Source organism: Parasteatoda tepidariorum, chromosome 7, assembly GCF_982258835.1.
Source record: "Parasteatoda tepidariorum strain Cologne lab strain chromosome 7, Ptep-v5.0, whole genome shotgun sequence".
Classification (NCBI taxonomy): Eukaryota; Metazoa; Arthropoda; class Arachnida; order Araneae; family Theridiidae; genus Parasteatoda; species Parasteatoda tepidariorum.
This window is the reverse complement of record NC_141761.1, coordinates 73,319,692-73,561,148: the sequence shown is the minus strand read 5'-3', so window position 1 is coordinate 73,561,148 and position 241,457 is coordinate 73,319,692. Positions and strand designations below refer to the sequence as shown.

General features: G+C 29.5%; 6 protein-coding genes across 11 annotated transcripts; 4 read left to right on the top strand and 2 right to left on the bottom strand.

The window, feature by feature from the left end:
• Window positions 1–14,526: 14,526 nt before the first annotated feature.
• Window positions 14,527–85,598, bottom strand: LOC107455639 (uncharacterized). The gene is made up of 2 exons (XM_043048215.3): window positions 85,397–85,598; window positions 14,527–16,778 (listed from the first exon to the last, which is right to left on the bottom strand). The coding sequence occupies exon 2, from the start codon at window positions 16,770–16,772 to the stop codon at window positions 15,969–15,971; it is 804 nt and encodes a 267-aa protein (XP_042904149.2). The 5' UTR covers window positions 16,773–16,778; window positions 85,397–85,598; the 3' UTR covers window positions 14,527–15,968.
• Window positions 85,599–100,037: 14,439 nt separating this feature from the next.
• LOC107455641 (uncharacterized) lies at window positions 100,038–121,442 on the top strand. Its single transcript, XM_016073280.4, has 5 exons — window positions 100,038–100,175; window positions 110,801–110,912; window positions 111,946–112,076; window positions 117,976–118,114; window positions 121,030–121,442. The coding sequence occupies exons 1-5, from the start codon at window positions 100,151–100,153 to the stop codon at window positions 121,244–121,246; spliced, it is 624 nt and encodes a 207-aa protein (XP_015928766.2). The 5' UTR covers window positions 100,038–100,150; the 3' UTR covers window positions 121,247–121,442.
• Window positions 121,443–124,132: 2,690 nt separating this feature from the next.
• On the top strand, window positions 124,133–155,379 carry LOC107455640 (uncharacterized). Of its 4 annotated transcripts, none has more exons than XM_016073277.4 (2): window positions 124,133–124,322; window positions 153,800–155,379. In XM_016073277.4, exons 1-2 carry the CDS (start codon window positions 124,320–124,322, stop codon window positions 154,493–154,495), a joined length of 699 nt encoding a protein of 232 aa, XP_015928763.2. In that variant the 5' UTR covers window positions 124,133–124,319; the 3' UTR covers window positions 154,496–155,379. The 4 variants fall into 4 exon arrangements, with proteins under 4 accessions (XP_015928763.2, XP_071039388.2, XP_015928765.2 ...); XM_071183287.2 differs by lacking the exon at window positions 124,133–124,322 and adding an exon at window positions 144,639–144,805; XM_016073279.4 differs by lacking the exon at window positions 124,133–124,322 and adding an exon at window positions 144,642–144,810.
• A 14,259-nt stretch (window positions 155,380–169,638) lies between these two features.
• On the top strand, window positions 169,639–178,468 carry LOC107455615 (uncharacterized). Of its 2 annotated transcripts, XM_016073240.4 has the most exons (5): window positions 169,732–169,869; window positions 172,321–172,379; window positions 173,432–173,681; window positions 176,176–176,282; window positions 177,775–178,468. In XM_016073240.4, exons 3-5 carry the CDS (start codon window positions 173,519–173,521, stop codon window positions 178,402–178,404), a joined length of 900 nt encoding a protein of 299 aa, XP_015928726.2. In that variant the 5' UTR covers window positions 169,732–169,869; window positions 172,321–172,379; window positions 173,432–173,518; the 3' UTR covers window positions 178,405–178,468. The 2 variants fall into 2 exon arrangements, with proteins under 2 accessions (XP_015928725.2, XP_015928726.2); XM_016073239.5 differs by lacking the exon at window positions 172,321–172,379 and having other exon boundaries at window positions 169,639–169,869.
• An 8,476-nt stretch (window positions 178,469–186,944) lies between these two features.
• LOC107455648 (uncharacterized) lies at window positions 186,945–212,546 on the bottom strand. Its single transcript, XM_016073285.4, has 2 exons — window positions 211,776–212,546; window positions 186,945–187,173 (listed from the first exon to the last, which is right to left on the bottom strand). The coding sequence occupies exons 1-2, from the start codon at window positions 212,277–212,279 to the stop codon at window positions 187,033–187,035; spliced, it is 645 nt and encodes a 214-aa protein (XP_015928771.1). The 5' UTR covers window positions 212,280–212,546; the 3' UTR covers window positions 186,945–187,032.
• Window positions 212,547–229,302: 16,756 nt separating this feature from the next.
• On the top strand, window positions 229,303–239,783 carry LOC107455642 (uncharacterized). Of its 2 annotated transcripts, none has more exons than XM_071183290.2 (4): window positions 229,303–229,360; window positions 236,512–236,781; window positions 238,245–238,368; window positions 239,480–239,783. In XM_071183290.2, the coding sequence occupies exons 1-4, from the start codon at window positions 229,318–229,320 to the stop codon at window positions 239,706–239,708; spliced, it is 666 nt and encodes a 221-aa protein (XP_071039391.2). In that variant the 5' UTR covers window positions 229,303–229,317; the 3' UTR covers window positions 239,709–239,783. The 2 variants fall into 2 exon arrangements, with proteins under 2 accessions (XP_071039391.2, XP_015928767.2); XM_016073281.4 differs by lacking the exon at window positions 229,303–229,360 and adding an exon at window positions 235,205–235,366.
• Window positions 239,784–241,457: the final 1,674 nt, after the last annotated feature.

Here is a 241,457-nt window from a genome sequence, read left to right as displayed (position 1 = left end):
AAAGAATGCTGAATGAAACATAAACTCAGGATTAAGACCTTTTTTGTAAGTTTAGTCTCTAAGGAAATTCATAGATAAGAAATATTTAAATATTTGAATCAAACATGTCAAAACTCTGAGGATAAACTAATAGTTGGAAATCGTTCGAAATTTCGATTGCAGGATGTTACAATCATAAAAGCAAACTAATAAAATCTTAATCAAATTGAGTCAATTGAGTTATTTATAGTTTGTTGTTATTTATAACATAGGCAATTTTATTTTAATTTTATTACTGGCGTTGAACAGCCGAATTATTTCTGAGTTTACAGCAATCAATGTTCAACTACGTAGCCTTGCAATTTTGAGCCTAACCCAGAAGATAAGGGAATTCTTAGATCAAACATTGTAACAAATTAGCCATCGTGGAAGACTTTTTCCCTATGTAACCCACATTTGCGTTACATGGGGAGGAAAAACATGAATACCACCCTCGTTTAGCCCCACCACAAAGGGATTCTAACCCATGAACCGTCTACCAGTGGGAATATTTTTAGGTCAGCACTGTGGTTAGTGCGAGCCAGGAGCAGAAATCCTATCAACCAGCCACCACTGGTATTCGAACCTGGGTCTCCGCCTTGGGAGGCTTATAGATTGATAGAAAATCCGAACTCTTTGTAGACTGTCTATATTAATTATAATTTCTTAGACTTATTGCAGTAAGTTTTGTAGGCGCATTTCAAAGTAACACCGGTCGTTTGCTTAGAGCCGAATAGCCTAGCCGAATTAAAAATTTTTTAATTGCTTTGGCTTGCCAATTTCCAATTTTGAAAGGTACCATTTTGTATGAAATTATGTCCTTCCCATTTTCATTCCTATATCTTCTACTTCATTGTTTTATTTTCGATCCCTTTATTACCCCTTAATTTGTTTTCGACAAAAAGTATGAAACTAAATGGCAAGGGATTAAAAATATTCTGTATATTAATAAATTCCAGGATGTTGTGAATTGTTGCTAAATAAGTACCTAATAAATGAAATATTAACCCGGGTTTCTTTAGATTACAATTATTTCTTTCTTTTTCTTAAAGTGTAAGATTTATAGAAAATCATTTTTCTTAAATATCGGTTTTAATTTTATTTACATTGTTTTATCCAGATGAGCTCTTGAATAAACAAAGATTTTCTTTAGTTAACGGAGAAAAAAATGTGAAAGTATGATCTTATTTAAATTACAAATATTGAAAATATTTTAAAATGTTCGCTGATATAAAATAAAATAAAAGCAGGGATTGTTTTCAATTTCGTGATAAAAGATGATAGCTCTTAAAGTATATCTTCATTCCGTATTCCACTTTAAGACCTGTTACAAAAATGTCGTTAAACAATATGTAATAAGAGTTTCCAATTTTTTTTAAAATTAATGTATTATTTCTGAGATGGGAACTCGAGAAATATTTTTTTAAAATTAGTTTTATTTTCAGATCTGAAGTGTTATTAAATTTCTCGTGAATTATGAAAAACTTTTTTTTCATACATTATAAGTGGTCTTATTGAGTAATTGATTAAAGACTGAAGTGTTTCTATATGTACTTTGAGAAATTGCCGAATGATATTAGGGAAAATTTTATTTCAGTGATTTTATTTTAGGAATTATTCACTATTTTATTAATTAGATAAAAAGAGTGCTTATCTAGTCGGTTTTCATTAAATAAATTTTTCTTAATTAAATGAAAACAGTAAAATTTCTTGAATCATTCAAGATTGCACATTTATATTGATTATTTAGAAAAATTGATAAATAATTGCATCTTTTCTTAATGAAAGAAATTTAATTCGACTGTAAGAAAATTGTTACATTTAAAGATTACATTTTCTCTGAAATTTAAATTTATTCATTTGATTAAACTAAGTTTATTTAAATGGATTTATTTGGTATTAAATGGTATTATAAAATTAAGCAAGTTTGTATTTGAAAGTAATTGTGATAAACATTTACAAGCAATTATTATAGAATGTTAAGTAAATTTTATTAGGAAATGGTTCGGTATAAAGTGCGAAAATTTCGAAGTTAAAAATGGAAGGAATATATCCCCCTTATGAACTAACTTTACTTAGGGTGTTCTAAAACTCACACGAGTTTTTAATTCTGTCACATGCTATATGTGTAATTTAAAAAAAAAAGGTCGCAAACGAGAGGGGGAAAAACAACCTAACATCTGACAGATCAGGTTTTTTTAAAGTACAAAATAAAAGAGCAGCATGCGTTTTCACAATATTTTTAGCATTATCTTACTCTTGAAACTTCCCGTTTTGAAGGATATAATTGACCGCCCTGACAATCCCCCAGGGTTTGACATTATATAAACATGGTAAGGTTCTGAATCGAGCCATTTTTAAGCAAAACTACAATTGAAATATTTAATTAACAAACTTAAATTTTGGGACACTCTGTATTACAATTATAATTTTTCATAGAAGTTAAGAGAAATATTCAAGGAACAGGTATTGTTCTTCATATCATCTTTTGAAGTCTATTTTTCCGAATATTTTGCATTATTATAGGGTAAATATACTCTTAAAGAAAATTTTTAGAGATTTATTTCCTTTCCTTTTCCTGTGTGTTTTTGTAAAATATTGTCCGCTTAAATAGGGACAGAAGTAAACCACGAATGGGGTACCGTAATATTGGGTGACACACGCGTTCTCTGAAGTAAAATAGCATCTAGTTTAAAATCAAAAAAACTAGTTCGAGAATTTTTTTTTGTTGAAATAATATTAGATTGAAGAACAGCTGGCTTTCATTTCTGTAATTTACATAATTATATTAATTCGCATTGATCTACAAAAAATATTAATTGATTAAGTTTCTTTTGTTGCCAGTGTCAAACTTATATTATCTGGAGTACATATTTATGATATTGTTATCAATATGGTAAGTTAACATTCAGACCCATTGCATAATGTATTCCTTTTGCTAAGTTTTCATGCTTGATGAATAATAAAACGTTCATCAGCTTTCCATGTAAATACACTATCTACTAATGAGTATTTGGACATCTATGCAAATGACTATATCTGCGGTCCTGAGATGAATTGTTTCTCCTGGTATGGCTTGGGACCCTTGGTCCCCATTCATGGTACACTCAACGCCGATGCCCACTGCACTATTTTGGATGACAATGTGCTTCCTACGTTGGGGTAGTTCTACGGGTTGGACCCCTGTTACTTCCAGGACGACAATGCCAGCTGTAATGTTACCAAGGCTTGATATGGGGCCAATGGGGTTAGTCGAATGAACTAGCCTGCCCAGAGCCCAGACCTGAACCCTATCGAGAGCCTCTGGAAAGAGTTGGATCAGCGAATTAAGAGGTGTACTACCCTTTCAAAATCGGTGAGGGAACTTACATGTCTTCTCCAAGCCGAGTGGAAGAAAATATCACTATCCTTCACACAAGGACTTGTTTAAAGTACGCCCCGGAGGTTTCACGCTGTAATTACCTCTCGTGGAGGCTCTACCAACTATTGATTATGAATAAAGTTTGTTTTTCTTTTCAGGACAACAGATATGACATTTACTTAAATCATCCAGCCTGTTATAGATTACTCGCAACTTTCACCAACATAATTAAGACTATCCCGATAAAAAAATATCCTCCTGGAAAAAAATTGAAGCATCACTATTTTCTACATCAGCCGACTGGACTGTGTAGTGGCCAGAGAGCTGACCTCGCATCAGAAAGGTCCTGGGTTTGAATCCCTGACAAGACATAGATGTTTTTTCATTTTCTGCACTATCTGTTTTTGCTATGGGAGCAACGTTGATCCACCTAATATGGTGCCCCTGAAAGAGTAGCTAGCAAATCTTCTTTACTGAAACCTGAATAAAGAGTGTTAATCGGGTGGGCATTGGAATAAAAATATTTTCTACTTAAAGTTGATATTTTTTTATCCCTTAAAAAAGCATTTTCCAAAAACATTTGAAAGAGGAAACTTTATCTTCAATTGCACGTGAATATAATATTGAATTATTTAACACTAAAATTAATTATTTGACAAAAAAAGTATAATTAAATATTAATTTTGCATTGACTATGAAATAATAATTTGTCCCTTGACTTTACTGTCATACACTTGGCCGAAAAGCATAAATATATTTTCTCAGCAGTTAAAATTTCTGAAATTGCCACTACAATTCTATAATAAGCTTAACAACTTATTATTTTGAATGAAGTTGTAGATTGATGTTCTTAATAGATTTGACGAAGCTTTGCTTCATTTTCAAGGCAAGTGTAAACTTTTGTTATTAACGTGGCTTAAAAAAAGATATAAATTAATTTTAGTTTATTAATATTAATTAAAATTAATTTATTAATATTAATTAAAATTAATTTATTAATATTAATTAAAATTAATTTATTAATATTAATTAAAATCATTTATTAAAAATAATTAAAATTAATTCATTAATATTAATTAAAATTAATTTATTAATATTAATTAAAATTAATTTATTAATATAAATTAGTTTTAAATTCGTTTAAAGATAACACTGTCTGCAATATAATTGTTGAGCAAATAAACAAATGAAACCCTAGTCAAAATAAAATCTACTTTGTTATCAACATGCCTTTTTTCTCATTCCTCAACTTATTCTTTAGCCATATAAATGATAAATACGTATAATAATATTAATAGTTATATTAATTTTATTATAATTTATAATTAATATTTATATCGATGTTAGTATTAGGTTTATAAATATGCGCATGTAAATGTATGCATTTGGGTACAAAAAAGTACTTGGAAATATAAATTTTGCTATGAAACGCACGAGTATTTGTATATCATTAACATAACTTTTTTTAAGAAGACTTTTAAAGGCTGCTGATGCTATGTTATAACTAGTTAACCTTTAAATTATTTTAGTAATTAATTTTTCAATTTTTTTAAAACAAAATTTGTCTTAAAGAATTTTATGCTTCAAATATATTTAAGAATTTGTAGCATCACCCATATGCATAAAAATAATTTCAAAATGATTTCATTCTTGTTGGGCAAATAAATAGCTACATCTGATTTAGTTTTTATAAAGATAAATCCAGAATTCAATGATAGTCAGTCATTCCCATTAAATTTGTAAAAGTTATAAAGGTATTGTTTACAGCTAAAATATTTATTTTATCTTATTTAACGGTATTTTTTATTTTGTTTTATTTTGATTATAGAGATATTTCAAAAATTAAAGTATTGTTCAGTTATTATATTAAAAAGTAATCGTGCAAAACTTTCTTTCAATACTGTATTTCGTGATAAAGATATTTTAGTCAATGTTTTACAGTCATTTAAAGATAACTTGTTATATTTTATTTTTAATAAGTTATATTACATTTTAATAAATTTTATGAGTAAAACTGTCTAGTCAACGTAAAATAATGAATACAAAATAAATATTTTTAAAACCATATAAAGAATTTCTTTTCCTCTTTTATTCATAGATATTTAACGAATCTTTATTTGAACCAGAAATTAAATAAAAATTATTTAAAAAAATTTGGGTGTCGCTTCTATGATGGCCGAATAAAAGGTTTAGGTTTAAAGTTTATCTCACAAGAATTGGAAACCAAGCGTGTGGTATCACTTCTGTATTAATAAAATAAAATGTGTTGGGACTTTTTTAAAATAAAAAAACGTTTTTAATTTTTCTCATTGCGTAACCATCGTTGAGATTGGTGAGCAAAAATAGCAAGGAACTTACCACACTAGTATAAAATAACTTATATCTTCAGTAACATAAGTAACGTGACGGATGTAATAAAATTGCTTCATTAGTTTCAGTCTATAAAGGTGTAGTAATTTCATCAGATTCCGCAAGGGAAGTTACTGGAATAACCCTTTCCTCTCTGAAATTAAACTCTTTCGAGTGATCAAATTTTGTGATTCATTAGATGCAGCTAGAAACTGGTAAAATGAACTGGTAAATTCAGAGTAATAATTAAGAAATAAATCGAAAAGGCATAAAAGTGCAATACTGTTTTAAATGAAATGATCATTTCATTTAAAATAGTATTGCTGCTCCCCCTTTTTTTAAAGTAAATCTATTTCATGGAAACATAAATTTATCATAGGCGATGATGTGATTTTGTAATGATGAAAGTATCCATTGATGCTAAAAATATATTAACTCTCGTAATTATATTATAATTGTTCATTCTGACTACATCATGATTTCCTAGAAAGAAATTATTTCACTTGCAGTACATTTACTTCGTAGAATCGTAGATTTAACTTGTAATAAAACAGGAAAACAAAAGTGAATAATATATACATAATGTATTTAATACATGGAATAAAAGTTATTTTTGATTGATTAGAGCTGCAAGCTAACTGTTTGTTCTTAATGAAAAATCTGTATTAAATCCTATGGAAAATTCTTCCTATGGGATGTAGTGCGAGCCGATGATCACAGGAAAATTAAAAGTAGATAGTTAGGTTCGCTGTATCTTCGAACGTATGGATACCAAATTTGGTGTGGATTGGTTACGAATTGCGGATTTGCATGGTTGGTTGGTTCTAATGCCACTTGCCACACGGGCAAGCCTGCTTGGTGAAACCGAGCAAATTTAAGGCAGAGTGTGCGATTCTTGTGTTTCAGTGGCGCCATCTATGGCCGAGAATTCGACTTCTGCCACATCATACATCACACCTGTTTATAAGGCGGACCCATTCATTCATTCACAGATCGTAATTTTGACCTGAATCAGAGAACGATCGATCTCCAATCCAGAACCCCAGAGGTTTTGATTTGTTATGGGAACATGGAGGACTTTGCGACTCGACAGAAATTTACGTGCATCAGTCACCAACTACACTGGGAGTCTTCAGCCGGCGGGGTTCGAACCCACGATCTCTCGGACATGAGCCCAGCGCCCTACTGACCAGGCTATCCCGGCCCGTGCGGATTTGCATAAGGTACATACATATGGCATTCTGTTTTATTTAAATGGATTATTTTATTCATTAATGGCACTAATTAGCTAATCTATATAATTGATTTTGAAACTTAATATTTCACGCCATTGGTTCTTGTAATTTTGAGTCTATCTCAGAAGACGATATAATAATTCCTCGTCGAGCATTCGGAGTAAATTTGAGGAACTTTTTTGATGAAACTAACCCATACTTAGTATTCATGGTGATAAAAACCGACGTAAAAAATTAGTCTAACACCAAAAGAATTATAAACTTTGACCCTTGAACCATTGTGGTTATTTTGCGACTTTAAGAAGGTTGATGCTTGCCTGGTGTAGAATTCGAATAGACCAACTGTTGCTGGGATTCGAACCTTTGTTTTCTAATCGAAAGATTTGCTCCATTTTTTGAGCTATCTGAGAAAAACACGCATATTTAAAAAAAAGTTTTGATTCAGTTCTATAACCAAATATTTTATTTAAAAGAGTTCGTTAAATTTCCTAAAAATTTTACTGCATCGAAATAGCAATACAAATGGAGGACATGAGATCCCCTTTTGCCCATATCTATATTACAAAATAAATAAATAATGCCTATCTGTAATAATAACATTTATTAATAAAAACATCAGATTATCGAAACATCAACGAAACGCTATATCTAAATCATAAATTTTATCATTTCTGTGGTTCCGTTGTTTAATGCATTAAAATAAGTGAGTTGAAGTTAAAGGACTTCTCTGAAGGTAAATTTCACTGGGGAATTCAAGAATTGTTTTCGTTCGACATCGGAGAGATAAATAATTTAATGCATCTATCCTTAAAGGAATTGTACCTTTGATTTTCGGGATTTATTTGGAAATAATTCCTAATTAACTCCATTACTGCCACTCAACTGTTTTAAGAAGGTTTTCTTTCATTTGACAATACTGAGAATTAGTTTCAGTTTTTAAAAATAATAAACACAGAAAAAAAAGGAATTTTAATATCTGCAGATATATAATTATCAAAGAATCTTCTCTATGCGTTACTCGTTAATGAAGTTCAATTTATGCCGATAATTTCTTTTATTATCTTATCATTTCCTTGATAAGTGTGAAAGAAAATCTGTATATTTTGCACTGGATGTGAAATTATATACACTCAGAAATAATGATTTTATTAATCCAACATTTTCTCTTGATTTTATAGTTATAGTATGAGCGTATAATGGAGAAAGTTTTCTATGTTATTTTCCAAGTAAATTTGAAGCCAATAAAATATTTGTTATGGTCTGCTTGAATACTGGTTATGTGCATCTTTTAAGAGTATTGTAAATATTTTGATTGCTCGAACATTAAAAAAGAGAATTTTGAGCAGGTTATAGAAAATTTTGTTTTCAGCTTCTGAATATTTTGTTTAAATATATGTTCATTAATTTCAACACACCTATTAAATTAACAATGTTTTTTTTTGGAAATAAACTTAGTAAAAATTATCGCTGGTCTTTTATTTAGAAAAAGAAAATACATATTTCATTACATTTTCCTTTTTGTCAAAATTTCGACCTTTAAAAGTTTTCAAAAGTTGTAGTTATTTGCAGTTATTGTGAACTTTGTTTGCTTAAGATTTACTGATTATTGCTGCTAATTCTCATTAGCTTTAGTTTTTAACTACTAAATAGGAATAAATTATGTAACTAACTTATTTAATATGTATACATATTGTTAAATGTACACAGAGTTTTAGTTTAAACTGAGATTTATTTTGACTTGAGATTTTTTCTTGTTTATATTTGTCAACATCATCATTAATTAGTTTTTAACAATAGTTTTATGCATTAATTTTTTGAGAAAATTAAGATACCTTATTATTAGATAATTAATATCAGAGTATTCTTAACGTTACTAGTGTAGTGCTATGTTAATGTGTAGTGTTATGATAGTGCAGTGTAGTGTTATGTTAAAAGGGTCAATACTATGTTTAGTTTCCAGAATTTTAATATATAGAATAGCTGAATTATTTTAAAATTTTAAATTTCTAATTTTCATTTTAAAATGTGAGGGGAACAATTTTTTTAGGTGTTATATATGAATTTATCTTAAAATCTAAGATTCCTATTTTATTTGATAAGAAAGTGCAACAGGAATTTTTTTAGAATTCTTTAAAACATACTTATCCCATACATAAACTTTTATTTAACATTCATATTTATTAATCTATGTATTCACATAGGTGTTTAAATTTTACTTATTTATTAATATTAATTTCGCATGCATTTCAAATAAATATAATTCAAATTTTTAAGAAATTTTTTAATTTAGAAACTTAACTCTTTAATGCATGTATACATATTTAGTTATACAGCTTTTATATTTGGCAAATGTTACTGTTATCACTTTTTGTAAAATAAAATTTGCATTTGACAGTCTAAATCAAAATTTTTTAAATTACCTTCATAGTAATATTTTATTTATTACAGTGAACGTAACATTCAAGTCATCCAAATTTATTTCATAATTTGGTTGTAAATATGTTTTAAGACCTGTCAACTCTTTTGCTTACATAATTTATTTATTTTTTTACTTACTATCATTTTAGCTCAAATTTATTGGTAAATTTACTATTTTAAAAACGTGTATCTTAAATGCTTTATAATTTTCACTAATTTATCTGACTTTATTCATGTTCCTTACATAACTTTTTAATTTGTTTTAAAATTTTCATTATTATTTACAATTAATAAGTTGTCTCAATATTATAAAAAAAAATTTGCTTTAATATAATATACATATTTTAAGAAAAATTAAACATAAATTAGAAATAGCATTTTCCAAATAATAAGATTCACAAATTTCCGATTTCCAGATTATAACTACAATTTATATGGTAAATATTAAATACAAATTCTCCCAATCATACATACAAAAAGTTTTCATAATCATTTACAATTAATAAGCTACTCCAATTAATATCATAAAAAGAGATTAACATCATATTAATATATGCAACACTTTTTCTTGCCATTTCAGTGGCTAAATTCGACTCTATATTAATATATTCAAAGATTTAGTTGACCCACTTTTAACTACATGAGAAACGCCATATTGTTTGCTCCGTCCAAAACAAAGTTTGGAACGAAGAGAGCTAGTGACGTCGTTGATGACGAAGGACTAACCCTGTCTATTACACTTCGCATGCGTATGATTTCTAAAAAGAACATTAATGTGAGATTTTTAACGGAAAATTTAACTTTCTTTAGAAATTATTAGAACGTAATTATCGCGTCGTTTGTTTTCTTTCAAAATCATCAACTTCGACGTTTAATTGTCTTTTAAAGTGAAAGTGAAACTACCTGAAGTTTTAATTCATCACCAGCTTTTCAAAATGTAGTTTTAGTAACGATTCATTAAAATTTAACTTCATATTTCAAACTGACTTTTCAGTCCATAAGTTAATGAAAATATGTATTGTTAAAACACTCTAAATTGCTTTTTATTTTTTAAATACATTTCAATTCACGAGGATTTGAAATTAAGAATTTTCTTAACTTTTTTGTGCACTTCTTTAGACGATAAATTCAAGAAGTGATTCAATTTAATTTCATTCAGAAGTCTTTAGTTGTTGACACATGCAGACAGAAAAATAACTATTATTTAAAAAAGAATAATAGAAGAGAAGACATTTATTGACTTAATTCTTGATTCTGAAATTAAAAGTTTTTCGATTTGTTTTTTCAGTTGAAGTTGTGAGTATAATATCAATGGAATATACATACGCATGTAAATTATTATATGAGGAGAGTATTTTAATTTTGTGAATACGCATCAATAATCTTTATTAATCTCTAATACCATTTCATAGAGCTTCTATATATTCAAAAAAAATTTTCATTTTGGAGCAAGGGGTAACAACGCAAAAGTTATTTATTTTCAAATAAAACCAAAGAGTTCAAATAAATTCGTGTAAGCTTCTAAAATGTAAATAATAATAATAATTGTTATTGTTTTTATAAAATCTGCATAATATGAGAAATATTTACTTAACGTATCAGTATTAACGTTAAGACTTTGATAATAAGATTTTCCTGCACTGTAAAAAGAAAAAATTACATTTACGATGAAATAATGTCAGTAAAACCAATAAGCCCAATTATTTCGCAGAAAAATACCGTTATTTAAAAATCGTCAACTGTTTTTTATGATAAGTATTATGTTTTATTGTTATTTAATTGTTATTATAATTAAATTATTACTTTTTTATTAAAATTAAATTGTTATTTTAACAAAAAAAAAGATTAATATTTAAAAAAAATTTCGTTATTTAAGCAGAAAAATATTATGTCATAATTGTGGCTGGTGAGAGTCGTGAGCAGAATAATGATCAGCCAACGCTGGGATTCGAACCTGGGTCAACTCATTTGGGAGGCGAGCGATCTGAAGCTCTGAGCTACCGAAGACCTAGTCTTCGTTATGAAGAAAAATCTTAAGCTGTCTTTACCTTGAAAGTTTTATTTACATCATATTTAAGTGCAAAAACATTTAAAACTGTAGTGATCCACATTTATAAAATTATCTAGCAATTTAACTACCTAAAAATTAGATCGAAAAGAAACATTTCAAAGGAAACATAGTAATCCAATATGTATGATGTTGACAAGGACTTCGATTCGCTATTTTATTTATGCGATTCACAAAAACATAAAATATTTGCTGAAAAGTAACATTTCTTAATCGCGAAATCATTTACAGAAAATAATTAAATTGAAATGATTTGAAGAAATAAATCGTAAAATAATTTGAAGAAAGATTAAGTTATAGTACTGTATGCAAACCTGAATGACAAAAATTAGAGTTTGAACTGACGGTTTTAATGCACTTATGATTGGGATGGAAGTCACAGAAAAACCCGTTTTGTCAGCAAAACACCTTTAAACCGTTAAATATGCCAAGAAAGTTCAAAAGAATAGGAGAATTGTTTTACATTTCGACGATAATGGCTAAAAATAAAATAAAAAATCTGTATTTTTCTTTAAACAGTGTTTTTCTGAGAAAAAAACTGTTATTTTCTGCAGATTATACTGTCAATTTTGGTAATGTACTTACACTACGTTTCTTTAGGTTGGCGAAACTATGCAGTTGATCCATGTCAAAATGCTTGTTATTCTAGATTAGAGTAAGCTAACCAGTGAAGGAACACTTAAGCTTCGCTTGCCTTTTAAAAAATCATATTAATTTCAAAATTTATAATTTTAGCTAAATACAGTGTCAACATATTTGTTACTAATTGCAAATTATGTAAAAAAATTGTAGAGAGCTTACATATTATTGTCTTAAAGTTTTGAAGGTTCAAATAACAAGTAGTAAGAAAACCAAGTGAAGGAACAGCTCTTACCAGTGAATGAACACCCAGTAAAGGAACACTTAATTTTTGTTATTTTTTAATGCTCTTTATGAATTTATAAGGGATACAATATTTAAAAACAAGCCTATTCTTGAAATTATAACATATAAATACTTGGAAAATGTAAACTTTTTTTTTATAATCATCAATTGAAAATTAAGGTGTCAACATATTAACACATACTGTTCATTCACTGGGAAATCTATGCCCAGTAAAGGAACATGCCTGTTCCCTCACTGGTTAGAAGTTGTTTTTCGTATTTTTAACATACTTTTGATGCGGAACATCACTAAAGGTACAAGAAAATTGAAGTTTATCTTTTACTTTCATTAACTTAGAAAAAAACCCAGTAAAGGAACACTTGTTCCTTCACTGGTTTTTCATCGTTTGGTGATCCAGTGAATAAACACCCCCTTATCTCAGTACTTTATTATGCTATGATACTAAAAAAATAAAACGTAACTTCAATAGCTATATTTTGAATTCTCTTTTTCGCAGTGAGAAAAATAAAACTATTACATGCAGTTTATTCCACTTCAAACATATAAATACAAACACTCACCTTATAATTCCTTCAAAGAAACAAGGTGTTGCAGAGATAATAACAGATTTAAAATTTTTTCCAGAGAAGCCTATGTGACTAGGTAATCCAAAACATTGCTTGATGACTTCCTATTGTTTGGCAGTAAGCTATTGTTACCAATCAATCTAAAGAAAAACTTTCAAATTCTTATTTTTAATCAATATATATGAAATGTTCCTTCACTGGTTATTTTACCCTACTTCAGATAAGATTTCAAGTAAACCATTTCTGTTACTTGTGTAATATAAACAAAATTTTTTCTCCCAAAACTGAACGTGTATTACCAGAACGTGCATCAAAATTTAAAAAATTTCTACCATCAGAATTCGATCCTATGTGGACATTACATGCACGTATCCTCATGCAGGAAGGCTTAGTAAATGAAGATGCTTAAGTGACATTATAAAATATGCGATTGCTTGGGGAAAACTTTTACTTTAGTCTTATTAAATGATGCAATTTTATTCCTTTATTTTGAAAAGTTATTCAATTGCTATGGTTAGAGTGGATGAATGCACAAAATGATAATCTTTGTTTCTGGAATATAATAATGTTAAAAGTGCGCTTGGCAACAAACAGTCTTCGAACAACCTTCTAAAATCTTTCATTTGATAGAGTCAAGAGCCCAATAACAGAAAACTTTGAATTGATCTTCAACCTTATTGAAAATACTGAGATTTATCTACAAAGTCCGTGGTTAGATACTTGTATTTACTAATTTTTGTCTGCAAGGCAGAAATTTGTGCAGCTTTTATTGTGGAACTGGGTTTGGAATGCGAATGTTGGAAGACGGACAGTTCGAATGAGTTTAAGTTTTATAGAATTGAAATTCGTAAAGTTGCGACTTAAATTTTGATGTAAGATAAAAGCAGAGGATGTCTGAATGATCGCGAGAATTACCACAATAGAAATAAACACTTGAACTTTATTTTTAGTTATTAATGAAAGTTAAAAATTTGTTTAGTTTAAAATATCTTTCTTTCGTACAAAATTGTCACTTTTTTTAAGGTGTTGAAAATTTTTGGTATTCTTCAGCTCTAATAGATAGATTTTTACATAAAATTTGATAAAAAAAAATATTCATTTTTCCACAGTCGTACCTTCATTCGCCAAATTTTCACCAAAAATAGCTAGTTCAAAGTAAAAAACAAAGTGCGAATTTCTTGCAATTTTTTTAGTCAAATCCCGTTAAACGCAAACTAAACAGCTGTTGAATTTGCGGAATCAGCGAATAGTTTTTAATGGCTTTCGAACAAATAAGACTAAATAAAGTGTGATTTTTTTTCTCTCCTAGTTGAGCCTGCTGAAATTTTATTCCGAGAATATATCTCCATACATTTTAAGAGAGTTAGGAATAAATCAATATACCCCCATAAAATTTTCGTGTTTTACCTTCACATATATTCAAAAAACAGAGGTTGAATTCAGTAACAAATACGAGCGCCGTATAAATTTTAAAGCTAAAAAAAGAACATCATTTGCATATCACTAAAGTATCACCAGGAAAATCAATAAGAATATCATTAAAGTATCACTTAGAATCGTCATTCTCTCAGCTCTTCGGACAAATGTTGCAGTACTATAAATAAAGAAAAATTCCATCAACTCAAACATTTTTTAAATCTTTTTATTACAAAGTTCAATAAAACATTTTTTGTTTAGGAGATTTAGTTTAAAATTTCCAAAGTTGTATCAAATATGGAAAAGAGAAATTTCAAATAAAGAAACTGTATCTCGAATACGCAGTAGACATTTTTATAATGCTATGTGAAGTTGTTCATGCTATTTTGATGATTCCATTTGATTATTCTGAAATAAAACATTTATAAGTCCTGCTGATATTCAAGTCAAACATCAATACATACAACATCAAACATCTATATCATATTAATAGTATTATTAAGAGCACCACAAAAATTTTTACAATACTTATTTTATTGACGCTTGTCTTTCTGATATGGATCAATATTTCTGTTTGCTACTTTGTTGACATGTTACTATTTATCAATACTAAATTATAAAAACAGAAATACTTTTGGGTTGATTATTCGAAGGAAAAAATATCGCATAGACAAAATATTGCATAGACAAAATGTTACAGAAATAACATTTCTTTAAAATCTGATGAAAAGGAAAAAGTGGAAACTACATTACTTAAAATGTCTCAAAATTTTTGAATCGAAATTTTTTACGAGTGGGATATCGCAATCTGCCTCCATCCAATATTTTGTACATTGTAATTTTTATACACACGTCAATTTTTGTTACTTTATTTAACCGATATTTTGTCAAAGAAATATTTTGTTACACAAAATTTTATTTGCGTGATATTTTGTTTCATGAAATTTTATTTTGTGATACATCGAGATCGAAAACTTTCATTAGTTTAGATTTCATTAGTTCAGCTTGCATTCAACTCAAAAATTTTTCATTGATTTAGCTTGCCAAGAATCTATTCTTCTTAAAGGTTGTTCAGTTGGTTTCAAATTAAAGTTTTAATATGTATCTTTACCAAAATACTATTGGTTAAAATGGCATGATTTATATCATTGATTAATTTGCTGATACTTTATTGAAACAATATTTTACTTCCCAAAATTTTATTTGCATGATATTTTGCTTCATGAAATTTTATACCACTGGTTAAAATAGCATACCACTGGTTAAAATTGTATAGTTTATACCACTGGTCTAATTTTTGATATATTTTATTTAAACGATATTTTGCTGAAGAAATAACTTCCTTCAAAAAATTTTGTCTACGTGACATTTTGTTTCATGAAATTTTGTTTTGGGATACATTTACATCAAATGCCAGAATTTTTTTAAAAAAGAAATTCTTCTGAACCTTACAAATTTTCAATTATTCAGCTTTCCAAGAATCTCTTCCTCGTAAATGTCACCCAGTTGGGTTCAAAGAAAAGTCTTAATGCGTATTTTCACCGAAATACCATGGGTTAAAATGGTACCATTTTATACCATTGGTTGAAATCTTCGATACTTATTCATACTAAAACGTATGAATGTAAGGATTCTCCCTCACTTTTTAATCATTATAAATCGGATTCTGTAATATTTTGGTCTAGCACCAGCGGTTCAGTTTCAACTTGAACTTCAACACTTAATTTGTTCGAAGTTGGATGGAACGTAGGTGTCTGGGGTTCTGAAGAGGCTAAATTCATCTCAGACAAAAGCTCAACCTTTGAGTCAATTTCTGCTTCTCTACTAGATCTACGAACTTTGTCGTAAGTGGGTAAAATAAATTCGACTTCTGATTTTCTTTTCTTTTTCGCCTCTTCCTGATCCATATTTTCTTCTTCACTTGTCACTTCCAATATTGGCGAGACAGTTTTTTCCGATACCAAAGATCTTTTGCCATTACGACTCCGATTTGAACCCATTGATGTCGAACAAAGCGATAAAGCTTGGCGGCTGCTTCGTTCAGCTAAGCTGAAAAGTGGAATTCCGGAGTGAGAGAGACCTAGTCGCTCGTTCCTTCGACGTTCGTGTTCATCGACAGACCTACAAGCTATAACACCCAAAGCTAGACCAATGATGACCAAAAGAGAGCCTGTTAGAAGCAGAATGATGCCAACAACTTGCATGGGATTGATTTGGGGTTGTAGTTTAATGTTTGCTCGACGTACAAGTCTCTGTATCATTGCTTTTGCCTTTGGTGTAAGCTGTGATGAGCATGCCATGATAGTCAGAACTGTTCCACCAACGAGATTGAAGGTTCCAAAGATTGTGAAGCAAACAACAAACGGTACTGCTATGAGAATGCCTGTAGTTTTTCTGTGAGCCAAGGGTGGGGTGAATGGCTGCTCTCGAAACCTGTGGACATAGTCTACGTCCATGAAAACCTATAAAGTACAATTATTGGGTTAAAATCGATATTATAAGAAATTAAAAATCGAAGTATAACTTAAAATGAGAGTTAAGTTATGGAAAAATCTTACAATTTTTTCCTATTAATCAATGCACGGAATAAATGTGTTTTCAAAGGTTTCGTGAGACTTACTAAAATATTACTCAACATTTATGCTGATTAGGTATTTGCCTTTTTGTGGAAAAAATCATCCCTTTAGAAAGGATATAAAAATATTTCTTTAATTAAATTTATTAAAAAAAGTTGTAAATAAATAAACAACGTAGAAAAACTATTTATAGTCCCTCCTACGTTTTGTTATGAAACACAATATTACAATAACTAAAATTTTTTCTATGCAAACAATTGCATAGATCTCATACCTATTGTTGCTCATTTGTTTGGTTGTACGATTTTGACCAAATGTTTCAAAAATACAGAAACTGTAAGGCACACCAAGGACAACCTAAGACATGGAGTTTGACAAGGAATTGAAAGCTTTTCTGGTATCATAAGATGTTAGGTATAATGTATTTCATTTCATGCCTGTTAAATATTCAATAATTGCCAATGTTCATTTATAAAAAACTGAAACGTTATTTCAACCAAGCATTATGAAGAAGTAAACTGTTTTTAATTTAATTTTGCGCACAATGTTTTTCTATTTCAAAATATTTTAGCCTAATCGAACTCAATGAGAATCCTAATTTTAGAAATGATTTTTCTTGGTTTCTTTGATCTCGTAGTGAATTAGTTAAGTTATACATAGTTTAAGATTTTTATCAAAAAGAAATTTTTTGATGAAAAAAAAAACAGCTGTGGCTCTAAGAATTGCATTTAATTGGTACTTAAATAATATTAATATTTATTAATAGTAAAAAAAAACATAAGTAGGCATTTTCAGAAATTCAACAAAACTTAGTAGATATTTTTGAAACATTCAATTATAATAAAACAATAAGGTAAGCAAAAAAACCTGTTTTGAACAAAATGAAGATAATATCATACTTAAATGTCAAAGTAAAGGAAACCTTTTGATCTAAACAAAAATACTTAATTCTTGAAAAAATCATTAAAATCACACTATCGTACGATATTGGCTATAATTTTTGTTGAAATCATTAAGAATAAAATATCCTTGCATAACATTAATTAGTATTGTTATAAGAAAATTTCAAACTCACGGAGAAAAAATACTTACCCTACTTGAATGGTAATAAAATTTCTGGTAAAAAAAAAAAAACATAATTATGGTAATAAAACTAAAATATACGGTATTAAAAACATTTATTTGGTAATTTTTCTGTCAGTGCGGTAAGAGTTAGCCAGAAATTCTGGTTTTTAGAATTATAGTTTTTATGACCACCCATTTAGTAAAAATACAACCTGAAAAGTAAATTCAACTATATAAATAGTTTGCATGTTATGCTCTAAGGTATTATGATAAAATTATCAAACTTTACCTCATTAAATACCAAACAGAGCATGGTAAAAAAAACATATTTTATAATTAATTTTCCAAAAAGTCATGATTAAAGCTCTTTAGTAAAAACTACCGTGCTTTTTAATGTTCTCATAGACCCCAAAACAAGGTAAATTTTACCATATTCTGGTAGTCTTGACCATAATTTATCTCAGTGTAAAGGAATACAATAACTGATCTGAACTTCGAATTATAGAAAACTTTTTCCTCTGATTGAAGATGATTCACTGCACCCAAAAAATCATGCTTTCAATTGAAATAAAATTACTTTTTTCTCAATAATAAAAAGTTAATTTCCATTGTGTCATAAATATAATTTTTGTTAGAGTTAAAAAAAAATATGCAGACTTGCTTGGAAAAAAAATTAAGTGTTGGTGCCAGAATTCGTCCAAAAGCAGGGGTTGAAACACTCAAACGAAGACATTGTTACAATATTGTTGATTTCATAATAATAGATGTATATTGCTTTCCTACCATAAAATCTGTACATCATTATCTGCTAGAGGTCACGTGCCCCCCTAACCTGAAAGCAAATATGACGTTCCGCTGACATTATACTCGAAAAATTTCAATGAATTTTATGTTTTAAAACTTTAAAAACCTATAATATTATTAAAATTACAATAACACGTTTATTTTAGCTATATAATGTAAATGTATTTAAAATTCCTAATACTAAATAAAAAATTAATAAAAACTAAGTTTTTCAGGTGAACTTAAAAGGAAGAGAAAATAATTATGTTTTTGTGAAACGAAGCAGGTAGGACGCATTGCTTTCAAAAGACGTGAGGAAATTTTCAGTGGGGATAAGAGTTTAGCATAAGGGTTATGGGAGTGATGTATTTCCGCTTTTGGTCTGACAAAAACAAAATTTTTAAATGATTTATTCCCTTTTTCTTTACTTAAAAAATTATTAAAATCATTAAAATTTATTATTATTTTATTTTATTAAAATTTTATTTCTATATAATCTTTAATTTTTTTTTTTGCTTTCTGCTTTTCAGTTTGTTTATTAATAGTAGTCGATATTTCTATTACGGCAATAATAGTGCGAAAGGTTTAGTTTGCTAACTGGTTTTAGAATAAAGCACAAAGCTCTGGTGGAAATTTGAGCAATCTAACTAGTCAGTGAGCTATTGAAATTTCGAAAGACTATAAATTCTGTTAGTAATGATCAGGATACCATTTAAACTTATATTGCCATTAGAAATATTCAAAATAATATAATGATAAATTCCTTTTCCAGTTATTGGAAAACAACATAACTTTATATTTTCACCAAGTTTTGTGTAACAGCTACAAATTGAAGCTTTTAGTTAGTCGGAAAATTAGATGCAAAGTTGTATTGCAATATTTAAGTCAAATTCTTAAAGAGTTTTGAATTTTCAATTAGATTATTTCAATTTGATTATAAAATGACGACAAATTCATTCAGCTTTTAAAGATCAGAAAACGATTAAAATTGGCTTTATCTTAGATCGTAGGGCATCAATTGAAATAAGAGCATTCCAGTTATTTGGAAAATTGGCAAAATTTTTATTACAAGATTGCATAGCTCCAAACACGAAAGCGAATTAATACAAGCAATAGTAATAATAAAAAATGTTCAGTTTATCTATGTTAAAGCTTTGCTTGCATTCTTAAAAAATTAGACAAAAAATATTTTCTTGTTTACGTGTCTTAACAAAATATTGTTTTTGTAAGATTTCAATCTCATTGGTGAACACTTGCCAGTAGTATAAATAAATAAATAAATGTCAGACCATGTTTTTCAAAATAAAGTATATCTTGTCTTTTCTTCCATTGAGGAAAGATGGATTGGCTGTCTTCATGGAATAGAGTCATTCCTTTTCGATTTGACAAACACTATAGAAAGGAAGAAGTCAATAAACAATATCTCAGTCTTTTTCGAACTGGAAGATTTGCTGGGAGGCATTCTTTTTGTGTAAGACAATAATACAAGTAACTATTTTCTGCTAAATGGAAAATATTTCTATTATGATTCTGACTGGAAGTTTTTAAGTTTTTTTACCCATTCCATTAAAAATGTCGAAAGTTTTGATTATGTTAATGTGGAAATATTCAATTATTAGAAATCTTAATAAAGAAAAAAAACGCGTGAATAAGGCCATTTATCATGTTTAAAGTAGTTTTAGTAGGACAACAATTGACTTCTGTTCATTGCTTAATCTGTGTTTTTTTTTATTTGTTAATTCATACATATGAAAATTTAAATAAAATAGAGTATTTTATTTTTAGTAGAATATATTATATATTTATTTATGTATTTAAATAAGGTAGTAATATTTTTATTTTGACAGTGACTGGAAGATTTTAAGCTTTTTTACGCGTTCGAATAAAAACGTCGAACGTTTTGATTATGTTAATGTGGAAATATTCAATTATTGGAAAACTAAATTTAAAAAAATGAGCGAATATGGCCATTTATCATGCTTAAAGTAGTTTTAGTAGGATAATAATTCACTTCTGTTTATTACTTAACATTACTTGATCCGTTTTTTTGGTTTGATACTTATGCATTTAAATAAGGTAGAATGCTTGTGTATATATACCTTACACAAATCCACAATTCTGAACCGATCCGAAACCGAAGACACTGTAGACCTAACTGCTGACTTTAAAACTCCCTTTGACCACGGGTTCAAGTGTTACGTCCTAAAGAAAGAGTTTACCATTGGATTTGATAAATATTTCAAAATATTAATGATTTTATAGCTTGCAGCTCTAATCAAGCAAGAAATAGTTTTGACTTTGGTTTCCTACATTGGACTATCACAAGTAAAATCAACTTTAATACCGAATTCATATTTTGAAAGGTATATGAAAACAAGTTTTTCTTATAATGTTAATTAGTTTTTGAAATCGTGTGTATATGATCAAACTCAACAAGAAGTAATAAATTGAAGTTGAAATTATCTATTTTTTTAAGCCATGGAAAAATTACAATAAATTATGAATATCACATACCAAACGACACTTACGTATAGGTAATCTTTCTTTTGGTGAGTTTAAATTCAGACTCATATTATGATAAATCTAATAGCATGAGGCCGCTCGAAATATACATAAAACAACAACAAAAAAATAAAGACTATGTATTAGATGTCCGGATTGTTTAGTATTATGATAATAGGGTACTTATCCGTTTCAGAAGGCGGTAAACGAGCTATTACTTCAGTACACATAACGGTAAAATAGATTCTAATTACCACAGCGCTTATAGCGGCAATATCTGTGTTACTTAATACTACATTTTAGGCATCTTCACTGACGTTAATACTAGTTTGACGATGAGGAGAAAGTTACTAGAATTGGCGAGAAGTAGCAATTGAAGAAATGTATTGATAAACTTTCGAGGACTTTTGATTTCGGTAATAGAGGAAGTAAAGAAATTATTATAAATTGAGCAATTTGAATTCAGAAGAATGACGATAAACTAATGAATTCATTCGCTAACTAATTTAATGACGAGTAAACAATTTAATGACCCACTTCAAAGAATTTATCCAAATCACCGAATTCAAGCAGCACTGGCTGCAGGGGGTGACCACTTTGATCTGCCTGCGTAGGGACCAAGGGTGCGCTTTATATGTCCTCGTTAAACTGTTCTACCGTAAAGTGCTCACCTTCACGCGCAAGTCGTCGGGCTATCAAAACAGGGGAGCCATCCTCTCTGCAGAGGATCAAAACTAAGATGGCATATCTTCGAATCATCCTCAGGGATGTTTCCCTGACTGTCGCTAATAGCCCCTTCTGCAGCTCTAGTGCGACTTAAATAAAGTACATACCGACAAATAATTTTAACAAAAAAAAATTGTTTTCTAAGCAATAAAAAACAACACTTGGTGTAAAGTAGTTGTTACTGTTTTTGGTGTTCAGATAAAAACAAGATGTTTACAGTGTACTTACATACGTATATAAGAAACGTAAAAAATAGGATTATTGTCATCGACACGCCAATGATACTTAATTGATTTAAGTTATAGATACTTCTGGTATCATGTAAAAAGTATTTCTGATGGATACTAAATACAATAATGCTGGTACCAAGATGCCTACTCTAGGTATTGTGAGAACAGTTTTTTTTACAACCCATCGAAAGGGATAAGTACCGGAGAAAGCTTTTAATTACAGTATTTCTTGACTATCAAGAGTTAACTTCTAGAAATTGCATTGTACTGTTGTGTCACAACAACCAGAAATAAGGCGTGAGTTGTACCAAACAATTTATTTAAACATTCACACGAAAAATCACAAAATATTACCCAAACGAAATATCTCTTCTCAGAAAAAAACTATCTTTCTCAACATCAAAAAAAGAACATCACTTCTCGTGTGTGTCTGTCAAGCAACATCATTTTAGCATTACTTCTCGAGGAATTGATGCTTTTAGCTCAGTTGTCACACACTGTTACGTTACAGTACCTTATGATACATATTATAGTTAATTTTTCTTTTGATGAGATGAACTTCTAAAATTTTTTATGGCTTAATAAAATAACGAAAAATAACCAGAAGGCAACAAGTAAAGGAATTTAACTGTTTTAGTTTGATTACTTATGTCTGTATTAATCCACAGTCTTATGTATGATTATGTAGTGTTGATCACAATCGATTTATCCATTATTTAATCTTTTTAGTTTCATACGAAGAACGGTAATCCAGCTAGTACATAATAAAATAAAGGTGAAATAATATTTATGCTATAAATTCTTAGTGCATATTTAAGCATTACGCACCATTTCAAAAGTAAAAAACAGTGCTCCTTTTTTTTCATGATCGGATTTCCTTGCATCATATTGCAATTTTCAACCTTTCAAAGGTCTCATTTTAAATATGATATTTAAATTCTGAAAACTATACTTTAAATTGTAAAACATACAAATAAGCTTATAATTTTTAATTAATGTTCAATTTGGATCTTTGACCTTAAAAATTTAACGAAAGGAAAGCTGCAATCTGGAAAATATGGTGCCAGTAGTATATTTAGAAGAGAATTTGAATGTTTTGTCATCTTTTTTCTTATTTTTTTAATTTCGGTTTTTTGCATATTTCGACTTACCTGTGGAACTATTTATGTGAAACAAATTTTATAGGCGTCGAATTCATTTTGAACAAGTTCACTCCATCATTTTATTCAATAATAAGAATTTAAACTAATTAAAGATTATTTATTATTCGTTTAATTTAATGACGGATGTTTGGTAAAGATTTTAATAATCAGCTTTTAACAACTCTTCATTTCCATCGGCAGTTAAACTGATTTCGATATCTCCAGATCCACCTTTTTCAATAGTGATTCGCTTAATTTTGATTTGTGTTTGATTTGATTGATATATATATTTCACAAACATTTTGCTCTCTACTTATTTTTAAAAACATTGTATAATGGTGCAAAAAAGATGAATTAATAGTGAAGTAAAATATCATTTTTTTTATATGTCTATGAAGTATACCTTGAAGTAATTTACTTCTCTCGAAGTAATTTATTATTATTACTTCTCTCGAAGGAGTAAAAAAAGAAGAAAAAAAAACAAGTTGTGAGTTACAGATTTAATATTTTATTCTCAAGACCCTATTAAAAGATGCCTTTAACTTTTATTAAGGTTTATATTATAGTACATGTACAATTAATATGATGAAGTAAAAAGAAACTACCTTTCTACTATTTTCAAAATCGAAGAAAGAGGTTTTCTATTTTCTACATTCTCTTTAAAGAGTAAAGCCACGTACCAAAGAATACACAGTTTTATTTTATATCGAAAGATGCTGTTTATGTTTTATTTATAGTAGGGGAATTATGGGAAGCTTATTTTTCGCTTCGTTGATTAAATTTTTGTTTTTCTGAAGGAAGTCATGTTTATTTTTTTCCGATAAAGATATTGGTTAAAGAAGGAGATTTTATTTTATATCTTACGACCTTTTTTAATGAGAAATTAATTATGTATTCTTATAAGTTTTCAATTAATAAAAATTCTGTTTTGAAGTTGTATTGTTGTTTTGTTGTCCGTAATATTGTTGAGGTTTGAGGTTTTTCATTTGAGGTTTTGTTGTCCGTAATATTGTTCGTGAAATTATTTCAAGTAATTCTTAACAGAAGAATTGGAACTTTATCTAGAGATTAAATAATTTTTCGTTATAGATGGAAGGATAAAGTTTATTTTATTAAAGAATCATAACCCATTTCAAATTTAATTTCAGAGAAAGAATCCTCTTTTTCAGTTACAACAGATGAATGGTGATGCTTTGGGATCAGTCAAATAAACTCTTTGTGCTCATTCTTCTTCCCTTTCAACCATTTTTGTTTGTTTTTGATTTTCTTGAAGCTTTAGTACATAAGACAAATGAACTTGTATTCATTCAAATATTTGGACTTAACTTTCGAAAGGACTCTTGTTTTCTTACTGTTGTTCAAATTCATTTCACATGTTTTACATTTTTCCACTTTTTGTGACAGTTTTTGTTTTGCTTCTGTCTGGCTATTTCTTTCTGAAGTGTTCGGTTAAGATAACAGTCTACCTGTAAATTCCTTAATCTAGGACTAATTCTTGATTACACTTTTAAACAACAACATAAATAATGTATTTATAATAGACGGTACAATTGAAACAGGACAAACTACGCCGGCATATATGTCACAATTTTGAATAGATTAGTCTTTGTCAGAATAAAAAAATTACAAGTCCCCTTCAAGTGCTTACATAATATCTGAAAGGTCCCTTTGTATCCCCACTCTAGCCATTTTCAAAAGTTCTGATATGCATCCATAAGTTAATAAATCAAAACCCATAGCGAAATAAATCATGATGAATTATTTCATACCAGTTGGTTGAGAATGACAAAATTCTCAATTAACCGTGATTAGATTATCCGAGTTATGGATTATCTGGAATGACTGCCACAAAAAGAAAGGTTCACATTTTTTAAATTTGTCCCTAGATTGAACGACAAGAATAGCCACGAGCTATTATTTCAAAAGTGAAGAAAAAGAAAATTTGAGAATGTTAAACTGTTCTGAAAGTGTAGATGAAGAAACAGTGGAACAATAAATTAATGACAATTCGACTTTTTAATGTGTGAAATTTTAAGTGGTGATGATATTTTGTTCCAATAATTTGTTCAGAAGAAGCAAGGAAATTTAAAGAATATCCAAAAATTGATCTTTTGAAATAATTTAACTAATAATGTTTTATTATCTAATAATTTAGCATTTTCTGTCATTTTTTTCATCAAAATTTGCATAAACTGGGTTACTTTCAGAATATTTGCCTTCCTAGAGGAAGCAATTCTCTACCAACCTGGTTAATTGGTTAATCGAGAGTCTACTGTATATTAATTAAAAAATATATGTATTGTTGTATATAAACTGTATATATATTATTGATTATACATTATTTAAGAGTTTATAATCAATATATTTGTGAAGAAAAAAATTACTTTCTTTCCTGAGAATTGTTATTTTTTTCCTTTCTCGGTTAAATCCTGTTCCTTCAATATTTGCAATATTTTATGACGTATATAAAATTACATCTATTTATAGCATTCATAATTATTTAAATGTCTTAAGTCAATTTTAATTTCCTTTGTTACAACACTATTCATGATCTTACTATACCCACATCCTCCTAACCCTTCATATAAATATTACAACGGAGGATAATTTCGTACTTTATAACAAATAAGTAAGATTATTTCGTACTTTATAACATGTAAGTAAGATTATCTTGTACATTATAACATATTAATCTCCATTGCTATGAACTTCAGCTAATGGAATTTTAAAGAAGTAACAAACTTTATTATGTTGCAAGAGAAACACAGTAAAACTCTCCGCTAAAATTTAAAAGCCAATTTTAATATCCTTTCAAGCAATGACCCAACAGTCACACCATCATATTTCGAATTTTACTATCTCACTTCATTCCTTGTAAACTCAAGTCATCACAACGTGTTTGGTAGGACATTTCAACATAACCTGTGGACCATTATTTATTTATTGTTTATTATTATTTTTTGAAAAATGATTTTAACACACATTACTAAATTCATAAAAAAACTGCACAAGGTACGAAATTTCATAAAATAATATCAAGTTTTTTACATTCCCACCGTATATCTGAGCAATTTTCGACTGTCTTTAAAGATGTTTAATTAGTCTTTATTTGTTATATGACCATTTTAGTACTTGATTGAACTCTCTGTTGTTTTGGGGTTTTAGATTTGACATAGCAATGATGGAGCTTCAATTATAGTATTAAGATATTTTATTTATTGCAAAAGATCACAGGAAAAGTCTTCGAACATTATTCAATTCTTTTTTTTTTTTTCGAAACAGAATTATGTTTTAATAAACCAAATTCAGTATATTACCGACAAAACGTGTTTAAATTCTTCACTGAGCAGAGACATTGTTGCTATAAAACTCTTACAGAAAGAAATTTGGTAATGATTTTGGTGAATTCCACAATAACATATAATCTTATAATTCGTGTAAGAACTTGGTGAATGCATTAATTTTATTATGAGCATAAAAATAATTCATTTGGTAAAATTTATTTTTCAGTTTTTTCTTATTTTTCACTCCATGCGTGATATATAATAACTATGCTTCCCAAAGCCAGAAATTTTTTTTCCGGTAAATCAATATAATATCAATGGAAAAAATATCAAATAAGTGGCTTGATTTCCGTATATTTTGGTGTCTGATATTAGATATTTTGTTGTTAAAAAATCATTTTGAATTTTAAATTTGTGAATGTTTTCAAATTACATTTTTTAATAATTTTTTTCTTTTCCCTTGAAAAATCCTTATATCTTTTACCAAGTTTTCTCGATATTTTTCACTTACTGTACGAATTCTATGTACTTGCAGCTTATGCGCAGCAGATAAAACTTCCTCTTATATATATATATATATATATATATATATATATAGGGGAGAGTCGGGTAGCCCCGCCCATTTAAGGAGTATTGCTTATATTTCTGTATAATATTGAGTAATAATCAATATTTTTGTATATTTCTATTGTTTCACCATCTAATTAAATAATGCAAGAAGACTAAATTAAAAAAAGAATAGTTTAACTTAAAAAAATAGAAATTAAAAAAAACATGTTTTTCAGCTCTTTTCAAAATGTGTCGGGTAGACCGCCCAGTTACAAAAATTATGTTTTTTGACTGTTTTTTCAGGTGTAAATGAAAGTGACCAATGTATTGACAATAAATAAACCTCATTTATCATTTTTATCACAAAATTATTTTATTTATTACATATTTATATACTTTTAGTGAATTCTATCATTTAATAATAATCATTTAATAACAACAATATTTGTTGTTAAAAATGCATATAACATTTAAGCTTGAAGCAATAAAATAATAATCTTTGGAACCGTACATTTAACGACGAAATAAAATTGGGCGGTGATACCCGACATTCAAGTAAGCGGGGCTACCCGAAATCCAATTTTTTTGTAAATTTGTAATTACTCGAACAATTTTTGTACATATAAACTTCTTTCTTCGTGCAAATTAAACTTAAGACTACATACTTTAATACTGCATGTATAGAAAAAATTAGTTTTTTAGTATTAAAATGAAGCTTAATCGAAACATTCAACCAATTTTTCTTAATTTCATGACTACTGTATTCAACATTTTTTCAAAACTATTGTTTACCATTTTAACAGCTGCATAAATACTTGAAACTTTGAAAATCATCTTTTTTTAATATAACAATTAATGTCCGATGGGCCATTGACTTGAAAAAATATTCTATGCATATGAAATTGACTGTGGGCGGGGGTACCCGACTCTCCCCTATGTATTAAAATTTATCCATTTGTATCTATCTCTCTATATATATAGAGAGAGGGAGATACAAATGGATAAATTTTAATTATTTTCTACAAGCTGTTTCTGACTATTACGCTTGACAGTGCTATAATTAAATTTTTGTCCCTCCAACTTCTAAGTGGTTCCATTTATCACTTTTGAAAAGCTTTAAGCAGTTTAATAAATCTAAAAGATTTACAACTTTGCTTCTCTGCGCAAGATCTTGTTTTCTAACTTCTTCTACGAGTTTAAACACTAATAATAAAGACACATTTTACTTGGCACATATTATTTCTATATTTATTTACGACCTGTCTCCGACATTTTGCGGCGTATTAATTTTTATTGCATAAGAAAATTTAACTAAGACTGGATTATTCTAAAATAAGATTTGCAATAAAAATTTCGTTTTTGTTTATGTGACTGCGAAAGCATATCAAAAAGAAAGAAACAAACATATTTATATACCTTTTCCGAAATCTAAAATGAAGGTTGCTCTTTAATCGTCTGACAATGTGTTTATTAAGTCTTAGTCAGGATTTTTCCTTTGTCTTAACATCTTCATTAAATTTCAGGAAATAAAACTGAAACATACATGAAAACTGAAAATTTTTTAAGACTTTTATTATTTGAAAAACAATTTTATGATGCTCGTCTCTGTGATTTTTTTCTGTAATTTCCGAAATGTATTTTACAGATAAACCAGTCAAAAAATTCCAAATTATAAGAATTTACTGAAAAAAAAAGGCTTGATTACACATTGTGTAATGTAGACTAAAGCAAAATAGCAATAATTATAATAATAAATTAATAAAACGTGAATATGGCACAAATAAAAGTACGGAAATGGATATACTTTAGTGCACCTCATAATTTCTTTTTTTCTTACATAATTTAAATTTAAGAAAATCCGCACCAAAAAAAACTCTTTGATGCTTATGGAATCTAATAAATCTAAAATTTATTTAAAAATATTTTTCCAAATTTTATTGATCTATTTCAAAGGAAATAATTTTAAACATGATGCGGATATTCTAATTAGTTATTGTATTAGACCGAATTTGTTTTCTAAATTCCTAATCTGAAACTAATACATTTGACTGAAATACTCGTATATAGATGAAATATGCATTTAATTTTCTCAAAATATCGTTTCTTTCATTAGAATTGGATAACTTTTCTCCGGTAAACTAAGAAATATAATTACATTCCCATTACATTAGCTTCATTGCATGTAAGATTAATTTTTTTAATCCTTTGATGTAGAATTTTTACTAAACATATTCTTTGTATTTTCATTATTTTGTATTAATTTAAGACGAAATAAGTGACAAATACATTAGTGAAATAAATTAAGAGAATTTGCATATTTTATCGAATTTTATGAAAAGAACTGAACTGAATGTAAAACCACTGCTTCTAGATAAAAATGCAAATCTTGTACATTAAATACGCAAGCGTACACATGTGTGTAGGTGGAGCCAGTAGAGAAACAGGCTTTATAAAAGTTATGATGCATTTCATTCTCTAGCACACCTCGGTGAATTTCTTGGTGTTATTTTGCAGCAATAGGTTAAATTCAAATTATAACAAAAAAAAATGAGCAACTACTAATGTTTAGATGATGGAGTGAGGTGACGAATTGTGGAGAGGCTAGAAGCAGGTCAATCTCAGGTCCAGATTTGAAGAGAGTTCAATTTAACGCTCAGAGTCGTGTGTAATTTATGAAAACAGTTTCAGAATACCTGATCCATCGAGAAAAAGCTTGGGAATGGTATTCCAAGAGCCACGATGGCAAGAGAAGATGGCCATTTGTTCATTATAGCTAGGCGTAACGCAGGGGCAACAGCTTCTCAGCTCTCTAGTGAATTGTATGCAGCCACAGGAACCCCTGTATCAAGGGTGACTGTTTCCTAAACGACTTCATGAGAGAGGGTTGTTTTCAAGAGCACCTGCTATTTGCGTCTCGCTCGCTTCTGCGAACAGGAGAGTCAGTTCAGCATGGTGAATAAAACATAGAGATTAGAGTATGGATCAATGGGTAACCGTTCTCTTCACTGATAAGTCCCGGTTCAGCCTAATCACCGTACGTTCATATGGCGAGAACCAGGTAACTGCTACCTACCCTTTAATGTCCAGGAAATCGATCAATATGGCAGAGCAGGTTTAATGGTCTGGTCCGGCTTTATGTTGGATGGCCGCACATCTCTTCATGTCTATGAAGTAGGCTCTGTGACTGGTGTGAGGTATAGTGATGAGATCTCTGAGCCATATGTTTGTTTTTTAAGAGGCACAGTTTGTCCTGTGTTCATTTTAATGGACGATAACGCGAGGCCACATGGAGATCTTCTGGTCGACGAATTTCTAAAAGTAAGGATATTCGCCGAGTGGATTGGCCAGCCAGATATCCAGACCTCAACTCAATAAAGCGTGTCTGGGACTCCCTGGGGAGGGAAAGTGCAACTAGCTACCCTCCTCCGAAAACCATCCAAGGATTGAAAACAGCGTTGCTGATCGAGTGGGGTCAATTGCCCCAGGACATGATAAACTGCCTTATTTCTAGTATGAAATCACCCTGCAAGGCCTGTATATCTGTAAGAGGGAGACCATACCCCCTATTAACCCATTTTTTTTGTTTATTCTGAAACAGCTGTTTTATATCTTCACATCCCAACGTGTGTAACGCACGATCATTCGTGCGTATTACAATTGTTGAATAGTTATTTGTTTTGTAATGTATCAATGTATGTACACATCAAATTTCATTGAAATCGGTCCAGTAGTTCTAGAGATAATCAACTATGTCTGTAAATTCTCTTAATTTTTTACACCAGTGTATTGCATTTAACATTTTAATAATTTAAGCATTTGGGAGTCAAAAATACGAAGCCGGTCGAGAGAAAGGCATATTTATTTAAAGAAAGAACGTTTGTGTGTCTGATTTCGTAACTTAAAATATCGTCTGCACTATATCAGCATATTTGAGGTCACCCCTTCCAACTATTAAAATTGAGTTCTAGAACGTGAAGAACTGATCATTACGTCATGAGTTATTCCGGATGGTTCGTTTATTTATTTTTTTGCACATTATACAATTAGTTAATTTTCATATCAAATTGGGGAAGAATTGGCGAAATTATGAAGGAGATGAAAATATTTGAAACGGGAAATATTTAATTAAATTGAGCACGCATGCACTTAATTCGAGGCGTCTTTCAAAGGTCTTTGACAAAGGAAGATAAGAAAAAAAAAACACAGATTAAGTACCTCAAGCTTTAAAGAAATCTTTTATTCCAAACTTAATAAGTTATCTGATTTAAAAAGAAAAAATATTCTAAGGCAAAACTGAGAAATATTTTACGTAATAGAAATTGTATTTTTTTTTATATAATCACTACATTTGCGAAATTTTGAAAAAAAGGAAAGATGAAAATATATAAAGTAATAAATAATTCTCTGCATATTTTAAATATCCCAAACAAAGAAATTTTTCAATATTTTAAAAAAAAATTGATAACAAATAGTTTTTCATTTTAGCAAAATTTGAGTTTTTGTATGTCGACATTTATATTTCGCATTTTTCTAAATTTTTGCGTTTTAACATTTTTACCATACTCATAATTAATACAAAGAGTCCCTGCAAAAGAATAAAAAAACTTACTAGTAAGTAATGGCTGAAAATTAAATATACAGTTATCAAAATAGCATATTTTTCGTAAAAAAATGTTATTTTGTATTAAATCAGAGCCTCCAAAATTAGTTTAAGGGTATTTTGTACATTAAACTTTTTATAAATATAATTCAAATCATCCGAAATAACGTAAAAACAAATGATTGCTAATTGGTTACATATGTGTTTAATAAATTTCGTTACAAGTGCAAGAAGGCACATACAGTTCTCTTTAAAAAGCACAAAAATTATGCTCGTTCTTTTTCGGAAAATAAAACGCAATTTAAAAATATTAATTGTTTAAAAGAACTAAAATTATCTATGTACTCCATATCCAATAAAATCACAATGAGAAAACAAAAAAAAGGTACTTAGTTGAAGACTATAGTACACGATTAAATTAATAAAAGATATTATTGAAATAAAAACTCTAAAAAGTTTCAGCATTAAGTAAGGATTTTATTCAATTAAGGATGGTCTTTATATGCTTGATGAAACAAATCGAAATGAAAAATATTTTCCATTATGAATCCTCATAAAATCAAAGAATCAATATTTTTTCCTTTTTTCCTCCGAGAAATAAAAATACCTAACTTAATTTGATTACGAAGGTTTTCATTTTCTCTGAAGATAAACATTTACTTGTTTGATTATTTTTCTAATGAAAGAATTGCAGTATAGATGCAAGATCAAAAGAAAATGTTAAATTAATTGAATAAAAAGCAGCTTATATATATATATATATATATATATATATATATATATATATATATATATATATATATATATATATATATACACAAATTAACATGAAAAACATGAATAAAATAAAAATAAAAAACTAAATGGTAGAGAAACAAGAATGGTATAAGCAAATAGTCGTTGTCAAGACACATCTAATTGCCATAAATAATGCGATATTTCTGAATAAAGAATAATTATCCTAAGATAAAAATTATTCTTTATATGTGTCGATATCGCAAAAAACCTTATTTTGAAAAAAATCATGAAATAAAAGCAAAATGTAAAAGGAAATCAAACTTACCGGCGTGAATTAAAACGCGGTTTAGGTTTAAAAGTACAATAATAAAACAGTTAACAAAAATCGCGAAGATGTAAAATATTGCTTATAGCTTGAATCGAATATAATAAAATTAAAAAAAACATTTGATCGAAGAAGAAGAAAAAAATGTTTAGGTAAAATATTAGTGCTGCCATCTATGAGAAACAATTAGTAAAAAGGTAATAAAATTGAAATAATAATAAAAATGTTAAACGGATTGAATAAATTAGCAGTCTTAAAAAAAAAAAATAAATAAAAAAATAAATTAAGAAAAAAAAAAATTAAAAAAAAAAAAAAAAAAAATTATTAATAGGGAAATTAATTTAAAAGTCAGTCTGTCAGGATAGAAAGCCGTTTATAGACTTATCCTTCATTCATAAAATCTAACATAATTTTACAGAATACACATATCCATCTTTCATAGGGTGACTTATTTAAAAATCAGAGCCTGCATACAGGAATAGAAAACCGTTTATAGGTTTTATTCTTCATTCATACAACCTTACATAATTTTAAAGTATACACGTATCACCTGCATTTATTTGGGGTGGTTCTTTACGAACCAGAGCCCATTCCACTTATACAAAAATAAAAATAATTAAATAAATAAATAAATAAATAAATAAACTGTTTATTATACTGGACAATTAAAATTAAAGTAATTTTAAGAGGCTACAAATATTAAAAAGTAACTAAAAAATATTTAACTAATCCAGTATAAAAGGTCATACATCAAAACTATTCCGTCCAGTGGCTTTAGGAATAGTTTATCATAATTAGTTCCTACTTTGAAAAAATCAGAGCTTATTCTTAAAACAGAAAAATTATATATATATATATATATATATATATATATATATCCCAGGACCTAGTACCATGTTTCCCAGATTGTCGCTACCCCTTATATTTTGGGAGTCAGAAAGCCAAATGTTGTGTAAAAAAGGCATGTTTATTCAGGGAAAATATGATTTTGTGTTTGATTTTATGTCTTAAAATATCGGCTGCACTAACTAATTAACATATTTGTGGTCATTCCCTCCAACCATGAAGATTGATTCCTAGAAAGGGAATATTCAATCATTAGATCAAAAGCTATTCAGAATGTCCAATTATTATTATTATTTTTTTGCCCTCTATTCATTTAAACTTTTCTGCTTCGATAACGTATAACAAGCGGTTTTGTGCAGTTTAAAAACTTCTGTTCTCGTTTGATAATTATCTCGCATCAATAGCAATGTTTGAAGTTCTGTTCGAAGTTTGGTGAGAGATTGTTGATGTTTGAATAAAATCCGGGCAATGTAACCGTAAAAGAAATATAATTTGTTTCTGCATTATTCTTTTTTTAGCATTATTATCCTTTTATGTCATATTTTATTACTTTCTAAATTATGTGTTTGAGAGATAAAAATCATTCTTTCAAAAACTATTGAGTACTTCTCTAATAAATATTATTCTAATTTGTAAAATATACTTAAAAGAAAAATTCCTAAAAATTCAGCAAGATAAATGCGTAAACTTTTACGGAAGGTGCTTTAACATCAAGAAAGTGTATAAAAATTGAATGTTTAACTTTAACATTCGTAATACGCAAAATCAAAATTTTATCAATTACAAAGAGTTAATTGATTTGATTAACAAAAACATAAAACGCAACTAAACACTACACTACTAAGCATAATATTGTCATAAACAAAGATAAAACTTTTAATTTAAAAATAGATTGTTCTGAAGGGGGGCAGAAAAGATGTCAACTTGATTAAAAAAATTAATTCTCCGAAATAGTACAAATTTTATACAATATTCAAGTATAAAGGAAATTTTATGGATTCACACAATCAATAGGAGGATGTAAAAATTTAAAAAGGTACATTTAAAAATTCAAATTTAGAGAGACTGTAGCCTTTGATATTTAAGTTAATCAGGCTTATTTACAAATGTTTAAAGAATTTTTTTTAAAATTAATTATATAAAATCTTCAGAGATCTAATTTGAAAATTATAAAATGTTTTATTTTAAATATAAAATTTAGAATATTTATAGAAGTTTAATTTATTTTAATGGAAATACTAAACAAATACTAAAACGTTTGTTTTAAACTAAAACTTGCAAAATGGTTAAAATTTTTATGAATTTACTTTGAATAAGTATCACTTCATTATTTAGAAATAATAAACATTTGAATTTTTCACTACCGATACGTTGAATATGAAAGCAAATTAATATGAATTTTTCATAAATTTTTTCCTTGTTAGAAAATTTTTCAAATTAAACAAATACGTATGCTCATTGTGGTGTTGGGAGTAAATAACGAAAACCATTGGTAGAGAGAAATAGAGTGATGCCTAAAAATTTAGTTTTAAATTATTTCTAAAATCACAAAAGTTCTCAAATAAGTTAATTGATTTCTTAGTTTAAACTTTTTTATGTATTTCACCCATTGCATTATTTCAGATTGCGTACTATTTAAGACTGATTCTTGTTCTTTAAGAGATATGTATATATATATATATACATATGCATAAATAAATACAAGAGAACACAAAGAAAGTTAAGAAAAACAATAACACACACACACACACACACACACACATATATATATATATATATATATATATATATATATATATATATATATATATATATATATATATATATATATATATATATATATATATATATATATATATATATATATATATATATATATATATATATATATATATATATATATATAAACACAATAAAGAGACAAAAAATGCGATTAATGAAGAAGAAAAGTAATGCTTTGGCTATATTAATACAATATTAGAAAGCACTCTTTTTTGCGGATGTAATCGAGGATGAAGAGATCGTATCTTTTACTTACTTTTTTTCCAGCATTTTAATTCCATTTTTGAATTTTTAAATATTTTTAGAAACATTTTATTTATTAATGATTTTTCTTCTTCTGTTTAAAAATATATTTCCCCTCTTCTTTACTTTGTATGTATGTAAAAATTAATTTTTATGCTTATTTATTATTTAAAGCTTTAACGGAAAAAAAATTTAATTCACGGGACATAACAGTTTTTTTTATAACTTCATCTAAGCAATTTTAAATGACGGGTTATCTCATTTACTAAAAACATTTCTCACACTGGGAAAAGAATCTGGTTAAATTACTCTATGATTTAGACATTTCTGGCACTGACTGGATGATGGTAAGGACATTTCCGGTGAAAAAATATATATAATTTTATTTTAAGAAATTAAAACATATGGTATTTAAACCATATATTTGATCATTTTTTCGTTAATATAATAATAGTTTATAAGAAATTCTGGTTTTCAAAATTATAGTTCGTATTACTACACAAAAAATACAAAACTACGTGAATACAAAAATACACTACGTGAAAAATACAAAATTGAATGATAAATTTAACTTAATGGTTTTTATTCCATGATCTAAGGTATCATGATAAAATTACCAAATTTTATCACATATTATAAAACCCTATTTTCTTATTAATTTTACCAAAATCATTACCTTTCGCGTTTCCTTAAAGCCAGAAACATGATGAATTTTACCATATTCTGGTGCTTTTAAACATTAATTTTTTCTCGGTGTACTAAAATTCTTTCTTATGTACTCAGAAATACATTTTAAGAACTTCTAGAGAATTTAGAATAAAAAAAGAACTAAACACTTACATATTTACTTCCCTGTTTTTTAAAGATTTAAAATTTTCCTTATAAATAGCAGAATTCATTATGAATAGTGGATTTAGAATTTTCATTATAAATGTTGGAGTAATCTTATTTTTATTTCCTCTGAAATTTTTATTATGTTTAACAAAATATTTAATATTCATATATTTTTACTTAAAATTATGCAATGTTACTGTAATAATATTTTGAATAAAAAATATTAATAAAAACTTTTCTGAAATTTCTGCTAATTTTACTGGTGTAATAGAGGTTAATTCCATGTTCAACGTGGAATTTGCACCCCGGATCTCCCTGACACGAGAGAAACTTCTTGACCACCATCTAGCTTAATTTTTCATGTTATTTATGATTGTCTAGTCTTCACTCCAGTTCTGTCATTCTAGTTAACAATCTCCCACAATGCACTATGATGAGGCTTCGAATTGAGGAAGCAGTTATGTCATATATTTGAGAATTACTATCGTCATACATATCGTCGTATATAGTTTCATCATGTATAGTAGCGTTTTGTCCCAACTCCAGTGATTTTGGGACGAACTGGTTCTCAAAATGAATGAAATATTGCTCAAGGATTGCTGAATCGTCAAAAGTGAGGGTTGTGTATCTGAGAGTGTGCTTTGACGTTTGGAAGGAAGAAATAAGCTTTCTTAATACTTATAAACACAATAATATCATTAATTTTATCTGATTTAATTCAAATTTGCTTATAACTAATGTAATTTCCGTCAATCATAAAAATATTTTACCTCTGTTGAAAGGTTTAAATTAATTAGTTGTTCTGAGAATTAGATGCTTTCGCCTAATCAATCAAGCATTCTAAAAGCTATAAATGATAAACCTACGTGAAACTATGTCTGCTTACTTTTATTTTTACATGCTAATAAAAATTTAAACAAATCAGTTGAAAAAGAATGAAAAACTCCATCAGGAATTAACTACCATTTAAAACTTATTTTTTAATGCTTGTATCAAATCCAAAAATGCTTTCAAAAATCGCAATCAAAATTCAGTTAGTTCTTAATGAAAAATGCTATCACGTCTAAATTCTGCTGAAGAGATATTCTGCGTAAAAATGCGAGAACTAACTATTTTGAAAACATTAGACTTAGGTTCTTCCGTAAAGTGTTTCGACATTAAAAGTTTATCTTTGCTATTAAATACCGTCGAAACTGTAGAGAATTCTAATTCATACCTTTCTCAAATACGAATATTTTTGCACCGTTATGCAACTTCTTGGAAATTTTGATTTTCTCTTTCTGTGAAGATAACTTAGCGCATACATTTCGATTAATTTGATTTTCAATTGAGAGTTTCAGTTGAATTGATACATATTCTAAGAACATGCAAATAATGCAATTCCTGTTATGCATTTCAGTGTGCTTATTCTGTCATAGTTTTAATAAATTATTAGTGTGAAACTTGTGGACATTTTACATTGAAATTGTACATTGTGTTTCATCGAATTATTCGAGCAATCTTAAAGGGTCTGAAGGAAGCTCTTTTAAATGAAGATAATTTAGTTTTTTTTAACCCTTTAAGCAAAACATTTGAAAGTAATAGAAGCTATAGTATCTGAAAGAGTAAATAACTATTCTATTAATACCTTTTATCTTCCTATCTTTCTGATTTCTGCGAGTTTCAGTATATATTTGTAGAAAAATATTCTTGCAAGTGCACTTGCATTAATGAATTCTTGCATTAATGAAATTATGCAAAAGTGAATAAAATGACAATTTTAATAACATTAGATTGATATCTTTCTCCTTCTTTGTGAAGTTTCTTTTTAATTTTAAATTGCTCCAAATCCATGGAGGAAAAGAATTCTAACTTAAAACAGTGATGACATTTTTGCGTCGTCATCAAATTGCTAAAAACTTTTACTTTAGGAAAGAACATTGCGTTCCTTTTTCTCTTTTTAGGAATGAACATTGCTTTTTCCAATTATCACTTTATGTTTGCTGATAACTATAAAATGAAAAGATGAGAAATGTTACTCATACATATTTTATCACGAAAATGAAAACTCACACGTAAGCAATGACAACAGCAAGAGGTAAAATCTATTCAATAGTTTGCGTACAGAAACATGCCTGTTAGTCATTACACTGACTAATCACAATTTCTTACTCATAGATTGCTGTGCTTTAGCCCTCTAATTTAAGAAAAGACTGATTAGTGACCTTGCATTGTTGTTTTTAATTGCACACGATGTAAAAATGGTGCTGTACTATGTCTTGAAATTTGGTGTTGAACAAACTAAGCAATTCAGAGAAAGAGCACTTTATTTTAAGTTAAAATGTGTTGTTAAATCTAAATGATAATAATGGAGTATGCGCACGTGCATTCATACCATTGGAAGATTATTGTTGTTGGATGGATAACGGCAATAGACTGCTTACATTCGACTGCTTACAATGGTGTGAATTCATCGCTGCTTTGCACGCTGCTGTAAATCTGCAGAAATAAAAGTTCACTGGTGCAGAATGCAGGCATGGTTTTTAGTTGTTCATTAAGGATGGGTATACTTTAATTTTTAAATGCCTTTTAAATGTATAAAATGTATATTTCGATTCGCGTCTAATCTGTTAAGCTTATTACGACTTTGAGCTTATTCTCTCATTTACTAATTAATTTCATTTCAATAATAAGCATATTTATGTATCAGACATTAATTGATTTTACTTTTAATTGCATTATTAGGATATAACTTTACAGACTCTTTAGTATATGACAGCTTATTATAAATTTTAGTGCTACAGAACACCTATAAGGGGATATCTATTTTTCATTAATAATAGCGCATTCCTTCTGATTTACGATACCAAAAACTGTCTTTGATTTTTTATTACACTAAGAATCAACTCTGGTACTTTACAAAAAGTCTTTTGGTGTGTAAAGTTTTTTAAATTTCCAATGGCCACGATTACAAAAGACAACTCACCACAAAGGGAGGAACAACAAAAATAAACAAACACAGACAAAAACAAACGTGGTAAGAAAAGTCTATGAACCCAATAAATCTCTTGCGCACCAGTAACGGTCACATTGGTGTGTAAAGTAGTTGCCCCTAATTTTAGTGTTAAAGTACACTAATATTTTTAAAACATATCTTCACACTATTTTTGAATTAAGGGTTCATTTAAACTCTTCAAAGTGGAATCTAATTTTTACGAGCATCCAGACGCAATCATTTTGAAAATCGCCGCATGAATAGCCCAATACTGTACAAGCCTGCTTTTGCAAAAGCTGGAAGGAGAGCAGACCAGAGAAATAAATAATAAATATTTATAATTTTACAGTTTTTATACGAATTTAAAAGGGAAGAAAAGATTTTAAAAAATGCAAGCTGTTAATGGTATAAAATCAAATCAAGATGAAATAACATTAGTTAAGAAAAAGAGAAGTCAGTGAAAAATATAAGTTGTTAATAAGTTTTTAACGGTGCAATACAACATAGTAACCCCAATTCCTGAAATACTCAAATCCAACATGGAGGGAAAAATTCTGGTATAATTACCTTTCTGTATGGTGATAGTAATGACATTTCATGTACCAATATTTTGGCAATGAAAACTAAATCATACGGTATTTAAACCACTTGTTTGGCAATTTTTCCGTTCATATAGTTTACCGGAAGTTTTAATTTTCAAAATTATAGATTACTATTTCAGTAACTAAATTACTTTATTAGATAATGTAAAGGTGTTTTAAAAAGAATAAAGTATCAGAAATCAAAGTTAAATTGAAAAGAATAAAAAAATGATAAACTAGAATAAATAATCAAAAAAATAAGAAATCAAATTTTTTCAAAATTATATATTAAAAATTTTCATTTTTTCTCTGCTTTTTTAAATAATTCTATTCTGAAGTTCATTAGGTTTAATCTATTTCTACAACTGGTAGAAAATTCGTCTATAAAATATTTAGTTTTAAAATTTGCACTTTAAAAAATGTATATATATATATTTTTTAACAAAATATGTATTTATACCCGTTTGTAAAGGTGAGTTACAACTAACATTTTTTAGATGCAACATGATTGAAAATCATTGCGGCCATGTTTAGAAATTTCTCCCCTATACAAATATTTTAGACCATTTTTTCCCTCAAATATCAATTTTTCTTCATTACATACAAAATCATCTTAAATTACAGATGACTTTCTTGTGTATTCAAAGATAAAAATTTGTGTACAGCTTGTCAATTATATTTAGAATAATTTCTTTGCTACTTACTATTCGTTTGAAATGTAAGTTACACCAAATGAAGAATCCGGGTAAGTAAATTCTTAACTTCAAAATTAGTGATAAATGACACAATTCATTCACCCTTGAAATTTCTTACTTTCCCAGTTACACGAAAAGGTAATCAATTATTTAGACTTTCTAAACGCAACGAAGCAACCTAACACTTTTATTTGGTTGTAAAAGTTAATATTTGGTGCAAATATATGTATATATAAGTTCAAAATGCAGATAAAACAAGGGGAAAATTACAGAACAATGAAAAAAGGGGAAAAAAAGGAAAATAATAATAAAAATAAAAATAACAAAAAGGGAAAAAATCCGAAGAAAAAGACAAAATTTTTTTAAAACCCGGAAAATAAAAGATATAATCATTTCATCAGCCCACACAATTATATCCGCAAAAAAGAGTGCTATCTAATATTGTATCAATATGGCCAAAGTGAAATATATCAATATAATAGTGTGAGGAGCATTCAAAAACTTGCACTTCTTTTTCTTAATTTTCTTCATGATTTTTGTATTTATCTATTACGCATTTATTTATTTTGTATATATATATATATATATATATATATATATATATATATATATATATATATATATATATATATATATATATATATATATATATATATATATATATATATATATATATATATATATATATATATATATATATATATATATATATATATATATATATATATATATATATAGACATGTATGTTTAATATATAGTATATATTATAGTATAGACTTGGTATGTTTAACATGATTTAAATAACTTTAAATAATATACAGGGTGTCACACGATTATTGGGACAAACTTTAGGAGGTAATGGACATCAAAAGGATTGACGTTTTCATTGAAAACGATGGTCGGAAACTTGTCCGTTCGTCGTTGTGTGGTCACCTCGCTCTTCTGATTTAAGCAGCATGAATTTCTTTCTTTGGGGTGAACTAAAAAGTCCTGTGTATATTAAAATCTGTGGATGTGAAATAGATCTGGTTGCAAGAATCGTCTGTGCTACTATAGATATCCATCAAAATCCAGGTATATTTGATGATTCTGTCAATCTATGACCTGAATATTTTAGTGTTGAAAAATTAATTCTGATCAGTTCTCTGACTGAATAAGTTTTTCGAAAAAATAATATTTTAAATATTTTTTTAGGTCGTCAAGTAAAACAATTGAAAAACACTGCATTGAAACGATTCATAAGGACTTTTGGTATTTGTGTGATAAAGTCATTCAAAATACACGGTGAAAATACATATGCAGTAGTACGAAAAAAATATCTTGGAATTTGGAATTTACTAAAAAATTTTAAAACCGAAACAGCTTCTTTTTAAATGGTATAGGCTACACTTCTTAAAAAAAAGAAGTTCATTTCTGAAAGAAAGCTCGGTTGACAAAAAAATGGGTTAATTAAATTCCAGTTTCCTAGAGATTTTGTTGTTAAATTTTTACAACCAAATAAATATTAAGTAACGTCTTTGCATTTAGAAGGCATAAATATTTGATTAACTTTTCGTGTAACTTGGAAAGCAAGAAATTTCCAGGGTGAATGAATTGTGTCATTCATTACTTATTTTTAGCTAAGAATTTACTTACGCGGATTCTTTATTTGGTGTAACTTACATTTCAAACAAGTAATAAACGACAAAGAAATTATTTTAAATATCATTGACAAGCTCTTCACAAATTTTTATCACTAAATACGCAAGAAAGTCATCTGTAATTTAAAATAATTTTGTATGTAATGAAGAAAAATGGATATTTGAGGGAAAAAAATTATTTAAAATATTTGTAAGGGGGAGAAATTTGTAAAAATGGCCACAATGATTATCAATCATGTTGCATCTAAAAAATGCTAGCATCTAAAAAATGTTAGTTGCAAATAAAAGTGTTTGTAAATGTATGTAACTCGTCTTTACTAACGGATATAAAGACATATCTTTCTTTTAAATTCAAATTATAAAGCTAAATATTTTATAGAAGGATTTTCTACCAATTGTAGATATAGTATGAACCTTTAATGAACTTCAAAAAGAAATATTCAAAAAACAAAGAAAAATTTAAAATGTTTAATACATAATTTTAAAAAAATTTGCTTTCTTATACTTTTTATTTATTTATTTTATTTATCATTTTTGCTTTTCAATTTAACTTTGATTTTTGATATTTTCAGTTTATAAACACCTTTATATTATCTAATAAAAATAATTACTGCAAGCGGAGATGTTTCCGACCATGTTGCTATTAAAATCTTTATCCCCTTCTTCCTTAAGTTTGTCCCAATAATCGTGTAACACTCTGTATATTATTTAATTTTATTAAATAATGTTAAGCATATCACCAAATATATACTACTGTAGCAATGTTATTTTGTTCTTAAAGCAGATGACTGCATGAAGGTATAAGCTTTTATAAGCAGCTCTTATCCATGTAGATTGATACTAAAAACACTTTACATCATCAATGAAAAAGTGCTTCGTATGAGAACCTTAATAAATATATATATATATATATATATATATATATATATACAGTTGACTCGCGTTATAACGACCCCATCGGGACTGTCCCAATCTGGTCGTTATATCAAATGGTCGCTATATCAAAATGAGCAAATTTCCTTTGAAAATCGGTCACATAATGGTTTTAAACGTCATAATGCATGCATATACTATTTGTGGTATACATGTTATAAGCCAAAAAAGGATAGGATACATACATTAATAAAACATAATGACATTTTAACAATTGACTTACAACTGTTAACAATTAAGAATTTTATTTTAAAGTACAGATTAAATAACATAGTATGACAAAAAAAAATCTAGTTTCTAATGAATTAATTTTTTGATGTACATAATTTGTGGTATATAGTATAACGAATTTTTTTTTTTTATGTACGTAACCTGCAGTATTATAAAGAAGAGTAAACCGAGGAACATAAACGAGGCTTCATTAGACGAAGACATTAATTTTTTGATGTGCATTAATTTGTTGAAGTTACATGTTTTAAGTTTTTGTAAAATAATTGGAAATTGAAGTTTGTCGTAATTTTGAGCTCCGGAAAAGCGCTATTTCCAAACTGTTAATTTTCTCCAAATGGTCCTCTGAATTTAGGTCAAACTCAAAAAAATCCCTTAGTGTGTTTATTGCTTCTGCAGCTTGTTTAATTGAAGGCCTTTCCTTCGGCAAAACACTAATTTCCTCGTCGGATGAAGCCTCGTCCATATCTTTATTTAACAATCCGTTTAAAATCTCCTTCTCTGTTAACTCCTCTGTACATTGTACATCATCGTCGACTTTTGCATATTCGTCAAAGTTGTTCATGGCATCACTCAAATTTACATACGAGGAAAATTCCTTCAGTATTTCATCGTCTAGGTCAAGGTCATCTAAGTGATCCATGTCCACGCCACACGGATTTTCCTTTTTACAAAATCCTGCTGATCGGAAAGAGTTCTTGATGGTATTTACTGAAACTTCTTTCCAAGCAGTTTCTACAGTTCGTAGAGCAACCAGCAGATCAACGTCAAATTTCATGTTGTTTTCCACATGAAATAAAATTTTGCGAATCAACATTTTCCTGTAGATTCTTTTGAAGCTGTGGATCACACCTTGATCCATTGGTTGGAGTTCTGATGTCGCATTTGGGGGAAGGTACTCCACTTTTATCGCCTTCAAATTTTTAATTTCCTTTGAATGCGCAGTGCAATTGTCGACAATTATCAAAATTTTTCTGTTCTGTTGATGCATTTTTTTATCAAGGATTCGAAGCCATTCTTCGAACAGCGAACCCGTCATCCAAGCCTTCTTGTTGGCACGATATGCCACAGGTAAAGATTTTACACCCTTAAAACAGCGGGGACGCTGCGAATTACCAATTACAAGCAATAGTAATTTCTCATTACCTGACATATTCGCTCCAAGCATTACAGTTATTCTTTGTTTGGACCGCCTTTGCATGTTTCACCTTTAAAAACTAAAGATCTATCAGGTAAAAGTTTATAAAAAAGTGCAGTTTCATCTGCATTAAAAATATCGTCCTCACTATAGTTTTCCGTAATTTTTTTTAAAGTTTCTTCCTTGAATATACGCACGGTATCTTTGTTTACTGAAGAGCTTTCCCCGCATATTTTTTTGAACACTATTTCATGCCGATGCTTAAAGTTCTGAAGCCATCCATCGGAAGCTTTGAAGGATTCATTGGGATAGAGTTTTTCAAAAAAAACTGTTGCCTTTTCTTTTAAAGCGTTTCCATCCAGAGGAATGTTCTTGCTGCGCATGCCTTTCATCCAGTCTAAAAGGGCTTTCTCAAGAAGAGGGAATTTTCCATCTCTGAGTCGCATTCTTTCTGGTGCAGCGTTTAAAATGGATTCTCTGTTCTTCACTATTGTGAACAGAGTGCTCTTAGGTATTCCAAATTTTTTAGCGATTTCAGTTTTAGGCATGAGTTTCTCGTCGATGCACTCTAAAATTTTTCTTTTCACATCAATAGATAAAGCACAACGTTTAGCTACTAAAGGTGGCATTTTTATCAAATGACAAATCAGCGTGTTGAAATGCAAACTTGCAAAATTAAGAACAGCACACTTTAATCAAATGCAAAAACCTTTTTCAGCTAAAAACAAAATGAAACGGAAAAGTAGAGGCAAAGTAAAGGAAAAAAAGTGGGGATGTCAGCAATGGGAGGGGGGGAGGGCAAGAGTAAACAAACTCACCCGATTCGACAGCTCGATGACGTTTGTTGTCTACACACCCCCATACTAGCCAACTGAAATCGCTTTGTCTTGACGCCGTGTGAGACCTTCGGATTCTGTGCTTGTTCAAGGTCAACCATTCAACCCCACTTTCCGATAGGAAGTTAGAAAAGAGTGGTGTTCAAATTCAAAGAGGGTCGTTATATTAAGAATTGAATTTTTTTACGGTCGTTATAGCAAGCGTAAAATAACGTTATCTTTTATGGATGTGAATTGGGACTCCTTCACAGGGTCGTTATATCATGTGGGTCGTTCTATCACAGGGTCGTTATAACACGAGTCGACTGTATATGTAAATCGGATTGAGCATTTCTGTTTAATAGCGTAAAATATCTGTTGAATAAAGTTGCAAAAGCAAAACACCCAGAACAAATCAAATAAAAATATTTCTGTGTATTCACGGGTGGCTCTGGAAGAAAATTTAAGTTGCACCGAAAAACAAAATAAAATATTCCAATTTCCTTCCTGCACACGAAGTAAAACAGTTCAAAAGCGAAATCAACATTCAAAATGTCAATAATATTAGATTTATATGTTCTAAAATTTTTTCCCCCCACAGAAAGTGCAAATATTATGCATTTTCCATATTGAGCCGCTTTTTTAAAATGGCGTTTTGAGAAATAAACTGCTGTTTGTAGAAAATGCAACACCATGAAGGAATCACCAGAATCAAATGAAATTCGCAGCAAATGTCAATTATAGGATATTATGCAAATTAATAAAGTTTCAGAGCCATCGCGCGTGCGTGGCGCGCGCAGCGCCCTCTGAATTGATGCTGAAAGCGTATAAATAAAGTGCTGTAGCGGGACGTTGAAAATAGTCTATGATTATTTGTTAGTGGCAAACGTTTAGTGAGACCTGAGTATGCCTCCACGACGGAAGAATAAGAAATTCAAGCAACTTACGGAGTTTGAACGAGGGAGGATAATCGGCCTTCGAGAAGGAGGATTTTCCTATCGCGCAATAGCAGCTCGTATGCAGCGGAACAGTTCCACAGTGATGCGAGTTTGGAAGCAGTGGACCGACGAGCACCGAACAACTCGAAAAACAGGCACTGGACAACAGAAGGTGACGTCAGAGCGCGATGATCGACACCTGCTCCGCATGGCGGTGAATGATCGCACAGCTTCCTCCAGGCAGCTGGCAGCACATTGGTCTACTGCTACAGGTGTACAATTGTCGGCTTCGTCAATTCGTCGTCGTCTGCTGCGCCGTGGATTGCGTGCAAGGGTGCCATTATACAGGATTCCCCTCACGGCGGATCATCGACGGCTGCGTCGGCAGTGGGCTCTTGAGCACAGAGACTGGCGAGCTGATTGGCACCAAGTTGTCTTTTCAGATGAATCACGCTTCAATTTGTGGACCCATGATGGCCGTGTTCGTGTTAGACGTTATGCCGGTCAACGCTGCCTTCCTGAGTGTATTATTGAACGACATAGTGGTCGAACACCCGGAGTTATGGTCTGGGGTGCGATTTCGTATCATGGACGATCCAATTTGATACGAATTGAGGGTAATTTCAATAGCAACAGATACGTCCGTGAAGTGCTACAGCCCGAAGTCGTTCCTTTCCTTCAAGGCATCCCTGGAGCTATCTTTCAGCAGGATAATGCACGCCCACATGTTGCGCGGACTGTTAGAGACTTCTGTTCAGCACAACGCATGCAACTTCTTCCTTGGCCTGCTTATTCGCCGGATATGTCGCCTATTGAGCACGTGTGGGATATGGTTGGTCGGCGTCTCACTCGTGATCCGCGTCCTGCAGTTTCCAAAGACGAACTTTGGTTGCGCATACAAGCGATATGGAATTCTCTTCCTCAAGCAGATATTCAACATCTGTTTGACTCCATGCCACGTCGTATAGCAGCACTTATTGCAGCGCGTGGTGGCTGCACCAAATACTGATTTCGGACGCTTAATTTGTTTCTTTTGTTTTGAAAATTTCATCATTTATTTGTATCAGTACAAGTCGTTTCTGCATTAAATTTCATTTGATTCTGATGATTCTTTCATGGTGTTGCATTTTCTACAAACAGCAGTTTAAATAATAAAAATAAATGCGATTTTCGATGAAATATTTTATTCGGTAGCGCCTTTCGGAATGGGATTTTAAATCTTTTTTATTCGAATGAGATTTTCCGGATTTTTAACTTTTTTTCTGCATAAGTTTAATCAAATGTATGTTTATATCTCAAAGATAAAAATGAAAAAAAAAATTATGCCAAAATGTTTTCAATAAGTCAACATTAGATTTTAAAAATGAAAACATGTTTAAAAATTTAGACATTTCTTATAAAGAAACGCGAGTTTTGAAGGGAATAATTTAAAATTCTGCAAACAAAATAATTTTTCTCTTTCAATATTTTGGTTGATAAGTTACATAAAAGAGATGGTTCAAAAGTGTTGAATCTAGAAAAAAATTCGTTAAATATTTATGGCTATAATCTTTTTATACACAGTGGTGAAATACAAAATATCTAATTTATTACATTTCAGAAATATTATTCACATTTTAGAAACATAACATAATTTTAATGTCTTATTAACACAGAAACTTGACATGAAATGACATGAAATCATTTACTTTTGTTGTCGAGGCATTGCTATTGGGATTGAGTTCTTATACGTGAAGATTCAAATAAATGTCTTTAGTTGCTATCAGCTTAAAATTGTAATTTTTGTTTCCAATTTTTTTTTCATTACTTAACGATATTTTTCTGTAAAATGTATTAATTATCCTTAGTCTTATTTGTTGCTTATTATGTTTTTGATTTTTATTTTTATTCCAAAATTAAAGGCTTAAAGCTGAAATCAGTGTTCTTTTAAAGTTATCCCACGGCATTACTTTATAACGAAGCATTTTAAAATAAATATTTTTTCAATGGTATTTAAATATTGAATATTTTTCAGTAATTAAACAGTAAACAAATTATATTGACATTTATCAAATACTAGTGGGCTGCGCCCCCTGTTTGCTAACGCTCGCCAACCCCCGAAAATTGCTACGCAATCTTATAAGGTTTGCTTTGCACTATACTCGCTACTAACTTAGCTCGCTACTAACTTAGGTACATTGCAAATGCACAAAATTCTAAGAATTCAAAACAATCATTCAAATCCATGTAACAACTTTTTTTTTTTAAAAAAATTACATCTTTTTAGTAAATACTAAGTCATTAAAATACATTTGAATTCAAATAAATGACATGTAATTCGTTAAACCTTCACATTTGGTGAGAATGCTCTCTCTGGTTATTTCAGTTTTTGTTTTTAAAAGCGCTATATGTTGAGCCACTTCAGCTAGATTTGGAATGTGACATTTTTAGCTGCCATCATTGGTCAATTTTCTAGCATTGCCATTCGGGGAGTTGTAATGAAGCTTTTTTTGTCGCCATGTAAGATAAATATATATATAGATTTTTTGTAAAACTGGGCTCAGAAGAAACTAAATTTTATATGGATGTGCAATAGTAAAAGATTAAAATAATTAGGTTAAAATTTTATCCTAATAGAATTTATTTACAAATCTCCAAAGATGAGAGGTGCCCCCGATTGTTAACTATTATCCTGTTTTAACAGAATGAAAATTTTGGGGCTTTTTGATTGAATACTTTTTTTTTTAAATTTTGATTTAACTATCTTTTTATCATAAAACAAAAACAATTTCGTGACAATCGTGGGAGTCGATGAATTAATCTTGCAGATAGCAGAGAACCCTAATGAATTCGATTAACTTGGTGTTTTATTGCAGTTTTCTTGAAAATATAACAACTTAAAAGCATATAAACCATTCGTCACATCCCTTGATCCAACACGAAGGTTATTTTTTGGTGTCAACAACGACCTCTACCTTTGCAAAGGTTCTCGAAAGCTTGATAGCAAGACTGATGTGTTTCCAAAGACTGGATACCCGTTTTAGAAGAAGGATATCCTTCGTCGAAAATGGAATAGCACTGCTAACATTGCAGTTACTTGATGGTAAACGTAGAAGAGGGGGCCGAAACTTACTTGGCAAAGATACATGTACCAAGATCTATGAAAAGCGAAACTAAATGGATGGGAGGATGCAAGAGGTGTGGCTCAGGACAAGGGTGCATAGAAAAAGAGACTTGAGGACTTATGTGCCAGCTGGCGTGAAAAGGATGGGTACGTAAACTATTCATTGCATATTTATTATCAAAGATTTTTTCTTGTATATTTTGATAACAGATAGCAGCATAATTTTATGTAAAATAAAATATTATTATGAATATAAGAAGGTCTTACAGTAGTACTGCAAAGTCTTTACTATATACTAGGTAATTTTAATATCACCTTCGGTGCATTAAATGAACAGAGTCGATCCTCGGCATCAGACGTAAATTTCGTATTGTGTGAGGCTGGGTGCTCATTCTGATAAGATAAAATTATGTTTTACACAGCTACTTAGTTGCTAATTCTAAATTTTCATTAGAAGGAGATTCTTTTTTTTTCTTCTTGACGTTGAATATTTATTTATTGTTTAATAATTAGATAACGTAGACACCATTACAATTTTAAATTAAAATTGCCTAAACAATCACTTCTCAAAATTTCAAACTTTACCCTAACAATTTTCATATTTATATAGTTTGGAATGAACTTTAATGCTCGTAAATTGTTATAACAAAGTAAACATTCATTATTAATGCATCTAAATATCGATGGTTAAACACAGTTTTAAATATTAGTAGTAATACTAAATAACTATTAATAACTCAGTAATATCAAAAGTTCGTTTATGTTGCAAAATTCGTGCTTTCTAGTACGTCCGTCAATTTACTCATGGTTAAGATGTCGATGATAAAACTTCATAAAATACACTAAACAGTCAACAGTAAGTGCCTGTTGCAAGTAACTGTAGAATATTGAAGTTACACAAAGTTATACAATGTTGCACTATAAAATTACACAATGTTACCAAACGTTTACTATATTTTTATAGAAATGTCAGAAAAACTTTAGAGAAGGTATAAGCCAGTCGATCAATCAAAGCACAGCAATCGATCGCGAGCTACCAGTGTCTCGCAGGGACATTTTTGCTGCATCGCGTTAACTCTGCAATTGGATAACCTTGATTCCTTCATTAATCTGATAAACTAACTGTTGTTGTAGTTGTAGTTCATTTACGTCGCACTAGAGCTGCACAATGGGCTATTGGCGACGGTCTGGGAAACATCCCTGAGAATGATCCGAAGACATGCCATCACAATTTTGATCCTCTGCAAAGGGGATGGCACCCCCGCTTCGGTAGCCCGACGACCTGCACGCGTAGTCGAGCACTTTACGGTAGAACAGTTTAACGAGGACCTATACCGCACACCCTCGGTCCCTACACAGACTGATCCAAGTGGTCACCCACCCGCACACTGACCGCAGCCAGTGATGCTTGACTTCGGTGATCTGCTGGGAACCGTGTTTTAACGATCAGTCCACTGCGGGACGATACACTAACTGAAGATTATTTTAAAAAAAAGTTGTTTGGTGTTTTGGTTTGTAGTTTACAGTAGAATTTAAAAATGGTACAGAAGCTTCATTAATTTCATAAGTTTAGTGAATTCGGCTCGTGTTTACATTATATCTAGTATTTATAAATCCTTTAAGCCCCGAAAGGGGGCGTCCAGGGAATACTAGTGACTTGATGTGCGCGCACGAGACTGCCCGATACGAAAAGAGACACACAAAGAAGGCTTGATAACGATGAGTGGTGGCAACACCTCGGCTCGATGGACAAAGGCCTAGTTTTGGAGTCACCCCAGAATGCGTCCGGTGTGATGCAGGGCTAGGCATTATGCGCGCAGAGCAGCAACCACCCCGCAACCCAATGGTCCCCATTCCCCGGTCAGAAGGTCGTAAAGAATTTATTGAAGCAAAATATATACAAAATAAGATAAATAAGCATACATATCATTGAATGTAAAGGGAATAATATGTATAAAACACATTGAAACAACTTGGCAGCAAACTCTTAAGAAAACGAGCCCAACGGAGCAGGTTAAAACAAATTTAGCAAATCACTGTAGCATCTGTAATACAAGTTAGCATTTGAGAACCATAAAATAAAATCTCCAGAGAAATCGAGACCTTTAACCTTATAAATAAAACTGTGACCTATTATCCAAAAGAGTACGCTATTAAAACTAAAGAAAAGGCAATATCAAACATCCATGCTTTAGTTTCTATCGTAAGTAAATTATTGATTTTGTCTTACAAATAAATGACATATTTGTCAATTAATTTTGGTGGCCTAACACATTCGATCGTGTTTTCAGTTCACAGAAATTATTTGGACCTTATGAAAATCATTGATCTTTCGCTTAAACTAAGAAATATTTTTATTCATAAAGTTTTATATAAAAATATACATTAAGATCTTGATGTTTATTTGAATATTTGAAGTATAGTGAAAAGGAATAAAACATGAAAAGAATATTCATTTTATGATAAGAATTTCGGGAACAATATTATTGATTAAACATAGATGAATAGGTTAGCTTGATGGGAGTTGAAAGGATAGCATTTTATCTAAAAATTTCATGAAATATGACGCTTTTTTATAACAAAAAACACCAAAATGATTGTTACTGAAAAATAATAAGTAAAGAATAAAAGAAAGTAAAGAAATATAAAAAGAAAGAATAAATGTAACTCATGTTTTTTTATGTGGCTGGTGTTATTTTTCAAGTTAAAAAATGCTTTTAGAATTTTAGCACTTTCAGGTGTGTATTAAACTTTATAATGAGTACGTCTTCAGAACAAAATAATCAAAAATGAAGCGGCCTTTTAATTTTATTAGATTAAAACTTACGTTTATTTTTATGCAACTGTTTAATTTTCGAATGCATGAAAACAACCTAATAAAAAATTTCGCATTAAAAGCATTTCTTACGTACAGCCAAATGTTAGGAAGCTCTAAAAAATACGATTTTTTAGCACTTTTTTCTAATTGCTTAGAGAAATAGGAATTTTTTTAACTCATTTCGACGAAAAACCATTATTTTTTAAAGTTTGAAAATACATGTTAGAATAAAATTATAAAATTGAATGCTAAAGGTTATATCAACTGTTAGACTTTAGATGCGAAAACATCTATGGAAATAGATAAGAAAAAAGATGTGGAAATATAATAAATGGAGATGTGTGTTTCTTTTGACTATATTAGTTACTATTTTCAATTTATTTACGTCTTGAATGTAACTATATATTATATTTTTGAATTTTCAAAGTAGAAGAAAAAAAGGTTTTTGAAAAAAATTGAAAAACAAGACGTTTTTTCTTTGACCAAGAAGCTAAAGTATATAAAAAGTTTTTTGGACTGTACTTCTAAATTAGAAGGAAATATAAGTGCACAAATATTTTCTTATCATGAGAAAAAAATACAAGCCAGTTAGCATTCTAAGGTTGATTTTAATGTAGCAGCAACCTTTATCACAAAATCCTGACAGGGTTTATAAATGATTATCAAGTAAACCATGAAAGCTTTAAACAATGTTAAATTTATTTGTGCCAGTTTACAGTAAATGAGGTTCGCATTAAAGTTTTATTAACAACCCTTATCTATGGAGATTGAATTTAAAAACACTATACATCATCTAAATGTGGAGAAAACATGGAAAAATTACAGAACAATGAAGAAAGGGAAAAAGAAAAAGAATTACAAAAATAATTAGAATAATCCGGAAAAAAATTCCAAAAAATAAAAATACAAATCCGGAAAATAATAAAAAAAATATAATCTTTCTATAAAAAATTTCGAAAAAAGGAAAAGCAATCGAAAAAAATCTGGAAAATAAAAGATCTAAACGTTTATTTTCCGGATTTTATATTTCTTTTTATGGAATTTTTTTTCCGGATTTCTTAAAATTATTTTTATTATTACTTTTCTTTTTCTCTTTTTTCATTGTTCTGTAATTTGACCATTTTTTCTCGACATTTTGAACTTATTTTATGAGTTCTATTTACTTGCACCTTATGTGCAGTAAATAAAACTTATTGTTTTTCTTAATTTTCTTCGTTTTTTTCCTTTCGTATTTATTTATTATGCATAGGTGATAATTTATATTGATAAATTTATTTGCATTTAAGGAAAGAGAGAATTATTCAGTTTCTGGATATGAAAAAGCTGTTGTACAAAAATGCAATTTAAAATTACAAGATTTTGTGTTGCCCATATGCACAGCAGTACAAAAAACGCTTGTATGAGTTCGGATAAACATTATCAGAACAATGTTTTGACATGTATGTATGATCAAAGGAGTAAAAGTTTTAAAAATCAGTTTTCTGAAAATTTTACTTTGTTTCAGTTAATATGCCTTTTTTTAAAAAGAGAATGCACTGCACATTCTCCAAGTAAGGTAAAAAAACTATTTCCTATTGAAACTTAAAAGGATGTAAGTCTCATTAAAGAGCAAAAATACTTTTCATAAATTTCTTTTTATAATATAATATATTCTGTATTCTTCAATTTATTTATTTTCAAGTTCAGGTGAATATTTTACAATTCCAGTTAATCATTCATGTCGGTCCATTTAGCCTATTACCCGGCACGGAGATTTTGGAGCCTGCTCCGAATTTCTCCAACTTTTTAAAAGTTTATCGTTTACAGCTAACAGTTGTTAATCACTTAATGGTTTAATTTTTCATTGATTGAATTCATAATTTTCTCGTGACTTCTTTGTTTTTCATTTAAAAATAATTTTTTTATTAATTATCAATATTTCTTTCAGAAAAATAAACTACAGTTAAAAAGTTTGCTTTAAAAACATTTGAATTCTACTCGAAATCGCTTATTTAAAGCAAAAAGAGAAGGAAAGAATATCTCCACTCTCCTTTTAAGACGAAAACTTATTTATCCATTTGTTTTCGAACGACATCGTCAGAATAGTTTGGAGCGACTTCTGAAACTCCGTGTCAGGGAGCTGACCCTATAAAAATGTTGTCACATAAAATCATATTTACGGTATATTTTGTTAATTTTTTTTTTTTTTTTTTTTTTTTTTGTGGAAAATATCAATATTTATGAAAAAAAAGAAGATGACGAAACAATCACGACTGTTGGTGAGCAGAGCCTTTCAGTATTATAAAAACATATTTGCTTAACTTACATCAAGTTTAAAAATCATATGAGGTAGTTTGTCTATCCTAACGAACACGCTGTTTCAAAAAATAACATTAAGCATAATACTTGCCGCAGAATTTTTCGTGAATGTATTTAGGAATTTCGGATTAGGGTTAGGAACTTCGAAATCACCCCTGTTCGATATAGTCCCAAGTAACATATATAGAATTTAAATTTTTATAAAATAGCGTTAGTCCAGCAATTTTTTATTAATCTTAAAGGATGTCCGGCTCGTGGTGTGCAGAATGCGAGCTGTTCCACTGTTTACGAAAAAATCTAGAAAAAGTTTTCGAAGTAACATATGCAAATTTCAGCCTTTATAAAACTTTATATGACTTAAATATAGTCCCATTTTGTGCATCTCTACCACTTGTTACCTGCTAAAAGCTGGTTACCCAAGGTTTGTAATAGCCAATACTTTTTCTCACCTTAGTTTACTTGCGTAGAAAAATTTTCCGTCTTTATAAAATGATGTACGACTGACATTCATGTTCTGCTACTTAATATTATCCAATTAATGTCATCAAATAGATATTTTGATGAATTTGTTAATATTACTCTTATTATGATAGAATAACTGATTTGTTTATGACAGATTATGACGATATTATTTATGATAGAATAGTTGATTTAATTTGTTTCATAATCATCTTATTTTTTGGGTGCTTGAAACAGCTTATACTTTTCAGAGACCAAAACCAATAGTAAATCCAAAAGGTTAGTTTTCGTTCAAAAGTAGAATTTATACTTAAAATTTTCCAAAAATTTAATTATTTAATAAACTTTATTCAAGAGCAAATGTGATAAACTGTTTATAAAGTTTTTTTTTAATAATTGCAATTTTTTTTCTCAACGTAAGTACTACGTAATTTTTATACTAAAAATAACTAATTTAGTCTCTAATGTTTGTAAACTTACTGTTTGTAAACTTACTGTTTGGTACACTTAACATTATATGTAAACTAATTCACGATTAAATGAAATTATATACATTTGCAGTTAGAGAAGCAAAATAAAAGATATAAATTGAAAATATTCTTTCTTGTTTAGTGAAATTATTTTGAATCTAATTTACTCCTTTCTATTGATAAAAGATTCGAATTTTTGTCGAAAAAATTCTCGTTGAAGAAATGTATTGTTTTGTTCAATAAAAATTCTGAAAATCATTATGAGAATTTCCTTTTCATTTCAAAGAGACATATAATAATTATTTTTCTTCCTTCAAAAATATATTTTATTTGTATCTTCTTTAGTATAGGTTTTCTACTTTAATTTATCTTAATTTTTCTTTTGATTTTTTCGATAGAGTTTCCTCTTATGCTTTAAGATACCTGTACATTACAGATTCATTCAAATGAATTTAAATGAATTCATAATAAACACAACAGAAAGCAAATTTTCAAAAATATCGTGATTCTAACAATAAGATTTAAAATAAGATTTAGATAATAAAATAAGATTTTAATTAAGAAATTAAAATGAGTTCGTTTTAGAAACTAGAAATAAAATGTATTTTTTATGATGCCTAGAATTGGAAGATTTTAAAAAAATATAATGCATAAAAATAAGCTATTTACAAAATTTGGTTAAAATTGATAAACATAATAAAATGCCATAATTTAAAGCGAATAAACAGTTTTTCATTTAACCTAACCTTTTGTTCGTAAGTTAAAGCCTTATCTACCTTACTCTAGAATATGATATACTTTACTGTTTAGCTTGCGGAATGCTCACAAATTGTGTTCAATTCTTGGAATAGAAATAATTGGTAATTGAAAACATGTATTAATTTACAACTAATGTTTCCCACCGTTTCCCTCAGTCATCTAGATCGGATTCCTTCACTTAAATCAAAGATTCATTACCAAATCGTGTAATTTATTGAAGTTTTAATACCTTCCAGTATAAATCTGAAATATAATCTAGGCAGGTTTATGATTCCAGATTTCGACGCAAGAAACTAATCAGTTGTTTTCGTTTCTTTCCGTATTTCTTAGAAACTGCTTTTAGTGGAGCACTAGAATGCTTTTTCTGGTTTGCCATTCGAAAATACTTTTTGTAGGGATCTTGAATGCTTGGATATTTGCTTTTAGTGAATAAAAGAAAACTTTTCTAGAATATCTTATGCACTGTTAGAATTTTCATTCTAAAATTATGGTAAAACAACCGGTCTGTCCACCCAATTAATCATAACAGTTTACGTTAAAGAACATTTTTTACCAGCCGACCAGGTGGCCGAGTGGTTAGCGTGTCTGACTGTGGAGCCATCGGCTTCGGGTTCGAATCCTGCTCAGGTCATGGATGTTTCCTTCTCTCTCTCTATGTTTTATGTCCTTTCCTCTTTGTTTGAATGTGTGAATGTAATCTGCCCTATAAACGGGTTTGTGGTTGTGTGACGTGGGCGACGCTGCTCCACCGCCGTGGCTTCGCCGGGTAACGAGAAGAGAGTAGCAGTTCTGGAATTTCTGTGGCCAATGGGACAAACCCCAAGTGCCCGCCATTAAATAAAAAAGCAAAAATTTTTTACCTTTGCGGTTTTTAAACTGTTTCGAAATAGTATGGTTATAAAACCATGAAAACAAAACTAAACGGTTTTTTAACCCTTTAGAACTGGCATGGCTTCAGAACCACAAACAAAGATATTTAACTGGCTTTGCTTTTTTGATAGGCAAATAGGCTTTGGAGAGTGTAAGGCACAAATTAAGGAGTGCCGGACACTGGAAATTCTTCATTTGTTGAAGGGAATGGAGGAAATATTGTGGTGTCAATGCTGGGTTTCGAACCCAAGTTCTGTCGGTCATGATATTGATAGATTAGCCCTCTCGGCCATAATATATATACAATTGTAAGAAACTAAGTGGCTTCATTAAGTGGGCTTAGTTGGTGCGATAAAACTCTGTTTGTTTAACCGTATTTGGTCAAAACAGTTAATAAACGATTTTTCTCACAGTTAACAGTTTTATTACCATCTTATTTATCATTATTTGACTGTTTTGTTTGAATATGGTAAAATAACAATTAAATAAATTGTTTTTCAACTATATTTTCCTAGAAACTTCTAACAGTGTGAGTTAGAAAGGACACTATCAAGTTTTGCATGCTCAAATATTATACTATAAACACGCTGTACATTATCCAACTATGACCCAGCATGTAGTCTTGTTTTTCAGAGCTCTATATTTCAGTAAGAAGGACATGAATTTTTTACCATGATCAGATGTCATAGTGCCTAAGGTGGTATCATCTCTTCAAAGTTCACCGCACGAGTAAGAAGGTTTTCTGCCTTGGCACATTTAACTTGCTCTTTGCTGCCTGTACAATCGGTTGTTACGTCAGTCACCAGGATCAAAATCTTGAGTCACCGCTCTTATCCAGCTGTAGAAGCTACAACACAACCAACTGCGTCATCAGACTATAAAAGCATCAAGTACGAAATAAATTTAAACACGGTGAGGTACTTTAGAAGACGTGGGATTCTGTACAGAGTAGGCAGGATAGGTAAATTCTCCCATTGGGCCTCCGAACCAGTACACCTTGGTCATCACTGCCCAAATAAATTCCGGATTCATCGCTGACAGAATTTATGGTTCCTTTAGGTTGCAGTCCAATCCCATCGAGAGTGACACCACTCCAAACGGAGGTAACCGCGAGTGGGCCTAAGCTTTACAACAGAATACCGCTTATACAGCTGGTGAGATGGTATGAAGGGTCATAGCATACGACTCACGATCATCCATAATATTGATGTATGCTAACATGACAGCCCAAAGGGAAGCATGAGCCGCATATGTTGCCACTCATGGCAAGGCTCCCGGGAGCCATTCTTCAGCAATACAATACTCATCCACACACTGCAAATGTGTCACACGAATGCCTTCGCCACATTATTACCCTTACCTGGTCTGCTAGATCCCCAGATTTGTCACCTAGAAAGCAAATCAGTGATCACATGGGACATCAAGTTGCACAATCTCCGATTTGAAATGATTTAGCTAAGTTTTTACGCCATCTATGGAGCGAGATGCCGTGAGACATCATAGGAAACATGTATGCCTCAGTGCTCGTTCGTATCGATTCCTGCATTTGTGCTAGAGGTCTCTTAAAAGGATACCTGAAGATACCTGAATTCAGTAGTATTTTTCCGACAATAACTAATCACTTGAGTTTTGTATCACTTGCTTGCTTCAATATTGTAATTAGATCATTCGAAAGAGACATTTCAGAAATGGAATTTTTTCATTGTTTTAGCGGAAGCCATTGCTCTGAACTGAACTACAGACAATTCTATTTTTTTTTTCAAATATTTCAAAGACAACACTAGTGATGTTTATTATCTTATCGCTGTGACTAAAAGGGTCGTATATTGTGCGCAATACAATTATTTTATATAATTGTATATACAATATACAATTATTTTTTATTTATTTTTTAGAATACTTCAATGATTAACATGAGTAAAGTTTTTTTTTGTACAGATTTCTTTTGTGGTGGCTCAGAGGATAGAAATCTCGCCTCTCAATATGGTGCCCGGGTTCGAATCCCAGTGATATCTGGTCCAAAAGGATTCCGTACACGTCTCGCACTGACCACAGAGCTGGCATAATATAATATAACGAGTGGTAGATGGATCATGGGTTAGAGTCCCCTTGCTGTATGGTCTTCGTGGTTTTCCCTCTATGTAACTCAAATTCTGATTAGTTCCATCAAAAAAGTCATCCACGAAGTCATTCTCCCAATACTTGATCCAGGAGTTCCCGTGTCTTCTGGATTGCGTTCCAAGCTACAAGACTATGGAGTAGAGCTTAGTAGTCATAAACTCATAAATTGGGTCTATTCTTAAACGACGCTTACAAAATAAAAAAAAATGATCAACATGAACGTGGTAGCATAGCGTAACAACTTCACTAAATTAGTGTTCCTGGGGTTTTTAAAACCGCGTGTTATTTTGCTCATAGTTAAGATTTAAACACTTTATTTACTAAATTATTAAGAAAGTAACATATTTTGAAATTTTCAAGGTGTGAAACTTTTTGGTCCCATTAATTAATTTCTATTTTAATTTCTGATAAATATATCCTTAATATTCAATATTATTTTCCAGCTTTTCAAATTTTTTTTAGCTTCGGACCTACTCCATATTACAAGTTCTTAGTTGAAGTTAAATATTTAATACTTTGTGTTATAACTAGTTGAAAATAGTTAATGAATCAATAAAAAATATGAAAGACTTGCTTGTAAAATTAATCGAGATAAAAAGCTGAACGTTGAGGAATGAAATTGAGGAATCATACAATGACGTTCTCGAACTAAATATCAACAACTAAAAACTTCCATAGGTGATGTTCAACTTCAAATAATCGGGTGTTGACTATCAGCAATAAAAATGAAAGTCATATTACAGGGACAGACGAGATCCGATATTTTTTTTATTATACTATGGGATTTGCTTAGAATACTTTTTATTTATTAAGGGTAGGACTGGGCTATAAATCGATGTATCGAGACATATCGATTTAACGCATATATCGGCAAGACGATACAGCGACTTTCATTCAAGGCGATGTATCAGAAATCTGATTTGCCGTCGAGTAAAGACAACGAGCGCAAAACGATATAGCGATATAAGACACGCAAGGATATAAGATAACGATATAGCGATATAAGACTCTTCTCTTACGTTCCGATGTCGACTCGCGCTGTGGAAAATGATGTTCGTTTCGTTATGTTGAAATGGCCTTGATTGGTGAGCTGTAGAATCAGAATCAGAGTTTTGAGTTATATCGTTATATCGCATGTTCCTTTTCGCACTTCTTAGCTTTTTTTTTCGTTGTCGCGACTTAACTTGTAGATTATTTTCAGTGGACTAACTTGGTGATCGCCGATATTACCTTGTTCTGAAGGCAATCTATTATTGAAAAGAATATATAAAGAAGAGTTTCTTCATTAATTAGATAAGTTTTTTTTTAAAAAAACTTCTTTTTATTTTTAAATGTGAAAATTATCGGCAATCTAATTTAGGCTCCCATAAAGAATTGTATTTGTTAGGTTATTTTTTTACTTTCTTTTAATTTATTAAAAACTTTTTGGATGAAACTTCTAATAATTTAATGAGTTTTTATTACTGATTTTAAATTTATAAATCTTGTTGTTTTTATTTTTAGAAATAAAGTTAAAACAAAATTTATTTTTGTCATTTGGATTTAAGTCAATTAACTTTATTTATACAAAAAAATTCGAAAGGTTTGCGTATTTTATACATTTTTTTAAATCCTTTAGCACTTCGTTTAATTAGAGAGTATAATAATTTTTTTTAAAAAATATTCTTTTCATATTATTTGTTAATTAGCTAAATATATTATCGAAAATCACAATTTTTTTATTTTTAAGAAATTAAATCTTACTTTGTTTTTCGTTCATAATTCGGTCATTATTTAATTTAATTTAATTATTTATCTGAAATGATAAGGTCCCGCATAAGGAACTGATCGTTAAGACACGGTTCCCTGTAGATCACCGAAGTCAAGCGTCACTGGCTGCGGTCAGTGTGCGGGTGAGTGACCACTTGGATCAGTCTGCGTAGGCACCGAGGGTGTGCGGTATTGGTCCTCGTTAAACTGTCCTACCGTAAAGTGCTCGACTTCGCGTGCAGGTCGTCGAGCTACCGAAGCGGGGGTGCCATCCCATCTGCAGAGGATCAAAATTGTGATGGCATGTCTTCGGATCATCCTCAGGGATGTTTCCCACACCGTCGCCAATAGCCCATTGTGCAGCTCTAGTGTGACGTAAATGAACTATAACAGAACTATAATAACTGAAATGATAATAATAAAAAATAGTGTTTTAAAAACGTTTTTTTTTCTAAAATTTATTTAGCGCTTTGTTTTAAACATACAAATAATTTTTAATGTTTCATTTAGAAATTGAACATTACGATCGAATTTAATAGTTATGTAATTATTTATGCATAATAGTACAAGAAAATATTATATTGTAAAAAATGCTTTAAAAAAAGTTTTTAACATTTTGTTTTATGCGTATTATGAATTTCTAAACAAACATTTCACTAAATATTTTAAGTAAGATTTGTACATTGTAGTCAATTTATTTAATATCTTTCTTAAGCAAAACATATATATCTTCAAATTTATAAATTGATTTAAATCAATCTGAGTATGAAGTTTTGGTAGAAATCTGACTTTCTGTGCCTTACAAGTAAATGAAATTCAAAAATACTATATCGCGATACATCGCTATATCGCGATGCAAAACTGACGATGCATCACGATATATAATTTCTAATATCGCCCAGTCCTAATTAAGGGGATAATTTTTTTGTTTTCTGACATAGAAAATACAGGGTGTTTATAAAGTTGATATTTGACTTGATATTCTCCGTGCGACGAAGGGGGCACACGTGGCAGTTCATTGACAAGGGTCATGAAACTTTTTGAAGTCTATCTAACAATTTATGTTATTAATTTTAATTTATCTTTATTATTTTATGAGTTATTAAGCATTAAAATGTGTCCGTGACTTTATAAACACCCTGTATATACATGGCATTTACAAGATCCAGCTGTACATAAAGTGTGAAAACCCGTTATAATAAAGCTAAATAATTTAAAAGCGACGGTAATTGAAATAAATAAGACCCGTGCTGAGAAGAAAATTAATGGAGTATTCGTACTAATTACTTAAGAAAAAACGCTATTCCCTTATTGATGTCAATCACTTAATAAATTTTAGCAATAGGTACTAACTGGAATTTAAAAAAAACAACTAAGACTAAAAAGCAAAATTAATTGAAAAGTGTCCTGATTCGTTATGGGGAACTGTAAAAAGTCGCCTTACTCTAATTGACACTAATGATGCTTAATTACTTTTGAACGTAGGCGCAATTAGCTTTATGTCAATTGATGCAGTTTTAATAAGTAATAAATATTCTCATGTAGATTCAAAATATTTTGAAAGTAAATTTGGTGCCTATTAAAACTGCACCAATACTGTTCATTTTTATTATAGATACTGTAGAAATAGGTTTTTCATTTTTCCTCGAAGATATAAGTTCAGGAGATAATTGGTTGACTGTGTAGATTTTAAAAAAACTTGAGTTGAACTCGAGTAACAACATTGTACCAGATACTGCTAAATGTAGTTTATCTTAAAAAATCGGACCGAATCGGAGCGATCGGACAGAAAATCGGTTATCTACTAAAACGTGTTTAGGTTTATCTAATAATAGAAAGCCACCGGAAATAGTAACAAACAATAATAATTAAATTAAAATATTGGAATTATTTTAGCTTTATTAATTGTGTCGGCGTTTGTCTTTCAGTTTTAATTTTGTAGGGTCGTTCAGTACATGCTTCGTAAATCGAACGGGTGTTCAGCTAGTACAGTAATATGTAATACCACATGCTAATTTGACAGCATTATTCTATTATTCCATATACACTGTTAGAATCTTCATTCTAAAGTTACGGTAAAATAACTAGCAGCAGTCTGTCAATTCAATTAACCGTTAAGGTTACAGTAAGGAACTTTTTATTCTTTTACGGTTTTTAAACCGTTTAAAACTAGTATGGTTAAAAGAATATGAATACATAACCAGACGGTTTATTAGCTCTCTAGCGTGGTTTTAAATAAGTAAAAAAGAAATTTAACTGAACATTGCAGCTAAGCCTTTGGTTAAGTAATGGTCAGGTTGTGGTTGAACTGTGTTTTGTCAAATTAACAGTAGGATGTAGTTTAATTCGTTTATCTGGTTGTTTCATCTATCGTAAGAGATGGAAAATACTTGACATTTTTATGTTAAGCAGCGTTATGGAGATGCCATCTATGCGGGAAAGAGAGTATATTATTCGAATAGTGCAGAGTTACAAATTGGAGTGTACAGGACACTGGAAACACTGGACACTGGAAACTAAGGGGGAACCCCACCCTGAATATATCAAAAATTCGAAAAAAAAATTATTGCATTTTTCGAATCTTTGTACCCTTCCTAATGTCTGTCTTAAACGATTTCTCGGTACCTAACTTCGATTGGAAGTTATACCGGAAAATAGAGAGTCGTCGCTAAGCAGGTAGAAAGACCCGTTCGGCCGGATTAGGAGGGGCGACATTTTTTTGTGTCTCATCCATTCTGTTGACGGAGAAGATATATGGACCTGGAATTGCAGAATAAAGGTTAGTCATTACTAATTTAATATTTTACTAGATTGATTATAAGTCAAAACTTTAAACGCGTTTTTCTCAAAACGTTGTTTTTTGACCAGGCCTAACGTTTTTCTCGTGATCTATACAACGAAATAAGCTGTTCTTTATTTTAAATTACGTAAAAATATATTCTTTAGAAAGCAGCATAGGATTTTTTTTTGACATTTTTATATTTCGATTTTATATTAGTGAATATTTTTTTAATGAAAAACTTAACTTTTTTTTAAGCTGCCGCCATTTTGGTTATTTTGCGAACATCAAAAAACCGCTTTGCTACTTTTTAGATAATGTCTTTATGTTTTAGAAAATCTGAACACAATCATTTTCCTATGTTTCAGGACTTCTAAATCCATGAGGCCAGTGAGGTGCTACATTTTGATGACCAGCCACACACGGAGATGCCCCCACCTTATTTTTTATTAATTTGTAAAAGAAAAAAATTTAAAGTAGACTTAAATTGTAGCTAAATAACATAAAAAATCAAGGAATCTCTGCATTGTCTCTATTACTTAAAAAAATTTCACGAAAAACGTTAATATTTTACCATCTTAGGGTGGGGTCCTCCATTAAGGGAATGGAGACAATGTTGTGGTGTCAACGCTAGGACTCGAACTTCCGTTCTGTCGCTCAGGAGATTTTTAGATTCGTTCGATAGGGGCTGCAAGGAACTAAGTGGCTTCATTAGGTGGGCCGAGTTGTTGCAATAAAATTCTGGTTGTTTAACAGTATTAGGTGAAAGTAGTAAATAAACTGTTTTTTTCGCAGTTAGCAATATTAGTTTGAATGCCATTTTATTTGAGGTTTGACTATTTTGTTTGAATATGGTAAAGCAACAATTAAATAAATTGTCATTTGACCATTTTTTAAGAGAAATGTCTAACAGTGTTGAATGCAAGGTAAATGAAATGCTAAATATTTATTATTAAAATATTTTTAATTGTTTTTGTGAAATATCTCCAAATTTATAAAATATTATCTTTGCAAATTTAATAGAATATCAGAAAAAAAACCCTCACCAAATCTTTCATTGCTTTTATAAAATCTGTACATTGACTCGAAAATATAACGAAATACATTATGGAATATATTAGGAAATATATTGGGAAAAAATAATAAGACACATTAATTGAGTTTTTCTCTAAAATATTACAATTATCTTTTAATTTGAATGAAATCCTCTGTGAGGCGAAGTTATTTGTTGTACTTTGATTTTATCCTTTTTTATAATGTTTAGTAATTTCTCTCGTAAATACATTTCCACATCTTTATCATTTCATGAACATATTCTGAACATTTTCTCCTATTTTTCTATCATATTTCTTCTTCTATTTTATCTTTTTTAAAATTTTATATATATTTAAAAAATAAAATTCAATAAAAAAAGTATCTAGGCACCAAATGAATTTTTATATTTTAATATTCAATACAAATAAATAATTCATGATAATCAAAGTTAATTTCTAAAATTCTATACCTATTGATTTTTTTAATAAGCAGACATAATTAAATTGCAAGCTTATTGTTATTTTACAGATGTATGCTTTTCAGAAATAACTCATTGTTTTAATTTTTTTAAGATTAAATATTTTTCTTAACGTTCTAAAAATGCTCAGTCTTTGTTCCGTTTTTGTAATAATGTTCTACGGCTACAATGTTTTAATTTCATTTGTTTACTTTGAATTTGTGTAATCTATTTTAAACAAAACTAGGAGGCCATGAGGTCTTTTATGCTAAAATATTTTTGCTTACATTTTTAATAACGTACAAAAGCCATTTGTTTTTGTTTTAACAAAATACGTGCCTTTAAATTCTACACAAATAAATAAATTCTATAACAAACACTGAATTAGTATTTATATAGAAGTATTAAAAATTTTTATAATGCTGTAAAAAATGGAATGTCAAGGAAAGTACACAATCTACAGTATATTGTTTTCGAATTTTCTATCTCAAATTTTTTTGAAATCATATTAAATACAGTCAGCAAACATCGATAATTGTTTTCATGAGGATAATGTTTGCAGAGAAATGTTTTTTAATTTTCTTGTTCATAAACTTTTAAATATGACATTACAATGTAAATGCTGAAAATTTAAAAAGAAAAAAAACTAGAAAAGTCCTTGAAAATATAAAAAATATAATTTAGCTGCATTCGCTGATATATCTATTTTTATTTTGTTTCAGAAGCATAACAAGGTAGCATCAAAATGTAATTCAGGGGACGAGTTTGCCTGGAATTTAGATTTAAAAAACATTATTTTTAAGACAATATAAACTTTTATTCACATGAATAAACATGGCATATTGTTTGCAATACAGAGTATATTCAATGTCATTGCAAAGAATTTTTGTTAGGTCGTGAATTACATAAATGCAAATATTAAGATTGTGAAAAGATTTACAGTTATTAAGCAAATAGCTTCAATTAAAGTTTACAAATTTATCATTACTAGGAGACTCAGACCCCTGACTGCTCCACTCGCTCCTTCCCCCCGTAATTGATTCATATTCTTCTTATTCATTATTGTTTTTTTCTTCTTCGAAGTCAATATTTTCCACAGAAACGCAGAACATTTTGGTTTCAAAATAAGGAATTAATCTTAGCTTTTTGTAAGAACACTACATATAAATCCTAACAAAATGGACAATTACCTGGATTTGGAAAAAAAATATCTTAAAAAAAAGGCTAAACCTTAAAAAAATTGTGACTCAGTACGAAGAAATAAATGAAAAGTAATTTTACACTTTGACGAAACTTATAAAATAGGAAATGGTTCTCATTACTCTCTCTCTCTCTCACTATATATATATATATATATATATATATATATATATATATATATATATATATATATATATATATATATATATATATATATATATATATATATATATATATATATATATATATATATATATATATATATATATATATATATATATATATATATATATATATATATATATATATATATATATATATATATATATATATATATATATATATATATATATATATATTTATATAAATATATAAATATTTTTTTCTTTTTGCTTTTACTATAAATGTAAAGATTTATATCATGCAACTCGCATCTCTCTCCTTATTTTCTACTTTTAATTGACATCTATTCAAACGCATGTTTATAGAATAAAAATCACGTAAGGAAAAAATAAGTTTTCTACCACAATGGATAAATGGTCAATATTTAAAGCAAATAAGCTGAAAAATGTCACGAAAAAGAACTTAAATCTGCAACAGTTTTCAAACTTTACGTTGTTAAAATTATAATACAAAATGGCCCTAACAGCACATTAAATTTCAACTCTGAAATAGCGTCTTAAGACTTCAGATCAATGAACATTATTATTACAATACGAACAACCAGCAATCGAATCAATTTTTTTAATTCCATCGAACTCCTTGTACACTCATCGCACACCTTCGTAATTTCCTGTTGCGAAGTCTTATAGATTTTGAGCAGCAAATTGTAACATAAAGCGAAGTTAAGTGCTGAAAAATTTGCAAAAAAGCATTTAAAATTATAATAACTTTTAAACAAATTAGAATTCCATAAAAAAGTATGTGTTAAGTTTATAAACAAACATGGCTCTCTTAGCATTCGACATTTCAACACTGCGGTTGCATTCCCGTGGCTTGTAAAACGGCCGGATATGATTTTTTTAACAAATATAACAGTTATTCTCAAACAAATTATCTAAAGTTAATTTTTTTTATTCCATTGTAACTCCTGTTCTTTTTTCAACGCGAAGCAATTTCTAGTTTTTTAGTCATAGCTTTAGCGCAGCGAAATAAAATGTAACGTTAAGTTGAACTACGAAAACAGCCTCATAGGCCCCAGCTTTTACGATTTTTTTTAAAATACAGAGATAATTAAAAGTAATGTAATTTATTCTCTTTCAAAATGCACAAAAGTTTCATTTTTTCCTTAATTAGAATGCAAGAAGACTTCGAATGCGAATGCAACCATATGTAAGGGTATTAAAAACCTTTTCAGCAGAAATAATCATGAGGTAAACTTCTTCAGCTTTATTATTCCTTTCCTTCTATTATATATATTTTTTTTAATCTTCTGCTCCTTTTTCTAGAAAACTTTTACTTACACTGCTTCAAATTTCGCGGTAAATAACGATTTATTTAATTTTTACTTCACCATTTTCAACCAATAAAGTCAAATAAATGATAAGGATGATATTCAAACTGTTAAGTATGAGAAAAAATTTTATTGACTGTTTTGCTTACCTAATATGGTTCAACAATCAGAATTCTAGCTGCGCCAAATAGGCCCATTTTCTAAAGCCATTTAGGCATACTATCGCTGAGAGGGATAATATGTCAATACCATGACCGGCTGAGCAGGGTATCGAATCCTAGCGTTGTAACCACAATATTTCTTCAACACATGAAGAGATTTCAGTATCCTACACTCTTCAATTGATGACACTAGATTTTAAAAATACGAAACCATCATTCACACATAAATGGCTCAACACCCGCAGAGCTTCAATGTTCATTTAAGTTTCATTTTTATGGTTTAGAAACTATGCTAGCTGTAAATGGTTACAAAACCGTATAGTTTTGAATTCATGGTTTTTTAACTGTGCCAGCGGTAAACGGCTTCAAAACCGTAAAAGTAAGGAAATTTTCCAAAACGTAAACTTTATGGTTAATCAAAATACGATACGATATACAGGTTATTTGCCCGTAATTTCAGAATGAAAATTCTAACAGTGTGCAGTTTTTTTATTTAATTAATTAGTTTTTTGAATTTTATTATTTATTATATTTTGGCTAGAAGATTAAATCTTCCTGATTTCCAATATTCCATCAGATTTGTTATTCCTTCTTTTTAGGTTAGTTTTAAGTTCGGCTAAAAAAATAAAGGTTAGTAAAAAATCATTCCAGTATTAGAAAATATCCAGTAATAACACTGTAAGGTAATAATCAATTAAAAACGCAAGTGAATTTCAAATCCTCCTCATTTCATGTTTTAAGCCGAGAGATTTAACAAACAGAAGGAGAATATCCATTAAATTGAAATGTGAATTTACACCTCCTTATTTCATAGATTCCATAGGATCTTCAATGAACTGAATTGAATTCTGTAAATAAATGGATGAAATTGAGAGCTACATTTTGATAATATAAGAGTAAAATTCAAACTGCTGAATAAAAACTGTGAGTTGACTCAATATGTGCAGGTTTTTATATTTAGTAAAAATAAATACATCAGTTATAAAGAAATATTTAGATTCTTTCATTAGTAATTTTCTATATTGTGAAAGATATCTGGCGCCGAACTGAATTAGTCTAACTGCATGATCAAGACAAATTTGCCTTGAAAAGTGAATGTATTGAATGATTAATTCCAAACAATAACCAGAATAGAATTAAGGTACCAAAGAAACGAGTGACAATCGATACACATTTTTCGATTTATGTTAAAACAAGCAACAGTATTTTGTTGAAGGAGGGATTAAATGTTATGGAAATATAAATGATATTGCAACAGCATTTCCCACAAAAATCTTCTAGTTCTTTTATAAATATTTTAAATTTTCAACTCTTACATACTTCATTTTTAATCGCCTCTTGATTCTTAACCAAAAAGTTGGGCATGCAAGCCTTTAAGACTTTAAAGAAACCCTGTTTGCAATCAATCAATTTTAAAAAACGGCTTTATCCACTTTATTAATACATTTATTCTTATATTTATTCTTGGATTCTAATTTAATATTTTTATTTTATTTCATGGTTTTACTATCAATTAAGTCCCCTAACTCTTTCGCTTTTAAAGCTCTGGTGTATATATCAGGTGTCATTAAAAAGGCGCCGTAGCTTTAAAAAAATAATATATATATATATAAACTAAACTCAGCTGCGCGAGAGCCCTAGAGGGCCAAGGCCTACTGTGCCCATCTCAGTTTTCTTGACCTTGGGCCCTGGGGTGCAGTAGCAGATGTTCCGGTCAGGTGGTCAGCCGAACGCGGATCCCCCAGTGCTTAGTTTCCAAGCATGCCTGGTACTCATTTATCGACCCACTAATGGGATGAAAGGCTGATTCAACCTTGCCCGGCCCGAGGATCGAACCAGGGACCTATGGCACGCGAAGCGCTACCGCTCAGCCACCGGGCGTCATATATATATATATATATATATATATATATATATATATATATATATATATATATATATATATGCGTGCGTGTGTGTGTGTTCAGCTTTTAAAATGTAAAAATTTTGATATTAGCTTCAAAAATTAAGATGGAAAACAACTAGTTGTCAACTAAGGAATGGGATATAAAATAAGGGAGGAATAAAAATAGTGAAGAGCAAAACTAAGATAAATGCTGTAGCTGAGAGTAGAAAATCAAGGTAGAATGCATTTCCAAGCATTATGGAGGAGTGGTGAGGATTTAATATGTTAACTAGAGAATCAGCTTTTATATCAATCAAACAAGCCTTCTAAACCATCTAAAGAAGTTTGACGTTATCAAAGTTAAATTTATGCCTAAGGTTCCACTACCGAAATACAAATAAGAGATTTATTGAATTTTTGATGGCGGATATGTTTGTAGCATTCCTTTATCCTCGATTTTAAAGTTCATCTGGTTTGCACGTGTAGCAAAAGTTGCATTGGCAATGATTGTAGTAGTAAATGCCCCAGTGAATAGTTAGCTTGTTCATAGAAAAAAAAAATTTCAAGTTAATAAAGCTGAACTTTCAGCACAATAATTTTAAAAATAGATTTTTTTTAATTGCAGAACAAATTACAAGTAGTAACTTAATAAATTTAGCATAGCATTACTAAAATCAGCATCGTTTAAAAATAATTTGAAATTTAAGTGCTCTTTTAACCTACTATAGTAAATTTAGCTCTTCTCTCAGATCTTACGATCTGTTGTGTTTCTTACAACGTTTGTGAAGTATTATATAATTGGCAAATCAAAAGAGTCCTTACGAAAGATAGTTAATGAAAGTTCTAAGTATGTTTCCATCTTAGAAATGCTTAATTATGTAGCTGCTAAACTCATTCTTGGAACTTAAATCACACTTTAAAATTTCAAGAGGCTACAAATAAATTGCATTTTTTTTTAGAAAATTTAGCTATGTTCCTGAATAAGAAAAAATTTAAATTTTATTTTGCTTGGAAAAACTTGTTTAAGTGATTTTATTTTATATTTACGTTTTTGTGTTCTTTTCTTTCTTTTTTTTAAATTTACGCTTCTTTCTCCCCATTTCTGCAGGTGCTTTGTTCTTTATTCGTTTTTCATCTTTTTTCGTTTTGTGTTGCTGACATTTTTTTCTCATTTATGCGTAAAGTTAATTTATTTTTCATTGTATTTCTAACGTTTGATTAGAAGAGGCCCTTTGTTTCCCAAAACGCCAGGCTCTATTTTTAAGATGTGGCATTTTAAGAAGCTTAATAAATATTCGAAGCTTTCATACAAATTTTAATACCTCAATTACATATGTATGTTTCAGAAGTTTAGAAACTCAGTAGCGGGTCACTAAGTACACCATATTTTTTCTTATATCCCTTGTAACAATTTAAAAATACAAAAAAAACTATCGATTCAAAATAAAACTTTTCCTTCAAAGCAAAATAAAATCTTTTACTGACAATTAATATCTTTTCCTTTGAAAAGTAAGATTTATTTCTTCAAAGAAATGGTCATTAATCACTCTCGAAAAATAAGAAAACTTTCAAGTTTTTCAACTGCTTTCAATCAATCGTTTAACCACGTGCTCACTGAATTTTATTTAAATAATGATTTATATCTTTCCAGTAGAAACTTCTTCAATTTTTAAATTATGAGTTCAACTTTTAAATCATGGGTATTTTTTATGGTTTTAATTAACTACATCCATTTTTCCAATTTCCATTCGATAAAATACATCCATTTAATAAGTATTAGTCATCCCGACGCTAACTATATATTTTCTCAGTTTGGTAAGCATAGTTCTATATAATGTACAAATGTAAAGAATGTTATGTGATCACCAGCCTTAATATGTATTTTTAGAATCTTTTGTCAATAGTCTTAGCAAAGAGAATAAAAAAAAATCTTTTACATTAGGGTTCGCAAATAGTATTTAGCAGGAAAATGTGACAAAGCTACGAGTATAAGCCAAAATCGTTTTTATTTTCAGACACAAAAGTACGTAGCTTGTACGTAGCAAAAAATATGGAGGACGTAAAAAAGTTTGGAAACTATCATGTTTCTCGATAAATATACATCGAATCAAAAAAGTGAAAATAAACCCCTTTATTTAAGTTTTCCGTTCATACCGAATTCGATCTGCCTTCCCCACCCCGAGGACGGGGTGGAAGTAAACTTTGAAAACCAAAATATTTACCCCTATTTTTATTGCAGATTTGGATTCCCCTGAAGTAAACCTATTTGACCGACAAGTTTCTAGTATTTTAAATCACAGATGACGTTGTATCCGAGAAAATTAAAATTGGGTACAAACTGTTTGAAAGACCCCTCTTATCTTGAGACCCATTAGATTAAGATCATAAAAAATACATGTTTTTATTTTCTTTATCGATTTTTAATTTTTTTTTTTCAAAAAAAATCAAGAATCATTTTTCCCTCGTCGTATGGGGCTCGATTTTAAATAGTTTGAACCCTCTTCTTTTCCTTAGATAAAGTGCTATCGTTGAAGCAAAAATCACATACCTATAGGTCAAATGGAGTTGCTTTTCTTCCTAAGAATCTGAATCTGCAATAAAATGGGGATTAATATTTAAGATTGCAAGTTTCTACCCAATCCCAGGGGGGGGGGGATGACAGTTCGAGTTTGGTGTCGTTGGACAATTTGTAAAAATACTGAATGTGTTTAGTTTCATTTTTCAATTCGATGAATATTTTTCTAGCTAATTACAAGCAAAAATATATTTTTCGTATTTTTTATTATAAAATCAGTCTAATAGATATTAAAAAATCTGCTATTATCGGAGTTATATTTGTTCTAAAATATAAAATACCCAAAATGTGAAATTTATCAAGAACTAATTTTGAAAATTAAAGAAATTCAATAATGAATAACTGTTTCTCTTGGATTTAAATAACACCAAATAAATACAAATTTGAAGAAAACATTGTTTGGAAGAGAGCCGTGTTTCGAAAATTTTGCCTTTAATGCAGAAAAAAACCTTGTGGCATGCTATATTTTATAGCCTTAAATTAACAAAATGCTAAATGTAATATTTTTCACTTATTTTGACCTAAATTAATACAAAATAATGAATAAAAAGTTTAAAAAATACGTATAATCGAAATTCAGCGTCAAATTGTTAAACTGCTTACGGGCATGCGCCCAATTAACGCAGACATAAATTTACCTCAGGACAGTAAAACTTTCTTAAAAAATATTATTGAAAATCATTCATAAGATAAGAAATACGAATGCAAAAAAAGCAATTTCGTTAAATTTTCTGTTTTAAAAGAAATGAGGTCAACTACAGAATGCAGAAACGTAAATAAAATTCTGAGAAAAGAAAATACATTATTGATTTCTGACTCGAGGAAAAAGTTTTTTAATTTAATGCGATCTTAAGATTTAACATACAATATATATATTCATAGATAATATATCTTTACATAAAAAAAGAAGTAAGATTTCCAATTTACTTAACTCTTATAAAGAAGATTTACAAAGAAATATATCGTTATTGAATTGAACTTAGGAGATATAAAAGTAATAAGAACATTTTTCAATTTCAACTTAAAAATGAAAATCAATTTGCGTACATATTAGGTCTCTAACAGCTCAAATACAAAATGAATATAGAAACTTCATAGAAACTTTTGTTCAAGTCATTCTCAGTTTTTCTTTCCTAAACTTTTATTTTAGTTAAAGACATTCTTTTTCCTGAGGCTTTTATGTGTTTTTAAGACTTTAAGAATATATATATTATGCTTTTTAAGATTTAATCTTAGCATTTTATTGGAAAAAAGAGTAGTTGGAAAAAAAGTAAAGTAAAGAAGAATTAAATATTTAAACTGTAAGGAACAAGAATTTGGTTAGAGATAACATTTAATTCAGCAAGAGTCATATGAAATAAAATAATATTGATTGAGTTATGACAGTAAATTTAAATTCATTTATGCATGCAACTTCAAGTTACTGAAAGATTATTTCGGTAAATACATAAATATTTTAATGTGTATTAAATGTGTACACATTATATTATATCGAGTTATTTATTTATTATATATCCATTATATCGATAGCAACTAAACATGAAATAGTCAACAGAATATATATCTAAAATGTAAATAATAAATTCAGTAATTTAAGACAAGTTACTAAAGATTTTATGATTTTTGCAGCAATCTTATCATTTGTCTTAGAATTATGAGGTAGCAAATTTAAGACATAATAAAATATTTATTACTAAAAATCTTTAAAAAAACAAAATCTATGAACGTTTTTTAACTTGTTTAAGAAGTAGTTGATAGTTGAAATTATTTTTAGAAGGTTTGAAATTTAAAAAAAAAGATCGTGATCCAGACCTGATATGGATATCTGAAGTTTGTACCAGTCATCTTGAATTTACAGAGAACGTGAAATGAGAAAGTTTTAAACATTGATATCTAAAAAAGTAAGGCACCGTTACGAATGAGATCAAAACCAAATGGATAACACCAACAGCTTATAATAAAGTATTTATGTATAAAGAATTAGGGTTCTTTTTGCTCATACCTGTACACCATTTATACTTTTACTTTTACACATACCCTATTTTTTTTACTCATAACTATACATATCTAACATAGCTATCTAAAGAAAAATTTGGTATTGTTTAATGTTTAATTTGATCCTAAGACACATAAAAACAAATTTAAACCGATGGAACAAATAGTCCCGAAGATATAAGGTTTTCATGCGCAATTGATATTAATCAAAATTTGTTTATTTACTTAATGGACCCTTTTATCTTATAAACCATACGACTTATTGTTTTATGTTTCATGTCATTCGATTCAGCCTGAAGAAATACATAAAAACACTTCCTATACATAAAACTATATAATGTTCAAACTTGTCAATTATTGACTTTTTTTTATTTCATTCCTATGGACAAAAAAATACATAGAACTCATCACTTACCAAGATAAGAATGTCAGGCCCAAAAATAGGTGCATGTGTAAAATCGTGTTTCTTATGCATGAATCATATTAATACTGACATGACTAATCTCTAAATTACTAGTCATACCGACCTCTAAATTATTAGTCTTACCAACTCGGTTTTAATTTCAGAATTTTCAGATAAAAAAACTTAAAGAAAACTGGACATTAATTTTTAAGTTTTTCTTTCCTTCTTTCTTTGCCCTCTCCTCTTCAGTGAATTAAAAATGGCGGCGAAAGCTCATCTGGGAGAAGATCATATGGGTATAATATAATTGGATATAAATTGATTATGGGTATTCATGTTAGACATAAATTATTATTTTTAAAACAATTAAAATATTTCCCTTTTCTTCGTTTTGAACTTTCTTATTGAATCAAAAACTGCACTAATTTTAAAATCATGCAAAATGGTAAACATTAAGAGTCGGTTTCAGATAAAAAGAACTAAAGCTGATCCTAAGATCCTAAATCAAACCTTCCAGATCCTAAATCAAGCTTCTAGATCCTAAATCAAACTCATTCATTCTCAGGCACTGGCTAATGAAATTTAAATATTAAATTCTTGGATTAGCGTGCATTTTATTTATTCATGCTCTTAACTATAACATTTCCTCAGGTTTTAAATTGTAGTCGATGAAAGGAAATTCTTCTACATCAACAATTGATTTAATTATACACTGACATAAAATTAAATTATTGGTTGCAATTAAATTCCATGTTCATGTAAGCGTACAGATATTTTTAAATTAAATTTAAGAACCATCAATAGCAGCAATAGAACATGATTATTAATTGTTCGTTTTACTGTTACTACATACGATACATCATATTCATCATGACATTCCGTTGTTAGTAGTCATCTAGTGGAATTGAATTTTAGTATTACATTTCTCTTGAGTAATTTTTCTAAGTTAATTAGGACTACACTGTTTAATTTACTTGAATAATTAAAATGTTTGCACATTAAAAAAAAATTTTCGCAATGAATTTTTAAAAAAAGTTAATTAGTTAGTGTAATAGAAACTATGAATTATTTACTCTTCCTTTCATTATTATTACTATTTCCTTGATATACATTTATGCTATCGTGAATCCATGTCATATAACAGATGTTTTGATCATAATTTCAAAAACCGCATATTACTTTTTTATTATGTATTTATATGTATTTAAGGTTTCATTCAGAAATTATTATACCTTACTAGTGAAATAGAGAATGATTTAAACGTTTTGTGTAATGAGTATAAGAATAAGTTGTTTGAGTAATTACCCAAAAAATGTTTACTGTATTGATTGATATGATGTTAAAAGATTGAGCATAGAAAAGCGTTAATTTAATTTTGACTGTTGTCTAATAATCATTGTTAAGTGTATATAATTAGCTAGCTAAAAAATCAATATTAAGAAAGAAGAAAATTTTGAGTACTTTCTCAAAAATTTAGAGCGAATTTCTAAGTTAGAAAAATGGTAGGAAAACGAAAAGGGCTAAATTTTATATTTAAATCCTTCAAATAATGCCTTAAAAGTAGTTAGTGATGCAAACATTGCTGGGACTGATGAGAATGAATATGAAAGTATAATAAAAATATTAAAGGAAAAAATTTCGAAGCAGTTACTTTATAGGGAACTACAAAGCAAATTTAACACACTAACGCAGAAATCTCACCAAAATACCAAAAGTTCAATGAAAGAAGTAAATAAAATAAGAGATTGTCGAAGAATAAATGGAAATAGTAATAAGCAAATACGAACTTAGCTTTGAAGATTAAATCATTGAAGCTGTGAGATAGCAAAAAATTCGGTATTAGACTTGAAGTAATGAAGAGAAAGGTAACTAACTCTAAGGAAATTGGATAAATAGCTATTGACGTACAGTGCACAAAAAATTAGCTAGTGCAGGGGATACTTTAAGCAACGAAATCAGACATAAAAAAGTACTTTCTCTGAATGAACATGCCTATTTTTCAACAAATTTGGATTTTTGGCCCCCAAAATGAAAGGGGTAGCCACAATCCAGGAAATATGGTCCTAATTGTTTGGACAGGAGAGCGGTCGAAAATTTAATCCCCTTAATGCTAATTTTACTATTCGCATATTTCGTCACGTTTCAAGAACTTTATAAGGGAATTGAAAAATTTTTGCACATAATTATGAAATTCGTATTCCTTGCAAAAAATTATTCTTATAAAATATTTACTATTTTTTTATATTTTACTTTATAGTTGTTGAACAAAATTTGAATTGTGAGGCATGTAATTGCTTATATCATTCCGAACAATGTAATTTTACACTGCAAAATAAAAAATCTGAGCAAAATAAGTCGAATAGTTTCTGAGAAATCGAATTTTTAAATAGTCGTGCTTTTAACATTCAAATTTTTATTCTACTTCAATTTGAATTATTATCAAAATCTTATAGGTCTTTGTTATTTGCTGATATAGTAGAGCCTGAATTTAATCTTTTGCAGAAATTTCAAATTCAAATTAAACCTTACCCTATTCCAAACATTGCTAAAGTGCTTGCTAAAATGAAATTCAGAGTTTTTTCAACGTTGGTATGATTGGACCATCTTCATCTAATTGTTTTACTGTAATATTTATAATTAAAATTTTATTTTTCGTAAACGTAACTAATTAATATTTAGTATAGTTATTTATTACATCCAGAATTCAGTTACTAAGTTCGTTTGCCTAAAATTAATGAAGTTTTAAATAACATTTCAAGAAAATCAATTTATTCAGCTAAAAATAAATAATTTTGCAATTAAAATGAAAAGAATACGATGTAACTACACTAGAAATTTCTGGGTAAAAAGGGTCAAATAGCAATTTATTTAACTGTTACTTTACCATTTTCAACCAAAATAGTTAAATAAGCATAAAAAAGATGACATTCAAACTGTTAAGTGTGAGAAAAACGTTTATTGATTGTTCTTGCTTAAAATGGTTTTGCAGCCATAATTCTATCCGGACCAAACAGGTTCACCTTATAAAGCTATTTAGTTCCTAGCAGCAGGGTGCATACAATAGCGGAAAGAGCTAATCGGTCAATCCTATGACCTTCTGAACAGAGGTTCAAATCCCAGTGTTGGCATCATAACATTTCTTCCATTTCTTTAATGCATGAAAAGTTTACAGTGTCCTACACTGTTCAAGTTTCCTTCGTCTATTGGAATACGAAACTATCGTTCACGCATAAATGGCGCGCCATCTACCGAGTCCCAAAGTCCATTTAAGTTTGATTTTCATCATTTAGAAACTATTCAATGTTAAATGGTTACAGAACCATTTATTTTTGTATTCACAGTTTCTTAGCCGCACCAGTTGTAAACATTTTCAAAACTGTATCGGTAAAAATGTTCCTAACCATAAACTTTATGGTTAATAGGATGGACTGACTGCTTCCTGCTATTTTACCATAATTTCAAAATGAAAATTCTAGCAGTATAAATTTACATTTCGTTGTCAGATAAGCTGATTTCAGCCCACATGTTTACTTTTTGGATTTCGTAAGAGTACTTCATATTTTTATAATCTTATTTCTAAATGTTCATATGATATTAGAGACCTAATTTGCAGTAATGTTTTGCATAGTAGCTGCTGCAAAGTTCTTTCCTTTTAAAGTAAGCTGTACTTCCTTTATCTCTATATAACAATATAATATTTAATCATAATGTCTAACACAGTTTTTCATTGTTGCCGGAGCATTTTTATTGGCCGAAAAATCACATAGTAGAATTCAGTTTTCCTACATTAATTTCCATATTTCTTGTTTGTCATCAGCATAAAATTAATAAAAGTCATAAAAGCATTTTTTTCTATGAAATATATCCTTTATATATATCCTACATAAACTCAAATGAATTATGAAAAAAGAAAAATTCGTTCTTCGATCTTTTACTTTTTTATATCTTTAGTTCAATCAATCGAAGTACAATCATTTGCTCTAAATGTATTTAAATGAATACAATAGTTTTAAACAAAAACTACTCTAATTTCACTTAGTCAAATTTCAAATAAGCTCAATTCAATTTCAGAAAAATATATTTTTTCTTCATACTTACAAATTAAATAAACAAGCATTTTCTATTTAGTCAAGCACTGAAAACGATTAAAGCGTTCTTAATTTGAAGGTCGATAAACATGATTTCTGTCTCCATTATCCTTTATAATTAGCTGAACAATACATTTTTAAAACACATTAAAAGTGGGAAAAGTAAACTTGCTTTGAAGGTAAAGTAAACATTTTTTAAAATCTCTCTCCGAACTTAAATTCCATGAAAAGGAGGTAAAATCGATTTAAACAAAGGCATCAGAATGTATATATAAACTATGAATATAAAATGATTTCGAGCTTTCTATTAGTAATATGTTAAAATTAAACATTATAAATAAGATACATGTTGCAAAAATATATGTTTTTTTTAATTACAAGAAACGGCATATATTGGAACAAAACAATCAATTATTATCCACTATATAAGGTGTTTCATTTCGGTGCTTTTTGACAAATTTTCGAATTTTAAAATGATTAGCTCAAAAAACTTTTTTAGCTAGGTGAAAGAAGAACATAAATTTAAATACATCATTCTAATTTGTTTTTGAAAAGTTTAACCTCAAAACTGGTATTTTCGCTGAAAACACATTGTAAAAAATCCCTGATTAAATTCTGGTTAAAAGTCCCGGCACAGAGGGTACCACGCTGAAATCCATAAACTTATTGATTTCATTGGAAATTAATGCGGTTAAATGGAGTTACATATTTGATATTTGTTGATCACGAGTCTTTAAAAATTCCCGAAAAATGAAAAAATATTAGCAATAAAATCGATGATACTTAGCAAAGTACGCTCTATGTAAAGACATAGATTTATATGTGGAATAATTACTCATCAAAAAAAGAGAAGGGGTTTACAGTAATGTAACAAAAGTGAACTCAAAATCGTATTTTAATAGAAACCTTTTGGGTGGCAAAGAAATTTGTAAAACCAAGTTCAATAATCACTGTTAATGGCATGTAAGAAATATGGAAAAGTATTAAAACAAAGAGATCGAGAATTGCGTTATTTTAACAAATGTAATTTAGGGAAAATCCATAAAAGGGAAAATGCACTTGGATGCCCCTGGTATTTGCAAAAGAGCTGACAAATAAAAGTTTACGAACTGAATAAGATTAAAGTAGTAGATAATTTACAAAATATTAACCTTGTGCTATTTAATTCTTAGATATAAATCATGGGCAATTTTCTTTGTATCAGTTGTATAAAGAATGTGTGTGATGTTCTAATCAAATCCATAGACGTATTAGATCATCATAATTGGTTAAAGTTCCCACGTTTTATTCAAAAAAGTAACAGAAGTTAAAATATCAGTCCAAGTTAAACTGCAATATTGAACTAACTTGCTATGTCACTTGTAAGTAAATTCACATTACCGTGATAGATAATCATTCCATAATTTGTTTAATGCTATATTATGGTTAAATTTGATAGCAAATATGATGTAACTGAACAACATACTCAAGTTGTAGCAAATAAACATTTGATACGAAAAACGAATTTTACTATTGAAACTACGTCCAATTTAAAATAAGTCCAAGTTCTGAAACAAAGCACATTTGATTAACATTTTAGAATTAGAACCTTATTTAGTTTAATTTAGTTAGAGTTTTAGACCACAAACACCGGAATTAGCTTAGTACTACACAGTAAAAAATTCGGGATCAAATTACGGTATAAAGTGCCAGCACTTTGAGTACACCCCTTGCGCAAAATCCATATTACCGTAAAATCCATTTTTACTGAAACATATCTATGTAAGTAATACTTACTTATCTACAGTCATTCAGTGATTTTTAGGTAATTATCAGAGAAAAAAATTACGGTACATCAGCTTTTTTTGTTCTGTAACATGTTCCTGTATTAAGGAATTCTCCTGAAAAAAGTACCCTAAATACCAGTACTTTTTTTTGCAACTTGATCTGCAATTTTTTTACAGTGTAACAAACACACTTTTCTTAAATCTTTTATAACTCAAATCTATTTTATAACTCAAATATGTATCTCAATATAAGTTTTTAATCGATTAAAGGAAAAGTAATCCATTAGTTAATAAGTGTCGGATAATGAAAATAGTTCACATGCTTTATTTTAATAAAGCACTTTATATTATTATTTATTATTTATATCATAATTAATATAATTTTAAAAATATAAATAATAACGATAAATTAAAATCTAAATCCTCAAGCAACGTCAATTTTAATGACATTTACCAATACAGGAACCAGGGACAATCGCTATAGCTCTTTAATTGGAATATGTTATGAACAAATTTGTAAAAAAAAAAAAAAAAAAAAAAAACAGTTTAATTGATAAGTTTTTTATCCTGCGATTGGAGTAAAACTTATTTTTATCAGACCACTTTGCCATTCAAAAACTGTCAGTTATTATTTAATGCATCAATAATAAAAATTGAAATTTAGTCACAATATTAAAACATTAAATGTAGCAGCGTTAAAAAAATTTCAATTTTATCACCAATCGAAATGTCGAAAACTTACTGCAAATAAACTGACCGACAGATGAATATAATGAAATAATAAAATAAATGAAAAATTTTATGAGTTAAATTTCTTAAGTGGATTAGGAAGGAGAAAATATTTCCATTTTTGTTTGACCAAAAGCGAAAAAAAGTAATGAACATCGCTTACGAAAAGAGTTATAGTCTGTCTTAATGTGATCGTAACTTTGATTGACAATAAATTCTATTAGGTTACATATTTACATTTTATAATCAAAATTAATTATCGCCAATGGAAATTTTAACCAATCAAAAGAGTATTATAATTTCTTAAGCGTCTTTGATTCAAGAATACTCAAATTTTAACATCAACTCTACATAAAATGACAATAAATTTAAATTGATTTATTTAAATTCAATGCTTTCTATTAGCAATAATTAACAACAAAATTAATTATCGCCAATTGAAATTTCAATATCTTTCCAAATAGCTAGAGCTTTCAAATTTAAATGGTAGCTTTGCGCTTGATGACAATATGTGAATTTGTGTGTTTACAATTTCTTGAACGACATAAGCAGAATGCATCGACATATTGCTGCCAAAAAGAGTATTGCCAATTACATTACAATTTCTAACGCTATATGCTTCAAGAATACTTAAATTTTAACTTCAGTTCAAATGACAATAAATTTCAAACATTTCCTTAATGGTGATAGCAGAATTCATTATAATTCAATCTTTTTACAACTTCTTTAAGCCAAACGAAAGGGATATGTGGCAGAGGAAACTGTTGGTTATGGTAAATTTTGATAATCAACTATTTCTAACCTCGGGTAATAGCATTATGTCAAATATTGCTGAATTTAATTAATTTTTTCTTTTTTGATTGAATGGATGTCTAAAAGCACGTTTTGCTTAACTTAATAACGTAAAGACACCATATGGGCAATAAATAATAATAAATAAAAATTCTTTTTTATATGTTTTAGCTCAATTACTTATGTCGGTATATGTCTTTCAATATTGTGCATAATTTCGTAGTAGTGAGGCAGAGCGATTTATTGATTATTTAGTTTTACAACACGTACAAAGAATGGGTATTTAGTTAGTGTTCAATAAAACTGAAGATTTAATATTTATAACATAATTAAACAGTTTATTGATTTTAAATAATTGATTAAACAAATTTTTGTTTCAAGTACTCTTGATCATAAAAACTTATCATTAAATAAAACATGACTTACCATGACATGACTACTCATAAAATATAATCATTATTTCTTTCTGTTTCTCTTTTACTTCAAAACACATTTAACGAGAAAATAATGCTCATTGAAGATAAACATCTAATATTGATAAGTTGTTCATAGAGTTTGATGATTGAAACAATTTAATTATAAAAAATTAAAAAAAATACTATTCTTGAAAAAGCGCAGATTAGTTTTATCCACAGGAATGGCAGTTATTTTTAACTAGTTGGCAAACTTATAAGCTTTTACCTAATTTTGAAACTTTGAGAAAAAAAAATCTTCACTTTATAAGCACAATGCAGCAAACTTTCCATTTTTCTCTTCTACTTTTCTTAAATTAATTTTTCACATCAACTGTCATTTTAGAGATAATAAGTATATCTTCAATAAGATTAATAAAATCAATTAAAGGATAATCTGTGCGGAAAAGGTAAAGGAAAAGATGATTGAATTCTCTAAGGACTCGAAACAAGTCAATACATAAAAATTGATTCAATGGTGTATATTTAATTATATTATTTGTTTCATGAATTATGTTTTCTCAGAAATAGTATTTTGGTGTCAGTATGCTAATAGCATAACTATTTAAACTGCTTTCCCTTTTTCTTGGGTTTTATTTCGATTTAAATACGGAGCAAAATTTTAAAGCAGCGTTTTATTTCCTGCAGGAAAGCATAAAATTTTTTCAACGTTTTTATTTTTCCTATTTTGCATTCCAATTACATTTGAATGAGTATAAAACTTTTCAAAACCTGTTTGCTTACACCATTTGTATTTTTTATAAACTTTTTCACTTTCATAATTTTTATTTTTGTAGGATTTAAATTAAAAACCAATTATCAAATCACCATCATTCTCTGTTTGAAAAAATAAAGAATCATTTCCTCTTCTTGATTTGTATCAGATTCATATATGATAAATATTTAACGCTCAAATTTTTTCAGTAGCATGAAATAAGAAAAGCACTTAAAATTCCCGCCAGCTGAAAAGTTTATATTCGAAATAGAATATAACGAAAAAAGTATCGAATAAATGTTAAAGAGTTTATTTAGAAGTGACATGTCGTTGTTATTCAAAGATATGAAGTATACTCCCAAAATGAAAACTTAAAGTTAAATGTTACAAAAATATAGTATAATAAAAAAATAATAGTATAGTTCCAGGAAAAAAAATATGGTCGATACTACCAGAATATGGTAAAATTTACCATATTCTAGTTATATTTTACCATTACCATTACCATGATATTGAAATCGTGGTAAATTTTACCGAAGAGATTTGGTAACGAGTTTGATAAAATCTGCAATAAAAAATATTTTATAACAAGTGATAAAATTTGGTAAGCGTGTTAAAATTTAGTAATTTTATCTTGATACCATATTGCATGACATAAAAGACATATATCGGCAAAAATTACGTTTCAGTTTAATATTTTTCATTAAACGTGTGGTAATAAGAACAATAGTTTTGAAAACCTGAATTTCCGATTTTCCATATGAAGGGAAAAATTACCAAATAACTGGTTCAAATACCAATTATTTTGGTTTTATTAACCAAAATGATGTTGTTGTTTTTTTTGCCAGAAAAGTCACTAAAATATCGACATATTTTTCACCGTGTAGTAATATTTTCATGTAACAATAGTAATATAATAATGCAATAGTATTATTATAATAAAAAATCACAATATAGCATACTAATAGTAATTCATTTCTTTTGCATTAAAAATAGCAATGCTATCTGGTTATACTCATTTAACCTAATCGTGATCTCGAGCATTTATTTCCAAAAAGCATTTATCCGGAAAAATGAGACAAAATTTTCCTCGAAAAATCTTTATTTCATTGTTCAAAAACATTAAACAATAATCAAGTTATAATATAACGTATCAAAAGTAGTTAGTTTCTTCTCTATTAATAATAACAAAGTTATCTGGATATACTCATTTAACTTAATTTTTATCCAAAATTATTTCCAAAAAGCATAAATCCGATAAAAAAGACAAAATTTTCTTTGAAGAATTATTATTGCATTGTTCAAAAACGTTTAAAATAAAACAGGTTATGTTACGTATGGACAGTATTTCATTTCTTTCCTATTAATAATAACAAAGTTATCTGAATATACTCATTTAACTTAATTTTGATCCAAAATTATTTCTAAAATCATGAAACCGATAAAAAAGGAAAAAATCATCTTTGAGGAATTATTATTGAATTGTTCAAAAACATTTAAAATAAAACAGGTTATGTTATGTATGGACAGTATTTCATTTCTTTCCTATTAATAATAACAAAGTTATCTTAATATACTCATTTAACTTAAACGTGATCTCAAAAAATTGTTTCTAAAAAAAATAATTCAGAAAAAGGAAAACAAAATTGTCTTTGAAGAATTATTATTTAATTGTTCTGAGATATTTAACAATAATCAAGCATATTAATTTTTTTTAAATTTAAAATGTGTTTCATTTTTATAAAATGTAATAAAAATAATTCATAAATACATTCCATACCTATTTATAAGCTACTTTCTTCAATATGAATCACATTCGAAGAGAGTGTTATCGTTGAGCAAAACTGATGTGGAAATGTTGAGATGTCTTACGGCGATGCTCAGGAAACGTCTGTATCGAATGAAGATCTTTTAGAGAATGAGGTTCGGCAAGAAAGAAAACTGCACAGGCGCCAGCTCAATCCCACGTAGGATGGGAGTAGGTAAGTGGGAAATGTGATCAGGAAGTGAAGGGAATATCATCGGGGCATAAAGCCATATTCTAAGACTAGACATATTTATTTATTTGTTTTTGTTTTCCCCCAAGCAAATAATTAAGAGGTCGTCACTAATTTTGTAAGTTGAACTAATAGGCATTTTTTGGCAGGCTTTACAATTTATTTATTTAAGCACATCATTAAGCGTCATGTTTATGTTTTAGGAATATTTCAATTGCATAATGAAAGTAATGGGCAAGGTGTTCCGTAATGACAGATCTTAATGTATACTTTTGCAGCTATGTCACGAAATACGTAAAGGGAATTTGTCTGAAATCTAGAGAAATAATACCGTGGAAAGATTAACTGTAAACATTATAAACAGTTTGATTTTTGGTGGAAACTTTGAGATGTTACTTTAACAACCGTTTTACAATTTAATTTTTCCTTTTAGCAATCAAACAGATTTCGATTTTTCTGTCTTATGTTTTTTTAGTAGTTTCACGAGGAAAAAATTATATAAATACAGTATGGTAATCCTATTTTCGGTAAATAAAACCGTAATTCTAGTATTAAAAATCAAAATATATGGTATTTGACTATTGATTATTTAATTTTTTGTTCATATGGTAACGGTTTACCGGAAATTCTGGTCTTAAACTTATAATTCTTATTATCACACATTTATTAAAAAAACCCGAGAAGAGTACATTTTACCAAATAAATGGTTTTCATGCCATGTTTTAAGGTATCGTGATAAAATTATAAAATTTGACCATAGTTACCAAATTTTTTACTAAAGTGTTTCGGTGAAAATTACCGAGCTTTTTGGTGCTCTTATAGAGACAGAAATACTATAAACTTTATTATATTTTGGTAGTTTTGACCATACTGTTTTTTCAAAGTTGAAATCGCTTGTCCTTTTTGCTTTTTTCTCGTCTAAATATTAATTTGAAATCCCTGAAGAGCTTTCTTTTTTACTTTATTTATGAATTGGACCCACAAAATATCTAATAAGAGAGACAGTTTTAGAACAACCTCTTTACATGCGATTTGCAGAATTAATGGAGCGTAGGATGAATAGCACAAATGTGTTTCACGCCTTAATCTGACTTTTAAGATATAGTTTAGCAAATAAACAGCATTCGTAATCGCATGTAAGTAAGCAGAAAATCACGTTCTCTTTTCGCTGGCGTAGAATTTCTAAATGGTAATATTTAAAAACCTATCTTAAATCTAATTTCAGAATTCTATTTTTTAGATTTAGTTTTTATAATTACTCAATTCAATTTTCGTTCTTAAATTTAGGGATACACTTTGAAAAATTTTTGTTTAAAAACATAATAATTCTGTAACCTTCCTACAAAAAATTGTGTTCTCTGAAACTACAGTAATTTGTTTTTAAACTACATCGTAAGCAGTCAAAAGCGTAAGGCGGTTAATAAAGGATTTCTGTAACCATAAATACGGATTACATCTGTTGAGTACAGATTTTTTCAGCTTTGAATATGAAATATTTTGATATCAAAGCGGCAACTAATAGTATTATTCATCGAAACAGAAACCAACCGGCTTGCATGGTGATCAAGGAGCTGTACTCAGACCAAGAAGTTTGAATTCCACTTCGGAACGACTTAACTTAACAGTGGAAAAAAATAAAATCCTTCCGCAATTCTTTCAAACGTGATAATTTTTAATAATATCTCAAAAATCGAGAAAAAGAAAATAATTATAAAAAAAACTAATCAAAATTTTAGAAATATGTTTCATAATACTAACCAGAGTGTATACAGCTACCTTCATGCCAAATTTCTCTGCCGTACTTTGACCTACAGAAATATCTGGTGAGTACAGATTTTTTTCTGTAATGTTTTGTCGCAGGAAATTTCTGACATGTTTTTCAACAGCATACGGATAATCTTTGGTAACTTTGTTGCTTGAATTTTTTCGTTGTATTACAGATTTTATTTCTACGATGCTGTTTGAGAAGCATTTTAAAAAAAAGCTAAATCTCTGTCTTCAATTTTATCTAGAATACAAAAATTTCTGTTTTTTTCCTTCCACTTCAATAGATCAACACCGCGCATGACTGAAGAAATAAATTACCACTCGGAGAGTGCGCAGTATTAAACAAATTAAGCAGTTGGAAACATTTAGTGTGGGAGGTTCACAAAATGTAATTTATATATTTTAACGACATATTTCATCATCACCTTACGTGCGTGTGCGTCACAATGCCACCAACAACTAGCAACCAAATTTCAATTTCCTAATATCACAATTTCGTATTTCCAGATCAAACACGTTGTTACGCTTAAATTAATCATTTAATTCATTACTTTCATTACTTTCACTTATACTCGAAGTAGCTTTTATGATTATTTTAAAATTTTTCAGTCTTGAGTCCATAAAGTAATTATATGAAATATATTAATTATATAAAAATGCTACTATTTTATGACAGTATATTTCAAAATTAAAAGCATTTTGAGTCTAAAAAAAGCATCGTCCTCTTTACATTTGACGTAACTCAGAATGCTTTTATAGGAATTGCCCAAACTAATGAGTTTGACAACCAACTGAAATGCTTTGTCACTTTCTTATATAAATATATTTTTGTTAAGTAATAAAATAAGAGAAATAAAAATATTATATCAATTTGTTTTCAATTTTCCCCATAAAAGAATAATAGTTACAGTTAAAATATGAAATAATAATTCTTAGAACAAATAGTTAAAAGAATAATAATTAATGAAAATGCATTATATTTAAAAAGTTTTAAAACAAGTTAATATTTTCCAATTTGTCCATGTTTTAATTTTAAATTCTCTAATGTATTAGTAATATTTTTGATCTCCGTCAAACTCGATACACGTTTTTAAATATTGTTTTAAGGGAATAATAGACTGAATCTTAAAAATAACTATTTTATTTCTTTATTTTTCATAATTTTTGTAATATTAAAAACAATAATTTTCATAATATTGTATTTTTTTAAATGTCAGCTATACAGATATCTTAATATGCAATGTCTCGATTGAATTATTAAACAATGCTTCTTCTTAACTGCTTGTAGTTAAAAATGTCTTTATTACTTTGCAATTTTTTAAAATGACTTCACTTTTAAATAAGATGTAAATTAGGTCTAATTCAAATGTCTCATGTAAATGAAGATTTTTTTAAATAACTCTATTTTCTTTCACTTTTAAATTTAATTTAACTTGTTTCAGTTTTCATCTAAGTAATCATGTATTTTTCGATAAATATTTATACTAAACTTTTACAGATTTATCTTTTAAAAAAATAACGTAAAAACAGTATTTAATGAGGCAAATTATTAAAACAACATAATTGTAACGGTTTTTAAATATGTATTTCAATAAATATCTCCTTATTTTTTAAAAGAAAAAAAACTATGCACGTGAAATACATTCACTGTTGGAAATTTCTCGGAGAAATGGTTAGATAACAATTTATTTAATTGTTATTTATTCATTTTCAAAAAAAAAAATTTTCATATAACCATAAATAAGATGGTATTCAAACAGTTAACTGAAAGAAAAACCGTTTATTAACTGCCTTCACCTAATACGGTTAAACAACCAGGATTTTATCACGCCAACTAGAAGCACTTAGTTCCTTACTGCTGGAAACACATTACAGCCAAGAGGGTCAATCTCTTGAAATACAGAACAGGGGTTCGAGTTCCAGCGCTGACATCACAATATATCCTCTATTCTCTTCAACGTATAAGGAGATTCCAGTTTCCTGCTCCTCAAATTTGTAAACTTGGATTATTAGAATACTATACTCTCATTCAAGTATATATGGCAGCACCATGAATCTGCTTAACACAAAACTTCTGTTATTTCCCATCTCTTACGATAGGTGAAATAACGAGAAAAACTAATTAAACCACATTCCATGGTATATTTGATAAAACACAACTTAACCACAACACAGCTCTAATGCCCATTTCCTAACGAAAAGCCTCATTCGAATGTCCAGTTAAATTTATTTTGCACTGTTCTTAAATCATGCTAGTTTTAATGGTTGAAAAACCTTATAGATTTGTATTCATGTTTTTTTAATCATACTAGTTGTAAACTGTTTCAAAACAGTAAAGTAAAAATTTTTTTTTGCCGGAAGCTTTACATTTAATTGGCTGGACAGACTGCTGCCAGTTATTTTACTGTAATAATACAAGTAGAATAAAATTTTTGCAACGTTGTAAATGCTTCAGAAATAAGCAAACTATCAATCAATTTATCTTTAGAAGCCTTAAAATTTAAAAAAAAACAGCACAACAAAGTAAAATAATCCCACAACATTTAGTTGTCGAAACCAACGCATGATTGTGGCAATGAGACCAAGTGAAACATTTTATAAGGTAAGATTAATCTTAAAATCAGTAAGAAATGTTTACGAAAATATGCAGATATTTTGAAGAAAAAGTAAAATCTTCAAAGTTCTGAAGAAAATTGAAGGGAAATGGTGTTTTTTAAATAAATTCTTAAAATAGTTTTAAGACGAAATAATCAAATTCAAATAAGTACTACTTTTTCTTAAAAGGAAAAAAATCGTTCTCACTGAAAGTTCTTTCTACAACAATAACTTCAATAAAATGCTTTTTCATTAAAAATTTCATATCCAAAATAAAACTGATTTAAATTTCTTTCAAGAAAGCTGAGTTTTTAAATAAAAAATAAGAACTTTACGGTAAATAGCTATAGAATTTAAAAGAAACTTCGATTCTGTTTAAAATTTAGTTTTGTCATAAATATTTTCAGATAAAAGTCCCATCTAAACTTAAGAAACTCAATTTACATGTGCATTAAATGAATTTATATGAATAAAAAATTTAAAAAAGGTTTAAGAGAAAATTTAATTTCGAAATATTTATTATTGAAGATAACTTTAGTAGTCGTAAACTCAAAATTGGATTGACTGTTCAAGGATGGTTATGAAATAAAATTAAAATAAAATGGCTGGATTTGGTTTTGTAATGGAGGTTCTACAATGACAACTCTTAATAAAATGTTAGTTAAACATTTGTATACAATGGAGTTTGTGAACTTATATTTAATTGAAGGAAAATAACACCATTACTATTGAGGGAAGTTGGTAAAAAACACCATTTGAAGCTTGAAAAAGTTTCAAAGAATCGTTTTGTATTTTATTTCCCTTTTCTAATAAACAGTTTTGTAATGTTTTTCCTTCCTTAATAGTGCTTCCTCAGATTTTCATAATATTTAGACACCAGTGCTATATTTTTTTCAATTTTGACGGAACCCGCAGGTTAAATATAATTTAGCAAACTTTAAAAGAATCTTCAAAATTATTTTGCTTCTGAAATACATGAATCAATTACTGTGAAGAAATAAATAAGCATAGAATTTCTCATCATATTATATTTATTTATAATATTCTAAACTTGTGACATTCATATTTTTAATTGTTACTATTGAACCTTGAAAAACTCATAGAGTATTCAAAAAAATTTTTTTAGATGTCGTTATCCATGAAATGCTTTTGATTTCAAAACCAAAGAAATTTAGAAAATTAATTTAGTAAAAAAAATATTTGGGTTATTGTTAGCATAAAAAGTGCTTGATTTCAAAGCCAATGCATCTGAGAAACCGTAAAGAAAAGAAAAACAATATATTTTCTTTTATTCGAACTATACTTGAAATAGATTTGTTTTTTAGTACATAGCAAAACATACAAAGATCCATAGTTACTTACTCAAGTGTTTCACATGTTGCAAACAAGTGACATTTCATTTTAATTTATGAACGGCATTGAGCAGCAGACCCAATCCTGAGTTTACAACTATCGATGTTCCGTAATCTTCCGTAATCCTAGCTTAAGCTTTGGGATAGACTAGCCATTGCGAAGGACTTTTTGATTGAACTAAACCGCTCTTGCATGGAAAGGTAAACCACGAAAACTTCCCATAATTAGCCCAACGGCAAGGAGATTCTGCCCCATGATCCGCGTACCAATGAGTATGCTGGGCAGCGAACCCAACCAATTGTTGGTTGGGTTCGCTGCCTACAGTTATTTCATTCTTTCGTTCTATATCAAAATGAGCTTACAGACATAATCAAAATAAATTATGTAAACAAATTCTCATAGCACACCACGCTTAGTAAGCAATGCAAAATAAACGGAACACCTTAATAAATAGGACACTTCTCTTAAAAAATTATGCAAAAATACAGCAACAGAAGAATAAAAAAAACATTCCTTCTCATCCTCAACTTTAGCAGTGGTTCGGAGGTGTGTGTTAATCTGTTTCAAGAAGATCTGCTGTTATGCCCCAAAGTGTTGCTTTTCTCTTATATACAGAAGACCCGTACCAACCCTTGGAGGATCGGTTTTCATTATGTCTATGAAAGCTAGCCTCCTCCTCCTATGTATAAACTTTGGCTATGCAACGGGAGAATCCCTTCATGGTAAATTCACTTTCACCCTCATAAGTAATTTAAAGTTTAGAGAAAAGTTAGTTCAAGTAAAAAATGAAACATTAGATTTTGAAAAAAAAAGTTTTTTTTCCAAAACATCAAAATGCAAACCAATTGTGGCTTGTTTGCATTTTGATATTTGGAATACATTTTTCAGCATTTGAAACTTCAAGGTTTATCCTAAGCTTACCTGCATTTACTTTTCTTTAAATTTTAAATTTAGCATTACACAATTTTAACGTAATCCTTCTTCTGCAAGCCAATTTGGGTCTTTCTTTTAATATTTTTCCTTGGGAAACCCAGGAGAGTCCGATTTGTTAGTGGGCATTTGAAAAACATGCTCAGGCCTGTTCTAATTGCTCTTCAGTATTTCATATTCAATTATCTTCGAATTCTGCTCATTTTCAAATAATTGCTTCACTATTTCGTAGGACTCAAAAATTCTGAATATAATGTTTAATGTTTGAAAAGATCTTTAAATTTTTTTAAGTACTGATTTATTTCATTTGGTAATTAAGAATATCACATACAAAGTTTTCAGTTTTCAGGACAATGACAATAAGGATATTTTTAGCGACATTGTAGTTTTCAGGACATTTTTAATGACATTTCCTAAAATTATTTAATAAAAGATTCATGTATATTGAAGTTACATTTTTGTGAAACTTTTCAGTGTAGTTTAAAAATGAGGAAAAAGAGTTAAACATGTCGATTTCACCTACGTGTATTTTTAGTGTAATTTTAACAAATATGCTTATTTGCACTGAAAGGTTTCTCAAAATTGAGAAAAATGCGTCAAAATTGTTCCGAAAAATAAATGGTAGAATTTAGAAACCTCATGTTTACAAAATTGAAAAAATTTATCCTCCTTTTTGAGCAAAATATATAATCTCAAAAGTAATGAGTGCAGAAAAGGATGGAGTAATGAGGGCAGATGGAAGAGAGCAGATCATTGGTGGTCAGCCGGATTCGAACCAAAGACCTCAATGGTGGCACTAGGATGCTCCACCCACCATAGTTGTATACACAGCAGACTGGGAAGAGTTAAGAAGCTTTATACAGTGACCCCCGCAATGATACATCATGACATTCGTCTTTAAATCGATTCATCTTATACATATTTTTCATCTGAGAGATTGATTAACAATAGTGAGCTGTTAATACTGCTTTAAAATTTTAACTCGTTATTTTTTATTTCTTAGTTTAATTCGATCAAATACAGTGTCACATAAAAATTTTTGTGAAAGAAAATATCCCTTTATGAAACAGAAAAATAACTTCTTTGCAATTTGTTGTTGTTGTTCTCATCCCCATGATCAGCAGAGCCAGATCAGGTCCATGAGCTCGTTCACTCTAAGAAAGTCTAGCACCAGCAGGGAAGCTTGAACCAGGTCCTGCCTGGTAAGTCCCAGACAAGATAAAATGTGGTCAGGGGAGACCTGGGCAGCAGAGCACTTAGTGCAGATTTCGAAGTGTTTATTACCATCGTTATAAGTCATTGATGACAGATGTCCAAACGAGTAATGGCAGGCTTATCTTTGCAATTTAATAATTTTAAAAAGATTTTTAAGCGTCTTAATAATAAACTGTTGTATACCTGTATACCAAGGTAGTATTTTATGATTAATTTAAAATATAATAATCTGATGAAATATACTTTTACATTTTAAGTATTTATTAAATATCTTAACAATTAAAAGTGAAGTAAATTAAAATAACATTAAATAAAAGATAACTTAATCATTTACCGGTCAATATCATTGTAATTTTTATTAATATTATGCTGGTGCAAGACAAAGATCTCCAAATCGACTCTTTTTTGTTAATCATAGATGATATCAAGTGATACTTCTGACCAATAAGATTGACTCAACAGCAATGAGAAGTAATTTTACATCATTATATATTTTTATTTAATATTGAGATATTAATCAATTAATCAGATGAACTGCATCAAACAAAAATTTTGAAAAATGCTGAAATATTTTTATTATTTAAAGTGAACCAAAATATTGATCAAGATTTGTTATTAGTAACTAAAGTTCAATTTATAAAGTCTGCTTGTTTTTTTTTTATCTCTGCAGGAAATTTTAACTCAGAGTTCCTTTTATTTGAGTGCCGAGTTTATTGTATTAATGACTAGCTCAGGAATAGCCAGATTCAAACGAATATGCCTTTTACGAATATTGGCGATGTTTAGTTTCCGAACTACTGCTTCTACGAGCAATCATTAAATTTGTGCATTGGTTAGCATAAATTTAAATGTGGATGCCTATAATAAGAAAGCCATTTACTCTAGTTTGAATCAAAATATGTTCTGCTATTGGAAATGGTCTTATACATAGAAATGGTTTTGTTTAACTATTAGAAAATAACGTAAACTATTGATATTGCAGATATTTCAACATTATGACGTTTCGATATTACGACACGTTTTGCTGATATTTCGGATAGAATTTTCATTGGTGTTTTTTTATTGTTTTTTTATCAATTTCAAGCGTCTATTTTTCTGTAAACGTTCCACTCAAATTTAAACCTTTGAAAAACTGCAATTTCAAAGAGACATTTTGCAAAAGCAATAAATTTCCAATTCGGTTATAATAAGGGCATGTAGATATGTAAAAATATGTTATATGTTTTATTACACTTTTTGGTCCATTGAATGCATGAAATATTTTGACACATGTGATTTTTTCATTTACAATAACTTGCTCAGTTTTATTTCTTCACATTATATAGCTCTTTAAGTAAATGTGAAGATTATAGTCTGATAAATAGAGGTAAAAATAATGGATTTACTTCATAAGCATTTGAAATGTCTAGTCCCCGCAGTGTACTGATAATAAAAACGATTCCCAGTAGTAAACTAAAGTCAAACTACACTGGTTGTGGTCAAGTAGCGGTTGGGTGGTGACTATGATCATCCTGAGTAGGGATCAAGGATACTCGGTATCCTTTCATCATAATCTGATATACCGTTAATTGCTCGATTTTGAGTAAAAGTCGTCGGGCTACCAAAGCGGGGGAGTTATCCTCTCAGCAGAGGATCAAAAGATGCCTTCGTATCTCCTCAGGGATGCTCTAGTGCGTTGCAAATAAAGTACATGCCTACCTACCTTAAATGTCTTGAAAACGGTTTTTCGATGCTTTGGAAAACTTTTGAATTTAAAGCATTGTGAAAATTGCTTAATAAAAAGATTTAAAAAAAGGCAAATTTTTAGGAAGTATTCAAATAATTTAAGAACATATTAATGTTTCTTGAAACGCAATTTCAAACAAACAGGATTTCATTAATGGTATCACTCTTTATATCTAAGATATTGTTGTTTTGTTGATGAATACAAAAGCAATGCCGGCAAATAAAGAGTTTATAAAAATACATATTGAGGAAAGAACATCACGCACGCGCAATGCTATGCGAAGGAAAATACATGTTAATCAGTCATCATAGCTTATGATGCGACCGAACGAATGAACCACACCTCAGGCAGCTGCTGCAACTACTATATAGTTTTACAATTGATTAATAAAAATGGGGTAAGTCGAAACAAATTCAGCGCGTCAGATCATTATATGCACTTCTAGAAATTTCTCTGAAAAATGGTTAAATAACAATTTATTTAATTGTTAATTACCACACTTAAACTAAGCAGTCGAATAACCAAATAATAAGATGGTATTCAAACTGTTAACTGTGAGAAAATCATTTATGAAGAACCACCAAATGAAGCCACTTAGCTCCATGACTAATCATGTGGTACATGTTATAGCCGAAAGGGTTAATGTGACAACCTCATAACAGACAGATTGGGGTTTGAGTCCCAGCGTTGACATCGCAATATTTCCTCCATTTAATCCAACACCTGAAGAGCTCCCGATGTCCTGTACTCTCCAATGTGTGACCCTGTGGTGTTAAAATACGGCACTCGTGCATAGATGGCATAATATGGTATGTAGATGGCATGTTATGGTATATAGATGGCGTTGTATGGTATATAGCTGGCATAGTATGTCATGGATAACTTTTTAACGCGTAGATAGCAACACTATAAAGTTGCTAAACTATCTGCAACGTCCAGTTAAACCTCTTGTTTACGCTTTTGAGCCATGTTAGTTATAAATGGTTAAAAAAACCGAATAGTTTTGTATTAATGCTTACTTAACCATACGCAACTAGTTATAAACAATTTCGAAACTGTAAAGGTAAGATACACTGAAGAGCCAAAAAAACTGGTACAGGCATGAATATGCAAATAAAGGGGTATGGAGCCAATCAAAGTACAGCGCTGCGATCGGCAACGCGTATATAAGACAACGAGTGTCTAGCACAGTTCTTAGATCGGTTACTGCTGCGACAATGCCAGGTTATACAGATTTAAGTGAGTTTGAACGTGGTGTTATAGTCGGTGCACGGGAGATGAGACATAGCATCTCCGAGATAGCAATGAAATTTGGATTTTCACGTACGACCATTTCACGAGTATACCGTGTGTATCGGAAATCCACCAAAATCCCCAGACATGAACATTATTGAACATATTTGAGATGCCTTGCAACGTGATGTTCAGAAGATATCCCCACCACCTCTTACTCCCACTGGTTTATGGGCAGCCCTGCAGGATTCATGGTGTCAGTTATCTCCAGCACTACTTCACACATTGATCGAATCCATGCCACGTCGTGTTGCAGCACTTCTACGTGCTCGCGGGGGTCCTACACGATATTAGGCAGGTATACCAGTTTTTTTTTTTTTTTTTGCCTCTTCAGTGTATATTCTTTATTGTTAACTTTACGGTTAATTTGATGGAAGGATGCATCGGAAGTACCAGACTATTTGTAATTTGTAGAAATAATTTCGGCACTTATCAAACACGCATATTTGTCATATGTTTCTTGTACTTAAGAACATATTTTAATTTTAAGGTTTTGAAACCCTTCACAATTATGGTTAAAAAAACATAATTGTAAATGGTCACAATGAATACAAAACTATACTGTGTTTTAATTGGCATGGTTTCAAAAGCGTAAAACATAAATTTAACTGGGCTTTGGAGCTAGGTATTTAGTTTAGTAATAGGCATGGGAGCTGTGTTTTATCGAATGAACCGAAAATTAATTATATCATTGAAATGAGCTAAAGAAAGCTATAGACCAAGGACAAGTATGCGTTAAAATCTGTGTCTTTTGCGAGATACTTATTGCTTTCTTTACTGCGAATGTCGAACAGTTTCACTCTGATTTGACCATAGAATTCCTGATAAGATTAAGAGTGAATAATGCGAGTCAAAATGGTTTTAAACTTCAACGTCTAAAGTAAAAATAACCATTTGATAGATCGATATTATTTTATACCGTATCATAAGTACAATAAACTGAAAAGAAAACTGAGTTAAACTGTGTTTTACATTAAGAGGAAAAATCCATTAGCGTTTCAAGTTCTCAAAACTTATACAAATACAACTTCGTGTCTCTGAGTGCATTAGTTCGAAATGAAAGAAAATCGAATGGGAGTATTTAAGCTGTGGAGAATAAAAATAATATAAGTATTTTTATCGCTAGATATTGAAGTATTTAAATACATAAATTAAGATTTTATTTCATTCTTCTACAAATTTTAAAAAAAAATTATTTAAAAAATAAAGTGAAAAAAAAAGAGATTCTATTTAATTTTAAGTTCTCTGCATATTTATTTTATTATAAACCTTGGCATTTAAACAGCAATTGATTACTTTAAGTACTTGTTATTTTTAAAATGAAAAATATAATATAATAAATTGTTTCACGTATAAAATTTTGCATCGTTTCAAAACAGTTATTTTAGAATTATTGAAATGCTACACAAAGAAAATAGTTTTCAATACAAATAATTTTCAGTTCAGTAAAATTCTGGTTTCCAAAATTATAGTTCTTATTATAGTTACGTACAGTGAAAAAGAAATTAAAATGAAAAATTTTGCCGAATAAATGGTTTTTATGCCATGCTCTAAGTTATCATTGTAGGATTCGCGTGGTAATTTTATTTATTTACATTTATTGCATTTTATCGATTATTAAACACCATATTTTATGGTTAATTTCACCGCCATCTTTACCAAAGCGTTTCGGTAAAAATTATCGTGCTATTTGATATTCTCATAGAGCCAGAAACATGGTCAATTTTTTCCGTATTTTGGTAGTTTTGATCATACTTTTTTTCTCAAAGTACAAATTCGAATTTAAACTGTCCAAAAACGCAAAACATAAATTTTTTTAAAGCTTAATTGAAAGCTAATGTGCTATGCATCCTTTAAAAACAGTGGTAAAAAAAAAGTTTCAAAGAAAAAAACATCGCGTTTATTAAATTAGGAAAAATCAATTTCAAATTGTGATGTCGCATAAAATTGATAAATATATATATTCCATTACATATATATTCAGTATATATTCCATTATATCATATGTCATAAACAGTAACATATTTTGTTAGTTTTCTAAATTTTTAAAACGTTACGTTTAAACAAAAAGTGTAAGCTTAAATGTGAAGTAATTCAGAAATAATATATGTTCCTTTAAATATTCATTTGTAAAGAAATGTCTTGAAGCGTCCAGATTAATTTGATTAATTTCACTTCAAAGGTCAAAAGCTAATTTAATTTAAATTTAATTATAATTTAATTATAATGATTAAACTAAACCAATTAAAAAATCTTTAAGAACAGCTATGAATTTTTAACATAGGTAAAAAGACGTATAGAGATTCTAAAAGGAGTAAAAATATTTTTTTTCTTCTTTCTTCCATATTGCAATTTCATTTGTTCAGCTATTTGCTTAAGATTATTATTTAATTAAAAAGAGCTATGTCCTTCTTCAATAAAATTGCTGTATATTCGAAATATAAAACAAGATGTGCCATGCGCTAAAAAAATAATAAAAAAAGACGAATCACCCTGAATAGCTTTTGATTTAATGATCGGATTTTCACGTGCTCAAACTAAATCTTAATGGTTCGGGTGGGAGGGGGGAGGGGGTGATTTCAAATATTCCAACTAATTACGCACAGAAGATATTTAAGATACAAAATCAGATAAGTAAACTTATATTCGCCAATTGCCTTCTTCAGATTCTCATAACAGACTGCTTAAAACAGCTGAATTGACAAAAATCCAATTTTGTTCTCAGTGTACCTCCTTATTCGAGTTGAATTTTACTGATTGTCAAAGTTAGTTACAAAGAAAAAAAAGGAAAAAAAACAGGAAAAAAAAGGAAAAAAAACAACAAAAAGAAAAAAGAAAGAAAAAAACAGGAAAAAAAAAAGAAAAACTATCAGCTGTCCCCTTTTCCCCTCCCATGACTAAAGTAAGTCCTACGAATATTATTAGAACATTATTTTGATGTAAATATTTAATAATCAATTTATTCAAATTTTCAATGATTAATTTATTTAAGTTGCTTAATTTATAAAAAGCCACTATCACTTTACAAGCAAATAAACGGATATTATCAATGTAATTTAATATTTACAAATAATTATGTTTTTAGCTTATTAATATTAACACATTGTATTTCAGGGTCATGAAGTCAAGATACATTAAAAATTTTGAATCCAGTTGAGCTTTCAAGTCTATTTTATAAGAAAATTACATTTTTATTTGTATTAAATCTTAGATATATTGCGCTAATTTATGATAAACTTATAATTAAAAATTAAACCAGCAATATCTAAATATTGACATTAGTTAAGCTAAGCGAAGAAAGCAGAGATTACTGAAAGATAATACTTTTAGATAATTTATGCATAATTGTAAATATATTTTGATTGTTATTGATTTTGAACCTTATATTTGATTATAAACCTTGAGTACTTCATTTTCGTTTTTGGTGTTTTTTGATAATAAGTAATATAAAATGGGTTTCACTAAAAAAATTATTGAAGGAAACATTAGATAAAAGAATTAGCCACAGCTGTTCACTGAAAGAAAATTCCTTTTCTTATCTGAGGATTGATTAGAATTCAAAAACTAATTCAAAGTAAGGAGCAATTGCTTTTCATTTTACAAAACAAATTGAAATTAATTCCAGGTATTTTTCTTCTCATAATTAGTTTTATTCAATATGGAAAAACTTGTTTTGCTTTCCGGTAAGTTATCAAAATAATTTCAGTTTATTAAATTTCAATGCGGTTTTTTTATTGCTATAAATATAATTTAAAAAATGTTTTTTTCTTTTATCTTACATAACTTTGACAATAGCATCACTATATAAAAGAATTAATTTCTTCTGAATTCAAATGCACATTGAGTATTGAATCTTAACTGTAAATAGTTGAATTTTATTTAAAAAATGTTGTATAGATTAATGTTCTTCTAATTCAAAGAGAAAAATTAACTAATGCACTTCTGAATTCAATGATTCTAATAAATGAATACTCATTCCCTTTGTCAAGTAAAATTATTTTCTCTACATTTCTTACAAATTAAGTTCGGAAAAAACTTTTGCCATTATTTTACCTTACAATGATTTATCATTAAAAAAAGCTCAAAGAGGGGTATCTGAATCAATATATATCAAAGCCTTCTTAGTTTAAAATGCACATTGCCGTGAAAAAATAAGCACGACAAGTTTCCTAAATTAAAAAAAATTAAAAACTAACTATTTCTTCATTCTCTTCTCTTCTTAACAAACAAAATTGTTGATAAAATTTTCAGTGACCAAGCATGCAAATTAAAATTCCCTTTAGTTCTCGACTTTCTACTACTAGCTTGCATTAAAATTGTGAATCATTAAATGGTTGCTGAAATATTTTGATTTTATAAAATAGACGTTTTGATTAAACTGCTAGTAAATTTTTAACTTTTAATGCTAAAAAAAGAGACTTTCGCAGTAATTGGTGCAGTTACTAGCCAAAGCATGGATTTTTTTTCTTCTTGGTGAAGTTTTCACAGTGTCAAACCTACGAATTTCTTTTATAATTTCCAAGTGGGGGTTGCAAGCTGTTCATAATTCATCCTCTTCTGTTGCACGTTCTTTTTCATTCACTAAAAGTAGCATTCTATTTTTTGAAGTTTATTATGGTGCAAACATCTGAATGAAAAACTATTTTATTTTACCATAACTCAAATTTAACGATAAAATCTATTATACAATATCAATTTATCTCCCATTGACTCGAATAAAATCAACAAACTTCTCACACTAATCACCAGCACACATATTTTATTGTAGCTCTAACTTAACTTCCCGACAAATTCAAACTTTCTCCAAACACATTTAACTATTTATTTTTTAATGATATCCAAGCCAATTCATGGAAATTGAAGACAGACAACAGTTCAAGAAGAAAGATAATTTTAAAAACAATCTGGAATTATCGTTACATTTCTTGCTGCATACATAAAATACTTTTAAAAGCAATCTGGAATTATCGTTACATTTCTTACTCTTAAAAACAATCTGGAATTATCGTTACATTTCTTGCTACATACATAAAATACTTTTAAAAGCAATCTGGAATTATCGTTACATTTCTTACTGCATACATGAAGTCCTTTTAAAAAAAATCTGGAATTATCGTTACATTTCTTGCTGCATACATAAAATACTTTTAAAAGCAATCTGGAATTATTGTTACATTTCTTACTTTTAAAAACAATCTGGAATTATCGTTACATTTCTTGTTGCATACATAAAATACTTTTAAAAGCAATCTGGAATTATCGTTACATTTCTTACTGCATACATGAAGTACTTTTAAAATCAATCTGGAATTATCGTTACATTTCTTGCTGCATACATAAAATACTTTTAAAAACAATCTGGAATTATTGTTACATTTCTTGCTGCATACATAAAATACTTTTAAAAACAATCTGTAATTATCGTTACATTTCTTATTCTTAAAAACAATCTGGAATTATCGTTACATTTCTTGCTGCATACATAAAATACTTTTAAAAGCAATCTGGAATTATCGTTACATTTCTTACTTTTAAAAACAATCTGGAATTATCGTTACATTTCTTGCTGCATACATAAAATACTTTTAAAAGCAATCTGGAATTATCGTTACATTTCTTACTGCATACCTGAAGTACTTTTAAAAACAATCTGGAATTATCGTTACATTTCTTGCTGCATACATAAAATACTTTTAAAAACAATCTGGAATTATTGTTACATTTCTCGCTGCATACATAAAATACTTTTAAAAACAATCTGTAATTATCGTTACATTTCTTGCTGCATACATAAAATACTTTTGAAAACAATCTGTAATTATCGTTACATTTCTTGCCTCTATCTGCCTGATTTTTATCTCATTATTGGTAAATTTAACAAGTCGATATCAATTTGCAGCGAATATTTTTTATACGACATTTAATAGGAAGTGTTCTTTACGCTTGCAAGAAAGAAATTATAAATAATGTTATAGATGCACCATATATATATATATACAGTCAAACCCCGCTATAGTGAACCTTCAAGGGACCGAAATTTTGGTTCACTATAACCGGGAGTTCACTATATCTGTTATGCGGGCAATTTCACTAATGGTTTCCAAACTCCTCCCTTTTATTACACATTATTCAAATAAATAACTGAAAAATATTATGCAGTCGCAAAGAATGTGTTTTTTTTCATTTCTTCGTCTTGCGTACAAAAAAAAATTAGTAATCTTTAGCTGATGAGCAATCCTCAACATCAGATATGGAAACACTTCCCGAATCTCAGATAATTTTTCCTGAATTTCCGTTATTCCGCTTTTTAAACCTGCAATTCGAGCACATAAAAGTAGTCTCATAAAATCGCTTTGCAAATTCATCGACATTTGTCCAGATACTGGAAGATAGCGGCTTCTTCGTTTGGTGAACCACTTCAGTAATGCTTCTTCAACATCCTTGTGATCTGCTTTTCTCCACTTTTTTCTGCCATCTAAATTTTTTTCATGAGAAAAAATTAAATGCCCATTTTTCCATATGTTACAAACTGCAGATTTGGATAGTTTATATTCCCTGCAAATATCAGCTTGATTGCATCCATTTTCAATTTTTCTGATTATGCTCATTTTACCATCAATGGAGAGTTTTACGTTTACTGCTCACCATAGTTAAATTTGAGACACTTGTTTGCAGGCTTTTTTTAACTGAGCTGAGAGCAAAAAGGAGATGAAATGAAGGTCTTATCAACACAGATTAGCATCCAACCCTTTGACCAATAATGAATAATTACTCAATCCCTCTGACAGAAAATACATATTCATCCCACTGACACCTTACAGGTGCATCATTTGCCTGGGTTGGGAACATCTGTTTGGTTTGTTTAGGGATGGGAAAGTGAAATAAAAGAAGCAAACAATAAAAAATGCTTATCGCTACATTCCTCTATATAGCTGGTTCTAAAAATGAGTATATGTATTTATTTTGAAGTAGAAATTTCAAAATTATTGCAAAACATTTTTAAAAAAAATCAGTTGATCACTGAAAAAAGTTCATTATATCCAACTTCCTCACTTTTTTGGTTCACTATATCCACATAAAATAACATTATACATGTATAGCAAGGCACGGGACCGAACATTTTGTTCACTATATCCGGGAGTTCACTATAAACCGTGTTCACTATAGCGGGGTTTGACTGTATATATATATGTGGGAGATAGTGCAGCATAGGAGTAAATGATGACGATAATTTAATAAACATAACAATTTAATAGAAATAAAAAGGATGGAAGGATATAACAGTAAACGTTATTGACATGACTCGTGAGAGCTGCCTTCGCGCAGTGGTCTCCGGAATGCATGTGACTAAGAATTAGATTGTTCTATGGTATAAAGTAAGAGTTAATTATAAATTCGGGAGTTTCCCTGCGGGACTTCCCCTTCTGGTCTGGCTGGCGCCTCTCAATGTCAAGAGGATGATGCAACTTCCTTTAATATTACAAGATGGTAGATGACGCAATGTTCGCAGTTGTTACACTATGGTATTGAAACCTATATCAATCGGCGATCCTGACATCAAAATGTCCTCATTTTCATCAGAATAGCTACCAGACACAGTTACCTGAAAAAAAGAAAAAGAACGAGAAAGCAAAGTATAAAAATATAAAAAGCAATTTTTTAATTAACTGGCCACGGTTTCATGTGGTCAGCTGAAGATGAAGTATTGTTCGGTCCATCGTGATTCCCGATTTTTTGCACATCATATCTATCATTCTTCTTCACTTTTGTGATTTGGTATGGACCGAAGAACTTGGGTCTTAATTTGAGTCCAGATCCAAACTGAGTTCTCTGGATTGCAACTAAGTCTCCTATTTGATATTCGTTGGCTTTCTTCCTTCTTTTATTGTATTGCCTGTGGTTCTCTTCTTGGATCTTCAAAATATTCTTTTTGGCTTCTTCTCGAATGTTCTCTCTATCTTGGATAAATGATTCCATGTGTTCTTTCTCCAGCATTTGTAGAATTTGTAAGTCCTCTTTTGTTTTCATTTTCACTCCGGTCAAAAGCTGGAAAGGTGTCATCTGAGTGCTCCGAGAAACTGTAGAATTAATGGTACGCTGTACTGTTGGAACAAATTTGTACCACTTAGTAGGATCTCTTATCGATAGTTTTGCCAGTATCGGTATGAGGATCTTATGCATTATTTCCACTTGTCCATTACCACGAGGAATGCCTGTTGTTATTTTCACATGTTCGATACCTTCATCTTGGCAATAAGTCTCAAAATCTGTTGAAGTAAACGCAGTACCTCGGTCAGTAATTATTCGTGAAGGATTCCCAAAAGTCATCTGTTGAGCTTTTAACTTATCTATTGCCTCTTGACTTGTTGTAGATTTGGTTGGGTAGAACCAAACAAACTTGGTAAAAGCATCTACCACGGTGAGAATATGTTTATATTTCTTATTAGTTGAAGGCATGGGACCAATGAAATCGATATGGTAAGTATCTAAGGGAATATTATTTTTAGGAATCGGGTTCAAAAACCCTTCTCGTTTTCCTGCCTTCCTATTTACTAATATACACTCTACACAATTATTTACAACATTTTCAACACATTTTTTCATATCTGGAAAATAATAGTTTTGTTTAAGTACATCAAGAGTTTTAGTTATACCGAAATGACCATTAGCATGTGTAGATTTGATAATGTCAGTTTGCATTTGTTGTGGAACCACTAGTAAATAATTATCATTCTCAAGTTTATATAAAACATTATTTTTTACCACAAAATCATCAACTGATTTATTTTCCAAAAGTTGTTTAATAGAGTTAATGTATTCATCATTTATCTGGTTAGTAACAATTTTAGAGGTTAATTCGTCACAAGTAATATGCATAATAGGATATCTACTTAAACAATCAACATGTTTCATTTGTTTACCTGGGCGATGTACAATGTCATAATCAAAATCTTCCAAAAATAATGCCCACCTAGCAATTTTAGGAGTTAATTGTTTTTTACTCATAGTCTTTTGGAAAGCTGAACAGTCTGTTACTAGTTTAAATTTATTTCCCACCAAATAATTTCGAAATTTTTTCAAAGCCTCAATTATAGCCAACACTTCAAGTTCATAACTTGAATAATTTTCCTCTTGAGGAGTCGTTTTTTTACTCATATAGTGTATTGGGTGTAATTTGTTATCATCAGATTGCTGAAAAAGAATAGCACCATACCCAAATTTACTTGCATCGGTATGCAATTCAAGCTTTGCTCCTTGTTTAAAAATGTGTAGTACTGGATTTTCAGAAAGTTTTTGTTTTAAAGTTTGAAATGCTGCTTGTTGTTCTGGGCCAAAATAAAATACACTGTCATCCCGAAGTAAATCACTTAATGGTTTAGCAATTAAAGCATAGTTGAGAATAAATTTCCTAAAATATCCGGTTAAACCAAGAAAACTCTGCACCTGTTTAGTAGACTTAGGTACAGGAAAATTTTGGACAGCTAATGTTTTTTCGGAAGATGGTTTAATGGTACCGTTCTCAATAATATAACCCACAAAGTCAATTTTAGACATCAAAAATTGGCATTTCTTTAAGTTAAGTTCTAGTCCATATTCGGATGCAGTTTGTAATACTCGTGTTAACCTGTTCAGTGCGTCAATTTCACTTTCTGCTGGTATAAAAATATCATCCATGAAGATGACAACAACACCTTCTCTAAGAAGATCGCGGAACACATAATTGATGTACCTCTGGAATGTACTAGGGCTATTACACAACCCAAATGGCACTTTATTAAACTCATACTGCCCATCAGGTGTCACAAATGAGGTGTACTTTTTACTGTCCTCTTCCACGTCTATATGGAAAAACCCATTTCGAAGATCAATTTTGCAACAAATTTTAGAACCCTGTAATTGGTCTAACACATCTTCAATTAGAGGTAAGGGGTATCTATCTTTAATTGTTTTTGAATTTAATTTCCGGTAATCAATGCATAATCTTAGGCTATTGTCTTTCTTTTTGCAAAGAACTATTGGGGAGCAATAATCAGAGCAACTCTCTCTAATTATGTCTGTTTTTAACCATTCTGATATCTGATCATTTACCTTTTGTTTCTCAGAAAAAGATAAACGTCTAGCTCTTTGACATACTGGGATTTCATCTTTTAAAATAATTTTCATTGTTAACTTAGTGTCTTTAATTTTGTTTGGTTTGTAATTATTAATCAACGCTGACAGTTCATTTCTAATACAAGGATCATTAACATGTGATAAATCAAGTTCATCATTTCTATACACATTGTTGATATTAAATAAAAAACATTCACAAGAGCAGGAGTCATTAATATTGAAACAAGAACATTTATAAAAATCTTCACTCTTAGAAGTTACGATTTGAGTATTTACACTTGAAGAAAGCTGACCTAGTTTTATTAATTGCTCGTAAATCGTTGAATTTATTATTGCATCTACTTTAAGATCATCCGAAACAGCGGCGCTGACCTTCAACCCTGACTCATTGGGATGTAGAGACATATGGATCTGTATAAGTTTCGCTTTCCGTTCATCCCCAAAACATGACGTCAGCATTATATTAGATTGAGGAAAATCTTTTATTTTTATTTTATTTGAATTAATCACCGATATTTGAGCTCCTGAATCAATTATGGCATTCACTGGGTTATTCTTATTCAAATAAATCTGAGCATACTTCAACTCGTGTTTAAAATTATTTTCTCCAGATGGTTTGCAGGAATTAACACTAAAGCTTTGATTTCTTAAGTTATCACTGGGAGGGGTATTTTTTCTTTCTGATTTATCGCTTCTGGATTCGTATGTTTTTTTCGATCTCTTTTCGCAATCACGTGCAAAATGGCTGACTTCTCCGCAGATGTAGCATTGTTTTCTCTGCTCTATTTTGTTTATTTATTGGTTGAAAAAAACGATCCGGCTGGTTTTTTCTGAAATATTTTTTCTCGCTTCGAAAAAAAGTGTTCTGCCCATATTTATGGGTATTGGAAACTTCTCTGTGAGGCATATTTTTAGACGTAGTGTAAATGTCTAATTCTCGAGCTAACTCGACAGTATTAAACCAATTTTCTCCCTGACGGATTAAAATATGACTGGCCATCTCTTTATTTAATGTCTCAATTATTTTATCGGATATTATTAAGTTGCATAATGATTTAAATGTTTCAACTTTACGTAATTTGCAATAATACTCGAAATGTGAATTTAAGCGAGTAGCAAATTGAATATATGTTTCTTCTTTAAATTTTGAGGCATTTTTAAAGTTATTCAGACATTCTTGGGGAGTTAGTTGAAAATCGCTCAATATTAAAGCTTTTAATTTTTCATAGTTTTTTAAATCATCATCTTCAATGTATAACAAGATGCTGTTTGCTTTTTCACCTAGCATATTAATTAAGATTTCGGCTTTAAGCTCCTCATTTACGTTTTTCGAAGTAAAAGCTCTTTCCAACGATGAAAAAAATTGATTAAAGTTTTCAGGTTTCGATGGAACTGGAAGAGATAGAGTTTTAATGCTATGAATTAGATTCTCAATGTTTGTTTCAGGTGTATCATTTATTGTTTTGGGAGGGTCGATTTCGAATGCTTTGTTTTTAGCCTCTATTAAAAGCATTTCTTTCTCGAGTCTTTTTAATTTTAGTTTTTCTAACTCAATCTGAATTTCGCTTTGTTTAAGTTCCCTGTCAGCTATTTGTACTCTTTCTTCTACGGCGTTAGCTATCAAATTTTTGACAAATTCAGAATCATTCTTAAATATTTCGGAACACTCAATTTTTTCTTTTAATTTAACGATATTATCGCTGCTGTCTGCGATGCCTCCTATTTCCTCTAATACTTTTACTAGGTCTTCTTTCTTTGAATTTTTATACATTTTTAAAATTGAAAATTTCCTACCTTGATTGAAGAGACTCTCAGTGTCCAATGGTAATCCAATGTTTCTCGATTCGTTGATTCAACCAGATTCGTATCCCTTTTCGTATCCAAGGATTTCACACTGCACTTCCACGGAAAAGTTGACTGCCTTGCTGATTAGCACAGGATATTCCAATAATTTCAGAAAGTTTCTGGATCAATTCTGCCCTTCTCGACAGAAGTTTCTGGATCAATTCTGTCCTTCGCGACAGAAGTTTCTGGATCAATTCTGTCCTTCGAGACAGATCCAGTTATTGCTGATTTAGGAAAGTTCAGATGTCTCTGCTGCTGCTTTTCTCCAGTCGCTGATTTTTTGCTGCACTTCTCCCCTCTCGATCAGTATGACTCCAGAAAATTCGTGGATTCCAGCTGCTTTTGCTGCACTTTGATAAATCGCTCCTCCACAAGCGTAGAATTTCGGTGAACAGTTCGGTGATTCCCCTACTCGGGATTTAAAATAGGAACAAAATCTGGATCTCCTTCTCGAGCGCAGAATTTTGCTTTCCTTTTTTTTTCGGTGAACGTCCCCTTCTCGGGATTTCTAAAGTTACTTGGCTGAAAAATATCCCCTTCTCGGGATTTCGAAGTAGTTGGTTAAAATCCCCTTCGCGGGATTTTAAAATTCGGAAATAGTTACAGCTCGATGTTCAAATTCCGGACGAAAGCCCCCATTATTTGTGGGAGATAGTGCAGCATAGGAGTAAATGATGACGATAATTTAATAAACATAACAATTTAATAGAAATAAAAAGGATGGAAGGATATAACAGTAAACGTTATTGACATGACTCGTGAGAGCTGCCTTCGCGCAGTGGTCTCCGGAATGCATGTGACTAAGAATTAGATTGTTCTATGGTATAAAGTAAGAGTTAATTATAAATTCGGGAGTTTCCCTGCGGGACTTCCCCTTCTGGTCTGGCTGGCGCCTCTCAATGTCAAGAGGATGATGCAACTTCCTTTAATATTACAAGATGGTAGATGACGCAATGTTCGCAGTTGTTACACTATGGTATTGAAACCTATATATATATATATATATATATATATATATATATATATATATATATATATATATATATATATATATATATATATATATATATATATATATATATAATGTGAGGAAGATGAAAGAAAACCTCCATAATATTTACTCAAACCATTAATAATGTTATTGTATATTGCCACCATTTCATTTTAAAAATTTCATAATATTACTTAACGGTTCCAACAATAATTTTGCAATGCAAAGCTTTTATACTTGTATATATTAGACAAAAAAGAGTAAACTAAAGTTGGCTTTTTTATTACTGATTAGGAAATGAAATTATAATAATAAAAGAAATAGATTGTCTGTTCGCCGCTCTTATTTTTCTAAAAACCGTTTGTACTGGTGTCCTGAAATTTGGATAGATGATTAAAGGCGAATGCTTCTGATCTTGAAAATTTCTAAAAAATTTCAGCTAGTCCGATCTTGAGAGATGTTTAAAAAAATTCATAATTTTAATTTCAAGCATTGTAATGAATTAAACTGAGGATGTTGTACTTTCAATTACTTTACAGCTAATATTGGTGGTTCTTGCTAGCTTACAACTCTGTTTAATCTAGAAACATAGATAATAGCACGTTCTTCTTTATTCCTTTATTTTTAATTGAGTTTGCTAGGCTCCTGCACCCCAGAGCCCAAAGGTTAAGGAAACTGAGATGGGCGCAGTAGGCCTATGGGCTGTCGCGCTGCTGAGTTTAGTTTTAGTTTGCTAGGTAAGCTCAGGCGAAATGAGGTTAGGTGACGTCACCTAATACGCAGTTTGAAACCTACCCAAAATCACGTGGTTATTTCCTTTACAATTACACTTTCGAAATATGTTTCCGAAAGCTTTAATATTGTTCAATCAATGGTAATTTTAACAGCGTGCAATCAAAGTTAATTGAAATAAAAGGCTTTAAGTTCTTTACGAAAGTGTAAGTTACATCAGGGAAATTCTTTGATTGTCGTGAATCAAGACTATCAATTGTTGGCCGTTATCTCATACCTAATAGCATAATGTTTGCTGCCGAATATTGCTGAGCATAATTATTCTTTATTTTTGAGTTGAACTTTTGAAAATAATTATTTCTTTATTTAATAAAATCACCAGAGAAAGCCACAAAAAAAAGTAAAAAATTTATTTTAATTGATTTAATTTTGTGGGGACATGGATTTCCGCTTTGTGTAGTGTTGGTTAATATTGATTTACTGATTCTTTAGTTTATTTTTTAATCGTGTAGAAGGAACTGATATTCTGCTGTTAATTATTATAACATAATTATTAACAGCATTATTAACATAATTATGTAATAATATCTGTTAAAAAATTTCTTCTTTTTTTTTTTCAATCTTTAGTTCTTTTTGGTCTGGCCTCTTGCAATTCTCAGTGTTTCTTAGAGAAGAAAGATAAATGTGAAAGTAAGGCCTGGGAAGAATTACTGGAAGCTGATTTGTATGATTATTGCAGGTAATTTCATACCTAGAAAAAAAAGTATCTTATTATTGGGGATAATTTAATAATTCATATTTAAAATGTCTTAAATTTATCTATTATAAGCCTTTCAAATACGATTAATAATGTACGATACAGTTAATACGATAAAAATGCGATTATCTGATTAAAATCTATAAAAATACAACTAGCAAAATATCCTGTATTAATTCAAGAACTTTAATTGGAAATTTCCGGGTTAAATGAAAGTAACATCATTGTGATTACAATTTATTAATTAGCTACAGGAAATATTTTCAAATTTTCCGATTTAACTGCTCAAATGTGTAAATGTAAATTTTTTTTGTTGTAATTTTACAATTTATAAAAAAAAATTACATTTTAAAAAGTTATAAAAAGTTAATTTTTTTTTTTAATTTCGGTGATTACTAAAATAGACAAATCTATTTAAAATTTACATCAGTTTTGAACTGTAAGACAAACAAGATGTTTCCAAACGTCTCTAACGATTTTAGATTGTTAGCACCAATTTCTTAATTTGTAGTAGAATTGCTCTTTTTTTAAAAATTAAATGTAATTTTAAAAATTAAGATGAAACAAACGGCATATAAAATTGGAGAAATATATTTGACATTAATATTTTTTGGCCATAAAATTTTTTTTTTTATTGGGTAAGATAAAAATATGTTGGCAGCACTTTGATGAGGAAAGATGAAAGATTTCGGTAAGAACGGGAATTATTTCGGTACGAAGGAGGAAGACGGTTCGAACGCGAATGAAATCTTTAATGTTTTCTCATGGTAAATGGATGGTTGTTGATATCTTTCATCGATGAAAAAAGTCCTTCATTAAATTTCCACAGATGAAATATGATTGAAGCCTTACTAAAAGGTTGAACAATAAATTCTATTTTCAACTGTTGTACTTTGATTTTAAGAACCCGTAGATTACTTTCGGGCATATATATATCCTATCTAGTATTTGTTTATTTGTTTGAAAATTATTTGCTTTGAAACATTGCTTTTAATTCTTAATGCTTACTTTAAAGCACTAAACCTAAAATTATAAAGTGCATCAAAACAGCAGCCACTGATTGTCGCATGGGATTTCAAAAAGAAAGTGAAAAACTATTGTCAGCCATAACGGAAGTGTGCACAGAAGGATCAAAGCTAAACAAAGGTAATAACATAACTATATATATTACAAACTTTAATAACATCTACGATATTACTTCTTCAAAATATATATTATTTTGCTATTTGATTGGTCAAAACATCCACTAGTTATTTCTACGTAGTAAAAAAATGTGTATCTTAAGAACAAAAATAGTGGCAATAGCTTTGCACAAGTGAAGTGAAGCACAATAGATAACTCTAGATTCTTCATTACAATGGAAGACGATTTTTTTACATGGCCACAATTTTTCGTACTCATTCGTATTTTTCGTATTCAGAAGTAGCTGATCCATTCTTGGTATTCATTTGTACTGAAATTTATAATTAAAGTAAATTAAGATACACATAAGTTATTTTGCATCTTAACTTAATGTAATTGTAAAGTAAAAGTATTTTTGTTTATATCTGTTAAAGTTTATGTAAGTAAAGTTATTTTTATAATACGATATAAAGAATCATCAATTCAAGGTCCATATGTACTCTAACTCTTGAAATAAAATTAGCTAGTTAATCAAACGTAGGAGTAGCAGGGAGGGAATAATAAGACAAATTTGAACTAGACTTAACAAAATCGGTGCGAACAATAATAGAAATTAGGCATTGTAAAATAGTTGAATACAGTTTACTGGGATTTAAGCATTGAAATATAATGATCCTTATTATAAAACTTAAAACCTGTATACATATTTTAACAGCAAACTTTCGCTTCAATAGACATTATATAACAATATGAAAGGAAACAGCAAAAACTTTCGTCAACTGGTTAGGATTGTAAATTTGTTTTCGAAGGCGAAAATAATTCAAGTATAGTGTGAATGTTCTTAAGAGAAGTGTAATCTTTTTTCCCCTTATGGAGTTTAGATTTAAATTAAGCCTTTTAAATTGTATATGAAAGATCAATTGTGTTAAATTGAAATAAAGTGTTTCTTTGCAAACTTTTTGCTGTTGTTCAACATAATATTCGAAGAGATATTACATCCCAGATTTAAAAGTGTAATTAATACTTCTAAATTTTGCTGTATAATTCTGCGTCCCTTTAAGTAATAAAATTTATTTGTTTTAAATTATGGGCTACTAGGCACCTTTAGCTGTCAGCTTAGTCGCCCTTATTGACTTGTCGCTTCACGATTCTTCCTTGTATGGTACTTTGGAAGTCCTACGTTTCAATAATTAATGAAAGCAAACAACGAGTATAATAATACTAGCTTCTTAACTTTAGTTCAAAATATCTATAGGGAAAAGTTAAGGAAATTATCTGAAAGCTCCGTTTCAGAAGTTCTCATGATAAAGTTGCATTCAAACAAAAATTAGAAATAATGAATCTTAACAAGATTCTTTTGTGATGCTGGATGTCATAAAATACAAGGATTAATGAAGGTAATATGAGTGTTAAAGCTTATTTGATTTGATCTATTTGTTAACGTGAAGCTAAAGATTAAAGTTACAGCACCAGAAGCTAAAAGTTGTAGTAAATTTTTACTTTATATATTATCCTTGAGTTGAAGTAAAAGTACATGAAGTATATTAATTGATGGATTTATAGTTATCGCTGACAATTTTTGACTTACAATACATAACATGTCCTCCTTTTTTAAAAAAAATAAAAGTTAAAGAAAGTTACACACAATTTAAGCTTAGGTTAAATCAAAAATTGAAATTAAATTTACAAAATTTAATTACGTTATTTTTTATTTTTTTTATATATATAGTTTCATGCATTTTTTTTTGTTTTCTATTATTACAATGCTCAACAATATATGACGTCTTATGATGAGCAAAATAATTTATGATTGTAATACCCCCTTTTTTTTTTTTTTTTTAAATTTCTATTTTAAATTTATTGTTGTACTAGCCGCCTAAGGCGGCCAGCTGTCCGCCACGCTGAAGGTTTTCACAAATAAAGTTTTTTAAAACATAGCAGGAAATCTGAAGATTAGTGGACAATTAAAGTGTTCCTGTCCTGCAATTTTGTCTTCATATCCAGTTCTGCTGCAGATGTGTTATAGCTCTTGAGGATGTTTGAAATTATATAGCTACAACGCTTAAGAAGAAAAAAAACTAAAATGCTAAATACATGAAAAGAACACGAAAACGAATAAATTTTTTATGGTATCAATTTCTATTTCTATATAATTTTTTATGGTATCAAATTCTATTTCTATATCTGTTACGTCAAGCACTCAGGTATTATAATTTGATCTAGTTGTGTATAATTATATTGTATAATTTTGATCTAGTTGCGCTTTCTACGTTATTTTGTTAACATCGTTTGGTTTGTTATTTAACATCGTTTGGTTTGTTATTTCTAAGTTAACTCTCAAAAAATTGGCTGGCATCAGCATTTTTATTCTTTAAGTTGTTTATTTTTTCTTTTGGAATTCGTTCCTTTTTAGCAAAATGTTTTTCAACCTAATCGAATTCTTTGCCGACTGTTCTCTGTATATATAAAGAAAATAAAGTAAATATTTTTAAAGTGTTGTGAAAAGAATTTTTAGTTGTACAAAGTACTACAATATCGCTACAAAAATTATCGTCTTCGCTTATGAAAAAAAATAGAGCGTGGAAAGAAGAAGAAAAACTTATTATAACAATTATGAACAGCGACAAATATATCAAAGCGAAGCGTTCTATTTACGTATCGAATATGTTGCCACATTTTTAATACAAAAGTTAAACTTTTCTCCACTTTAATAAAAGTAAACTAATGCGAACTTTGCAATTAAATTATTAATTCCTTCGTATATTATTGGTTTAAGTTGTCGAAAATTAATATTTCAATTGTAAGGTTCGCATTAGCATGCATTTATAAGAGTGGGGAAAAGTATATGCATTTTTTAATAGTTTTTTGAATATGGCTCTTTGAAGACGAAAAAGCAGACGAAAAGCATAGACTTACAAAATGACTGATAACTAAATAACTAATCCAAATTTTTGAAAAAGAAAAAAAATACTTCTTCATTATGTCAAAACACAATTATGTGCCGAGTTTCGTGCCTGGGCGAGGCTTCTGGGGCGATATATTGTGATTACAGACACACACACACACAGCCACTTTTATTATTATGTACAGATTACTTTTCTTTGTCGCCTGGACAGGATTTTCCTCTTGACGACGAATAACCTGTTATTCTTTGTATTTATGTGTTTTTGTTCTCAATAAAGTTATATTTGTTTGTTAAAAAAAAAAAAAAAATTGTCAATTGGACAGTAAAGTTTACCATATTATTCCTTTTTAGTTTTTTAAATGAAAGGGGAGAATAAAGTCCGATAAAGCAAAGGTTTATTTACAATACTATGACTGCGCCTTTGTTCGAAAGTTGGTAGCTCGGCTTGTACAGGAGATTGGTACGGGAAAAATTTCAGGAACAGCATCATAAAGATCTTCCACAGTTCTTTCTAACTGAGTTCCTGTATCACTTATGAATAGGGGTATAAATATACTGAACTGTTTCTTACATAAACTTCTCCCTTTTTCGATTGGATAATATATGTTCTAAATGGATCTTTATTTTTTTTCCTGTAATCCATGGCTCTCTTGGTTTTAATTTGAACCAAACCTGTTGATCCAACTTCAGTTCAGGTGAAGGTTCGCGTCCACCGTCGGCATATTCTTTGTGATCTTGTTGTCTTTTTAACAGTTGTGCTTTCTCTTCTTTGATGTCAAAGTTGGATTGAAAATTTTGAGGCAGAGATGGAATAAAGAATCACAGTCGCCACCCCATTAAGAATTCTGTTCCTGTTAGTGATTTTAGACTTTGTATTGGTGTAATTCTATAGCTCAATAAGGCGTAGCAGGTCTTTATCCTTCTCAAGTGCTTTCTTCATTGAATTTTTGAAGGTTTGAACCGCTCGTTCAACTTGACTATTAGATCAGGGCCAATATGGTGAAGAGTTACTGTGGAAAATATTCTAACCATACAAAAAAATTTTTATTAATTTCCATTAATTAAAAACTTTCTGACTTTAACTTTAAAAAACTAACTCTGAACTTCTAAAAATTAACTTCTAACTCTGAACTTTAAAAAAATTAACTGATGGCCGCCATCAGTCACAAGCTGCTCTGGTTTGCAAGCAGTAGTTGCTCTGTTCATGGGCTGTACTGCAATATATTTTGAGAAGTAATCAATTATTTACAAATACAGTGTTCTTATAATGGTTAAAAAATCATCGCCGACTTTCTACCAGAGGTAAATTCCTCTGTAGCAAAGATTCTTGAGCATTTGCTCTCTGATGATTCTGGTATATTAAGCATCATTCTACAAAAATTTCTATGTCTGTGTTCATTCTAGGTCACAGGTTTTGGTTTTACATGCAACAATATTTCCGTGACCAGTGTCTAATTTTTTTCAAAACATCCATTTTGTCAGATTCTGTATTAATTGAGCGACTTCCACAACATGAAAGTCTATCTTCTGTTCCAGTTACCTCATGTCGACAATGCCCAAATGGTCTTGCTACTAGGTTCACTTTCCACTTTTTATTAGGCCAATCATTGTTAGCAAGCTAGCTAAGTTCATGTAATGCTTCACCTGTTTCAGTGGCAAATGAAAGCTCATTCCATTTGAATCTAGCTGCAATAGTTATCACTGTCTCTGAAGTAAGTAGTGATGAATCGCCTAGATTGTCATTAAAAATATCTGAAAATGTAGCTCGTGACAAAGTATCAGCTCCTCTGAGCTGATTACGAGGGGTATATTACAGAGTGACTGTATGCGCATACGCACTGCTCATGCGCAGAAGTATTCGGTGAAGTCGTGGTGGTATTTCGTCGTTTAATTTTTTACTGAATCCAAGAAGGAGTTTGGGATTAGTTTGTACATTGACATGTCTGCCATAAGTAAAATAAGTGAACTTTTCTAATCCAAACATGATAGCTAGAAGCTCTTTTTCTATTTGAGCATAACTTGATTCTGTACAAAACAGTGCAGAAGAAGCATATGCAACAGGTTTGTTTTCTTCGGTTGATACAGCACCTAATCCTTCTTGACTATCATCTACTGACAGGATAATAGGTTTTGTTGAGTCAAAGAAGCTGTTGCAAGGAGCTTTGATTAGAGCACACTTAATTTCTTTTCAAAATCTTGCTGCATGCTCGAATCCTATAAGAAAGCATTACTTTTTTCAGAAATTGTGTAAGAGTGCGAGTTAAGTCAGATAAGTGACAATAAATGAATTTACATGATAAGTCACCATTCTCAAGATTCGCTATAGGCAGAGATGCCAGCTTGCTCCGGACAACAAATAAATATTTTAAAGTGATAGTTAATCAATTGTGGTTCTTGGTTTAATAAATTCAATTTAGTAGATTTTTATCCACCACTATTTCTAAATAGTTCATAGATTTATATAATTCTCCACTTTAGTGTAGTACTCTAATGCTAAACCTTTTAAAAAGCAAAAAAAAAAATAGTTAAATATTAGCAAACTTTAATATGTAGTTATTTACCGTTATTTTAATTATTTTGGCTTGTCCGGAACAGTTGGCATCTCTGTATAAGTCTTCCTTGTTTTCTGGAGTTGGAAAATCTTGAATATGTTTTATTTTCATAGAATCAGCTTTTATTCCAGGTTTCATTCAGCTTGTATTTCAACTTGTATCTCAGTTTAAATATGAGGAAAAAATATTGAAATTATTTTTACTTTAATAATTTCAGTAAAAAATACTGGAATTATTTTTATATCAAATGAAAGATTGACAAAAAGATTATTTTTGAAATCAAATCAATATAATTGCTTTTGATTTAAAAGACGATGGTTCATAAAACCGATTAAGCACGGTAATGCTGCACATTTTTTTCCCTTTAAGAAAATAAAACTACTTTAATAGTTCTTAATTACATACAATATGTAAAGAAAAACATGTTTAACGACTTTTTTTAATTTCTATTATATTTACCTTTCAGACTTAAAAAAACACGAAAAATGTTTGGAAAAAGCGGTAAGTGAGTCCACTCATTGCTTAAAACCTATCACAGAAATAATGGAGAAGAAAGGAGATCTAACCCCTGATGAAATTGTAGAAGTTCAAAGAATAGGATGTTTGTGAGTAATATGCTTGAAAAGTAATATGCTCGAATTTAAAGGGTTTCATTGACTAAAAAAGGATAAAAAACAATTAATTCCTAGAACATAGCACACTTGTATTAGTCTTTAAATAATGTCAGAAGGCACAATTACGACAGCAAGTATATTATGTGTAAGTGATAAATGCATGCTCTTCCAACTAAATAATAATAATTTCTTAAATTCTTCTTCCTAAAAGTAAGATAAATAATTGCTATTTTTAGCTATCCTATTGTTATAAATTTAACGCTATTTCTGAAAAACAAGTTTGTTTTATGAAATTTAGAAATGTATAAAATACATAAATTTTTAGGCTAAGAATTTCACAAATGAATAATTTGGGAAAGCTTTAAACGTACATTTTAGTTATTTTAGACATAAAAGTACCCCTACGAAATTTTATTTGTCGTTAATGTGAGCAGAAATATATTGACTAGGTAACTAGTTGCATGGAAATAATAGAAAAGGTACCTTTTTTTATCCTTGAAGTAATAATAATACCAAAGATTTTATATTTGCAGACTAAAACAGAGTGAAATCGAAATTAAATTACGTATCAATTTTTAATTTGTCAGTTTTAAAGAAGCATGCGCATGTTTGAGAGCCTGAATAATAAATAAACTTTAATATGTTCACAGAAAAATAGTTTTTAATTTGTCTAATATTTTTTTTAATTTTCAAATATTGCAATTAGAGCAATAATTATAGAAAAAAATAAGGTTTTTTTCTGGAGAAATAATAAATCCCAAAATATTGTTTGGAAAAAAAACATTGTTGTGCTATTATATATGATATTTGAAAACTCTCCAACTCTTTTTTGTATGTTACCCCCTTTTTGAAGGGGTTGATTTTAAGGGTTTGAGGGGTTTAAATGGGGCTTATTTGAGAGAAAGTTCTTTCTAAACAGGCAAGCGAGGCATTTTTTTCAACGCATTTCTTTACTCTAAAGGTATTTCAGTACATATTTTTACTCTAAATTGACAGAGACTGATTTCGAGATGATCTGACAAAAAGTTTAGAAGTTATCTTGGAAATATAGGCCAATTGTTTGGTCAGGAGAACGGTTCTAAGTTTGATCCCCTTAATGTTTATTTTAGTTTTTGAGTATTTCGTCATATATAGAGAACTTTTTAAGCAAATTGAATACAATTATATAATTTATTTTTTCCAAGGATAATTGCACGCACAATAATATTTGTAAAATTTAGGAGCGTTTCAATCTTGCTTCGTTAAAAAATATAGTAAATGTTTAATAAAATAGGTTAAAAAAGAGGTTAAAAAATATATATCTTTTATAAGTAAACTAAGGAAATGTTTTCGTTTCTAACCATTTTTTACCAAGGTATTTTATTTGAAATAATTTCTTTTGACGAAGAATCTCATCAAAGTTTTTTTTTTCTAAAAGTAAATATTATTTTGGAGTCTGAAAGAAAGTATTTGAAAACAGTCTTTATATTTCAGTTTTTTCCTTCAATTTTATAAAAAGTAATATTTTTAAAAAGCAAAATTTTATTGCGCCCTCTGATTTTACAGATATTGGAGCATTTTTATAAATTAAACACATACTTATAATAATAAGTTGGTATTGTTCATAGTTGATTACGGTTAGCATCGTAATGACTTTGTTGATAATCATAAAAATGGTTAATAGCCATGTTATTACTATAAATACTATTGATGTTTATGATAGCGACTAATAAGAACAATGTTATTACTATTATGACAACTTGAAAGATAGCTGTGAATTTTATTAAGAAATAATAACATTGCAAATATCTGTGAACGTTACTAATTACTATGTTTATAACTGTGGGAAAAAAGCCGTGTTGCTAACTAAAACACCTTTTGTTGTATAAGTAAAACAATATTTTCGCAAATTAATTTTGTTAATTGTTACGAAATAAGGCAAAACGTGTGAAGACAGAGATAAAATGTCTAGATAAATTAATATATATTTATACTTCATTTTCTTAAAAAAATGTGCACTTTCCTTTTACTTTTGTCGAATCCATTCAATCTGGTATATTTTTTGAAAATCAAATGTATAATAGCTCACTTTGCCAAACATTTACATCAATCTTTCAAAATAAAAGAGGTTATAGCTCCACAATTTCATGACTAATGGCATGTTTATGGCAATATGGTCAACGCACATACTGCCTTTACATGCGATGCACGCTGGTGCCCACTGATCTGAAGCTGCGTAGACTAGCCACCACAGGGATCAAACCCTAGTCTTTCTCAATAATAATTCAGTGCCTTAGCCACATTCATTTCCCTAGAGTTTCGGTAAAATTTACCGAGCTTTATGGTGTTTCCATGGAACCAGAAAGATGTTAAAGTTTACCACATTCTGGTAGCTTAGACCATACCTTTTTTTCCTCTGCGTATTTTATATACATAACTCCCCTCAGTTTCCTCCACTATTTAAACAGGTTTTGACGCTTTGCTTAACCTCTTCTTTGATATTGATTTGTCAGATTTTGAAGACATTTGAATTTTTTCTTCGCCTAAATATAGTTTATAATAAAGTTTATAATAGTTTATAATAGATAGTAGTTTTTTACAGTTAATAATAGTTTATAATAGTTTATAATGAAGTGTATACTTGTTGATTTTCTTTATTCGTAAATGTTCTTAAATAATATATTCCTTTCGGTTAATACTAAAAATCCTGCTAAGCAAAATATGTAACTTAAATTTAAATGATAAATAGTTTATATGCAAATAATGCAAAGGGAAGAAAAACTAGTTCCTTCTACTTTATTTCAGTAAAATTGAAAGAACTAGTCATGTAGCTCAATAGTTCAGAATTTAAGAAAAAAAAAATTTTATGTCATTTTTTAAAAACATGCACTGTTTCATTACTCATTTTTCTTTTTTCTTTCCTTTAGAAACATAGATAAAATTAAAGAATGCATGTTTGAGAGTGTAAAATCATTGTGCGGTTCAGAGGCAGACACTTTCCAAAGAACAATTTATGAGCCTGAAGCTGATGTTCAGAAAAAAGTGTGTTCAGAAGTCATGAAAGTTCAATTAGAGAAAAGAGCCAATGGAAATACCGAAGTCAGACTCCTATCATCTTTCCTCGCTCCTTTCACGATGATGTAGAGCATGCATTTCAGTATAAGCCAAGGATTAGAAATCGATTTCAAAGATGTATGCAACCTTGATACAATATTCATAGAAAAAAATTTATGTTTGAAGCTGAAATCTAAAAAAAAACTTGGAATACTTTGCTTTATTGATATTACTGCATGTATGAAAATAATTTATGTGTACAGTAAAAAACGATTTGAAAGAAAAATGGCTTGAATTATTTTACATAATTTGCAATTTTTCTTCTATATGTTAGAAATGTGCTTTGTTTTGTCTTGTTATTAATTGTGTATTATTTTTGCTTTTCGACTTTATCATTAGTGATAATATGAAATTTTCTTGAAGGAATGCCACTTAGTTGAAGCAGTTACACGGTGAAAAAATTCTGGTAAAATTGCTGTACAGTTTGGTAATGACATTTCTGGTGAAAAGAAGCATGCTGGTTATGAAACTAAAATATACGGGTATTTATTCATTCATTTGGTAATTTTACCGCTCATATGGCAACAGTTTACCGAAATTATGGTTTTCAAAATTATATTTGTTATTCCGCACATTTAGTAAAAAAAAAAGAAACTATAAGGTAGACTTAAATAAATAAATGGTTTTCACGCCATGCTCAAAGATATCATTATCGAAATTTACCCCATTTGCAAAATTTTATCACATATTACACCAAGTCTGCATGTGTAATAATAAATGACTAAATATAAATAAGTAAATATAAATAAATTTAAATAAATCAATATAAGTAAATAAACATAAATAGATACTTCTTAGGTTGAGGTGGGATTGCGTATGAAAATCGAAGCGTAGAGGTACTTAACCTCCACACTTCCATTTTTGGATGCTGGGATAGCCCTGGTACGTAACAGCTGAGGATATGGTTCCCAGTAGAAGATCGACGTTAAGTATCACTAGCAGTGGTTAGTGAGCGGGTGAGAGACCTCTTTGGAGATTGAAAAAGGACCAAGGGTGCGCGGTATACGTCCTCTTTAAACTGATCTACCATAAAGTGCTCGACATCACGCTTAGGTCATCGGGCAACCAAAGCAAAGAGCCATCTCCTGTGCAAAGGATCAAAATTGCGATGGCATGTGTACGGATCAACCTCTGGGATGTTTCTTAGACGATTGTACAGCTCTAGTGCGACGCAAATAAAATACTACTACTACTGCGTAACAGTTATGCTGCTGATTTAGTTTAGACTAGTCTAGACATTTGTACATTTACAAAAACAATTTTTTTGTATAGTTTCAAAGGTACGTAGGCGTTAAATCATAGCTTACATAGAAATAAAAACAGCTAACCGATGAAAAATAAACAAGTGTTTACTAAATGAAAAAGGTATTATCAAATCGAGCATTTTAGCGTTGTCTCAGATCATACCAGTACTCCTTTATTTGCCAATTTTTTGAATAAATTTACCAAATTTTACCCCATTTACCACATCATAGTAATAAAACCATAGATTTGTTAATTTTACCAAAAGTCATTGCAAAAGCGCTCAGTTAAAAATTACAGTGCTTTTTGGTGTTCCCATAGAGCCAGAACCACAATTGATTTTAATTTATTCAGGTAGTTTTGACTATAATTTTTTGTCAATGTACTAATGATCACTGTTCTGCATTGAACACATGTTCATTATCTTGACATAACATGCATTTTAAATAGTTGTATGTGAATTGATTATTAAGTCTGCAATTACCAAATTTTAACACGTTTACAAACTTTTATCACATTTTACAAAACCATATTTTATTTTTAATTTTACCAAAGCACTTCAGTAAAAATTACCGAGAATTGTGGTGTTTTCATCGAGTTAGAAGCAAGATAAATTTTTCCATATTCAAGAAGTTTTGATAGTACTTTTTCTCAGTCTTTGATTTATTATTTTGAAAATTATTTCTCGTTAATGTTATCAATAGCTTACGCAGGCTTCAATTTTTTATTCGCTATCTGGTGTCGAATATTTGGACCATAGACTTAGCAGAGAAAGATTTTCGAAACTTTTAATTTCATTTAAGAAAATAAATAATATTTTAAGTAATTTTGACAACATTTGATTTGATCAATCATGATATTAAAATTATTATTATATATCATTCTCGATTTAGAATGTCAGCGTAACTGCTTAAAATATTTCTGAATTTTAAAGAGCTGCGAATAATCTTTAAAAATAGAGCTTATGAAGAATAAGAAATGTTTCCGAATCAGCAAGCGAAAATAATGTTGAAAATAATTGAAAAACTTAACACAGTGAAGTTTATTGAATTGCTAAAAATAGTTCAGTTAGAGATCAATATTACTTTCAATAGAAAATATTCCATGAAGTGCAAATTTTAACGATTTTATTCAATAAGATTAGTAAAATGACAGTGTATTTATTATTTTTGATGTTCTTGTCGCATAATCGTCTTTCCATCAGGATATTTATCATTATTTTTTTGATGAAATAATAATAATAAGGAAATTATTCTTATTCTTTTTATTTTGTTTTGATTTATTCTTACCAAACTGATTTCTGAATAAAATAAATCACTGAAAATTTTTTAATCAAATACTATTTAAAAAATTTACAATTAAAACTTAAATTTGTCTTATTTTGCAAAATAATTTGTGTATTGAAATTTTTGTGGCTAGCTCTTTCTTCAATTTAAGTCCAGCCAAACAATTTATAAAGAGAGAATAACTCCAATCAATAGTGTTGTCCTTAACCTTCAAAATAAGTTCAGGTTTACAGAATATCACAGGTCGATTCTAACTAAGCTTTTTTTTCTCCCCATCACTGAAAATATATTATTGATCATTAACAATGTTGCGTTGGATACCAGCTGAGCTGTTTTTCTTTACCTACGATACCAAAAGTAATGAATAACTGCTGTCTAGTATACCTGCACTAAATTAGTTCCCAGAAACGATTGAGCACAGTCGGCATCTAATGTGATTTTCTGAGACTTATTGTCAAGGTCTTTTACCATTCTTCTGTAATTTATCTTTAAATTGAGTTCAGTTAGCTTTTAAATGTTTAAATATGGTTCTTAAGAAATGTAATTTAAACGTACGTAGAGTGATCTCGTATTGAATGGTATGTAATTTTATATAATGCCGAATAAGATGAATTTTTTAATGTTCTTTTTTTGATTAATTATTATTAACGTCTGTGTCTATTAACTTCGATTTGACTCATTTTTACACCTAGTTCTTCAGTTCGCTTAAAATTATTAAGAGGTAATTTAGAAACAATGTCTCATTGGTACTCATGCCATGAGGAAAATGATATGATTCATGAACATCATTGGTATAATAGACATTTTTAATAATGATATGGGCTGTTTTAGCTCTTTTAAAAGCATATTAGATAAGAAATTTATTAATTTGCAAAGTTTAACTTTGTCTATTACTAGAATTATTTCTCTGTTAACTTACATATAACTTACATTGACACTAAGCACTAAGTAGTTTGGTACTGGATTGATAAATTCTTTACCAATCTCATAATAATAGAACATTACATAATAAGATAATAATGTAATGGTTTCATATGATAATTTTTTTTTGTTTCTTAAACTTTTCCGATGAAATATTATTATTATTATTTACAAAGAGTACATTTATCAATTTCAAATATTTCTTGATTAAATTTTCTATGGCTTACTTCAATACCATTTATTTTGTGACTGGATTAGTAAATTAATACCATTCTTCCCTTGAATGGTAAGTCGCTTAATTAGAGCAAAATATTTCATACTTATATGATGGTTAGAATATATTTTAGTATCTTTTTAAATGTTTCTATAACTTTTTAATCTTAAATATAGTCCAATTTTTATCTTGAAACAATTCTCTAATTATTTTTCTAATAAATTACTAACAATAATTTTGAAACCATTTATTTCGCTACTTAATTGGTAATTCGATACTAATCTCTAATTTAATATCAAGTTATTGAATAACATTTTGGTTTCCTTTTAAATGTTTCGATAACTTTTAAATCTTAAATTATGCCCAGTTTTTTAGTCAGTTCCTTAAAAATTTCACAAATAAATTACAAATAACTTATTTTGAAACCAATTTCTTTGATATTGAATTGATAATTCGATACTAATCACTTTTTCAATAGTTAGTTATTGAATAAGATGGACATCTTTTAGTAATGATTTGTGTGATAGTTAGTTTTTTTTAGCATTCCTTTAAATTTTTTAGTAAAATTACTTTTGTTCTATATAATTTTGACAGTACCAAACTTTTATTAATTTTCACTTATCTTTCACCTTATTACAAAAAACAATTTCCAACGATGAATTCCTTTTTATCTGTGTTTAACTTCTCCATTACTTTACTCATATTTTTTGCTACTTTTAGCGTACAAGCATATTAATCATAACAAAATAAGAAAATAATGATATTTATGCTTTTACAATAGAGTTTTGATGAGGATTGTTTGCCTTCCAATGAGGTGACCCAGATTCGAATCCCAGCGGTGGCTGGTTGATACAAATTCTGCTTCCGGCTCACACCGACCGCAATGCTAACATATAATATTATCAGTGGTAGAGGTATTATGGGTTAGAATCCCTTTGCCGTCAAGCTGACTATGGGAGGTTTTTCTCTCGAGTCACCACAGCTCCAGCAGTTCCATTGTCTTCTTGAGTGGGTTCAAAATAGCTAGGTTCTGTAGTTGAACATTGATTGTCTTAAATTCAGAATCGGGTTGACTGCTTATCACGGGTTATAAAATAAAATCAACTATGACGAATTTTTTGAGAATTTTCAATATCCATTCTGTGATTTGAACATTATTATAAAAAAACTATTTATGTTGAAATTTGTAAAAAAATCAAGCAAAAAAAAATCCTGTATTAATTCCATTTTTTATACTCCGTATTTAAAAAATCAAAATTTAAATTTAATTTTATGGTTTAGCGAACATCAAAAGTAAACTTATTGTTTACCAATCTAATTTCGGTAAACATAATTAATTGTTTCTTTATAAATGCTGACTTCTGAAAAAAACTGACGATGCTTTGATAGCACTGTTAATGTTAATATTATACATATATATATATATATATATATATATATATATATATATATATATATGTTACGGACGGGGAGTGTCGATGAAGCTTCAAAGCAGTCTAGGGTTGCATTTTAAAGCTTTTATTATGACAAAAAACACTTAAATGGCAGTACAAAATAATTAGAGCTGGAACATCTTAATGAGCTCGCTCCCCGTAGCCGTTCAGTGAGAGAATGTAAGGGAGTCTGCTTACTCACAGGTGGCGCTAGGGTGGCGATGCAACACTCTGTTATCCTGACTTAGTCGGTCTCCGACTAATGCTTCAAAGGTAAATATTACACATCACAATAAAAAGAAAATATTGATGACAGAAATATTTTGACAATTGAATATAAAACAATAAATTTATGAAAATTTAAATCTTAACTAATCTTAAATAAGTAATAAAAAGATATTTTCAAATATATAAATCCACAAATTCTTTTATCTCACTTCTGAAAAATACGATCAATATGAATATTTTGATCATTAAAATAGAAATTTGTCATCAATATCAGTTAAATATGTTCAATTAATTTTTGATTTATGCAATAAAATCCAAAATGAAAATTAAAAAAAAAATTTTTTTTTTTAAATTTGAGTCTGTGTAAAAGTTCTTGCACTAAAAAAATTTTAAAAAAAAATCGAAAGTCAGTGTAAGAGTTCTTGCACAATTGAAAAGTTCATAGTTCATATGAAAAAAAAAAAAAAAAAGTTTATGGATCTTCCCATGGTTTCATTAAGTCTGCTGATGTGGATGTGACAGTTGGTCCTTCTCCTATACCGATCTTGTGAACATCATATCTATCGTTGGGTCTAATTTTTGTCACTGTGTATGGACCGAAAAATTTTGGTCGAAGTTTCAAACCTGTCCCGAATTGGGTTCGTTTGATGGCAACTCTGTCGTGGAGCTTATACTTCGTTGCTGTCTTTCGTCTAGTATTAAAATTGTGCTTGGTTTTTTCTTGCATCTCAAGTATATTGCTTTTTGCTTCTTTTCGCATTTGTTGTTGATTTTCAAGTAAAATATGTATGTGCTCTTCTTCGAGAATTTTCTTGATGTGCAGGTCTTCTTTATTTCTCATCTTAACTCCTGTTAAGAGCTCGAAGGGTGTAAACTTTGTTGTTGAAGAAACAGTGCTGTTGATTACACGTTGGACTGCTGGTACATGCTTGAACCATTTGCTGGGGTTGTCAAGGGATAATTTGGTGATGACTGAGATTATCGTAGCATGAAATTTTTCCACCTGTCCATTCCCACGAGGTTGACCTGTGGTGATTGTGATATGATCAATTTGTTCGTCTTCACAGTACTTTTTGAATTCTATTGAGGTTAATGCGGATCCTTTATCTGATATGATTCTTCTTGGATTTCCAAAAGTAATTTGTTGCAGTTGTAGTTTTTCCAGGGCATCTTTAGCTGATGTTGACTTGACTGGATAAATCCATAAGAATTTGGTGAAAGCATCGACGACGGTGTAAATGTATTTATAATTCTTATGTGTACTGGGTAAGGGACCAAGAAAATCTATGTGGTATGTATCAAGAGGAATGTCTCCTTTTGGGATGGGATGTAAGAAACCTTCTTGTTTTCCTACTTTACGTGATGAGAGTATACATGGAATGCAATTGGAAATTACGTTTTCAACAGTCTTTCGCATGTTTGGAAAATAGAATTGTTGTTTTAGCAAATTTTCCGTTTTATTTATGCCAAAATGTCCTTTAGAATGTTCAAGTTGTACAATTTGTTTTTGCATGTCAAGTGGAACTACCAAAAGTTCTTGATCATTGACTATTTTGTAAAGCACATTGTTTTTTAATGTATAATCAGGTGCTGAAGAATTATTAATTAGTTGCTTTATACTTGCTGTAAACTCATCATTGATTTGTGCTTCTCTGATTTTCTGTGTTGTTTCGTTGTATTGTATTACCATAACTGGGTAGCGGCTAAGAGCATCTACATGTTGCATTCGTTTACCTGGCCGATGAAGTATTTCGTAATCAAAATCTTCTAAGAAGAGTGCCCATCGTGCTATTTTGGGTGGAAGATCTTTTTTGGTCATTGTCTTTTGAAATGCCTGGCAATCTGTATATATTTGGAATTTTGTGCCTATTAGATAGTGTCTAAATTTTTTTAATGCTGTAACTATCGCTAAAACTTCTAATTCGTAGCTGGAATATTTCTCTTCTTGGGGAGAAGTTTTACGACTCATGTATTGTATGGGATGGAAATTGTTATCAGAGTCCTTTTGAAGGAGTATAGCACCAAATCCTTTAGCACTGGCATCACAGTGGAGTTGTAATGGAGTACCTTGCTGATACAGATGTAAAACAGGTTCAGATGATAAAATTTGTTTCAGAGAAATGAAAGCTTGTTTCTGTGCAGGGCCAAAAATAAATTTGACTTTGTCTCGTAAAAGGTCGCTTAAAGGTCTTGCAATTAGTGCATAGTCTTTGATAAATTTTCTAAAGTATCCGGTTAGTCCTAAAAATGATTGAACATGTTGAGTTGTTTTGGGTTCTGGAAAGTTCATGACAGCGGTTGTCTTAGTTGCTGAAGGGCGAATGGTGTTTTGCTCAATAATATGCCCAAGAAAGGTTATCCTACGCTGTAGAAAATTGCACTTTTTGAAATTAAATTCTACACCATAACTAGAAGCTACTTCAAATACTTTTTTGAGTTTTACAATTCCTTCACTCTTATTTTTAGAAGGCACTATGATATCGTCCATATAAATTATAACAGTACCATCATTTAAAAGATCTTTAAAAATAATTTGAATGTATTTTTGGAATACTGAGGGAGAGTTACACAAGCCAAAAGGAACTTTGTTAAATTCGTATTGTCCAGTTGGTGTTACGAAGCTGGTAAATTTGCGACTGTCAGGTTCAATTGAAACATGGAAATAACCGTTCCTAAGGTCAAGGTTGGAAAATAACACTCCTCCTTGAAGTCTATCGAAAATGTCATCAATGAGTGGTAATGGGAATCTCTGTTTAATTGTTTTGGAATTAAGAGCGCGATAATCTACGCATATTCTTGTTGACTGATCTTTTTTCTTAACAAGAACCAAAGGTGCGGCGTAATCGGACGAACTTTCAGAAATAATTCCATCGGTAAGCCATTGGTCCATTTGGTTTTCAACGATAATTTTTTCTGTTTGGCCTAGCCTTCTTGGTCGTAACGCGATAGGTTTATCGTCAGAAAGAATTATTTTCATTTGTAAGTTGGTATCTTTAATTTTGTTTGGCTTATAAGATTTAATAAGTTGTTCAATTTCAGTACGCGTATCGGATTCTAAATGAGATAAATCAACATCGGTGTAAACTATATTTATATTAGATAAACAATAGTCTGTATTTTCAATAAACGCATTTTTAATCTCTTTATTTTCCGGATTAGAAGAATTAAAATCGTTTGTTTCTGTTTCGGCTGACGAAAAAATATCGGTTTCGGTTTGTTTGTTTACATCGGAAAGAGCACGGTGAACATTGGATGTGACGCAGCGATCACGTGTTTCGGTAGTATCCGCTTTCCTATTAGATGCAGACGTCATTGAATCAAACTCATTTATTTGTTTTTCAAATAAATTTTGAGTAGAAGTACTTTTGCATTCGCATAAAAAATTTTCGGTTTCAGTTTGAAAAGGGAGTGGTTCATTATTATTCTCTATCTCAAAGAAAGACTGACCTTCGTCTAACTGACGCGACTGTAATGCACCAGTGTTGGATCTATTTTTAGAAACTGGGGGAGAAAAATTATCGTTTTCTGTATTGGAAATGAAAGAATTTTGATTTTCTTTTTTAGACATTGAGTTTAATTCGAAAGTATTTTGTTGTTCGTTTTTAGGCAAAGGAAATTTAGTTTTAGAATAAGGAGAAATCATGTTTTCTTTTGAAATTCGATCATATTCTTTTTTAGCTTCATTTAAATCATCCAAAATATTTGGGGGAATTATTAAATCACAATAAAGATTTTTACAAACAGCTGCTGTTACTGTTATGGGATTTTCACGAAAGCTTGGAAGCGCTAATTTTATTTTTGAAAGTTCAGCTTGTACTTCATTTCCGAAAGCACAAGTTAATTGAACAGTTCCGACACTTTTAGTTTTGGAGGGAATTAAGTGTTCTCGTACGCAAATAATATTGGCACCCGAATCAACTAACGATTGAACAACTAGTTTATTATTAACGAAAATTTTTTCATATTGTAATTCATGCTTAGACTCATTAAATATTTTAGCTTCGACTTTGCAAACAGGGTCTCGATTTGAGTTAAATCTACGATTTGAATTAGTTTCGTTTCTGTGAAAGCTTTCGCGCGGATTATTTCGTGATGGGTTTTCTGTATAATTTCTCTCATATGAATTACGATTAGAGCTTTGAAATGAGTTATTTTTTTGCTTGTACTCGAACGGTTGTTGACGGTAGTGTTTTATTTCGGCAAAAGATTTCCGTTTCGAAACAAAGTATACATCGCATTCTTTCGCTAGTTCAGTTGGTTTAAACCAAGTTTCGTTTTGGCGTATCGCAATATGTTGTTGCGTTTCACGATCGAGGGTAGAAAACAATTTATCGGCTATCATTAATTCGCACAAGCTTTTATAATCATTAACGTTACGAAGGTTACAATAGTATTCAAAAGAGCTTGTCAATCTTGACGAAAATTGTACGTGTGATTCATTAGGTAATCGTTGAGCTCTTCGGAAATTAATTAAGCATTCCTGGGGTGTTGGCTGAAATTCTCGTAATATAATATTTTTAACTTTTTCGTAATCTTGGAGTTCGTTTTCCGAAATGTAAAGTAAAATACTATTTGCTTTTTCACCGAGAATATTTATTAATATTTCTGATTTGAATTCTGGCGGAACATTTTTGGTGGTAAACGCGCGTTCTAAAGAATGAAAGAATAAGTTAAAATTTTCGGGTTTAGTAGGAATCGGCATACTAAGTGTTTTAACTGATTTAATTAAACTTTCGAGATCTGAAGATGATGTTGTAATTATCGTGTTTGTATTTTCGGAATTATTTTGATTTGAGCCGGAGTTAATTGATGCTAATTCGATTTCTTTTTCGATTTGGGCTAACTTGATTTTTTCTTTTTCGCATTGTTCTGCTTCTTTTCTTTCTTCGACGATTAAATAAATCATGTCTTTAACAAATTCTGGTTCATTTTTGAACGTATCAGTTTTTTCTATAAGTTCTTTTAAACAAATAATAGTAGCATTTTCTGGAATATCTATTCCTAATTCCTTGACGGTATTAACTAAATCTTCTTTTTTAGTATTACGATACATGGTTGATAATAAAAAGGATTGATCCTACCTTGTTTGAAGATATCGGTGTTTGTTGATATAGGAATTCACAACTGTTTCACTACGATGCTACGACTTTTATCGTTGTTGACGTTGAATGCCGTGACTTATGTAGAAGAGAAGTATCGATTTCTTAACTCGTTGAATGTTGATGTAGAGATTTCTTAATTGTGGACGGGAAATTGGTCACACAGGTGGTTGAATTGGCCTTGTTGTAGAACGTAGTTGTGGAAGATATTTCTTTAGACAATTAGGCGGGGAAATTGGCCTCTTGAGTTGTTGATTTTTCGCTGTAGAAGATATTTAGATCTGGAAATATATCATAGGCGGTGGAATTGGCCTTTTGAAGTTGGATATTTGTCAGCAATAGTTCGTTGTTTTGAAAGCGGGAAATTGGCTTTTCAGTATAGGCGGGAGAATTGGCCTTTTGTAGTTGAATATTTTTCAGCAATAGTTCGATGTTTTCAAAGCAGGAAATTGGCTTTTCAGTATAGGCGGGAGAATTGGCCTTTTGTAGTTGAATATTTTTCAGCAATAGTTCGTTGTTTTCAAAGCGGGAAATTGGCTTTTCAGTTCAGGCGGGAAAATTGGCCTTTTGTAGTTGAATATTTTTCAGCAATAGTTCGTTGTTTTCAAAGCGGGAAATTGGCTTTTCAGTTCAGGCGGGAAAATTGGCCTGCGTAGATAAAATTGTTCGAAGATATTTTGAATTATGCGGCGGGGTTATTGGCCGACTTATGAAGTAGAGTTATTGCGCCATTTTGTTTGGGCGGCTATCGCTTTCAATTTTAAGCATCAGGTTCCGATGACCGGGTAGAGCCCCCATGTTACGGACGGGGAGTGTCGATGAAGCTTCAAAGCAGTCTAGGGTTGCATTTTAAAGCTTTTATTATGACAAAAAACACTTAAATGGCAGTACAAAATAATTAGAGCTGGAACATCTTAATGAGCTCGCTCCCCGTAGCCGTTCAGTGAGAGAATGTAAGGGAGTCTGCTTACTCACAGGTGGCGCTAGGGTGGCGATGCAACATATATATATATATATATATATATATATATATAATATGATATATATATATATATATATATATATATATATATATATATATATATATATATATATAATATGATATATATATATATATATATATATATATATATATATATATATATATATATATATATATATATATAATATGATATATATATATATATATATATATATATATATATATATATATATATATATATATATATATATATATATATATATATATATATATATATTATTTTTCATGCTCAATTAAATTGATATCAGGAATATTATATTTCTATTAAAGTGTTTGCTTCTTTGGAGTTTTTATTTAAATGAATTGTTGTGTAACTCGAAATTAAGTAGTCTATTACTTTATATTTTATAATGAATTAGACACCTTAGGCAATCATCCGATCCACTTTTTTAAATAAAAAGAATTTCAAGTATTTAGTTTAAAATTCGATAGACAAAAATACTGTCATTTCGAGGGCGTTTGTTATATAATTTTTATTTAAATTTACTAGTGGTGGTTAAACATGGCATTTCTTTAATTTTGATAACTATTGTAAGGCTACGTATCTTTTTCCAGCCTGAGAATCCACTGCAACATTTAAAGTACATTAAACTTAAACTTAGCGAGCAACATTAAACTTAGCGAGCTTTAATTAAGAATTCTCGGTGTTGATTAGGAAATTTTCTCTGTATTTCCTCTGCTTCAATTTTTTAAAACATTATGTAGCGATTTCGTTGCCATGGCAGAGAGCGAACTACTTTGCAATAGAGCAATGAGAAATATTGCAAAATTATCCGAAAAATATTAGAAATCTGTAACAAAAAAACGCCATGCTAATCGGTGAAGCTATTCAGAAAATATTAAAAAAAGTTTAATCTGTAACAATGGGTTTTGGCAATAGCATTTCGTATCTGATCCGATCCGATCTGGTATCCAACGTTGCGCTCGAACTACATTATGTCGGAAAGTGGTGATTGTTTAAAAGCCGCCCCATGAATATTTGGGAACTGTGGAAGAAAACGCGATCCAAATCGGCTCTCCAGTTCTCGAGTTATTGGAGAACACATATACACCGAAGCGCCATTACATTATGACCACCCTGCTAATAACATGTTGGACCACCTTCAGCCTTCAAAACTGCTAGCACCCGCCGTGGCATTGATTCCACAAGATGCTGATAGGTAGTCTGAGGTATCTGGTACCAAGCGCTCACCAACTGGTCCTGCAATTCCCTCACATTGCGAGGGGGTAGCGTGGCAGCACGAATTTGGTTTTCCAAGTAGGACCACAAATGCTCGATTGGATTAAGGTCAAGTGAATTTGGGGGCCAAGACATGGTTTGAAAGTCGCTGAAAGATTCCTGGAACCAATCCATGACGATTCGACCCTTATGACACGGTGCATTATCCTGTTGGTAAACACCATCCCCCGCAGGAAAAACTGTTGCCATGAATGGGTGAACCTGGTCTGCAACTACTATGTACAAGTAGCTTACAGACGTCAGGGATTGTTCTATGAGGATTATGGGTCCTAATTTGCCCCATGAAAACATTGTTCCTGGGCGAGAAACCATGAAAACCTGTGCGAGCCCATTGTTATAGATAGAGGGTGGTCATAATGTAATGGCTCTTCGGTGTATAGCTGTTCGCTTTTATACGTCGAGATCTATAACAGTATATACCTTTTATGGTAATTTTCTGAAAATAATAACCAAAGTGTTAGTAAATTTTACTTAAAGAATAACGATAAATAAAAAGAATAGAGTAAAATAGTTTTAAAAAAAATTATTTAGCTATTATGAATAAATATTTTAAAACATAAATCACTTTAAACATTTAAGTAAACAATTGTTTTGAAATTAAAATATTGCTGTTTACAAAGCATTAGTTGAGTATAATAAGACTTAGTTAAGTATAATATATCATGTCTGAGACATGGGTATCAGAATTCATTTCTGACAAAACAAATTATATTTTATAGTGTTTCATGAAACGTAAAAATTAATTTACTATGACGTAAGTTCAAGATTCTAATTTTAATAAATCAAATTTAACTATCACTAGTTTACGAAGCAATAAAAAATAATTTGACACCTACTTATTTCAGAAACATTTTTTAATGAAATTTTACAGACTTCGCAAAATTTTAAAAGATTTTACTAAATTTTATCGGCTTAGAATAAATAGCCGTGTCATTAAATATAGTATTAAACATTTTATGACATTAAACATTCGCTAGTAACTCTGTATTTAGTGATTAATGCTAAAGACATTTAAAAGGACTTTGATTTTCTTCTTTGTAAACTAATGATAAAATAAAATTTAACGTCACATAAGGAATTATCTCATGAAATCCTTCCTTGTATATAATTAAACTTAAGAAATTTAACGTTCGTTGTAGCGTTGTTAGAAAATTTTAATATTTATATAAATTTTCTGGAAGATTTAGCAACATTTAATTTCATTTTGAATAAGTAAACTGTGAAAAGTCTTTGGATCAAACTACTGTTTGTTCGTAAAATCGAATTTACCGTAAAATTTTAAACTGTACTTTTTACAGTAATATTTATTTAATTACAATGGCTCAATGATTTTATAGTAAATATTTCTGTAAAAATTATGGATATCAGATTTTTGCTCCGTTAAAATTTATGGCTTTACGGCAAAATGTATTGGTACCCTGAGAGCTGGTACTTTTTACCGTAATTTGATCCGGAATTTTTATTGTGCACTAAAAATAATCAAGTGAGATATTTTTGGTTATTGCCAAAGATTCCTGATTTTCACATTTTCTCCATTTAAAGAAATTTTTCTTTTTACGTTAAGCAGTTTATGTGCAGACATTTTGATAAAATTAACGATAAATATTTCTTTAAAATATGTGATAACATTTGGTAAATGTGGAAAATGTGGCTATTTTAACATGATACCAAAGAGCATGACATAAAACCATTTAATCAGTAAAATGTACTCCTCAATTGCGTATTTTTTGTCAATGTATGATAATAAGAACTATAGTTTTTAAAACTAGAATTTCCTGTAGACTGTCGCCATTTTGAATGAAAAATTAGCAAATCAGTGGCTTAAATGCCATATATTTATGGATTTTACTGCCAGAACTATTGTTTATTCTACTAGAAATGTCATTACCACACAGTACGGTGATTTTACCTGATTTTTTTTCTCTGTGTGCTAAATATCTCTTTAATGAGCAATATTGATTCTCATTTATTTTTTTCTATCGAGTGACACAATCCATGATTTTTTAATTCATTTTGTCACGATTATCATCTTGAGAAAGTTTTCTTGCAGTGCATGAGTATTACTGAATGAGAACTCACTCATTGATTAGAAAGAATCATTGAGAAGACTCAAAAAGTCTGCTTGTAAATCTTGAGCACTAATCCCTGTACCATCCAGTCACCTTTTGATTAACTAACTTTAAAATAAATAAAAAAAAACTTTAAACAACTCCTAAAATTATCCCCAATCCCAATTACATACGGATGAGTAGAATTGATAATGACATCTTGTGTTCCATTAAAATAAATCACTTGATTTTGTGACAAAATGACGGTCACAAATAATTAAAAGCAATGCAAGGACTTTTGAAATGTCCAAAACGAAAGTATTATTTTCTGAGAGCGTAGCAGAAATTCCAAAGTAGTGTAAGTACGGAATCCGTTCTGATTTTCGCATTATAAATTCAAATTGATTTTATCACAATTCTTTAAATAACGATGCGAAAACCATTGCTTTTTTCAGTATTGTATGAATTTAAATTGAGAAAGGTCAATATTATTAGTACTTAAATGTCTTATGCTGTTCATAAGTGATATAAGCTACTGATTGCCATTTCTCATCTAGTGGTGCTTCTGATCACGGTTTCGATGGATTTTCATAAATAGGCTTTTTTGCTAAGGGATATCTTTTCTTAAATATCGTGGCAACGCTGCTATAGTCTTAATTAGTTTTTTTTACTGGTGAGTTTTCAGACTCATTTGATGATTAAAAAAAGAACATTTAGATCACCATTTAGAAGTAGTAAGAATAGTTTGTCCACTCTCAGAAATAAAATTCTCGCTTTTGACAATTCAGAAATCCATGAGTTACATTTGGTTAGTTTTAAGAATCCTTTTGACACGAAATCACGTGATTTGTGACAAAACGTGAACGCTCAAATGTATGACGAAAATGTTTCCTCATCTCAAAACCTCATTGCGGTAGATTGTTAATAGAATGACGAAATAAAAATTATTACCAGACTATCGAAAATAAAGTGAAAATTGGTCTGTATGATGGAAACAGTAAAATCAAGGGTTCGAATCGAACTTTGGGCATGAGTGAAATTTACTTCTCTGTTTTATATACCTTACTTGTCTCGTTAAGGCGGCATTATCCAATTATATGGTGCCCACGATAAAGAGATTGATAGAAAAGTTAGATACATTACGCCAGTGTTCCCCAGCCCGATTGGAATGCTCGATTGGATTAAGGTCAAGTGAATTTGGGGGCCAAGACATGGTTTGAAAGTCGCTGAAAGATTCCTGGAACCAATCCATGACGATTCGACCCTTATGACACGGTGCATTATCCTGTTGGTAAACACCATCCCCCGCAGGAAAAACTGTTGCCATGAATGGGTGAACCTGGTCTGCAACTACTATGTACAAGTAGCTTACAGACGTCAGGGATTGTTCTATGAGGATTATGGGTCCTAATTTGCCCCATGAAAACATTGTTCCTGGGCGAGAAACCATGAAAACCTGTGCGAGCCCATTGTTATAGATAGAGGGTGGTCATAATGTAATGGCTCTTCGGTGTATAGCTGTTCGCTTTTATACGTCGAGATCTATAACAGTATATACCTTTTATGGTAATTTTCTGAAAATAATAACCAAAGTGTTAGTAAATTTTACTTAAAGAATAACGATAAATAAAAAGAATAGAGTAAAATAGTTTTAAAAAAAATTATTTAGCTATTATGAATAAATATTTTAAAACATAAATCACTTTAAACATTTAAGTAAACAATTGTTTTGAAATTAAAATATTGCTGTTTACAAAGCATTAGTTGAGTATAATAAGACTTAGTTAAGTATAATATATCATGTCTGAGACATGGGTATCAGAATTCATTTCTGACAAAACAAATTATATTTTATAGTGTTTCATGAAACGTAAAAATTAATTTACTATGACGTAAGTTCAAGATTCTAATTTTAATAAATCAAATTTAACTATCACTAGTTTACGAAGCAATAAAAAATAATTTGACACCTACTTATTTCAGAAACATTTTTTAATGAAATTTTACAGACTTCGCAAAATTTTAAAAGATTTTACTAAATTTTATCGGCTTAGAATAAATAGCCGTGTCATTAAATATAGTATTAAACATTTTATGACATTAAACATTCGCTAGTAACTCTGTATTTAGTGATTAATGCTAAAGACATTTAAAAGGACTTTGATTTTCTTCTTTGTAAACTAATGATAAAATAAAATTTAACGTCACATAAGGAATTATCTCATGAAATCCTTCCTTGTATATAATTAAACTTAAGAAATTTAACGTTCGTTGTAGCGTTGTTAGAAAATTTTAATATTTATATAAATTTTCTGGAAGATTTAGCAACATTTAATTTCATTTTGAATAAGTAAACTGTGAAAAGTCTTTGGATCAAACTACTGTTTGTTCGTAAAATCGAATTTACCGTAAAATTTTAAACTGTACTTTTTACAGTAATATTTATTTAATTACAATGGCTCAATGATTTTATAGTAAATATTTCTGTAAAAATTATGGATATCAGATTTTTGCTCCGTTAAAATTTATGGCTTTACGGCAAAATGTATTGGTACCCTGAGAGCTGGTACTTTTTACCGTAATTTGATCCGGAATTTTTATTGTGCACTAAAAATAATCAAGTGAGATATTTTTGGTTATTGCCAAAGATTCCTGATTTTCACATTTTCTCCATTTAAAGAAATTTTTCTTTTTACGTTAAGCAGTTTATGTGCAGACATTTTGATAAAATTAACGATAAATATTTCTTTAAAATATGTGATAACATTTGGTAAATGTGGAAAATGTGGCTATTTTAACATGATACCAAAGAGCATGACATAAAACCATTTAATCAGTAAAATGTACTCCTCAATTGCGTATTTTTTGTCAATGTATGATAATAAGAACTATAGTTTTTAAAACTAGAATTTCCTGTAGACTGTCGCCATTTTGAATGAAAAATTAGCAAATCAGTGGCTTAAATGCCATATATTTATGGATTTTACTGCCAGAACTATTGTTTATTCTACTAGAAATGTCATTACCACACAGTACGGTGATTTTACCTGATTTTTTTTCTCTGTGTGCTAAATATCTCTTTAATGAGCAATATTGATTCTCATTTATTTTTTTCTATCGAGTGACACAATCCATGATTTTTTAATTCATTTTGTCACGATTATCATCTTGAGAAAGTTTTCTTGCAGTGCATGAGTATTACTGAATGAGAACTCACTCATTGATTAGAAAGAATCATTGAGAAGACTCAAAAAGTCTGCTTGTAAATCTTGAGCACTAATCCCTGTACCATCCAGTCACCTTTTGATTAACTAACTTTAAAATAAATAAAAAAAAACTTTAAACAACTCCTAAAATTATCCCCAATCCCAATTACATACGGATGAGTAGAATTGATAATGACATCTTGTGTTCCATTAAAATAAATCACTTGATTTTGTGACAAAATGACGGTCACAAATAATTAAAAGCAATGCAAGGACTTTTGAAATGTCCAAAACGAAAGTATTATTTTCTGAGAGCGTAGCAGAAATTCCAAAGTAGTGTAAGTACGGAATCCGTTCTGATTTTCGCATTATAAATTCAAATTGATTTTATCACAATTCTTTAAATAACGATGCGAAAACCATTGCTTTTTTCAGTATTGTATGAATTTAAATTGAGAAAGGTCAATATTATTAGTACTTAAATGTCTTATGCTGTTCATAAGTGATATAAGCTACTGATTGCCATTTCTCATCTAGTGGTGCTTCTGATCACGGTTTCGATGGATTTTCATAAATAGGCTTTTTTGCTAAGGGATATCTTTTCTTAAATATCGTGGCAACGCTGCTATAGTCTTAATTAGTTTTTTTTACTGGTGAGTTTTCAGACTCATTTGATGATTAAAAAAAGAACATTTAGATCACCATTTAGAAGTAGTAAGAATAGTTTGTCCACTCTCAGAAATAAAATTCTCGCTTTTGACAATTCAGAAATCCATGAGTTACATTTGGTTAGTTTTAAGAATCCTTTTGACACGAAATCACGTGATTTGTGACAAAACGTGAACGCTCAAATGTATGACGAAAATGTTTCCTCATCTCAAAACCTCATTGCGGTAGATTGTTAATAGAATGACGAAATAAAAATTATTACCAGACTATCGAAAATAAAGTGAAAATTGGTCTGTATGATGGAAACAGTAAAATCAAGGGTTCGAATCGAACTTTGGGCATGAGTGAAATTTACTTCTCTGTTTTATATACCTTACTTGTCTCGTTAAGGCGGCATTATCCAATTATATGGTGCCCACGATAAAGAGATTGATAGAAAAGTTAGATACATTACGCCAGTGTTCCCCAGCCCGATTGGAATGCTCGATTGGATTAAGGTCAAGTGAATTTGGGGGCCAAGACATGGTTTGAAAGTCGCTGAAAGATTCCTGGAACCAATCCATGACGATTCGACCCTTATGACACGGTGCATTATCCTGTTGGTAAACACCATCCCCCGCAGGAAAAACTGTTGCCATGAATGGGTGAACCTGGTCTGCAACTACTATGTACAAGTAGCTTACAGACGTCAGGGATTGTTCTATGAGGATTATGGGTCCTAATTTGCCCCATGAAAACATTGTTCCTGGGCGAGAAACCATGAAAACCTGTGCGAGCCCATTGTTATAGATAGAGGGTGGTCATAATGTAATGGCTCTTCGGTGTATAGCTGTTCGCTTTTATACGTCGAGATCTATAACAGTATATACCTTTTATGGTAATTTTCTGAAAATAATAACCAAAGTGTTAGTAAATTTTACTTAAAGAATAACGATAAATAAAAAGAATAGAGTAAAATAGTTTTAAAAAAAATTATTTAGCTATTATGAATAAATATTTTAAAACATAAATCACTTTAAACATTTAAGTAAACAATTGTTTTGAAATTAAAATATTGCTGTTTACAAAGCATTAGTTGAGTATAATAAGACTTAGTTAAGTATAATATATCATGTCTGAGACATGGGTATCAGAATTCATTTCTGACAAAACAAATTATATTTTATAGTGTTTCATGAAACGTAAAAATTAATTTACTATGACGTAAGTTCAAGATTCTAATTTTAATAAATCAAATTTAACTATCACTAGTTTACGAAGCAATAAAAAATAATTTGACACCTACTTATTTCAGAAACATTTTTTAATGAAATTTTACAGACTTCGCAAAATTTTAAAAGATTTTACTAAATTTTATCGGCTTAGAATAAATAGCCGTGTCATTAAATATAGTATTAAACATTTTATGACATTAAACATTCGCTAGTAACTCTGTATTTAGTGATTAATGCTAAAGACATTTAAAAGGACTTTGATTTTCTTCTTTGTAAACTAATGATAAAATAAAATTTAACGTCACATAAGGAATTATCTCATGAAATCCTTCCTTGTATATAATTAAACTTAAGAAATTTAACGTTCGTTGTAGCGTTGTTAGAAAATTTTAATATTTATATAAATTTTCTGGAAGATTTAGCAACATTTAATTTCATTTTGAATAAGTAAACTGTGAAAAGTCTTTGGATCAAACTACTGTTTGTTCGTAAAATCGAATTTACCGTAAAATTTTAAACTGTACTTTTTACAGTAATATTTATTTAATTACAATGGCTCAATGATTTTATAGTAAATATTTCTGTAAAAATTATGGATATCAGATTTTTGCTCCGTTAAAATTTATGGCTTTACGGCAAAATGTATTGGTACCCTGAGAGCTGGTACTTTTTACCGTAATTTGATCCGGAATTTTTATTGTGCACTAAAAATAATCAAGTGAGATATTTTTGGTTATTGCCAAAGATTCCTGATTTTCACATTTTCTCCATTTAAAGAAATTTTTCTTTTTACGTTAAGCAGTTTATGTGCAGACATTTTGATAAAATTAACGATAAATATTTCTTTAAAATATGTGATAACATTTGGTAAATGTGGAAAATGTGGCTATTTTAACATGATACCAAAGAGCATGACATAAAACCATTTAATCAGTAAAATGTACTCCTCAATTGCGTATTTTTTGTCAATGTATGATAATAAGAACTATAGTTTTTAAAACTAGAATTTCCTGTAGACTGTCGCCATTTTGAATGAAAAATTAGCAAATCAGTGGCTTAAATGCCATATATTTATGGATTTTACTGCCAGAACTATTGTTTATTCTACTAGAAATGTCATTACCACACAGTACGGTGATTTTACCTGATTTTTTTTCTCTGTGTGCTAAATATCTCTTTAATGAGCAATATTGATTCTCATTTATTTTTTTCTATCGAGTGACACAATCCATGATTTTTTAATTCATTTTGTCACGATTATCATCTTGAGAAAGTTTTCTTGCAGTGCATGAGTATTACTGAATGAGAACTCACTCATTGATTAGAAAGAATCATTGAGAAGACTCAAAAAGTCTGCTTGTAAATCTTGAGCACTAATCCCTGTACCATCCAGTCACCTTTTGATTAACTAACTTTAAAATAAATAAAAAAAAACTTTAAACAACTCCTAAAATTATCCCCAATCCCAATTACATACGGATGAGTAGAATTGATAATGACATCTTGTGTTCCATTAAAATAAATCACTTGATTTTGTGACAAAATGACGGTCACAAATAATTAAAAGCAATGCAAGGACTTTTGAAATGTCCAAAACGAAAGTATTATTTTCTGAGAGCGTAGCAGAAATTCCAAAGTAGTGTAAGTACGGAATCCGTTCTGATTTTCGCATTATAAATTCAAATTGATTTTATCACAATTCTTTAAATAACGATGCGAAAACCATTGCTTTTTTCAGTATTGTATGAATTTAAATTGAGAAAGGTCAATATTATTAGTACTTAAATGTCTTATGCTGTTCATAAGTGATATAAGCTACTGATTGCCATTTCTCATCTAGTGGTGCTTCTGATCACGGTTTCGATGGATTTTCATAAATAGGCTTTTTTACTAAGGGATATCTTTTCTTAAATATCGTGGCAACGCTGCTATAGTCTTAATTAGTTTTTTTTACTGGTGAGTTTTCAGACTCATTTGATGATTAAAAAAAGAACATTTAGATCACCATTTAGAAGTAGTAAGAATAGTTTGTCCACTCTCAGAAATAAAATTCTCGCTTTTGACAATTCAGAAATCCATGAGTTACATTTGGTTAGTTTTAAGAATCCTTTTGACACGAAATCACGTGATTTGTGACAAAACGTGAACGCTCAAATGTATGACGAAAATGTTTCCTCATCTCAAAACCTCATTGCGGTGAATTGCGGTAGATTGTTAATAGAATGACGAAATAAAAATTATTACCAGACTATCGAAAATAAAGTGAAAATTGGTCTGTATGATGGAAACAGTAAAATCAAGGGTTCGAATCGAACTTTGGGCATGAGTGAAATTTACTTCTCTGTTTTATATACCTTACTTGTCTCGTTAAGGCGGCATTATCCAATTATATGGTGCCCACGATAAAGAGATTGATAGAAAAGTTAGATACATTACGCCAGTGTTCCCCAGCCCCTGGTCAGCGGACCGGTACCGGTCCGTGGTTCAAATGGTACCGGGCCGCCCATTTCATTGAAGCTGAATTTATACCCCAAATTAAAAATATCTGTGTTCCATTAAAATTTTATTTATTTAAAAAAAAGGGGCCCCCGAAGGTAGTGACATAAATTTTTATAATGTATCATTGTCTCCGATTACCTCCAGATGGAACCGTCTCATTGCAAAGAAATAAGTTTAGGGTTCTCATTGATTTAACGTTCTAGTAAGTTAAAATGCTAAATCACTTTATATTTATTTTTTGGTGTAACAGTATTTTGTTTTGAAGGCATGTTTAAATACAATTAAATTAAAATTAATATGATGTAAATTAATATATGTATCTAAAATATTATGTATTAAAATTAATATATGTAATTAAAAATTATCTAAAATATAAACAATCAACGTCCCCCCCCCCTCCTGGGGGCCGTGGTAAAATTATCGAACGTTGACAGGTCCGCGGTGATAAAAAGGTTGGGGAACACTGCATTAGGCGATACATGTTTTATTTTATTTTTTTCATGAAAGAAATAGAATAATGAAATATCCCTTTAATTTTAACAAAATTTGTTTCCTCGAAGAAGTAACGATAGTTATTTCGTAGCTTTGATGAAATTTTTGCTCGGAGCATATAACAAACATTTTCGTCTAAAAAGAAAAAACGTTTCGTGAAATGTGAGTATCTATTTTACACAGTACATTCAATTTTTAATTTAATATGCTTTATTTTTTTTTAATTTTGAAAAAAATGAAAATTATTTCATCAAAAAATATGTTTCACTTATTTATATAATAATCTAAATGTCGAATTGAATGTCTCACTTTTTTGAAAGATATTAGTTTGACACAATGAAAGCGAAACCAAAAAGTAAATTTTTCTTTCGCCCATAATTTAAACAAAAAAGATTTGATACTTTCCTTAACAGCCATGTTGACCTCACTTTATATCCTGTGGTCAGTAACATCTTACCTTGGCAATAAATATAGACCAAATCGATCATATTTATATTATATTCAAAGACCTTCCACTACGTTTCCGCCGTAATAAAAATCCTTATAATGTTTACACGCATTTCCCACCCATATCAAAATAGCCATTTCATTCTACCACTCGTCTCTTGGCAACGGCCTTGACCAATATGTAACGAAGGATACTCTTTTCCAATATGGCATCACGCACCGAGAGTAGAGATCGGTAAATTTTACTCTTGAACGGTTCTAAGTTGAGAGCATTTTGTGGAAAATAAAATCGGTGATCCATAAAATTCAGTAAGGTACGTTTGCTTTGGAGTTTTGTGTACAATTCTAAAGTTTATTCTTTGAAACTTTGCTTTTAACTTCTTGTTACCTATCATTATTCATTTAAATTTATTTTATAAAATAAATAACTTGTATACAACAAATATATTTCCATGAATTAGATTATTTTTGGGAGTAAAATTTTCTGGAGAAATTTAAGTATAAAAAAAGATAAATTCCTCAGTGCTTTTTTTTTTTTTAACTTTTGTTCTTGAACAATTCTAAGTTGCGTTCTTTATTTTTATTAGAAGTTTATTTTATTAGAAGTTATTTTATTAGAAGTTTATTCTTTGAAACTTTGCTTTTAACGGTTTGCTACCTATCATTATTTATTTAAATTTATTTAATAAAATAAATAACTTGTATACAACAAATGCATTTCCATGAATTAGCTTAACTTTTGGGTGTAAAATTTTCGGGAGAAATTTAAGTATAAAAAAAAAGCTTTTTATACTCTTGTTTTAAAAGTGTTTTTCAAAGTGTCTTTTTTTAAAAGTGTCCTCAGTGTTTTTTTTTTAAACTTTTATTCTTGAGCAATTCTAAGTTGTGTTCTTATTCTGATGGATAACTCAGTGAGCCATAAAATACAATAAAGTTAACCTAATTTTTTTTTAAGTTAACTCTTAAATTTAAAGTTAACTCTTTTAATAACTTAACTCTGTTGTGTAGAGTTTTTAAGTTTACTGCTTAAAATAACGTGCATTTATCTTTCAATAAATTATTACTTACTATTATTTAATTACTTAAATAGTTTAAGATATTCTACTGGTTTCGACAATTTTTTTAAAAAAAGACTTAATTAAAATTTTAATTTAATTTTTGGTTAATAGGGATCCTAAAATTATAAATTTAAAATGAAGTTCAAAAATTTATAAGGTATTTTTCAAAATAAGAGCAAGTGTGAATATTAAAACTACAAATTTTTCTCGCCAAGCTAACATATCTACAATAAATTGTAATGCATAAATTTCAAAATAATTTGTTTTCTAGATCATTAATATAGTTACCTGTGTTTTTAACTAAAATCTTAACTATTGAATTTTAAAAAAAAAGACAATGAATATAACTAAATGTATTGCTTAATATTTAATTTTTAAAGAAAAATTCTAAATATTCTTATTTAAAGTTTCATACAAATAATGACTTACTCACACTTGAAGCTTAGCGTTTAGTGCTTTTAGCTACTAGAATTATACAAAATCTACTAATAAAATTTCAAAGAATTCTGTCAAAAAATTTTTTGTAGTGTGTAATAGCGGAAAGAAATTTTCTTAAAATCAACGCTCTTCCGAAAGCGTGTTCAAAATGCAAGAAAATATTGACAACAAAAAATAATAATAATAACACAAAAATAAATGACTGAGAATAAATTTTATTTGTCATAAATAAATAATTTACTCAAATATATAAAGGTGAAATACTCAAAGCATAACAAAAACATTTTAGTTTCGTTTTAGGGAATTTACTTTCGGTTTCGTCTGCCAGCATAAGAAAAAACAAAACTTCGTTTCTAAAAATCAAAGCTCAAAAATTTCTAAAATTAAAAAATTTTGGAAAGCACAAAAATTTGAAAACTGAGTTCATACATTTTGGAAAGCTAATAAATTATACTTCAAATATGGATAATGAGAAAGAAAATCGAAATTTTCGCAGAAATTGTCGATTTTCACCTAGTCGGATACCTTAATTAAACAATTTTATAAATGGAATAAGCATATGAATCATTTATATTTCTGAGGGTAAAATTGTAACAATATTAAAAATACTACTATTAAAAAAAGCAATTTTTTTCTGTATTTTGTAAAATTTACTCTTGGACGATTTTAACTTCCGTGCTGATTTTGAAGGATAAATTTAGTGACTCATCAATTTCAATAAATACCTTATTGAAATCTTTTGCAGACATTTTTTCAATTTTACTGTTTGAAATCTTTAACTTCCTAAATTATTATTGACATTGATTACAATCTAATAATATAAATACAATATTACATAAATTATTATTAATATTGTATGACATATTAATAATAATTTAGGATGTTTTAATGTATAGTTTTAAAAATCCATAAATCTCAAAAATATATGAAAATAAAAAGAATATATAACGTGACTACAAAATAGAATATTTTTAAAAATGAAAATAATGGAAAATCATATAGTTAGCACATAGTGGGATTTTTTTTAAACATAAGAAGAGTGGAAAAAAAGTATTTGGATATATCTTAAGTGATGTTTCTTGTTACTTAAGAATTTCTTAATATTTTGTAATCTAGTTATAGCTTTGAAATTCGATATCTTGAAATTCAGTAGCTGTAGTTTTCAGAGCAGTTTAAGTAATTTAAAATTCTTTTTTCTTTTCAAACAGGTGTCTTAAAGTTACCCAGTTTTAGCATTTTACTCTCTATATAATAATGGAGGCGTGGTGGTTGAGGGGTTAGAGCGTTAACCTTCCAATGAGATGAAACTGGTTCGAATCCCAGCGACGGCTGGTCTATACGAATTCCTCACCTGACTCGCACCGACCACAGTGCTGACTCGAGGGCAAATTTCTCCCAATATTTGATCCAGGAATTCTCGTGCCTTCTATGTAATAGTGTGAGAGAACATAATCTGTACTTTTTGCTTGATGCATTACATTATTTAGATCCAAAAAAAAATTGTTCTGAACATAACTATTAAGAAGATTATTTTTTTTAAATAAGTCAATATCAGGAAATAGTCACTTAAGAGAAGCATAACTGTTTTTATAAAACTAAAACACATAAATTTTGTACTGTAACATTTTACATTTATAACAGTATAAAGTATACATTTTGCAGTTTTTCACACTAAAAAAAATTTTAGCAAAAAAAAAAAAAAAACATATTTGTTCTATAAAAATATTTTTGACAAAAATAAATTAGATTAGAAAAATTATTTGATTAGAGAATGAAGATTAGGATTAGAATTAAGAGAAAAGAATATAAATTTTGCAGCGTAGTTTTCGAAACAGTATTATATTTCGTGGCACTTCACACTAATGGAAAAATTTGGCAAAAAACATTTTCGTACGGTAAAGATATTTCACAAGAAAAAGAGATAATTTAGATTAAAATTAGAATTAAGATAAAGAAATGCATAAATTTTGTAGCATAGTTTTCAAAACTTACTAAACAGTCATGTATTTTGTAGCTCTTCACACGGAGAAAATAAATTTCGGCGAAAAAAAAAATTTACAGTAAAGAGAATTTTGGTAATTTATACCAGATCTTCAACGTATTTAAATTATTTTTTTTTTGGTAATTTTCCGGCTGTTTATGATAGTTATTCATTGAAAATTTTAGTTTTTAAAATTATTTAGAGGCTCCATGCATTACTCGCTTCCCTCACCAACCCCATCCGTGATGGCCTTTTATTCAGCTTTTTCTTTTTTCATTTTGAAATCGGACATTTATCTTTTGAAAAAGATATATTTTTGCTTATAAAATGTTTAATTATTATATTTTATGTAACAACATTTTATTAATATATCTACGATACAATATAAACAGTAGAAGTGAAACCCGCCAAATTTGCTAACTCATTCCATGGTTATGCTTTACTCTTACGTTTAGCATTACGGTCTTTACTCACTTTACTATACTTTACATTATTTTACTGTACTTTAGTTAACTTTTTGCTTAATTTCACGCCTTTCTTTCATTTACGCTTATTTATTTTACTCTTTAATTTAGATTTTGCGCTTTGCTTTACTTTCTACTTTACTTTTTACTTTGCACACTTTTTACGATATGCCTTACTTAACTTAATATTTTATGCTTTACTTCGCATTACTTTACCTTTTACTTTATTCTTTACATTCTTGTGAATAATAATAAAATATATAAACAAAAATAAGCACGAAAATAGCTGATGATTTAATGATGGAGATTATGTGGCCAATGGAAGAGAGATACTGCTAGAATTCTGCATACGTTGTGCTATAACTAAACCTTGTTCTTCACGAACATCGATTTCAAACTCGAAACATTGAATCAGAAATTCATTTAAATAATAGAAATCAGTGGTTAATAATCCATAACGATGACCTTAGATTGTATATCAGTCCATTTTAGAAACAATTTTTCATCTCTCTTGAAATTTTTATATATTTTTCAAAAAAAAAAAAATAAATCTAAATGTAAGAATTTTTATCTGGAAACATTAAATCTCTTTCGTGTATATTTTTATTTTATTTATTTACTTTTTTGATATCAAGTTAATACCGAGCTTATAAAATTAAAATCTCGAGAGAGAAAAAAATTTTGAAGCCGGTCGTTCGTATAATTCAACTCAGTAGCTGCATAACAGCTGGGCGTACATGGGCGAACATATTTTATTATTTTACAAATTTAATGACTGATGATTCTCAAGCCAAGGATTTTGAGTTATTTTTTTTATTCCTTCTAACTCCCTGTACATTTTTCTTCACACCTTCATAATTTCTCGTTTCTAAGTCTCATAGATTTTGCACAGCAAAACAAAATGCAACATGAAGTTACTAAATGCAACATTGTTTTCCAGCGATATATTATATATTCACTCCATTGCGTATATATTTTATTTTAAAATAGGCGTTGAACAGTGGACCAGAATCTGAGTTTATGACTATCAATGTTCAACTCCGTATCCTTATAATTTTGAATCCCTACCAGATGACCAGGGAACTCCTGGGACAAATATTGAGATAAGCTAGCCTTCGTAACGGAAATTTTTTAGTGGGACTAACTGGCATTTGCATTACACTGAGAGGAAAACCACGAAATATAGCAGAATCGCGAACCACTGCTGGAATTCGAACCTGATTCCCTCATTGGAGGGTGAACGCTCTATCCCCTGAGCCACTGTGGCTCAATTGCTGCTCACTATGGCTCAAATATTTTTTTTCATTTCCAATAATTAAGACAATTTTAATTTAATAAAAAATATTTTACTTTTAAAAAATTTTTTCACGCTTAATAAATTATTGATTATGCAAACAATATAATCTTGAATCAGATCACGCTCCCAGCTGCTAAATTCCCGGATATATACTACGGAATATACAAAACAAGTTTAATATAAAATACTTTAAAAAAAAGCAAAAGGGGAGGTTATGCTCGTTATTATACGATTCTTTTTTGCAAATAATTCACAGTTGGAATAAGAGACAAAAACGCTTTCATCCATCTAGCTTTAATGACTAAAGTTCTGGGAACATAGACGATCTACGAAATTTCGCGGTGGCAATATTTATTGAGAACGGAAGTAGAGTAAAAATATTTGAATTGCTAAAATCCGTCCAAACGCGTCACTTAAATAGGCTTTCTCACCGTCATTCACACCTATCTCGGAAAAAAAAGAACCGCATGCTATTATCAATAAATGACTACTTTTAGAACAACTTTCAGTGTTATGGTAAGAAAGACTTTTTCAGTGCAGTAATCAACTCAATATTATGAGTACTCAATTCAATATTATTTTATAATGTTATAATAGTATGTTTATTATGCATGGTGTTTTCAATATAAATGCAAACAACAACGCTCTACAGCTATTGACCGGCTCTACTCTGGTTAGGAAATATACAACTGTTTACTACGGCGATATTTTCAAACAGATAATTTTGTTTTTAATTAAAGAAATAAATTTTATTATTTCCAAACTCAAATATGCAGTATTTCATGAAATATTGATAATATGAAGTAATTCTTGTGAGTTTTGAAAATTTGTTTTAGTTATGAGAGTGAAAATTTGTTTTACTTATATATAAATGTATTGTTAAGAAAGGTGACTTGGTTGCTAGATTTGGAAAGAACTCGCTTTTTTGGCAACCCTTGTTCGGCCTTTTTTTACTTGTTTAATTCTGTTTGTTCATGATGCAAGTCATGCTCCATCATACCTTAGTCTTAGCATATTGTTTGAGCAGCGAGATTAAGTTCATTTTACAAATTAGGTCTTCAAATGGCGATTCCTAAAATTATTATTTTTTTTGGCCGCAGATTAATCAGGTAGAAAATATACGCATACAAGAAATACTATTCAAAATTTCCGTGTTTGGAGGCACAACAGTCTTACAGTTTTAAGTCCTTTATTCTATCATAAACTCAAAATTTATATAAAAATTAAAGATGAAGCTTTTTTAAAATTAAAGCAGGTAAAAATTAAGTTAGTACATCAGAGTTTCAAAAAAAATAGGCTGAATCAGCAAACGGCGTATTTCCGGCTGATTTTCGTTGATGAAACGCATACCTCTCCAGTGTAATTTAATACATTAAAACTGAAATATTAGTCTAAGTTACCTGCGTAAATTGATAGTCATTATTAAAACTGACTGCGAGGCCAATGGCTGCTGGTTCGAATCCCGCTCAGGGCATGGATGTTTTTCGCTGTGTGTTATCCTCTGTTGTGTGCGGTGTGTGAATGTGGCCTACGCAGAAACGGGCATCCGTGGCAGCAAGGCGTGGGTAATGTTGCTCGCCTCCGTGAATCTGGTCACAAGGTGTCCACCAGGCAACGCAAAATGATTAACTCTTCCGGCACCTTTCATAGCGATGAGATGAACGATAAGCTCAGTGCCTGCCATAAAAAAAAAAGTTTTTTGTTCCTAAAGAATAAAAAAAAAATTTCATCAATTGTGTGACAATACTTTTAATGTTTTCCACAATATAAACGTTTTATATCTATATCCTTGTATTTTACCCGTAGATTAAGGAAGTACATTTTGTGCTAAAACTTCTTATCATTTCATGCACGTTTTTATGATGCTTTAAACTGCTATAAAATAAAAATTTATTAAGACGTGTATAAACGTTTTCTTCTGGTAATAATGCTTTAGATTTATTTATTTTACTTAGAAGTGTAGGTTTTTCTAAAGAAAAGCTCTAAAAATAGTCTTAGAAAATATTTTTAATCGTTAAATGCATGATAATATAATACGATAATTTCGGATATTTATACTAGAAACTATGCCGGACATTGAATTGACTATTTTATAACATTCTTCACTTAACGCAGAATACGGTAAACATGTTTTTACAAAACTACTTTATATTTTTTTTTCTTCCTGAAACAATCGTGTTTTGTCTCACAACTATAAAAATAATTAACTAAAGCAAAAATATTTTCGGAACACTATTATTTTTTGCCAATTGCATAAGTGCTAGTGAAATCTCAAGGGAATTTTAAAAACATTATGTCAACCCGATCAATCAGGAGAATAATTTTGGTTTACAGAAAATGTCGTAATACGGCTATTTGTCAGGATTGACGAGTTTTCTCTAAATTACACATTTAACGATATATTTATAGAATCTCTTGAAATAATATTTAGTTCACGCTGCTTTTGACACAAAAAATATTTAGTCAACATAAGAGGCAGAAGCATTTCCCTTGTGTTACGGTGACTTTTTTAGCAAACTTCTCTCACATCAAAATGGTATTCTTATTTTTGTTTTTAAAAATAAAAATCAGCGTAAAAAATTCAAAGGTTATCATGTCTTATATATAAAATTTTAAACTTACTAGAGGTAACTTTCTATTAAGGTACTTTTTTCTAGCTGCGCAACCAGAGGCCTTGAAGTTGTTTAGTACCTATAGACCTTGATGGTAGGAACTTTTAAAACAGCATTATTTTGATGAACTTTTATCACGCTCCTGCTGTCATTTTTTGTAAAAAGGCCATTACAGCATAAGCAAGTTCCGCTCCTGTCCACTGCTACATTGTTTTCAAAGTTTTCTACAAGATGGCAGTAGTGTCGTTCTTCTTACGACAACTAAACCGAAAGGAGCACTAATGCCTAATCACCTGATTCACTGCCGTTTCCGTATTTTACATATTAATCTTATTGGAATACTTAAAATCGTTAAAAGACAGTTTTTTTAATATAATTTCCAGAATTGCAGAGTTAGGTTTAAAATTTAAAGAATCATAATGGATTGCAATTTAAAACTAAATATTTATATAATTTTAAAAAAGTTGCTTAAAAAGCTTATTTATTCATTTATTTTATGTGACAGATATATATGTAATCAGACTATTGAAAAGGTAGTTTACAAAAGTCGCTTCATAATTTTAAATTCAAAGATTAGAAAGTATTTTTTTTTTTAAGTTAGGCTAGAGTACTAGATTTTTTTTTAATTATGCGAAGATTTTAATCATCTCTTTAAAATTATCTATTAAAGTAATTTTTGATATTGATGCACTTGGGGCAACATAATGATAATTGAACTTTTATTAAAGATGCCATTTTTCTAATAAACTGTTCCATAGTATTTTCAGATTGATACTTTAAAAGTTTCTAGACTTTTCACTATATGGCACTATTAAAATTGGAATGTTTATTTTTCCAAAATGTTCTTCTGAACAATTTAAAACTGTGGCGTATCATTACAGTGTCTGGCTAAATTATTAGAAGCACTTTAAATACCAATCAATTAAATTAGGAGATATATAATATATATGTGACGATTTGCTAAATTAGGTGATATATTATATAAATATAGAATATTTTTTACATCACGCATTATATTAGTATATTGTAATTATTAGATCAATTATTAGACGCACTGTAGTTTTTTAATAATTACATGTTTCGTACGAGTTTATAAGCAATACTTTTATATTTAAACATACATGTAGTGGGTTTTATTCAGGAGTTTTTTTATATACTTCCCATTTGTATTTATTTTTAACGTATTGTATTACAATGTTAACCAATAGATACACTAACGTAAACAAATGCAAACCGGTTTCAACAGCGTAAAAACAATAAAGCTGTATAGTATCACCAGATAACTAAGATTTTACATATAATCTTATAGTGCGTCTAATAATTTGGCTAGGGACTGTATATTATCTGTAACTCCTAGTCAATGCCTTCCCAAACGTTTTATCTGCACAAAGTCTTGTTCGTAATGCTTTTTAAACTTCGATAAATGAAAATTTTCTTTTCTCTCTGTTCGCAGAAAAATATTTGCGGCAACCTTTGCAATGGTTTTATGGTTGTCTCAAGAACTGAGCCGAATGGAATACCCTTTGAAAGCCAATTGGATCCACTCCGACCTAGCTCATCCATTAGCTTCAAAGACAATCCTTTCCTCAGAGTCATCGTCGTCATTGTCCTTACCATCATAGTTTTCATTCTCTTGATTGCAGGCACAGCTACCACAGCGATCTCTTACCCGCCCGAGCCTCCAAAATGGAAGCACAAACAAGCAGAGAGCGAAGATCAGGAGGATGTTCTAATCAGTGTTCACACGGCCCTTGATGGTGATTACAAACTTTTGGGTCCCCTTTTGCTGATGGCGGGAATATTTCTTTTTGTTGTTGATGCAGTCTTATGTTCCATTGTAATCAGGGAAGCGTATTACACGTCCAGAAGTATTCGTCCAAGTATAGATGTTTCGCCAGGCTCAATATCTGTTTTGGGTGGACCCTTTTTTTTAGCTGTACCAAACCCAGGAAACCAACAAGAAATGACATCCTTTGCATTGTCGAGACAACTGTGGGCAATGCCAAATGCCCCCACTCCAGATTTTAGCATTGATGGCTGTGGCATGAAAGGTTCGAGAATGAGACCATCAACTGCTACAATCGGAAACAGTCATCAGCCTCCTTTTAATCCAGATATTGCTTTACCGAAATCACCAGAGAAATCATAAAGTTTTTAATTTTGAACAATCTAAATATAAAGAATATTTTTTTAATTTAATTTTAATAGATTAAAAAAAATTAAAATTTATTTTAATTTGCATATTAATGTCATGAGAAAACTTCAGTGAAAGATTTCACAGGTCCAGATGAAATTATAAATCGTAATGATATTTTAAAAAGTATTATTATTTACTTACTTTAAACAATAATCAATTAAAAATGTAACAGAGATGTCCAGGTTAGAAGTTTACTTTGATCAGTGTGCTACTATCATTCAATCAATTCCAGTTTGCACTATTCTTATTGGACGATTCGTTTTTCTTTCCCAATAGAAATGCGTTCCCATTGGTTGTATTTGTAACTGATTGATCGTTAAGGATTAGTGTTCTACTATCATTAAATCAGTTTCCTTTTGTTCTATTCCTATAGGATGATTCGTACTCTTATTCCAATAGAAACGCATTTCTATTGGAAGGAAAGTTAAGGAATATCTGTTTTAAAAATATTTATGAAAGATTCATACTCGTGCACTTTGTGTAACCACGATAAAGTGCTTTTATGAACCAATACAAGCTTAAACAAAAGTGCTTTTTAAAAAATGAAAATAGAGTAACTATATTTATCAAAATACGTAAATTTTTCTTGAAGTCTTTATTCACCATTATGTAATATATTTTAATTTGAAATTAATGACGAGAAAATAATTCATTAAACTTGTAATCTAGATAAAATATTGTGTCTTAATCACTTATTGTGACGCTAGAAGATATTGTGATTTAATTATCTTTAGTGAAAGTTGTTTTCTGATTTTATTCCAAATGCGTGGTTTTGTTATAATATGCATCGATGTTATATTTTAAAGTATGTAATAAATCATAATTATTAAATTTGATTTCGATTTCTTTAATGTGTGTGTAAAAACTCATAAATTTATGAAGTGTAATTTTTGAAGCTTATGTATTAAGCCAATAGTGATTATTTAAATTAGTTTTTGTTTGGTAGAGCCTATGAACATAGGTTCTCAACTTTTTAGAATATCCGTTCGATTTGTGAGTCAAAAAAATCTTACGCCCTTTGCAAAGTAATAATAACAATAAATAAACAATAAATGTTATTTTCTGCATTTTAAGGCTATTAATATTTTGGCTATAATACCTTTTTAGAACTATTTATTTGAGCTATCGAAAATATTCTTAAATTTTCAATGCATTGTCATAGAAAATGTTTTTTATGCTTATTTTGATGAAAATAACTCACGAGTAAAGATTTTAGTGAGTTTGTATAGAAATAAATACAAACATATCACTTTGTAGTTAAAAGTAAATAATTAGTCAAATATTACTATTTTTAACAATTTTCAAAAATGTTAAAAAAATTATGTAGTTTATAAATGTGATCAGGTTTACGTACAATCCATTGCTTGCTCTTTTTTTTTTTAAATGAAAAATGTTTCAAAATTAAATCAGAGTGTTAAAATAGAACGTCATAAGTTAACAGCAGTTTTATAAAATAATTTAAGTAATTTAAACAGCATAAAAATGACGTAAATAATGCAAATGAATTAATTAAAAATAAATATTCAATAAAATATGTAATCTTTATCAAACAGCATAATACTATACTGCAGGAAAAAGGTTCTTTAAAATTGACCAAAGATGTGCCAAAATAGCTCTAAAACAAACAATCGTCGAATTTCGAAACACCATGTATTGAAATAGCATATAAACAATTTTGAGCGAAATACTTGTTGAGAGCAAAATGTGTGAGCAAGATTTTCGTTGGATGCCAGCAGTTGATTGGGTTGGAAAAAAAAAATTTTGTATTTCTAACTTTATAACGCTTTAGTGCGGAATAACTTTTTGGACGCTTTTGGAAAAGCTGACTATTTTACACAAAAATGAAAACGGCTTAAACATTTTTAAAATAGGTTTACGTCTTCCGTATTTTTTTAACACAATATCCTTATAACTTCTTAACTCTTTATCGTATCGATTTTTGTTTTATTTCAATTAAGCATAAAGATGCATTGGAAACATTGATTGCCTTATTTGTTTAGATAGCTATGTCAGATGTGTAAATAGGTAAAAGTACAAAACTGTATTTTTTGTCCGTAAAACTCTTATAATTACAAAACTAATAATTCGATCGGTTCTTGAAATTCAGTGCAAAAAAATACATCGGAAACTATGTCTGGAAAGAAGAAAGTCATTTTCACTGAAAAGTAGAAGCGTGCGAAATAGGGGCGTTTTTCATTTGTAAGAGCAGGACAAAGCTTTCTAAGAAAAAAAAAATTATTAATGAAGAAAATATCCAATTTTATTGAAGTACAATGCAAGATTAAAATTTTAGAAGCCCATTTATTATTATGCTTGCTAGTTTTTAAAATAACGAATGGGATATTTACTTATGTATATTCCATAAAAAATAAAATTACATACTGGGAAATGGTGTTAAAATATAATTTTAAGTTTGATTCTTTTTAATTAAAGATTGTCTCATTGCAAAAAATCAAAATAAAACTAAATTATTAATTTGAGAATGGTTTGCATCTTGTTTTAAATTGCGTTTTTTTTTCATTAGCATTCAACGTTGATTATTTTTGAAGGGAAAAGTACTAAACATTTAAATAAAGAAAAAAAATAAATGAAAAGTACCAATGAATATATTAACAATCCCTCCAAAAATCATTAAAAATGAATATTCTTAATACAAGATATAATTATTTTATAGTTGATTGATGAATTCCTTATTTCAAATGAGTTCTTTCCAAACATGATGTTTTACATAAACAACACATATGCTTTACTTATTTTATAACTTGTGAATAATTGATTCGGATAACTATGTTTGGTAAGATTCGGAAAATAACCAAAATGCCCTTAACGAAATGGGAAAGCTAGTTTTACTTTAAAATAGCTGAAATTGTTTTTAAATGAGAAAAAATGGGAAAAGGAGAAAGATATCAGATGTTTTGTACTGTGAGATGTACCGGTAAAAATGGACTTTACGGTAAAAACTACATGCTCTTTACCGTAATTTAATTCAAATTTTTTAAAGTGTACTTATGTTTTACCATGAATATGCAATTTTAAATTTTTGGTAAGCACAAGATTTCCAACTAATATCTCGAAGATTTTTATGTTTAAAATAAATACTTTCTTGTTTCAACATCTAACCTAAATAGATATTCGCAGATGAAGAAAAAAAATTTGTAAACAAAGGATATTCAACTAATTGAATAACTTAATCAAACTACGTTTGAAGTAATATTAAAAGTTTAAACGAAAACTATATCATCATTGAATTTCTGAATGTCATGAAAATTAAAAAGACTTTTTAAAAAACAGTTAATTAAAATAGACATACTTCCAAAACTTAAGAAATTCAGTTGCAAAATTTAGTCTTTTGTTGTCATTAATATAATAGAAAGAGAAAGGGAATACTTTTCAAAAAAATTTAATTACCTCATTTAAACAATATAATTTTCTTAAATGAAAAGTTTCTTTTTTTCGTTTCGCTTAATTTTAATTAAAATGCGAATGCAGAGTAACCTCTTTGGAGTTCATTATTCATAAACAAAGTTAAAATTATTTTGAGTTAAAAAAGCATGATGACTGTTTTAATAAGGTAAATAAAGTCTGCCATAATTATTCTTAACATTCTATTCAGATGTTAAACGTATGCTCGTTAAAACTAAACTTTCTCAATGTATAATTTTGTCTTATTCTAATCATTTTGACAGAAATTTATTTCTTTAGCTTACAACAAAATATGGATTGGTTACGTAAATTATAAAAATTTATTGTAAATGTATATTATAATTCGTTGGATTTTAAAATTATCTTTTTTTCATTCTCTCTTAAATACTCATTTTTTGCCCCTGATATGCAATATTTTATGGCTTCCTTCTTAAAAGTGTTTCGCAATTATAACTACAGAACCCTTTCACAACCGCAAACGCCTGAAAAATTGGACAATATGCGAAAGTAGCAGTTTTATTCCCCATTCCCAAATATAAGACCTCGATGAAAATCACGCAGAATTCAATTATTTTTTAAATATTTAAAAGATAAAATGAGTAGTGTTTTTTAGTTCGCAGTTTTATTTAATAGAAAAAAGAGTTTATTGTATGATCTTCGGTTGTTTACTAGTTTTATCAATTAAGCTCAGTGATTAACAAGGATGATATATGAGGGCTACGTCACTGAATTAGTATTCCTTAAAATATATGTTAACCACGTTTTTTTGTTCCTTTATACTTAGGCTAATGAAAATAACAGTAAAAATAAGCCAAATAATCAATGGCAATTGCGCATATGCAACTGGAGAAGGACACGTGACTAGAACCAAACGTGGGATTTTAATCTGATTTAATTGGATACTTTTAAGCGACGTCACGCGTGTGTGTCAAACCTGATTCGCTTCTGAATCAACGAATGCAACCAGTTACTCATGATAACGTCGCTTGCAGTTATCAATTTGAAAAATAAGTTACGCATGTAAAGCAAAAGTAATCCAGAATTGGTATTTATTTGCTGAAGAGAAGAATGAAACGTTGCCATACTAATATTTACGCAAAAGACAATTGGTTTTGCAGTTGGTACAATTTAAAATGATAAAATAAATTTATATTAAAAAGTTAAATTAATAGAGAAAAGTTATTTATGGAAGAACATAGAAGTGTCTACTATAGTCGTCAATGATGATTAATTCAACTGTTCCCAATTTTATTTCAGCAATGGAGCTCTAAATGATATGATTTAATTTATAACCGTCGTTGAATAGCCGACCCAATTTTGAGTTTGCGGCTACTGATGTTCAACTTCGTAGCCTTGCAATTTTGAACCCAATTCAGAAGGCAAGAACTCCTGGGTTAAGTTTTTGGAGAAACTTGCATCCGTGGCTAGCTTTTTGATGTAATTAACCAGCATTTGCGTTTTATATAGAGGTAAACCACGAAAACTTTCCACGGTTAGCTTGACGGCAAAGGGATTCTAGCCCATGATCAGTCTAGCTCAGAGGATATTTTATGTCAGCACTGAGGTCAGTGTGAACCAGGTACGGAATTCGTATCAACCAGCCATCGCTAGGAATCGAACCTGGGTCATCTCATTAGGAGCCAAGATGAGCTTCCACGCCGCATCCTTGAGCTGCCTCAGCTATAACCTTAAATGGTTGAGTTACTTTCGGCAGAACCTAGACTTTATAAATATTAAAGTGCATAAAAAAGATTCAAAATAAAGCATGTAAAAGCAGCTATGAGAGTTAACCAGTAAGAGACTATTTTATTTTGAAACTATTTATGAAGAGAAATGAACTCCCCCCCCCCGTTTTTTTAATTAAAAATCTTAAATTAGGTTTTGTATTCAACAATTGAATTCCCATTCCTGCATTTTATCTATTTTAGTTTTAAATTTGTTTTGGGGTAATATACATAAGCGAAAATAAGGCACGTCATGATTTTTGTTGAAATGAAAGCTAAAATCTGTCATAAACATTGAAAATGGTTACCACAGAAACATATTTCGTTATTAACGAATTTCATTACTTTACATTGATTTGAAAAGCACGATGAGAAATATGAAACAAGTTTTCATAAATACAGATTCTTTTCAAAATATATCGATATTTTTATTAGAATATTAATATTTCTTTAAACAAAAAATTTTTCTGCTTCTTCCATTTAGGCATTTTACTTTAAATAATTTCATAGTGACAACCTAAACATTAAGTAAATGAAAGATTATTGATTAAATTTAAAACTAAATAAGGTTTCAAAAATTGTTACTGAGAGGTGAAGAAAGTCCTAACTATTGGAACCAATTTTATTCTTCCACGAAACCTTAGGGTTCCGCGGAAAACCATGAGGGAACACCTGGTTTAGTTAATCTTGGTAAATGACGCTACTAATGAGTTAATTCAGTGATTCTCAACCTGTGGGGCGCGCCCCCCTAGGGGGGCGCGAGAATATTCAAGAGAAAATATTATTTTAAAAAATGTATTATCTGGTCGAAAGGAAAATGCACATACACATAGAAAACAAAATACATTTCAACATATTTAATAACTTATTAATGGGAAACAACTTATTAAATCAAAACTTAAGGTGGGGAGCCCAGGGTGGCTTGGCTTTGATGATTTTTCTAATTTTCTGATTAAGTCTGTGAGGCTGAATTTTTTTTCTGTAACGTCTTACACCTATCTCTATTATATACCACGTATACTTTTAATTGTAAAATAAAATTTCATTTATTTTATAGTACAATTTCAAAATTGTAGCTTCTGCGCCTAAGGTTTCCCACAGGTTCCAAAGGTGAGCCATATATTGAAATCACTTTTTCATTTACTCAAATTATCTTTAGAAATAACACTTGGACAGGCAAACGTCTTTTAAAAAGGCACTTTAAGTGTCTTGCTGGTAGGAACAAGTTTCCCGACTTTAAAAAAAGATATTTGTTTTTAGAGTATATAATTTGTTTATTGATTTTACATTGATAGCTCTTGTGTGACGTCACTAGCTATTCTTTTGAGTTAACTCATTAGAATTAGTCAAGAAATACTGAGCTAATTTTATTCAAAAGGATTAACTAACAAGTAAGAGTTAAACAACCATACTAGAGTTAAATAACCTTGCCCATAACAAGCATAAAAATACCCAAATTTGCAAGAAAATACCACAAAAACACTCATAACTGCCACAAAATTAAAAAAAAATACCTGAAAAGTTCCTTTAAAATGCAAAAAAAAAACAAAAAACTTGAAACAAAGTATCGCAAATTCTACTAAAGTTCAGAGAACGTCAAAATATTATGAAAATTTAAAAAATACCAAGTTCCACATTTGCTTAAAGTGAAATAAATCAATTGGCATTCAATTCAATCATTCCTTTTTGAGAAATAATATGTTACGTAACGATTTATAATTAACTCTTTTATAGATTTCATGTTTGTTTCCGAAGGTGGCCCACCTGTCCCCAAGGTGGCACCGGGGTGGGGCCACCTGGGGAACATGCATATGGTCTCTCTCATCACTTGCACGACATAAAATTATTAATCTGATAGATTAATTCGAATTAAAGTAATGTGGTTAAAGGAAAAGAAATAAACTTTCAGGAAACATATCATAACTCAAAGTTCTAAGAATTTAAACACATATAAATTACAATATCCTCTCACCCGGAAATTAGAACGACAATTGCAAAAAATACTTCATACAATGGAGGCCATTCAAGGAAATATCTTCCAATTCAGCCTCGTGCACCTCAGAGGCAAGATTTACAATGCAGCAGGGAAATCTTATGATTCAAAATATATTAATTTTATTTTGGGGGGTGGGCTACGCTAGAAGCACTGGCCACCTTTGGCTTACCCACCTTACTTAATCAAAACATATTAAATTTTTAAAAAAATTAATACTTTTAAGTGACTTCCTTGGGCCTGTCTTGCAGAGCAAAGTTTTTTGAGGCGAGGCATAATATTAGAAACAGTAACTCTCAATTCTGTTTCTATAATTAGCCGTAATCTATATTTTGTCTTCAAAGAAGCCACAGTACAAAATCGAATTTCACAAAGGTAGGATATTGAAAATGGTAATAGAATGCGAAATGCCCTTGTTTTCAGTTCAGCAAAATCATCCTCCTGCCAAAAATTCAAATATTGATTTATTACTAAATTGTATATTGGTTTCGCCATTTGTCGTGAAGTCTATGAATTTTTCTTTCTCATCAATTGAGAGTCCTTCGGGAGTCTTATGAAATGGATTCCTAATACACTCGTAACTTGCTATCAGTTTGTCGTCAGCAGGAAAATACTTTTTAAAATTCTTTGCCAGCATGGCTAAATGATTTTCAATGGTTACAAAAACAAGTTTTTTATGTTCTTCTTCAGCCTTATAAGTTTTAGTACAATTATCCACATTCGCAAACATTGTTAAGTTTTTTTGCTTTAAATTTCTGCCCCACAATTCCAATTTTCTACAAAAAGCATTAACTTTATCACTCGTATCCAACATATGTGTATTTTCTCCTTGGAGTTCAAGTTATGTAATTTCTCGAATATGACGACCAAGTAGCTCAATTTCATCACAAATAAATAATAGTGAAAATTCTGAACGGCAGAATAGTGAACGGCTTCCGGTCTGTTATCTTCTTCTAAGAAAGTGGCAATTTCTTCTCTTAATACATAAACGCGTTGCTAAAATTTCTCACGTGATAAATATCTTGCCTCGCATTTAAATAGTAACTCTGGATGTACTGAACCCACGTCATTACAAAGAGCGGAAAAGATTCTAGATCCCAGCTTTCTCATTTTTATATAATTTGCAACGGTTACAACCGTAGTTAACACAATATTTAAACCAGGACGCATTTCTTTCGAAGCCAAATCTTCTCTGTGGATCATGCAATGTGTCGAGACGCATTGAGGCGATTTTTATTTTACAAGTGCTTGTATACTTTCGAACCTTCCGGATATTGAACCATCACCATCGGTGCATATTCCGATGCAATTTTTGCATTGTATGTTTGCCTCATTCATAACATCATTTGAATTAGCAAATAATGCTAGCGCTGTTATTTTGAGTTCTATTGATTTGCAGAAAAGTAGTTCTACTACTGATATATTATCACAAAATCAAACATAGGCAATTAAATGATCATCTTTATTAATATATCTGTTGCTTCATCAAACTGTATTAAAAACATTTTGTCACGCAACATCGAGAAAAGCTGACACCATATTTTCAGCTGCATCACCAATTCGACAAGCAACAATATCATTTGAAAGAGATATGGACTGTAAATTTTTTGAAAAATTAACTCAAAACATAGTTTCTACAATCTCAATTGCTGATGGCTTTTACTTTACTTTTATTTTGGCAGTTAGTTAAAAATAATTTAAAGGCAGAATTCAAAATACTCAATATACATTATTGTTGTATATATTTTACTGTAAGTGGGAGGCGCGAGGAAAATTATGATTGAAAACTGGACCGAGAATACTAAAAGGTTGAGAAACGCTGAGTTAATTGGTGAGAATACTTATATAAAGTTAAGATATCTACTGTGGGTACTGCGAAAATAAGTTTTTACGGTCAACCAAATGAGCTAAATGTCGGAGAAAATTGTTGATTATGCAAAGGTTTGACCAGGGCGAAGGAGAATAGAAGGGCTAGTTCACTCCTTTGAAGAAACTCTCCCCGCGCCAATCCTCCGAGTTTCGCCTGTGACGTCACGGTGGCGCAAAGCTTGAACTTTTACTTCAAGAACGGAGGGTTCGGTCTAACTAGTTCTAACTAATATTAGAGCATTCTTTTTTTTGACATGTTCCAAGACATTCGTTTCTTTCTATAATGATTTTCCTTAGTTTTTTGAAGTGAATTACAAAAATTTAAAATTAACGAAATGCCAGTTTGTGCGACTGCAACTAGCAAAAATTCTGATAGAAACACACAAGGAAAAAATATAATTTTCCACGTGCTCCCTAAAGTAAATGAACAACTATGTGGAAGAATGGCTTCAACGTTGCAAACGAAGTGAGTCAGTAAATCTAAAATATGCACGAATATGCAGTAAGCATATCTTGAAAGAAGATTATGAAGATTGATATGCGAAATCGTTTGCTTGGATTGCCGATTAGAATGATTTTAAAATTCTCCTGCCCCTACAAAGTGCTCTCTTATCTAAGGGAGGATTAATTGTTCCGTGAGCAGCATGGATGGAAGTGTGTCAGGAGTTTGAAAACATTTTTTAAAGTGTGCATTGGACATGTCAAAAAGTGTCATCAAAGAACTTATAAATGAATTAGAGGGACGATATTCCGCAGTGAATAAAACAGCAATACGCTTATTTTGTCTTACAGAACTTTCATAAGAATTCGCCATCTAAATTGAAACCGCCCAGTTACTTCAAAAAGAAAGGAGAACGAAGAAATTAAAAAAAATGGATAAAAGTCAAAGAAAATCAAATTTTAAATGAAAAGTATAAATAATTAATAGTTAAAGTTCTCCAAATTTCATAACGTAGCTCTTAATGTAGTTATTCTGAATAGTTATGATTCTTTTTAATTATATCCCTTTAAATTTAAACATCTACAAGCAATTGTAAAATTTCTAGTATTATTATGAACCTAAATTATTATTTTGTTACAGTAATTAGCGTTTAAGGTTGTTTTTTTTTCCAATGCCCACCTGTGTTAACATTTTTCCGTCAATTCAGGCATTTACAGGGCAGATTTGTTGGTCTCTCTTTCAGGGGCGCCATGTTAGGTGGGCCAACGTTGCTCCCACAGTAAGGACAGATAGTACAGTAAAGGAAAGAACATCCCTTCCTTGCCCGGGATTCGAACCCAGAACCTTTCTGATGCAGGGGCAGTTCCCTAACCCCTACACAAACCGGTCGGCGGGTTTAAGGCTGTTGTTTCCTAATTGATTAAGCATAAACAAATTGCCATTAACAGCATATTTTAAAATCAGGATTCTGAATTTAACTGAACTTTACAAATCATTGCTATCGAACAATATGTAACTAAAAAAAAGTGTCGATATATGCAACTTTTTCTTATAGTACAATAGTAAAAATAAAAGTTAATAAAAATAAAAGTTTAACAATAAAAGTTAAAACTGAAATTTTTGAAATAAAGTATTTATAGCGTCATTTACGACAACTAATAAAATAGTTTTATTAGTTTAAAATTGTATTTAATTAATATTTTCGGCCAAGAAAAATTTTTAAACTATGTTTTTCAAAGGAAATAATGTGTTAATTGCTTTAAGTTTGAAATCTAATATCAAGAAGAAGTCGAACTTATTTTTACAGAGAGAATGATGCAAAGTTTTCATAATATCTTTGCTTGCAATCTCCGGGATCTGTGTGCAGCGTGACGTCTTGAGGAGGGAAATCGTAGCTTCAGTTCTTAAGAGAGGAATGAACTAGCCCTTCTTTCTCTTTAGCCCTGAGGTTTGACTACCAAGAGTTGGCCTTGAGCAATAGCATTATACCAAATAAAACTGGGCCAGTAGTTAATCTTTATTTATTTACTTATTTTTTTATGACATTTTAAAAACCTGTTTCGCCTAGTCCAATAACGTAAGGCTACAAAAATGTTAAACAAATAAGCATAAAAAATAGTAAGGTAAGAATGTAATGCTCTCACTAGCAACCAAAGATATTTTAACCCTTAACACCAGTATAATAATTCGCATGAAATCTGATACAGCTTGTATGGGGTGTTGTACCACGCCAACCATATTTTCTGTTTTTGATTGAGTCAGATAATTTCATTTTCCAGTTTCTACAAGTTTATAAGGCAGCATAATCCTTACTGAAAATTAGAATCGTATAAATAATTTCATTCAGAATTTTTTGTCAGTAAAAAAATAGATAAAATAAGATAAAATTAAATAATAAAAATAAAAACGGGGAAGATTAATAATTCAGTAAAATATTCATGCACTAAAAGAAATTTTTCTTCAATTAAAAAAAAAGGGAAATTAGATGGCGAATATTTTAGTTAGAAATGTGCATATTCTTTTAATATTAAGTGTAAAATCCTTTAGGAAATAAATTAAAACCTTCTGTTTTCCAACATTGGTAAAATACTACACCCTTTATAAACATATCTCAATTATTGTCTAAATGCAAACTGTGGTGCTCCGAGACGTAAATTAAACTCAATTTTTAGATCTGTTTCTCTATTATTGATTCAAACAACTGATTTTTAGCATCATTAATAAAAATATCTAAATGATAGTTTCTTGGAATTATTAAATGCGGTAGACAGATTTCCAGAAATTTTGCACGCAAGGTTTGATCGAATGAAACACATTTATTTCTGACAAATTATATAAAAAAAATAAAAAGTAAAACAAGCATAAAGAAATCACATCTAACGCTTCACTAAGCATCGAAAGAAACACTCACAAAACAATTGCATATGCTTCAGTGCCTTCCAAAGACTAAATCTATGCAAAGTTATGCTTACTTAAAAGTGAAGTATTTCATTAAAGTGCTTGATCAAACTTTTTTTAATAATCTCCTTCTGACTTTTAAATTTAGAGGAGCTTTGTCTATGTACTTCAATAAATAGATTTTTCTGAATGTTCTATATTCATAACATTTTTCTTTTCGCATATCAAATTAATTGAAAAGAAATATTCTATATCGGGACTGTTTTTTTTTTCCTACTTTGGAATTTCGTTGCTGCCTCAGTTATTTTGAAACGGTTTTGAATGGTATTTTTAAATTGTAGTTGTGCTTTCCGTTAATATCAGTCATCATTTTTTTTTAAAAATTATGATGATTCAAAATACCAATTTATGAAAAAAACTAATCCGGACCATATTTACTATTGTCCAAATGGAATAATCAATGGTATACTGTCCTAAAACTTTGAAATGAGGGCATTCAAAAGCAGTGAAAGGCAAAGTTTTTTTTTCTTACATATTTCAGTGAAATGCATTTTTCCCCTCAGTACATCTTTAAAACAAATAAAAACGGGGAGGACGAAAGTTTTAATAGCATTTACATTTTCGACATTTGTTTCTATTGGTTCATACAATAGTTATCATAAATTAAGGAAAACTTACAAAAAATAGCGATAACTGTCCCGAAAATAAGCCAATCCCAACGAAATTTAGATACGTTGTCAAATGAGAATTGCTAAATAAAACAGCAATATGTAAACTAATGGCACTGTAATGGAATGACGTCATCTGCAACAAGCATAAAATTGTATGTTTAATCACAAGCCTGCGAACTTCCCCGTATTTTCGAAATTGGAAATTTCAGATGCCAGTTAGTAACAATGGTCGCCAGGCATTATTTGTGCGAAAGTGTATGATGGAGATTTGCTACAGTGAGCACCGATAATCGATATTTATCCTTGCGTGCACGTAGGAACTCCAAGTATACTCAGATTCTCTCCAAGTGAAGCTCTGGAAGATTTTATTTTTTAACCGTTGTTGAACAGCTGACCTATTTTTTTTTTTTAGTTTACGACTACTAATGTTCAACTCCGTAACCTTGTAAATTTGAACCCAATCAGTAGGCAATGGAACTCCTTGATCAAGTAATAGGAGAAATTTGCCTTCGTGGAGGACTATCTGATGGAACTAACCCACATGGCGTTGCATGTAGAGAAAAACCATGAGAACCTCCCACGGTTAGCCTGACGGCAAGGGGACTCTAACCCATGATCCGTCTACCCCTTAGGATATTTTACGTCAGGTCGGTGCAGGCCGGATGCGAAATTCATATCGACAAGCCATCACAGGGATTCGAACCAGGTTCACCTCATTAAACGGCGAACGCTCTATCTCCTGAGCCATCACGGCCCCCCGATTTTATTGTATTTTATTACCGTCGTTGAACTGCTGACCCAATTTTGAGTTTACGACTACTAATGTTCAACTCCGAAGCCTCGTAATTTTGAACCCATTCCAGAAAGCAGGGAAATTCCTGGTTCAAGTTCTGAGAGAAATTTGCCTTGGTGAGGACTTTTTGATGGAGCTAACCCGTCCTCCGGAAGATGGGTGTCAACGTCTACTGGGTGTGGAAGACTTCACAAATAAGTGTATGACTTGTTCGATAGTCGACAAACATTTGTGCCTTTCTCGTCACTCCATAGAGGGGAATGTTAGAGGTGACCAAGTGCGAGCTGTTCTTTTCACAGATAAGTCTAAGTTTAGCTTCCAAGGTGATAGTAGAAGTTTTTTGATTTGGAAAGAACCTGGAACCCTATATCATCTATAAAACACCCGGGAAATACATGCATACCAAGGAGGCAGTGTCTGTGTGAGTGTTGTATCGCTTTGGGTGGACGCGCTGACCCGCAATCTTTCCACGTGGAATTGTGAATGCTCACGTATGTTGAGATGACATCTTTGATGTTGATGTGTATCCTTATACTGGTGCAATATGTGATGATTTCGTGCTACAAAAGGATAGACCAATGCTGTATAGAGCTCGCATCGTGGATGATTATCTTCAGCTCATCTGCAAGCAATGCAGCTCATGGATTGGCCAATTCAATCAACTGGCTGGAATTCTAACGTGTATGTTTGGAATGCTTTAGGAAGATGTGCTGCTGTTCTTATCCTCCTCTTCAGAGTCTTGCCACGCTTGCAACTGCTTAGCAAAAGCACTGACTAGCAACTAGTTTAATTAGCAATGAAAATCTACCTACGAACAAATGCAAACGTGAACGGTTGCAAACGAATTTTATTTATGTTTTCTTAAGTCAAGATGAAAACAGTTTTTACAATTAAAAAATTTTCAAACTTTACATTGAAAACATTGATTTGAAGCGTAGCAGAATTTAAGTCAATGATCTTGCTAAATAAACTTCTCATGAATATATTTTATGTATGTTTAGTGATTTATTTTAAAATTCAAAGTATCAATATCTCAAATTCATTTTGTGAAAATCTACAAATTTACCTTTACTTATAGTTTATATTTTCGTTCGTAGTGGATATTTTGCTCCACTTCAAAAATGAAAAAAAAATTAATTCTGAATAGCATATTTTCTTTATCGAGATTTAAAATTAAGAGTCACAAAAGTTTAAATTATTGTCGCAAATTCATTTTTCAGTATAGACAGTTTATCAGCAATGATAAAATAAAAAGGATACAATTAAAAGAAACTTGAATATTCAATTTTGTTCAAAAATTGCCTAAAGAGCAATTCTTCTCCTTATATCTCATGTTTTTCATTTATTTATTATAATAATATTTTTTGTGTGTATGCAAACACATTTTTCTTTTTTTTTTGTATTTTACTCTTCAAAAAAAGAAGAAATGCATCTAATTATAAATACTACGAACTAATTTTTATTCGGTTAAAAACAATTGAAGGAGAAAATTTCTTTTTTCATGTCCTCTAATAAAAAAAAACAAGTAACAAACAAAAAATAATATTTTTAAGGATTAAATTCTGGAAATAATTTAATTTCTATACCAAAAACATTTAAATGTGTAAAGATTAAATTTCATAAATCAAACAAACGCATCTTTCTAAACTATTGAAATTACATACCTTGTAATCTCTATTAACATCAACAGGCAATAATATCTAAAAAAACATGTTATCGAAAACAATAAGATTAATTGTATTTCACCGTTTAATGAAGCGGTACTTCACGCTATTTAGTGGACATGGAAGTCTTGAGTTATAACAACAAGATTAAAAAGATCATAAACGAGTCATCGGGAAAAATCAATTTTTCTTTTATTGTTAGTTCATAAGAATTGACGAAGTTTGATGCAGGTGAAAATCAACACAACATCTACACAACAAATAGAAGAATTTACAGTACAGTAAAATCTCTAATTTTTCTTTAGAACTTCTTATTAATTTTGAAGAGCAGACGTTAGAACAAAGGAAAGGTAAGAATTTTTTAAAACTGTTTATAATTGGATGTCTGATTTTCCAATGCATTTTAGTACTATTAATTACTTAGTATGATCAATGTATCTTGTATTTTGGATATCCAATCCTTACATCAAATGTGAATATAGAATGATACCTTATACGATGACATCTTAATAAATGTTTTTTTTTTAAATAAATTTCCCTTGAATTCAGTTTCTATAAAATTGTAATGGGGGTAATTTAATTAGCTCCTTACTTTCAGAGTTAGCATCAACTACCATGAAGTGACTCGAATTATAGCAAGTATTTTTATGCTAAAATATTCAATATTTTACGAACTGGGCTAGTCAAGCTCACAGAAGCAAAAAAATTTTTCACCAACGAATGTAAGAAACCCTACTGGGAATTTTTTAACTTTGAACGAAGTAATAACAATATAAAATTAAATTTTTAAAAACTAAATTTTTAAGCAGACTTAAAAAAGGGAACTAATTTTAATTTTTGCAGACTTAAAACGAAAAACTTCAAAGTGCGTTACTTTTGATAGAAATGTGAAAATTTAAAGGGGCACCGAAAGGATTTTGTTGTTAAAAAAGTTTTTAATATTGTGCTAATTTTTTTTAAACATTATTTAATTTAATTTAATTCTAAAGGTTTTGCCTCTTAATTGCACATGTTGTTGCCACCCGTTGTATTTCTAATTTTTTGTTCGAATTAGTAATGATATTTCACGTATTCTACGGTAAAAGTTAGTAATTGTTTATGCTTGTTTAGATCTAAAAAGGTTTGATGTTTATTTTAGTATTTTTATTCAAAAGTGTTTCTGTTTTCCAGTTATTACTACTTTTTTTAAAATTTTTCACACCTTTAAAATATCCGTATGTTTTTCATGGTATGATCGTAAAATGAACAGAGAAAGGTGACTATCGTTGGACCTCTTATTTTCAGCAATTAATTTCGGCATGAAATTAAATTATTTTATACGTTTGGTATACGTTAATGTAATTTTTACCTTCCAATCCAAGCATACATTGGTATGGACGTTAAAATTGTGAAACGTTAAGTAAATATTTTTTAAAAAAAATTATATAAGCGTTCTAGACCCATAAAAGTAACTTACCGCCTTCAGAGGGTAAATGAATTTCTATGAATTACCAGGTAGCTATTTCATTTTTTATCAATGTTTTACCTTAATGCAAGTCAGTAAAGTTTTTAACAATATTATGAGGTGTAATTCGGCATCGTTTCAAGCGATTTTTTAAAGATGTCTTGATATTTGGAGTGCGTATATTTTTCCTGATAGAAAAAATAGATTATCTCATTTATTTTTCAGTACTCTTGTTACGATTTATCTATATTCGATACAACGACATTTTTTCAACAGTAAAAAAAAGCGGACACCAATTCTTGAGAACAGCTTATTCTTCCTAACATATATTTATCTAATGGTTGTACTTTACTTACTAAGATTCAAACTTAATGGCTTGAAGGCTTAATCTTAACTACTCTAATTAATTTGTTTAGTTTGTGCAGAAAATATTTCGAGCTACGAAACCAAACACAAAATATACTTTTTTCCAGCAGGTTTTGACTCTTGATTCTCAAAATATTGAGGAGCCAAAAAATTGGTTTTTAAAAATATTGGAGTCCTCGGCTTACTAAAATTATTACATACTTATTAATAAAAATTGCGTGCACTTAGTAAATAGTTCAGTATATTCAAAAAGTCCTTCACTAGATCAATTTTCTGGTCGCGAACCCACATTCAAACCAATAAAATCGTCGTTATTCATTTCATACCTTGCAGCTCATATTTTTATATGCATATTGTGAATGCAAATTTTTCATGTACAAAAAAATTTCCTTCAAACATGCAATATCTTATTTTTAACAGTATTAGAATTGAGGTAAAATGTGTGGAAAATTGCCCATTTAAAAAGTGCAGTAATCCTTAGCGAAATACAAAATAAAAAAGTGCTTGTAGTTAAATGATAACATTGTATTTTTGTTGATTAAAAAAGTATCTATTATAACATAAATATTAACATAAACAATTTTAAAAGCATAAAAAATTTTAAAAAGCAAGTAAACAAAAAATTCAATTATGTAAAAATTCCTCAACAATATATCTATGTAAAAATATAGATATCTCGAAATGTATGTCTATTTTTTTGAAGGGGGGGGGAAGACATATTCTTACAACAGCAAAAACAAAAAAAAAACATAACTGCAGTCAATGACAATAGAATATAAAACTATAAATTATTTCTTCATTGTTACGGAAAAAAAAAGACTCGCATCAGCAAAAGGTAAGACGATTCTCCCTAATTTTGGTAAAATAAAGTAAGGAATAAAACCAAGACAATCCCACGTCAATAAAATGCAAAAGGAGAAAATACTAAATATTAATCAGATAAAACACATAGAATTTTATTTTAAGATCACATTTCTCTGCAATTTTTCAGCTCAGAAAATAGGCAATGTAACTGATACGAGTGGCATCCTAACTCATATAACTAATGAAGTAAGATAAATGAATTATATTTTTTCTTTAAATATTAAACATTATTATTTAGTTTAAGACTTTTTATAGAAAGCTTTAAAAAATAATACAACTTCCTCAATTCTTTTTTAAATTTAAGTATAGTTCTAAAGCAAACATGTCAAGTTTATCCACCCACAAGTGCAATTGATACTGATATATATATATATATATATATATATATATATATATATATATATATATATATATATATATATATATATATATATATATATATATATATATATATATAGTTCAAAATGAAGAATAAAACAAAGAAAAATTATAGACATATGAGACAAAAAAAGGGGGGGAATAATAAGTAAAAAAATAACAAACAAACAATTTTTTTTTCTTTTTTTATATATATATTTAAACTGTTTGTTATTATTTTTTTACTTATTATTCCCCCCCCCCTTTTTTTTTCATATGTCTATAATTTTTCTTTGTTTTATTCTTCATTTTGAACTTATCTAATGAGTTCTGTTTACTTGCAGCTTAAGTGCAATAAATGAAACTTATTGTTTTTCCAAACTTTCTTCGCGTTTTCTTGTATTTATTTATGTATATATATATATATATATATATATATATATATATATATATATATATATATATATATATATATATATATATATATATATATACATACATACATAAATCACGTGCGTGTAAAATTAATTACCTTCTCTATTTGTTTGTCGCTTCGCTCTCTCATGTAAAAATTAGCGGATTTCTTAATCTGCTTAAATCTGCTTAAATTATTCTATGTGAATCTAAAATCGGTTTGGTGATTTTAGCGTTCATACAATCTAGGGATGCAAGAATATATTTATCCTTCCTATTTAACTTCAAAATATATGAAGAAAAATAAACTCAATTCTTTGAGGATCAAAGATTTTTTAGTTTAGATTGATTTAGATTGATTTAGTTTTATTTTGTAATTATTATAATTAATATATTTTAAATTTTTCTTCATAATTTATGTAATTAAAAATGACGGAATTAATAAACTTAATTCTATTTATTTCCAGGACAGTAAGCTTTTCAAAGTTTAGAATACAAAAGAATATATTTGCAAGTGTTTTCATCGATTAGATAAAGTTCAGAATATTTTTAGAATGATGGAAAGTTTGAACTACAGTGTACGTAATATGAAAGAAGAGGACATTCCTGCGATAATTGATCTTTACAAGAATGAAAAATGGCTAGATGGATATTATAATTTATACGTTTGGAGTCAATTTGATCCTGAAGGCTTTAAAGTTGCTGAAAGTTATCAAGGTAAAAAACTTAATTACATAAATCTATGCTGAAGGGTGTCTTATACATAATGCAACTCAAATTCGTATCCACCCTCTTAACTTACAGCTGTGGCTATAACAAGAATTGTGTCTAGATATAGTAAAATGGCTATGTTTTACAAAATGAGACTATTTACGTCATCTGGCGAAAAACTGCTGAGTTAACATATTCATCTGAAAACTAGTACGAAATTGGGAGACAAAAAATTATTAAGTTTGAAACATCAATATCTTTTGAGATTTTGGTGATTAATGCAAAGGTCGCACGTTTAACGTACGTAAAGGACGTACGAAATAAACGTTTAAAAGCAATTCAATTGTTTGTTCGTGATTTCGGATTGTGATATCGCCAGGCGATCTGGGAAGAAAAACAAACTCACAGGATACCTTTATTTTCTATTTATAAAGCTTGAAAGATACTTGAATATCGAAAACAAAAGTGCGTAACTTTTCCCAATTATTTTGTTTCTAGATAGAAAGGTTAAATTCAAAATTTCCTACAGGTGGTTTTTTCGGTAGATGCAGCGTGGCGATCTCGCAGTCAGTTAACGCGTCACTGATACTGCTGCGTTTCAAGAGTTTATTTCTTGACTGCGTTGTGGGGCGGAGTTATCGACCATGCCAACCTTCATCTATCAAGAGGTACCTCGTGATTGAATCAAGTTAGCATGTCTTTTATATCAGTAAATTGATGTTTAGTATTCGTAGTGGTAGTTACGCCACACTACTCCCCCACCAGAATTTTATCAGAGATAGAATTCGATGAACGGATTTCACTAGTTGCTGTATTTCTGAAAGACCAAGAGAGCTGTTTGTTGAGTGCTGAATGTGAGAGGTATATTAACATCACGTCGTAGCGTTCGTTGTTGCTTCTGGGTTGCATTTTGCAGTCACAAGTAGCAAGTCAACTGTACAATGAGGACTATCCATCGAAGTGGGCGTTACTGCATGTTCAAATCACGTCCGGGTCACCAATGTGGGGGCGGAGTTATCGACCATGCCAACTTTCATCTATCAAAAGGTACCTCGTGATTGAATCAAGTTAGCATGTCTTTTATATCAGTGAATTGATGTTTAATATTCGTAGTGGTAGTTACGCCACAGAGTGAGTACGCTCAAAAGGCGCATTAAATCCGCCGGCTGAAAGTCTTTTCGTTGACTATGATGTTTAAATTTGGTAAGAGTGTTACCAGCTCGGAAACTGCCTACGTCGCATGTTCGTGATTAAAAATCCTTGACACATGGATGTTTTGAGATTTAACTCTGGAAAATGAGGCGCTGTTAGACCACGGTTTGATATTGTGATGTGTAAGTTATCATCTCTTGTGGCACAGAGCCAATTTATCGCCACTTTCATACTTGTAATACTTAAACGTTAGTTTACATAAAAATAGTTTTTTCCCCCAAAGAAATATAATGAAAGATTTAAAACTTTTATCAATGAGTTATCTATTGAACCATAAAAAATATAAAATACATTTCACATGGAAAAATAATAGGTTAGTAATACTGACTGCGCGCCTAAATTCTACCATATAAAAAGATAAAAAAAAATTTCCGAAAAAAAAATGTTTTTTTATAATTGAGTAAAAATGCGTCACAATAGCTCCAAAAATACAGTCAAATATGAAAATCCCATGTTATCATACTTAAGTATAGTGACATGAAAATTAAAACAGCATATTCTCTTGCATGACAAAATTTGTGAGAAAGATTTTCTTTAGCCGCCGGCAGGGATGGAAACCATTTATATCATTGAAATTGAAAATTAGCATGTCATAAATTGTCATTTTGATGGCCATTACAAAAAACTTCCCCTCACTGGACTGAGTTGTACAGCTATGGTGATTAGAGCATCCTACTACGAATCCGGAAGTCCTTAGTTCGAATTATGCCGGAAATCAGAGACCATCTTTCTCACACCGTTCCCCCTTCACGTCGTTTTTGATACTATGTATTTTGTTCAAAAATGAGTATATGCTGTTGCAATTTTTGTGTCACTAAGCTCAATAAGGAATGCATGAGGTTTTCAAATTCGACAATATGTGTTTCAGAGTTATTTTGAAGCATTTTTTGACACAAGATCAAAGAGCAGGTGTAAACGTTTTAGAGTTTTATTAAAGTTTTTTTTGTTGCTAGAAATTCAAACCGAACAAATAATTTAATATTTGAAAATGCATCAAAATTTGCATAATATTATAAAAAAATACCTGGTTGACCTACTATACTTTTTAGTTAGCACAAAAAAGACCCAAATACAATGATTTCTAAATCAGAATCTAGCATTTAGCAAGTTGTAGTTTTGTATTATGAGTTTGATCTAACCATATGTTCAAATATTATACAGAATTATACATTTTAAACAGCTATTGTTATTTTCCTGAATTTGCAAATCTAATGAAGTTACTGTGGAAGATTTCTTGTAATAAAATGCAGAAAAAAATACTCTTCCTTGTTATTTTTTGATATTTTAGGTGATATTATTGGAACATGCTTTGGCATACGTCAGGATGAAAAGTTAGCAACAATTGGTGGATATGTTGTGAAAAAAGAGTTACGCGGCAAAGGAATAGGAAAAAAGGTATGTTACTGTTAATCAAAATTTGTCGAAATATCAATTGCAAGATTCACCCAGACACAGAAATTTAATACAAATGCAGTAAAAAGTAATGATTTCGATTAATGGTTTATTATGTTTGATGATAATTTTGCCTTCAATTGATAATTTTTTAATTTTGCCTTCAATTGTTGTCAAGAAATAATTGAAACTGGCATTTTCACCAGGCATGGCAAGTCAAAAATTGTCGAAATTTAGACGGCAATATATATATATATATATATATATATATATATATATATATATATATATATATATATATATATATATATATATATATATATATATATATATATATATATATATATATATATATATATATATATATATATATATATATATATATATATATATATATATATATATATATATATATATATAATAAATATTACTTTAAACAATAAAAAGAAATTGATGACTTATACAAAAGCACGTTAATTTCAAAAAATTCGGGATCAAATTATGGTGAAAAGTACAGACAATCAGTGCCTATACTTTTAACGAAGCATGTTAAAGGAACAAAAAATCCTACATATTGTAATTTTTTCGATAATAATTACCGTAAAATTTCTTAAACTCTCCATTTAAGTAAATATTACTGTTTAAATTATGGTATAATATTTTATGGGTAAAATGGATTTTATACTTTTGAATCACCAAAGGTTCTAGTACTTTATATCGTAACTTAATCCGGACATTTTTTCAGTGCATATAGTATAATTGTAAGCAGTAACACTAATCCGTGTTTCTCTTGGTAGTTTAAAAAGATTAATGTTTCTTGGAAGGAATTCAAATATTTATTTAAAATAAAAATTAATTGAAAAGTAATCGATTCAAATGAGTTACGTTAATAATCATAAATTGATTTAGATTCTAAAAAAAATTAGTTTCTCTTCATTGTAACTTGACATTCTTAAAGAAAAAGAAATATCCAAGCATAATATAGAATTGAAGAAAAACTAATTAACAAACGATTGAAAAAAAATTTAATAAATTCAGTTAACACTGAAAATATTATCAACTTATTACCAAACTAGTATCCAAAACTCATGACAGCAGTATTACATTGTACACGTAAGGTCAAAAAGTTTTGCTCTTTAAAAAAAAAAGCAGAAAAATTATGAATAAAATTATATTTTTTTATATGATCTCTATTAATAAGTTTGAAACTCTTTAAATACTTTTTAGTAATTGTAAAAACGTAACTTTTATCGGTCATCTTTAAATGATATTATTGATTACCCGGGAAAACATTTCATCTCATTCCTAATTGGCTGTTTATATTGTAATGGTCACGTGAAGTAATCGTTTACCATAATAATCATGTGACGTAAGACAAAGAAATCTTTTTACGGTATATCAAGAAAAACTTGCCTCCTAATTTCACATACATTTTAGTTTCATACCTTTGATGTAACTACTGCACAAACTTTGAAATATCACGTTTTTTTTTCAGCTTTGGGCAGCTTGCTTGCAGCATATTGAAAATCGTAAAGCAACAATTAATGGAGAAGGAGATGCGTGGAAAATGTATTATAAAACTGGAGATTTTCCGATTATTGAAAATGATTGGCGTTTCTTAATGCACCATACAGACGACGAAATAAACTCAAAGAACCTCTCTTCTAATCTTCCAGCAGATGTTACCATTCAACCATTTTCTGAAACCGACTTAGAAGCAATTTGCTGTTACGATTCTTCATTGCTTGGATTTGACAGAAAGTTTGTCTTGCACAAGCTTTTTCTGATGCATGAAACAAGAACTTTCGTGGCGTACAAAAGACAAAAATGCGTAGGATATGGGTGTATTCAACCCAATATATATGGTGGATCTTTTATTGCACCTCTATATGCTGACGATCCTGCAGTGGCTGAAACTCTTTTAAAAACTTTGATTGATTCTTTTCCTTTGAAAAAGAGTTTTGAAATTTCAACTAGCAGTGGAAACAAAATTTGCAGAGATTTATTGAAAAAGTTAAATTGTATGTTCGAAACTGATGAGTGTGTACGATTATACCGAAATGAACGATTTTCAACAAACCTTAATTCTGTTTACGGACTTTTTATAGACTATTCACCCTTTTAAACTTTGCCATTAAATTATATTGACTGTTAATATTCGATTTAAGAATAAACATAAATAATTTCAATGGTTTTATTCTATTTTAGTTTTAAAATAAAGCAATTTTCCTGAATTCTTCAAAACAACAATTATTAATGTAAAATTTATTTATCTATATCACTGTGGAAAAAAAAGGTATGGTTCACCTAAATTTCGTCGCAAAAATTATTGCTTTTGGCTTATGGGAAGACTAAAAAGCATGGCAATTTTTACCAAAGCGCTTTGTTAATGATTTTGGTGAAATTGAAAATTGAAATTGAATGATTTTATTACCATGCTGTTTGGTAGTAAATGTGGTTAAATTTATTAATTTTATCACAATACATATGAGCTTGGCTTAAAAGTCACTTATCCTGCTAAATTCACTTTTCATTTTTGTATTTTCACTAATTAAGTTGTAATAAGAAACTATAATTTTGAAAACAAAACTAAATTTCTGATAAACCGTTCCTTGAATTACAGTAAATCGTAACGAACGGAAAAATTACCAAATGAATTGTTTAAATACCCTATATTTTGATTTTTTTCCAGAATTATGGTTTATTTATCAGAAATGTCATTAGTACGATAATTGTTTTTTCTAAGTTTAAAAAAAAATATCGAATAAAACGGCAAGTGTCTTCTTAATAGGTTATAGCCAGAAAATATCATTTGAACACGATCCCTTGATTATTTTATTAAAAGGGGCGAAAATATTACCATTGGGGTAGTCAAAAAAGCTGATGATTTTATTATTATCTTTTATTGTAACTCTAATGAATTGTTTGATAATTGTATCGTGATTCTGTTGAAAAATTATATGAAATCCATTTTTTTATTAAAGTTTCTTTTCAGTGTTGAATTTTTACTTATGTGTAGGTAATTCGAACTATAATTTTGAAATCCAGAATTTCCAATAAGTCAATAAAATACGGAACAGAAAAATTATTAAATAATTGATTTAATTACCGTAAAGTTTCGTATTTATTACCGAAATTCTCGCTCTTTCTTATTCTTCTTTTTTCCAAATCAGAATTTTTTTTTCAATAATAAAAGCTATTTACATACATTTTTTTCTCAGTGTAAAATTTTATTTTTAATATTATTGATAATTGATTTTGCGTTATTTATACGAGTAATACTACTTTTTATTTACGTCGACTTAGAACAGCACAATGGGCTAATGGCGATGGTCTGGGAAACATCACCAAGGGTGATCCGAAGGCATGCCATCACAATTTCGATCATTTGAAGAAGGGATATCTTCCCCAATTTGGTAGTCCGAACACTTGAGAGCGAAGTCGAGCACTTCATGGTAGAATAGTTTAACGACGAAGGAAACCGCATACTCTCAGTCCCTTCTCAGGCTGATCAAACTTGTCAACCACCCTCTCACTGACCTTGCACAGAAGACAAGGAAGCTCCTGGATCAGTTCCCCCAGAGGTATGATTTGTTATGGGAACATGGAGGACTTTGTGGAGGACCCGACAGATTTAACGTGCACCAGTTACCATATACGACGCGGGGAGTCTTCGGTTAGCTGGAATCGAACCCACGACCTCTTGGACATGGATCCAGTATCCTATCAACCAGACTAAGCCTGCCCTTGCATAAATATTATTGTGCAATGTGTACCCTCCCAATGTGTAGACTCTTTTCTTTTAGTTTCGATAAGCATTCTAAAAATACAAGAGACCTTTCCGGAACGTCCTGTTCAAAATTTAAGACACCATGATATCAACGAAATTAAATTAAAAATTATCAAAAGAGAAACTAAGAAAAACAGTTATTATTAAAAAGTATAATTACAATTCATGCAACTCAAAATTTATTTTCTTATTATGTAATCCTTTGTTATGTTTATCACATTACTTTGGAAGTAGCCCTGAACTGCTGCTTGCTTTCATATATGTCTTTTTATTATTTATTTATAACATGTTCTTCTGTTGCACTGCTTGATTCTATACTGCAATGTACATTGCATGAAAATATTTCATTCAAAATAGACAGAAGTTCACACTACTTATTAAACGAAGTAAATACTGTTAAAATTAAATGTATAGCATGGTTATGACATTTACATTAAAAAAAAGTACATTAACTAGTACATAAAGAAAAGAAAAAGAAACGTAATTTTGGTATTAAAATCAAAATATGCAGTATTTAAACCATTCATTTAGTAATTTTTCCGCTCGCATAGCAACGGTCTAAAATTCAATTTTTCAAAATGTGATAGTTAAAATAGTAGAGAAATTAAACGTAGAAAAGAAATTATATTCTCTTTTTTAGGAGAGGGAGAAAGTTGCTTTTTCACATCATCGAGCATTATTTGATATTGTACCATTTCACCAATAAAATTTGCGAGGAACTTTTTCATGATCTCGTAAAAAGCAGGTTCTTCATGAAAAAGGCGTTGGGAGCTCTTGAAAATTGCCATGCACTGAGAAAAATTTAGGCTTCTGTCTTTTCTCAAAGATATCACATAAAAACTGAAATCGCGCTGGAACCTCAAGCAGCTTATCCATGAAGTAACCAATCCAGAACGAAATTTTATGAAGTTTCATGAAAATATTGCACAAATTACAAAGTTAAATTCTAGATCTTCAACGAAAATCCAGTTAGCTATTTAGTTTTAGATAAAGGAAAAAAACTTATTATAGCAATTACTGCAAAAAACGGAAACGAAAGAAAATATATAATTATGTTAGTGGGCGCTACACCCTGCTGCTTTCATTAACCAAACTCTGATAATTCAGCAAAGTCGTTTCTGTTTTGACGAAAAATATAATGCTTTGCCGAATTTGAAGTTGTAAATTAGAAATCAGAATTGCTCAATTAAAATGCCCAAAATCTGTAATTGTTTTAACCCAGATTTAATTTTAAATGTAATTAAGATGTAATTTATCCTAAAATGTTTTCCTTGGTTACCATTACAATTTAATCTATAAATTTGCTTCTTTTTGGTCCTTATTTAATTTTTGGTTACTAGAACAGCTTGTTAAATATTTTTTACCGAAAAGATTGTATAGAAATAGAGCGAAAAATAGATTTTTAACTTTGCTTTATAGCACATTTTTATATAACACAAGTTTATAATACAAGTAAATACAACTTATGATAAAGTAAATGTAACTTATTTAGCCGTTTATAGTTGTAAAACGGTAACTAAAGCATTGCATAGTACCAAGGCATTACTTTTTGACATTATAAAGGAGACAATTATTATTTTTCAAACTTTTAATATTCAATAAATCAAAATCAAAATATAATAATTATGGAGAATAATATTAAGATAGTGTGATAATAAATGAAATTGGTAGATACCTTTAATAAAAGGATAAATAATTTAAAGGTAAATATAGTAAATTTTATTAATTTATCCTAATGACAGTCAAACATATCTAGATATAATTTTATATTAATTTTCTATCCGAAGTTATACTTGGATATTAGAGCTCATATCATATAACTTTTCTGTCCAATAAAAAAGCACGAAGCGATAAAACAACAATTACCTTTTTATGACATACAGAAATAAATTATTATTTAATCACTCACATACTTATAAACTTTATGGCTGTAAATATGAAACATATGGATTCAAAATAAAATATTTACAAGACGTCTTAAGCCTTTACGTGAAATAATAATGTTTTTTTTATTCTGTAATGCTTTTCTTAATTAACAATTTTGTAAAAAAAGAAGAAAAAAAAACACCTAGAATAATAAACACTAAAAAGAAAATTACAAATATAAACATTTTATAATGCCGATATATTTTGTAATATTTCATATTATCACGTGAAATATTTTGTAATTAAAAAGAAAATTCAGAAGCGTAAAAGGCGATTGGGGACATAAACGTAATGGAACGCAGTTCGATCCCGGTCAAAAGTCAATTTCGTATAAAAAGAAAAAAATTTTTAAATTTATTTTTCAATATTTTAACGTAAATAAAGTATTCTTTTTCCAAAAACTATTATTTTTCTCTTTATAAGAGCGAATAATTGCTAAAAAATGTATAAATTTCGGATCCTACGCTATGCATATAAATGACCCCATATCTCCTATAAACCTATAATTTTCGAACTCGTCCAGAAATTATAGTTTAATATAATAAATAATTGCATCGAAGGAATATTTTGTTGACAAATTAGGGAGGCCATAATGGACCAAAATAGGTTCCATTGAGAAAGCGCGGGAAAGTATTTTAAACTTAATATGCGTGGCAACGCAACACCGTGTGAGCCTGACGCGGTCAGTAGCGCTGCGTGCTAGGTAGGTAAGAAATTAGTAGATCGCGTGGTCCGGAGTTCGATCCCGCTCAAGGGTCAATTTATTAAATAAATTTTTTTATTTATTTTAACACAAGTAAAGTATTCTTTTTTCAAAAATTATTATTTTTCTTTTGAAAACCACGAAAACCTCCAACGGTTAATCTGACGGCAGTAGGACTCTAACCCATGATTTCTCTACCACTGAGGATATTTTAAGTCAGCACTGTGTTCGATGCGATCCGGGGGCGGAATTCGAACCCGGTTCATTGGGAAGCGAACGCTCAATCCCCTGAGCCACCACGGCTCATTGAACTCTTATTGTGATAAACCGTGGCTCTCGATTGCTGGTGACGCTTGTTGCCTGCCGAAAGGATGGGTACCAGATTGTCTAGGAAGTAAAAGCGGCCTGTGTGCAATGCTGAACACATTGTCAGAATCTTGCCCCTGAACACGAAATTGTTTTGCGTTAAACGTTCTTAACAACCTTCCTCTGGCCCACAATAGATTGTTTTGGAGTTCCTTCTTTTTCGAATCACTTTTATGAAAAACTGGCATTAGTCAGAATATTGCGTTTTACTATTTACAAAAAAGTCTGGCTAATTAGAAAAATTTTCAAACTCTCTCGAATAGTAATTTAAGAACAATCCATGAACTAGTGTTTTTTTAATGAACGAAATATGAGTTTAATAGCAAAATTTTTTTTTTTTTTTTTTTTTTTTTTTGTCTATCTCGGCTTTCATACTATTCTTTTTTTCTCTTGATAATCTCATCTTTTATTGAAAGAAAATGCTAATAACAGAAAAAAGACAACAATATTTTCTAACAGCTAAAATTTCATATATTTTAATACAAAAACACGAGCTATGATATCAATTCAGTAGACTTTTCCGTAAAATGCATAAAATGTAATTTATTTTTGAATCTCTGAAATATTCCTAAATCTCAGAGAGTACTGATGCCTCGATTACGCATGGATCGTATATCGATAGACAATGTTACGTAGAGTTACGTATTTCTCTATTTTCGCGTTCTCAGAATTCCTCTCTCCACTTTCAATCAAATATCTTTCATCATGTTGAAATGAATAGGATAAAATGAGTTTTGAAAATCGAGTATATGCATTGAAATTGAGTTTATTGAGTATTGAAATTAAATGTTTAATTTATTAGTTAAATATATAGAACTTATATTATTATGTAAATACTATCTTTAATTTTTCATTTTTTTAAAATTGGGTCTTAATAGCCAGTTCTTTTTAGATTTACGACTTTCTTCGTTCAATTCTGTAGTCTTGTAATTTTTGACCGATACAGAAGATATGGGAATTCATAGTGTTAAGCAATCATCATGGAGAACTTTGTGATGGTACCGATCCGCATCTTCATATAAAGAGGAAATATAAAACTTCCCACGGTTAGCCCGATAAATCCCTACTCATAATCTATAACCGCTATCAATAGAGATATATTATGTCAGCACTGTGGTTGGTGAAAATAGGAACGAACTAAACAGCTAACATCACACACCTGGATTTGTTTGGAAGCAGTCCACTAATTTTTTAAGCCTATATATATATATATATTATATGATCAGAGAGTATGTGTGTGAGAGAGGGAAAGATAAAAAATTTAGGAGAATTAAAACAATGGAGAAAAAATAGTAAAGTTGTGAAGATTTTTTTAAAGGAGAAGAAAAAGCACTAAAAAAATTTTAAAAATATTCAAAAATTAAAAGAAAAGCCTAAAATAGAAATTAGGAAAAACTATAATCTTGTCATCAGCACGCACAATTATATCCGAGATAGTGCTTTCTAATATTATATTAATGTCGCCAAAGCAAAATACATCAATGCTAAAGTGTGAGAAGCACCAGAAAGTTAAACGAAACTAGAACTTATTCAGCATAAATTGTAAAATAAAACAAAAAATACAAAATAAAACTATCAAGCAAAAAATGGAAAGAAAAAAAAACAGAATAAAACTCAAATTGTAATATATAGGGCGAATAGCGAATTCAGATGTACTTACAATTATCGGAATTTTTTAAATATCATTTAAAATGTTTTCGAAATTTAAAAATAGAAGCGTAAATGAAGGATGATGAAATTAACTTATAGAGCGCTCTTACTGAATTACCGAACGTGTTTGATTTGTTAATTACCGTGTATATGCCTGAATCTGGATGTGGGCAGAGTAATATTATTATGCTGGAAAATTCAGAATTTATATTTAATAAGAATGAATTTTAATTATGAAATTTTTATATTAATAAGGTTAAATTTCAATAATAAATTTTTATTGATGATTTTAGAGAAATTATCAACATTTAATAAAAAAATTTAAAAAAATCCTTATTAAATATTCTAAGTTTTTTGCCTCGGATTTTCCGAATTGGATTTGCTCATGGAAAAAATATAAATTGAGTTAACAAAGAAATTTTTTATTATAGCAAACGATTCAGCGATTATGTATAGAATTTAAATACTTTGGTTGGATATCCATTGTTTTTTATTAAATTTTGGAAGAGTTCGTCTATTAGTTTTTTCGATAAATAAACATTACTACAAAATTCTTTTAATTTTTTTTGATTCCAATACATTAAAAATGGTATTTAAATAAATGTTTTTAAAAATATTAGAATTCCACGTAATTAGTTCATTTATATTAAATTTAAAATCATTTCTTTTATCGTATAAATCAACAATGCAGATATTTTCTTCCTTTTTTAATAATTTAATCCAAAAAAAAAATTATTTTATCTACGAAACAAGATTTATTCTTTGGGGAAAACATCATTTTAAAAAAATGTATAATTTTGAAAATTAAAGATAATTAAATCATTAATAAATCTAAAAACGAATTTAATGTTAAGAGTATAATTTTTTTCATAATTGTGTTAAAATAAGTATACTAAGAGTGCTGAATAATTAGTTCTTTGTGGTATTCCATCAATTTGAACAAAAATATTTTTTTTCCATTTTAAGGAAAATAGATAAAAGGACAAAAAAATAAATTAGAATTTCCTAATGATCAAAATAGCAATTAAGGATATTTTTATAATTATAGTAATAACTCAAAAAATTATCTTTAGTTTAGAAAGGGGAATTATATTTAAGAGATCTTGGAAATCAAAAGTAGCAATAGAATTAATTTTATTTAGTCTCATAAATTCTAAAATAGATTGATTATTAGTGATCTTTTATTTATTGAGTTAATAATTTTATTTAAATAGTTAGAAAAAATGTTGTCTGGTTTAGTTAGGTAAGAATTAGACCCATAAGTGAATGTTCTAAAATTAATAGGAATTTTATGAAATTTTAGACTGATTATTAAGTATGGAAATTGAATAATATTAGTTCATTTTCTTGTTTATTGGATCATTTTAGTTCATTATTTCATTTTCTTGTCTAATGAACGAAAATAAAAAATTTTGGAATCTCTTAATAATATTTAACAGTTTAGAAATTTATTTTATGCAATAATTAAAAAATTAAGTGTATCAATGATCTATCATATAGTACATAAAGAGGAATACGTGGACTTAAACATTCAATATATTTGATGAATATTGCATGCCTATAGACTGATTATTAAGTATGGAAATTGAATAATATTAGTTCATTTTCTTGTTTATTGGATCATTTTAGTTCATTATTTCATTTTCTTGTCTAATGTACGAAAATAAAAAATTTTGGAATCTCTTAATAATATTTAACAGTTTAGAAATTTATTTTATGCAATAATTAAAAAATTAAGTGTATCAATGATCTATTATATAGTACATAAAGAGGAATACGTGGACTTAAACATTCAATATATTTGATGAATATTGCATGCCAATGGAAATCTTTCCAATACAAATAGGAAGTGAATAAAGAAAGAATGTACAAGGGGAGAAAATTGGAGTAGCTGTGCAACAGTGAATGTTAAAATGTATGAGGGAACTTGTAAGTAGGCAAAGATAAATTAGTTAAATCAGAGTAAAATAAATACTTAAATTTTTATATAGGACAGACCATGACAGATTATTTAATAGTATTATTATTCATTGCTTTTTTCTGTTTATTTTAAATTTACTTTATTATAATCCTATCACTTTATTGTAAACACTTTATTTTAAATTCAATATTATCATTTTAAAAGATTGCCTTGAATTAATAAATATTGATAAATAGTTCAACTATAAAAACTTTTCATTAATTTTTTTAAATGCTCATACTGGATTGCTAATAAAACAAAAATTAAAATAAATAAAAAGACAAAAATTTTATTGATAAAATTTTCTAACAGGAAACAAAAACTTTTTTTATGAATAATTATGTGTTAAATATGATGGTCATAGTGCAGTCATTTCACCATCAGATTCAGGATCTTCATTCGTCGTGGCGCCATCTGCCTTTTCTAAATGGTAGCTTTCTTGCATTGCATTATCATCAGGTTTTTGTTGTTCTATCCAATAAGATACATCAGCTGATTTCTAAAGTAAAAATTACACAAAAATTAGTGTTAACATAATTGTTTACATTTGCTTTAAATACAAAAAAACATTTTCGCCATTAACATCGGATATAAATATTTTCTTTTGTATTATGGTTTGTCTTTGAATTCGTGATTCAAATATAGCGTTAGAAATATCCAACTAAATGATTAGAAGCTTCCAAGATATTACTTTAAAATTTTAAATGCGCCTTTATTTTAATTAGTTTTGGATATAACATGTTGTTTGTGAATCGACTTCACTCGGAATGGGAACAAAAAAGAGATGGGTTTTTCAGGAGAATCGTTTCCTGTTGACCCACGTCCAACGAAAACTGAAAAATAAAAAAAGAAGAAAGAAAATTTAAAACATATAATTTTTACAGTTAAATTAAAAATTATTTTTTCTTTATTTATTTTTTAATATTAGTATTAGTGTAGCCTGATAAAAATGTGAAAAATGAGAAATAATAAAATTCATTCAATAAAAATGGTCGGAAAAAAATCGTTATTTTTTTTAAACAAAAAAATAATAAATGTAACCCAAATGTTTTTAAATATTAAGTTGCAACATAAAATACTACGCACAATTCCCTAATGTTCTACGTTGTTCTACAGAGCTTGATATTTTTTGCTCGACTCCTTAATTCCGGACAATTATCTTTCAAGCCAAACTTTTTCTTTAACAATCTGATGTATTTTATTTATTTCTGAACAATTTCTTTCTATTTCATGTTTAACAATCAGATCATTTCACTTAATTTCTTATTTTCGGTCAATTAACTTCCTAATATCTATAACAATCTGACTTTATTTTAAATAAGCTGACTGAATATCTTAACAATCTTAACAATTATATTTTAATTAAGTCTAAAATTCTCTTTCAATTTATACATGTTAAACAATCTGATACATTTTGTTTATTTTGTATATATTTAGGATAATGCTTTTTACATTCATATATAGCAACCTGACATATTTTATATAATTCTGTAATACTGGATAATTCCTTTTGAGTTTTAAACAAAACATTGAAGTCCAGATATCTTTCCCAGAAGTTTGCTGCCCTTTTGTCTCTAGGTTAATATGCTTTGATTAACCTCTTTTTGACAGGTTTTATTTTATTATATGCTAATACAGATACAGTATCAGCGAGCTGGATTATAGATTCAGAATCTAAAGTAACTTTTCCCTTTTCTGGTTGTTAATTTTTTTCCTAGTTCTTCTTTCCTTTGAGTCAGGCATAGTTCATAGCACGGTTCAATATTTTTTTAAATTTTCTTTTCGCTCTTAACTCCTAGAACACTAAATTAATAAGAGTTATATTTTTTGGATGCCTTTTTTATATAACTTGATTATTTCTTATCTTACTTGTTGATGATGTTTAAATATCCTTACCTAATAGTTGCTGAAAATACATTGCTAGAGAATTCTAATGTGATACGTTATTATTTGCTTTTAGTGTCATCATAAATTTCAAGTAAATATCTCAGTTATTCAATCTGCAACATTTTGCACTTAAAATTACGAATGAAAAATTATTATTTCAAGTGCAATGGGGAAAAGATTTAAATTTCAATGATAATTCTCTCCTATTTTAAAGATATTTATTTAAGAATAATACTATTTTAAAACGTGTATATTGTAAATTTACAGTAAGTGACAATATTTTCATTAAGGTCTTAGGCAACTATCGAACTGACCTGCATATTTATTTATTGTTATTGTTTAACTATGTAAAATATGAAGTCTGTTCGTAAGAAAACAAAAGCATTTTAAAGTTTTGTGCTAAAACAATTTCTTCTATGCAGAATAAATAAATAATTAAAACTAAATTTAAAAATAATAAGGAAATACTTAGTTGTTTATTAGCAGTTGTAAATGTACAACGAGTAACGAATTTACAACGAAATTGTAGAAAAATCTTGAAATTTACACAATAAAAAAGAAAGTCCCGAAATTGAGAAAAATATGTTAAAATAGCTCCGACAAATAATAGTCGAATTTGAAAACTCCATGTATTCAAAATTAAAATAGCATATACTCTTTTTTTGAGCAAAATACATGAGGAAGGGGGAATGTTTAACAGAGATGTTCGTTGGCTTTTCTAACCAAAAATCTCTCGGTTTGCGTCGTAAAATTTTCTAACCACCATAATTGTACACCCCAATCAAGGGAGAATATATAGTAGTCGCCTCCGTGACACATAATGACATACATTTAATACGCTCAAAAGTTTTTCTGAAGTATAGCGAAATAAGTAAAAGTGAAATTAAAAATACAGATTTCCTGACTGAGCTATTTGGACCATATTTTCCAAATTTCAACCCTTTCTACCATTGAAATTAAAAATAAGCATATCATAATGGGTCATTGCCGTGGCCACTATATAAAGCTTCCTAACTCTCCCTGAACTGGGATGCACAACTATGGTCTTTAGAGCATCCTTTTAAGAAACCTTAGGTCCTTGGTTCGAGCCACCAACCAACATCTTTCTCACACATTTCTCTCTTCACATGCATTTTGCTAAAAAATTGAATACATGCTGTGAATACATGGAGTTTTAAATTCAATTATTATTTGTCACGGAAATATTTTGGATCCACTTTAACTCAATTTTGAGAAACCTTTTTTTTTACAGTGTACATATTTAATTCTCAAATATTGAAAGCTCTTGAAAGCTCAATTATAAAAACTTTAAAAAAAAAATTTCTGTGCAATAGAAGAAAAAAAAATTAGAAAATAACAAATTATTAGAAAAGTTTCGAAGAAAACGCAAAAAAATTATTCTTTTTAAATTTGATTTCATCTAAATTTCAAAACATGGTACGTAAAACATAGAAAACATTATTTATTGCTGTGAAGAATCCCTCAATTATTATATTTTATTAAATCTTGCAAGAGCAAACAATCCTTAATTTTCCATATTTTTTTCTCAATTAGTACCAAAGAATTATTTCACTAATGAAAATCATAGCTCATTGTGTATTTCTCACCACCTGTTGCTCAGAGCACGTGTTACTTAACTGCAGTGGGTCTCTAAGAAAATTTGTACAAGAAATGAAGGTCTTTCATGCTGCGTTTTACGACTGAATAGTCGTGGTTTCCTTAGCTGTCCTTTTTTGGTATAGCCAAACAAAAGTCAAATATAGTTTTTTTTTTTATCTATTTTTAATAGTTCTTACTTTTCTAATCCTCTTATTGGAATTTGCGTTTACTACGACATATTACACACTTATATATATATATATATATATATATATATATATATATATATATATATATATATATATATATATATATATATATATATATATATATATATATATATATATATATATATATATATATATATATATATATATATATATATATATATATATATATATATATATATATATATATATATATATATATATATATATATATATATATATATATATATAAATATATATATATATATATATATATATATATATTTATATATATATATATATATATATATATTATATATATATATATATATATATATATATATATATATATATATATATATATATATATATATATATATATATATATATATATATATATATATATATATATATATATTTCAGAAGTATATATGTCGCATCAGAATGTCTCTGCATTTATAAGTTTCTTATAGCTTTAAAGGATTTCTAAAAAACTTTTCGTGCTAATTTGTATCAGAAAGACTCTCCCAATATTTGATGCAGCAGTAGTTCCCTTACTTCAGAATCAGGTTCAAAATTACAAGGCTACAGAGTTGAACATTAGTAGTCGTGAACCCAAAATTGGTGGGCTCTTCAACGACGGTTATAAAATGAAATTAATTAGTGGGGGCCGGGATAGTAACCACTATTTAATGGTGAGTCGGGTAGTGAACTCGCGTTCGTGAGAACGGGAGTTTGAATCCAGCTGGCCGAAGAATCCCCATGTATTAAATGGTGACTGATTCTCGTTAAAACTGCCTGGCTCACGAAGTCCTCCAAGTTCCCTTGTCTTCTGGATTGGGTTCAAATATTGCAAGGCTACGGAGCTGAGCATTGGTAGTCGTAAACTCAAACTATGTTGTTAAAGAACCATGCTACGTCATCCCTACTAAGATATTATCAGTGAACTCTCATCCATACTGAGGAAGTTGGGTCGTGATCTCAGCCTATAGACGAGAGGTCATCTATCCGAAGTGGGGTGGAGGGCTCATTCCATGGCACTCTAGTATGAGAGGTTACCAATCTTAAAAGTGGAGTGTAGCGCTACTTTTCCCTTCCTGGAGAGCGATCCTAAATTTGATCTCCTTAACATTGATTTTACTTTTTGAGTATTTTGCCATATTTCAAGAACTTAAGCGAATTGAAAAATGTTTGCACTCGATTAAATAAACTCAAAAGATAATTCTATGCAAAAAAATTTATTTTCTTAAATATTTATTATTTTTGATTATTTTATTTATAATAATCGAAAAAATTTTCTATTGAAAGATATATATTTTTTACATCATTTTAACGAATATAATTTTACATGGCAAAATACAAAATTTAAATGAAATTGCTAGAATAGTTCCTAAGAAATCGAATTTTAAAAATACGAATTTTTTGAAATTTTATTGCTCAGGAACTATTTGACCAATATCGCACAAATTTTGTATTCTGACAAGTTAAATTACATATTTTAAATTTTACAATTCCAATTTTTTTTTCCTGTTATTAAATAAAATAATGAAAAATATTTGCTAAAAGTTATATTTTGCATGGAATTATCTTTGAATATGCGAATTTTATGATTGCATGCAAAACTTTTTCAACTCGCATAGAAAGTATATAGTATTCACATATTGCGTAATACGCAATATATGAAATTAACATTAAGGGGTCCAAATTTCAGAACGCTCTCCTGACCAAACTATCAGGACATTATTTTTCGGATTGCGGCTAACCCCTTTATTTTGGGCGTCCAGAATCAGAATCTGTCGAAGCAATGGTATTTTAATTCAGAGAAAATACGTTTTTACGTCTGATAACTTAAATTATCGTCTGTACTACTTAATTACTGTATTTCAGATCAACCCCTCTCACCTTTAAGATTGGGTTCTAGAACGTAAGGATCCGATCTTAAAAGCAAACGTTATTCAGGGTGGTCCATTTCTTATTTCGCGCACTGTACGTATTAACGAGTTATCTTCAAATATTTATAAAAATTTAATAATTAATATGGATAATGATGGACAATGATATAACCTCGAAGGAGAAAAAATGTATCGAATCCATTAATATTAATAAATTAGGCGTAATTTTCTGAAGAAAAAAAAAGAAATAAAAAAGAAGAAAAAATTATTGCTGATTTCTATTATTTTTATTTATTTTTATGAATGATAAATCCAATTATCAAACTATTAACCAGTTTATAAATTTGAAATAAGCTCTAATATTTTGACTGATAGGAAGGTGTAAATGCTCATTTCATACTAATCATAATTTTAACAATAGTAATAGTAATAGTAATCATAATTTTGACAATAGTTATGTAATTTATAGCTAATTATTGATGGTTGATGGTGATAATAAAAGTAACTTTTCTTTATTTTAAAAAAAAATTATATTTTTGATCTGTTATTTATGATTTCAATTTTGGTCAGTCGAGTTATTGAATTTAGTAATGTTTAATTCCATAGTTGTTTATTCCCATGTCACGAAAAAATACAAAATTTGTAAAAGCAATTCAGATTGTTCTTTAAAATGAATAAATGCTTATTTGCTTAAAAACGAACTAAAATTTTTTTCGAAAAATGACGAGCAAAATGTTAAAAATATTTATGTTATATTCAATGTCACTATTTTATAAATAAATAGAATGATCAATATATCCGTAATTTATTTACGAATACTGCCTAAACTGTATTGTTACGTAGACCCCATTTTCTTTATTTTAATGTTAAAAATGTTTAGCTTAATTTGAATATGGCCTATCGAATACGATTCCTAAACCACTTTTCAGTATACAATATTAGTCATGAACAAAAAGACTGCAAATTTAACTAAAAAGGAGAATTTATTTGAGAAATATTGAGATTATTTGAGAATTTTATTTGGGAGTCAAGCATCCCTAAATTTAATGAAATAGCCTCGTTTATCCTTCCAAAACTTTATATAGTTATAGTTAATTGTTAACGAAAAGTTAAAACATTGCCTAAATTAGCAATTTGGGCGCATTCTAAGAACAGGTACTTGTAAGAAACTTTCTGTACCTCAATCTGTGCAAGTACAATAAATATTGTAAAAATAGTTGTCATTTGCTAGTTTTCTGAATATTTTAAATTATTTGATGCTAATTATATGATATGTTTTATTATTTGAAAAATTCCCCATAAATTATATATATGTATATTAAAGTCACTCCACATCAAATTTATTAACATAAAAGCTCATTTTTATAACCCTAGAGTTTTAAACACTACTCTAAAGACGAGAAAACTCTTACCATTAAGATTTTCCACCCCATTAACACGAGGACGGAATTAAGTTCCCAGAAAGCAGTCTTGTATCGTGTCAAGCCTGATTAAAAGGCTTGTCAAATTTACACCATTGCTGAAGCTGAGAACTCCATCTTGCTAAGATAGGAGAAAAATAACCATGTGACGCTAGTGGTCAAGCATCACGTGCTTGATTCCAGGCCATAGTCGGAGTTGTCGTCATCCGACAAAGCTTCCAAGAGAATCGGAGATGAACAATCAGGTTTTTGTTCCTCTTATAACGTCACGCGCCTGATGCCAGGTCTCGTGTAAATGGAGAGCTGCGGTTTAAAATAAACTGCCCTTGCGTTACATAGAGACGAAAACCATGAAGTATTCCCGTAGTTATTCTGACGAACGAGAACTCATTCATCTGCTGCTAAGGATATTTTACTGGAGCATTATCTTCACTCTTGTCTTATTAAACTATTAGTGGTTTAGCAAATGGGTAATATAGGATCAATGTTTTACCTCAATGCACTACTTCCCTATCTAATTATACAAAAAAACTAGTTTTGCTATGCGGAGAAGATTGCTGGTTAAAATACAACTTTTTACGTGCAGAACTGTCAGTATAACCGTTATAGTTCCAAGACAATCAAATCTCTATTTTAACTGATGCAGCATGAAGCACTGACATATGTTTAATAATCTAGTGAAGTGCTGCGAGCCGAGATTTCTGAATCCGTAAAGTATAGCGAAAGCGTTATGAACTGACCGACGAAAGTCTATAAAGAATAATTTTTCCTTGCAAGAGGAATTACTTTTAATTAATTTTCTGAAAGATGGTGCAAAATTGAATTGGTTCAATTTTAAGTTGTTGATCATCAAATGTACATTCAACGAAAATAAACAAATACGTCATGAGTTGTTTTCTCTAGCTTACAGTATTTTTTTTAATCATACCACGATAGAAAAATCGAATATTTTTTATTAGATATTTTTAATTTTATTATAATCTAATTTTTTATGATTTTTTATAATACAGTTTTTTTTTATCTTCGCATGATCTATCATTAATTGAATATATTTTCATTTATTTTCATCTGTAATTTTTTTTTATTCATAGAAATTCACCTAAAAGAACTTTTGAAAAAGCTTATACCTTATGGAAGTGATGCGATAAGCTTTTTTCTCTCAGGAAACTAATTCTAATTTTCCCATCAATTTCACAAACAAGAGATCTATCTCATCAATCACTATTATATCTCTTTTGCACAGCACAAACGATAACAAAATTCAGAAACTAAGAATTGATTCCATTCAATTTATTTGACCTTTAAGGTCAAGATTGAATAACTGAGTGTGAAGGACTTGTCAACAAAAGGGAGAGACGTGCAGAGATGAGTATACAAGATTTTTTTTTTTTTTACTATTATTCTTTCAAAAACGTTTGTTAATGTAGTCTCGTGGCTTTATCAGACATTGGATCTAACGCCGATACAGTGACCTCTGTTCGATGTATGAGAAAATTTGTTTCTATAAAAACGTTCGCTAAACGTTTGATTATTTCCGTTATCAAAATTCTGTTAGAATAATAACTCTATTAGTTTATCTGAAACTATGTTTTTAGTTATAAATCAATTAAAACTTATTCAATAGTTTTTTTTTTGTAAACTGTGTGCTTATAAAAATTATTCAAAGTATTGTATTGCTAAGCTATTTACAGAAGCTATTAGCTTCAGAAGCCTCTATTAGCCTACTGAGAAAAATATTTAAAAAAAATTTTGTTATACACAGCATCACTACATATCATGCATCAAACAAAACTGAAAGAAGAAAACTGAACTGATTTAGCGATATAGAGTTTTTAAAATAGGCTGAAAATATCTATGGGGTATAACTAAATAATCTTAATACAGGATGTTTTAGACATCCAAAATTTTAAAATATAATTATAATTAATTTAATGATAAATATATTAGAGACTCGATCATCAAAACTCTATGGTATTTTATTCGATTTGAATGACGAAAAAATTATATTTAACGGAACACTGACTTTCAAATTATACTTATTCATTAGTTTCTTAGATAATTAAGCTTCATTTTCTTAATAAATAATAAATAAATATTTGCTGAAATTCTCTCATTTTTGAAGAAATAAGAGAATGAGGTACCTTATATCTACTAAGGGGTATCTTATACCCAATCCTACTTGGGGTTATAGGGTACGTGGGGAATATGAGGGCCCTAGGCCAGCGCTTCTCCGGCCTTATGACGCACTTAGGCTATACGACGCTATATATTCATCAATCCACAATCCCTTCAATCTAGGAATAAACATTCTATCAACACATGCATCCCTATAAGGCTATCACATGAATGATTAAATAGGCACTTAAATTGGATTATATTAGGAAAATTTAGAAGAACTCAATATTTTCGGTAAGTTATTTTTTGAACTACAAAACAATAAAAAAAAGAGAGGCTAAAATGAGCCCAGCCGTCTTTCTAGTGTTAAGTAATTATAATTAGTGAAATGAAATTCAAAATAACCTTTTTAAGCATTCAAATTAGTTTAAAAAGTGTTTGTAGTGGAAATAGATGGTTAGATATTAGTATTTATGATCAGGTCAAATTTTTTGCTTTACAGTTTCGTATTAAATTTCCATTTTTTTTAATGCAATTTGTCCAAGTCAAGTGACTCGCAATCCACTCTAAGTAGTTATATTACTCGTCCACTCTATATTCAAGTTTTTGTATTACTTTTAATTTATGTTCAAAATTATAGTCTAAATCGACTGTTTATAAATATAAAATTTACGAATTATAAAAATATAATTTATGGTGATTGAAAGAGAACAGACCACATACTATGCTGTTTAATGCACCCTCTAAAAAAATATAAAACTTGTTTAAAAATTTCCTTTTCTTCTATTTTATTTATTTTATTTTGTTATATTTATTTATTTATTTATTTTAATAATTCTAGATACTTGTCCTGGAGTAAGAGTTTACTTCGCTCAGAAAAGTAGGATTGTAGGAATATATATGAAATTTCGATTAGCAAATTATATGTACATTTATTTTAACGCTTTTCGATTAGCAAATTATTTGAAAAAAGCGTTAATATCATGCATATTTTGTGTATTTATGATAGTTTTTTTTTTGTAAATTTAAATGTTTTGGCTACACTTTAGAAGAAATAATTCACTTTCGTAAAAAGAAAAAAAAGTATAATTACTTTAAAAGAGTTATGATTTTTCAAGCGAAAATTAGAAAGTCATAATTTCATCAGTCTTTTTAAAGTCATAATCCTATGTTATGTTGTTATGTTATAATGTTATGTTCTTTTTTTATTTAAACTTTTGTTATTTAATAATTTGTTGCGTAAAAGTGCTTTTGTTCAATTTTTATGAATTATTTTAACAACAAATGTTCCAAAAAACTATGCTTTCTCGTAATAATTTTAGAATATTTAATTTTAAACTTTTGTTTATAAGCTAAGAAACTTCTTTGAATAAAGCGTTAACGTCATGTATATTTTGTGTAGAAAACAAGGTGATTACAATTTTTTGTTGTAGTAGATATTTTGTCTACACTTTAAAAGAAATAATTCAATCCGGAAAAATAAAAAATAAATAAATAACATAATTACTTGAAAAGAGTTATGATTTTTTGAACGAAAATTGGAAATTCATAATTTCATCATTTTTAAAGTCTTAATCTTATGTTATGTTGTTATGTTATAATGTTATGCTCTTGTAAACTTTTGTTATTTAATATTTAATTTTGATCATTTCTTATGAATTATTTTTATAGAAAATGTTCCGAAAAACTATGTTATTTCTGAATCTTTTTCAAATTTTCAATTTTAACTTTTGTTTACAATTTAGGACACTTTTTTAATAAACAAGTTATTTGAACAAAGCGTTTATTTCATGCATATTTTTGACGAAGAAAAAAAATATGAAGTCATTTTTTTTTCAATTTCAAAATATTGTCAACACTTTAAAAAAACTGATATACTTCGGTGAAAAAAATAGAATTAATTGAAAAGTGTTATTTTTTAACGGAAAATTTAAAGTTATCATTTCATCAGTTTTGGAAAGTTACAATCTCATGTAATCAAAACATTTACGCATTAAACTAAAAATATTTCTCTTTCTAATTGTTCCTTTTTCCATGTTCCTGAAAGTTACATTTAGAAAAAGCTTTCTCGTTTATTTGATTCTAACTTGCATACGTAGATTGGCTTATTCTTACTCAAGAAACACGTGATGAGTAAATGCGCCAAAGTCATCAGTCATGCCTATATTTTAATAAAATTAATAATTTAAATTTATTAAACCCTATTAATTCCATATAAAAAATCTTCGAGTTTGCTATTCGAAAACTCTAAAATTAGCATCCAAATTTGAATAATTTTATAATATTTAGTTAATTAATTATTTGTTCCCGAAAAAGTGTTTTTAATAATTTTTTGCGAATTATTTTCATTGATAATATTTTATTGATGTTTTTTTCGGAATCCTTTTTGAATTTTTTTGTTTGAAACCTTTGTTAATAAATTAAGATTAACAAATATAACTGTAGGTTGAAAAAATATTCAAGGCGTTAACTCATGCACATTTTATGTTAAAAAACATTTTTGTCTACACTTTACAAAAACTGCTTACCTACAATAAAAAAATCTAAAAAAAAAATAAATAAATAAAAGCCAAAACTTCTTGAAAAGGCTTTTTGGACTGAAAATTGGAAAGTTATAATTTCATCAGTATTTATAAAGTTATAATCTCAATTAGCAAAAACAATTACAGAATAAACTGAAACTAATTCCATTTCTAATAACTGAAATATTCCAATAACTGAAACTATTTTCATTAAAAGTGTCTCTTTCTCGTGTCTCTAAAAGCTCTATTTAGAATATGTCTTCTCTTTCACTTAATTCGAACTTGCATATGTAGATTGGCTTATTCTTACTTAAGAAATACATGATCGGTAAATATGCCAAAAGTCACCAGTCATGCCCATGCTTTAATAAACCTTTGTTTGACCAGGTGTTTTACTCCGTGGCAAAATAGCCTACTAAAAGTGGGCTGAGATTTCGACTTTTTCTAATAAAAGATAGACGTCATTGGAGTGTGATTTAATCAATGAGATCTAATTTCCGGTTTGGAATTGTAAATTTGTAAAGGTTGGTAGCAGAATCAGTTTAAGTGGTCTGCTAATTAAATAAACGGAAAAGGTAAAAGGTGTAATTGTGGTTTGTAGTGTTTGAGTTACTGCGGTTTTATCTTTGACCTTTTACCAAAGAAAGTAAGAGGATTATTTATTTATTAAGATGTGTATTAACAATATTTTTTACGTATTCGTTCTATTTATCGAAAGCAAAGTTTAAATAGACATTTAAAAAGTTTTTTTTTTCATATATTGTCATATATTTGATACTCAAATGATGCGTTTTGTATGAAAAGAAGAAAGCAAAATTTAGAACTTTATGCTAATTACAAATTAAATATTTGGTCTTTTGATTCTTACGTATTTTAAGAAGTATATTTATTTTTGTTCAGGTAATTATTAATAAAAATACTATGTTTTATTTAATTACTGTCGATGAACAGTTGGCCCAACCAATTTACGACTACCAACGTTCAAATCCGCATCCTATAATTTTGAACCCAACCCAGAAAACAAGGGAACTCCTGTATCAAGCATTGGGAGAAATTTGCATTCGTGGAGGACTTTTTGATGCAACTAAACCGCATTTGCGTACATGGAGTGAAAAACCATGAAATTTCCACGGTTAGCTTGATGTAAAGGGGACTCTAATCCATGATCTGTTTAACACTGAGGATATTTTACGTCATGCACTGTGGTCGGTGTGAGCCAGAAGCAGAATCCATATTGACCAGGGGCCCTACCATGAGCTACCGGGAATGGAATGAAGATTCCCGGCTGGAAAGTGAAACTGGGAAAGTTTGGTTCCATGAATGTTCAATACCGCACCATGAACACTCCCTTGGAATCAAACATTCCACGATAACTCGCTCTCAGGGCGTGGCTAAAATTTAACCAATCACACAATTTACTTTAGATTTTCTTTTTGAGTCTGGCAACATTAGCATGAGTAAAACGAAACGAGCTTCTGCTATTTGGATAATATTTTTGACTACTTATTGTTTTCTTTTTATAATGTTTTTTGTTTTCATTAGACTAAAAAAACATGAACTGCGAATACTTTGAAATATTCTTTAATTTATTATACATATAGTTTTATTAATTAAAAACTGTCATATTTATCATGAATAATTCATAAAATAAAATCATTTTTTCATAATAAATATTTCTGATATATCCCTTCCTTAATACGTTTCATTACTTATTTTAAATATTTTTTAAAAAGTACAACTCTTAAAATAATGATCATATTTTAATGAATTAAGATTCAAAATTTCGTGCCTGAGAACTGCATGTAGATAGATTACTAATTTTACTAGTTTTTAAATCCAAACTAATTGCCAGAAAGAATTCAAATTTTATCAGACAAAAAAATTAACGTTTGCCTTGATCTCTTTGAAATTAATTTAATTTCAGAAAAGTTCATTAGTTTTCAATTAAATTTGTAACAGTATGAATGACTGAATTTACTGCTTTGCTTATTACTTTGGTTTATTTGTTACATTATAAAAGTGACTGTTTTTACTGATAGTTAAATAAATATGTTCACAAGAAATTAATTTATAGAACTGCGTAAAATTTTTTTCGTGATTTGTAAGATCATTTTACGTATGAAATACTTAAAAATTATAGTTCAGGGAACTACTTCCGCAGCTTTTATAGTATATATTTTAATGGAAGAATGAGAATAAAAATTTTGAAAATGAGTAAAAGAAGAAATAAATACAAATTTCATAAATATTTTCTGAAACTTTTTTATTTTTTTTTTTGTATTTCTTATTATACAAATATATTACAAATTCTTTAAAATGTGCTGCCATTGGTGTATAATATAAAGAACTATCGTTCGAAAGGAAGTTAAATATTGTTTAACTAAAAGTTCATCGAAAGAAAATTAAAAAAAGAAATGAGTGGAACTTCAAAAAAAGTTATTGGCCAAGTAATATATCCCGTAATAATAACATAGAAATAGTAACAATTATCATATGAAAGCATAATTATTTTTAGTTTGCCGTAATTTTTAACTCTGAAAGTATCTTTTCGTTCACACATACTAATGAAACAAAACATTTCTCTTTTAATTATCGTCTTGAAAATGGCTCGGGAAAGTTTATCTTTTAGAAATTTTGTTATCTTTTCTTATGAAATAGAAAAAAATTAAGACATTCATCGACGAAATATCGTATTTAGTCCTTAAAAATTCATCATTCCCTCCTTGGAACGACGATTCCAGGTGCCGGAGACTGGTTGGAATGAAACCGGTTCCAATTCCAGCCAAGAAACTCTTTCCAAGGTGTTCGTGGTGGGGAAAAATAATTCCCGTTGGAACGTGACGTCATTCCCAGATGGAATTTCATTCCATGGAGCTCATGGTAGGGTTCCAGGCCATCCCTGGGATTCGTACCCGGTCCGCCTCTTTGGGAGGAGAGTGGTAAACAAAGTTAAAAGCTTTATGTGAGCAAAAAATAAACGATTAATTCATAGAGGCTTGTAATTATATATTGATATCTAGTGGAGAAAATAATTACATTTTAAAAAAAGAAAATACAATTTTTACAATGGATAAATTTTTCTGTATCGAATTTTCTATTAAACTTCTAAATCTTTGCAATTATTTTTTCAAAAAGTAATTTTACGAATAATAAGAAATATTTGGTTAAAATTAAAATAAATCTGCTAAAAGTTAGGCGAAATGATAATTTTTATAACAATTGGGGTAATAATTTTATACAATGTATACAATATACTAAAAATTGTATAATAATCTTAAATCCTAATGCACACTGTTAAATAAAAATTCTATGTATTAGTATTTAGAGAATTTGTAACATTTTTAAGAATTTTAGTAAAACTTGTTATATAGTTTGAAATGACAATATGTGGAAAAAAACTGTAAATTAAAGTAAATATTTTAAGAAATTTCAAACAAATATTTCATTACAAGCTATTATTTTTTAAAATTTTCACGCTATTCAAACCAAAGATTCATAATTTAATGTAATTTTAATAAGTTGTAATTTTTCATCTAATTTACTACTAAAATTTGTAAAAATTATTTTAATTAAAAATCAAAGATGAAGAACACCTTAGTACATTTTTCACAAAAATGGCAATTGTATTGCCTTCTGTTGTAAATAAATAACGAAACCCCGAGAGTTATTACTCGGTGAATATGGCCTGTGCTGGAGAAAAACTGTTCCTCTAGACTTTTTTTTTCCTCGGAAGCACTTTCATGAACATAAACCGTTCTTTCCCTTTAATCTTCAATTTTTCTTTCGTTAATAAGCAGCGTAGTATTAATATTACAAATACACATAAGTTGCTAAATTTTACTGCTTTGGTTTGAATCTTTAATTTTTCTTATGAACTAAGAAAGATTCCGATTTTTCTTTTCGTAAATTATTCTTAAGTAATCTGCAAGTCTGCAAATCTATCAAAAGGTAAACTTTTTTAAAGCATGACTGTATTTTAATGAATGTATACACTAAGTGTAAGAGACCAGATAGTCAATGCTCTATCTAGAACAGCTTTTCATTTAATAATCCGATTTTCGTTTGCTAAATTTTAAACCTAATGGTGTGAGTGAAACATTTAATATATGATATTTATAAATGCAGTTGATATTTTATCTACTACATTAACAAATAAATTAATTAACTACTAAAAAACAAAATGGTTAATTTCTGACACGTGACATTTGAAATTTAATTTAAATTGAATTATGCATCGTATAATTAAAACTCCATTAAGTGATTTTATAAAAAAAAATATTCACTGATAAAAAACCTTCTTAATCTTTTTTCAAATAAGCGAGCTATATAATTGCAAGTATATTTTTTTCAATTCAATTCTAAATCAAGGTAAAAGAGACTGTGTGATTGTATCATTAAGTTCCCTGGGATGGATTCAGTCTGCATAATCTGCATCAAAGTATAAAAAAGTATAAACAGAGTGCAGTAGAAAAGTTTCTGATACAACTATCGTAAAGTATAATAAAGACATTTATGGTAAAAAAAGAGAAAGAAAAACATAATTTTTGTAATAAAACCATAATGTGAAGTAGTTAAAATATTCATATGGTAACGGTTTACTGGAAATGCGGGTTTTCAAAATTATAGTACTTTTTACCTTAAATTTAGTAAAAAATACAAAAGTGAAAAGTAATTTAACGGAACAAATAGTTTTTATGCCATGTTCTAAGATATCGTGATAAAATTATCTCATTTTTCCACATTTAGTAAATTTCATTACTCATTATAAAATAATATTTTACTGTTAATTTTACCAAAATCATTATAAAAGCGTTTCATAATGATTATAAAAGCCAAAATCAGTATATAAGTTTTTCGCCGTTCCCATAGAACCCAGAAACGCGATAAAGTTTACCAGAATCGGTAGTTTTGACCCATATTTTTTTCTCCGTGCAGTTTGCATTTATATTTGCTACCTCTGAAATTAACGCCGTTTATTCAGAGTTCGTGAAGAAATATTTTTAAATGTTACAAAAATTTGAAATATTATTTTGTGGAAATCATTTTGTGAAAACTGCACCACTATCCAAAAGAGGTTTATGTTTCTTTGAGAAAAAAAATCGGTTCTCTGTAAATTTTGTGTATTGAAATATCGTCTACAGTTCTCAACTATCATATTTAAGTTATGTTCCACAAACATTAAGATCACATCATTTTATGAGAAAATTAATCATTGGATCATAAGTTCTTCAGGGAATATCATTATTATTCTTGTTATTGAAAGGTCATAATCATGTGACTTAAAAAGTTAAAATCACGCATCTAAAACTTTAAGAACATCAACTCACTTTTATTGATGTTATTAATGTGTTATAATGACTTGAAAAGTAATTCTTTCCAAAAAAGAATAAAATTGAAATAATTTAATTCCAGTCTAATACTTACTAGAAGAATTTGAGTAACTCAATAATGTTTATGTTCGGGAGAGATTGATAATTTTTATGTTAAGTTTCTCTTAACAGCACTTTACAGAAACAAAAATACAGTAAAGAAATATTTGCCTTAACTTGCTGGTATTTGTGCCTAAGTTAAGGTTAAAAATCAAGTTCCTTACTTGGATAAAATAATAGCTCATGTGCTTGTCAGTTACAAGTTTTCTAGAATATGGTTTAAATCTCGGATTCTCAAATTTGACCCTATTTGCGATATTCTTCGTCTTATAAAATTTGTTTACAATATGATATTTATTATTTAAACATAATATATATTTTAGATGTATAAATAGAAAAATACTATTTTTAAAGATAAGTGTTAGACTTGAAAGTCATGGAGATTTCATCACACCTCTTGTCTCACTTTGCGGAATTATATACTGTTAGACTTTTTATTCTAAAATTACTGTAAAATAAAAAGTAACAGTCTGTCCATCAGTAAGTTTTCAGTAAAGAGCATTTTCTACCTTAAAAGTTTTGAAACCGTTTATAACTAGTATGGTTACAAAAACCATGAATTAAAAAATATGCAGGTTTTCTGAACCATTTACAACTAGCATGGTTTCAAAACTATAAAATATTTTACCTTGATATTTGAGCTAGGCTTTTCGTTAGATTAATGATCTGTTGAAGTTGGGTTGTGGTTGAGTTGGGATTTATCAAATGAACGATAAAATAAGTTTTTACTAGTTTAATTAGTTTAACCGGTTGCTTCGCCCATCGTAAGAGATTGGAAATACTAGAATTTTTTCCGTTAACCTGTTTTATGGTGCTACCATCAATGCGTGAATGAGAGTATCGTATTCTAAAAGTCTAGGGTCATAAATTTGGTCATAAATAGGGTCATAAATTCAGTGCAGGACACTGAAAACTCATCATGTGCTGAAGGTAATGAGGGAAACATTATGGTGTCAATGCTGGGATTCGTACCCTTGATCTGTGGGTCATGAGATTCACAGATTATTCCTCTCGGCTTTAATGTGTACCCATTTGCAATGAGCTAAATGACTTAGTTAAATGGGCTTAGTTGGAGCGATAAAATTCTGTATGTTAAACCATATTAGGGAAAAGCTCACAGTTAACAGTTTGAATATCATCTTATTCATGGCTGCTTGAATATGGTAAAATAACAATTAAATTAATTGTTATTCAACCATTTTTTATCGCCATTTCCAACAGTGTAGGGTGACGCAAAACATTTTTAAGAATCCCTGATTTAAATGATTATGTAAAGTATATTTAACTTGAAGTTATACTTAACTTTTTATTATATAAAACACTAATGCGCATGTATATTGTTGAAAAATTTTATTGGAAACAATGGCAACAGAAAACTGAAATATCAAGTTAGTGGACTGTCATAAGCATAAATAAGACCCTATGAATGGCATAGGAGTATTAAATAGCTAAACATACCAAAATGCATTGTTAACGGATTAGTCAAACACAATACAATAATTTTAAGTTCTTAATAATAAGTAATAATAATGTCGACCAGAAAGTGAAGCTTCCTAGTGCTTAAGCAATTCGCCAAAATTTTGGAAAAAAAGAGAAAGGAAAATGACGAACGTGTGTGCTGCCTTCCTCCTATTTCATAAACAAATGTATTTCTAGCTTTAAAAAAATAGGTAAATAAATAAAAAAAAATGTTCTAAACTATAAAAAAAAAGAAGTGTCTTACCGAGTGATGTTTTAACGTTGCTATGTCTAGGTTAACAATAGGCACGCGAATAACTTAGAAACCGCCCACTAGCTGTTGAGTCACCGGCAATAAAATGTCCCTCAAACTTCAACACAACAATTCTGGTTGGTCATTAACTCATAGTTTTTTTTAGGAAAAATTCATGATGATGAAGTATAACAGGTATTCGACTCTGCATAGTTCATTACCACCGTTTTGTTTAGTACGATTTTCGTTCGTTTACCTGTTAGATCTCGCAACCATTGTTCTGATCTTAAAATGCAAACAGTTTTTTTTATTTTTTTAATCAGAATTAAAAAATTTTAGGTTACGGAAATAATGGGAACATAAGGGATAAAGGGTTTTTATTTTATCTCTTCAGAAAGTCGAACGAAACATACTTAATATTATAGATAGAGAAAAAAGGAAGGTATGTAGACAAATAGAAAGTTCGATGTTGACGTTTTTATTGCAAATATAAGTAAGTTTTATGTTATATTTATGTGTGGTAAATATTTACTTGAAAATAAATGCACCAAAAATAAATTTGGAAATTCATAAAACCTTTTTTTATGGGTATGTCATATTTTTTAAAATAGACTTTCGAGCAAGCTGAATCTTGATTGCACGTGACTAAGTTTTTGAACATAAACTTTCAAAATGCATTTTTTAATTAATTAGTAGAACCACAGTTAAAGTAGCTTTAAATAAAATAGAATTCTTAGAAAAAAAATGCGACAAAATAACTCTAATAGGTACAATAAAAACTTCCAATATCGGCATTTTATTTTAAGAATATAGCAGTACAAATAATATATCGCTTAATATTATAACAAATTTCGCTGCTCATCAGAAGAAAAAAAATTGCTTTTGATCTCGGACCCAATTTTTGCTGATTAAGCAAAATGATCTTGTAAATCCAATGACCCCCTTTTAACTTCAATACTTACAGTTTTTTGGGTGTAATTTTTATCTGTGTTTATAACTTTTGGTTTTGAATAATTTTAAGGCTTTGGTTTCTATTTGGGAGAGGTAAATAGATTAAAAAATCGTTTTATTTAAAATGAAAACATAACATAACATCTCCAAACATTCTCTCTTCTCCTCTTTTTCCAAAAATTGTGCTATAATTAAACTAAAATCAAAATTACATTTAAAATAGCAAACCACTCAAATCTCCCTCCGTGCTACAACTTTTCATATCTTAGTAGTTTTCACTTCTCCAAATAAAGCACTACAGTTATTTTTCCCCTCCACCCAAATAAAATTCATGACTATTAAACTCTTTTAAAGTGGGAACAGTTGAGATAATGAAAAGAAAGGCGTATTCGAACTCACTATTTCGTTTTACATACGAATCAACAGGAATAACACCGTTACAGATTTTCATGTTAAACAATGTAATCAGGAAATGTTTTGGGGAGAGTTCATCATAAACTGACATTTCATAAATCTTCCGAAAATAGAGTATTTTAATATTATTTATGAACGCATAACTAAATATTCTCTCAAATAACCAATAGTTAAATAAAAAAATGAGTCAAATATTATTTAAGGGTTGTGCAAAATTTTATTATAATCAGAAGATATTTTAGGGTCTTTTACAAGAAGTAGGAACACACACAAAAAAGGAATAGTTTTCATTGTTAAAATACTGTAATCAAGGTACGTAATTGCTTCCAGACTACTTGCAATAGCTGTGGAAATTTCACTAACAGTGTTTTCTTTTGAATTCTTTATTGTATTATAAGCCATTCTCTACAAACAAATATGCTTGAATTATTTTTTCATTTGCCTGTAATTCAAAATTTTCGAAAATTGGCTTTTTAAATGGACTTTCTTTGTTATTATTTCTTTGGTATTACTTAAAAATTATAATAAAATTAAATATTAAATAAGGAATCTAACGTTTTGTCACTTTTAAACAAATCCATACAAAAAAAGGTTAAGAAGGAAGATCTTCATACGAAAAGAAACACATAAATTATGCATCATGTATAATTAATATTAAAATTTTTACTTTAAAAAAAATTGCCATTTTAATGTAATAGTGGATCTTTATAATATTATCTAATAATACTAAATTTCTTCTCAAATCTTAAATATAATTTCACTTAACCCTTTTTTAAGTATTGAAAATTAAGAAAAACGCGTTTAATTAGACCTTGTAAGTAAATATTAAAGCTAATCAGTGTTCTGAAAATTTGTGAAATTTCGGAGAAATAGTGTATTTATAGATCACACTTAATACTAAGTGGCAATTTATTTATTTATTTACTTATGTTTTACTTCTTTTGTGTGTAATGTGTCTTATGTAAAAAAAAATTTCAAATTTCAATTGATAACGATTACCGCTAATAAAAATTAAAACTATTTTTAATCAAGCTGGTACTTCTTCTTTTTGAACTTTTCTGTCAGCTGTAGTTAAGACTCTAAAATATTTGTGTTTTTATCAAAATTTCGCACAGCTATTACAATTTTATTAATTTTATTGATTTTTTTTCAATGTTACTTTTTAAATAAGACATCCAGTTACATGGTGATAAATAATATTAAAATAAATTGTTTGAATATTTTAGGGATTTGAGTACAATGGCAACTCCTCGAAATATTTTCTGATAACATGAAAATTTTTAACAGTTCCTAAGTAACACTGTTTTTAATTTTTGCCAACTCTTAGATATTTAGTGCCACTCTAATATTAATAATGTTAAAATACGAAACTTCCATTTAATTTTAAGAAATTTTGCTGTAAATATTGAACCTTCTTGATTGATTTCAAAATTTCCATACAATTTTATGACATTTTGATGTAAATATTGGACTTTTTAGTTTCATTTCAAAATTTCTAAAGCTTGATACTTTCAAATTTAATATGAAACATAACTTTTGAGCATTATTTTATTTTCACATTAGATTACATTTTGCCTGTAAATATTTACATTACATTTGCTGTAAATATTGAACCTTCTTGATTCATTTCAAAATTTCCATTTAATTTTATGACATTTCACTGTAAATATTAGGCCTTCTAGATTCATTTCAAAATTTCCATTTAATTTAATGATATTTTGCTGTAAATATTTAACCTTCTATATTCATTTTAAAATTTTGATTCAATTTTGCGACATTTTGATGTAAATATTGAACTTTTCAGATTCATTTCAAAATTTGTAAGACTTGGTATTTTCTAATTTAATAAGAAACATAACTTTTGAGCATTATTTTATTTTTTTTACATTAGAAAGAGAGTTATTTTATACTGCACTTTTATAAGTAAATGGAGTCTGGAGGGGAATCTGCTGCTTTGAGGGTGCAAGTGGCTACCGTCAGTTTTATAAGCGGCGTCTAGCTCTTGTACTAATATTTAATTATATTGATTACCACAATTTGAGAAATTAATCGAATTAAGTAGCGTGCTGAGATCCATTGAGCATAACATGAATTAGAATGCTGCAGTGTTGCAGTTCTAGCAGCCTTTCATAGCCTGAAACAATTGCTATTCAGAAGCATTTCTCAGTTTTCAAACGTCCAACAATAGAAATTTTCCTGTTTTAGTTCTTATTTTTGACCATGGTTAAACCCTAAATAAAACACACAAACCATGTTGCTTTAGCAACTGTAATCCTCTAGACACCATGACGGTGTCTATTCTGATAAACAGACAGTACCTACTTTTCTTCTTCTGCCCTGAGCCTCTCAGCATTCCCCTGCATGTTGCGTAGTTGATGATTTGTAGTTATTTGTGAGCAATCGTAACAGTTTTGTCTCGTATTGTTATCGTCCATTGTGAAAATCTAGTTATCGTTTTGTTTATTTTGATTGATATTTTACTAATGCACGGTTTTATTGTATGTTTAGTAAGTTACGTTATCTTAAAGATACTATTTGATATCAGTTTTTTCCATCATGTTAAATCAAAGAAGAATGAAAAAAGAACGGAACATATACTGTAGAATGGTAGATATATTATTTTATTTTTATTTATGTAAAAGATAAAATGGTTTATTTACTATGCAACGCAGTTTTTACTACTTTGAGCAAGAGAATGCAAATAAACACTATTTGACTGACCAAGAGCATGAAATATTGCAATTAAGAAGATGAATTTCGACAAGAAATATTACTTGAAAAATATTTTTGCTATATTATTTTTATTTGAAACATTATTTAAATATGTGCAGTTATCTATTATAAATTTAATAAATATTCAGGTTATAATAAGTTATAAACCTTATAGGAATACAAAAATATTTCCTATTGTTAATTTGTACTTTAATAAATGACTTTATGTTGTTTTTTTTTTTGCATTATTTATATATAATTCAATAAAATGATAAACTATGCAGCAACTATAATAATTTTTTATAGGTATATATAGGTATACGCATTTATACACATTTATAGGTATATGAGCTTGTGCGACATCCCTTATCACTGCCTTATTTAATTGAGGTCTCTCATAGTAAAAAGGTTCTTCACCTCTGGTCTAAACATTTCATCATCAAAAATAAACATAAATGTCAAAATTGCTACACTCAAAAATTTTAGAAATATTTATATGTAGCTAAAAAAACTTACAGAAATATCTGTACAGATTTGATTTTGTTTATCATGGTTTTGATTATCGAAGTTTTCGTTCTCGAAAAACTTAGCATAGACAAAAATTCAACCATTATCAAAACGCTTACGCATACAAAATTTAGTTCGCACGTGGTTTCATACGATACGAGATTTTCTCGCGGACAATTTTTAGGAGGCAAACAGGCAATATTAGGAGATATATTGACAATATTTCGGAGGCAATATTTTGCTCCCGAAAATATTAGAAGTAAAAGAGTATTTTAAGATAAATAAATATTTGTTTTAACATTCTTTGTAGTTAAAATTATCTTTGTCAATTAAATCAAAATGTAAATGTTTCCTTTCAATTCGCAGTAATAATTTAATTAGTTAAGTAATTGAAAAAATAAATCCTGTAGAGTTTATTATTCTAGACATCAATAGTCTAGAATTTAAAATGCATTCTATGAGCTTCTTATTGTATATATGATATCTATTGTTTGATATCTGTTGTCTCAGTTACGTCTTAAGACATAACTGAGATTAAATAACTCAATGAAAATAAAATAAAAAGAATTAAATTTCCAAACTTGCTTCAACTTTTTTTAATTTCCCTCTTTTTCTTAAAAAAAAATCAGGTGATAGATGTTTATACATGTTATCTCATTTGATAAGACCGTTAGATGAAAAAGTGCTACATGAAGTGTTAAATTATTGCATAGAAATAAATTTGCAATATTATTGTTTTCTTTCGAAAATTTTAACTTTTTACGTCAGTTGAAAAAACTAAAAATATGTAAACGAGTGAAAATGCCTTATAAAAGCAAATATAACTTTTATTAACTTGCTTTGATATTTGTTTTTTTTTCTTAATTTATATATATACATATATATGTATATATTAGATTTTTAGATTTTATGTTATATTAGCGAATTACAAATTATATTCTTTACAAAAAAAATTATTAAAATATTTTTAAATCAAATAATTTAAGTTAGCTTCGAATTTAAAAATCCCCTAGCATTGGAGCACAAAAGTTCATATTATTTTACTCTTACTATTTAATTCTATAAAAAAATTTTAAGCTCCATCCATTTTTCAAATATAAATTTACTATATAATTAACAATGACTCAAAATTCCACAAAATTTAAACTTTACATTTATTTAATCATTTTCAGGAATTCAAATTATACTTCATAATAATATCAAATTTAAATGTAATTTTATCAATATTACGAGTTAAATATGAAGTTAGTTCGAAAAAATACCAATTAAAATTTCCTTTCTCCACTTATCTGACTTGAAATCTTCTTTGCTCACTATTATGAACCAAATAGTTTTTTATCGTTTCCATAATTTAAAACATTTTCACGAATTGAAACTTTATTTTATATTCATTACACGTTAAAAATTTATTTTTTAATTATCAGGAATTAAACTTTTTTTTTTCGTTATGATGAATAAAATTTTATATCATCATTAATATGAATTATTTTAACGTTGTCGAAAACTAATAAATTTCCTTATTATAATCATGTTCAGTATCGCATGAATATTCAACAATTCTTCTGCTTCAAATTAGCTCAAAGCCCTCTTGGGTGGTAAAATTTTTACTTTTTATTCTTATACTGTTTTAATTCTAATTTTGACTTATATTCTAATTCAGATTTATATACAGATACAATTTTCCCACATGAAAGCAAGTACACAAACAATAATTATAATAAAAAAAAATACTTACTTGAGTCATTGCAAAGTTTTCCACTTCATCGTTATTTGCGGGAGGCACCGTTGGGTGGACATTTACGTCCTCTATCTTCTCATCAACGCCTACACCACCCTCAGAAGGGGGCATCACAATCTCTTCCACCCCCGCAATGGAAGATTTCTTCTTATATTGAGCTACATCCTCCTTTCCAGGAAGAGTATCTAAGAGTGCTTCTCTCTTTAATCTTTTCCTTCTCGTACACAAATGCACAAAACTTAATAAACTAAGTCCAAAAAGTCCACCTGCTACGGAAAACACTGTGATGGTCAGGCTGTACGGGCAAGGAGCAGCTCTTTCATCAAATACACTCAAAAGGACACAAGTAAGTCCAAAACCAAGAAGTCCGCAACCTGTAACTACAAAGGTGGCTGTTATGCAAATACACCTGACAAGTCTAGAGCTAACTGTACTTTGCTGTTTCCTAATAACAGGACCATTGCCCATCGATGGACCGGTAGGGCTGATATTCGACATCATCGGCGTAGCATTGTAAGTCGACTTCTAGATGTTGCTTTGCGGTGAGTTAACATCATTTTGAAGACGAGATCGAGTTGATTGGGGAAGAGAAGATCAGTGGGGATTTTCTTGCGGCTATTTTTTCCCCATTACGGACCTTTAGACCAAGTGCGAGGATAGATCGCGTTATTTTTTTTTCATCAGTGCGGCTGATCAAATATCATCAACAGTTTAATTCGAAGTTAGTTTTTTTTCCTCTTGTCTACGGCTTGATAAGCGTGTTAGTATTCTTTGATAGAAGGACGATAGATTTTCTCAGAAAACGCAATAAACTATTATCTGTTATTTTTAATTCTTCTTGCTGTAGAATTTGTGGTTTTGAAAATTCTATGATTTTTCCTTCCTTATCAATGATCTAAATTAAGTTCATTGACAAATTATCACGCTTTTGAATAAAAAAAAAACTTTTAAACGCTGAAAACGTAATCAAAAAGCGTTCAATGTTTTTGAAAATAAATATAAATAAAAAGAAATCCAATTTTTCTTTTCTTTAATTTTGACTCTCATTGCTAAAATAGTTTAAAATATTAATTTTCATACATTGTGCAGTTGCAAGCAACAAATTTACAAACTGTTATTATCACTTTTTTTTTAAAAACAACTCACTTTATCAACCAATTCATCGTATTAACTTGTCATAAACAAACTGCACAACGTCATGCTTGAAAATTTGTATTTTTTTTAGTTAAATTGCACAAAAAATACTGTTACATAAACATCTACTAAAAGAGCATTACAAAAAAGCACAGGAAAAAAAAGCACTTGAAAAAAGCTCGGAGTAAAAGAGTCTTTTTTGGAATGCAAAAGTGAATCCAAATTTAATACTTTTCGAATGCTATTAAGTAATATTTTAAAAATTACAAAAATTAATTTGAAAATAACGAATAAAAAATTTACATTTTGAATTAAATACATTCGTCTTTATATTTAATATCTTTAGTTAGCGGGAATCGAATGGTTCGTTAAATTTATATCTTTTTTTTAAGCGATCACATCACTACTTCATATGTAAGAACCACATTGCACAAATGCATTTCCAGGACATTTTTTGCGCGATTTTTATATGAATAAAAATCACGATTAGGAAATAACATTACGGAATGTTAATTTTATCTTCTGAAATGTATGTTGCGTTCAGGTATTATTAAACATTGGTTGTAATTTAAATCAAACAAAAAATAGATACGTATTTTTGTTGTTTGCCGAAATGGAGAGAACTTGTTTATATTTTGGGGATTGTCCCTTTTAACCTTGAGAATTCAACCGAATCAAAAGAGTGTTAATTAGAAAGAAAGAATCGAGCACACACTTTCCCCCGGCTTTAGAAATTTAAAAATGCTGTTGAGTTAATATTAATGAGACTACTACTACTAGTAGTAGAATATTTGTGTCGTACTAGAGCTGCACAATGGGCTATTGGTGATGGCCTGGGAAACATCTCTTTACAGTAAAAATTGGATACACAAATATCACGAAAATTTCTTCGTTTATGACGAAACCATTTCCTGGTATATACTCCGAGCGAAAATTTTGTCAAAGTGACGAAATAACTATCATCATCATTTCTTCGAGGAAACGAATTTCGTCAAAAGTTAGGAAATATTTCGCAATTTCATTTTTTTAAAAATCGTGATGTCTAATGTATCTAACTTTTCCAATAAATAATTTAAAACTTTTCTAAAAGCACTAATAAACAATTACACATGGGCACCATATAGGCATCGCAGCAAAGAGAAAAAGAAAAGAGAGATGAATTAAATCCATGCCCGAAGCGAGATTCAAACCCCGGTTTTTCCTGGTACGAAGCCAACTCCTTGTACACCATACCGCCCTGTTGGCTGGACTTAACTCGTCACTCTATTTTCGATTGCCTAGTCTTAATTCCAGTTTCGCCATTCTAGTTAACAATTTCCCACAATGCACCATGATGAGATTTGGAGTTGAGGAAACATCTTCGTTATATATTTGAGAGATCGCGTTTCGTCACATATCTTCTAGCCAGCTTATCATAGAAATTATATTATTATTTTTAAATTTCCCCTTAGGAGCAAGTCAGCATTTAAGACATCTATGGTGACATAGTACGTTATTGCCAGTTTTTAAGAATAAATTTAATATCAGTAATTACCATTGAAATGTTAAATTTTACCTTGTCTATCAGTTTTTGAGTTTCTTTTAATTACTATTTTTTGAAATTTACTCTCATTGTAAGATTTAAAGGAGTAGATTTTTACCACAAACTTAATGCTACAGGCTGAATGGTGACACTAGTTGATCGTAGCTGGTCAGCACCAATCAAATAAACATCAATGAAACGAAAAACCCTCACAATCAATCACCAGAAGAAAAAGATCAAAAATCCGTCATTTTTGTAAATAATTTACTATCAATTAATTACGGCATTTAATCAATGGTGCAAATTATGTCGAACGGATTTGTGTTAAGAGCTTATAAAAAAAACTAAATCAGGGTAGACTTGAAGGACTGGCGATGAAAAACATACACAAGAAAATGCTTCAGAAAACAAGAAGAAAAAATTAAGAAAAATAAAGAAAAGGTTTTGAAAAGCATGCCATGCAAGAAATAAAAAAAGAAAGAAAGAAAGAGAAGAAAAAAAAGCTTTAAAACATAAAACTAGCTACTTATAATGTTTTCCTTAGCTAGTTCTATCTAGATATATCAAAATGATGATAAGAAAATGGCACACTAAGGTAAACGGTGTTGAACAGCCGACGCAATTCTGAGTTAACGACTATCAGTGTTCAACCCCATTGCCTTGTAATTTTGAACCCAATCCAGAATACAAGGGAACTTCCGGATCAAACATTGGGACAAATTAGCCATCATTAAGGACTTTTTGGTAGAACTAACCAACATTTGCTTTACATGGAGAAGAAAACTATGAAAACCTTCCAATATTAGCCCAACCGCAAAAGAGTTCTCAGCATGAGGGTATTTTATTTTTGCAAGCACTGTGGTCGATATGAGCCGGAAGCAGATTTAGTATCAAACTGCCAATAATGAGATTCGAACCAGGATCATTGGGAGGCGAGCACATTATACCATGATCCATCAAAAAATATCAGAGGTTTTGCTAAGTTTTCCTTATACAGCGGAACTATTTATTAGCGGAACTAGATAGCCTGGTTGGTAGGTCAGCGAACTAGTGTTCGTGAGGACGGGAGTTTGATTTCCAGTCGGACGAAGAATCCGCGAGTTTTAAATAATGAGTGATGCAAGTTAAATCTGTCGGGGTCACAACATCCTCCAAGTTCTCATAACAAATTAATACCTTTAGGGTAGCGGTGATGGCTCAGGGGATAGAGCGTTCACCTTTCAATGAAGTGAACCGGGTTCGAATCCCAGCGATGGCCGGTCGTTACGAATTCCGCATCTGGCTTACACCGACCATAGTATTGAAGTAAGAGAGAGGGATAATGGGTTAGAGTCCCCTTGCCGTGAGACTAACCTTCGGATGTTTTCGTGGTTCTCCTCTTCATGTAACGCAAATGCGGGTTAGTTCCATCAAAAATCCTCCATGAAGGCAAATTTCTCCCAATACCTAATCCAAGAGTTCCTTGTCTTCTGGATTGGGTTCAAAATTACAAGGCTACGGAGTTGAACATTGGTAGACGTAAACTCAAAATCGGGTTGTCTGTTCAACGACTGTTATAAAATAAAATAAAATATTGTAATCCACCATATAACAATCTGATCTTTTCTTGCTATTTTTACTGAAACAATTAAATAGCTTAATAACTAATTACGAAAAAAATTTTGGTTAGGAAAAGGAAATTTTTATCATGGGTAAAGTAACACTCAATTTTTGTAAAAAAAAATTCTTTTAAATCAACATAGTTTGTTACATAATTAAAGTCATATAACGAAGAATAAATTTAATATAAACTACTTCAGAACACGCGTAAAAAATATATATATTTTTATCAGCAAAATAAACAATAAAGATAAACTCATTTTCCTACTCTCTAATTTTTTAAATTAGTTTTGGAACAATATTTATTTTTATTCAGCTGATTGTAAATGCAAATAAAACTTTAAAACTTTATCTTAAAAACATCGATAACATTTAACTTCGATAAACTAAATCGATTCCTCTCTGAGCTTTATTTATTTCAAGCCCACTTTTAACAATTTAAGAGTTGTATACTTTCATTGTTTGTATTATCTGTTATCAAAATAGAGTACAATACTTAAGAAGATGTATTCAATTGTCTGATGCGATAAAAAAGATTAAAATAAACTGCTCTTCAATTTAACAAAAGAAAAACAATCTTTTCTACACGCGATGTCTTCGTTGATTAAACGTTCCTTGAAGAAGTTTTATTTTTGTAACGTCTCACGCCTACAATTCTTTTCTTAAGAGTCATAATTAGCGAAATTAGTCTTGTTTTATTGTCTTTCTGAGTTATTGCATACGATTTAGAAACATGCAGTAGGAGTATATACTAATTTTATTGCATCTTTCTACCAACACAATAAATTAAAACCAAGAAGGAAAAAAATGTCTTTATAATTTATTCGTTTTTAACGAAATTAAGCTTGAAATGTTTAGTTTAAATTTAAGATTTTTAAAATTTTTTATAAGTAGAAATTTTTATTACTTGATTAGGAACTTCATGGCTTCAATTATGTACAAATTGGAAATAACAGACATGTTTCACGCCCTCAAAAGCAAGAGCCCATTTCGAAAATTTGTCAAGCGTGAAAGCAACTAGCAAGTCTTGAAAATGGGAGTCTGTTTTTGAGTGCTTGAATTATTTTCGCTGTTATTTATATTTTGCATGCACTATTTGTATCAAATGAGATTTTTAATTAAGTAATATCTTACAGCTTCAGTTTCTTGGGATTATTAGTTAAAGACAATTTATTATTTAATTGTAAGCAGTGAAAATAAAAAGGAACACAGAGAAAAAACTTGCTTAGAACTCAAATTATTAAAAGTTATTCATTTTTTAACAAAATTCAGTATTTCTTAATTATTTTTTTCTTCCCTTTTTTCGAGCAGATTTAAATTTTATTTTTTTGACAATGAAAAGCTTAACTCAAAGGTTGTAACTTTAATAATAGTAGTAATTATTTATTTCGATCATATTTTTCCGTTTGAAATTTAAAACAAAATTTCAGTCTTCAAATTCCTAAACAAATTTTTTAGAGGACAAAAAAATTTTTCTGTAGAAAGTTTTTTCAGTTGTTATTATTTTTTTTAGATAAATGAATTTTGACAAAGTAGCAGTTCCCTATAGTTTGCAAAGAAATTAAAAAAATCTGAGGAATCAAGCGGCAAAGAAAATAATTCTTTTAAAATCTGGAGGAAGCATACGATGTGTAAGCGCATCGTTTCTGTGTACTTCACTTTTAGTGGCCTATCTAAAAACAAAAATTAGTTTTTAAGTATAGTTAAGCATCGACTACTTTAATGAAACCTCGTTTTGTACCATATTTCGAACTACTGTTGAGATAAAATTAGTATAACTATAGGCCCATATTACCTGAAGCATACACTTCACAAATATGCAAAAATGAAATTACAGTCGACACGTTTCAAGCGCATCAAAAATGGGCACTCATTTTCAAGATTTGACAGACCTGAATGTAACGAAACAAAAAATGATCTGAAGAAACGTAATGTTACCAACAAAAAATAGAAAAATAAAGGTGAGAAACTAAACTAGTGAAACCACAGAAGCCGAGAGAGAAAAAAGATTTAAAAAAAAAAGATTAAGAAAAAACACAGTGGCCCAGAGGCAAATCAGGTAAAATGCAATTCCACGCGTTATGGAGAGGTGGGGAGGAACTAATTTCATTAACAAAGTAATCAGCATTTAAAGGAATAAAACAAGATTCCAGGTGTATCAAGAGGAGATGATATGGCTGGGGTGGAAATAATTTAAGCATTGTTTAAAATGAATTTATGTCCAGGATGAAGTTACTTAAAATTTCTTGATAACGAACATAACTGTCGTGTTCCTTAAGTCTAAATCTTAAAGTACCCCAAGTCTTAAACTGTCGTTTTCCTTAAATTTTAAAGCACTTTCGGTTTCACCCGATTTAGGAAGGTCGCACTGGTAAGGAGTGTGGCAAATGCCCCAATGAGCCCATAGTTCGATAACCTGATATTTATATCTGATTTTCCCTTTCTTCTTTGAAGTATTTGTATAGCAAATGTGAGCCTAGGGTCTAGACTGAATAATTAAAACAATTATTTGCAACGAAATACTAGTTGACGCATTTTTTTAAAGATTAATTATGATCATAGAATTCCATTCGTCCTTTCCCAAATTATTATCTTAATCATTAAGAACTTGTAACTTTTTTTAAATTTTATATTTTAAGTTACCAAGTATTTTTTTGAAATTTAATTAATTAATTACCATTTAATTGTATATAAAATCTGATTTGTAACTCTTTGCTGAGGATTTCTTTTACTACTTTTTTTTGCTGAGGATTTCTTTTTCTTTGTCCCTGCTCGTTTCGCTTATCAACCCCCATAGTTGCCCCTCATTCCTATTTGATTCTTTCTTTAAAAAAAGTCGATATTTTTTTAAAAAAAACAATTATCATTTTGTTTTAAAATATGTAATTGCCATAATTTTTTGTAAGAAAATTTTGTTAATATGTTAACCGTAACTAAATGAATAATTACTTACTAGGAGAGTAAAATATTTGTTTGCAGACAAATATATTTTTATTCTTATTGAATTTAAAAAAATGTCAAACAGATACTTTTTTATATTTGTGAGCATAAAAATGATATAACAAACTATAGTTTCAGGAGAAAAAAAATTTCCTGCCACGCGACTAAAATCCATTTTCTTATTCTTTTTAATATTCAAGATCATAAAACACATATACTTTTTTTTTTTAGTTTATGAACATAAAAAGGAAATCGGAGGCACGGAAGCGGAAAAAGATTTTAGCAGGAAGAAAAAACGTTATTTAATCCTTTTGAAACCACGAAGAATATATTAAAATACTGTTTATACACTTTATAGTCATAAAAATAGAATAGAGATCTAGGAATCATTGTTACATTCTTTGAATTTCACAATAATATAAGGAATTGATCCAGAAGAGTATAATTTTATTTGGCTGGAAAAAATATTTTTAAGACTTAATGAATATCAAAGCTTTAATGAATATCAAAAAGTTAAATTTTGTGTATTTTATGAATATAAAAATAGAATAAACAACTAGATTTTTAGTAGAAAGAAGTATTTTGGAACTAAATCTATTTTCTTATTATTTTTAATCTTCAAGATCATAAAGCAATGTACATTATTTAGTTTATGAATATAAAAATGGAATCGGAGGCACAGAAACGAAAAAATACTTTTAGCAGGAAAAAAAACGTTATTTAATCCTTTTGAACCTAAATAGAATATATTAAACATACTGCATATACTTTATGGATATAAACATACAATTGGAGGTTTAGGAATCACTTACATTATTTTTAATTTCACAATGAAATATGGAATTGGTCCAGAAGAGTAAAATTCTTGTTGGCAGTAAAAAACATGTTTTAATCCTATTAAGATTTGATGAATATAAAAAATTTATATTTTGTATGTTTTATAAGTATTAAAATGAAATAACTAACTGGAGTTTTTTGAGAAAAAAATTCTTGTTATGAAAAAAATACATTTTGAATTTTTATGAACCTCATTTTTATATCCATAAATTATATCAAATAAATATACTTTATGGATATAAAAATGAAGTTGAAGTTTTAGAAGCATTATTGTTGTCGGTTAATTTCTTTTTCAATTCTTTTGTACTTTAAAAAAATTCCAACAGATATATACTGTAACTCTTTTATTGTAGAAAAATAAGTTTGCTATCCTTTTAACCGTAAGAAATACTAAACTTATACTTCATATACTTAATAGACTTAAAAAGGCATTATTGTGATCCCATAAATGAACATTTTCTTGGTAAGAAAATTCCTTTTTAAATAGTTCGAGCCTTTAAGAATATCAGAAAATTTTGAATATTGGGAATACCACAAAATAAACTGCACCAGCTGTTCCTAAATGATGTTCCGCGAAGCCCTAGAGTTCCGTAGAAGAATTAAAAGGGTTATGCAAGTTAGTAATTTTTAAAACCAGTGAGGAGTTTTGAAACCTCATATTATATTTAGATTCAATCTATAATTCATAATTTATTTAATCTTTTGGTCGCCTTTACGAAATTATTTTAAGTAAAATGCCAAACAATTAGAAGTGACATTTTTATAAGAAAATATAACATTTCTGATGACAATATAATGAACAGATTACGAAGAGAACAAGCATTTATATCATCAAACAAATTTTAAAAAAAATAGCTAAATTCCTTAATAAAGAAATATGCTTCCCTAATAGCTATTTTTAATGTTTAAAATATTTCTTTTTAGTTTTCATTTTCGCCGACCGTCTGTGTAGGGGGCAGGGAGCTGTTCTTGCATCAGAAAGGTTCTGGGTTCGAGTCTCGGGCATGGCACGGATGTTCTTTCCTTCTTTGTACTATCTGTCCTAACTGTGGGAGCGACGTTGGCCCACCTAATATGGTGAAGAGAGGCCAACAAAATCGCCCTGTAAATGCCTGAATTGACGGATGTTAACACAGTTGGGCATTGGAGAAAGAAAGAAGAAGAAAGAAGTTTTCATTTCGGAGAAAACAGTAATTTAGTTTTTTTTATTCATTTTCAGCTTTATGATTCACCAAAAACAAATTCATAATTATATCAGACGCAGCACAAGGACTACAAATTTAACTTTCGACCATTTTAGGATAATTAATTATATTAAACATACTGTACATACTTTATAGATATAAAATTAGAATTGGGGTCTAGGAATCACTGTTAAATTTTTTTGAATTTCGCAATGAAATATTGATTTGGTCGAAGAGTAATATTTTGTTGGCTGAAAAAAGCATTTTTCAATCCTATTAATCTCTGCATCCCTTTCCTATTAATCTTTATAATCCTTAGGGTTCCGCATCCTCCTCCCCCTGAAAAAATGCGAACCGCTGCATTACACCAAATAAATATAGCTGAGGAAGGAAAGTTTTATAGTAGCCTGAAAATGTCATGTCTACAATTTATCTTCAAAAATCCATAACAAGTACTTTTGAAATCAGATGAAAAGATAAGAAGTTGATTATAGAGTTGATGTTGTTGAAGGTCAACCGAACTAAAGTATCATATCCGTTTTTTGCTGTTAGAAAAGTAGGCGTTCCTTGAATGAGTGACCGCAATGATTAGAAGACATGCAGCTGATTTCACTTGAGCATCCGCTGTATTCTGTTTTGTCTTGAATCATAATCAAGTTTTCTAATGATCCTTTGACATGCTAATTTTGAATTTATTTTCAGAAGAAAAATATCCTAAAAAATGTTGATGAAATTGTATGATGATATGAGGTACACAAACAATTTGAGTATTATTTAAATTTTTTTAAATCTGTTTTTAAAATTTTACTTACTATATCATGTCATACGTACAAGGTGTTCCGTAACGACCACACTTGATGGGTAATTTTAGAATCCTCATCAAAAATAAAGAGGAAAAAAGTATACAAAGTAGGGATTGCAAACTAATATTGAAGTGAAGAAAATCAAAAACGCTATCGAAATCTAATTAGTCATAGTACAAGATGGCGTATGTAAAAAAAAACAAGACATATTAGATTGAGAAGCGAAACAGAGAGGCGTTAAAAGACGACAATTTCAGATTTGAGCATCCAATTAAACATGTTTTGATGTTTATTATGATACCTCTGTGTAATGCGTCTGATTTAGTTAGTCCAAATTCTCGAATCCAATGTTACATCAGTCACCTCCAACAGACAGTGGCGGATCCAGCGGGGGGTCATAGGGGTCAAAACCCCCCCCCAAAAAAAAATTGAAAAAAACAATTGAATTTTTCTTATAGTTTACAAGCGAAATTAAATATTTTAAAAATTATTTAAGGGGGCATATACACCTAGGTAAGTCGGAAAAATCGATTTTTTTTCCATCTAATTATGTTCTTCACTATTTCAAAAATCATAATCCATAAGATTAAAACGAAATTCGTCATAGTTTCATTGTAAACATTAATAATGTTGAAGCGCACTTCAACAGGTTTAACCAAAGATTGTATTTGCCAAAGTTTCTAAAAAAAGCATTACATTTATTATTTATAGATTTTGAATACTTGAATTATTTATGTATTGTTCTATTGTTCACTATGAAGAAAATAAATGAGAAGACTAGCATTAAAAACTCCATTTTTTTAATATTTAAAAAAGAAAATTTTTGTAAAAAAATTAATTGGGGGGGGGGAGGGAATCTGAGTCTATGACCCCCCCCCCCCTCAGGAAAAATTTCTGGATCCATCCCTGCCCACAGATGATTTCAGTTAGGAATATTTATAAATTCTACTGCACTCGTCTTAATGATTCGCATAACGTCATGCATATTTCGCATTCGGTGATCAAAATATTGATCTTAACTTTTCATACTTAAACACCATGCTAAAAAGATATTTTTACAAATTTATATGATTCATGTTTGAAGCACAAATAAATGAAAGCAGTTTTAAAAGCAACCGTTATGTGGATATTATATTGATAGACAGTATTTTGCATGTTAAATTTAAATTTTAAAAAAAATTGAAGAAAGAAAACGAAATATAGGAGTGAATAAAAATTAAAGAGTGGCAGTTTTTCCTATACAATTTTTAAAATTGTGCTTAAATATCTTGGTCCCAAAGAAAACTATTGTAACAACATTATACAGATTCAATAAAATGTGATCTTTGAAATTTGAGCTTGATTTCTGTATAATATTTACAGCTTAAAAAAATTGCTTACAAAATTGAAAGGTAATTGAATCTGCTTACTTTTGGTAATGTTTCAAATTTATACAAAATATAGAAAATGGCTTTAAAAATATAAAGCTGTTTTACTTGGCCTTAATATATTTTTTAGCCTTGGTGCAAATTCTGTATATGCGCTATTTTTAGAAAAAAAAATTCGTTCATAATAAAAATTACGTAAAAATAAGATTTTCAATTTACAAACATCTTGAATTTTTAAAAAGTTGCATCCCTAAAATAAAACATCTTAACATCAACTGAAAAATAATTGCCAAAAAGTAATTATAATTTTTTAGTTCGTTTCCTTAAATTAATGAAAATTCTGTCTGTTTCAATATATTAATAGTAATAATTAACTTCATTAAATCAATTTTAATTCCTAAAAATTTAATCACATCCCCCCAACCGATTGTATGGATTATTAGCCTAATATACAATAGTGCTGCCATTTATGAAATTGAAAATGAATATTTAACAATATGGTAAGAATATATACGTTCATTATAATTTATATTGTGAAATAATTGAAGAGAGATTAAGATGCGTTTTCAGAACATTAACTGCCCATGCTAAAAAGAAATATGGGCAGTAATGGGTAAAAAATTTGAATTTTTAAATCTTTACTAATGACTTTAGAGTTTTTCTGCAGATTCTGCTTCATTTTTTTTAATATTTTTGATACATTATTTTTCTTAATATTAATGCCCTCTCTTGAATATAGCGTTAATTATTATGCTTGGTATGAACTCAAATTTATGATAAAAACAGTTCAATTGATAGAGTAATTATTTATTTATTTAATTAATTTACTTTTTATTTCAAAACAGTTTATTTATTTACCCTCCTGTTAATTTCTTAATTTTCTACGTTTTACTTAATAAAGACAGTTGAATCTTTAAATATTGAATTTGGAAATGCTATAGGCCAAGACGTACTAATATTTGAGGACTACTATCTCAAATAATATTACGCCGTGCTATAGCCAAAATAATTTTCTGGTGCTGCCATCTATATTAATTCTAGCATAATAAATAGAGGAGATTGATAGATTTATGATTGTAAAGCATTGACAACAAAATCAAAGGACAATTGTGTGGTTTTTATTCACAATTTTGAACGAAGATAAATATAATTGTTTTCAGAAGAAAAAGACAAACATAACATGATCCAATGCTGAATGCAAAAATTAAGCGTTCAATGCTTAAGATTTCCTACGATTTCAGAAGCCAAATTATTTTAAACTAAACGTATCGAATATTTAAGAAATTGCAGCGTACAAAATTTCAGAAACCAAATTTTCGAAAATTGACTTTTGTATCAGGTTTTTAATTTTTGATTTTATTAATGCAATATTTTCGTAAAATAATAGTTTTAGTGCTGCCATCTATTATTCGTCATGAACAGTTACGCTTCATTTATACAGCCATATACTATCTTTATCATGAGGTCACTTAACATTCAGTCAGAATTATATTTTCTGTTTTCAAAATTCGAGTATTCTTTATCATTTATGATAAACATTTCTTTGAAACCGAAACATATTAGGATTTTCATATTAAGGATTGCAAATTATTACTGAAGCTCAGAGGAAACGGAAACCGGATATGTGAAAAGGAAAGTAAGAAAAATGGGATATTAAAAACATTAAAACTATAATTTATATTGCCTGTTGAAACTTTGAAAAGAAAAAATTCCGTAGTTTTGATGAAATACTATTGAGTTTTGGAAAGGGGGGCTTAAAAACTCATGTATTTCTTTATTAAGAATGAAATTCGTTATTCACTTTTTTCTAGGAACATCATTTAAGCTTCACCTTTAAATAAACTGAATTTAGATTCACTTAATTCTATCTTTCTTTTTTTTGACTCCAATAGTGATTGGTCAAAAGTTTAAAAAATCTTCGATAGAAAGCGTCTAAAACATAGCCATTGCATTTAAAACATTTTGCGTGGATAATAAAATATGCCATCAATTGGGGTAACTTTAACCAGTTTTAAGCTTTCAGCGAAAGAAAAAAAAAGCAAGTATTTTAATAACAATTGGAAAAAGATTCGGATTAAACTCGGGGGTAGAACTGACAGAGTTGATTGTTGATTGTTTTCCCTTTCATTGAAAGTACAAAAACAGGTTTGTGGGGAAAAGCTACCCATACTACTGGGGTTACTTAGCCCTTTAAATGTTTTCCATTAAAAGTTACCTACCTCTGCAACTGAGGTAACTTAATCATTTAAATGTTTTCTATAGAAAGTTACCTACCTATACAACTGATTTTCAATTGAAAAGTACGTAAGTCAATTTCTACGAAATGTCCCTGACGGGAAATAAGAGTGACTTAAATTTTATTCATTGCTATATATTAATATCGAAAAATATTTTTTTTTACTCGGAACACTTTGACTTGCAAGACTGGCGTTATAAAAGTTAGGAGATTTTCAAAAATAATGAGAAAAAGAGAGGACATGTATATAAAAATACATATTATTATCACACAGTTTTAAGATCTTGAGAAATACTCTTCGAAAGAAAATTTGTTTCGCTCACTTAGAGATCAAGTTTTAAAAATTACGTCAACCAGAGAAATTCTGGATTCTTTTACTTTTTAAAGAAAAGTGAGCAATGTACTAAATCCGTATGTCTTTAGTTCTGAGACAATAAAAGCTCTAAGCCATTTCCACGAATATTTAAATTTTTTTCCAGATAATACTTGAATGTTTCTTCCCGAAGTATCTCGCAACCACATTCTCTTGCTTGCATGCTCAGGGACTTTTCTTCAAATTGAATGTCTTATTTCATTTCTATCGTTCTTTCATTTTTTTCCTCTTTTTTTTTAAACACAAATAACTAAATAAATAAAAAGCAGAATTGGTCAAGACACGAGTAGAATTGGTAATGTCAGAAACTTTCTCAATGAGCAAGTCTATACACCGAAGAGCCATTACATTATAACCACCCTCCATCTATAACAATGGGGTCGATCAGGTTTTCATGGTTTCTCGCCCAGGAACAATGTTTTCATGGGGCACATTAGGATCCATAATCCTCATAGAACAATCCCTGACTTCTGTAAGCTACTTGAACATAGTTGCAGACCAGTTTCACCCATTCATGGCAACAGTTTTTCCTGCGGGGAAGGTGTTTATCAACAGGATAATGCACCATGTCATAAGGGTCGAATCGTCATGGATTGGTTCGAGGAACATTCCAGTGACTTTCAAGTCATGTCTTGGCCCCCAAATTCACCTGACCTTAATCGAATAGAGCATTTGTGGTCCTACTTGGAAAACCAAATTCGTGCTGCCACGCTCACATTGCGAGGGGGTACCTCGAAATGTGAGGGAATTGCAGGACCAGTTGGTGAGCGCTTGGTACCAGATACCTCAGACTACTTATCAGCACCTTGTGGAATCAATGCCACGGCGGATGCTAGCTGTTTTGAGGGCTAAAGGTGGTCCTACATGTTATTAGAAGGGTGATCATAACGTAATGGCTCTTCGGTGCATATCTGTTGTTCTGACAAACTGTGACAGTTAGTGAGAGGTAAAGTAATCTCAATTTTATACGCGGATCATGGAGAGATGTAATTCAACAAAATAATTAAACGATAAATCAAATTAATTATTATATGTAACACAAATAGGAATAATGTGCATAACTTGAGAGTGAGTCGTGGTGGCTCAGGGGATAGAGCGGGATTCTTTGTAATCAGGGGTTCTTTGAAAAAATTAGATTCAGAAAAATTCAGATTTTATTTTCAATGAAAAATTATAAAAATATTCAATTAAGAATTATAAAAATTATCTCGTAAAAGAATATTTTCTTTCTCCAAAATTTTCCATAGCACTTGTTTGTGCCGTGGTGGCTCAGGGGATAGGCCTTTCAATGAGGTGAACCGAGTTCGAATCGCAGCAATGGCTGGTCGATACGAATTCCGCACCCGGCTCGCGCCGACCACAATTCTGATGTAAAATATCCTCAGTGGCAGACAGATCATGGTTAGAGTCTCCTTGCCGTCAGGCTAACCGTGGGAGTTTTTTGTGGCTTTCCTCTGCCTGTAACGCAATTGCCGGTTAATTCCAGCAAAAAGTATTCCACGAAAGCAAATTTCTCTCACTACTAATTCAGGCATGCTCCCTCGTTTTCTGGATTGCGTTCAAAATTACAAAGCTCAACATTTGTGGTAGTAAACCCAAACATTGGGTCGGCTGTTCAACGACGGTTATAAAATAAAATAACTTAATAGCTATTACTTAGGATTTCATGTTTCGAAGTTGAAATAGCAAATTTGATTGATAAACTGTCGATTCACAAGTAAATCAGTTTCCAGCTGATAAACTAGGAGCAAAGCAGACCGGAGTGTGTAGGGGTCAGGGAACTGGATTTTTCATCAGAAATCTTCTGGGTTTGAATCCCGGGCAAGACATGGATGCTCTTTCATTCTCTGTACTATCTGTTCTTACTGTGGGGACAGCGCTGGCCCATCTAATATGGTGTCCCTGAAAGAGTTGCAAATAAATCTGCCCTTTAGAGGCCTGTGTTAACGAAAGGTCATTCTCCTGATGGGTATTGAAAAGGAAAAAAAAACTATGAGTAAATGAAAACACTTCTATCTCTAAGTTGCCTACATTAAGGTTAACAGACCTGAATATTTACTGAACACTCAAAGACGATAACCGATGCGTGAACTTACTTAAAAGAATGAGAAAAATAACTCCAATTGGCGATAATAATAATTAAAATTTTGGCAAGCCTCCACGCATTCTGTCAAGTTCTTAGAATAGTGTGTATGAGTTTCTAGTTTTAATATCTTTAAATAGTTAGGGTCGATATACTACTAAGCGACTCTTTTCTTAAAAGAAAAAAAAACATGATGCATTTTACTTCAAACTTTTGCTTAGTATTGTTTCCGTATCGATGCTGCACAAATTTCCAAAACTTTCTCAATTATGACACACAACAGACCAAAGACTCTTATTATGGAAATCGTGATGCTTTTCACCAAAATCGTGAACCCTGACATTGCTTTGTAATATTAATTAATAATATTAGTAGTAATTTCTAATACTGTTGTGCATGTTTGAAGCAAAAGGACACTATAAAGAAAAAAAAAACATTTAATCAAGACCTTTTTAAGTGATTCCGGATTTTTAAAAACAATAATGTTCTGTAGACATAATGAGCTTGGTGAATCCGTACATAAAATAAAGTTTTTCATAACGTGGTATTCTTCTTTAATCACTTATTTTTTGACTGGTTTAAAAACACTTTTTTTATTTTTTTTCCAAACCATAGCTGTTAAAAGTTTACAATAAATAAGACATACATTTATAAAATAAAAATTTAAATCTTAAATTTAATATTTATAGCAATTATGACATTTATTATGACAGCTTATTTTTTTTACAACAGCTATTAAGTTGTCTATTACTTATTAGTTCTCCTTTTTGCTGATCTCCTCTTTCTTATCTTCACAATTCGTCAATAGTCTTCGTAATTTAAATGCAATATAACAAAAATGGATGAAGTATCAAAAGTGGTTTAATATACAAAGTATAATAGTCTATATAGATCTAATCTTTGAATAATATAAATACCTTTATAATAAAAAATAGAACTGAGTAAAAAGGCCATAAATAAATTATTAACAGGTAAATTCTTCTTTCCTAAATGAAGTATCACACCTTATAATTTTCTGTCCATTATGAATGCCCCAACAAGATTAAGAAACGGTTTTGTGATATTATGTTCTTACTAATATAGACATACTTCTTGCCAAACTTTTCTCCTTTTCTCTGAACAATTATAAAATACTCCATAATTTTTTGTCAAGTTTTTTACATCATGAGAAGTATTATTAACTAAAAAATGCTATAAAAATGTTAAATGTTTGAGGAAAAGTCTCTATATCTTTGTGACAATACAAGAGTAGGAAAGCTGTTATTAAAATACAAAACATTCATTATTTACAAATGTTATTATTGACAATGTATTCATTATTTACAATGTAAATTAAACGAAAAAAAAAATTAACATTTTAATTTTTTATTGTTTGCCTTATCGAGGGTACTCTTACGTGTTTATTTCCTGTAGATTTATTTCTTATCAGAAAGCAACCACACTCCCGTTTTACTTGTAAACATGCTAAGTTCAAGTTTATCTTTCTTTTTGCTGGTGTTAACAGGTAATTATAATGTATTAATTAATACACTATTGTAAGAGTACTGAAATAGAAAATAAATTGAAGCGATGAGTTAAAATTATTTTCTTGATATTTTAAGATTTGAAATCAGAAACAATTTTTTTTCAGCAATTTTTTATATGCTTAACCATGTATATTATAAAGAAATATGTTTTTCATGGATTTTAACTAAATTTATAAAGCGCCAATTCCCACACTTGATTTTCTTACGAATAAATGTAAAGTAATATTTGGATAGTTACGGGATGTCACAGGAAGATGCAAAAGAAACACGTAAACAAGTTTTTATAGTAATAATAATAATAATAGAAAGGAAAAAACTATGATAATTACATGAATGTAGATGGTAAGCTAGTTGGTATTTTTATTCGAATCACTACATTGGCCCTATAAAGTTGGCTATTTTATTGCATTTTGAACGCATCATGGAACTACCTGTTTTTCTTTCTTTTAAAAAAGCTGTTGTTTAGGCTGCTGTTGCTTTTAAAAAGTAAATTATCCAAATAGTACTATAATGTATCAATAAGTAACGTTTAAACCTGTAGGCAAGACAGCGCGGGATTTTTACACTTTGTGACTTAGATAGTTTACCTGTTGAGTTTAACTGAATCGAATTGCTTTAAAATCAAAGCAAACATGTTATACTTCACATGGAATTTTTTCTTTTTATTTTCTTTTAATTTTGGGCTGTTGATGTCGCACTAAGCCAATTGTCTACTAGTGACTCATGCTTATCCTACAACTACCACAATTTTGAGATTTCCCAACACAAAGAAGTGATTCTCGTTACGTGGTATAATTTGACCACCATGAGTTGGAGGAGAAAACTTGTAAGAAGAGTTTATTTTTAATAAGGGTGGAGTAGAGAGAGAGAGAGAAGCGCATGAGTAGGAAAAGACCGGCTACCCAGATTGCGGTAAAATTTGTTCTGCTTTTCTAGCGTACAGACTTTGAATTACACTCAACTATTCAAGAAGGAGTACTGTTATAATGACATATTGTTGATTGTCTGTGTAGGAAAGTTTGTTTTACAATATAAACTGTGTAACGTTATTTTGTTTTTTAACTGTCCTTATTACAGTTGTAAAAATCATTACAGTTATAACAATTCTTTTTAGTTCAGCTTAATTTATATATATTACAGATTCATACCCTAACAAATAATAAGAATTTAGTAAATTTGTAGCACTGTACTGTTTTGTTTCGATAACGTCTGCTCTCGAGGAAAGAAAAGGCACACTTAGTGGGAACAAGATTGTTTACTACCTGATCTAACTCCCAATTGGTATAGGTCTTTAATGGACCCACGGAACTGCAGCTCAGTGGAAGAAGAAGATAACTACATCTCATGTGAATTACATGCAAAATATTATTAAATTGTCAAATAAAAAAAAATTTCTGCGACATTTTTTAGTAAAATTATTGTATATTTTTAAATGTTCTATAGAATTTATATGTGCATCTGTTCTTACCCCAACTGGCGTAAGACCAGGTGTACGCATAGTTTGACTTTTTTTAGAAAAAAAAGTTATTTATAAAAAATAGTGCATCAATGATTTTTTCAAAGATTATGCATAGTACACAATTAAATAAAGAAAATTTTAGTGAAAACTGAAAATTTCTAGGTCGTACAATTTGGTTCAAAAATACCTTCGAATCTTAGTTATCCGGTTATAATCCACTTTCCTCTATGCGTTTTTCTTTTGGGGAGGATTCTTCTTTCAATTTAATTTTTTTTCAAATTATTTGAATAAGCTCTACCGACAAATCACGATACGTCACATTTGCCATCTTCTGATGGGGAAATAAAAATAAGTTTAAGTAAATGTTTGCTCTGAAATATAAACAGTTAAAGATCTTTGTGCCTAGCAAATTTTGTCTGCTGTTTTAAATGTCTGACTATAAAAGCGGATCAAAGCATGCTATTAACGTGACCAAATAAATTATAATGCGATTCTTTTTATTGGTAACGTTCCTCAGATACCGATAAAGTGGTATAACTGATTAAACCACCATTGATGAAGAAATAATAAACTGTGATATCATTTTTTTTAATTGAAGAAGAAAAAGTTGAAGAGGACAGTCATGAGATAGGGGAAGTTCACTACGGTAAAATCAGCACTAACTTATGTAGATGGTATAAAATGTGTAAAAATGTGAGAGCAGATCTGGGATGCCAGGGTCATCTTCAACTTTTTCATTGGTGAGGAAATTGTCGATATCATGCTAGACAACAGCGTTGATTAGTGTCAAATAATGTTAACATTTTACTTATGGATTTCCTTCGGATATTGTTCATGAAAACGTAGGGTGCAAGGAAGTTTGCTTGGAAACTGTAGGATGCAAAAAAGCTAAGCACCAAAACGTTTACGGATTGAGTTCTATGAGATTGATATTTTCAGACTTATCCATCTTCTGCACAAAAGACTCAGCAGGCTTAGAAAAGAAAAGTAATAAAGGAGCAAAACTTTCATTTCATATTGCCGATAGTTATAATTTCATTTTTTCCCCTTTTATTATGAACATTACTTATTGATGCTCCTTTGTTGTTATTCTTTCTGTTTAGATTATGACCTTCATGGCTTACAGTTATGCATTTCCATAAAAAAAAAATACAGAAAAACGAGAATAAAAATACATAGATTAAAAAAAAATATTATTACACTCTTGTCACAATCAAGACTCACATTGTATGTAAAGCTGTAATTAAGACCAACATGATCTATGCTAATTATTCATTGTGCTAGTTCGGCGGGATCCCAGATTTCAGTGAATTATCTATTTTACCAACTTGATGGCCGAAAGTGTGACCCACTAGATATGGTTAGTTGGTGACGAGCGAGGTGACAGAGTTCTACATGAATAAAATAGGTATATAAGTTTGTGCGTTGTAGATTTTTGTTTACTTTCACCAGAATTGCAATTGGGTACTTGCAACTCGAGAAGAAGTTAAATTATTGTGTCAAATCATGGGATTTAAGTAAAATTTAATTGGATACATGTAAGAGACGTTACGCGTGTGTTTCGAACTTGATTGCTGCTTCTAAATCGACAAATGCTACGATTTACCTACGATGATGTCACATAAGTAGATATAAAAGTATTTTCCAAAAGCTCGTTCGAGAAATTCTCGCGAATCCTGGACAGCTTTTTTGTTTATTTTTTAAAAAAAGGCAGTTTTTAAATATCAAAGCTGTTGAGTTTTGATTTTTTGATTTTCCATGCCTTATGGAGTTTTTCTGCAGAGAAAAATTAATTGTTTCGCCTTGTAATTTTATATAATTATTATTTAAAGTTCGATCAGAGTTTAACTTTAAATTAGCTATTCTTGTACTTTATACGACACTTTCAATTAGGATAAATGCTTTTGTATTCAGTCTGATTTTGAGTTGAGATGTTTTTTGTTCGTGCCTTTTTAGCTTTAAATGACAGCCTTTGATTTTCAAATTATATAAAATGGAACACAAAATACATTTTTATATTTCATTTTGACCTATTTTTTATATCTAAAAGAGTCAAATATATCAGTTTTTCTGGAGTTACCATGGAGTTAAACCAAAAAACCGTACGCACACTGAGAAGAATAGTAAACTAAATTCTGTATATTCTAAAAATATATTTAGCACGCAGAAATAAAAGATGGCAATGACGTATGCTGGTTATTGAAGAAAAAAAATAGCAAATAAAAAATTGATTCTAAATGTTTAATTAAATCCATCCATTTCTTCTTTAAATCAAGCAATTCATATGCTTTATTACTGATACTGTCAAAGTTGGTCTTAATTGAATGATGTGCTCGTATGATTCTTCGCGATGCTTCTTCGTGGTACAAACTAGCTCATCAATCTTCTTGAATCTCATTGCGTCAAACGCTATGAAGCGTGGTGCTTTCGAATTCGGTAATAAATTTGCATGTTTCTTGTGCCATCCTTCTTTAACTGTTACCAATGTTCTACAATTTGGTAATGGATTTAATGCCTTTCTTTTTATTGAGCACACAAGCCTTCAAATATATGTGTAATAGTAAACAGTTTAAAAAATCGCGAGTCTCTAACACTAGGCTCGCAGCACCTCTCTAATGTCTTTCAATTTTTCATGCACTTATGAGACGTTCTTTGAACTTAAAACACGAGTACTGAAAATTTAGGTAGGTAATAAATAATAGTTAGACCATGTAATTGATAAATGTAACTTTTAAATTGTCATGTGGAACATAAGTTCAAGTTCAAATTTTCTAAATTGAATTATTATCATAAAATGGATCATATACAATAACTTTAAACATTATGTATTGTTTATAATTATGCTTACTATGATAGATAGTACAGTGTTGACTATATACTTGGTTCTTAACTGTTACAAAATATAAAGTCACAGAAAAGCTTCATAGCCTAGCAGAAACTTCCTTAAGTTTAGAGTTGCTATATTGTAATAGAGAGCATTAATCATAATATAAAGATAATGTTAAAATAAAAAACATTTCGAGTAAAGAATAAAATATGAGTGGTAGTAAAAAGACATATACTACAGTCACTCGATCGAGTGACTGTATTCGCTTTTATCCCTTGCAAAAGGGGGATTAATGCTTATCACAAACATAATAAAAAAACACAAATATTAAAAACTAAGCATGTTTGAATTAACTTTAGAAGTATCTGCCTGCTTTCTCTTTGGTTATTTATTTATTTTATTACTGTTATACATACATACACAGACTTGTGTTATCAGTGCAAAGAACGGCTTATAAGACCTTACTGCACGCAGATACATCTAGGTTTACGGAGATATTTGAACCCGCAACCTCAGCACTACAGAATGTTTAGTGGGATGGTGAGACCATTTGGCCACATCTGCGCTCTGTTGTATGTGCTAAATGCTCACGGAATAGGTTTATTCTTAATTCATTCTTACACGCATGTACGTACAGAAGGATTTCCGCAATGGACTGATCGTTAAGACACGGCTCCCAGCAGATCACCGAAGTCAAGCATCACTGGCTGCTGTCAGTGTACGGGTGGTTGGCCACTTGGATCAGTCTGCGTAGGGATCGAGGGTGTGCGGTATTGGTCCTCGTTAAACCGTTCTACCGTAAAGTGCTTGACTTCGCGTGCAGGTCGTCGGGCTACCGAGCGGGGGTGCCATCCCCTCTGCAGAGAATCAAAATTGTGATGGTATGTCTTCGGAGGATCATCCTCAGGGATGTTTCCCACACCGTCGCCAATAGCCGATTGTGCAGCTCTAGTGCGACGTAAATGAACTACTACTACTACTATGTACAGAAGGACGTTTCAAAGAGAAAGGAATAGATATTGATTGATTTGTTCATTTACGTCGCACTAGAGCTGCACAATTGGCTCTTGGTGACGGTCTGGGAAACATCCCTGAGGATGATCCGAAGACATGCCATCACAATTTTGATCCTATGCAGTGGGGATGGCACCCCCGCTTCGGTAGCCCGACGACCTGCACGCGAAGTCGAGCACTTTACGGTAGAACAGTTTAACGAGGACCAATACCGCACACCCTCGGTCCCTACGCAGACTGATCCAAGTGGTCACCCACCCGCACACTAACCGCAGTCAGTGATGCTTGACTTCGGTGATCTGCTGGGAATCGTGTCTTAACGATCAGTCCACTGCGGGGCAGGAATAGATATATCGTGTTTATAATTATGGCAGGAATCTAACCTACCACCCTCACATCTTATTACCAAGAACTGATCATCAACTTACTACTACTTTAACTCAACTGAGTTTTATGCAAATAAGTTCTCCCTGCGCCTTTTATATAAACCACGAGTTCTTGGAAAAAAATAATTCTGCTTGTTGCGTACTCAGACATTGTTTTATACTGGCTAAAGGAAAGTTCCAGGTTATTGTTGAGAAACACTCACTAGAGAGAACTTCAACTGTACGAAATTCACTTCATTTTTTTTAAGTATTAGAATGGAAGGGTATATTTTATATGTGCTGGTAGCTCTTTTATTTGGTAAGTCCCTCTTATTTGTACAATTGTTATATTTTTAGAATAAATTTTCATAATCTGTATTCGTTTATATTCGTAAAGTGTTATCATTAGTTTAAATTATAAGTATAAATATAAGTATAAATATAAATATTAATATAAATAATTTAACAATCCAACTTTCGTTATTCTGATCTGTCAATATTAAAAATGCTTATATTTGCTATTTAGCGTTGTTTAATTGTTGAGGAAGGTTATTTTGTTTTGAAACTTTTCTTTTTCGTTTGTGAAGTGCTTGTGAAAAACTAGTCTGGTATTTATAAAAAAAAATGACTATTGTGATATATTTTCTAAATATGTGGCAATTTCGTTGTTTTTAAAGACTTCTTGCCTGATATTGCGAAACTATTCTAAAACTATAGGTCAAGCAAATACAACTATTTGATGAAATAATTTAGATTAAAAATTAAAGTGCATAGTATGAATTTGTATAAAATACTGTTCAATGAAAATAGAAATTTTGCAAAATAAAAATATGGGTTTATCTCTAACTTAATTTTGAGGTCTTTTTGAATAAACTTAAAGTTTTGTGTTATAAAACATGCATTATATGTAATTTGTTTTTACGGAATCTTGCAGCCTAGTAAACTGAATTACTAATGATTTTCGAAGTTTAACTCTATTTTAAGCTCGTGATTTTGCTTTAAAATTATTTTTAAAACTTCGAGCGTTGACTTTAAATGCTGGGAGCAAATTAAGCATAAAGCTTTAAATCTTTGGGTTGAAAATCTGTTAGTACTATTCGAAACCACTTAAATATTGTCGCTTATTTAAATCCGTATTTTTACATATTTCCTATTTCTTTTGTAAATGACTGCTTCGTAAATTCAACTTTACTGTTGTACATAACCAGGTTTTAATTGCCTTAGATACTTAATTTTTGAAAACTATGGTTGCTACGCACTGTACTGTAATGAAATTAATTTCTAGTAGAATGTGTTTTCCAGCAATAAACTAAATTTTGGTGAAATGTTGCATTTAAGGTATTCTCGCTACCCTGATCTGGACAATCAAGTTTTTATCGGAACTCTAGTCTGAATTTGAAGTTTTCTAGTTTTAGCTTGTATTTTTCCTTGGAGCACTTTAATGTACTGTAAACTTTGTTTTAGCTGGGACCTTATCCAGTGATGTCCATGATGACAACACTGGACTTTTTCGTATTCCAAAAGAGGCTTTTAATCTGAGCACTTCACCTACAACTTCAGTTACTGTAAATGAAACTGTTACAACGGTGCTATCCATGAATGAGACAACTCCTGGAAATTCAAGCGAGTCTGAAACCACCACACGAAGCATGCAGGAATTAAAAGTTAACCCCACAACTCAGACTACAGAACATACCACTGAAACTGAAATAGAAGAAACCACTTTAGATCAACGTAAGTACTTGGTTTTGTCTTCATTTCTCAATAAACTGCAGTTTTCCTTTAATAAATTTCTACATTTATTCAAACCTCTAACTAGGCTCTGGAAGTGTATTTAGTCCTCTAGTTTTTACAAATGCGTTACTATGCAAGAGATTTTCTTACTTCTAGTTGACATGTTTTATGATATGTCTATTACTAGTTGAAACAATTTAAATGGTTCAGACAGTTAGTCAGTAAGTTCAGATAGTGAGTTTAATCGGTTTTAGAAATTAGTATTAAATTTCATGAGGGCTTTTATCCGATTCTGAAAATTAATAATTTGAAAAACTGTTTTTTCCTGAGTGTTTATCCATGAAAAGAATTTATCTAAAGTACGAGCTTTCAACTCTTTAACTTTAAGGTTAATGTCTTAATTTAGGTTTTGTATCTTTCTGAAATTAATTACCCGAATCAAATCTATGCGTTGCAACGACTGTAAACTATTTTTACTCCTAATAACATTTTGATCTTAATCTAAGAAACATCTTGTTAAATATTAAGTTTAATAACAAATAAGTTAACTTTTCAGCGTTTGCAGATTTTAAATTTTGTCATTAAAAATGCGTATTTTGAAGATTCAAAACTCTTCTTAAAATTCACATATTTTTAGATTAAATTGTAACGAAGTTTTTAACATACTAATTTTATAAATGGGCGTAAGCTTAGATTCGCAAATTAAATTAGCAACTAATGCTCCACTCTTTTTAGTATTGTGGTTAAAAATAAATCAAAATTAAAAATGTATTTTTATTCGTGAAAAACCTAGTTTCATTTTTATCGCATACTTTAACAATGTTCAAAGTTCACTCTGAGTTATAAAGACTCGGGCTTTTTTTAAAACTGAAAGATTTAAATAAGTTTATTCAGAGTTAACGTTTTTGCTCTGTACAATGACATTAGAAAATGCTTTATTAATCTTTTGAACAGTGCCCGTGCAAAATTCTTTTCGAAGTACTTTAAATGGTAAAATACGAATGAGTCATTCATTCTGAGTTACTACATATTTCACCTTCAGCAAATTTTGCTTCAAAATCTGAATTTAGTGAAAGCTTTTGAATAAAACCTAAAAGTATTAGTAGAAATAAAGTTTCACTTCAGCTTATTATGTATGCTGTATGTGTGTACATATTCTACTTTAAGTAGTTAATGGCAATTTTAAAACCACTCTATTGTAAAAGTTTACAGTAGCTGCTAGAAAACTATGCTCATAGCGAAATTTTAAATATCATGCGGCCATATTTGTGAGTATTCACTTAATTCAGAAAAATGACTTGGCACTAATTTGGAAGAAATAAGTATTTAAACACTTTGTTTTCAGAAATTAACTCAATAAGGGAGACTCCTAGCTTCTAAATGTACGTGCTAAAGGCTGATTTAGAAATCGTTCAGCTTTATTTTTATGATTTTGATTACACTGATTCCAATAATCTTTGCAGTTGTAACTGATAGTACTGGCTGCCTTGTAAATCTGAAAAACAAGATCGAAGATGGTTGTCATGATAGGTTTGAGCAGACTGTCATAAGCCTTCACGATGAGGAAAATAATGGTGGAGTTTGCTGGTAATTGAATCATATTTTTAAATTCTAAGATTAAAGTATTAGTCTGAACTTGTGCTTATCTACAATAAGCTTCAGTAACTGTTTAATAAATCTCAGATAATAAACTTGCTCTTAAGGTCTCTTAAAGTGTCCTCTAGAAAATACTTCGAATTTTCACTTTTAGGCTTAAAGATTCCTATATGACTTATTTAATTTGAAAACTTTTGAGAAAGATAATTTTACGGTACCTTTCAAGTACGTAATTTAATTTTGTTGCTACCTTAAATATCTTAAGTTATTCTTAAAATTGGAGTAGCGCAGTTTAGTCTTTTGGATATAGTAATTTAATTAAAAGCTTAGCTATGGATTGTTTTGGAAAAGTTAAATTTGTATAGTAGTTTCAGAGATAAACATGGTCTTAAGCCTTTTAGTTTCTCTATTGTAGCTTTACATTTGATCGGTCTTGAGTTTATTTTGAATCAAAAGTTCGTATAGTCTTACTTTTAACTCGGTCTTGTCCCTCCTGGCTTTTGCGCTATTTTTGTAACAGAAGTTGGCCATTTTCAGTATGGAATTAAAATGAGAACTTCTTACTGTTTATCATGTTTTTCGCAGTTTGTCTGGTTCTAGACATTTGATATTCTAGAATGCTATTAAAATTCTTAACTATAACGAAATGTTTAAGGGTCATACTAATTTATTACTTTAAAGTAAATTTATTCAATCGGCTCCTAGTTCGAAACGTAGTAAATCATAAAGTGTAAAGAAAAGCCGCCAGAATTTAACACTTGGTGACAATATTTTCCAATAGAGAAATTTCTGCTTTAATATATTCATGGTGTAATAAAAATGTGTGTAATGTTAACTTTCTTTTGAATAATTGTATGCCTTAAGCTGCTTAGATTTTGGAGATCAATCTGCAATGTAACTAATTTTAATAATGTAGCTTGTCCACAAAGTTGTAAACAAATTTTTCCACTTTAAGTAAAAAATTGTGCAAAACTATCCATTAATCTGTAGATAAACTTTGTACTTTCATTAATCCTTAACTTTGTTTTGTTTTAATGCTTGAGTTTAATTATAAAATTGTTAAACTTGACTAGTTTTCTTAATGAGTGTTAATCTCTTGTAGTGCTTTGGAAGACTACGAGAAATGTGCTCTAAATGGCTATAAGAGATCAAACTGCCAGATTGATCAGAAGGAGCTTAAAAAGTTACTGGGTACAGCTAGAATATTTGCAGCTGCTATGTCTGAAGTGAACTGTGCAGAATATAAAGCGCAATGTAATTCTGGTGCAACTGTGATTCATCCTTTTAGTCTTATCCTTACCGCAGTACCAGTTTTTCTCCTGCTTCTATAAGAAATTTCAATGCATTGTTGAACAATGCTTAGCACTGTTTCTATTTGAATAAATGTTTTTAACTTTTCTAAGAAATCTCTCAGTGTCTGATAAACATTTAAAACTATTTAAATAGAATGTCTGTTTTACTTTCAAATTTGTTCTTGACGTAGTTATGGCTAACATCTGAAGTGCCAAATTTTACAGTGATATTTAAGATGTCTTGGTTACTTTCTTCATTTTAGGTTTTTGAAGAAGGTCCAGTTTTCTGACCTGTTTGACAAAAGTGTAAGAAACTTTTACCTCAAATGCACTAGAACCCACTCACTAAAAACAGAAAATACCAACATTTTTCTAAATTGTATGGTCTAGAAATTGGTGTTTTGTTTAAGACTGAACTAAATAACTTTTTTTAAATTTTCTAACTGGGCTTTAACAGTTAATTTCTAATAAATATAAATTAAAACTTTGCAATTTGTTTCAGTATAGCATTTTGCTTGAATTCATATTAGCCTTTTAAATTTAAATATTTTAGATTTGATTAAAGATTTTCAATAAAAATGTAAAATTAAGTTTCTAATTCCTTTTAGCTGGTCTGATTTAAAAAATAATTTCATTTCCCTATTAAAAGAGATTTCAAGTTATTCACACAATTTTGATATTAATCATGTGCCCAAGATAAGTTTATATTCCTGAAGTTCCAGCTCTGCAGAAATTGAGTCTTTGCATTGTTTCGAAATAAGTGCCTGCATTTAAATGTCTTGTTCAATTCTAGTAGGAAATTCGAATCTATAAATTTGGGGTACTCAATAGAAAAGTGCAATGTTATTCTGATTGTATTGAATCATCTCTAGATTTCCGCTTATGGTTGATGCTCCAGTTCAATTTTACTTAAAATGCGTATTTTGAATTACGTGAAGCAGTGAGGTATTTTGCTCTCAAATATTAGTTTTTGGAGAAAGGGCTAAGTTTTATGCATAGAAATGAATGAACGCTGTTTGAAAGCGACGACTTTGCAAATATTTAGTACGCTTTCTTTATATAAAGGAAAGTGTTCCATTGAAATTGACTATCTGTATGCATTACGTAAGGATATAGGGGTATGCAATTTATGGAAATCTGAATTCTAAATTTGAAGCTAAGATCTATTGTGTGCATATAAGAAAGCATACTACTTTTGAAATTCGTGTTTTTGAGAATTGTAAAAATAAGCATTTAGAAGTGGAAGTTTTTCAGGCTTGAGAGTTGCATTGGTTAAGTTCTAATTTTATCTATCAATCTTCTAAAAATAGTATTAAAAAGTTTCGAGCATTCTGTTAATATTTCTGGGAATCTTGCGTTAAAAAAATAACCGCACTTTTTAAGTATCTAAAAATATTGGAAGTTTGTGGTTCCCTTTTCTTTTGCCTTGTTTTAGTACATATTGCTGACAAAAATTTAATGGTGAATGAAAGAAATTTAAATAGAACTTAAACTTGAATAACTGCAAAGTTTAGGCTTTAAAACTAAAACTTATTTTAATTAAGAATGTGGGATTAGTGTTAGTGCACAATCTTCCGAAAACATACAAATTGCAGTATTTTTTCACCATTCTAAATTAGGAAATTTGACAAAAGTTTTTCAAATTTTACTTTCAATATGAGATCGTAAAAAGATCATATTCAAATGATCTTATTTTTTCAATGTAAGGAATTTAAGAATTAAACATTTTGAAAAATGTTTACTGCTCGTGCGAAAAACTGATGTGGCTTTGAAGTTAACCTTATTTTT

Bases quoted from the DNA above. Each gene is read 5' to 3' on its own strand.
- LOC107455640 (XM_071183286.2), top strand. From the start codon at position 150,218: ATGACTACTTTTAGAACAACTTTCAGTGTTATG. The intron at 150,251-153,799 runs GTAAGAAAGACT...CTCTGTTCGCAG, and splicing joins GAACAACTTTCAGTGTTATG to AAAAATATTTGCGGCAACCT.
- LOC107455639 (XM_043048215.3), bottom strand. From the start codon at position 16,772: ATGGACGTAGACTATGTCCACAGGTTTCGAGAGCAGCCATTCACCCCA.
- LOC107455615 (XM_016073239.5), top strand. From the start codon at position 173,519: ATGATGGAAAGTTTGAACTACAGTGTACGTAATATGAAAGAAGAGGAC. The intron at 173,682-176,175 runs GTAAAAAACTTA...TTGATATTTTAG, and splicing joins AGTTGCTGAAAGTTATCAAG to GTGATATTATTGGAACATGC. The intron at 176,283-177,774 runs GTATGTTACTGT...TTTTTTTTTCAG, and splicing joins GCAAAGGAATAGGAAAAAAG to CTTTGGGCAGCTTGCTTGCA.
- LOC107455641 (XM_016073280.4), top strand. From the start codon at position 100,151: ATGGAAAAACTTGTTTTGCTTTCCG. The intron at 100,176-110,800 runs GTAAGTTATCAA...TTCAATCTTTAG, and splicing joins AAAACTTGTTTTGCTTTCCG to TTCTTTTTGGTCTGGCCTCT. The intron at 118,115-121,029 runs GTGAGTAATATG...TCTTTCCTTTAG, and splicing joins GTTCAAAGAATAGGATGTTT to AAACATAGATAAAATTAAAG.
- LOC107455648 (XM_016073285.4), bottom strand. From the start codon at position 212,279: ATGATGTCGAATATCAGCCCTACCGGTCCATCGATGGGCAATGGTCCT. The intron at 187,174-211,775 runs GTAAGTATTTTT...TTTTTACTTTAG, and splicing joins AAAACTTTGCAATGACTCAA to AAATCAGCTGATGTATCTTA.
- LOC107455642 (XM_071183290.2), top strand. From the start codon at position 229,318: ATGCTAAGTTCAAGTTTATCTTTCTTTTTGCTGGTGTTAACAG. The intron at 229,361-236,511 runs GTAATTATAATG...ACTTTGTTTTAG, and splicing joins CTTTTTGCTGGTGTTAACAG to CTGGGACCTTATCCAGTGAT. The intron at 238,369-239,479 runs GTAATTGAATCA...AATCTCTTGTAG, and splicing joins AATAATGGTGGAGTTTGCTG to TGCTTTGGAAGACTACGAGA.